Raw genomic sequence first — 222,948 nt, 5'->3', positions numbered from 1 at the left:
GGTGTCCTCCTGGCTCTCTGGGGAAGCAGGAAGCTGAGACACTTGATGGTAGAGGCTAGCCAGGGATGGGCAGGGCCACTAGGAACCCTGATGGTCCTGCTTGTGCGCTTCTTCAGGCCATGTCCCCTCCCCCAGAAATGGCTGTCCCTGGATTACAGCAGACACAGCCTCCCATGTTTATGAAAAAGGCACATCCACCCACACACACAATGTTTACAGAAACAGCCAACAGGCAATCTTACTGGCCATGAGCTGGTCAGAGGTGGGGGACTAAGCACTGACTGTTGCAGCACAGGGGGACCCAGCAGCTAGTGCTTGTTCACCCTTGACCTCCACCTGGCAGGGAGGGCCCTTGGGGTCAACAGGCCAGAAGTCACTGTGCCCAGCCTTGAGCCTGCCTCTCCCTCGCCCTGCCCACTCCCTGCTCTCAAGTCACCCAGTCCCCTCTCCAGAGACTGGATGCTCTGTAGATGAGAAGCTATTATCATCTTTCCAGAGAATTTAAATCAAAAGCGCCTTTCTTACCTCTCAGGAACTCCCCTGAAAGGGCTCCAGCAGCTGCAGGCTCTGCTGCCTGGTTCTCCATCACCAGGACAAAATGAGGAAGTGGGCTCAGCATGCACATTTTCTGACTCGACCTTCCCCAGCAAGGCCTGTGGAGCAGGTGCAGCCATTCCTGCTTTGTAGGTTGGGAGCCTCTCCACAGGGTATGATTCTGGAAGCAGGCCTAGGCGACCTCCTGTCAGGGGCTTCAGGTCCTTTGCTGAGATCCTGCACCTCAGAACTCCCAGCCTCAGAGCAAAAAGGTACCCATAGGGTCTGGGGCAGCAGAGCCCAGTTGAGGAAGGACTGCCAGAGAGGTCCCACTATCTGGTGTCCAGGAGGCCTTGTGGACAGAGAGCTGGCTTCCCCCTTAGCGGCATACTTTTGTGCAAGGACATCTGGGGCCCAGTGAGTGCTGGGCCTGGCCTAGGGGACTGAAGAAGTGACAGGACAGCATCCCAACCATTGAGGGATCTCAGGCCAAGGATGAAGCAGATCTGTTTGCAGGTCCTGGATCAGGCACTGTGTTGAGGAGGCCCAGAAACTGTCCCCTATGGTTCCCACACCCACTGGCTCTGGGCAGGATGGGCCCAGGCTTCCAGACCCAGCCCCTGTCCAGGTAGAGAGGGTGGGGAGAGAGGTCTAGGCTACCTCTGCCCCTCCTCTCCAGGAGACCCACATTCCTCTATGTTATAGTCCAAGGCCTCCCCACTGAGAAATATCTAGGGTTTAACCAATGGGGCAAATAGACCTTGGTCCTGAAGCTCTGTACCCAGGCTTTCTGGGAGCACCCACAAAGCTTTCGGTTGCTCTAGAAACCCTGCCTGGCCCAGGTTTAATGCCAAGGAGAGGCCCGACTAAAGTCCCATAGATGTACCTCTCTGTGTACATCTAGCAAGAACCAGGCCTGACACCAGAGCTGTCACTCAGGAAATGGGCAGGTAGCCTAGCACCTGGCACAGAGGGTGACAGCTGCCAGGCTGGCCTGTGATGTGGCTACCAACTTGTAGTAGTCTGGGCCACATGGCAGAACCCACACCTGATGGGAGCCCCGACAGGAGGAATAAAGGGACAAAAGTAGGAAAAGGATAAGCAGGTTGGCCAGGGAGAGTGGGAAAGAATTCAACAACTTCCAGAAATGCAGTTGTGGAGCCATTCTTAGCAGGCGCTGGGGGTGCACTCCCTGCCCACCAGGACCCATGTGGGACCTCTGGGGGTGGAGGTGCAGGACTGGGAGTTGCTGAGTGACTTTTCTGGGCCAGTTCCTTCTCTATACAGCCAAGACAACAGATGCAGAAGAGGCCACTTGAGGATTCCTGGAGGCTGTAGGACAGTCAGGGAGTGCCTGTGCAGAGTCCTCAAGTTTCAGGTGATGACATATTCATCAGAGCCAGGAGCAGCTCACTCCTCAACAGCAGGAAGGCCTGCACCCCTACTGTGGGAGATCCCCATGCAAGGGCAAGGCTAAAACCAGAAAGCAAGTGGTCCTGGGTCCACCCACCCACACTAGGCCATCTTTAAGGGCCAAAGCCTATACACCCACTCACCAGACCTGCAGAGTCCTGCTCCAAGAGACAGGGTGCCCAGTGCCCCCATCTTGGCATCACCAGAAAAGGTGTGGTAGTCATCTCAGAACAAATAATGGGAACCAGCTGTCCTACCACCCCAGGAGAAGAAAGCCCCCCAGACCCATTGCACACAGGACATGAGAAGGCAGAGCATCACACTCAAACACAAGAATCTTTAATGTCACATCAGAGAAAGACTGAGCCAGGATCTAACCCAGCAGAGGCTAGGCTGGTGAGAACTTCCATAGGGGCCCCTACTGTGATCTGCACTCAAGGAGTGTGGGTGGCAGAAGTGGACACATTGAGTGCCCACAATGAACGGGAAGTACTGCCCCCACCCCTACCTCCTGACTATGGCACGCGTGTGATGCCATCGTATCTTCAGGTTTCCTCACCCTGGGGATTCTGTGGCTCACACCCACACAGATTCTGCAGCCAGCCAGCAGGCAGATGCAGCCTGAGTGCCAGGACCCCTCCCCAGGGGCTACAGAAGCATCTGCCCAGGAGCTGCCTGCTTCTGCAAGAAGCCAGTGAGGGGAGATGGAAGATTTGGCCAAAGGGGCTGTTCCTGCAGGGACACAGGGCAGGTATGTGGCCGGAACTGGGCAGCTAGGTAGGTGGGCACTCAGCTTCTAGCAAGGCAGCTTTGAGCACCCCACATGGCCTGGCTTCACACAGGGATTCTCAACAGCATGTGGTTGGCTCTTCCTGCAAAGCAATCTCCCCAGGGAGCATCACAAGTAACACTGTGCAATTTAAGGCATGAGGAGTACTGCCATCCAGCTTCCTGGAGGGTCCTGCCTCATTGAGGCTGCTGGTTTGGGCCAGGGGTCAGTGATTGCTTGGATCCCCCATACTGGCCACTGCTCCACTGAGGCAGCTGAGAGGTGTCAGGGACCCAGGAGTGCATCTGCAGAAAAACCCCCAAGGAAGGAGATGCTTTGGGGTTCAAAGTCTCAGGAACTGTTGAGTGCAACCTGGGAGGAGTCCCTCCACCCACGCCAGAGTTGGACCACCATGGAGCAGCCAGACCTGTCAGCTTACCCCACTGAGAAAGGATATGGTGGGCAGAGGTGGGGCTCTATAAACCCCTCCTGGACAGGGTCTGGGTCTGAGCAGAGTCAGGGGGGTGGGGCTCCTTGGTAGACCTGGGGGGCATTGGGCTAACAGTGCCATCGCAACAGATTGGAAGTGGGTCCTGAGGCAAACAGAGCTCATTATGGAGCACAGGCCAGCTGACCAGGCTGGCCACCCCTATGACCTCAAATTCAACCTCATAGTTGGGAGGATATGTGACAGGCAAGGCCCAGTAGGGCCTGCAGAGGTCCCAGATGAACAAGGGCAGGGAAGGTAGAGTGCAGGGCCACATGCTACCTGACAGTCAACACCACCCTGGCAGGGTTGAGGTTTGACCATGTCGTGCAATGGTGCTGGGCAAGCTGGTGGCCGGGGTACCTCAGTCCTGCTTGTCCCCTCTCTGCCTCCAGGGGTAGATGAGCTCCCCAAAGAACAGCTTGCGACACAAGGAACCCCACGAGTGTTTGGGGTGGCAGCCACAGCTGGGGAGTCGGTAGGTGTGTACCACACGATTGTAGGGCAGGGGGTTGATCTGGAAGCATAAGGGTAGCAGTCAGCCCCCACCTCCCTGGGGCTTGAGCTCTCTAGGTCTCAAAAGCCCTCACAGGGGGGTGAGGGGTATCCCTGGGGCCAGCTCTGTGCCAGTTGTGCTCCTGCCTGTGGTCCATGGGGTAGGATGAGCAGCTCGGGAGGGAATGACCTGTTCTGAGCAGGCCACAGGGAGGAGAGTGGGCTGGGCTGGCAGAGTGCAGACCCCTCCACTCCAGGACCCATGGAACTCCCAGGAGCCTTCTCAGGGACACACCTCACAGGAGAAAACCACACAGGGCACCGGTTGCCTCCACATCTGACCTCTCCCAGTAACCCTCAGGCCAACCCCACCTGCCTGGACCCAACACTGGTACCCAGTGAATCATCCGGGGGGTCACCTGGCAAGTAGCCTGCTCCCTCCTGAAAGCCCAGGGCCCCAAGACTGATTCAGATAAAAGAGCCCAACAGAGAACAGATGTGTGTCCCAATGCCTTCACCAAATTTGTGCTGTTCTGCCTGGAACAAGAGCTCTTGGAGCCCAGGGCAGGATTCAGGGACCCATAGCCAAGTAGGCAGGAGCCCTAGACAGCCAAATGCATCTGACAATGCAGGGGATCTTGTCCATGGGCCCTACTGCGGAAGGTTCCAGGCAGAGCTGGTCACGGTGCAGAGAGGCCTTGGGAATGGGAAAGTCTCCCTTTGGGCTGTACCCCTTAGCTCTGCTGGGCCCTCCTGCCTGTACCTTGCCCTGGGCCCATGATGCTCTAAACCCAGGGCAGCAAAGAGGGGCCTCATCCCAGCTGCCCAGGAACATGGGCAGCATCATGGGGTAAGGAGAGGGATCTGTCCACAGACAGTAGTGTTAAGGGTACGCAGAGGCCTTACCTGCATCAGGAGGCGGAGGGGCCTGCCAGCCTCACGCTCCAGGACTTGAAACTTCACGCCAGCTAGAAGGAGAGCAAGGTGTTCCTGAGGAGGGGAGTGAACTTCCAGGGCTCCCAGGGCCCAGAAGACAACCCCCATCAGTCTTCCTCCTCTGTCAGCAGAGGAAGGCGTGGACAGAGGAGCTCTGGCGGTGAAGGCCCCTTAACCTCTGGGCAGCACTCAAGAGGGCTGCCTGAGCTCTTCTGCCCTGCCTGTCCTTCCCATATGCCTCTTTGAATGGGTTGCTGGGCCAATATCAAAGCTTCCTACACAAATCCACTGAGAGGAAAAATGGGAGGTCTGGCTAGCAGTGGAGCACAGCCTGTGCTGTTTTCCAAATGAGATGTGGGTTTTCCCACAGAGCCAACAGGCACTTGCTGGGTGGCTGCTGTCCTACTGGCATCTAAATGTCTTCCAAATTCTATGTGTGTGGCCAACTAGGACCTACCACGCCCCTGGCCTGCAGTTTGGACACCCAAGCCTGGGGATTCCCAGGCTGAAGGTTTTTTGAAAAGAGAAATAGGAGCTAATTATTATTTGATGAAGAGGCCCAAGGCAAATTCAGGGAAGAAGAGAGGAGACAGCAGCATCTGGGGCCTTTAATGTGAAGTTAAAACAACTCTACTCTGGCAGTGAGCCAGGGTATGGGGGAGGAGGGTACCAAGTCTTGGTCTCTCCACTTGTGTTGCACTGGCATTCTGAGGTGTAGGCTGGGGGCTGAGTGAACCTGGGCAGCACAGTAGATGGGTCCCTGGCCTGGCCATCTGTAGGGAAAGAGCCTTGTAAAGAGGGTTTAAGGGCACCCAGCAGACAGACTTTAGGTCCAAAACCCATGGAACACTCATATTTACATCCTCTGGGTCTGAGCTGGCTGGGAGCAGCCACAATGAGCTCTTGGGTGTCCCAAGCTGCAAACTGGGGTCAGGGCCTCCTGGGCATTGTGGTCAACTCGGGGGCCACCTGAACAACTGCTGGACAGGGGCTGTGCTAGAACTCTCCAAGTGCCCTGTATTCAAAGCCCCTACACCAACCCATAACCCTGTGACCAACTCGGGGGGACAGCCTCCCCTTAGGGGCATGTGGCCAACCCAGTGGTTAGTATCAGCATAAAAATGGGCAGCCACTTGCACAAGGGATGGCTGGGGGCAGCTGGGATGAGAGGCAGTGTCCCAGCAGATAGTGGTCTGCTGGGTACCAGGTAGGAGTGCATCTTGTCACACAGATCTGGCCAGGCCCAGCATCTTCCATCTTGGCATGGTGCCTCCAAAACTGAGAGTTACCAGCAGGCACACACAGCCCCACACAACCACATGAGTATACATCTTCTCTGAGCCACATGCAGGTAGTACTTACACCACTGGGGACAGACCTCAGGGCAGATATTCACACTTGTCACAGAAAAGGGTAAAAAAAGGAAGTATCATCCCTGTGGCCTCTGAAACCTGAGCACCAGCTGGGTCCTCTACCTCCAGCTCAGTGCAGGCAACTGGTACAGCAGACGGCCTGGGACCAGGGGTCTCTGTCCACCCTTCCCACCCTCCCCATGCACACCACCGCTTCCAGGCAGGAGGCACACATGGTGCAGTTTGTGTTTCTGCAGGGCCTACAGGTGTGTGCCTGCCCACCCAGCACAGACCTACCTGAGAGTCTGTAGGGCCGGCAGAGCCGCAGGCCGAGTGCATACAGCGGCAGGGAGTTGATAAGGTCCACGAGCAGATGAATCAGACCCTGCACAGTGACCACCAGGAGCCGGAGCTGCAGCATAGACAGTGCTCAGGGCCTCTGAGTCAGGACGATGGCCAGAGAAGGGTGACCAGGGACTCAAGAGCCTTGGGAGAGCATGTATCCCACTCTGAGGAGGGCACTAATCCTGTTCCAAACCCGATACACAAGCTCAGGAGGCAGGGAAGCAGAAGGCAGGAGAGGTTGGCCCTCCCACAAGGTCAGAAGAGACGGTGCTCTGATCCAGGGAAATAAATCACTGGTCCCTTGGCCCAGGTCACCTAGGTGCTGCTCCCTCCTTTATCTGAGTCCCCACCCCCATGCCAGACACGGGGAGACTACCACCATGACCCGCCCACCATGGGTCCTGTCCTCCTTGTACCTAGTTAAGTGTCCCAGAGCGGTGGGTGATGGCCCCCAGGGTAGAACCCCTATGCACTCCAGGGCCCAGCACACACTGCCCTGAGAGTTTAGAATAGCCATACCCCATATGGCCTACAGCCTGCCCATAAATGCCAAGCTGGCAGGCACATCTGGCAGCAACCACTCTAAGCACTGCGGGCAAGGCCCCTCGGCCAGGTGTCATGCCCAGAGTCCCCCATAGCTCACCAGGGTGAACACCAGGTAGTACAGGGCCGTGGTGGGCAGCAGGAAGACCAGGACGGTGAAGAGCAAAGTCCCAATAAACAGCTGCCAAGAGAAGGGCATCAGCTGGAGCTCACACTGGGGACAGCCCCCACAGCACTGCCATACCCCTGCTTCCCTCCCCACCAAGCCCACCCTATAATTGAGCAGAAAGGGGATGCCTGCTGGTAGGACACTGGCTTCCTGAGATAACTCATGAAAGCCTGCTGATGACAGCTCTCTCCAGTACTGGGGGTGAATGAATGCGTGCCCTCCAGACTCAGTGGCGCATGGGAGATGGGGATAGAGAGAGGACCAGCCAGTAAGGTGTACAGCCACATACACCAAAGACAAAGGGTTGTGAAAATCATGCAGAAAAAGACATGCCCTGGAGGTCAGCACTCAGGTTCCATGTGTTAGGTCTGAGCAAGCTAATGGGATAAGCCAGAATCAGGAACCTACTGCCTGGGTCACCTCCAGGGTCCCATGCCTAGGGTCATGTCCAGGGCCCACTGCCAAGTCACTTCTAGAGCCTGCTGACCACTGATTCCCTAGGGCCCAGCAGCCTCTTGAGAGCAGGGTCCACCTCCCATGTGGGATAAGGTTCTGCACTGAGGGCCCCACATGACCATGCATCTTGCAGACTCCCCAGGTCTCCGGGGTTGATGCCAACCCTGTGGCAAGTGAGCTGCAGGACAGGAGCAGGCTGCCTCCTCATGGTGCCCAAGCAGCTGCACTGGCCAGGCTCATTTACAGGGGTTGGCTGGACTGGAGCTGGGAGGTCACACTGGCCAACTGAGGCCAGGGTGCACCCTCCCCTGCATCCTGCCCAATACCTGGTCCAGGTCATAGGAGCAGGAGTCCACCCGCTGGCGCAGAACATTCCACTTCTTCCCTCGGAACAGGCGCCAGAGTGAGGAAAGGCCACAGATCTTCAGGCAGTACAGCCTGCATGACATGGGTGCCATCAGGACTGGGCCTGGGAACTGCACCACCCCTGTAGCCACCCAGCCCCAAGCCTGTCTCTGGTGCCCAGGGTATGGAGGGCTGCACTGGGCCAGCCTACAGGGGTGGGGAACACACACCCACCTGGCACCATAGACATAGAAGCAGTAGATGTGGAAGGTGAGGAGGGCGATGATGTCCGACAGGATGGACAGGGCAACTGTCAGGCCCAGGCAGGCTGAGAGGCCCATGTGCCACAGGATTCGCTCGATGAATGGGGACATGAGGTGGATGTAGCCTGGCAGGAGGGGGGTCAGCCCTGAGAGGGTGCTCAAGAAGGTCCTGGTCCCCCCACAAGTCCTCATTGAGGATGGTGCCTGAGTCTTCTGGAAACTGTGAGTGACAGACTATGCCACTGGCCATCCCTCAGTAGAGTAGCCAGCCTAGAACAGCAGGGCTCCACACACACTGGACACCAAGAGGGCAGGAAGCAGGGACCAAGGGGATGGTGCCAGGCCTGGGCCCCACTGCCCCGCTCAACCAGGGCCTGTGTCCCTGAGGGCACAGGCTTTAGGAGCCAAGTCAGGGATCCCTGGGAAATCCCATGGCCCACCCCCCCGCCCCAGCACTCACTGATCCACAGGTGGATATGGTACAGGAAGAAGCGGCCCAGCACCTGGTCCAGTGCCCGGTTCATCTTGAGCCCGGCGGGTGCGCCCATCAGCCACTGCAGCAGGTGCTGTAGCTCCTCAGCCACCCACTGTGAGGACACAGGGGCATGCTGTCCACAAACTGGGCCAGCCCGTCTGTGCAGGGCAGAGGTAGCCCGGGCTCCCTTCTTTAGGCGTTTGGACAGCCATCTTCTATCATGATGGGTACATGGGATTTCCCACACTTGCCTGGCCATGGAACCCCTCTTCACAGATATTCAGGGATTCGGGGCTGAGAGGCACAACTTATGATGCCAATAGTCTGTTCCTGGCCTTCTGGACAGGTAGCCCCTGATGGGAATCAACCTCAGAATAAAGCATCCTTGCCCCATCTCACCACTCTGGCCACTGTACCCACAGAAGCCCTTAGCCCCAGGCTCCAGGATATGGGACAGACCCAGGCTCACTGTGAACCTTTTAGGGATAGCCTGTGGGCCCACCCAGTCTTCTTCCACCAAGGACCCACCCACTACCAGCCACAGCAGAGGCCTGGGCCTGCCCTGGGTGGATGACCTCAGGTGAGGGAGAAGGTGTCCAGCCTGTCAAGGGCTCAGGTAGCAGGTAGGAGGATGGGAGGGTCCCCTAAAGGGAAGGATAGATGGGGACTCAGAGTCAAGATCAATGCCGAGTGAGGGCCAGAGACAACACAGGGACCCTCACCAGCAAGCTGACCAGTGAGTGTCCTGGCTGCCTTAGGAGGAAAGCCAATGTTCGTGTGCCATGCCAGCCCCAGTGGGCAGGCCCTGAGGACTCTCAGCCAATGCTGTGGCCACAGTAGTGACATCCCTGCCTCACAGTCAGAGGTATGCCACTACCACCATCCCTACCCTCAACTCCACCTGCCTTGCAGGCCTCTCCCAACCCCATGTGAAGGCCTCAGCTGTATTAGGAGCAGTGAGAAGGGGAACAGAACATTCTTTATAAATAGAGCTTATTTAATATTTAAAGGATAAGAGCTTGGCAGCAGGAAGAGGCTTTCATTTTTTAATTAAATATTTATATTTCTGAGCAGTTTCACAGAAAGGAGGTCTAGGGTGAAGTTGGCCACAGGCAGAGCACAGAGGAGCAGGCAAAGTAGCCAAGCCTCTTTCCCAGCCCCCAGCCCCTCCTTCCTCTAAGCTGGAGTACTCTGAGAAGCCACGGACACTCTTAGCCTGTGAGGGCTCCTGCCCACAGAGTCCGGTCCGGCCACATGTAGGCCCAGTAAGCAACTATAGCTGGATGCTGATAATGGCCAGAGGAGGCTGAGTCCACAAGGGCCACCCAGTCAGGCCTCAGTCACAGAAGGCCCCTGAAGAGGCTGGTAGATAGCTTAAGAGGCCAGAGGGATTGCCCTAACCAGGAAGACAAGCTCCCAACAGAAGTGACAGGGTCTTTGACTCTGAGGAAGGCAGGCAGAGAAGGTGAATGCAGCAGGGGGACCCTAGAAGGATGACGTGGCAGGAAGGAGGGAAGTAGCACCCAGGCCCTGGAAACATTGCCCAGATGTGCAGGGCAAGTCCAGGAGCATAGCAGATGAGCTAGTACCTCTGGCTTTCAGCATGGGAACTACAGAACCAATGCTGGGAGCGAGGTGACCACTGACAGATGGGAGGCCAGAGATCAGCCCTGAACACACAGGTTTTCATGATGCTGACCATGCAGAGGTCCCAACCCAAAAGGCAGCCAGGAGAGCAGAAAGTCATGCACTGGGGGCGGCAACAGGAACACTATGACACTGGGCCAGGCCCAGGGAGGTGGGTTCCCCCTAAAAGCCTTGACCACAAGGTGGCCCCCAGACACGGCCACCTTCAGGAAGAGAAGCTAGAAGCCAGGAGCTACAATTTGACCCTGCTTGGGAAGGTGGGCACCTGGCAGATCCAAGTCTCCATGGCTCCTAGGGAACTGGTCTGGGGTCAGTGAGAAGGATTGCTCTTGTGGCCACAAAACGTGGAGGGGAAGAGGTGCTCTAGTGGTTGAGGGGCCTCTGCTGCCCCCAGGAAGGGCCCCACCCCCACCCCAGGAAACAGGGATTGGAGTCCAGACCTGGCTCCACCCTATCCAACTCACATCAGCCACGGGAACAAGGGCATCAGCCAGCTGCCCAATGCGGTCTTTCCCATGGAGCCAGGACAACAGCGTGAGGCCTAGGGCCACGTCAAGGAGCACGGAGACAAGCATGTTGGCCTTCCTGGAAGGAGGGGTCCAACAGGAGTGGACGGTGAGGGCGGCCTGGCCAGAAAGGGTCAGCGAGGATGGGTCTGGTGCAGAGAAGGGGATGAGGCAGGGGCTTGGCCTATGGCACATCTGGCCACTGCCGAGTAGACCCAGGGAAGGCCCCGAACCTCATCAGCTGCGAAGCATTCTCGGCCTTCTGGGTGCTGAAGATGAATGTGAGCTGCTCCAGCCGATACCTGAGCTGCTCGCACGTGGAGAGCTTGCTCCAGATGAAGGACAGTGGCCACAGCTTGAATACCCTGTGAAGGAGCAGAGATGGATGAGCCTTCAGCTCCTCCTGGGGCTCTCCTGCCTGCCAGGGAGCAAGGGCTGCCTCAGTGTTACCAACACCCCTCACTGTGCAGACAGGAAGCCAGGCTCAGCCAGAGTCCCTGGTGGCACAAACATTGATGGCCACACTTGTGAACTCAGCAGGGCAGGAACACAGGTGGGAGGGCCCAGATAAGCAGCCCAGTGGGGCTCATGGTACATTCACAACCATTAACTAGGTGCCCGAGCCCCTCACAAAGAGCTGATTCCAGGCCAAATGCACCCCGGTAGTGGAGAGAAAGCACTGTATTGTCACCTAGTGCTTTGCTGTGCTGGATGAGTGATCCTCGTCAAGGGTCTCTGGGCTGACCTGGACTCCCAATGAGACTGATTTCTCACCAGGCAAAGGAAGCACTGAGACGCTTCCACAGACATTCAAACGTTGAGGGGACACGCTTGCAAGCAAAGATGAAGAAAGTGCTGGGTTGCAACTCAGCCATGCCCAGAGCTCCTTTCCACTTACAACCTTGCTGCCAGCAGGAAAAGAGAAAGGGCTATTGCAAAATATAGAGCCACCAACCAGCCACACTTGGGACTTTTCAAAAGGAAGAGGTCAAACCTTGAAAAGTTTAAAAGCTTTATCTCCAACCTATGAGCTATGAACCAAATCCAAGAAATGAAGAAAAATAATAAATTAAGAAATAAATGGCCCTAGCTGGTTTGGCTCAGTGGGATAGAGCGTTGGCCTGCAGACTGGAGGGTCCTGGGTTCGATTCCAGTCAAGTGCACATGCTCGGGTTGGGGGCTCGATCCCCAGTAGGGGGCGTACAGGAGGCAGCCGATCAATGATTCTCTCTCATCACTGATATTTCTATCTCTCTCTCTCTTACTCTCTGAAATAGAGATTTTAAAAAAAAGAAATGAAATGCGTTCAGCATACTTCCTGCCCCCTCCCCACCAACTCCAATGAAATGGGAGGTGGCCTCGCACTGTCTGCACAGACTCCTGTCTGCACAGCAGTCTCCCCAAAGTTCATACCAGCCCTGGGCAGCCTAGGCCCCAACAGCATCCCTGGGCTTGCCCTGGGGGAAACACGGGGCTCACTGCTGCATTGTGATGGCCATGACTCATTCATAACCACCACCAGTCCTTGACCAACATCTGACTGATGGGTTAATCCACATTTGGGGCACATGAGTAGTTATTAACCTTTCCTGGGTCCTTTGAAAACTGTTAAAAGCTAAGAACCTTCTCTCCCCAAAATTGTAGCTAGGCCAGACATACTTTCACATAGTTCATTCCAAGGGAATCATGAAGCTCTGAAACCCACCCATTCCCTGCAGCCTCCACAATCTAAGGCATGTCCACACACAGCTGCCAAGGTCTCTCTGCCAGAACAGGCCCTTGTCCTGATGAGCAGGCAAGGTCAGTCCCCAAACCAGGCAACTTAAACCCCTAGACCTAAGGGGAGAGGGTGCTCCCCACCAGAGAGATGGCTTATCACAGAGAAAGGGGCCCCTACAGCCCAGCCAGAACACCCTGGTGCTGCCCCAGCATTCCCCAGGGCCCTTGGGGCTTTTATAAATCCCTTGACCAGGCCTGCAGCCAGGAGTGTTCCAGGTGATTCCAGAGTGGCTAAGGCTGGAGACCACCACACCACACCCATGACTGTCAGTGAGTGGATACACCCCCCACAGCTGGTGTTTGCCCTGCTGGTGCTGGGGACAGGGAAGTGGGCGGGCCTATATGTGTTTAGGAGGATGAACAACTCCCAGGCAGGGCAAACACCAGCCCTCAGCCAGCAACAACTCAGTCTGTCCATTGTCTCACCTCCCTCTCAAGGGCTGGAGCTGAGGTTCACCCAGTACCCCTGCCCTGTGAGTCATACGCAATCGCCAAGGTTGCCAGGAAGCCTGGCTCTTCCTCAGGAGTGCAGGTCACCAGAACAGCAGCCACTACCAGGACACCCTCTGAGATACCAGGAGAGGAAATAGGGGAAGGCTGAAGTGTGGAGGACAGTTATGAGCCTCCGAACAGCCCTGTCTGGACCTTCACACTGAGGGGGTGGGCCTAGGACTTAGGAGTCTGACTCCTTCCTACCCTGGCCCCAGGGGTACCTACCGGCAAGTGCTGGCAGCTGAGATGAGTGACAGCAGGTAGGCCAGCAGCAGGCAGATGGGCCCCGAGGCCTGCTTGGCCAGCTCCACAAGAATGCTGGCCTCCACACCCTCTGACTGCCAGTGGCTCAGCCGCACGAGGCCCTCATCAAACCGGTCACTTTGGAAGAGTGCCTTGCTTCGTGCCACTGTGTCGAAGACAGCAGCCAGGCCCCTAGTGCTGGCCGTGGCATCCCCAGCCTGGTGGTCAGGCAGGGCTGTGGGCGGGTGCAGCTGGGACAGTAGCACCTTGCGCTGATCATAGAAGATGAGCATGACTTGGTCTTCGCTGGGGGCACTAGGGGAGGTAGGCACCTGCTGGTGGGTGGCCTTGCAGCTCCAGAACTTGCTGCCCCTCTCCCGGCACAGCTGGAGCCAGGGCTCGTGGGAGAAGATGGCGCCCAGGCCCTCCAAGAAACGGCCCAGGCTCTCCTCAGGCTCCTGCCGACGGTGGCACCAGGTGCCCAGCACAGCCACGCCTACTTGGCTGGCCTGTTGCACCTGGGCCAAGAGCTCCTTGACCTGGATGGGGATGAAGGGAAAGTGCACCACGGCCAGGACCACAGCACTGTTCTGCTCAGGGACCCACCGTCCAACCAGTAGGCCGCTGTCTGCTGAGGCACAGCATGTGGGGAAGAAAGCCTTCAGCACCATGCTGGGGACACTGGAAGAGAGGGGAGAGGCTTAGCTCAGAGCTGCTGCTGCCACCAACACTATGCCTCCATGGCCCCAGGGTGGCTGGTATCCCTGTGGCTATAGGCCATGGCCAATGTGTGGCACAAACCTCACTGGTTGGAGTAACCCAGTTTTGGGTTTGGCCATGGAGGCTGGTGTGGGGTCCCCGGATGTCCATCTCCCATGGGCGCTGCCCTCACTTTACCCTGGGCTGTTGTGAGACAGGCCCCAAATCACCCCTCATCCCCATCCCAAGGCAGGTCAATGCTTTCCCCCATTTCAGAGACAAGCAAGCTATTACATGACCTGCTCAGTACCACTCACAGGGGTTTCGAAGATAAACAAAAGGTTTTAACTTTTGCTTTTAAAGACACTGATTAGTTTTTTATGTGTAGCACGCGGGAAAAATGTAGTCTCATTAACAATTAAAGTAATGTAAATTAAAACTCTAAACAAGCTTGATTTACTAAGCTAACAAGAATAAAGTTGAAAATTTAAACAAATTGCTGCTGGGCTGAGGGAAACCAGACATGTGCACACTGCTGGTGGCTGTGGGCACTGGTGCAGACACCCCAGAAGATGCCTAGAAATGCGCCTGGTCACCTGAGCCCAACCTCCTGCCCAGTGAGTCTCCTAGAGAAGCCTCAGTGCTCAGAGAACAGGCTCAGCTCCCACAGGGCTTCTGCCTGTACCCTGACCTCAAGCCTATAGCCATGCCCATCCTGCCCTGGGAGCCCCATCCACCCGCCACTTCAGGGAAGGGCTTCCAACAGGGGAGTGTTTCCTCTTGTCACAGCTGAGCACCTTCTTTGGGAAGTATTCTTCCAACCATGTAGCTATCACAAGTGGGAGTGGGAGAAGTTCACTAGCCCTGGGGAATGGAAAGACATCATCATCTTCTCTCAGGAGGGACACCAGCCTTCCTGGCCTCTCAGTACCCTCACAAGGCCTCTGAGCAACAAGAACAGCTCCAAGTGGCAGAAATTCCTGAATTTTGTGGGACCGAGCCTTAACTTGCCCAGAAGTAAGCTCACTGGGGATGAGGGTTTCTCAGCAATCACCTCATTCTTCCACCTGAGCCCCTCCCAGATGGGGCCTGACCAAGCAGGACCTCACCAAGTATGGACGGAGGGCATTCATATTGAGGTGTGCCCTTTCTCAGACACTGGTGGCCCCCACCTCATCGGCATAAAGGGCAGAGCAGCCACCCTGAGCTAAGACCCCCAAGTTGGAGCCCATACTGGAAGGAGAAAACATAGGCCTTGGACTGAGCCTGGGCCTCCAGGCTCACCAGGCCCTTGGGGATAAGGGAAAAGAGACGCACACATGTTGGGGCAGTGTGACACTGTGGGAGCCACAGGGAGCCTTTTCCTGAGGACCAGGGGGCACTGGGAGGCCTCACACACACACAAATGCCCAGGATTTAAGAGGCTACTGATGCAGCTGCTCTTCTCCCCTGCAGGTAGCCCAGCTTAGGACTGGAGGGTCGAGGCCTCTCCCAGCCAGATTGTGAAAAGGGCCTCTCACAGCTATGGGTTCCAACTGAAAGGGCCCCTTTGAGTCCAAAGGCCCCTCCCCCAGTGACCAGAGAGGGCATGCAACAGTGTAGCCGCCTGGAGCCAGATCCCTGTGGCCATCATCAAGGGCATCCAGAGCCAACTTGTCTTCCAGAGCCAACTTGTCTTCCAGAGCCTTCTGCAGGGACTGCCTTCCTGAGAGGGACAGAGCGATTCTGCCTGTGAGGGACCCGGTGTGTCTGGCTTCACAACCACCATGGGGACCAGCCAGCACAGTCCAAACCTCTCAGTGCCAGCCGTTCAGGGCATACCAGCTCAGCCAGATGACACCATCACAGCCTTCGTGGGGACAACTCTCCCAAGAGCTAAGGAAACTGCTCATTTGGGAAGTATTCTTCCAACCAGGCAGCTATTTACAAGTGGGGGTGGGGGGAGTTCACTGTAGAGGAAGAAGCACACTGGACCGACCGCGAACAGGTGCTCTGAGGGAAACTGACTACAGGGTATGCTCACTTTGGGAAAATCTGTCGCCTTGTACACATTATGCTTCATCTACAAAGTTTACAAAAAAAAAAAAAAAAAAGAAACAAAGAAAAAAGAAGCAGTTCCTCATGTCTAAGGAAGAGCAGAGAGCAGAAGTTGATGTTCTTACCCGCGGGGCAGTGAGAAAGAACTCTTAACAGATTACGGAGCAAATTCCCATCCCTGCTCCCACCGCAGCCTCTGGGAGTGATGAGCACAAAGAAGTCTGCTCAGATCAGACAGCCAGAAAGAGATGAAAGAGCAGGCGATCGATAGCAGAGGTGCAGATTCGGAGAAAGAAGGGCAGTAACTTGGGCAACATGCACACCTTTAAAGACTAAAAACAAAACAAAACAAAACAAAAACACCAAAAAACAAACAAAAAAAACACAAAAAACCCACAGACAACAAAAACAAGGGCCCATACCTAGAAAAGCCTCCCCTGTTAGAAATGGCACCAAGTTCCCTTATGAAACAGTCCATTCCCAGATCAGTCGGGATCTCTGGGCTCGCGCCCCACAGAAGCAGAGGCCAGTCGACCTGATGAAGTAGAGCTGCACTTCCCCCTCCATCATCCTTAGCACAAACTGACTCCAGGAAAAAGCCCAGATATGGCTGGTCAAGGGCATCTCACTGGCTGCAATCCTCATCTGTGAGGCCTCCCAGGCACTGCTCCTCAATAGCTCACAAGAATTAGTTTTTACCCCATGTTGTTTGTGTTTTAAAAAATGTTTTCCCCATGTTTTGTGAACAGTGCCTTTTCCCCTCTCGTTTCAGAAGAATGGCCCACGAATCTAGGATTCTGTTGTTTGCCCTTAACTGCAGTCAGGGACAAATATAAAGTGCTGACAGCCAGTTTCTCTGACCCTGAGTGCCCTTCCGAAGAGTCCACAGCAAGACCCAAGTTGGGTGGGTCAGAAGCGGGAACGACTGGCCAGGCGCCCTTCACCCCACCGGGTGTTGGGACCAGACTCCCCACCAAAAGCACCCACATGGCCCGGTCACAAATCCACCCGGTCAGGGGAAACGGCCTCCTGGAGGGGGACTGGGAGGGGGGAGCTCGCGGGGGCCGCTCACTGCCCTCCTAAGTCGCAGGCCGGCCCTAGCCGGTGGCGTCCCCATTTTACGGATGATGAAACAGAGGCTCCGAGTGGCAAGAGAACTGCGCCGGCCCGGAGAAGTCTTCGGGAGAGCCTTTAGCTCCTTCGCCTGCGCCTGGTTCTGCCGGGCCCACAGCCCCGGGCCTGGGGCCGGGAGGGGGGCTCCCCAAGGTCACACTGCACGGACGTCAGCCCTCCCCGGAGATGCTCACCGGCTGTTCCCGAGAGCCGTGCCCTCGGGCGGTGGGTTCGGGATGAGGTTGGGGATTGCGTTGGGCGGGCCAGAACGGACGACAAGCAGTCGCAGTCCCCAGTCCCGCTGTGGCGGTGCCTCGGGACCCGAGCCACATTTCCGCCGGCTCCCAACGTTGCCGCGCAACGGTCCGGCCCCCAAAGGCGCTCGGGCTGCCCGCCGGCCTTGCCCGAGCGTTCCGCGGATGCAACGTTCCTGTCCCTGGAGACCGGGGCAGGCGCGCATAGTTTCCTTGTTCCCCCACAGCCTCCTTGTTCCCCACCCCGCAGCGTCCTTGTCCTTCCCTGCAGCATCCTTGTGCCACCCCACCTCAGCGTCCTTGTGCCCCCTCCAATCCATCTGCAGCATCCCCAACACCCCTGCCTTCCAATTCCTCCACCTTCCCACAGTTGCTGAACCTCCGCGGGTTTCCTCATCTGAGGGACCCAGGCTTTTAAGGTCCCCCACCCTCCCAGGGTGAAAGGACACCTATGCCCTATGTGTAATTCCAGAAAGAGCTGCCTCCCCAGCCCCAGGCTGGCCCCTTCGAACACTGGTATCTCACCCACTCCCACCCCCGCCCCCGCCCCCGCCCCAGAGACAGGTGGGCCAGGAAGTTGTTGGGCCCGGGGAGAACCAGCCCAGAGGCTTCAGCCATCTGATCTGATCTCAGGAGTGTTCCTTGCCTCTTCTGCTCTGGGGTATAATACCCTAACACCAGTAGCAACAACTATTGAGCACCTTCTGCACACGTTTTGCATTGACCCATTTAATGCCCCCACCCACAGGGGCTCGATGTATGGAGGGAACCTTTATCAGAGGTGAATGGCCTAAAAACTGCAGATCCCAATATCCTGGTGATAGACAGGAGCACCCCATCATCAGCCTTCAGGAGCAGGAGCAGTCACTGTCCCCTCCCCCGGAAGACCTCTTGCTGTCACTAGGAGCCTGTCTGGGCATCAGACTCATTCACCCCCACTTTCACACCCTTTTGGGGCCTCATTTCCCTGCTGTTTTTAAGTAGCAGGAATCTGTCTTCATAGGAAGGCTCTCCTAGATTTGACCACTGCCTGGAACCTTCCCAGCACCTCCACCCAGGAACTTGGAGCTGTTTGGTCCTGGTTTACAGAGGAGAAAATGAATGATCAGACAGCCTGTGAGAGTCTCACTTGGGAGAAGTGGCCAGGGCCATGAAGGCTCCCAATCCAGCCATGTGACACCCAGGGTAGCCCCTCCTCAGCCTCCCCTTACCTCAGCTGGGCCAAGAGAGGCTGCAGGAGGCTCGGAACCTGGGGCGTCTCTGAGGATGGGGATTATGAGGAGCCGCACCCCTGTCCAGGACATCTAGCCGCACCCTCCCTGCCTGCCTGTGACTGATTAGGAGACCGGGACTGGGGCATTGGGTGGAAGATCCTGCCTGAATAAGTGCTGGCAGCTTGTCCAACACGCTAAAGATCTCCAGGCTTCAGCTGCTGGCCCCAAAGCTCAGGCCTCGTGGGCCCCGAGCCAGAGGGCCAGGGCCTAAGTGGACATGGGAGTGGTGAGCTCTGGGGCACAGTGAACTGGGGCATGGAGAGAACCCAACTTTGGAGGCTGGGAGGCCGTTGATTTGTGGCTGCTGACAAAGTCTGAATTCTCTCTAAGAGAAGACAGGAGGCCAGCCCAGGGCCTGGCCCACTAGGTGCTCAGCAAATGTGCAGGATCAGGAAGATGTGGCTGGTGGCCCTGGAGGACTCTACCACTCATGGTGGTCTGGAGGCCTGAGGGCTGGACCCATGCACAGTGAGGGGGCTGCTGCCATCTAAGCCCACCTGGTCAGGCCAGCTACGAGTGTTACATGTAGCTGTCCCCTGCGTCCATCACCATGAGCTGGCTCTGGGGCCCAGAGACCATGCCCAAGGGCTTCCCCAGCCCCTCAAACACCATGCAGTTGGGTGTCCTAGCCCAAGGGAAAGGGTCAACCTGACACTGCTGCTTGTCTGCCACAATAACATTACCCTCCAGATCAGTGGACACACCCAACAAGCTCGCAGGCACTTCGGAATAGCTAAGCATCCCCAAACTTCTCACTCACAACAAAGCCCCTGTAGACCCCAGGCCCACCCACCAGGGCCCCTCCAGTCCCAGCCTGGAGGCTGGGACCAGCAGCTCCAAAGTGGGTCCCACTGTGAAGCTTTGTACAGCTCCAGAAAGCAGACAAGGGCATCCATAGCCAGCCCCCGAGGAGCCAGGAAGTGCCCACCATCACCCAGTTCCTCGGGCACTTGGGAAGTGTGCTGGGGTGCGTGGACAGCCCTGTGGACAAGTTCACTGACCACCATGAGCACAGCAGCTGTCACAGCCACATCCTCTGGCACGAAGTCCCTGAACCCTGGCACCGGGCAGGACAGGTGGCAGACAGAGAGTCCCTTAAGGTCCAGCACGTAGATGCAGGGAGCAGCTCCAGCTTTCAGGAAGAGCAGGCCACCCAGGGAGCAGTGCAGACCCTGGGCCCCCCTTCAGCCCTGCAGGCACCGGGATCTGCCTGAGCAGCCAGGAATGAGTCGAGTCTCCAGGAAGGTCCAGAGTGAGTGAAGGGCCTCGGGGGCAGCTGGCCACCTGGTGGGGAAGCCCAGAAGGAAAGAGCAGAAAACCAGAAGGTGGGTGTGCCAGCGAGTTACTATGGTTGGGCCAAGTTTGGGGCTGCTAGAGAAAGCATGCCCCGCGGTGTGCCGAGCAGCAGCTGCCTCAGTTCCCCCGTGCCCTTCCAGGCAGTGCTAGTGTTCTGTTTTTCCAGATGAGGCAACTGAGGAGTGAAGGTGGGGATGGAGGTGTGGGAGCTGGATTCAAACTCAGTTCCACCATGTCCTGAGCCTGGTTCAGCCTGCAAACCCAGCAGCCAGATGTCTCTAGGTCCTATTTTCCCAGCATGATGCCTGGAATACAGTTCTGGGAGACATGGACCATGAAGGTTGCTGTGGGCTTTGCTCTGAGACCTGAATGAGCTTGCGGGCATTGAGATGTCCCAAGATGGGGGTGAGGGTGACAGATGAGGAGTGTTTCTCAAACTCACTTGCCCATGAAACAGTTCCTTCCTTTAGGCAAGGAAAGTGACCCTTCTTGGGGACAGCCCAAGTCCCTGCCCATTCATACCACACAGTCCCTGGAGACTTCCAACAGCCGAGGGATGAGGCCAGGGTCCTGTTCTACGCCTCCCCACCTGCCTTACCCAGGGAGGCCAGCGGGAAGGGTCTTCTGCCCAGGGCCAGACTTTGGACCCTGCTCCAGCAGCAGCCTCTGTAGTTGGAAACTAGAGCCTGAGGGAGTGGAAGGGGCCACCTTGACATAGGCAAGGAGGAAGGGGCAGGAGAAGCCACTGGGCCCTATGGAGTCCTGACACTCCACTTCCACTGCTAAACCCCAGGGACTCCCAGTGCTGCCACATTCCTGCCTTGGGGCCTTTGCCCTGGCCTCTGGGCTATTCTTCCCACTGCCCCTGCTTGGCTGGATGCCACTCGTGGTTAATGCAACCAACCCCTCCCCAGGGAGGGCCCACAACCGTCCACACCCCACACCCTTCTACGATGTCAGGCATGGGCTCACTCTTTAGAAGGCTCTGAGCAAATATCTGCAGATAAAGCGGTCCCACCCCCCGACCCCCAGCAGGACCAGGGGCCAGGTGGAGGACTTCCAGGGGTCCATCTTGTCCCCCTACCACTAGAATGGGCAGGTTGGGTCCTGTCTCTCTGTTTCCATTTCTGCACCGGTGAAGCTGGGTGATCTCCCCCAACAAGGCCAGGCTGTTTGCCCTGTGGGTGATGAGAAATCAGGAAGCAGCAGACACGACATCTACAGGTGCCGATGGGAGGCCCAAGGCTCAGGACCTGGGGGTTCTCTGGACACTTCCTAACTCAGCCCACAGTCCCCTGCAGCTCCTCTGGGAAGCCCCTGGAAGGTGGAGGGTCAGCCTCTGTCTGCAACTCACAGCTCTCCCCGCCTGGCTGGCCTACACACCCCTCTGGACACTGGCTCTTAACGCCCCTTGGTGGGGAGGGCGGCCGATGCTATCTGCTGCCCGGTACAGTTAATGGGGCAGCCACAGGTCCTGCTCCGACTGGCCCCAGCCCGGCTGGTCCAGCTTGGGGAAGCCAGGCGCAGGCAGGAACTGCCTTCCCTGGGGCGATTCCTGAGTGGGCCAATTCCCAGGGAGAGAAGTGATTAGCTGGGTCCAAGGGTCCCCTAGGAACCCCTCCCTCCCTGCCCCCACCCCAGCCTGTGGGGAAGGCCAAGTCTAGCCTGGTCGTACTGGGAGGAAGGCAGCGAGCTGTGAAGGCCACCCGATGCCTATAATGACTGCAGGGGCTGGCAGGGGCCCAGTGGAGGCCATGCTGGGCAAGCAGCCCTGGGCCACAGAACGTGGGGAGCACCTTTTAACTGCAGTGGGAGCAGCCTCCAGCATGGATCTGACATTAGGGCTGCCCTGCCAAACACAGGGGCTGGAGGCATGCCTGGAGGCCCTGCCCACCACCTATGTGCTGATACACTGGTCTGACCCGCGCACCTGCTTCTCCTTGCTCTGCCTCTTCCGATGGAAAGCCCCCCACTCTATCCCCAGACTCTGCCCCTCCAGGGAGGGCCCAGTCTACAGGAGGCAGGTTAGGATCTGAAGGTGGATACCCGGCAGGGCGGCCCAGGACACTGCCTACCCAGATGCCCATGGCTGGTACAGTTGCACAGGGGGAAGGTGTTCCGATGGTGACAGTGGAGCAGCAAGGGAAAGAGGAGGCTCAGACAGGGTGTGTGAAGGTGGTTTCTATTTTAATGTCCACAGCTGTGATCAATAAAAAAGCCGTGACTCTCTGCTGTCCCTGTGTGGCCCCAGAGACAGGCCACGGCCGTGGTGGGTGGGGTCTGTTCATGGGCATGCTGGGCAGGCTCCAGGTCTCAGCCCCTGGGGCTGAGGTAGGCAGGGGTCCAGGTGGTGTGCATGGGATTGGGGAAGGGCCTCTGTCTGTTACGGAGCTGTGGTCAGACCTCGGCCCCTGGGGAGCTCTGCAGGCCAGAGACAGCCTCGGGAGGCCAGGAGCCCCCAGCCCTGCCACGGGAGCCCCAGCTACTGCCAGGAATGACAGGGTCATCTGGGGCTGGGATGGAGAGCCCCGGGGGAGGGACACTGGAGTCAGCCTCACACTTGGTGGTATGGCCAGAGAAAGGCTCAGCCACTGTGGGGCCCAGCATCCTGGGTGGCTCAGGGGTTCCCTGGGCCAATACAGAACCCAGCTCTGGTTGCCCCCAGGACCCTGAGGACACCTCGGGCACCTTGGAGGGCGTCCGTTTCACCGAGAGGTCGAGTGGCATGTCTGGGGGCCGCACAGCCTGCTCTAGCACCTGGTGGATGGTGAGCAGCTCCCTGCGGATCTTGCCCAGTTGCTCCCGCAGAGGCCGTGGGGCCAGGCCCCTGGCAGGTGCCAACTGCCCCAGGCGCTGCTCCACCCTAGCATAGTCGCCGAGAGCCCGGGTCAGGTCCTCACACACATGCCCAGGGCCCCCCAGCACCAGGCCCGGTGGCTGCTGGGGCAGCGGGGAAACAGGGCCCAGGATCTCCGGGTCGCCTGGCTCCTTGTCCTCAGGCCAGAGAATCATGGAGGGGCCATTCCGCAGGCTAGGGAGTAGGAGCTGGTTAGAAGGCTGTGCTGCCCCTTTGTCCCCCCAGCCTCTGCCCCACTCTCTCTCATGCCCCCTGTGCAGTCTGTCTCCCTGGCCTAGAGACCCAGGACCCCAGAAGGACAGACTGGCTCTCTGGTCTCAGTATCCTCTCTGTGGCCTGAAGCACATATTCCTGGACACTAAGTCAGAACAGAGGCCCAGCCCTCCTCCCCCAACCTCAACCCACCCCCCAACATGACTGGGAAACCCTGACACCTACCTGCTCTGGGAACCAAAGTTGGCCAAGCTGGAGGGAGCCTTCGGGGGCTCCAGCCTGCTTCCCGGGGGCAGCTTCCTCTTGGGGTCACTCTGGGCAGCCAGCTCCAGCCCTCCCTCCTGCCCTGGGTCCCTGGGGGCACCACAGGGCCAGGGCCCACCCAGCCCAGGTACTGGCACTTTTAACAGCCCAGGGGCCAGAGTCCCAGGGGGTCCTTTGGGAGGAGCAGGAGCCTTGGCAAGGGCAGCAGCCTTACCTGCCTGCAGCCCCAGGCTGTGCTCCAGGAGCAGAGGGTAGTATAGGTGGGGGATAGGGCTGGGGCGCTCTAGGGGCTGCAGGGCAGGGAAGGCAGAGGCTGGGGGAAGCAGGGGGCTGGCTGAGCCCAGGAAGGGCATATGGGCTGCCGTGGCCAGGGAGGGCCCCAGGTAGGAAAAGAGGCTGGGGCCAAGAGGGTAGTTGACTCCCAGCAGGGACAGCTGGAGGCTCTGGGCCTCAGGGAACTCGCTGGAGGTGGGCGGAGGGTAGCAGGGGACGCTGCTCTCAGGGCCCACTGCAGCTGAGTCTACCACAGCCATGCTCCCGAGGCCCCTGCCCAGGCCTGGCTTCCATGACTCGGCCAGCAGCCCTCCAAGGCCCACACCCTTCTGGGCATCCTTGGCTGCAGGGGGTGGTGTCCCTGAGGACCCCTCAGCCTCTGGCTTGGGGCCCCCTACACAGCGGTGCAGGGAGAGAAGGTCAGTGACAACAAGGTCGGGCGTGGCGGGAGCATCTGGGAGCCGAGCTCCTCGGGGTCGCCTTCCCGGTTCCGTGGGGTCAGAGGGGCAGTCTGTAGCGGGCTCCAGGGGCCGGGGTGTGGCAGGGGCACGGCGGCATGCCCAGTCGGGGGAGTCAAGCAGCAGCGAGAGGGAGTCCTTGCAGAGGCTGTACTTCATGTGGTTGTAAAGGTGTGACTTCTCCAGGCAGGTGAACGGGCACTGGAAGCACTTGTAATTGTAGGGCTTACCCCAGGGCCGCGGGATGTAGTGTGGCTTCTTGGGCTTCCGTGCCCGTGCCCGTGCCCCAGAGCCCAGGCGGCATGAGCTTGCCACCTCTCGGGACATGGCAGCCTGCTAGTGGATCGGCCACGGCACCATGGCCACCTGCAGACAAGGGGGCCTTGGTCAGTGCCTCTGTCGGCTCCCAGAGCTCCAGGGGTAGAAGCCGGGTATGGCATTGCCTCCTCCCTGAGCCTGGGCTTCCCTGCCTTTCCACATGTAGTTCAGACCTAGAACACTCTCCCCACCTCACCCTTCAGTCCCTCTCCACCCACACTTCTAGAGCCACCAGGTGTAGATGATAAAAATGCAGGATGTCCAGCCCTGGCCAGTGGGGCTCAGTGGCTAGAGCGTCGGCCCACACAGAAGGGTCTCGGGTTCGATTCCTGGTCAAGAGCACCTACCTGGGTTGCAGGTTCCATCTCTGCCCGGTCGGGGCGGGTGTGGGAGGCAACCAATCGATGTGTATCTCTTACATCGATGTTTCACTCTCTCTCTCTACCTCCTTCCTCCCTCCCTTCCACTCTCTCTAAAATATCTATGGGAAAAAATATCCTTGGGTGTAGATTAACAAAACAATACAAAACAAAAAACAAAAAGAAATGCAGGATGCTCAGTTACATCTGACTCAAATAAATGACAAATACTTTTTAAAATCTAGCCAATATTTGGAACATACTATAAAAAGTATTTGTTGTTTACCTGAAATTTAAGTTTAACTAGATATCTGGTATTTTATCTCTGCCTCAGGCCCAGCTAGCCCCCAGCAGGCCCAGTTCTGGGGTGATTCCATCCAGACCTGTTTCTGTTTACCCAACGGGCATTGGTGAGTGACTGGAAGGAGCTAAGTATGACCAGGCCTGGTCCTGGGGGACATCAGCTCTTCCTTGTCTTACTCCCCTCCAAAGACCCCCTGCTTGTGCCAGGAAGCTGAGATAAAAGCCACTGAGATGAGAAGCCGGCAGAAGGCTCTGAGCCTCTATGTGCACACGCATGAGTGTGTGCTCCTACTGGGTACACGAGCTTTCTGAGGGGGTCAGCCTCACGGGGGTAAGCCAGGCTGGGGGGCGTGGATGTCACAGCATGGCCCCACAGCACAGCCACCTGCTCAGCCTGGCTCCATCTGGGTGGCTTCGGGCAGGTCAGCAGCCGAGCCTGCAGTTGCTGAGCTCAGCCAAGACCTCTTCCTCTTCCCATGCCCTGCATGTTCACTCAGAGCCGTTCTGCACTCCATCTGGGCCACCACCTGGGCCGTCCACAACCCCGGTGTGTGCCTGTGTGGGGCACAAAGAGAGTGTGCACACACTCACGTATGAGGCTCTAGTCGAGCTCTCACTCAGTGCCTGGAGGGACAACCTCTGCACCGCTGGGCTGAGTGGGAAGAGAGTGGACCTCCAAAATTCATGGGGTCCAGGCACAAGCACACACAAAACTCACACCACACTCATTGTGGACATGGTAACTGCATATGAATGCACTCACAGTGCAGGCGGGGTGTGAGCAGACACTCAGACACATTCAGGTGCAATGTGCCCACACATACATACACACTACACACATGGTCACAGACACTCTCATGGATGTGGACGGACACACTCATCCTGCTCCCAGGGCTCAGGGATGGCCAGTGGGTTAAGCAGGGGGCTGGGGCAGCCGGGCAGCCACAGAGAGCAGGTTGTTCTCCCTGCCGGCCTTCGGGCTCTGCACATGGCAAGCAGTCATGTCTGCTGCTCTCCAACACTGGGTGGGCACCCCCATTATGGGGACAGCCAGAGAGGCAGAGAAGGCTGTCCACGCGAAGAGGCCTTTGAGAGGGGTTAGCACGGGCAAAGCTGGGACGTGGAAGGCAGGGTAAGCAGAGATTAGCAGAGCAGTTTGTGGATGTCTACATCTGGGAGGGGATGGGGCTCCAAAAGGGGTGAGGGATTGGGAGGAGGGGGCTGGGACCAGGAAAGGGCTCCCTGGACTTAGTGGTGGGTGTAGAGGCAGGCCCCAGCCCCCAGCCCCCCAAGATACAGATGACAAATGGGCATGTATGCTGGGGAGACAGAGACGGCTGTGCTGGGGCCATCGATCACCCAGCCCTGGGAGCCACACAGCTGTGCTGCCTGGTGCCACCGCCCACCTCACCTCCCAGCCCAGTCCCTGGACTCAGGGGTGGGGGTGGGGTGGGGGTATCCTCCTGGGCCCCAGGACTCAGGAGGAGCAAGTGGGGGGCTTGTCCAGGAACCATCTCAGCAGCTGCTGACTGCACAGGGATCCAGAGGATGCCTGACACCCACCTGGCATACTTGTGCACAAGCATGAGACACCCCCAGAAACCAGCACGTACCCACATACATCCAAAGGCACATTCATTTGCACACGTGTCCCAACCCGTGACTGGGTGCATGCTTCCAGAGGGGCCTGCACCCACATTGTGCCAACCCAGACACCCGGATCCCACTAACCTTTCCTTGTCTGGGGGAGAACTGGGGGCAGGCCAGGAGCAGGAGGCCCCACCCCAGGAGGGGAGAAGGGACACGCAGCTCCTGGAGCAGCCACTAGCCACCAAGGGATTACAGCTCACCCATCCCGCCGGCCCCTTTGGGACTCCGGAGCACCCCACAAGGTGTAGGGCAGAGGGGGTGAGCAGGCTACTCCTTAAGACCCCCAACTCCCTCCCCCTGCCCTCCCCAGCCTCACCCTGGAGGGCGCCCTCCTAAAGGGATGGGGCTGCTTCGCTCAGTTGATCCCGGTGCACGGAGCCTGGACGCTGGGAAGTGGGGAAAGTAGTGTCTGGGATACTCCCGAAGTCCCACCGCCCCCCCACCCACCTCCACGTTGCCCTCGTGCCCAGCCCGGCCCCACGCGGCCCCTGAACTTGGCCAGCTGCGCTGAAGCTCGCGCTCACCCTACCTGCGCCCTGGCCGGAACAGAGCCCGCGGCGCCCCGTGAAGTCTGCACGTCGCCCCAGGATCAGGCAGAAACTTCTCGCTCCTTCCCCACTCGGTACCCTTTTCTCCCCATCCCACGCGAAACCGGCTCAGGCTCTCGGGGTAGCGACACGGACTCCCGCGGGGGAAACTGAGGCCCGATGCTAGGAGCGCCCCGCCCCCCCTCCCACCACCACCACCACCACCACCACCACCACCACCACCACCACCACCACCACCACCACCACCGCGCGCGGTCTGCAGTCACTCACTTGGCAGCGAGTCCCCGAAGCCTCCACCACCAACCGAGTACCCCCGACGCCGACTCGCACCCACTGAAGTTGGCGGCAGGAGCGGCCGCGCGTGCGCCGCCGCGCTGGGCTCCGGGGGGCGCTGCGACCTCCAACACGGACTAGCGGGGGAAGGGAAGAGCGACTGCAGGTTGCGATCTCCCCTTGGCCACCCCAGGTGACCCGCTCTCCCCCAGCCCCCGTCTCTCCTCCTCCCGCGCACAGTTACGCCCTCGCGCGCACTCACCAGCCTGGCGCGTCCAGGACCTGACCAGCTCTCTCCGCAGCGCCGGTAACTCCTGGATAGAGCGGTGGCCAGTGACACCGGTGGCACCACCAGGGATGGGCAGCGTCGCGGAGGAGCCAGGAGCGGAGGCGCAGGTGTACAGACGAATGCGGGGCGCCTGGCACCGTCCCCGCCCCCCGTCGCCTGCAGGCTGCCGCGGGGGTGCGCGCAGAGGCGGCCAGGTCTCTCGGGGTCCCCGCAGCGGTGTGATGGGGTGTCAGCGGCCGAGGGCACCTGGAGAGGGGCCGTCAGCACTCATCCGTCAGGGCAGGGCTCTGGCCCCTGACAGCTGCCTGCCTGAGCCAGGGCCTAGGGGCCAAGCCCCAGGACAGGAGGTGCTGTGGGGAACAGAGCCAGCCTTGGGAGGAGGCCCGGGGGGAGGAGGGGGCTGTAGCCCAGCCCAGGAGGGGACAGGCCCAGCCCAGGAGGGGACAGAGCCTAGACCTAGGAGGGCTGGAGCACAGAGCTGAGTGGCATAGCCCAGTGAGGGCACAGTGGAACAAGAATCCTTTTCTGGCCAGCTCTGCCTGGCCAAGCCATGCCTCCAGTGCTGTGTCCTCTTCTCCAAACAGGAGGCTGAATGGATCTGCACCCCCAAACCCTTGCCCTTCCCACTGACCCATACATTCACTCCTCACTTCCTGAAAGCAATGCCACCTCCTCCAGTCCCAGCCCAGACTCCTCACTCCCCTGGCAGGTGCCCCAAGAAGATTGTATAGCCAGGCCCTCCACCTTCTGTCTGCATGCCTCTTCACTGCTGGAGGGCCTGGGGAGGGGAAGGGGGAGGCCAGAGAGAGGCTTGTATATCCACAGACCCGCCATGATCCCCGCTAATGTCCCCATGGCCGGAGCTGCTCCCAGCCCCACCCAGGGTATACCAGCTTCTACATTATTTCCCAAGATATCAAATTTTAAGTCTGGGGTCCCACTGCTTCTCAGCTGGGTCCTCATGGAAATTCATCTGGCCAGCCAGTTCCATCTGGACATAGACACAGACATGCCAGGACAGAGCCAGGCCATGTTTCTCCCAGCAAATCTGCCTCATTCAGGAGAAAGTACCTTAACCCGGAGATGTGTGATGGTGCCATTCAAGCTGTGTATGGGATCTGCAGCCAAAGGGGTGAGTGCTGCTCCAGGCTGGCTCCATGGAGGCACAGAGGGCCTCATGAGAGTTCACTTGGCTCTCCCTGTAGGCTCAGCTATAGGTTTCCTGGAGTATCCCCAGCTCAGTTTGGGGGACAGGAGTACGTAGGGGAAGGAAGGAGTACCCTCTAGGGGTCTCTGGGTGTCCCATCTTGAATGGGGAAAAGAGAACTGGAGAGAACTGGATCCAGAGTTTAGCATGTCTTGGACCCTGTGAGCCAGGCCTCAGTTTCCCAATTTGTGCAGGAGGGTGACAGGCCATGGCCCAGTTATTGGCACAGGTGTCCTTGTTCAACCAACACGTGTTCATAAGGAACAGGGTCCCGAGGTTCTGGGGGCAGCCAGTGTGAAGACACTGATGTGAGGGTGAGCGTGCAGTTCGGTCTCCCTTCTGCTCCAGTGCCACCTTCCCTGATGCAACTTGGGATGCTCCATTTCTCCCCATCAAGTCCATGGAGCAGGAAGGGCTGCTGTGGGTGGCACAGCATGCCAGCTTTCCCCTCTGCCGGCCTGGCCTGGCCCGGCTGACCAGCTGACCGTGCAGGCAGCCCCGGGCCGAGAGACAGCTTGAGCAGCCGTCACGCCAGCAGTCCTGTGGAGAGTGGGGGCCAAGAGGCCTGCTCCTTTGCACACAAACCCAACCCTGGACGTGCCCAGCCAGGCCCAGGCCCCTCATCACAGGCACTGCCCAGAGAGGGCAGTGGGCGCAGGTCACCTTGAGACAGTGAGTGGGGATCCCAGATCTTGGCCACGTGGTCCCAGAAACAGCTTTGTGCTTCCCTGCCCCTCACTGGCTGACCCCTTTGAGAGGCCACAGCTGCCACCACAGGGGGTGGGCTGGTTAGAGACTGTTGCCATCATCCAGGGGAGGGAAAGGTATTGGATTAGAAAGTTTGCTGGAAGCACACAGAACCAACAGGCCAGTGAAGTCAGGTGACCAAGGACACCCTCCCCCCCTCCGGGACGAGACTAGGACTGGGTTCTGGGAAAAGGAGGAGGTGGCCTCGGAAAGTGAGTTCAGCACCAGCCATGGTGGCTGCCATTGTGGCTGTTTACCCCCCAGAAATTTGGGTGAGAGAAGAGATGGCGGCACCTCCAGAGGAACTCAGCACCCAAGGGGCGTGACCTGGGTATGTTTCCGGGCTTCCAGGAGGAGTCTGTGCAAGGGCAAAAGTGGGCCCCAAGCTTTCTGGGGTGGTGGTGGGAGGTCCTGGGAGCTCGGTTGCAGCTGCAGCCCAGGGGCCTGTGCATGTGTCAGGCCAGTCCATCAGGTGCACAGATGACCGTACCCACCACCCGAGACCGGGCGAGGCCAGGACAGCAGTGCCAGCCCCCCACACCCTTGTGCTTTCTGCTTGAGGCTCTCCAGGCACATCTGCTCCCTCACAGCTGGTACACATTGTGCCTGGGGCCTGTCCCACTTTCCACCCAAGTGGGGTGTGGGGGTGGGTGATAACCTGCCCAATGGGACTCACCCCACATATTGGGATAAACTTGGGCCCAGGGAGGCTGTCTCCTGAGGCAGTGACAGGCACCCCCTTGGCATGGGGCTTGGTCCCCATGTTGCCCTGAGTCCTGAAACCCTTGCTTCGGCCCCCTCACTTGCAGAATGGGTGGTGGAGACTTACTTAGTCTCTGGGTTCTTCTGGCACCAGGTCCTGGGGAGCAGCCTTCTCTCCTCAGCAGGTCCTGGAACAGGGTGGTGTGGGGACCCATAGCCCCTTCCTCTGCCCTCAGTCAGAGCTCATCTTGACCATTAACCTCTGCCCCACTTGCCCACAGCCCCCCGCCTGTCACCTCCATTACTGCCTGTATGTGTGTCTGGGGGTGGGGTGTAGGGGTAGAATGGCAGGGGGTCCAGGGAAGGCAGGGGGCGGTGGCACGGTGCTCAGTAGGCCTGTCTCATCCCCTCAGGGTACACACACAGCTTTTGCTAGGGCAGGGGTAGGACTGAGTTAGCCTGCCCAGTGGATAGAGGAATGAGGCATGGGGGCAGCGGGAACCCCCAGGCAGGGTCGGATAGACCCTGAGAGGGGTCAGCACCATGCAGGGTGATGGCCATGGCTCGCTCGCCCACTCGCTTATGAGCCCTGGGACATATGGCAGCCTTGGTGTTCACAAGCCCCTGGGGCCCAGAGCATGGATTATCCTTGGCACTCCTTCCACCTTGCCCACTTGAGGTGGCCTCAGGGAGCCAAGGCTGAGAGGGGTGGGCCCTGGGCTTGGCTGTAAGGTGGTCATACCTGAGGTCACTGCTCCCAAGGGCACTGGGGGCCCACAGCAGGGTGGAGGGGAGGGGCACAGCCAGTGTGACTGTGTGGGGCTGGGTGACTGTGTGGATAGGGATCCCAGCAAGTGTTCACGACTCCACTGCAATGACACAGAGGGCTGGGAGTTCCCCGGGGAATCTGTAAGGGGCTGCCAGAGCTGGCCCACCCTGAAGGAAAGGGGCCCAGCGGGGAGGCTTCTGATACTGGGGACCCTAGCAGGCCTCTGCATCTGCTTCCCTGGGCCAGCAGACTGTCCCGTGCCTACTTCAAATGTGCCGGGCCATCCAACTAGCTGCCCTCCCCATGTGCTCTACCCCTAGAAGCATCAGGTCCCCAGCCACACTGGCGTGAGGTGTGGAGGCTTGGTGTGCCTCAGACTGCTGTGATGGAGGGGCTGCAGTGGGAGTGAGCTCCCCATTGTGGGAGGCACACGAACTGGCGCAGGAGCCTTTGGATCATTGAGGGAGCAGCCTGGCCAGGTGGCTGGGATTGAGTGGCTTGGGCCCCCTGAGCCCCCACCCAGTTTCAGCCAGCACCGGCCAAGCAGCGCCCCAGGCCGACAGCAACCATATGTTGGAAGAGGAGCTGTGTGCGTTGCTCCTCGGGCCCCCGGGGCCTGGCCTTCCTGGGCCTGTCACAGCCCATTTTTCCTGCCTGAGTGGCAGGCTGGCCAGCGGGTGGGGGCTGCAGAGCCTCTGCATGGCTCCAGTCTGTCCCTCATGGCTCTCAACAGGGACCTGACACAGGGGGTGGATCCAGGTGCTGCTCCCAATCTATCCCTGCATGTCCCACCCTTTGTGGTCCCATCCAGATCAGGTTGGGTCCTTGAGAGAAGCCCTGGCAGCTGGGGGCCACCCTCCTACTGGGTTGTGGGTGGGTGGCCAGGGGTGCACATGGGCTTGGCGCCCCAGCCCTGGGGCAGGCGGGAGAAGGCCGGGAGCCTCAGCCTTGTCAGTCCAGCGCCCAGAGCTGTGTAGAGGGAGGCGGGAGGCAGAGGCTAATTTGTACACTAAGTGCTTCTGACAGGGATGCCTCACAAGTGAGAACACATAACCGCCCGCCCTGGGAAGGCTGCCTTGGCCAATGGGTGGGAAGAGAGACAGCCTGAGAGAGGGGCCGGGATAGAGGGTAGTGGGGGCACACAGGCCCAACCCAAGTGGCAGAGAGACAAGGAGGGGGCCAGGGGTGTTGGGAAGGGGGAGGGTGGGGAAGAGAAAGGGAGCAAGGAGTGCCTGGAAGCAGAAGCCCCAGCAGTCAGAGGGCGAGATACAGCAGGCTGAGGTGTGGAGCTAAGCCCAACAGTGAGGAGGGTGGCAGTACCCCATCTCCCTGCTGTGGTCATTTGCCCTGTCCACTCCCTGGCCTGGGGTCCAGGTGCCACCCTATACAGAGAGCACAACCGGTGGTTTACCCCTCAGGCTGGGTTGGCTCCCCCATCCTCTCACCACTAGCGGCCTCAGCCCCTCTAGTGGTTGGCCCTGCCAGCACACCCCTCAAGCTTCAGTGTCATGACTAAGGGTCTTACCTGTGGGGTCCCCCAACTCCTTGGACACTGTGCCCTCCAGGGTTGGGGGCACCTGGCTCCTTCTCTTACTCTCTCCCTGTTGGAACCTCTTCCCCTACAGGCTGGGGTCCAAGGGGAGGGGTGCTGGCTGGGGTGAGCAGGTGTCTCCAGGCTGGCCAAGGGGATCGGCATGCAGTCCCATGACCCACTGCGATGACCGCTGCCTGGCCTGACACCACAAGGACACCAGGCACCCATTGGAACTAGTCCAGGCTGCCTGGAATGCTACAGGGGTGACCGAGCTAGCTTTCCGACGACCGGAGTGTCTACGAGGCCTGGCCCCAGCCCCACGGGAGAGGGTCCAGCGTGGCCAGCACAGCCGCGGTGGATCAGGGCGGGTGTCTTTGGGCGTCGAGGTGAGATGTGTTGTGGCAGCTCCCCCGCTGCCCGAGGCCCGCCTGGAGCGAACACTGCTGGTGGCTTTAATTGCTTTCACATTCGATAGGCTGGCCTGTGACAGGCCTCTTACACTCGCTGAGTGCCAGCCTCTGTACCCCAGACCCGCTCCCCCCACCCCCATTCAGGGAGGAGCCTAGACTGAGACCAAAAACCGCATACCAGATGGGGGAGCTGGCCTTAGCTGCTACCTGTGACATGAGGATGGTGCCTCCCAGAATGAACAGGAGGGGACCTGGGGCCAGACAGTAGCAGGTTGCAACCCGCAGGAGAATTGCAACTTTTCTTCCTCAGCGGCCCCCATGCTCCATCTGCTCCTGCCTGATGACTGATGAATTCAGACAGGTACCCCCAGAAAGACATCGCTGGGAAAAGCCGCACCTTCGTACTATCCTGTCTGCATGCGGCTGAGGCTGTGTGGGGACCAGCCTGCCGACCACCACACGGTCTGGCCCAAGCCTCTGCTTGGACACTTGCTCCTTTCTGGGTCAAAGGCAGCTGGTGAGCAGGGTGGCCCTAACGGCTCCTTGTGAGGATGAACTCCGGTACCAGCAAGCCACCCCCAACATCACAGGCTCTGCACATACAGGCGAGGGGAGGGGTATAGACAGATGAGGAGACAGCATTATAAAACAAAACATTTCATTTGGTCCATCAGAGCCTGAGTCTGGAAACACCATGGAGAATCATCCTACAGGGCTGGGGATGGCTGATAAAATAGTCTCTGTGTCAGAAGAGCTGGCTGTATGTACAGGGTTAAAAATATTCACAGCTCAAGAGTAAAAGAAGAAAATATAAAGGAGGCCCAAAGGGGAGTGTAGTGCTTCCTGGTGTTTCTCCAGTTGTAACCGCCCCCGCAAGCCCCAGGGAAGTGAGGGTCGGTGGGCAGAGCCGCCCACTGCCTGGGGGTGGGAGGGCAGAGAGGCCAGGCGGGCCCCTGGAAGCTGGCCTCATGTCCACAGGCAGGTGCAGGACTTTGAGCAGCCATGGGGAGGACGGCTGGGAGGCAGCCCAGCAACTGGGGCTTCTGAGGCAGGGGAGGCGCTGGGAAGAGCCACAACCTACCCTGTGTATGCCTAGACAGGGCTGGCCAAGGATTTCTGTTTGGACCCTGGTCTTCCTGGCAGAGGTCAGTGGTGCTGAGGACAAACCACCTCACCAAATGGCAGCTCCTGACCCACAGCCCCCGGGGCATGGCTTCGATCCTGACTAGTGGTCCAGGAATTGCATAGTGTCGCCAGAGGGGGCAGGCAGCTAGGACCCTCCCCATCCCTGGTCCTGAGCCCATAGTCGCCAGGCACCTGCCTCCTGGGATACACTGCTGGGATTCCAGGGACCCCTGCTTGTCTTGTGGGGGTTGAGGGGGTGGGAAGATGGGCTCTTGAAGCAAGCTGGGGATAGGAGGCTCATGCCCCACAAGGGGGTGGTCCCTGCTCATCTTAGGGTCCCAACCTCTGGCCCCACAAGAGGGGTGGTCCCTGCTCACACTGGAGTACTGGCCTCTGACCCCCATAAGGGGGTGGTCCCTCTTCATACTGGGGTCCTGGCCTCTGACCCCCCACAAGGGGGTGGTCCCTGCTCACCCTGGAGTCCTGGCCTTTGACTCCCACAAGGGGGTGGTCCCTGCTCATTTCAGGGTCCCAACCTCTTACCCCACAAGGGGGCGGTCCCTGCTCATCCTGGGGTCCCAGGCTCTGATCCCCACAAGGCGGGATGGGATGCTCCCTGCTCACCCTGGGGTCCCAGCCTCTGACCTGCCCAGATTTGGTTTTGTAAATGGAGCTCTTGGCTACCTCACACAGGCAGGAGGCCCCAGGCCCACAGGAAAAGGGCAGCCTCACCTCAGCCCTGGCAATCTGAGCCCGACCTCGAGGCAGGCTGGTCAGAGGAGCTGGTGCACAGTCCCCTCAGGCTAGAAGCGGGTTGGAGGTATTCTGCTTGGCGGCTGGGAGGCCCAGGACAGGAGGGCGGGTCAGGGAGGAAGGCCCAGGGGAAGTTTTGCTCTGCAGCTTGCAGCTCCCTGGGTGGGGTCCTGAGATTCTGGTTCAAGCATCTTTTGTTGGGGTCTCCCTCCTAAAGTGCATGTGGGGAGGCAGGCAGGCGAGGAGGGCAGGGCAGTCACAATGGCCGGGGCATGTGCAGGCCAGCAACCTCGGGCGTGAGTGGGGGGCTGTGGGTGCCCCTGGAGGCTGTCCAGTCGCTGAGGAAGGCCTGGGCTGCCTTGCGGTGTGCTAGGCGGTGGGTGATGGAGAAGCCGGCGTTGCCCTCGAGCTGGGACAGGATCACCAGGACCTGCCTGGGGGAGGGGGCCGGTGAGGGCCAGTCGAGGCCAGGGAGTCAGAGGGACTGGGGCGGTGCCCACCTGTGCAGGGGTGGCACACTGTCCTGGGTGCGCAGGCTGCCGCGTGTAGACACCACGTTGAAGCTATCAGAGCAGTCACACTGCACATGCAGGTAGGACTTGGGGTGCCGGTTCTCCACCACCACGATAAGCCCTGCCCAGCCATGCGTCAGGTAGTAGCAGGTCATGCCCTCACGTCCCTGCAGGGACAGGGCAGGTGTGGGTGGGGTGAGGCCTCCTCCTCCCTGCCCCTCCCCTTTCCCCCCACCAACCTCACCTCATGCCGTTCCCCTCGGCTCTCCGTGAGCAGGATGATGGCGTCTGCCAGCGTGGTTGGCTGGGCCTCCACGGGCTCCACCATGACCAGCCTTGAGCTGTACACAGCCAGCACATGGCCGGGTGGCTCCAGGGAGCAGCGCGGGACCCCTGCTGAGGGGCTGGAGGCTGTGAAGGGTGTGAGTGAGGGGGCCTGGGGGCTGCAGTGGGGAGGATTGGGGATTGGGCTGGGGGGGCAATGTTACCTTGTGTGGTGGCCAGTGGGCCCGGTGTGGTGGGGCTCCAGTGGTTAAAGGCACAGCACACCACAGCATACTCGCCAGGCTCCAGCATCACGTCACAGTTGACAAACTTCTTGACAGCTCGCTTGCTGTGGGCCAGCAGGCGGCCCAGGCTCAGGCGGCCACCGCTGCCGAAGGAGGCTCGGAAAACCAGGACACACAGGTCCAGGAGGTGGCTGTCAGCAGAGTCCGCACGCCTACAGCCAGACCCAGGGGGGGTCATGGGCAGCACCTGCTGTCTGTGGCTCTACTGCCCCACGGCCCCACCCTGTCCCGTTTCCACAAATCCCCCAGATCCGCGTGCCCACCCCAACCAGTGCTCTAGTCCCACCCACTTTCTCCCCGACAGACTACAGCCTCCCTCACCTGCTACCCTCCTGGAAGAGGGCAAACTCCAGGGATGCACGCTCCAGTACGGTGAGCGCTGTAACCCCGACAGGCCCACTGGCCGAGCTGGGGAAGCAGCCCTGCACCCGCACCTCCTGCCAGTCCGAGTGCACTTTGCAGATGTCCACAGAGTCAAAGTACCTGAGCAGGGAGAGACAGCCCACTGAACAGCTCCAGACACAGGAGCTGTCCCCATCAGGAGTCCAGGCACCTCCCTAAGCCTCTTTCCCTCCCCAATCTCTGCCCCACTGTGCCCTGGCCACTTCTTGGGACCAATGTCCTAAAACCCTGGTCCTGGATGTTGCCCATGAACACCACTAGGAGGCCCCATACACAAGGATGACCCAGAGAGGAAAGAATCCTGAGGGCAGAACCCAACTCCCACAGTCTCTCTCATCACCCCCACCTCCGCCTCAGAGTCTGTATGTCAGGCTCCCCAGGTAGGACATACTGGGGTCAGGGCAAGGGAGTGAGGGAGACAGGTCAGGTGGGCCAAAGTGAGGGTGGCTAGAGCACAGGGTGGCCATGAGGTAGCCATCGGACGCCCACTGCTGCAGAGTCCAGGTACCTGATGAAGTCGCTGTACTCCATCCAAAAGACTCCTTCACTGCTGCCGTGTGGCATGAGCTCACCACGCAGATGCCCCGGCCAGTGTGGCCACTCATCCGACCAGCTGCCATTCCAGGAGAAGCGGCCCCATGGGTTCCGGAGGCGCAGGAGCCTGCAGACCATGGGGCTGAGGGCCACGGCTTCCACCACATATCCACATGCCCTGGCTACCCATGGCCGGCCCAGCCCCTACCTGGAGCCCTGGACATCACGGACATCCAGGATGGAGTAGGCGTGGCGGGGGCGCAAGCCCAGGCTCTCGTAGGCAGCATCATCCACCTTCATGTTGCCTCCCCCACAAGAGGCGCCCATGAGGAACCTGTGTAGGCAGAGTGGCCTAGCTGACTGGGCATGCTTGCTGACCAGGGGTTCTTAATGATGGGGCCCCTTAGCAACCAGGAGCCTTATTTACTGAGGCGGGCTCACTCACCAGGGGACCTCTGTTACCCTGAGGGTGGGGGTCCTGCCTGCCTGTGGGGGAGTGCAGATCCCAGGAACACAGGAAAGACACACAGGACTCAGGAAGTGTTGGCCTGCTCCCTACACAGTGGCCCAAGAGCTCATAGGGTTTGGGCTGGGAGTTGGGAGGCCTGGGTCCCATCAGCTCAGGGTCACACCTCCTGAGGGGATGGGGCGGTGGTAATGCCTGGTATCAGCTGAGAGCAGGGGGTCTCAGCACCAACAAGCCATATCTCTCGGGCTTAGGATTTTGTGCCCTCCTTACAGCCATGCTGGCCAATGCGTGCCGGGTCTCAGAAGGCAGCCCACTCCCCCAGGTGCCTCCATGGGCTAGCTCCACAGGTGTCCAAACAGGTGCTGATGGTCATCATGGCCCAGGTCAGGATGAGGCCTTCTAGGTATGGGCTGATCAGCAGTATTCTGCCTACTGCCCTGGACTGGCAGGTGGGACCCATGAGCCAGCAGTGGGAGATGACAGGGCTGCAGGTCAGGCCTTTTAACTAACTGTGGTCAGCCCACACTGGAAACATCTTGTGAAACACAGGCTGTTGGTCAGAGGGTACTTGCCCCTGAGTAGCCCACCGCTCCAGGCCCCGGCCTGGCTGTCCCCTTGCCTCCTCTTTCCTCTCCTCCCAAAGCTGCTGACCACCGCAGCACCCGCCCCTCTTACCCAGCCTCCTTAGAACTCAGCATTTTGGCCCAGATGAGGTCAGTGTCAACGGGTTCCTCTCGGGGGTTAGTGGAGCTGACCTGCAGCGCCAGGCTCTCACAGGGGGCCCCGGTGAGGGTGGCCAGGCCTTCGATGGCGCGCCCTGCCTGGAGGGCAAAGTAGGAGCCGTGCAGCTTGGCCAGCGCCTTCTCAATGAGGGCCACCCACAGCTGCTTCCGCTGGGCCTGCAGGGAGGGGCCGAAGTCACGAGGCCCACCGAGACCCTCCCCTCGCCCACCCCACGCCCATCCTCCCTACCACCTGCGAGAAGAGGAGGAAGCCGGCCTCATCGCAGGGCAGCATGTCATCCACCAGCACCGTCGTCCACGTGCCATCCTTGCAGAGCCGCACCTGGTAGGCGCCCTCCATGCACAGGCTGCGTGTGACCATCACCCGCTCAACTAGGTCAGGCCGCTCAGCCAGCACAGCTAGAGCACTCAGGAACCTGTGCAGAGCCGGGGGCCTCACTGGAAAGCACGACCAGATTGTCCCACCACCGGCCTGAGCAGATACCCCAAACTCACCAGCAGTTTCCCAGCAGCCCCTGTAGGATGTCTGAGGGTCGGAGAGTGTGGAACACGGACCAGGAGGTGCTGTGGTCCCTGAAGACAGAGCAGTTGATCTCGTGGGGCCGCAGCCACTGTCTCACGCGCTGCTGGACACTGTCGCCTGCAGGGAAGCCCACAGACTTGGGCCCGGGTGGAAAGCTGTCATCCACAAAGTTCACGCTGTTCTGCAGAGACCATAGCCACACATGCTCAGGCTGAGTTGGGCTGCCTCAGGCCTGAGATGCACCTCGCTCCACCTGGCAGGCCAGGACAGCACCCTGAAAATGCTACCTGAGTCCCAGAGGAAAGGGGGTAGGTGTGTGTGTAGCTACCCTGATCCATGTGGTGAACTCAGCTGTGCAGGCATGGGGGACTGTAGCCAACCATGTCACTGAAGTCTGGTGACAGGTCAATGGGAGTTATGTATGCCCCAAGGAAATGGTGAAGCCACCAGCCTGGAGGCTGCAGAGGTGGAGGGCATGGGGCACAGGGAACTGGGGCAGCATCCCCAGCTAGTCCATGGCCCACCACATTAAAGGCCCCAGGAAGAGAGGTGGGAGGACCCAACCGGGATGGGGAAGGCAGGACACAAGACCAGATGGGTTGTCAGGGTGGGCGACTGGCAGTGACAGGGGGCAGTAGCCCCCCCAGTTGACCTGAGGGTGACACTACCCTGGGCTCAGGCCTCCCACAGCTCCAAGGGCAAGAGAACCCCGAGTTTTGGCCATGTCTCCACAGCTGAAGGAAACACAGGGCCTGCCTGTTGGCGTGAAGCCTGTCCCCACCTCCTTGTGGCTTTAATGTCTATGGGAAATCACACCTGAGAGGGGTCAGGACCACAGACTAGGAGGCCATGGACTCTTGTGGGCAGAGAGAAAAAAGGGACAAGATGTGGATAGTGGGGCCCAGTCACACTCAGGTGAGGGGTGAGTAGGTGCCAGGCTAATGCTCAGAGCTCAGGGAAGAGAATGCTGCCTCTCTTGCCACTGGTTCCTCCCTCTCCGTGGCTGGAGAAGGGCCCACAGGGAGGACAAAAGATGCAGAGAGGCCCATGGGAAGGGGAGCATCAGCCCTGGTGGGTGGACCACTGTCCTGAGGGGACTCACCTCCCGGCAGAAGGCCACGATGTTCTCCCAGAGGGCCTTGGCCTCACCCTCATCTGTCTGCCGCCGCTTCTCCACAAGCATACTCTCCCTGCGCCTCAGGGGCACAGCACCCCGACGCTGGGCCTCCAGGAGCTGGGGCGTGTGGCAGGCGGCACAGTGCTTAGCCCGTGGCCCATTGAGCAGTGTGCAGGCGGGGCAGGCCCACTGGCCTGGGCGCTCAGGTGCCTCAGGAAAGAGGCGGCTGGCTTTGTGGGCAGTGCAGAGGCTGGGCTTGTCGGCGCTGCAATCAGGGCAGCGAACAGGGGGCTCGCTGTGCTCCTGGAAGCCATGTAGCTTGGAGCAGCCACAAGCAGTGCACCTAGGGGCCACTGTGGGGTTCTTGAGTGTGCACTTGGCGCACGACCATGTGGTGAAGTCGGGGCTGGAGGGGCTGGCTGGTGTGTAGCGCACGGTATCACCGGCCAGGTCAATGACATCGCTGCTTGGAGCAGCGGCACAGGCTTCACACAGGCTTGAGGGGCTGGGTGCCGAGCAGGAGCTGCAGCGGCGCAGCACAGAGCCGCCCTCGGCCTCCTCTTCCTCCAGAGCGCTCAGCCGCTTCCCTGACAGCCGCTCTGACAAGCGGGAGGCCCCAGTTGAAGTCCACCCTGGGCTCTGGGGGGGCCCCTTGAAGCCAGCAGGGGGTGAGGGCTGGGAGGCCTCAGGCACTGGTGGCTGCAGCTGGGGGGGTACCTCACGGCGGCTGCGAGGCACAGGGTTGTTCTGCAAAGTGGGCAAGAAGGGGCTGAATGGTGGCATCCGGGGTGGCTCCTGGTCAGCAGCAGAGGGAGGGTCGGCCTCAGCACCTTCTCCCGGCTGGGGTGGGGCAGGTGTGATGTGGAAGCCGGCGGGGGCCACAACCTCAGGGACCACTAGAGCCTCAGGAGGAATCCTGGGCAGCGAGAGTTTCCGGGGGCCCCCACAGGCAGAGCAGGAGCTGGCGACAGGTGTGTTGTGCAGCGTGCAGCGAGGGCAGGCCCAGCCACTCCCAAGTTCTGCTGCCCCCTCCTCCTCCTCGGGCCGACCCACAACTGGCTCCATGGTCACTAGTTCTTCTGTCTGCACTGGACCCGTCTCCACCTTGCAGCTGCCCTTGGGCTCCAGCAGGATGGTGGGCGGCTTGGATAGGACCCCGTTGATGACTGGCAACAGGGAGGTGCCAGGCACGGGCTCTGGGGCAAAGCCACACACCTCGCAGGCCTCCTTGCCCAGGAAGTTCCGGAATGTGCATCGGGCGCAAGGCCATTTCTGCTCCTCAACGCTGAGCCGCAGGATCTGATCGAGATCAGGCTTGTGCCGGGGGGCCTCACAAATGGAGCACTGGCGCTGGCCGGCCGGGTTCAGGAAGGTGCAGCGCGCGCAGGACCACTCTCCAACCGTGGCCATGGACCCGGGCGAGTGCGTGTTGCTGCAAGGGAAGGCCCCAGTCAGTAGAGGCCCACAGGATGGGGCCCAAGTCTCCACCTGGGACGAGTGGGGTCTAGCCAGCAGGATCTGTGCCTTTCTGGGTTGTGACAGACATCAGGCCTGTGAGGGGCTCGAGGACTCTGAGGAGTAAGAGGCCCCCCAAAGCCTCTGAAGAACCCCATAGCTCTGTCCTCAAATCCTTTCTGGAGGGGTGGACCTGTGGGCATAGAGGAATGGGGCTGAGCCACACCATTTTAGTAACCACAGGGCTCTGGTTGTTCAGTCACAGGAAGGAATAGGAGTGTACTTCCTCCACAGGATAAAGGGCATCAACAAAGCACCCACAGTGAGCATCATGCCCTGAGGTGAAGGAATGCACGCTTTTCTCCAGATCAGGAACTCAGCATGCTAGGCAACACTGCACTGGAGGTCTAGCCAGAGCAATTAGGCAAGAAAAAGAGATAAAAGGCATCTAATTGTAAAGGAAGAAGTAAAACTATCTCCATTTGCAGATGATATAATTCTACACAAAATCCCAAAAATCTACAAAATAAGAAAACGACTAGAGCTAATAAATGAATTCAGTAAAGTTGTAAGGCACGAGATCAACACACAAAAATCAGCCATATTTCTGTGCCAGCAGTGACCAATCTGAAAAGAAAGTTAAGAAAACAATACTGCCCTGGCCAGTGTAACTCAGTGGTTAGAGCATTGTCCCATGTACCGGAGGGTCATAGGTTCAATTCCCAGTCAGGACATATACCAAGTTTCGAGTTCGATCCCTGGTCAGGGCACGTGCGTGAGGCAACCAATCGATGCTTCCTTCTCACATTGATGTTTCTTTTTTTCTCTCCCTCTCCCTTTTTCTCTCTCTATAATCAATGAAAAAGCATGTTCTTGGGTGAGAATTAAAAAAAGAAAACAATACCATTTAAAATAGCACCTACAATAATAAAACACCTAGTAATAAATTTAACTAAGGAGATGAAAGACTTGTATTCAGAGCTGCAAAAATTGCTGAAATTAAAGACCTAAATAAATAGAAAAACATCCTATGTTCATGGATTAAAAGACAATATAATTATGATGACAATATTACTCAAAGCGATCTATAGATTCAATGCAATCCCTACGGCTTTGTTTTTTTAGCCATGGAAAAAGCTGCTTCTAAAATTCACACCATATTACAAGAGCCTCCAAGCGGCCAAAACAATCTTGAAAAAGAGGTAGAAAGTGGACAGTGTGGTACTGGTGTAAGGACAGACTATATGTCTCTACTATATGGTTTTTATGATCAATGGAACAGAATGGAGTCCAGAAATAAACCCTCACATATATGGTTGAGTGATTTTTTAACAAGGGTTCCAAGACCATTCAATGGGGAAAAGACAGTCTTTTTTAACAAATGATGCTAGATAATTAGATATAAACACTGAAGAATGAAGTTAGGCTCTTACCTCACATTGTATTAAAAAATCAACTGAAAAATGACCTAAATGTAGGAACAAAAACTGAAGAACTCTTAGAAGAAAACATAGGTAAAATTTCATGACCTTGGATTTAGCAATGGATTAGTTGATATGACACAAAAGCATGGGCAAATAAAGAAAAAATTGGACTTCAAAAAAAAAAAGTGAAAAGACAACTTGCAAAACGAAAGGAAACATTTTCAAACTGTATTATCTGATAAGGGTCTTGTGTTCAGAATATGTAAAGAACCCTTAAAACTAAACAACAAAAAACAACCTGTTTTAAAAATTCACCAAGGACTTGAATAGACAGTTCTACAAAGAAGATACACAAATGGCCAATAAGCCCATGAAAAGATGCTCATCACTAGTTATCAGGGAAATGCAAATCAAAACTCGCCATGAGACCCACTTCACACCCACGAGGATGGCCAGAATCAAACCTGCAGATAAGTGCTGGTGAAACTGTGGAGAAGCTAGAGCCCTCCCCTGCAGTGCTGATGGGAATGCAAAATAATAGCACAGCGGCTTTGGAAAACAGTCTGGCAGTTCCCCAAAAAGTTAAGTTGACCTACCATATGACCCAGCAATTGCACCCATAGATCTCTACCCCAAAGAATTGAAAAGTAGTATTCTACAAATACACACACACCCCCACACACATATTCTCTATTCATAATAGCCAAAGATGGAAACAACCCAAATGTCCACCAATGAATAAAGAATGAAATTCTGACACATACTATAACATGGATGAATCTTGAAAACATGCTAAGTGAAAGGTGCCAGACACAAAAGACTACATGTTGTATGATTCCATTTATAGGAAACGTCCAGGACAGGTAAATCCATGGAAGCAGAAAGAAGACTGGTGGTTCCAGGGGCTGGACAGCAATTGTATGCTGGGCACAAGCTTTTCTTCTGGGGTGATGAAAATGTTTTGGAACTGGGTAGAAGTGATGGCTACGCATTGTGAATTTACTAAGTACCACTGAATTGTTCACTTTGAAACCGTTTGATTACGTGAATTTCATCGCATAAAAAAAGCTTGAGTACATGAGGAGAGGGCAAGGGTGTGTATGGTCATCTCCAAGCTGGCTCCCAGCTGGCTCTGCTTCTGGAGTTTCCAGGGACCCCCTGGGTAGGAGCCAATTCTGACACGTGCTGAGGGATACAAGTATCTGACCACAAAATGCAACCTAGCAGTGTTCGCAGCACCCACTGAGTACATTCCTGCCTAGCGGAGGACACAGCCCTTTGACCCTATGCCAAGGCCCTTGGACTGACCATCTCCAGCCATGGGTAGTGATCCATTTGCACTTCAGCAGCCCCTGAGCTCTGTAGGGGCTGAGGACTCTCCACTCATCTGCCCACTTGGACCACTGCAGGCCCAGTTCTGCCTGGCAGAGGTTCAAGGAGGCAGCTCAGTGTCTTGAAGCAACATGCAAACCCTCTTGTAGCCCGTGTCCCAAGGTGGTGGGGGCCATGGTAGGCCCACAGAGTGGGGGGGGGGGGCAGCCTGCCAAGCCTACGGAGAGCGAGTGTTTGTGGGGATATCCAAGAGCAAAGGAGGTGGGGAAAGGGGCAGGGAGACCAGTGTCCTGAGCAGCCTGTGCCAAATTGCTAGCCTCAGCCAGACATGAGAGATCCTGTGTGCAGCAGGACACTGCCCTTCTGGAATGGATGGAGACTGGCTCGGGGGAAGGCACCTGGGTGTGGCTATAGAGCTCCAGGTTCTACCCCATCTGGAGCTTCTATCCCAGGAGGCCTCTGGTTGTGCATCAGGGGGTAGGGAAGCTGCTGCCAGATATACCCAGGACAGGTTTACACCTCAGGGGTATGGCAGACCCTCAGGCCCTGGTCCTAGAGCAGGGCCCCCAAGGGAGCCTTGCACCACAGGCCAGGTATGGCCAGAGGACACGGTACTCCAAAAGTTGCCAGGCCTGAAGGACAGGGAGGTGGGAGTCAGGAGACCTGCACTTGGCTCCCAGGACCCTGCTGGTGGTACAGAGCAGAGCAGGGCATCCACTTGCCACCCTCTTAGGGTCTCCTTGCACAGCCTGCCCTGAAAGCTGCTTGGAGCCTTGGAATGCAGCTCCCTTTGCTGGGTGGGTTCTTGGGCATCTGGCCTGCCCACCTCCCCCAAGACTGGGCCTCGGCTTTTCCCGGGTGCAGAAGAAAGGCACTCAGGCCCACAGCAGGGCAGGTGGGATGCTCCTGAATTGTTCCTCCACCCAAGATGGGTAATAGGTCTGAGGGGAGGGTGAGGCTGACCCCTTAACCTGCCTCTCAAGGGCTAATCTGGCCTCAAGGGGGTGTCCATACACCACAATACACACTCTCCTATACTGCTGCTCTGCTGGCAAAAAAAATCAATTGTTCTCTACAACAAGGCATGAAGCTTGTGCTTCTAATGCTAGACTCACACCAAGCTCTTTTGGTTTAGGAAGAAAGAAAACTTGCCTCTTCAATAACAAATAGAAAAATCCACCCTGGGCAACACGACTGTTTCCCAAGGCCCAAAGCAAGCTCTGTGAAGCCGCCTTCCTGTGTGACTAGGCCTCGGGGTGAGCGAGTGGACACCCAGCACCAGCATAGTGGGCCTGGCCAAGGGCCAGCTCAGCTTTAGCCCTAGCTTCAGTGCTATGTGAAACCTAAGAAATCTGCCTGGGCACCACTCTGAACCCTCTTCCCACTGTTCCTCATAAGAGAAAGGCCCATAGTCAAGATGTGGCATACAGTGTTCCAACCCCCACCACATGCACACACAGGTTGGGGCCTAGGCAGCCTCCACCCCAACCCCAGGCTCAGGGGATGGTCACCCATCTTGTGCACCCCACCTGGCCTGGGAGGTCTCCAGAGAAAAGCCTCAGGACCCTCCTAGGACGCACCTGCCTTGGGCTCCTGCAGGTCCCAGGCACACTGAGCAAGGAGAGCCTTGCAAACACTGGGAGGGCAAGGATCCAAAGTCCTGTTCACTGTGTAACCCACCAGCTGGCCAGTCCCTGGCCTGGGCTGGCTGCACACAAGGCAAAGTGTCTGCAGGTCCTGGACAGCACCTGGGGACAGGGCAGGTTCCACACCTGTCCTGTGGACAAGAATCAGGAGGATTCTGTCTGGAGTTCAGAAAGGTTTCAATGAAAACAGTGCCTAGAAATCAAATTTAGCCCTGAGGAAACAGTGAGCTGGGCAGCCTTCTGGCTAGAAGGAGGCTCTGGGGATGGTGGTGGCACAGCTGCAGGACTGGCCCAGTTACTCCCTCACCGACCCAGCAACCCACACCTTATAGCTCACACACATCTTGGTCCCATCGGTGGTGAGAAGTGGCTCAGGGGTCAGTCAGTGATGCGTGAGTAGAGGAACCCTGAGCAGGGGAGCAGCTGTTCGAGGCCACCCTCAATGGCCACCCTGACACGTCTTGGGCCCAGGAGACACTCAGCGAGACCCAGAGATGTGAAATCCCTGGAGTGTCCGAAGGTGAGGCCAGACCGCCAAGCAAATCCTAGAAATAAGAGAAGGTTGGGAACCTGGAGTCAAACCAAACTCTCAACATAAAATGTTCCCAAGTTCTATGACACTCACTCAGAGGATGAGTCACTTGTGCTCAAAGACACAGAAGCAATCACTTCTGGGGAGGAAACTGGCTGCCCAAGTTACCCTTACAACAGAAAGACCAAGTAAAATGGAATATTGAGACAACTGTCCAGAAAAATTCAACAACAAATACCTTCTCTACCCTCATTATCCAAGTCACCAACACTCACTTCTAATTCAAAAGGGAGGTTACAGAATTGCTCTTGGGGCTCTCTGTGAAGTCTACCCAGTGCCCAGGACATGCATGTTTGCAGGGATGTGGAGCGGCCCCATCCTGGGAGATGACCTTTTTGCTTCCCTGGAAAGCTGAGAGCAATAAGTAGTGTCCACACACAAGGCCAAGCTACTGGACCTGAGGTTGGGCATCTGGAAGACCATGCCAGGAAGTCCGAATGTCATGTCTAGTTGTGGCAGCACAACCCCAGACACCCTGCTAGTTCCAAAATGTGCTGGGGCCTCATCTACAGGTCACCTTCAGCTGGCCTTGGATCATCTTCCTCGTCTCTGTGTCCCAAGGGAAGGCCCAGAGCTTGTACAGAGCCAATGCTCACACCAAACGTTTGTTTGTTTGTTTATTTATATATCTTTGTTATTGATTTCAGAGAGGAAGGGAGAGGGAGCGAGAGATAGAAACATCAATGATGAGAGAGAATCACTGATTGGCTGCCTTCTGCACGCCCCCTCCTAGGGATCGAACCTGCAACCCGGACATGTGCCCTTGAACGGCACTGAACCTGGGACCCTTCAGTCCGCAGGCCGAGGCTCTATTTACTGAGCCAAACTGGCCAGGGCCCAATAGTTTATTAAGATGAATAGCTCCTGGGGCATCAAAGTTCCTGCCCCCAGACTGGCAGTGAGTTCTAGATGTGGCCATGCCTGGCTCTCTTTGCTTCAGCACTGCTATGGGGCTATCCTGGCCAAGAAGGCTGCATGCTGATGTGGAGGCAGTTTCTTAGAATGAGAAAGGGCAACACCAAGTCACCAGGCAGTTGGTTTAAGGGTGTGAGTCAAGATCCAAAGTCTAACACACACACACACACACACACACACACACACACACACACACACACACACACACTGTGCTTGCAAGGCCTCAGGAAGCTGCCTGGCAAACGCCACAGGGTCCACAGCTCGGCTGCTGCTCACCCAGGGTTCCAGCCTCTTTCCCTGAGATCCAATAATTCTACCCCTACCAACTTATCCTAAGGAAATAAGTGAAAATAAAAAGACGTGTGTGGATAAATGGACATTTGAAATGATGCTCAACATCACCAACCATCAGGAAAATGCAAATCAAACCACCACGAGACACCACCTCACACCCACAAGAAGGGCCAAGATCAAAACCATAGATGATAGGTGTTAGCCAGGATGTGGAGAAACTAGAGCTCTCCCCTACATTGCTGGTGGGAATGCAAAATGGTATAGCTACTTTGGAAAACAGTCTAGCAGTTTCTTAGAAAGTTAAATACAGCACAGCCAGCATGGCTCACTGTTGAGTGTCAACCTATGAACCAGGAGGTCACGGTTTGGTTCCTGGTCAGGGCACATGCCAGGTTTCAGGCTCGATCCCCAGTGTGGGGCATGCAGCTGATATCTGTCTGTCTGTCTGTCTATCTATCTATCTATCTATCTATCTATCGATCTATCCATCAATCCATCTCTCCATCTCTGAAATAAATAAAAAATATACTTTTAAAAAGTTAAATATAAATTTGCAACAAACTTCAGAAATTCCATCCCAGGTATCTACCCAAGAGAAATGAAAACATACATCACCCAAAAACTTATATACAAATGTTCAGAGAAGCGCAATACATAAAAAAACAAGGGGAAACAACCTAAATTCCAGCAACTGAGGAATGGATAAGCAGATGTGCTACCCAGACAATGGAATACTATGCAGTCATAAAAAGAATGAAGCATTAACACACGCTGTACATGGACAGACCTTGAAAACATTATGCTCAGTGAAAGAAGCTAGACACAGAACACATAGGATTCTGCTGATGTGAAATTTCTAGAAAAGGCAAATCTGTAGACACACAGGAAGCAGAGTGGTTGTCTGGGGATAGAGAGAGAGGCATTGCAAACAAGCAGGATCTTTCTGGGGCATAAAGATGCTGAAAAACTGGATTGTGGTGATGGTGGCACAACTCTATAAACAGACTAAAAAAAAACCTGAACTGTATACTTGTTGTGAGGGGTGAATTTGATAGTAGTAAAGTTATATCTCAATAAAGCTGGGATACAGAAATGTTCACTAGTACATCATCAACACAGTAACAAGGGGATATTCTCTAATAATTCACTGTACCTCATTCCCAACTCTCACTAGTCCCTCCACCTTCCTGCTCCTGGCAGCCCTTTTGGACCTCAAGCCCCCACCCCCTCCCTCCCCATTATTGTAAGCTACTATGGTAACTTACAAGACCTCCAAGACTCTCCCACTCAGCTCTGCTAACCCCTCTACCCCCTCCCAGATGCCTCCTCTGCCAGGGACTTAAGCCTCAGCTCCAATGCCATCGCAGGAGTCTGGACCCCCTCCTGTAGGCCCATTAGGACCCCTGTTTGCTGCCCACCTGGCAGGAAAGCCCAGGACATACTTTTGCAACAGGAAGAAGATGTCTATTACCCATTGAACCCACGCCGGTGCACCCTGAGAGAGCAGGGGCTACCACCACCTCTGCTCCAAGGTCTGCGGAACCTGAGTGTATGCTGAGCACCAGGCACCCCTCATCCAGCAAGGCCTCGGGACAGGGTGAAAGGGGCGTCAATGCCAGGGTGGGACATTGGAGCCTGAACTGCCCTCACACTAGTCACTCCAGCACCTCTGAGGGGTGATCCAACAGGTAGCCTGAGCTGAGAAACTTGGGCCAGTCCGGCCGCAGCCGGAGGAAGCTGGCATGTGAAGGTCTGCCCCTGTGGCACCACAACCCTGCCCCCTGCAGGCAGCCACGTCAGAGAAGGGATGACACACAGAGACGGGGTCCTGAGCAGTGTCCCCCAAATCCGGTGGGAAGCAAGCCAGCATTCTCAGCGCGTGCCAGCACCACCCAGGCCTGGGTTGGCAGGCTCCCCACCCGCCAGGCAAAAAGCTCCAGAAGCTGCCCCATCACAAGCACCAGACGGAGACCCAGCCAGCTTCTCTGCCAAGCATGGAGCAACCCCAGAGCCTTGCAGGTCTCGTGCCATTAAGGGGAAGTAAGTCACCAGAGGACCCTAAGATATAGGGTCCCCACTTCTCTGCAAGCCCCTCTGCCAAAGGAGGGGCGCCAACAGAGCAGCACTCCCACCCCTGGGGGCCCGCCATCTTTCTTACCTTTGGGCCTGGGGACGTGGGGTTTGGTGCTGCCGGGTAACCAGGGCACTGCCCCAGACAGGTCCCCCTGGGCCGCTCCTACAACAGCCGGCTGCTGCCGGGGGCCCTGGGAAGGATGGCCCCCCGGGGAAGCTGTGGTCCGACTCGGTCTCGGTGGCCAGCGAGGAAGCGGAGTTCCCCATGGCCCCCGTGACGGCAGCCGCACTGAGAGCTGGGCCTGGTCACATGCGGCCAGAGCATGGAAGGAGGTGAGCACCCACACAGGAGACAGGGTGGCCGGGCTGGTCAAAGTCACACAACAAAAATAAACAGAGAGAATAAAGAGAAAGAGAAGAAACAGCATGACTCACAGGAACAAAGCCCCCAGGAACTCTGGGAGGGTCCCCCAGTGCAAGTGGCCTTAAGGCATGAAGGGGACAGCCATGGAGCAGGAACTGAGGGCCTGCGCCTGACCCAGCAGCAGGCACCCTGCAGTACCCACTCCAGGTACCTCCATAGCAGAAGTCCCCACAGGGCTGAGGGACAGGCATCGACAGAGTGGAACCCCCAACACGAGGCACACTGGGGTCAGGAGCAGGGCTGCAGGTGCTCAGCCCCTGCCCCACTTGCCCTATAACCAGCACCCCTTCTCTGCTCTTGAAAACCCATATCAGCCCATCAGCTGCCCGTAGGAAAGGGATGATGGTGCCACCAGCCACTGGTCTTCAAAGAGAGTTATCTTCAGTGAGAAGAAAAATGACACAATTTTGCTTTCTTGTGGAGGAAATAATCAAGGGGATATTTAACCAAAGGAAGAGGAAAAACAAGGGAAGTGAGCACAGTGGAACTGGTGCAGCCCTGCAAAGCCAGGCAAAGACCTGCACAACACTGTCTACCCACCACCCTCCTGAAGGAGAGCCGCCCTGACCCAGAGGAACGTCAGGGGCCCAAGAGGAGATGAGTGACTTGAGAGGCACTGGGAGGCTGGCCAGGCCTCCAGTGGGAGCCCATCTACACTGCAGGGGAGGCCCTACCTCCACTGGCCAAGAGGAGGAATGAAACACAGTCTAAGAGCATCCACCATGAGACGGAGGTGGCACATCTCATTTCAAATGAGGCAAGTCACAGTCAGGTTAGGGAGGATGCCACCACCCTCCCCTCACCCACTCGGCCAGGCTCTGGGCCAAGGTGGGCATCTGCTTGGCTTTCCAGCTGTGCAGGTGACCACCAGCATAGTCCCATCCCTAGGTCCACTGTTACCACTGACACCCTTCTCCTCGCTCCCAAATAAGCCCCATGGTAATGGGGGCCAGGGGCTGGAGTGAACCTGGGAATGCATCCTTGCGGTGCAGGCCTAGGGTTTGTGGGTGGGGCTGTGCAGGACTCCCTACACGAGAGTGAGCAGCAGCACACACAGTTCTGGAAACCAGCAGGGGCCAAGCACCATGGGACAGTAGAAGCCCGTGACCCCTACCCCATAAGAGCTTTGGTCAGACAGGCCGAGGACCACTGTAGCAATAATGTTCGCCCGGATGCCTTTTCTCCAGGGGACATGGGTGGGACAGAGCAGCACCAGCCCTGACTAGCCTGGTGGCCCCACAAGTCACCTGACACTCAGGCTTTCAGCACAAAACACAATTACAACTGAGCAGTGTGGCAGAGACCCCGTGGTGGTCCACAAAGCTGACACTATCCCTACCTGGCCCCAGAATGGTTGTCTGCTGGCTCCAGCCTCCAGGAACACTGTCCAGGAGGAGCACCATGCAAGCCACAGAGGTTGTTTCCAATTCACCAACAGCCACGTAAGAAAGTTACCACAGACAGGTTATGGGAATCTCGATAACGTACCTCACATAATCCAACACACCAAAAATGTTACCATGTCAGTATGAGGCCGGTGAAGCCATGCGTGAGTCCCGTGACACCATCTTGGGTCAAGGTCTTTGGACTCACACTACTGTGGTCCATGCTCATCTCTGCACGGACGAGTCACGCGTGCCGGTAGCTTCTGTACTGGAGAGCATTTAAGCAGGTACAGAGCACACCAGCAGGGGTCAGTTCCACATCAACCTGGGTCACTCAAATCACCTGCTTCTCTCATGATTACAAGTCGGACAACAGAATAAGAACGGCCCCCCAAATTTTAAACACCACTCCAGACAGGAGCCCCTTGAGGAAAGAGGGCCCAGGTGTTTCTGACACTCCCCTTTCGCAGCTAACCTGAATAGGTGAATAGCAGAGAGGGGAGGAGCAGAGACAGGTGAAGCTTGAATTAGAGCCATGCCCAGCAGAAGTTCAAGAACTGCTTGTGACTGGGTCCAGGGCTGGTCTGTCTCTGACAAAGAGCTTTGCCTATTTCCACTGGGAGAACAGAGGACTAGGCAGTGTGGGCAAGCCTGGCCTAAGAACGCCAAAACCATGGGTGGGGGACAGGGTCCACAGTGCCATTTGCAGCCAGGTCAGAGCCAACACCTGGCCCATGCCCCAGGTGACACCACCACGTGCATCTGATGCAGGTTGAGCCAAAGGGAAAGCCAGCCCCAACGCAGAGTGGGGATGTGGCCCTGGGCCTCCCAGGGACAGGTGTGGGGCCACAGGCGCCAGGCTCCGCCTGGAGGAAGGAGCAACAAGGGCCTGTGTGGGCTGGATGTGCTGCCCAAAGTGCAAGCTCCCACGAGGACCCACCTGCTCTTCAGCAGTGCCCTTGACAGCAGGCAGTGAGAGCTCAGGCCTGTCACAGACAGTTGGGGTGTGTGCTGGCCCCCCAACCCTGCACAGGAGGAGAGCAAGAGGCACCTAAGCAGCGCCAGCTCCCTGACACGCCGTTAGGAAACTCTGACCCTGCAGACCCCATGGGGGGCAGATGAGAGGCCTGTTGAGGGGTGGGCTATGTGGCAGTTGCCAGACTGCTCCTTGGAGGACAGGGGCAGCACAGGCCCTTCACTGGGAGCTTGAGGACAGAGGCGGCCTGCGAAGCCCCCCAGAGAGCAGCTGGTTCCAGAAGGGCCTCTCTGGGGATGACACCCACACCCTATCTTGACCCAAAGGGAGTGGGGAAGAGCTCCTGGGAGGGAGTCCAACAAAGGATCACCCTGGTTGGGCAAGGCACGTGGCCACAGTGTGGGCTCTGCTAACCTGCATGGCGGAGACGTGGGAAACTCTGCCAGAGCAGGGTGGGTCTGTCCACGGCTGCTGATTCCTCATCAGAATAACCGGGAATGGGAGCTTTTACAAATACTTTGCCCAGGTACTGTCCTTTGATCCGGAACCCCAGAGCAGAACAGACCCTGCTCCCAGGTGACAAGCCTCGTGCAGCCTTCTCCTGCAGAACCTGCTCCTCCTCTCACCCCAGGTGAGAGTGTGGTGAGACTGTCTGCCAGCCCTGCACTAGGTCCATTCCTTTATTCCAGTGGTCGGCAAACTCATTAGTCAACAGAGCCAAATATCAACAGTACAATGATTGAAATTTCTTTTGAGAGCCGAAAACCGACTTCTGCGCATGGGCCACGAAGTTTCAATCACACTGTACGAGCGCGCCCGGACGTGGTATTTTGTGGAAGAGCCACACTCAAGGGGCCAAAGAGCCGCATGTGGCTCGCGAGCCGCAGTTTGCCGACCACTGCTTTATTCCTTCATGTACCGTTTCATTCATTCAGCAAATGCCAATCAGGGCCCTGCTGTTTCCCAGGCCCTGTTTTAGGCACTGGACATGACAACACTCAAGAACTCTGCCTGCAGGGTGCTCACTTTTTGGCTGCCGTGTCTTAGAAAAGCATGATGTATATAACACGTCTCCAGGCAGAAGCCAGAGAGCACAGATGATGGCAGCACCAACCCCCTGGATTGTGCAAAGGGCCAGGACTCTGAGACATGGCACCTCAGGAGGAGCAACTCTCCCAGAGCCCTGCCCCCACCCCGTCCTCCTCCCCTAACTCAGGAACTGCTGCCCTAGATTTAAATGGGGCAGAGGGAGGCCTATATCTGGCCTTGGAAGCATGAAGGTGGGGCTGCTGCCACCCCTAGAGCACGGGGTGTTTGTTAATCCACAGGAGCTGACTGGACTGTCTGACAACCCTGGTGTGAGGCATGTGCCTAGCATGGTACTCTGAGGACAACTGGGGCCTATTCACCAAGATGAAGATGACCCTGCATGGGGTGCGCCCGTCTTTTTTTTTTTTTTTTTTAAATATATTTTTATTGATTTTTTACAGAGAGGAAGGGAGAGGGATAGAGAGCTAGAAACATCGATGGGAGAGAAACATCGATCAGCTGCCTCCTGCACACCTCCCACTGGGGATGTGCCCGCAACCAAGGTACATGCCCTTGACCGGAATCGAACCCGGGACCCTTCAGTCCGCAGGCCGACGCTCTATCCACTGAGCCAAACCGGCTTCGGCGGGTGCGCCCGTCTTAACCACGGCAGGTTGGATCCCAGTAACGACACCCCACCTCACCTGCTCCCCACAGCTCTGTGGGCCCTCTGAGGGTGCGTGCTGAGACCTCAGCTTGTGAGGCAGGAAAGGGGCACTTCCCTGTGGGTGGCAGGTGAGTTGCTCTCACCAAGTGAGTTTACCTGGCCCAGGGATGGGGGTGAGCAGACACCAGAAGCCTGCAGCCATGGGGGCCAGTACGGAAGCTACCGGCCACAATCAGATCCCAATGGAGAGGAATTGGGATTTACGCCCTGTTGTTCCAGCTCCCACTCCTGGGGCTCCCTGAGTCTGTGCCCCCCGAGTCCTGTTAAAGCTTATCAAGCCCCATTGCCCCATCCTGAAATAATGGTCCTTTTCCAACTGCAGCAACCTGACGGGCCGCCTGAAATCAGCCTCGGGACGGGGGTCCAGGAAAGGGACAGAGGGAGAGTGGCCCACCCAGGGGACACCATGCTTTTCTGGAGCATTGCTGCTTGTGCCCATGGCCACCACCCACCATACCCCGAATTACACCCACCAGACGTGAAGCCAGAGCTTGTAGGTAGGTCCCCGCGGCCTGAGGACGCTGCTACCAGGGTGGAAACCGAGGACATGAAGCTCTTGCCTGAGTGAGGGAGGCCTCTCCGTCCCTACCAGAAACCAGGCTGGGATCCCACCCCAGAGAGGGCCCCACCCCAGGGAGGGCCCAGACTTTGACCTCCTGGCTCCCGGGGACTGGTAGGACAGCATTCTCCTGCTGCCACCTGCTTCCTCAAGTGGGTTAGCAGCTCACCACATCGACAGCTCCCCTAGAGATGGAGGACAGTAGGGCAGAGTCAGGGGATGGGCCCTCTGGGACATGGCTGTTCCATCGGGGGGAATACCAAAGGAATGACAGACAGAGCCCAGCAAAACAGGACTGACTTGTGGTGTGCCCCTGAATGACAGGACTGCAGCCCCAAGCCTCAGATGCACAGCGCTCGCAAGGCCAGGCTTTGTCAGGGCAGGGGGCTAGGCAGAGGGGTTCTGTAGAGAGGGGGCACCCACACTGCACTCCAGCCCCACCATTCCACCACTGGTCCCATAGCCCCAGCTAACCCACAGCACCTGGGAGGAGACTCACCCCCCCACTGTGAGATGCCTGAGCTCTCCCATGCCCAGGTCAGTGGCACAGTGAGCTTGCCAACAGCACATCCACCCAGAGGACATGCCCCTTCTCCTGGAAGATTATGGACTCAGGCCTTGAAACAGATCCAGCTCCCAGGCTTTGTGGTTCAAGCCAGAGTCCATTGAAGGCAGTGGTGACCAGCCATATGGTCCAGGCTGAATGGCCACCCGTGACTTTTGTGCTGGGCTATGTCTTCACCCCCAGGCCAGGCCACATGGAGGACTGCCCCACCTCCACACACAAGGGCCTGAACAGGGAATTGCCCTCAGTTGCCCTGAGAATATTCCCATATGGGAATTGGCCCAGGGATTACCCCCATCCCCAACCGTTTTAAATCTTTTTATCGATTTTCAAGGGAGAGGAAGAGAGAAAAACATCGATGTGAGAGAGAAACATTGATCGGTTGCCTCCTATATGCATCCCAACCAGGGACCAAACCCGCAACCTGGGCATGTGCCCTGACCGGAATCAAACCAGTGACCTTTCAGTACATGGGATGACACTCAACCAACTGAGCCACACGGGCCAGGGCAGGACTATGTCCCTTTTGAAGCTACATCAGTCCCTTACCCAGAAGAGACCAGAGGTCTCAGGAGATTGACATGGCTCAGCCAGCTCCTCACTGCCTAGTCCAAGGCCCTGACTATCTCTGGGCCAACCAATGTGGCAGGTGGGGCTGTTCAAGATCCCAGGGCCCAAGGGAACAGGGCCTCCCTTAGCTACTAGGGAAAGGTGTCCACATGGGACAGGGCTCTGGACAAGCAGCCAGGCATCCACTGAGATTCACCTGGATCCAGGTCCCGGGAACCACAAGGCGGCTTTAACCTCCAACCACTGCTGCAGGCTGGGTGGTTCCAGCCTGTCCCCATCCTGTCCTTCCTAGGTGTGGTGCAGGGGCCCAGAGGACTGCCTTACTGCAGCCTCCCCCACTCTCACCTTTGCCCTCAGACAAACACCAAGGACGGCCACTCCCTACCCGAAGGGCCTGCCATCACCAACAGCAAATGTCGCAACACTGCTGACCTCTGAGAGGTTCAGGAATAAAAGCTGTGGGCTCCAAAAGTGTAACTACCACTTCTTGTGAGCAAACTTGGGAAGAAACACACCTGCCCCAAATACCTGCCCATCAGACTGGGATGTGCTGCCCAAACATGCTAAAAGGCAGTCCCTCTTCCCCTCTGTCAAGTTCTTTAGTCCCTGAAGGTCCAGGCCACCGGCTCTAGGACAGAAGTCAGGGCTCCTCGCCAAGTGCCCCACCTCATTTCCTCGGCCCACTCTGAGCACCGCTGAGACACTACCTACTGACCCTGCTCACTGTGAAGGACCAGCTGACAGGTTAGATTCGTTCTACTTTCTGAGGCACCTGCTTTCTGGAGAGGGAGGAGACAGGCCCCACTAAGTCAAAGGCACAAGTGAGGAGGCTGGGGGACAACCACATGGGATCGTGGGGCTGCCTGGGTCCCTGTGTGTCCTCTTGTGTCTTTGGAGCCGTACATCGCCTCAGTTGTGCATCATAAAAGAGGAAACTGTTTTTCATACAGTTCTATCAGAGACACCAGACACTCTCAGGATTTTAATTTCTAGTTCCCAAGTTCAATACTGGTCAAAGTTGAATACTATTTTTAATGGGAAAAGAGAAGGTACAGACAAGCACTCTTGTTTTTTGGCACTTCTAACATTTGTTTGCCAAGTGGTGGCAAGAGCAGCCCTGGTCCAGGCAGCCCTGCTGGCACCCACCAGCCCAAACCGTTTCATGGGGGGCATGGAGTACTCGAGCCTTCAGCTCACCCCAAAGGAAGGCAGATGGGGGCTCTCTGCAGCCACCTCCTCTGAACGGCAAGGGCTCCAGGACTTGCTGCCTTTCCTGCGATGTGGCAAGAGCGCAGCATCAGGCAGGGGCAGAAGGTCCTAGAGACTTTATCTGCCCATGTGATCTTAATGCCAAAGGACAACTTTTCTGAGAAGTGTGGCTGTGAGGAGGGACTGGCCCAAGGAGGAATTTCCTGCTTCAGGTTTGGCTGTGATGATACAGGAGGAGCAGGAAGCCGCAATGAGTGCCTTCCTCTGGACGCAGACACACGTGACAATTCCCAGTAGCAGCTACTGACCTGCTTTCCTCCTGATATCTTGAGCATGGCCCAGCCACCAGGGAGGTGGGATGCAGCCCTGTAAGTAACCCGGACTTCAGAAAAGCCAAAGAGCAGGCCCAGAGCAGCGCTGGAGGGTGATAGTGTCTGCAGGCCAGGAAGTCTGAGAGCAATGTAAGTGCACACTCTATTGTTTCCTGGGAACCCACCGGTGCTGCTCCTGGACAAGTCCTTGTAGAGGGACAATATATCATTGACTTCTAGAGTAGCCCCTCCTTTGGCATCAGGAGGCCTCACACTGCTCATCCTGGGGCCTCTGTGCTGGGCTAGGACACCTCTGTCCTCCCACAGCCCCCAGCTCTCTGCACCCTGGCAACAGGTCTTGTTCTGGTGACACCAACGCAGCCATCTGCAGAGTCCCCACTCAGACCCCTCTAAGGAGGTGAACAGGATCACTGTGTGTCCTCTTGTATCTTCGGAGCCATACACCACCACCTCAGTTGTGTATCATAAAAAAGGAAATTGTTTTTCATACAGTACTGCTGCCATGACCCACAGTGACATGATGAGGTGAGGCTGGGCAGGTCCCCAAACCTGAGAAGTTGAGGCAGCACAGCCTTAATCTACAGCCTCCTTGTAGTTCATTCAAAAAGGGTAGAGGCCAGTGAGTCTACTCCTCATCTCCAAAGAAGCCTTGGGGTGCCATTCCAGACACCCTAGGAGTTCCCTTTGGACTTCAGAGCCAGGGTGACCACAGAGGACACTCACTGACCATCTAGTGAGTGAGACAATGCTGGGCAGCCAGGTGCGATGTCAGAGCCCAGCGGAGTGGGAAGGGGGGAAGAGAGAGAAGCTATGTTTGAGAGGTTTGGCAGAAGAGACTCAGAGAGAAATGAGATTATATTACTGCTGTGAGACAGTCCCATGAGTGCTGATGCTGAATAATGGGCACAGATGGAACCAGAGAAACAGGTAGTGAGGACGTGCCGGCCAGTCCAGGCAACACAGGGAGTGAAGAAAAGCTGTCTGTGCCAAGAGCCCCCTCAGAGTCCTGGGGGCATGGGGTGTCCTTGCTCAGGATCTGGGTGTGAACTTTTAATGTCAGATGAAGATACCATCAAACCCAGAAAACCCACCCCACCAACCCAAACCATTTCCATTTAATCATGCCACCTGCCTTGCCAGCACCCTTCTGTGCCTGGGGTAGTGAGCAGCATGTAGAGGGCCAAACCAGAGGCTGCTCTATCCCAAAAGGCCATGATTGTGGGTAGTTGGTCCCGTCAGGCTCTTCACTGATCAGCTGGGACTCATGAATGACATCTTGGTGTGGGGGCATTTTTAGGGCTGCTCCTCAGTAAAATGGGGCTTACTACAGTGCTGCCTATGAGACAGGGGCCTGGAGAGCTTGGTGCAGAGGAGTGCAAAGGAGTTCCAGTAAATGTTACCACTGTCAAGCCAGCCAAGTCTGGCCTCACTGGTGAAGGGCAGAGAAACTCAGAGCTTCCAGCATGACTGGGATAGGGAGGGTCCCTATGCGGATGCAGGATTAGGGGGTCTAGTCACTTCCTGCTCTCAGAGCTCAGGTCTGGGGGGCTCAAAGCAGACACAAGATCAGATAAAGCCACTAAGCCTTGGGCCCAGCAGAGCTTAAATCTGTTTCTCAGAAGGTCATGAGGTCATGGGTCTGTCTGCTTAGGAAAAGCAGCTCCAGAAATGTTCAGATGCAGAAGGGAAGGAGGAGAAGAGGAGTGCTCGTCCTGGGAGCAGACCAACCTGGGAGGAAGTAAGATGTGCCCATCCCCAAGGCCAGGTTGCACTGGCTTCCTGCAATACTCTCTTCTTGCAACACCACCAGCCAGGCCACAGAGCTGAGATCCAGACTCCCCTGTCCCTGAGGCTCTCCTGCGACTTGGACCAGGAAACACTATCTCTCTCTCTTCACATTTGAGAAAGTCACTTAGAGAGGAAGGATGGAATTACCCCACCGCTTGCCCAGCGTCTGAGGCTGGAGATAATCACTCTCCACACCTAACTGACACAGCAATCCAGATCTGGGCAAAGTGAGGATTCCAGGGATCCCCAAAGGAGGAGTTCTTGGGAGGAGCTCAGACCCAATTCAGCACCAAGCTGAGCCATTTTCTCCAAGATGCAGGACCCCAAGCTCCCTGGCCTGGTTTCATGGAGTTCCTGTTGCCTGCAGTCTGGTCCCTGAAAGCCATCCAGTCAGGGCTACACGACCACACAACAGGGGTTCACTCCTCAGGACCAAAAGGGTCCCTTTGTGGCCAACAGGAAGAACCGGACCGCCCGGCAAACATTCTCAGGGATTATCCTTTGTAACTTCCTCGTGTAGCTCCAGCGCCAGCCCAGAGGGGAATAGGGAAGAGGAAGCGTGGGGTGGTCAGTGGGCACACAGGACGCGCCTGCGCACGGGCCCCCCATTTGATGGGGCCACCCCCAGGCAGTGTCGAGTCCTTCAGTGGGGAGGGCTGCGGGCACTACGGGACACATCCCCTAATGCAGCCGAACCAGGACGTTGCATGGAAGATAAGGGCACTCAAGGGCAGGCAGGGGCTGAGGCCGCCGTCTGTGTCCGCAGCATCCTGGGGCTGGTTTCCCAGTGACTAAGATGACCAGGCCCTCGTCTCCCCTCTCCAAGCAATGAACCCATCCATGCCTGGGCTCTGTCTAATGCCCAGGAGGCGCCAGCGAAGCAGCAGGTTGACCTTCGCTCCGAGGCCGGCAGCCCTGGCGCTGAGAAGCGCTGCCCACCAGGCTCGGGCTCCGGCGAGGGTCCAGGCCGCGCCCCTGGCCCGGCTGGCTGGACTCACCTCTGCAACCCGGCGGCGCCTCCTCCGTCCGTGCGGCCTGGGGGAAAGGGCCCCCGGCCCGCTCGCCCCTGCCGACTGACTTACAACTTCTGCCACTGGCCGCCCTGCCCCGCCGGCCTGCCGCGCTGAGTGGAGAAGCCGCCAAACGCCCAGACCCTGCTGGACTCGGCCCGCGTCCGGAGCCTATCCTACGCCGCCTCCGTAGCGTAGCGCCCGGCCGGGGCCCCGCGGCTACGGCGCGCCCGGGGCGCACGCGGCGCTGTGAATCGCGCGCCGGGACTACTGTTCCCACAGGGCAGCGCGGCGCCGCCAGGCAGAAAGCTCGGGGCGGTGCTGGGGGCGCGAGGCAATCCGGGAGTTGTAGTCCTCGGTGTGGCGGCCTCCGCGGCCCCCACTAGCGCCCTCCAGGCGCGATTCGACTTTCTGGGCCTCCCCACCCACTACCGCCACTGGAGATGGCTGAGCCCCGGACATCGGGGAGCATTGCGTGCCGAGTTTAGCAAGGAGATGAGCTGAGTATGGGACTGGGACTACAGTTCCCAGGATGCCCTGTGCGGGAGGCAGAGACAGGGCCTCAGTATCCGCCTGAGCCTAAGCGCTTCCTCCTGCGACTGCCGACTGCAGACGGGCTCTCCGTACCAGCATCCATCTCCGCTCTGGCCAGGGCCTCTTCGGTCCCTACCCCACCCGTCAGCTGCCTCGAACCGTCTCTGCAACTTCTTCGTTCCTCGGTTCCTCTCAAGGGCTTCACGGTCAAAAGCTCCAGTTTCAGTGGGACCGACCTGGTTCTAAGACACGGCCTTACCACTTAGAGTGTGACCATGTGTGGCTGTGAAATCACTTAGGGGGCAAATTCTGAGCCTCAGTTTCCTCCTCGTTAAGAGAGGGAAACTAATAACTAATTGGGCCATTGGGAGGACGAAATGAGATACCACCACAGAACAAGTAGCCCAGTGCCTAGCCGGAAGGAAGTCTTCAAACGTGGGAAGCTGGTGTTACTCCGTAGGGGGCCTCTGAACAGAACCCGCCCCCTGCGCAAGAGAGCCTCTTTTAAAGTTCCCTTTGTGCACCTCTGAGGTTACTCTCACACCCGGCTGCCACGAAATTGGAGCCCTTCTGCCATCTTTTGCCCAGATGCCCTGGAGGCAGCAGGACATGCAGGAAAACTGAGTCAACAGTTTACCAGATGCAACTGAGAGGCTGCAGTGGGAAGTGGAGATGCAGAGCCCCAAGGACTCTAGCACTCAGGGACACATGGGGTTCATGGGAAGGCACTGGCCATGCAGGAGATACAGAAGCAAAGCCCATCAGCTAAGATTCAGGGAGTGTTTGGTTGTGGTTCAATTCTGCCTCAAGATGGAGTGGAGTTTGACAAATAGGAGGTTGGGTAATGTTTGCTCCAGTGCCCATAAAGGCTAAGCTGACCTCAGGAGGACCTACATGGACAGGGGTCTGCTCCTGGGAGAACATTCCAGCCCCAGGGAAACTTCTGTCTTACCCTCCAGATGCCGCAGTGTCCCAATGTAGAGACTTGGGCTTCAGCTGCAACCAAGACAGCTGCTTCCTGAAGGCTCCAAGGTAACCAGCTGCCTGCAGCACTGGGCTGTAGTGACTCAGCCCACCCCCAGCTTCCTTTCCTGCACTAAGGTGAGGAGGCTTCTGACCATGTGTGGCTGAGAGGACTGAGTCAAGGGCTGACTCCCACTGATTCCCTTCCCTGAGAATGTTTGCAGGGCAGATCGGGGGTGGTTGCCTGGGGGTGGTTGTGTCAAGACTGGTGTCCACAACCCTGTAACCTCTCAATAAAAGAAAGTTGGTGTGCCCTAACCAGTTTGGCTCAGTGGATAGAGCGTCAGCCTGTGGACTGAAGGGTCCCAGGTTCGATTCCGGTCAGGGGCATGTACCTGGGTTGCGGGCACATCCCCAGTAGGAGGTGTGCAGGAGGCAGCTGATCGATGTTTCTCTCTCATCGACGTTTCTAACTCTCTATCCCTTTCCCTTCCTCTCTGTAAAAAATCAATAAAATATATAAAAAAAGATTGTTTAAAAAATATATATATATTTAAAAAAAAAAAAAGTTGGTGTTGAGCCAGTGATCAGATAGCCCACATTCCTGCCAGCTCACTGCAGCTTTTGGAAGAGCCAGGCTATACAAGGGGGTAAGGAGAGAGCAGGAGCATCCTAGCCCTCCCCAGTAAGGAACCAAAGCCTGTTGTGGGAGAGAAAGCCCAGTCACCAGAAGGTCTTGGGAGGAGTCTTCTAGTCTGTCGAGGTGTGTACTGTCCCAGCAGGGAGCTGGAAAGAATGGGTTTGATGTGCAGTGGTCTGCAGGAGGACCAGATCAGCAAGATGAGGGACACATCTGTAGAGTCAACTTGTGATCATCTTAAATATTCTGAGGCACACAGCTGTAAATTTTAAGTAACTATAAAGTAGAAGGTAAGTGACCTTTGACTACCCAGACCTTGACCAATACCATCCCAGCCAGTACCCTCACAACTCTAAAGATATAGAAGATAACCCAGCCAGTGTGGCTCAGTGGTTGAGCATCGACCTATGAACCAAGAGGTCAGGGTTCGATTCCCAGCCAGGGCACATGTCCAGGTTGCAAGCTTGATCCCCAGTAGGGGGGGTATAGAAGTAGCCAATCAGTGATTCTCATCATTGATGTTTCTATCTCTCCTCCCTCTCTGAAATGAATAAAAAATATATATTTTATTGAAGATAAAGATACAGTAGATCCTATGAGGGGAGAAAGAGGAGGGAGGAGTGAACCCACCTAGAGAAGGGGTGGGAAGGGCCAAGCAGAAAGATCATTAATTCAACCATCCCTGTGCAAATCTACTTGTACCCTCACTGTCCTTGGCTTTGAGACACAGCAGTGAACACATGCCCAAATGCCCTGTGGAGAGAGATTTAGCAGGATGGAGACACAGGAACCTTCATTGGTGTGACAGGCATGTGGGACCCAAGGCCAGAGGCAGGCCAAAGTGCACCTGTGTTGGGACTCATGTGCTCGTTGATTTTATGGAATGACCTGTAATCAATTGCCTGCTTTGTGAGATGCCCTCACAGGTAAAAAGTAAGGGTCCTTCTCTGAGCCTTCATCTTGGCATCTCTGAAATGCCAGCAGGTGGAGGGGCAGGTCCTGGGGCATCTGGGAGCAAAGATAGGTACTCCTTTTTTTTTTTCTTTTGTTAATCCTCACCTGAGGATATTTTTCCATTAATTTTTAGAGTGAGTGAGAAGTGGAGGGGTGGGGGGGAGAGACACATTGCCTCCTGCATGCACCCTGACTGGGGCTGGGGATCGAACCTGCAACCCAGATACGTGCCATGAATCAAACCTGAGACCCTTCGGTGCGCAGGCTGATCCTCTAGACACTGAGTGACCACTGAGTGACGCCAGCTAGGGCCAGATACTCTTTCTTTAGCGGGGACAAGCTGGAGCAGGCCTGAGCTGAGGGCCCAGGCAGTGCACATGGGACAGTTGGAGGAACCAGGGACTGTCATCAGTCTTCTTTCAGGGAAGGGTCAGAGCCTTGCTCTGCGCGCTTCAGAATTGACCACTTTGGGGGGTAGAGGGGGGCTTTGTGGCCAGGTACTTCAGGGTTGGGGGTGAGCATCCCCACATGGGAGGGATGCACTCAGGCCTAGGGGGGTGCATGCCTTGACACTGGCACTGGCTTCACATGTCCCACTGTGGCCCCCTCCAGCACACTCTTTGGGGTTTGCCCAGGCCCCCCACCCCCCTCCTGACCCTGCCCTCAGCCACCTGTAAGAAACTCTCCAGGTAGCCCTTCCTGGCCAGCAGCCAAACACTGCCCTGTATCCATTTACAATGAATTTTCATCCTTTGTTCTCCTAAGTGTTTCCCATGGGGCTAGAGACTCCTCCCTGCAGGTCCAGGGCAGGGATTTTAGCATCAGCTACTGGTGGGCCACCAGGTGTTTAAAAGTGGAAATGAACGGTAGGGACTGGCAGGCCTCAGTGGGATAGAGGAGGAAGCAGCTCCCCACCTCCCCTTCCTGGCTTTGGTCTCATCTGATGGAGGGGACCCCTCCCCACTTCCAGCTTCTCCTAGGCAGAGATGGGTCCTGCAGGCGCCAGACAGATACAGGGTAGGTGGGAGGCAGGTGTCATCCAGTGTCAAAGCAGAGGCACTGGTCTCTTCCTGGACCAGCAGAGACCCCTCTGCAGCAGGGCTGGGAACAGGCCCTTTAGGACCCCCACTGACATTCTGAACCTGGTTGCAGCAGTGCTTCGGCGCCCCCCAGTGACTGAGTGGGCCCAGAAGCCTGTGGTTGAAGCCAACACCCCAGGCTCCATCACAAGCCTGCCCTATTGGCCAGGATTGGGCCCAATGGGTGGCCTGGTGCAAATTCAGCCAACGGCCTTGATAATGAGAGAGGACCATCTCTCTGATGGCGGCCTGGGGAGCTTTATCTTCTAAGCACCAGGAGCACATGTGGAGACCAGACAGACTAGATATGCAGGGCCATGTGCTCCACATTGTCCTGGCCCTCCCCTGGAATCCTGGTGGAAGGTTGGCTCCAGGCAGAACCACACCCTTCCAAGCTTCTTAGTGCCACCACAGTGTCTAGGGCTCCCAGGCCACACTCTGGGGACCCCTGGAGTCCTGCTATACCCTCACTGATGAGGCCTCCGGCCCTGCTTGCTGCTGGGCAGGCTGTATCCACCTATCACCATCCTCAGGTCATCAACCCCATGGAAAGCAGTTGGGGCCAGCAAACCTGAGCTCAGCTCCCTTTTATGTTGGCTGGGTGGTTGGGGCAAGGTTCTCAGTTTCTCCATTTGTACCTGGCATGCAGGTAGCTCGGTGTAAGGGGGGAGGGGGGGAGAGGCAGTTGGTGAGACTTTTAGCTAACTCCCTTTCAAGTCAGATTTGGTCACTTACCCTTAGTAACCTTTTTGGTGGTGTCCCTGTGACTATGGTGGCAGTTGAGCTCTCCTCCCAGCCTGCCTCCCCTTTGTCCCTCCCCAAGCCTGTTGAGGTCTTAGCCTTTTCTGTGCCTTTGATTTGAGTATTATACATGGCCTTGCCTGGGGCCCTGATTACATGTCCCATGGGAACAGCTTGTTCATGAACCCCAGAGACTTGCAATGCTGCCCACTCAGCCCAGCTGGCCCTGGGTGTCATGTTGGCAGCCGGGCTGCACACAGGCCAGGTCCTATCATGATCTCGTGGCCCCATGTGGCCCTGCTCCAGGAGTGCCCTTGGACAAGCTCTGCTGGGGGCCCAGCCTGCAGGTGTCATCCTGGGACCTCTCAGAGGTTTACAGCAAGGCCAGAAGGATCAGGAGGGGCTGGCTTGACTAGGTCATCTCCTGCTGTCTGAATTCAGATGACACATGGTTCCCACTACCTCAACCACCACCAGGGGGTGCTGAGCCAGGCCCACTGCATGCTACCTCTTGGCCCCCACAGGGAAAGGAGGCTACTTGTGTGTGTGCAGCTACAGCTTTAATCTGTGGTGACACTGTCCTAGCTTTGCCCTTCTGTATCCAGGCCGCCGTCACTCTGCCTGGAAGAGTCTCTTCCCCCCCCCCCCCCCGCCAAAAAACATATTTTTATTGATTTTAGGGAGGGAGAGGGATAGAAACATCAATGATGAGAATCACTAATTGGCTGCTTCCTGCACACCCCCCACTGGGGGGATCGAGTCTGCAACCCAGTCATGTGCCCTTGGCTGGAACTGAACCTGGGACCCTTTAGTCCGCAGGCCAACGCTCTATCCACTGAGCCAAACCAGCTAGGGCTGGAAGAGTCTTTCTTGAGAGGATGAAAACAGGGTCAATGTGCAAGTCAGTGCCTGGGTGTTTGTGTGAAACATCTCTGGGCAATTTATACTTAGTTACAGTACTGCTGAGTGATGGACAGAAACAGACCCAAGGCTGTGTCAGCAGGGTGAGGCTGGGCACAAGAAAGCAGAGTTCCCATATTTATTATCATACATACATACATATATATATATATATTTCATGTGTATACACAGATAGTTTTCTCTCTTGGAAGTATTAAAAAAATTGATCAACCTTCAATCTATAAAAAATACCTACTCTACATGATAGAAAAATCTCTCCTCCAAGTTTACACTGATTTACACCCAAGGCTTTCCCCAAAATATACAATACGAGGCAACGTCTTAAGTCTTAGTGTAGAAGGTGGGCCATGTAGAAGATGGAGGGATGCAGGGCAACACACATGCTTACACGCGCACACACATGCATACACCTCCCGTACGCAGTCACACACAACAGCAGCCGGTTTGTGGTGGGTCTTGGCCCACCTGGGAGTGCTTGGAGGCTCCTGGCCAGTGCTCGGGCTAAGGTGGGCGGCAGGCCCAGCATCCCTGTGGGGGTGACACTGCTGCTCCTGGCAGCGCAGGTGCTGGGCAGTGGTTGTGTAGAGCTGGGCAAGGGTTCCCCCAAGCCGCTGGGAAGGCCTTATTCTCTGCTCTTGATCTGTGTCCTTGGACAGCCTGCCCTGCTCGGCCTTCTGCAGAATGTACCTGGGGAAGAATGATAACTTCTAATGACTTCAGACTCCTGGAGGAAACATTTGGACTCTGGCCTGGGAAAGTGGGACTTCACCCAAGGCAGCAAAATTTGCACAGGAAATGGGGTAATCCAGGAGGCCAGGAAGGCCACGCCCCTGGGGAGGCAGCACCTCACCCTGGCTCTGTCTATACCTCATGAGTCAGAGGGGTCTGGCAATGTCCACCCTTCCACCTCTTCCAGATGGTACATTCCACCCCATTAGACTCTGAAGCCCTGATTTCAGAGCAGAGGCCCCAGCTCCCACAGGAGGATCAGAGCTCCCAAAGGTTATTGTAGAGGGTCCAACAGTGAGAACAGACGCATGGCTGGAAGCCCCTGGGCCTGAAGCTGGACTAGATGCCTCTTCTGGCTGGGTGACACCTGAGCAGCTCAGGGAGATAGCCTCAGAAAAGCTTGGGGGAACAGAGGGGTGGGCTATAGCTTCTGGTCAGACCCTAACTCGCACCGGCCTCACTGCCTGTCTTTCACATACCACCACATCTGGCGCAAGGGTCCTGGGGCCTCCAGATGGTCCAGGACTTGAGTGGCACCAGATCAGGATGCCTGTGCAGACGTGGCTAGCTGCACCCCAGGTGGGGACCCATTTCCTTCATTTCCTTTTCTTCCCTGATAGGGCAGGATAATGGGAGGGTCTACTACGCGCGAGGGAGCTCATGGAGAGGCTCATCCCAGCATGAGACACTGTCCTCACATCTTTGCAGAGAGGAGGGGGGCCGGGGAAGGCCAGAGCTGAGAGCAGGCCCAATGCCACTTCCATCTGCTGTGGGTTACAGACCAAGGGCTTCTCTTTCCTTCTCCCTCTTCCACCACCCCATCTTTATGTGCCCCAGCTCAGCTGTGTGCTCTGGGCTCGGTGGGCATGGGACCTGCTATTCTTGGCCCATGTGTGCCGTGGCCATCTCTGGGGTGTTGGTGGAGTCCAGAATCACCCTGGGCTGGGCTTGCCTGCTTCTACTTGACCTCCAGGATGGATGGGTTGGTCTCCATGATGGCCACGATGATCCTGTCAATGTAGTCCTGCAGGCGAAAGTTGATCTCTTCCTGCTTTTGAATTGCTTCCATGAGCTGTGGGAGAAGCAAGAGGTGGGCACTGGGCACAGACTATGGGCACTTTCTTTTTTTCTTTTGAGACTGTGGGCACATTACGGTAGAGCCCTAGGCCTAGGAGAGTGGATACATTACCTCATCGCGGGAGACCGAGCTGATCTCTGCGGCCAGAGATTCAGAGAAGGATGTGGAGAAGAGGTTCTTGGCGCCCTGGATGCTCAGGTTTATGATCTGTCCATTGAGCTCATCGTTCTGCTCCTTCAGGTTACGGTTATCCTAGGGTGGGCAGCATGACAGTGTCATTCCTGGGCTGTGACCCTCCAGAGACCCCTCTTCCAATGCGGGTTGCCAGTAAGCTTCTTCCAGATATAAGGGTGTCTGCCCAGCAGTACCTGCTTCAGCCTGCGGACCTCCTGCTCCAGCTCGCTCTCCCGGGTACGGCTATTGTACTCCTGTAGGCCTACACTGTTGCTCCGGCCCCTCCTCTGCTCCGCCTCCAGCTTGAAGAGCTGTAGGTGCTCCAGCTGCTTCCGCAGGTCCTCAATTAGCTGTGTGGAAGCTCAGAGTGAGCAGCCAACTCAGTCCCTGGTTTCAGAACCTCTGCATTGGTCTAAATGCCATTTCTGAGAAGGAGGATGCCACGCTTCCCAAACACCACCATGCACCCAGTACCCCCCGCCCACCCTGCTGAAAGCAGTGGGCCCTCAACTCACTCCAGATGGGCCCTATGGATTCTGGGACCTCACTAAGTGACAGTTCTGGGCTTGTGTTCACCTCCTGGGTTGCCTCCTTGTCTTTCTGGAATTGGTGTCTCTCATGACTCAGCCTGTCCCCCAGCTTCCTCCTGTTTTCCTGCTCGTCATTGAGCCGCAGTGACAACTCTTCAATCTCATCCAGCAACTTCCGTTTCTCCTGCAAAGTTAAGTACTTGCCATGGACACACTCACCTGCCATCCCATATACATGGCTTTCCTCAGCTGCATGTGTCCTGAGTCTCAGTTCACTGACGTCCACAGGGCTGCACCTGAGCCTTCCTGTCAAAGCCCAGGTGCATACACACAGGCATGCACTCTCAGGGCCTGTGCCTACCCCGAGTGCAGTGTATATGGAAGGTGGGTTCTCGGTGTGGGGCACCTCCCCGCTACAGTACTGTTTCTAGGGGAAGGCAAGAGCAGGCCCTGACCCGCGGTCACACAGCAGGAGTTGCTCACAGCAACCAGAGCCCAGGTGGTATTAGACTTGTTCAGGGTTCAGAGCTTCCCAGGAGGCACTTGGCAGGAAGTGGAGGATGGGGGAGGAGAAGCCTCTCAGTGAACATCTGCAGAATAGGGCGCAAGGGGTCCAGGTGAAGTCAGCCCCTCCAAGACATCCCTGGGTTCAGACCACGGGTCAATCAAAGCATGAACCTCTGGACCCAATGATCCTGTGGGAAAGCTGAGGAGCCAGGCAGGCTACAGCATCTTCCAGCAAGGGGATAGTGGCCTGAGCTGAGCTTGTTCCCTCACACACAGGCCTGGTAGGCCCGGCATCATCAGCCTGCTCTTTGGAGCAGCACAATTCCCCAGCCTGTGGCGCACCCCTTGGCTGGCCATACCCCTGCAGACCCTTAAAAATATGAGGAACAGACCCTAGCTGGTTTGGCTCAGTGGACAGAGTATCAGCCTGCGGACTGAAGGGTCCCGGGTTTGATTCTAGTCAAGGGTACATGCCTGGGTTGTGGGCTCCATCCCCAGTACGGGGCGTGCAGGAGGCAGCCTATCAATGATTCTCTCTCATCATTGATGTTTCAATCTCTCTTCCCTCTCCCTTCCTCTCTGAAATAAATAAAAATATATTTTTAAAAATATGAGAAACATTTTAAATAAATAAAAAAATAAATTAGCTGGCTGTATGATTGCCCTGCTTTGGATAACCCGTCTCAGCACATCCCAATCCAGAAGGGGTGGGAAAGCATGTAGGCCAGCATGACTGATCTCGGTGACCACACAGTGCAAAGCCTGGCCCTGCCCACTCAACGCTCCTGGCAGGCAGCTTACCTCCTCCAAGCGTTCAATGTTGGCCTTCAGACAGGGTGTGCAGGACCTCAGCTCACTGTTCTCCTCGTCCAGTTGCTGCAGCCTGGGATGTAGAATGAGGCTGGGACCCACTTCCTAGGAATTCATCTCCTTGGGGTGAGGGAGGCTGAGTGTCTTGGAAATCTCAATAGGGGCTTCCCAGGGATCCACAGAGGTTACTCCGCAATGCCTACAGCCCATCCCTTACACACACAAGTGCTCTGGGCCAAAATTTTTCATGGACTAGGACGGTTGTTAAATACACTCTGGGTGTGGGGATCATTTCAGGTTTACAGAGCAGTTGCAGACACAGTGCAGAGTCCCTGTAGACCCTTTCAGCTGCCTCTTGAAGCATCTGCTCATCACTGCAACAGGTTCATCACAGCCCACCCACCCTCACCTCAACACTGATCACCAAACCTTGGATGCAATTCAGCTTTTCCACAAGTGCCCCTCTGTCTAGGATCCCTCCCAGGACCACACTGCACTTAGTTGTCTCCATTGTCCCCTATGTGCTGGGCAGTCTCGCAGATTTTCCTGGTTTTCATTACTTTGACAGTTTTGAGCAGTTTTGGTTATGTATTTAGCCTTTCTTGTGTTTTCTCATGACTAGATGGGTTATGGTTTGGGGAAGAATCCAACAGAAGTGAGGTGCCACTCTTGTCACATCAGATCAGGATGCCTAAGTCTAAATGGGTGATGCTGACCTGGATCACCTGGTTAAGGTGTGTCTGCCAGGTGTCTCCTCTGTCAAGTTCTACTTTTCCCGCCCATTCTCTGTATCTGGAAGACGGTCACTGAGTCCAGCCCACGTTCCATGGAAGGGAGGACTCAGCGCCATCCCCTGGGAAGGGGGATCTCCATGTATTATTTGTAATTCCTTCTCTGTGAGGGAGGTTTGTATCTTCTCCCCATTTACCAACCATCACATTTAGTTACACTTTGGGTTATGGTCAAATGGTATCAGTAGTAGTGTGTTGCTCAAACTGTCCCACTGTTGACCTTCAGTTGGCTCGTGTCCTTGGGATATGCACTCATCACTGTGTGTGTATGCTTTTGTATGAGCACTTCCCTACTTTCTGGCACTACAAGATGCTCTAGGCTCTGCTGGTCTACCCTGTGCCGGCCATAAACTCAGCCCTTTCTCTAGGATCCCTGGTTCCTTTCCATAATCCAGTTGTCCTCACCACTATGTTGCTCTGAAGCCCCCCTCACTGAGGGTGTCTTCCTATATACCATAATGGGCTGAGGCCATGCTGGGGAGGCCCCTGTGCTGGGCTGACCTTAGGGTGCTGACCCAGGGCTGCAGGGACTTCTGAGGACCTGAGCAGCCCCCCCAAGAACCACAGGCCTCCTCAGTCCCCCATCACACTCCCAGGGAGCTGCAGGAGGCTGATAAGGTCCAGGCACACAGAGCCAGTGACCCTAGGTGCACAGGGCAGGCAGCAAGTTTGGCCAGAAGAAGCTGTCACACCGACTCCTGCAGCATGAGACCCCATCTACCATGTGCCCCTCCATGCTGCTATCTTGAGTGGCCAGCAGGACAACCTGGCTGTGTAGGCTTTGCTGTGGACCGATGTGGGAAGCAGGACAGCCCCAGTGGACAGCCAAAGGAAAGGCTACCAGCACGCACAAATGAGAGATAGCATTGAGTCCACTAAACTGTGCTGTCTTGGCTGTCTGGGTGGTGGCACCCCACTGTGTCTGCATGCAAGGAGGCTTCCCTGTCCAAGTGACCCTGGCACAGCTGTGGTACAGCCCACTCATGCCACCCCACTTTGAAAATGCCCAGGAGCTCTTCTTAGATAAAGTGTATCTTCCCAGTTTTAAGAGCTGGAGGGACACAAGCTAATGAATGTAGAGTCCCCTTTCATGAATATTTAAAACTACTGTATTCTGACTCAGTTAAGAAACACAACACTGTGAAATACCCCCCAACCTCACTAACCAGTGGAGGTGCTCTGGGAGTGAGAATGGGAGGGAACTCTAAGATGATCCTTTTCACCATTTTTCTGCGGATAGACATTTAAGTTATCTGTGGGGTTTTTTGTACAAACAGTATTTTCACAGAACTATCACTCACATGTGTAATTATGAGCGTGTGTCATTTGCTCTAGCTTGAGGGCCAAGCAGCACAGGACTGCTGCAACTCCTTCAAGGTATGCTCATCTCTTTCTCTAGTCCCTCCTTTTCCTGACTCATGTAAGGCTTATGCCTCCAGAGAAGCATAAAGGTAATTTTAATTTTGTCAAGTTGCCTTAAAAAAAGATTGATACTTTGACAGAGATAACATCCAATTTAGAGAAACTGATATCTATGGAGGGTCATTCTTTGAATTTAGATCTTTTGTGGCCTTCAGTAGAGTTTTACAGTTTTCTTCACATATATTTTCCAATTTTTCTAAAATAAAATTTGTTCCTAGACACTGTACCTTCCTGGGGTGGGAGGGTGGGGCTGTTGTTCATGAAAGCATCCACTTTTCATTTTCATTTTCTCACTGACTCCTCTGGAGAGTCGCGGTGGCCTTGCCTACCTGGCCTGCAGGTTCTCGATCTCAATGCTCTTCTCTCTCTCCATCTTGCACAAGAGCTCCTTCTGCTTCCGTGTCTCTTCCAGAATCATCTCACAAGCTCTCAGCTCTTGCTCCTTCAACTGCTCCTCAAGGGCATTGGCTCTGTGAAGGCCAAGGGAGGAGGTGAGACTTTCTGCCCTTCTACCAGGGGCTAGATGCTGCATCAGGACCCTGGGAGAGCTGCCCTTCCTCGAGAAGGATAGGAAAGCTGTGAGACTTTCCAACCACAGCTCTAGAGTTAAGGGCAGTCTGAAGCAGGAGGTGCCCCACCTCCAGTCTCTGTTTCCCCCTACACTAAGAATGGCATGTGGACCGGAGACCCCCTGATGGGCACAAGTCCCTGAGTGCCCCTTGCACTGACATTCCAGGATCTGGTGTACAAACCACCCACCCAGTTCATCATTAGAGATAAGGGCAGGTGTCAACAAGAACACATGAACAAAGGGGATATTCAGATGGGGACCATGGCCCTGGCCCTTTCCCAGACTATTATGCCCAACCACAGGAGGCAGGAACTGACCATCCCAAAGAGAAGGGCTCCAGGCCCTGCCCACGGGTGGCGTGGAGCCCTAAGCTGTCCCTGCACACAGGGCTTCTCATCTGCTTCTTGGTGCCTCACACCTAAGAGTAAACAGATGGCCAAAGATCACCAGCTATCACAGGAAAGCTTTTAACACAGAGTGGCCAAACAATAAAAGGACCTCAGAGGAAATGCACATCGTGCAGGCAATAGGAGGAAAAGCCTTGTAACTAACAGAGATAAGATACCATATCCACAAAACAGAGGTGATGTCCCAGAAGGAACAGATGGCAAAAAGTAACTTAGAAATTAAAAATATGAGGAACATTGCCCTAGCTGGTTTGGCTCAGTGGATAGAGTGTCAGCCTGCGGACTGAAGGAGCCCGGGTTCGATTCTGGTCAAGGGCACATGCCTGGGTTGTGAGCCCCATCCCCAGTAGGGGGCATGCAGGAGGTAGCCTATCAATGATTATCTCTCATCATTGATGTTTCTCTCTCCTCTCTCCCTTCCTCTCTAAAATCAATAAAAAAATATTTTAAAAAATATGAGAAACATTTTAAATTAATAGAAGAGTTGAAGAAGAAAACCAAGGGTATTACATAGAGGGGGAAAAAAGAATAGGAAAGTCAAGGATATGGGAGGAAAGGTCTAGAAGGTCTAATATTTGAGGAATAGAAGTTCAGATAGATAAGAAAATAAAAGACACTGGAGAAATTCTAGAAATCTTCCTGAAGCTGAGGGGCACACTTTCCAGATTTAAAGGTTGAAAACCACGTGCCCAGCACAGGAAACATCAGGAAGCCCTCATGTGTTGATGATGAGAACAGGGCTACACAGTGGTACCAGGCATCCCAACCACAGTTCAGATTGGAGGTAGCAGGGCCATCAAGTTCTCAGGGAACCTACTTCCAAGTAGAATCCCAGCCTCAGCCCCACTGTCAGTGGAGGGTGAAAACAGTCTCAGACATGCAAGGTCTCAAAGAACCTGTTCCTATGCACCCTTTCCCAGGCAACAATGGGTGATATCCTCACAATATAAAGAAAAATGGAGAATCCAGAAAATCAAGAACCAAATGCAGAGGAAGCATAAGGAATTCAACACCAAGAAACTGTAGCAGAAGCACGCTGTTTAGGAGAACTGGGGCCAACACCAGAAGAAACATCTGCAGGAACTGAGGCAGGCCCTCCTGTGAAAACCCCGAGAGGGTCTTGACTGCACAACAGAACTCGTTTTAACTTCATTAAAGTGATGTAGCCCGGGTTGTGTGGCTAAGTGATAAGAGTATTGGTCTGTGCACCAGAGGATCATGGGTTCAATTCCCAGTCAAGGGCACATACCTGGGTTACAGGTTCGAGCCCCAGGCATGCGGGAGGCAACCAATCAATGTGTCTCTCTCACATCGATGTTATTCTCTCTCTTTCCCCCTCTCCCTCCCTTCCACTCTCTCTAAAAAGCAATGGAACAATATTCTTAGGTGAGGATCAAAAGAAAATAAAGTGATGTAGTCAGTAGCATCCAGGATGAAAACATTACGACAGGGACCAAGTATAACCCTGATGCCTATGATGCGAATGCCCTGAGAGTGTGTGGGGGCCTATGTTCCATGCTATTAAAAGCACTCGGAGTCCACCTGTTCAGGTCATGAGTGCGAAAACAAGGCTTCGAAAACAGGGCTCTTCTTGTCTGTAGTCACAGAGTGTGTGGCAGAGCCAGGTTTGGGCTCCAGCAGCCTGGCGTGGCAGACCTCTTGTGTAGATCCCCTACACACCATGCTTCCCGCCTCTCAGGCCCCTCGGGACTCCCCACTGCCTGGCTACCACACCAGATGCACTTGGGCAGCACAGCCTGGCAGCTGATGCTTCTGGGCCAAGCTCCTCATGCTCCGCACAAGCACATTGCTGCGAACAGCATGAGGTTACACAGAATGACTAGTTTCAAAACACTGAAACTCACACAATATTCTATAAAAAGTCTGCACAACAGGAGTGGGGAAGTAACCTCCGCCTCCTCCACGCACACAGTAGTTTCTCCTCAGTTCACACGTCTGGTATGTCTTCCTTGTGCTCTCACTATCAGAATCAGACTGCACATTCCACCATGTATGCAGCAGTTCCTACTCGTTTCTGTGGCTAAGTATCTGTGAGGACCTACATGTCCCAAGGACAGGTCATGCTTCCAATGCAAAGGGCTCTGAAGGCACTGGTTCTCACTCCCAAAGCCCCCACTTGCTGTGTGAGGCCCTGGCAATCATGTAATCTCCCTAGCCTTGGTTTCCTCATCTGTAAAATGGGGACAGTAGTATCTGCCCCACAGGGATCGTAAAGATGAAACCAGATGATGTGAGGGAAGTGAGCAAATCACAGCAACTCTCAAAGCCAAGGAACCCATGTCCAGGAACGAAGGCCTGTGGTTAATACTATTTCCCCTGGATGGGCTCTCAGAGTGGGGACACAAGCCAGAGGCCTCACGTTAGAACCCCAGAATGCCTCCTCTCGCCATGTAGCCTCTGCCACCCCTGAGATCAGGCTCCCTCCACCAGGCACTCTGTGCAGGCAGTGTGGGTGCTGGCCTCAACTGCTCCTGAGGGAGGGGTGAGGCGGTGCCCTTTCCACACTCTTTCCTCTGAGGCCCTAAATGGGCTGGAGACAGTACTAAGTTGAAGCTACGCTCAAAAGGCAACCCCGCACCATCCCCTGGGCTGGCTCCCAGCAGCAGGATGGAGGACAGCTTCCGGTGAGAGCCAACCTGCGCAGCAGCCTTGCTCACCTGTGCACCAGCTGGAGATTTTCCTGCCTCAGTCGGCTGTGTTGCTCCCCATTGGCAGCGGTGTCCTTCTCCAGCTCTGACACCCGCTTCTCCAAGAAGACAACCTTGGTAGCAAGACAGTGTTCATTTGGCTCCAGTTGGGTCTGTATTGTTCATGGAGACTATCCCCATAAACGAGGTAGTATGGTCCCCACAGGCGTCAATATGGATGGGGAACACTCCTTGGCCTCAAAACTACAAGTGCAGATGTCAGCAGGTGACCTGGAGAGGCGTGGGGTGCCCCGACAGTGCCTTTGTGATGAATCTGTGATGGCTCGTGGGGCACCTGCTCTCTGCCAGATCCAGCCCATGGAGACAGCACATGACAGGGGACACAAGGAACAGAAAGGCCCCAGGATTTGGCACCTCCCTTCTCAGGGAGCTCACTAACAAGATAGGAGACAGATGCCTACATAGGTGATAAACAGACTGAGACCTGCAAAGTAGATATTGTAGGTGCTATAGAGAGGAGGTGAGGGGAGACAGGAGAGGGTACAGGAAGAGGTGAGGGAGCAGTACAGGAGGAGGTGAAGAGGGGGGACAGGATGGGGTGAGGGTACAGGATGGGGTGAAGGGCATAGAAGGAGGTGAGGGGGGACAGAAAGCGGTGAGGGGTGTGTGCTGCCACTTTCCTCTCCCCTCTTTCTGAAGCTGGTCCTTATGAAGTATGGGTCTGTTACCACAGATGGCCTGTCCCCACATTTACCAGGCTTCTCTCAGGGAATAGCCCATTCTACACACTGTTTGATTCTGCCGTCACTGCAGGGCGAGTGCCCTCCTCCCCAAAACCTCCAGTGCCCCCAAATCCTGCCTCCAGGGCCCTGGTGAACTGGGTCTTTGAGTCAGTGAACCCTGAGCTGACACATACAAATATGGGCTGATAGCCACTGGCGCTCACTGTTCTGTTCCCATCGCCTCATTCCCCTCTATCTTGTATGTGAAATGCTAGAGACTGGCAGGGCTGGCAGAGGATCGAATTAATTAGCCCTTGTGGTGCTGTCACCACTCCTGATGTACTCTATCTGCTTGCCAGGATAAGGCCTGGTCCCCAAATGCACCTCAACAAATACACCCCATGTGGGTCCACACCCCAAGCACAAGTCGTGAGACTGGGACCTTGTTGTCCACAGGTGGTCCTCTGGTCTCCCCATCCAGGGCCTACCTTGTCCGCAATGTCTTCTTCCATGCCTTCCACAGGGTCTGGGGGAGGGTCCTGCAGGGCTTCCATGGTCAGAGCCCCTGACTGATGCAGGTGCCTGTGGAGAAGAAACAACAGCCCAGTCCAAAGAAGGTCTTTCACCAGAACAAAGAGAGAAAAGAAGACGGGAGAGATCAATGAAAGTTCTTCAAACATGAGCATTTCTAGGTCAGTCTGAAAAACAAATCCCAGCAGCCTGGGACTCAAGTCTCCGCCGAAGGTAGTTCTGGGCAGGACACTATTACCAAGGGGCTAGAGTAAGCCAGCTGTACTCTGTGTTCAAGGAGTCCTCCTGCTGCTCTTTGGAGCCTGATAAGCCCAGCCTTCTCCCACCAGCTGATGGGGCAAGGGTACTTTGTACTTGGATAATAAAATACGACGTGGTTCCTCCCTGAGATACGATATAATCTCATCTTCCACTGCTGGCCCGTGAAATACTAATTCGGGTTCATGACTTCTGCACACAACGTCAGCTACATGTATCTTGATATCTGATTTTTCAAATGTACTCCCAATAGCAGCAATAATGAGAGACTTGGGGCAGGGGAGTGTCTTTCTGGGAAAGGCATATAGTCACGACTGCCCCCTGCCAGAGCAGCTCCAAGCACCTGGCACCAATGGGCACAGATCTCTAGCCATGTGGGCCATGCTGGGTGGCGTGCAACCTAGGACATAGGTGAGCACAAGCCCCGGCTGTCCTGTGGAAACCCCTGGGGCTCCACACTCTTGAAGCTCCTTGCTTTAGTCCTCAGCCATTGGCACCTTAGCAGGTACTCAGCAAGTACATGTTCAAAGTCACCCTAGAGATAATCTTGTTAGTTGTGGTGATACTATATCAGCTGTTATTTACCTGGTGCATGTAAAATTCTAAGAGCATTTGGACAGAGTCTGCATATACTGACCCAGGTTCCAAGTTGACAGTCTGATACTCAGTTGTGTGACCTTGAAAAAGCTACTCACCCTCTCTGAAACTCATTCTCCTATAAAATGGGGATCTGCAGGCTATTATGGGGTTTAAATGAGGTTTTTTTTTTTATATATAAAGGACATAGCACAGGGTAAAGATTCAATAAAATACTATTAATAATCACATTGAAATTTTCTACATCTTTATAAAAGGTATCACCTTCTATTTCCTTTTTAGTGCTGACTTAGCTTGTAATTTCTTAAAATTTTTTTGATTCCAGAAATGTTCTAAAGGGAACAAAAAAGAAGAGCATCTTCATCCCTGGGGACCATGAGTCCCTTAAATGTGCCCAGGGTGAGACACAGGAGCACCTCTTGGATTTCATCTGATTCCCTGAAGGACACTGAACCCTAAGGGCAGGGCCACCATGTTCTTGTCCAATTGATGTTCTCAAACACCAATGACTTTGACCTCAAACACAAGCTCCTGATGCCAATCCTGGGATAGAAAGCTGCCCACCCCAGACTCAGAGACCATGCTGAGGAGGGACTACGGCCTAGGGCCTGTCACACAATCCTGAGCTCCTACTAGGGGCTCTTGGCACTTCTGAACAGCTGAAACTAGGGATGGGCGGTTGCATCTAGTCCCCATGTACCCAGCGTGTGGCCCCAGCATGTGGCTGCTGCAGGGAAAGGCCAAGGTTTCTTGGCACTGTGGGTGAGGGTCTTGTTTATTTAAACCCACCCTACTTAGGAGGCCTACCCGGAGAGGGGACTATGGGAAATGCCTGATCATCCCAAAGGGAGTCAGGTAAAGTCCGGGAGGTGCCAGGACACGCAGGATCAAGACCTGCTTTCTGCTCTGTTCCCACTGGTGCTCCCTCTGGTCCTGAGGCTGGCTATGTGCCAGTGCCTTGCGGTTCTTGCTTGCACACCGACCCCAGAGCCCTTTCCATCCATGTTAGATACAAGTCAGGTCACAGAGGCCAGAGCTGGTGGCTCCAAAACCCATACTCCAGCCACATTGCCACATGCAAAGGGCTAAAACATTGTGGTGGTGGTATTAAGAGCAAAATAGCAGCAGATTAAAACTGCATCTACAAGGTATGTTTGTACCGACCACAAAATATGCCTCTGTAAACTCTAACTGCACATTCTTGCAGATTGGGCTTTTCTATACCAAAGGGTATCTGTGAAGGAAAAATTAAGTTCTTAGAGGGTGTTTCATGGAGGGAGCAGACACAAAGCCCAACCGTCAAGGCAGCTTGGGCCCTCAACAACCCCAGGGGCCCTCAGTGTCCCAGATGTGGGAGGCTGAGAGGAGATGACTCAGATTTTCACCTTCCTTAATTTTACTAGCTGTAGCCTATTTGGGGTAAAATATGAAAGTGATGTTAAAACTGTAATAAAGTGTGATTTGGAATTAATATTATAGCCCTAAGAACTTGGATGCTTTTCTGAAAGGGGTGATGTGAGAAAACAAATGGAGGTGAATTGATGATATGCAGCTATGCTTGCTCTGGATCCTAAGCCCTCAAGATGATAGAGGAGAGAAAAAAACACCACACACAAAATGTTTACATGACCAAGGACAAGGAGAACAGAAGAGAAAATGGCACCAGGAAAGAGATGTCCAGTGGTTAGAGCATCAGCCCACGCACCAAAGGGTCTCAGGTTGGATTCCCAGTCAAGGGCACATACCAGGGTTGCAGGTTTGGTCATGGTGCGTGCGGGAGGCAACCAATCAATGTGTCTCTCTCCCACTGAGGTTTTTCCTTCTCTCTCTCTCTCCCTCCCTCCCTCCCTCTCTAACAATCAGTGGAAAAAAGAGCAACAAATGTCCTGGGCACTGGAGGGCAGAGGAGGGCCACAGTCAGCCAGTGAGACACTGGAGCCAGCTGCTTCCTCCAGAGAGCCCAGGAAGGACTGGCACCTGGGAAAGGGGCCGTAAAGATGAGCACAAAGGATGGGAGGGGCAGCATCTACTGCACCCTTGAAAAGAACTGTCCTAGACCAGGAGCAGCCCTGGACTCAGGACACAGGGCTTATAAACAGAATGTACCCCCAGTCTGCAAACTAAATGGTGAGCCCAGCACAGCTCCCCAAACGCTGGCAGCTGGCAGCCAGGCAGAGTTCACTCTGGGAAAATAGGCCAGCCTGGCTGGAGAAAGGACCTATTGACACAGGGCCCACACCACATGTTGGCCAGCTGTGAGCAACCACTTCAATAAGCACAGAGAGTGTGCTCCCAGTTGTTTGAGAGAGACCTCTAGAGTGGCAGAGCCCAGATGAGAACCCAGGGAAGAGATGGGGAGGAAGAGCTGGTGGCATGTGGGTCACAGGAGACAAAGCCAGAGTAGAGATAGGCATAGGGGCAGCAAGGATGAAGGCATGTGGGGCCACAAGCAGGAGTCCTAGAAAAAGCAGAAAGTAGAATAGAGAACACTGTCAAAGAAACAGGCTGACAAAGTTCCCCAAAACTAAGGGACAGAAGCTTCCACAATGAAACAGCACAACTTTCATTCAGCCCAGCATAATTAATGAGAATAAGAAATCACAAGACTGATCACTACCAGGATGAAGAAGAAAACATTTTAAAAAGCTCCCAGAGAGGGAAAATGAGAAAGCATCAGACCTCTTAGCAGCAGCAGTCCCTAGTACCAGAAGGTAATGAGCAATGCCTTAAAACACTCTAAAGGGAAATCATTTACAGCCCACATTTCTATACTAAGACAAACTATTAGAGTACAATATCTAGCAAGGTCTCAACATATCTCCTGGTAGGGGGTGGGGAGTATTTATCTCCTGGGTACCTCTTTTTCCAACAAGCTACAAGAATATATGCTGGACAAAAAAATGGAGATTTAAAAAAAGGAAGACAGATTATCAGGGAGTGAGATGACCCAACACCTGAAACAAATATCTGGATCCCACAACGTGTGTGGGGGGAAACAGGACCACAGCAATGCAGCCTGCACACACCTGTGCAAAGGGCAGAGGCTCTGGGAGGGAATGGCCAATAGGCCCAGGGCTGCCTCGTGGCCCTGAGAGAGGGCTGGGCAGAGCAGCACTGAAGATGACGCAAGGACTGGGTAGAGATAGGCAGGGGGGTGGGGTGGGGAATGGGGATAGCTGTATTAGTGTCAACAATAAAACTAAAACCTAACCAATGGACACAGACACCAGGGGGGTGAGAGCATGAGTGGGGGTGGGGGGTGGGGGGATAAGGACACATATGTAATACCTTAATCAATAAAGAGAGAAAAAAAATAATAATTAAAAAATTAAATTTAATTTAAAAAAAAAGAGTTGAGAAAATCCAGAATAAATATTACTTAAAAATAAATAACTAAAAGATGAAGCAAATAAAAACATGAAGACAATCACTGACTCCAGGAGAAACAATGACTTGTCTTAAAAAGGAAATATAGTACATGGTTCCTATGGAGAATTCTTATAAACCCGGTGAAAATTGTTTTTAGAACTAGCATAGAAGGAGAGAGGATAAAGGTATGTGCTGTCATCTTTCACTGTAGGAAGCCAATAAACAGTATCTAAAACTGAAGAATGAAGAAATGATCACAGAAACATGTTCTTCAGAAACCCAGAATTAGGCACATCTCCTTCCTCTTCTAACCCTGGGGAACCAGTGAGGGTGCAAAAGGCAGATCCAGACCTGGACTCCATCATATAATGACTGTGAAATCAGGCCCCTCATGGACTCTCTCTACAGCGGACATGGAGATACAGGCCCCCTTCTGGACCTTGTTGGTGAATACTCAATAAAACAGAAGGGATGTCAAACACTTTCAACATAAACTTCCTGGTACAAATTCAGGTCCCAATCCACAGCTTTGAAAATTATTTTGACAATCCATCCCCTTAAATTATTTTTAATCTCAAACCATGAAAAGCAACTTTCAAAAGTTAAAAAAAATAATACGTTGGAAAATAGTATTTTCTAAACATGTTTTTGAAAAGAGCTATAATTAGTGAGACATTTCAGAAGAACATATCAATAAGTGACCAATGGTTTCCTACCTTGCCACCTTCTTGCTGGAGAGCCGCTTCGTTGGACTGTGCAAAATCAAAATAAACAGGAAAATCGTGTCAGAGAACAGACAGGGAGGAACGGGAGGAAACAGGAAATTCAGGCTGAAGAGATATGGGGATGGGGGTGCGTCCATAGGCATGCAGCACCGTGCTTGCCAGGCCAGCTCCATGCATAGAAAGGCCCACTCAGCAAAACATTCAGGAACATGGGAGCAATCTCAGGGGCTTGTCAAGGACTCAGCAAACTGTTATTATTTCACGCCCCAAAGAAACTTCCAATAGAGCTACAATCAGACCTCAGTTCAGAGACCAACCCCATGTCTGGACCCTCCAGCTGGTTGCACTGGGTCCAAGCCATTGGCCAATGCCACATCCCAAATGCTTTTGAAGCCAATTACCCTCCAAACAGTGGGCCCCCACATGAAACATAACATGGGCCTGTTTGTTATAGCAAAGTGCTGTCATCGATTTTAACTTAGGCACTAATACTTCACACTCCAAAATCCCACTTGGACAGCTTCCCTGGTGCCAGCACCCAGAAGCACCCAGTGCCCAGGAGCTTCTCCTGACACATCCTATGGCAGTTTTGTAGCAAAGTACTTCTGGTGAGACTTCTCCCAACGAATAGCTTTCCTGGCAGCCAGAAAGCAGATTTCCAGCAAGTTCTAGATCAGCCGTGGGCAAACTACGGCCCGCGGGCCAGATCCGGCCCATTCGGCTGTTCTATCCAGCCCGCGGAGCCGAAAGAGCGGAGGGTTCTCTTGCTCTCCCCTCCGCTCCTTTACTTTGAATTTATATTAGTTCACACAAACACTCCATCCATGCTTTTGTTCTGGCCCTCCGGTCCAGTTTAAGAACCCATTGTGGCCCTCGAGTCAAAAAGTTTGCCCACCCGTTTTAGATGGTAGATCCCAAAAAAGTCGCATCCCCACCGCCTCTCACAGCCCTCCCCCATCCGTGAGGCACCACAATGACATATTTGCCACCCAGTTTGCCATGGCTACACCTACGGCAGGGTCGGATCTCAGCCCTGGGTGAGGTGGGTGGGCTGGCTGTTCCATATAGATGCTATTCCTACATTCTTCCAAGTTCTCTCTAGGTACTCTTACTAGCTGACCCCTTGTTATAGTTAGCCATAACTTAACCAAACTCTCAGGGAGTAGACTGGCAGTCTAGAGACTGGGTTTATAATTTGAAAATAAGCCTCTGGGTAAAGCAGACATCTACAACATTTTTGTAAAATTAATTGTTTTTACAGAGGCTCCCAGGTACCTGGAAAATATGATAGCTATCAGCATCTTCTGAAGCTCACCGAGTAGAAATTGTATCTGATGTCAAAGCTTCACATACAGTTTGGATTATATCACCTTTTATCTTCCACAAGCCATGACCAAATACATTTATTTTGAGGCAATTCCATGGACAACAACAGGCAAGACTCAGATATCTTTAACTGAGTGTTTAGGGGAAAATGACGGACAGCTGTGTCCTGATCATAATAATAACTTTAATGATATATTAATCAACCTTGGTAGAGTCTTTCTTAGGGAATGGGTGGCTGAAACTGGAGGTGAGACCCCACTAGACTTGCTGGCCATACTAGCCACGTCCCAGTCTATTATCTGCCCCACAAAGCCTAGCAGAAGTGACCATGGCAGTGCTGAGACAGATTCTCCATATGGGAAAAAATCATTTCTATGTCAAAAATCTTCAGAGAATAAGAGATGACATACCTGTACTGGAACCTACTTAACAGGAAGGCAAGTCTTCACATGAAAAGGATAAATGACCCCTCACCAGAGCACCCACGTAAACACAGAGGTTAAACTGGTTTTCCCTAAAACAGAGGCCAGTGGATCTTTGGGATCACAAGACATCACATTTTCTTAAGTCTCCCTGGAAGGCACCAAAGAACACTTCCAGTTTCTCATCAGTGCTGCTGGGAATCCAACAGGCTCCCTTCTGAAGCTGCCAATGGGCCACAAATGTTGGGGTCCAACTAAAACAGGGCATTTGCTGGACTCCAGCCTGTGTTGGCATATTGCACAGAACATAAGAAAAAGTGTCAAAGATGTAAACGCACTGGAATTGGAACTAGGGGCAGAACAGCAGGTACAACAGGGCTAAGGTCATGAGGACCCACCAGAAAGACCTAGCTAGCATTGGCTGAGGCCCTAAAGGGGAAGGCTCCTCAAGATATGTAAGTGGTTTTTAGAAGACTACTCTAAACACACTGAAAACATCAGAGTAGTTCAAATTTCTGCCAATTTTTATGTAACCTTCCACCCCTTCTCCCAAGAAGCCTCCCTGGATTATTGCCTGGGAGCCCACATCCCTGATCAGCACATACCAAGTGGCCCACCCAGGGGTTTGCCCATATGACCAGCTAAATCAACAGTAAGCTTAATGGGCATGTCAATACCCAAAAATGTTTTCTATAACGGGAGCTTGTGAAGTTGTGAGAAGCCAGCAAAAGGATTTGTTTCCTCCTGAAACTGTGACCTGAGCTGGGATTGGGTGTTGGGGATGAAAAGGGAAGCAAATGGTCTGACACAAACTGGACCCAGGAGATGGAGGAGAGAAAACAGACTGATGAGGGCAGAGAGCAGCAATACATGCTGGGGTCCTGTTTTAAAAACATGGTAGCAAAGCTGGATTCTTCTTGAAATGGCGTCTGAGGCAGCCTTACGAAAGCAAGTTCAGGAAAGGGGCTCACCTAGAGAATGCGTACCTGATTTAAAACAACATTCCTGAAAGCTGACTGCAAATCTGTTTTGAAAGACCAAATCTTACTCTAAATTTCCCATGCTGTTTCAGGTGACTCCCAATTAAAGAAATCTTTTAGTAAAATGAAGAAAGTATCTCTTTCTAAGAACAGACTTTCATGAGTTGGTCTTCCTTACACAGGATACATAGCATCTAAAGATCGTCTCCTCCCACATTTCCTCCCGGAGGGAAAGAAGCAGCTGATTAGACTGCGGCATGCACACAAGAGCAAGGAGGGTGAAGGGCACCAAACAGGCTCAACGCATGCAGGGAGGGAGGGGCAGGGCTAGGGAAGAGTCCGGCGTCTGCATGCTCATCTTCAATTCAGGACCACTTCCAGAGTAAGCCCCCCACCCCCGGAGTTGGCTAGCCCAAGTGAGTGGTACCTGGGGCCAGACCAGCCAGGGGCAGCTGTGGACAAGAGTCCCCTCACCCTGGAACACAGAGCAAGGCCAGGCACTACATCAGTTACCTATTCTTTTCAAGATCATTCAGGCGAGCCGAAAGATCCTCTAGGCGGTTGATTTGTTTATGGCACTGGCTACAGTAAAACTCAAAGGCCTCATCAGTGAGGATGCTGTGCAGCTTTGTGGCAAGCGGGTCGGCGCTAGAGAGACAAGAAGTGTCAGTTCAGGAGACAGCGAGGACTGTTCAGGTTACCTGTGACTCCACACAGGGCTAGAGTTGGCCAGGCAAAAGCATATTGTCAGGTAACTGGCTGTGGAAGATTCTGACTCTTAACTTTCAGACTGCTGTAAACCCACCTCCTTCAACATCATCTACGACCCATGACACACACCAGCTCAAGTTGCAGGGGGCTCAGCCACACACCTGCTCCTTCCTGGTCAGGTGCTCAGAGGAAACAAAGTGGCCCATCAAGTACCCTTAACAAGAAGTGCCTGGACACACTGCTTCCTCCTTGGTTAAGCACTCATCAATGTGAGTGCAAAGCATGTCTCCAGGTAGGTTTTACTTACTATACTATAACTGCTTTAATATACTCTGAAAATCACCAATATCAGCCCTGGTCGGTATGGCTGTGGTTAGAGTGTCGACCCACACACCAAAGGGTCTTGGGTTCGATTCCCAGTTAAGGGCACGTACCTGAGTTGCAGGTTCGCCCCCTACTCCCTGTTGGGGCACCTGCAGGAGGTAACCAGTTTATGTGTCTCTCTCATACCAATGTTTCTCTCTATTTCTGTCCTCCTCTCCCTTTCCCTTTCCCTCTTTCCCTCCCTTCCACTATCTCTAAGAAGCAATAGAAAGCCTGGCCAGTGTTGCTCAGTGGTTGAGCATCAACCCATGCACCAACAGGTCACTGGTTCAATTCCCAATCAGGGAACATGCCCTGGTTTCGGCTCAACCCCAGTAAGGGCTGTGCAGGAGGCAGCTGATTAATGTTTCTCTCTCGTTGGTGTTTCTCTCTCTCTCTCCCTTTCCCTTTCTCTCTCAAAAAATCAATAAAAACATACTTTTAAACAAACAAAAACCCACACACCAATATTATAGACTACACATGAATTTTGAATCACCAATAATTCTGTTATTTTTTAAGACCTTTGTTAAAAAGTCAGAATTCTATTAGCCTCCCTGGGCTTTCAGGGCACTGGTGACACACCGGCCAGAAGGCAGCAATGTCCCTGGGGCATGAGCACCCACAGGCTTTTAAAAGCCAATTTGGGCCCTGGCCATGTGACTCAGTTGGTTGGAGCATCGGCCCATACACCAAAAGGGTTGCAGGTTCGATTCCTGGTCAGGGCACATACCTAGATTTTGGGTTCAATCCCTGGTTGGGAGGCAACTGATTGATGTTTCCCTTTCTCTTTCTTTCTCTTTCTCTGTCTCTTTCTCTGTCTGTCTCTCCTCTCCTCTCCTCTCCTCTCCTCTCCTCTCCTCAAGTCAATAAATATATCCTTGAGTGAGGATTAAAAAAAATTTTTAAGCCAATTTGGAAGTTCAATTTGAAGAAAGGTTAAAGTGGCTCTGGCTGATTGGGTTCAGTGGATAGAGAGAGCGTTGGCCTGTGGACTGAAGGGTCCTGGGCTCGATTCCGGTGAAGGGCACATGCCCAGGTTACAGGCTCGATCCCCAGTAGGGACCCCATGCAGGAGGTAGCCAATCAATACTTCTCCCTCATCATTGATGCTTCTATCTCTCTCTCCTTCTCCCTTCTCCTCTGAAATCAATAAAAATACTTTTTTTTTTAAAAAAAGAAAGTTTAAAGTGAAATATCAATTGTAGCATAGAAGTCACACTTGAGACAAAAATCAGTGAGATACTGGACAAGAGACAGGGACAAACTAAACAAATAGGAAGAAGTTATCAAAATAGGACAGAAATACACACTGAGCAATGCCAAGTCCTTTGGCCTTGATTTCAATACCAACATAAGTGTGCATACGGGAAGAGGAGAGCTACTGAAAGAAAGCTACCACTTCACTCACTTACACTCCTAGAGATGTCTTTGAAAGGCTCCTATCCCCACGCTGGTGGGCAGCTTAGGAGATAGTACATGGAGAAAGCAAGGGGGACCCCCGTCAGGCAGACCCCCCGGCACTGGCCCCCACCCAGGTCTTCTAAGTGTGGGTTACAGTCTGGGCAAAAGAAGAATCTTGTAGTTGCCGGTTTCAAGACACTCGGCCTTTGCTGTCAGCAAAGATGGAGAGTTTCAAGAACTGGGTGCAAATGAGAGAGGTGACTGAAGTGCAGTCTGTTCAGCCAGGCAGGGATCTCACCTGAAGTGAAGACATTTTCTCTGATGTGTCGCCATCAGTGAAGGCTGCCAGGCCCATTTAGACCCCTTGTTTGGATACAAGTGCTGGCTTTCTCCCAGGGCTTCCAGAGAGGAAGGACAGCTGGGAGTAGCCAGCTCCATAAGCGTGGATCTCACCCTTTAGATATTTCAGTGGAAAGCCAGAACTTTCCAGACAGTTGGAGAAGTCAGATAATTATAAGGAAATGAATCAAAGAATTGGTTGTGATGTGCAAGGCTCCCTCAGAGGCTGGTCAAAGGGTACATATTTTTAGCTACAAGAGGAATAAGATCTGAGGATCTAATGTAAAACAGAGAGCAGAACTTACATGCTCTCTTATACATACATGCACACATTCATATAGCTTCCCTCAAAGCCAGCTACCAACCATAATGAGATCACAACTAGTGGCTAAGGAACCCACAAAGCTGAGTATCCCAACACAGGCTCTATGCCACGTGGTTCAGCTGAAGCCTCAGAAATGTGGAGCAATCTGGGGATATAAGTGGATGAGAAAAACTTCAGCTAACTTTTACTGAGGCATAAAAATAAAATTTTGACTGTGTATGTTAGTTATATTATAATGAATGAAACAAGTTCTCTCTTACCAATTTATGAACCAAAAGGGGAAAGTTCCCCACAACTAAATATGGGATGAGCGGGAGGAGGACACGTGCACCAGTGCAGGGATGCATTACCTGGGGGTGAGAAAAGTAGGGTCTCTGCAGCCGTGCTCCCCATTGCAGAGGGTCTCTGGGGACAGTTCTGCCTCACTGCCCTCACCATAGTCCTCAAAATGCTCCTCATCACCTATCACCGTGACGACAGACTGGCTGTGTAGGTGGGATCTGAAAAGGCAAAAGAGAAAAGACACATCGTGCTCAGGGCCATGACAGCCACTAGAACTGAAGGTGTGACGAGTGCTTTCCAGCAGAAATGAGTTCAAATGTTCTAGTAGGCACCTCATGGGACCAAGGTGACACCTGCACAGGAGGAAGGAGGAATCTTTCCAAAATAAGGTTGAGTCGTTTGGATATCAATATGGGGAAAATTATTCCTACCTCACATCATACACAAAAAAGAGAGATAACAGATCTGTAAGAAATGGACCTCTGTGATCCATCTCCAGCATGGTCGGCTTCATATGGAATTTGCTGCATTTCCCCAGGGCAAACAGAATGTGGGGAGGAGAGAAGAGGATGTAGGAACAAAGAACTGCACGTGGGCCAGCATTATGGTGGAAACCCTCTCCAAGGGTCTGCCTCAGCTACACAGGGGAGGTGGAGTCAGCTAGAAAGGCCTTAGCCCAATTTTTTAAAATGGCCCAATGGGAGACAGCAAGACCTAGGTGACATATGAGGAAATGGGTGACCTTATGTACTCACTCAGCCAATGAGGAACCGGAGGAGGGACTAAATAAATAAGATGTGCCCTAGCCAGTTTGGCTCAGCGGATAGAGAATTGGCCTATGGACTGAAGGGTCTCAGGTTCAATTCCAGTCAAGGGCACATGCCCGGGGTTGTGGGCTCAATCCCCAGTAGGGGGTGTGCAGGAGGCAGCCGATCAATGATTCTCTCTCATCACTGATGTTTCTATCTCTCTCTCCCTCTCCCTTTCTCTCTGAAATCAATAAAAATATATTTTAAAAATAATAAATATATAGGCTGTGTTCCCTGTCCCACGTGTGAGCCTGTACAATGGACGCCCACTCTCAAGAGTGTATTAAAGGTCTCATTTTCGCCATACCTCGGTTTCCGAGTCCATCATTTGAAATTCAGACAGGTGAGCTATTTCTCACAAGATCTGAATATGAAGGCAAAATAACAGGCTTTTAAAGAAAAGCAGAAGTAAACATTATAGTGATGTGGAGGTAAGCAAAAATTTCTCAAACAGAACACAGAAGTGCTAACCACAAAAGAAAAACAGATAAAATGGACTATATAGCAAATTAAAAACATCTGTTCCTCAAAGACACCACCAAGAAACCGAAAAGGCAACCTACAAAGTAGAAAAAAGATATCTGATAGACTCTCTCTACAGAGCATGCCAGTGTCTTTCCCCACCCCCTGCTTTCCCCAGGGTGAGCTCATCTCCCCCCCACTCGCCCCCCCCCCCGGCCCCCAGCACGCTGGAACCTCTCCTCCCTCTTTCCTCTCTCAAATCCATCTCTGTCTCTCCTAAGCTCCAAGGGCCCTTCTTTTGCTGTAACTTGTTTCCTGAGCCCATTTCTTCTAGGGCTCACTTCTACCTCTGTGACTTTCTAAATAAACTTTCTATTAAAAAAAAAAAAAAGATATCTGCAAAACACATACAGGTTAAGGGACTCATCTAAAATATATAAAGAACTGCTACAAATCAGTAAGGAAAAGACAGACCCCAGGACCAACAGACGATGAGAGACCAAATCCCACCTACTTATGTGCCACTTTGCACTTCAACAGCACAGGTGAACAGCAGCCAGCAAGACCATATGGCCTACAAGCCAAAAAAAGTTTTATCTGGCTTTTTACAGAAAATGTTTACAAAATGGGTAAAAGACATGAGCAGCAACTTCACAAAAGAGGATCTCCAAATAGGCATAAAGGCAAGAAAAGATACAAAAGGTGCTCATCCTCATGAGGTACCTGGGAAATGCTAGTAAGAACGATCCCACACCAACATTATATTCCATGTACTCCAGAAAGCAAACATGAAAAAAGCAGGCTGTGCCAAGTGTTGCCGAGGACGGGGAGCAACCAGAACCCACAGCACTGGCATGTTAACTACTATAAGCCCTGACTGTAACCACCAGTAAGTAAATAACTTCGAAAGCTGAACATGTGTGCTCCAGATGCACTACTAAGACATGTAATATTTACAGCAGCTTTAGTCATAAAACCAAAGTACATCCCAACAGTAAATTAAAAAGCTGCAGCATATTCATACAATGTAATGCTCTACTAATAAAGTAAATGATTTATAGCTGTGCACAAAAATATGAATAAATCTCATAACTATAATATGAAGGGAAAGAAGTCAGGTGTAAAAGATATTTCAATCTTAAGGTACAAAACCAGGAAGAGTGATACTGCCATTAAAAAGCCAGGGTGGACCTGACTGGTTTGGCTCAGTGAATAGAGCGTCGGCCTGCAGACTCAAGGGTCCCACAGGTTCGATTCCGGTCAAGGGCATGTACCTTGGTTGCGGGCATATCCCCAGGAGGGGGTGTGCAGGAGGCAGCTGATCAATGTTTCTCTCTCATTGATGTTTCAAACTCTCTATCCCTCTCCCTTCTGCTCTGTAAGAAAATCAATAAAATATATTAAAAAAAAAAAAAGCCAGGGTGGCCCTACCTGGTTTGGCTCAGTGGATATGGCCTGAGGACTAAAGGGTCCTGGGTTCGATTCCAGTCAAGGGCACATACCCTGGTTGCGGGCTCTATCCCCAGTAGGGGGTGTGCAGGAGGCAGCCGATCAATGATTCTCAGTCACCATTGATGTTTCTATCTCTCTCTCTCTCTCTCTCCCTTTCCCTTCCTCTCTGAAATCCTATCTAATAAAAGAGTAATATGCAAATTGACCATTACTCCAACACACAAGATGGCTGCCCCCATGTGGTCAAAGATGGCTGCCCCCATGTGGACACAAGATGGCTGCCACAAGATGGCCAGCAGGGGAGGGCAGTTGGGAGGGACCAGGCCTGCAAGGGAGGGCAGTTGGGGACGATCAAGCCAGCAGGGGAGGGCAGTTAAGGGTGACCAGGCTGGCAGAGGAGGGAAGTTGGGGGTGACTGGGCCTGCAGGGAAGGGCAGTTGGAGGGGACCCAGGCCTGCAGGGGAGGACAGTTAGGGGCAATCAGGCTGGCAGGGGAGTGGTTAGGGGGTGACACGCTGGCAGGCAGAAGCGGTTAGGGGCAATCAGGAAGGCAGGCAGGCGAACAGTTGGGAGCCAGCAGTCCTGGATTGTGAGAGGGATGTCCGACTGCCCGTTTAGGCCCGATCCCACTGGGGATGGCTGCCACAAGATGGCCAACAGGGGAGGGCAGTTGGGAGGGACCAGGCCTGCAAGGGAGGGCAGTTGGGGGTGACTGGGCCTGCAGGGAAGGGCAGTTGGAGGGGACCCAGGCCTGCAGGGGAGGGCCTAAACGGGCAGTTGGACCTCCCTCTGGGGGTCCCAGATTGGAGAGGGTGCAGGCTGGGCTGAGGGACACACACCCCCATGCATGAATTTCATGCACCGGGCCTCTAGTCTATAATAAAATACAAAAAAATAAAAACCAGGGTGGCCCTAGCCGGTTTTCTCAGTGGGTAGAGCACCAGCCCGCGAACTGAAGAGTAATGGGTTCGATTCCAGTCAAGGGCACATACCTTGGTTGCAGGCTCAATCCTGGCATGTGGGAGGCAACGTCTGTCTCTCATATAGATGTTTCTCTCTTTCTCTCCCCCTCCTTTCCACTCGCTCTAAAAATTAATGACAAAATATCCCGGGTGAGGATTAACAACAACAAAAAAGCCAGGGCGGCCCTGGCCAGTGTTGTTCAGTGGATAGAGCACAGGTCTGCGCACCGAAGGATTGTGGGTTCCATTCCAGGTCCAGGGCTTATACCTGGGTTTGATCCCCGACCCCAGTAGCAAACAATCGTTGTGTCTCTCTCACATCAACACATCAATGATTCACTCTCTCTCTCTCTCTCTCTCCTTCCTTCCCTGCTTCCCTTCTATGCTATCAAAAATCAATGGAAAAAATATCGTGTGAGGATTAACAACAACAAAAAAAGCCAGGGCACCTGGGAGGGAGCTGGAAGGGTCTCCTATGTGGCATGTCTGTACTGTTATGATAGGTACACTTGCATGTCATTATATAATACTTCAATTAAAGAGGAAAAAAATGAAAAACTCTGTGAGGACCAAACAAAAAATAAAATAAAATAAGCTGAAAATAAAACCCAACCACTTCCAAGGTTGCTAAGCATGGTGGCTTCCTAAGTAGCAGAGGGAAAACCACAAGCTGTCATTCAGGTCCACATGGGCCATGGGCATCTCTCCTACCCTTCCCTTCTCTCACTGGTCCTCAAATGCATTGGGGCACCAGGAGTGGTTGGGGGAAACAGGAGGTCTGATTAGGGATGCCATAAAGATGAGGTTCTAAGACAGAAGGGAAAAAACCAAGATGGCGGCATAGGTAAGCACCTAAACTGCTGCCCCGCACAACTACAACTAAAAGACAGAATGGACACCATCCGGAACCACAGGAAGGCTGGCTGAGTGGAAATTCTACAACTAGAAGGAAAGAGGAAAGCTCACGGAGAAGGAGCGGCAAAGGGCCGAGGTACAGAGACAGGGGCGCGCAGAGAGGAAGGGCGGCAGAGTGCCTGGCTGGCTTTCTCTGGCGGGAGGGGGAAGGAAGCCCCCGACTGCAATGAAACCCAGTTCCAGGCGAAACCCTGTGGACCCAAGCTCATACAGGGGGAGTTTGGACTGTCAGGTAGAGAGAAAGGCACACGGAGACTCGGAGACTCGGGGGAGCCGCGGCGGCAGGGGTCTGGAGGCGTGAGTGCGCACAAAGACTGACTGCGGAGGTTACCACAAGCTATCCCTAGCGGAAGGGAGTCGGAAGCTCCTGACTGCACTGAACCCCAGTTCCGACTGCACTGAACCACAGTTCCGGGCGAGCCCCTGGGGACCCACACTCTTACAGGGGGAATCTGAACTGTCAGGCGGAAACCCGGGAACCGCGAAAGGCAGAGGTCTGGAGACTCGCGCGCAAGGGCAGGGCTGACAGGAGGCCAAGACTGTCTGCTCTGCCCTGAGACTCTACCCCTTCCAAGCTGAGCACAGAGGCTTTTGCAATCTGGCAAGGCTAATCCTATAAGGCTGTCTCCAGTACCGAAAATCTCCCAGTGTAGACACAGCTGATCCTCACAGCCAATTGGCCTGCAGGTCAATTCCTCCCAGTGATACCAACAACAATCAAGACTTAACTACAACAAGGCTGTACACACAGTCCACAAAGGGGTCCACCAAGAGTGTCCACCTCAGGTTAAATGGGGAGGCTGACCCACTGGGCCATATAGGAAACCTAGCACACAAAGCTACCCTACCAACTCAGGGAAGCAGTGAAAAATGGGGAGACGAAGAAACAGATCACAAACGAAAGAAATGGAGGAAAACAAACGACGATATAGAATTCAAAACCACGGTTATAAGGCTTATCAAGAATATTCTAGAAAAGGCCGATAAATATAACAAGACTCTTGAAGATATGAAAAAGGACCAACTAGAAATTCAACATACACTGACTGAAATAAAAAAATATTATACAGAGACCCAACAGCAGACTAAAGGAATGCAAGAATCAAGTCAAAGATTTGAAATACAAAGAAGCAAAAAACACTCAACGGGAAAAGCAAAAAGAAAAAAGAATCCAAAAAGTTGAAGATAGTGTAAGGAGCCTCTGGGACAACTTCAAGCATACCAACATCAGAATTATGGGGGTGCCAGAGAAGAGAGAGAGCAAGATACTGAAAACCTACTGGAAGAAATAATGACAGAAAACTTCCCCGACCTGGTGAAAGAAATAGACTTACAAGTCCAGGAAGCACACAGAACCCCAAACAAAAGGAATCCAAAGAGGACCACACCAAGACACATCATAATTAAAATGCCAAGAGCAAAAGACAAAGAGAGAATCTTTTTTTTTTTTTTAAATATATTTTATTGATTTTTTACAGAGAGGAAGGGAGAGGGATAGAGAGTTAGAAACATCGATGAGAGAGAAACATCAATCAGCTGCCTCCTGCACACCCCCCACTGGGGACGTGCCTGCAACCAAGGTACATGCCCTCGACCGGAATCGAACCTGGGACCCTTCAGTCCGCAGGCTGACGCTCTATCCACTGAGCCAAACCGGTTTCGGCAACAAAGAGAGAATCTTAAAGCAGCAGGAGAAAAACAGTTAATTACCTATAAGGGAGCACCCATACGATTGTCAGCTGATTTCTCAACAGAAACTATGCAGGCCAGATGGGAGTGGCAAGAAATATTCAAAGTGATGAATAGCAAGAACCTACAACCAAGACTACTCTACCCAGCAAAGCTATTATTCAGAATGGAAGGTCAGATAAAGAGCTTCACAGAGAAGAAAAAGCTAAGGAGTTCATCACCACCAAACCAGTATTATATGAAATGCTGAAAGGTATTCTTTAAGAAGAGGAAAAAGAAAAAAGTAAAGATAAAAATTATGAACAACAAATACATACCTATGAACAAGTGAACCTAAAAATCAAGTGAATTAAAAATCTGAGGAACAGAATAAACTGGTGAATATAATAGAATCAGGGGCATAGAAAGGGAGTGGACTGATAATTCTCAGGAGGAAAGGAGTATGGGGGGTGCAGGAAGAGACTGGACAAAAATCGTACACCTATGGATGAGGACAGTGTGGGGGAGGTAAGGGCAAAGGGTGGGGTGGGAACTGGGTGGAGGGGAGCTATGGGGGGAAAAAGGAGAAACAATTGTAATAATCTGAACAATAAAGATTTATTAAATTTAAAAAAAAAAAAAGATCCTGACAGAAGACATTTGCTGAATGTTGTGTCTTGCCTGGTTTACAAGAATTGTGATGACAAAAATCCAAAAGATCCAAAAGACCAAGTTAATGTTTTCTCCTAGAATTTCTACTTCTGTGGCCAAAGAAGTTGTGCAGCGTTCAAAACCACTATAATCTGCTGTCAGCAGGAGGGGCATCTCCTGACAGGGAAGTCAGCTGTAACCAGGAGATGGCTCAGGGCCGTTCTGCAGGGTCCACATTCTCTCCCACATCCTGTGATGATTCTAAACCACTCTTACTTAAACCCCTACATGAACCGAATCTGCCCATCAGACACTTCTTATGCACAATATCCAGACGGTGCTGGGGTGGATTACAGACCTGCCTGGGAGCAGCAGCAGAGCACCATGGCCAGGCTCCTCCATGGCATCCAGGCACTCAGAGGGCATGGCTGAGCTGCCCGCACTATCCATGTCCCCTTCAGGCTGTAGCTCAGGATGCACCAGGTTGCTTGTGTCCTCATCGGTGAAGGTCTCGCACTCGCTGTAGGTGCTCTCGGAGCCCATGTATGCGCTGTCTGTTACCTCATTGGCCTAAAAGAGAGTGCCAAGAGTCAGTCCTGGCACCCTGGAAATAACAATGTCCATGTGTGGCATTTGGTGCAAAAAACTCCAATACCGCCCTAACTGGTATGGCTCAGTGGATAGAATATCGGCCTGCGGACTCAAGGGTCCTGGGTTCGATTTCGGTCAAGGGCATACACCTTGGTTGCGGGCAAATGCCCAGTAGGGGGCGTGCAGGAGGCAGCTGATTGATGTTTCTCTCTCATCGATGTTTCTAACTCTCCCTCTCCCTTCCTCTATGTAAAAAATCAATGAAATATATTAAAAACAAAACAAAACCCCAACACCAAACATAACACACTGCTGCTGCGGAAGTCAAAATGACCACTTGGAGGGGGGAGCTCTCACACATGAATAAAGTCCCTACTATATTTCTAAGCAGAAACATTAGCTTACAAAACAATTTAATATTGTTTTAAAATGAAACATAGGCAGTATGTCCAAGTACAGAAACTACTGAAGTAATTTTTAAATATATATATATATATATATATATATATATATATATATATATATATATTTATTTAGAGAGAGAGGAAGGGTAAGGGAGAGAAACATCGATGTGAGAAACTTGGATTGCCTCCTACATGCCCCCATACTGGGGATCAAGCCTGAAACCCAGGCATGTGTCCTTACCAGAATTGAACTGGCAGCCTTTTGGTGTATGGGATGGTGCTCAAGCAACTGAGCATACGCATACTGGCCAAGGCTTGAGTAATTTTTAAAGTTAGTTAATAATTATACTTAAAAAAAATATAAAGCATCTCAACACATGGTATATTCCAGAACAATCACCCATTTTGTGGCTTCCAGCATTAGAATTATTTATATCTAAGAATTAGCATTCATAGTGTAAGAATATGCTAAACTTTTAATTTAAAAAGTCACCATGAAGCCCAGGCTCATGTGGCTAAGTTGGCTGGGCATTGTCCTATGCAACAGAAGGTCGCTGGTTCGATTCCAGGTTGGGGCCATACTCTCACATCGATGTTTCTCTCTCTCTAACAATCAAGAAACTATTCTTAAAAAAAAAATACGTGTGTGTGTGTGTGTATCTTTTTTTTATTGATTTCAGAGAGGAATGGAGAGAGAGAGAGATTGAAATATCAATGATAAGAAAAAATCACCAATTAGTTGCCTCCCACATGCTCCACTCTGGGGACAGAGCCCACAACCTGGGCATGTGCCCTGACCTGGAATTGAACCATGACCTCCTAGTTCATAGGTCGACGCTCAACCACTAAGTCACACCAGCCAGGCAATAAACTATTCTTCAAAAAAAATTTTTTTAAAAAGAAAAGTCACCATGAAGCCATGGCCAGGGTGGCTCAGTTGGTTGGGCATCATTTGGTGCACCAAAGGGTTGCTGGTTCAATTCCTGGTCACATCCAGGTTGCAGGTTCAATCCCTGATCAGGATGGGTATGAGAGGCCACCAACAGATGTTTTCTCTCTCCTCCTCCCTAAAAAAATGAATAAAAACATATCCTCCAATGAGGATTTAAAAAAAAGAAAAAATTCAAAAAGGTGTCATGAATACCTATTATGTATGCTCCAGGCTATGGCAATGAAATTCAATTACATGCTCTAACTTCAAAATACTGCCCTAGCCTGTTTGGCTCAGTGGATAGAACGTCCATCTGTGGGCTGAAAGGTCCCAGATTCAATTTTGGTCAAAGGCACATGCCCAGGTTGCGGGCTCGATCCCCAGTAGGGGGCATGCAGGAGGCAGCTGATCGATGATTCTCTCTCATCACTGATGTTTCTATCTCTCTCTCCCCCTTCCTCTCTGAAATCAATAAAAATACTTTAAAAAAAAAATACTAATTAGCCCTAATCGGTTTGGCTCAGTGGATAGAGCGTCAGCCTACGGACTGAAAGGTCCCAGGTTCGATTCCAGTCAAGGGCATGTACCTTGGTTGTGGGCACATCCCCAGTGGGGAGTGTGCAGGAGGCAGCTGATTGATGTTTCTAACTCTCTATCCCTCTCCCTTCCTCTCTGTAAAAAAATCAATAAAATATATTTAAAAAAATACTAATTAATCAAATTTTTAACCAATTAATTATGTTCACTGGTTAAATGTCTACTTTCCCACTAAACGTATCTTTACTTTTACCGATGTTGACTCAGCACCTAGCACAGGTCCCGCACACAGCAGGCAGGAAGTATTTGTGGACTGCACAAATTAACTTAAAACTAAAGAACTGTGAAACAGGCCATTTTCAGTTTGTAATCTCAGCTCTAATTAAAACACAATCGCACTGGCTAAGAAATGTAGCCGACATGTCATGCTTAAAAGATCCCAAGTTTAACAATTTACGAACTGGTAAGATTTCAGAAAGTAGCTGGGGAGAAGTGCACTTTGTACTCAGGTTCAGGTATCACGGTTGGTGGACAGTCTGCTCAGATGTGCTAGGGTAACAAAAAGTCACAGTCCTTGGCTACATTTGGGGGCAACTAGAAAGCCTCACAAAGCTGCACCCCCGAGGCTCCTTGCCCCATGCAAGAGGGGCAAAGGACGTTGGCCGAGCCAGTAGGAGCCTGGTGTGGCTCATGAGAGGCCCAGCTCCATCCTCGATCTGCTATCTACCAGCCATTTAGCACGGAATGAGGGCTCAACCACTCTGAGCCCTGTGGTCTCATTTGTAAAAGGGGGGTTGTATGCCCTGACTGGTTTGGCTCAGTGGATAGAGCATCAGCCTGTGGACTGAAGGGTCCCAGGTTCGATTCCAGTCAGGGGCATGTGCCTTGGTTGCGGGCACATCCCCAGTGGGCAGTATGCAGGAGGCAGCTCATCAATGTTTCTCTCTCATCAATGTTTCTAACTCTCTATCTCTCTTCCTTCCTCTCTAAAAAATCAATAAAATATATTTTAAAAAAAGGGGGGGGGGTTGTAAATGATGATCTCAACAGGTTGTAACCATATGGGATCAAGAGAGACCACAAAGGCAGGTTCCAAAACAGAAAATGAAAAACTGGAGTTCATGTGTTACTGGTGGGTGGAATCCCTGCCAGCTGCTTATAAGGCCAGAATAAAATAGGGAATGGATGTTACTTATGTTTTAACAGAAAACCCAATCTTCCTTGGAATCTATGGCAACTAAGTTCACTTCAAAATCTGAAACCAGGAAATCACTTCAAGAGGCTCTAGTTCTACTCGTCATCCCTGAGCAGGCTGGCTCTGTGCTTGTTCTGCAGGTAGCATAGGCAGAGATGAGTTACCTGAGCTGGGAAGGAAATGCCACTATGTCACAGGGTAGCTAGAAGGGGGAACACAACCAAGAAGGCACAAAATCCAGTCAATTCCTGATGTCCTCTGAAGTATGGCTGCTAATCGGCTACCCAGATGGCACTGCTCACTTGCATGGGATACTACCCAAGAACCATCCAAGGGCACTAGGAAGACCCCCACATCACATTTCTAATGATGATGGCAAAGACCAGTCAGCTATTCAGCATTCAGCTGAAAACTCCTACAAGAGCACTGCTCCTTACCTGCAGGATGATCCCATGGACCTCCCCCACCTCAACCTCAGTCCTCAGACTGAGGAAGCAGGCAGGGCCCACACGCCCTAATCCTCACTATACAGGGCTATCGAGGGCCCCCCAGATACCCTCTGTAATAGTTTTCTGTGGAAAACAGAATTCGGCTGTTAAATTTTTTTTTTATTGATTGATTGATTTTAGAGAAAGGAAGAGGGAGAGAAAAACATCAATTTTTTGTTCCACTGATGAATTTGGGGGAGGGAGGGAGAGAGGGAGAGAGAGAGAGAGAGAGAGAGAGAGAGAGAGAGAGAGAGAGAGAGAGAGAGAGAGAGGAGAGAGAGAAACATTAATTTGTTGTTTCACTTATTTATGCATTCATTGGTTGATTCTTGTATGTGCCCTGACTAGGGATTGAGCCCACTACTTTGGTGCATCAGGATGATGCTCTAACCAACAACTGAGCTACCCAGTCAGGGCCAGAACTTGACTGTTAAGGTCAGCTTTTAAAAAGCTAACCATGCCCTGGCTGGTGTACTCAGTGGTTAGAGCATCAGCCTGCGCACTGAAGGGCCATGGGTTCAATTCCAGGTCATGGGCATGTAACTGGGTTGCAGGTTCAATCCCCAGCCCTGGTTGGGGAGCATATGGGAGGCAACCAATCTATCTCTCTCTCCCTCCCCCACCCCTCCTTCTCACCCTCCCTTCCACTCTTTCTAAAAATCAATAGAAAACATATCCTCAGGTAAGGACTAAAAAAAAAAAAGCCAACCAACCAGCGCTTCTAACAGATGCATGATGCTCTTTTCTGGGCTGCATGGACCCTCAATGGCAGCTCAGCATCTATAAGAGCAAATCAACTCAGCACCCAGCATTTCTCTCCAGGAAAGAAGGTCCAGGCACTTGGGCCTGTTTATTTCACCTGAAAGGAACTGCCATCACTCATGCAGTTGAGACTGGGGCTGCAGCCGAAACCCCCTTGGAGCTTGGCCAGAATGGAAATAGTTCTCCACTGACACAGAAACAATGAGGCAAAAGCTATAAAACTCAACTGTTTCAAGCCAGGCACTTTATACACTCCATTCTGGGCATCTCCCCACCTTTTAAACAGATAGAGGAGGGCAAACACTCTCCCACCTTCACCCTCCTTTCTAAAGCAAACCTGTTTCCCTGCACCAAATGAGTCGTACACTGATGAATACTATTCACCACTTCACAAAAGGGTTTGTGTTTGCACTTACATCTTAATTTGCCCAAAATTATAAACAAATAGGATGGTGAAGGTCCATCCCCACAGCACAGCTATAAACATGCAGATATCCTGGTGAGGGTGTTGGTAAACAGCCTCTTATCTGGAGCTCCCTACACAGACCGAGGGCACGACAGCAGCCCAAAGGGGACAAGAGACTGGTCGGCTCCATGAGCACCCAGGGAGGGTCAAGCAGCCAGGAGAGGGACAGCTGATTTCCCAGGTGCTGCCCCACCTGTGCAGCCCCTGAGGGTCAGTTTCTATTGGTCAAAGCTGTCCCGAACAAATATCAGCCAGCAGGTAGTTCTCCAGGGCAGCTGGGTGAACACCTACTTTTCAAGAGAGGCAGAAAGCCATCTTAGATCATGGTGCATGCTCACCCACAGTCTACTAGACAAAACATAAGAGCAGCTCACAGACATGCCCCACCCATTCATATTTGCCACTAGACAGGACCTAGCTTTGCCCAGAAGCCCACAAGTCTATGCCACCAACTATAAAAATGTTTACAAATTACACATGTTAAGATGAACTCTTGTGCATCATAGAAAACTTTACATGTTAATGGCACCTTCACCAGTTAACAAACAATCTGCCAACAGACAGATAAGGAAGGCTGCATACAGAGCCACCAATAAGGAATTCATGTGTGGCCAACCCTGCCTGGGGTCCCCACTCTCCAGGTTGTGGTCCCTCAAAGGGAAACTAACTGCTGGGCATGGTGTGAGCCTTGTCCCACCACAACACAGCCTCCTCTTACCCTCAGATGTGAGCCCGCACCAGCTCCAGCCAGGGCACACTCTTGGAGACAGCTTCCCCATCATATCAGAAGTGCGAGGGCCTTCCGTCCAGACTCTCAACAGACAAGTTGTGCTGGGGTTTCTGCCAAACCTGTGTGTTCACCTGAAGGTACATCACTACCAGGGAAAAAGTTTAACCTGCTCCCAGACATGCTCTGTTAAACCTGCTGTGGCGGTGGTGGGTGTGGGGGGTGTGGAGGTAGGAGCAAAGTTCAGGAAGTGCCCTTGCTATGTTCTTAACGAACAGTCACATCTCAAAACAGAATGGCTTTTGTTTTTGACTCTCTAACCTTTCAGATAACAGTTTGTACAAAAGACACATTTCCCTGTTATAGTTTATTAAGGCAGCTCTTTTCTCTAGCTGCTGATAGTGGGAGAAGGAGGGAGGAACAGAGAAGGTACAGCAGGGACAATTCTTATCAGTTCTGTTTGTGCCCGTTCCATGACTTTCCCATCCCCTTCCAGAAATCCTGGTACACGAGATCACTCCCTGTAGGCCTCCAGCACTCCATCCTCTACCTCACTCAGATTCTCAGACGAGCAGCTTTCCTCTCATTCCCTGAACATCAGTGATAAGCCTAAGTCACTTCCTCACTTCTTCCCTTCTCAGACATGCCACATCAGTGACTTTCTTCTAGGAATTCTGTTACAAGCAACAAGCCAAAGGGATGCTCAGGGAAATGCTGGGAGCTACGGAACCCACTGAATAGCCCTGGCAGGAAAAGGATCAAAAGCAGCAGCCCATCAATAGTTCCCTGCTACAGGGTCCCCTGACCAACACTGTTGTGGGCCCAGCCAGAAAAATCAATAAAAGGCCTATCTCTGAAGATCTCCAGCAGAGTATCTCCAAATGTGGTATTTGGATGTAATGCACATAGTCACCACTCATATTTTTATTGGACTTTTAAAGACTATATAATGTACTGGCATTTTTTTTAAAAAAAGAGCAATCTTTCTATAAGTTTCACAATACCTAGTTTCACTCCCCTAAAAATGACATTTAAAAACCTTAAAAAGCATAAAAAGACTTGGAGGAATCTTAAATGCATATTATTAAGCAAAAGAAACCAGCCAGTAAAGGCCATATACTGTAGGATTCCAACTATGTGATTATGTGACATCCTGGAAAGGCGAAACCATGGGGACAAATAAAAGATCAGTGGTGCTGGGTGCTAGTGGGTGGGTGGGGGGAGTGACGCATGGGATCACAGAGAATTGTTAGGGCAGTGACACTACTTTGTATGATACTATAACGGTGGATACATGACATTGAACATTTGTCAAAAATCACAGACTGTGCACCACAAGAGTGAACCCGCATGTAAACTATGAACTTTAGTTAATAAAAATGCATCAATATTGGTTCATCAGTTTTAACAAATGTACCCCACTAAGGCAAATGTTCATGAGGGAGAAAACTGTGTTGGTGTGTGTATGTGTGTTGGGGGGGGGCGGTGATAGGAACTCTTTGCCTATCAGCTCGATTTTCTGTAAACTTAAAACTGCTAAAATATAAAGTGTATTAATTTTAAGTAACAAAAAGAAAAACTTTAAAAAATTTCCTCCATTCTAAAAAAATTAGGATTTAAAAACCTGAGAAGCATTCCTTTGGCATACTCTTTGAAATGTCAGGTTCCCACCATGCCATCCAAATGCAAGAGGTGGGAGCTGGCACACCCCAGGACGGGCCAACTACAGAGACGGGAGGGCCACTCAGAGGACAAAATGGGGTCATGGTCAAACAGCACCCCTACCTGCTCTACCCAGGTTTCAGGGGAGGCAGCCCACAGCTGTGGCTCAGTCTTTTGGACCAAACGAGAACTTTAAGTACAAATGTGTTGATGCCTTTTACTATCCTGAGTAATCACTGTATTAGTTTCTTAGGGCTGCTATCTCAAATTACCATAGACTGGGTGGCTTAAAACAATAGGAGTGTATTCTCTGACAGTTCTGGAGACCAGAAGTCTGAAATCAAAGTGTCAGAAGGTTGAATTCTCCCTTCCTGTCCCTTCCAGCCTCTGTAGGCTCCTGGTGGTCCTTAGGCCTGTGGCTGCATCCCTCCAGCCTCTGCCTCCACCTTCATATTGCCTTCTCCCCACTGTGTCATCTCCCTTTCTCTTCTAAGGACACTCTACTCAGCATGATCTATCTGATCTTGAGGTCCTTAACTCAATTACATCTGAAAAGACCCTTCCCTTTCTCCAAATAGTCACATTCACAGGTTCTGGGTGGAAAAATGGCAGCAGAGTAAGTGCATGCTGCAAAGACATGCTCCCAGGAACAAACTGGTATTACTACTAAAATACAGAAAAACTTCCTGATTAATCAACGAAAAACTTGCAGGAGAGAACCCTGATACCTGAGGACCGAAAGTGGAGACTGCATAGAGACTGGTAGGAGGGGTGGAGGCACAGGTTCTGGGTGGATGTACCTTTGAGGGACCATCATTCAATCCACTACACATAAAATATTTTTTAAAAATGATGTAATGTCCTAGCAGAAATATGAGAGAGGAATAAAACAAAAACACTGATGACAAAGCGTATGCTCTTGAGACACGATAAGGATTCAGTGCTGACGACATAAGTAACAGGATCCTGCCCTACTGCTGGGAAGGCAATTCTCCAGATGCTCCAAACAAAAAAGGAAGGCTCTCCCCCTGGTCTAGCTGCATTCCTGGAAAATTCAAGATGTGTCAAACCTCACAGAACCTTCCTACTCAGGCCTTATAAGCAGCCGCTTCAGTCACAGGGGCTGGCAGTTCATCTGAAAGCTGACACATCAGAGTCATGCACACCCAGGGTCCCCCACCTGGCCACACTGTGCCTTGCAGTCAGTACAAGTCCCATCTGGGTACTGGCCTCCACATGTCAGGACTGGGCCTGGCACTGCCCAGTCACACCCAGAATACACACAGGGAACAAAAAGCGGTGCTCCTGCCTTTGGGGGAGCTCAGGCTCAGCTGGTACTCTAGGACAAAGCTGTGAAGGATGAACATGCCCAGGTGGCCTGGCGGGGAGCGGGTGTCTGTGCTGGCAGAAATGATAATCAGGAAGTGAGCCTACATTTATCTGAGGGGTCACCAATACCTGGGGCAGCTCCTCACAGGAGGGACACTAGACAGAGAAGGAAAGCAATTCTGAGGTGAGTTAATATTCAGAGGGAATTTTCAGAAACTATTCTGTGCTACCCCCTCATTTCACAAAGGAGCCGAGGCTCAGAGGACTCATGTGCAGGGCTTCAAACCTCGTGGGTCACAGCCTAACCCTGCTCCCCTCACTGGGCAACAGAGGCTGAGGGGCTGGCAGTAGCCACCACGGACTTCAAGGACTCAGGAGTTTCTAGTATATTTTTAAAAAGTCCAGACTCAGCCACCTGGATTCTCCCAGCATCTGCCCCAGCCCACCTCTCCAACTAGTGGGACACAGTGATAGTGGTCTGTCTGACAGACCTTCCCCAAACCTTGGAAAAATCACTCACAATTACCAGCAACACCATGTAACCATAGCAACCCTGGCTTCTTCTGGGGGTAAAGGGCAGAGTAAAGCAAGGCATTAATCAAAGGTCTCTAGTAGACCCAGAAAGTGGTTTGAAATGTGATAAAATAAAAACCTCAAAATGAGTCCCCTGCTCTGGCCTGACAGGTGACAATCTCACCAGAGAGTCCTAACTGCTCAGCGTGTCACTCTACTAACAATCTAAAGGCGCCTCCTGTCAAGGGTCTCAAGTATGTGACACTCAGAGTAGACACCTATCGACTGTGTGCTGGAGCCAAGAGCCCCCCAAAGCCCACCAACCACAGTGCCCCCCACAGTGTACACAGGGCTGCAGAGTGAGTCCTTACCTGCCCTTCTAGCCATTTCCTATATAAACAGCCAGGGAACCACTAAGTGAAGCAGAACTTAAGACTGCACAGAGGAGTAGGCATAACATCAAGTTCCATCTCAGCTCTCTTGTGAAAACCACTTGCCTCAAAGGTAACAAAGTCCTCGAACTCATCAGGGCAGGCCTGCGGCTCCTCGTCCTGGGCAGGTACAATGCTGCACAGCTGGCCATCCGAATCTGCGGGAGAGAAGACCCAGACTTAGCAGGAAACCCAGACCACCCAGAGAGGTCAAGGGGAAAATTACGTGAATGGCCAATGGAGCCTGGACTGGCTATGAGAAACCTGGGAGGAAGAAAGGTTAGGATAGGAAAGCAGGTCTCTGACTGAAACAACACTTTGTGCCAGAGTTCTTAGGCAGCAGTGTAGAGGCCAAATGGTAATTACTTCTTAAAAGAGCTGGACAACATTGTAAAAGAGAAAGAGCATGATACTAGCTCTGTGACACCGTTCACGGCTTTAAAAAGTATTAGATGCCAAAAAAAAAGTATTAGATGCCAGATTTAATTTTTTAAAAAATTGTACATATTTGGGGAGGAGTGAGTATAATGAAATATTACCAAAACTAGAGGCCTGGTGCACGAAATTCGTGCATGGGGGGGGGGGGTCCCCTCAGCCCAGCCTGCACCCTCTCCAATCCGGGACCCCTTGGGGGATGTCCAACTGCCAGTTTAGGCCTGAAACCGGCAGTCGGACATCCCTTTCACAATCCAGGACCACTGGCTCTTAACTGCTCACCTGCCTGCCTGATTACTCCTAACTGCCCCCCCCCCACCGGCCTAGTCAGCTCTTACTACCCCCCCTGCCGGCCTGGTCGTTCCCAACTGCCCCCCACTGCCAGCCTGGTCGCCCCACGCAGCCTGCTGCTCGGTCGTTTGGTCGCCCCTCACTAACCCTCCTGCTGGCCTGGTTGCCCCATGCAGCCTGTTCAGTCGTCCATTCGGTTGCGATGGTCGCTTAGGCTTTTATTATTATAGCTAACACCTTGTCCTCAGTGCTGGACTCACAGGCAGTTTTTATTTTCTTCTTTTTTTGCTTAACTTTATCTTCTACAATATTTGTTCTATTTTATAAGTAGAGGCCTGGTGCACAGATTCATGCACATTGAAAGGAAATTAATTAGAGGGTGGCCAGCGGGGTGGGACTGGGCAAGACGGGCCGAACATGCCCTGGAGCCAACCTCCTGCAGTTCGTCCCTGGCTGGCCATACCTGGGGCAACGTCTGCGAAGTGAGCGGGGTCCCTCCAGCAGGTGGGGTCCCTTGGCCTGGCCTGCAGGTATCAGGCTGAAACAAGCAGTCCAACAACCCCCAAGGGGTCCCGGAGTGCACGAAAATCATGAATGGAGGGGGTCTTTTCAGAGGGCACTCTGCAAAGTTGCTGTCGCTCGGCAGCTCCTGTGTTGAGCGTCTGCCCCCAGTGGTCAATGTGCATCATAGCTACCAGTTGGTTGGCCGGTCACTTAGGCTTTTATATACACTGAGTAGCCAGATTATTATGACCACCCCATCAGTACTTCGTTGGCCATCTTTTGTCTTCAATGCTGCGGCAATTCTTCTTAGCACTGACTCCACGAGATGTTGAAAGGTGATGCGAGGAATCTGACACCATGCCTGATGAATAGCACTGTCCAGTTCTGTGAGATTTGATGGTTGTGGAACCAGCTGCCTGATGGCTCTTTTAACTTCGTCCCACAAATGCTCAATTGGATTGAGATCTGGTGATTGTGGGGGCCACCTAAGCAAGGTAAAGTCTCCCTCATGTTCTTGAAACCACTCCTGCACAATACAAGCACCATGGCATGGTGCATTGTCTTGTTGGAAGAAGCCATCTCCATTGGGATACGCCATCAACATGATAGGATGAACTTGATCAGCAACAATACTTAGGTATGTTGTGCTATTCAGACGTTGTTCCACACGAATTAAAGGGCCCAAATCATGCCAGGAAAACATGCCCCAAACCATAACACTGCCCCCACCAGCTTGAAGCGTTGTACTCATGCATGTGGGGTGCATGCTTTCATGCTGTTTCCCCCAAATTCTCACTCTGCCATCTGCATGATGCAACTGGAAACGTGATTCATTGGACCACATGACTTTTTTCCAATGCTCGACTGTCCAATCCTTGTGTTCCTGTGAGAATTGGAGACGTTTTATCTTGGTAACTGCAGACAGCAAAGGTGTTCGAACAGGCCTTCGGCTTCCATATCCCATATGATGCAGTGTACAGCTAATGTGCCTACAAACGTCAGGTGGTCATAATAATCTGGCCACTCAGTATGTATCGATAAGAAAAAGTTAAAAAGAAAAGCAATCTTTTCATGATGGACAGGCTATAATTCTGACATCAGTAATAGAAACATCACTTTTCAAACAACCAATTCCCACAAAGAAAAGGTACTGGCTTCCACAGTCTCCTGACCCTGTTCAGGCCTAACACTTTCCAAAGAGTGTGCAAGCTATGGAATTATGTTTCCTGATGTTGCCTCACTACTGTATTCTGTCATATCATAATAAATATTTATTTGTTTTTTATCCTTCGTCCTGACACAGAGCTCCTAAAACTCTGGGAACTTCCTTGAGATGGGATGGAAAGAGCATCCATTGTTATTCATTAACAAGCCCCTTTCTGCCTTACCTGGGTTTAAACTAATGAGGGTGACTCTTGGAGGATGGGGATTGGTTAGGGAACCGACCTTGTGATTAGAGGGCTGGAACTTTCAGTTCCACCCCGACTTCTCAAAATGAGGGAGTTCAGAGAGCTGGGTTAGTAAACACATCATATGGGGAGAATAGTGCATCCCAAACTCCACAGGGACAGAAGCCCCTACATTGTGGACCCTCCAGACCTGCCCTATATACCTCTTCATCTGGCTGTTCATTGTAACCTTTATAATAAACTGGTGACAGAACTAAAGTGTTTCCCTGGGTTCTACGAGCCATTATAGCACATTATCAAACCTGAGGAAGGAGCTGTGTCAAACAGAAGTGTGGGTAACCTGGGCACCTGTGGGGTCTGTGCTAACTCTGGGCAGTTGACGTCAGAACGAATTAAATTGTAGGGCACCTAGGTGGGGTCTGCAGAGAATTAGAGAATTGCTTGGTGAGGAAAACCCACACATTGGATGTCAAAGTGTGAGCATAAAACAGATCACAATAGTACCTATTTAAAATGTATCAGTTACTTATTCAATATATTTCACATAATCTAACATAACATCAGTTACTTATTTAAAAAGGAGAGTGGAGTCTTTGAAGGTCAAATGGAAGAGCAAACCTCCTGGACACTTTGAAATGGTCATCACCAGCTTCCTTGGCTAGAGGACATTTTTCTTTGGCAACTGGACCATGTGGGAAAAACGCTGCCCTCCACATCCCCCAGCCAGGTTCTGAAGGGTCAGTGGTGTGAAGTCACTATGACAGCCAGTATAATTGGGAAAGGGAGAATGAATGTTGAAGGACCCTTACCACAGAGCAATAGCTGGACACATGGCTACTCCGTCCAGTTTCTAAAGAGCTCTCTCAATTTAAATGATACTTTCCCTCAACAATTATGAAAATTCAAGCATTTATGCATTTAGTAATTATGAGATGTCTTTGCCAATTCAATACTGCTTTGCAGTAGTAAGTAAGGCCCTTAAACCAAAATCCCTTATGTGGCTGCTGTTTTGTATTGTTTTCCCTGGGAGTGAGGGCTCAGACTATGGTAGAGTGAAAGAGACTCAGAGCATGTCAGGCTGACAGCCTTGGAGTCTCCTGCACTAGAGGTTTGGGTATTTGGTGCATGTGAATTACAGCAAACTATATGTGCTCTTTTTTTTTTTATTACTGATTTGAGAGAGGAAGGGAGAGGGAGAGAGAAATAGAAACATCAATGATGAGAGAGAATCATTGATTGGCTGCCTCTGGCAAGTCCCCTAAGGGGGATCAAGCCCTCAACCTGGGCATGTGCCCTTGATTGGAATCAAACCCAGGACCCTTCAGTCCGCAGGCTGATGCTCTATCCACTGAACCAAACCAGGTAGGGCTACCAGTATACCATATGTGCTCCTTTTGTGTGTTTTTTTTTTAGTTTTTTTTTAAATATATTTTATTGATTTTTTTACAGAGAGGAAGGGAGAGGGATAGAGAGTTAGAAACATCGATGAGAGAGAAACATCGATCAGCTGCCTCCTGCACACTCCCTACTGGGTATGTGCCCGCAACCAAGGTACATGCCCTTGACTGGAATCGAACCTGGGACCCTTGAGTCCACAGGCTGACGCTCTATCCACAGAGCCAAACCGGTCAGGGCTATATGTGCTCCTTTTTTTTTATATATATATTTTAATAATTTATTGATTTTTTGCAGAGAGGAAGGGAGAAGGATAGAGAGCTAGAAACATCGATGAGAGAGAAACATCAGTCAGCTGCCTCCTGCACACCCCCCACTGGGGATGTACCCGCAACCAAGATACATGCCCTTGACCGGAATCGAACCTGGGGCCTTTCAGTCCGCAGACCGACGCTCTATCCACCGAGCCAAACCGGTCAGGGCTATATGTGCTCCTTTTGAAGGGGGAGAGGATTGCTGTGGACAGAAGTTTTTGGTTACTGTGACAGGAAGTGAAGGAGGACCATTAACCCAGTAGTCACACATCTGTAATAAAAGGGTAATATGCTAATTAGACTGGGCATCCTTCCGGGCGTCATTCTGGACGAAGCCAGGGCCGGAGGGAACAGCCCAGGTCCCAGGTGCCTGCTGGCGGCCAGAGGAGGGAAGCCTGGGTCCCGAGAGCCAGAGGGAAGATGGTGCCGGCAGCCGGGGGAAGGAAGGCCTACTCCTGCACCAATTTTCGTGCATTGGGCCTCTAGTATTTTATAAAAGGCTACACTGTTTGGGGCCTATTTTCCCCCTCTTAAATGTTAACAGTCTTGTTTACACTTCCAAAAACTGAAACACAGAATTCCAACTCTCAAAACATAGCCAATCATTTCAGATATGTAGACATGTGCTCAGATTCCAGTGGTGGGCATATGATCTAGGAGCCACACGGTGAAGAGAAAGATGTGAACAAAGCTGGTGTTTTTCTATTCTTGATGGGAACTAAATAGGACTCTTCTTTCAGTTTTCTTCTACAAAAACTAAAGCAATTTTCAATTAAGTGGAAATTTTTAATGTGCATTTATCTTATTCTTTCAGAGTCAGTTGGGGAGGGGGGGGCGGGGGCAGAGACAAGCCAGAGCAATGGCCTATTTGTAATAATTCCCTCTCTATCTCATTCTATTCCTGAAATAAGGCCTGTGGTTGTGACAGTAACAATCTCCTTGCACTTTCCCTGCAAACTGGGTCAATATATCGTGTCACTTGCTATGGTGCTCCTAGATACAGAATAAAAGTCCGTCAGACAAGACAGGCTGTGAGCAGCCATGATGGCACACTGGAGGGAAGACTCAAAGTGAACTTGAGCTGAAATTCAGTTCGCATAATCATGCTTTCCACTCTTCCAAATGCTATGAAATAACATTTCACAATCATCTTTGACTTACTTTGATCCTAATTTTATTTTCACTCTCCCTTCCTAACAAAAATTAAATGATGAAGTCAAATTACAAAAAAATTTGCAAATTACCAAAAAAACCCACAGCCCTGAGCAAGACCAGCAGTATATCCGATGCACAGGGTGGGGTGTTCCCCATGCCCACACCAGCTGCAGTCCCCTGGAGGCCCAGCCACTCATGCCCACTCCAAGACATGCTGGTGTTGAGCCAAGGGGCCTCTCAACAGCACTTCCAAGACAAGAAGGGCAAGTCCTCCCACAGTGCCCACAGCCCAGTCATGCCCCCACCTTGTGATCCTGGTTACCCAAATCAGCCACAGTGACCTCCCTTCAGCTCCCAAATGCGGAGGGCACACTCCCTTCGTGTCCCCCACCTGGACCCTGCTACCCCTTCCCAGACTTTCTCAGGGAGTATTCCACGGACCACCTCTGGCATCACCCTCCTCCTGAGTTCCTGTTAGCTCTCCTAGCTATACCGCCTCAACGTGTATGGGCTGTCCTCCATAAGAATGCTGGCTCTCAAGGGGAGGGGACTCTACTTCCCAGAGTCTGGAACAATCCAGCTCAACAGTGTCCACACCCACAGACCTTACAGGTTAAGCTGTGCCCTCCCTTAGCTACTGCCCCTCCATCCAGCCCGATTCAAGCTCTCATCACTAAAACCTCCCTTCAGCCCACCCAATCGAGGACCCTGACCCATCTGCTAGCAGGCCAACCCTATCCAAAGCCTCCGACCTTTCTGCCTCCTTAACCACACACCCAAGCAGCAGACTGACCCCCATATTCCAGAGTCCACCACCTCACTTCAGTAGCAGAGGTGTGTTCTACACAGGCTAAACTCAGGGTCGGGGGGACACCACCTACAATGCACCTCCCAATATAGTTTCATGTTGAGACCAAGCCTCGCCTTCTGGGGATGCTTCTATTTCAGAATGTTCTTGCCATTGGAAAAACACAGCACCATTTCCTAAAGATATCCATAACTCCAGGACTGGCTGGGGGGGGTTATTTTTAATTAAATCGAAGTGGAAATATTACCAATAAGAATGTAAAAACAGAGACTCAAACAATCCCAGTGGGGTTCAGTGGTGTGTGTTGGCTGGACAGAGGCAGGACTTTCCCAAGGTAAACTGATTTTGTGGGACTTAGAATAGCAGGAGAGTGCTCCCCAATACAGAAGAAGGTGCAGCTGCAGTTAGCCAGTTGCCTAGGGAATGGGGACAGATCAGGTGGAACAGGCCATGTAAGCCAGGAGAGGTTAAAATGGGAGAGCAGACTAGAGAGACTTCTGGATGTAGACAGAAGAGCCCTAGCCAGCTCCTCTGAGGCAGAGACACAGAAGTCCTATCTTGTGCTTCTCTCTGCCAGCCCCTGGGGAGGACAGAGAGTGCCTCAGCTTCAGTGGGAATATCCCAGGCAAAGGCAAGGAAGAGGGTGGAGGGGTGGGGTGCGCAGGGAGAGGTCATACCTCAGCGAATCAGGGTGATGGTTAACCATTAAGGAAAGATCAGGATTCAAGGAAACAGGCCATTCTCAGGTGACCATTTTCTCTCACTAGATTGATTTATATTTACACGTGCCTGAAGTCACTGAACTTCAAGACACATGCAACCCACGAGACAACCAAGAGGGTCAGCAGCCAGCAACCTGTTCTGCCTGACAGATAATCAGCTCCTGCAGAGACAACTCCTGGCTCTCAGTGGGCAGGTCAATGGCCTGAGAATTTTATTACAGTGGACTAGTTGTGCCTGCCTGGATCAAGTTTTCAGGAAGTATATGCTGATTCCCCAGTTACAACCCCCCAGGAACTCCTGCAGCGGAGACTGCTCCATTTCACACTAACCGTGATGCAAAAGAACAGAGAGCAGCCACCAGCCTGAACTTTGACTAGAGAGAGCCTCAGAGTTTGACCACACAGATGGCCCAGGCTCCATCTCTCACTGACCACTACCCATACCCATGGACCCAGCTGCCACTGCTGCTCCCAGCCTTGACACTTGAGAGGAATCTGGGCTCCTCAACCACCTGAATCCAAGGAAGCCCAGTCTCAACCCTCGGCTGGAAGGTGCAGAGACTACAAGGGGCGTGTCCAAGGCCCAGACCCCCTTCGATTTGTGTCCCAGGGAACACACTGATGTCATCATCCCTTGTGCTAAGGTTGTGCAAGTCAGCCCCCACCCCCACCTGCCACACTGACAGCAGCAGCACCTCCCACGTTGTTCCCTCCTCATTTAGTGCTCTGTACGCACAAGGTCCCTGGCTGCTTGTTCACCATGGGTCTCTGGGCTGTGCCGGTGTTCATATTTGTGTGGACTAACTAGGTGAAAGAAGTAGTAACACACAGGGCTCCATATACAGAATGCTACTCAAAGCCATCTGGGATTTGGTGTTTTAGGAAACCCAGGCCCTATGTGACACTGTTGGGCAATAATTTTGGGGATGTAACAGAGAAGACAGGTGAGACTCTATCAACAACTGCTAATAAGACCTCGGGTTCAAAGGTACCCCCCCTTGACTGAACCACCATGATGACCATGGGCTCTGCCGAGTCTCTTTATGCCCCTCTTCCTCTTACAAGGTGCAAGAAGGAGGGAGACAGCCTGTGACTTCCCAATACTGCACTCCTGACACCACCTGGCCAAATATGGGGAATGAGAAGGAAAGGTCTACTCAGAACTTCAGAGTTTCATTAGAAGAGGAAAGTGCTTGGACAACTGGTAAGAGAGTAAAATGGTACAACTACTTAGAAGAACATCTGGCAGTTTTACACGAAACTAAACTCACATGCACATGACCAGCCACCCCATTGTCACGTACAGGCCCCCAACACATGAAAACATGTATCTACACAGACCTGCCAACGTATTTCACTAGAAGCTTTATATATAACCCCCAACTGGAACCATCCTAGCCCCAAACAAGTATCCACCCATGAGGGACAAGCATATGATGGAGCACTACTCCATAATAGAAAAACAGACTCCTGATACAACACAATGAATCTCAAAAACATCACGCACGGGGAGAAGCCAGATGAAAGAGCAGATATGGATGATCATATTTACATGAAGTCCATGAGAGGCAAAACTAATCTATGGTGACAAAAATCAGCAAAGAAGGTACCAATGAGAGGGAGATTACTGAAAGGCCATGAGGGAACTGCCTGTGGTAATGTTAGTAACTCTTGGCAGAGATTTGCATTACCAGACACAAAAACTTGTCAAAATTCACAGAATGGCACACTTAAGGTTTCACTGTAGGTAAATTTTTACTCTAAAAAGACTGCAAACAACTACTGAACTCTGGGTAATGGCTGATAGCATGCTGAAAAGTTTAGGCTGAAGTGTATGGAAGTATACTGATTTGAAATGCAGCCCATTAGAAAAAAGAGAAAATAGATAGGAAGATGGATGGATAAAGCAGATATGGTAAAATGTTGCCTGCGGAATACAGATAAGAGATATATGTGCACTGTGTAAGTCTTTAATATTTTTGTATGTGTCAGTTTCCATTAAAAACTCTTTGGGGAAAGTGGCAGTAGCTTTTAACATTATGGATTAGTAGTGGAGTCAGTCAATTCTGGAAGACAGGGTGTGTGAAGAGCAAATAACAAAAAAGGAGAGAGAGCATCCTTAAACCTGGGGCATTTTTAGGGACTTCAAAGAAAAGGGAAGACATTAAGCTCAGCAAAAGGAGTCTGAGGAGTAAGGGTCATTAAGGGGTGGCTGAGCAAGAGGGAAGGACAGTGGTGGAGTTGAGGAAGGGGTGAGGCGATGGAAGCACAGGGCAGGGGATAACTGACCTCCATTTCTGATCGCTGTAATCCCTTGGTAGAAGTCTTCAAAACTGATCACGCCGAGCCCACTGGGATCCAAGTATTTTGTTAAGTCCTTCACCTGCAATTGCCAAGTAAGAATATGTTACCCAAGCCTTTACAAAATTGGAAGGGGTATATCATGCACTTGACCTTTTCACCATATTTAGAGAAGCAGCCTACTTGTAAGGTGCCATGCTGAAAATAAGAGCTACTGGTTCCTCTGATCCAAAAGCCACCAACAGCTCCAGACAGAAAACAGGCGGTACCCTAAGAAGGTGCCAATGACACCTGGGACAATGAGTCATGGAATAAGATCCTGCTTTCAAAAGTCAAGAGCCATGCTTCCTGAGTGAAAAGATAATCCAGTGCTAACATTTTAGTATTATTCTAGCCATTATCTAGATTACTACACATAGCATAGACCCACCCATCCTTTCCAACAGCTGTGCAGAGTTCTTAGGAAAGACAACGTAGGCAAGTAGATCTAAAAATCATAAATATTAAGTCGAATAATTCACACATGAATGTTATAGAAAATGAAACTTTGAAAAAAGACATATATTTCCAAGCATAAAATGGATTTCATCAAAATGTTAAAGTTTTGCACCTCAAAAGACATCATTAGTAAAACTAAAAGATAAGACACAGACTGGGAGAACATATTTATAAATCATACTAGAGGCCCGGTGCATGAAAACTCATGTTCTGGGGGGAAGAGGGTCCCTCAGCCTGGCCTGCCCCCTCTCACAGTCTGGGAGTTCTCAGGGGCGGGAGGTGACCCAGTGATCAGGGGAAGGTGACACCCCCATCACACCCCTGCTGCTGCCACTGCTGGCAGCGCAAAAGCCTCGGCCGGCCCTGGTTACCTGAGCCTCGGGCGGCCCTGGGCAGCTGGGCAGTCGCCATCCAAGGCTTGCCTGCACCTCAGGCCAGCTGTGGGCGGCTAGGGGGCTGAGGAGACTGGGGGACTCTGGAGGCAGGTGCACAGAGTGGCCGGACCTGGGGGCAGGCCCGGCCTTGCCGTGTGCCTGCTGCCCCGTCAGGGCTGAGGGACTGGGCGCCACAATCTTGTGGCTGTGGGCGCCACCATCTTTGAGCGCAGGGCAGTCAATTAACATATTCCCTCCTTGTTGGCTGTGGGCGCTACCATCTTTGAGGGCAGGGCAGTCAATTAGCATATTCCCTCTTTATTAGATAGGATATCTGATAAAGGACTTGTATCTAAAATGTATAAAGAAATCTCACAATACAACAAGAAGAAAAAAAAAACACAATTTTTAAAAAATAGGTAAAAATTTTAAACAGTTGCCCTGGCCTCATCCCATGCACCAAAATATCATGATTCGATTCCCAGTCAGGGCATATGCCTAGATTGTGGGTTCAATCCCTGGTCAGGTTGCATATGGGAGGCAATCGATCGATGTTTCTCTTTCTCCTCCTCTCCCTTCCTTTCTCTCTCTCTCCATCTCAAAAAAAAAAAATTTAAACAGTTATTTCATCGAAGATATACAAATGGCTTATAAGCACACGAAAAGATGCTCGAGATCATGAGTCCTCAGGGAAATGCACATGAAAACCACAAGCTATCACTCACTAGAACAGCTGTAATCTAAAGTATTGACAATAACAAGGGTTGGTGAAGTTGTCGAAAAATTGGAACCTCATATTGCCAGGAAGAATGTAAAATGGTTTGGCTAATTTGGAAAATCATTTGGCAGTTTCTTGAAAAGTTAAACATAAGCTTAGTATACAACACAGCAATTCCACTCATAGGTATCTACCCAAGAGAAAAAAATAGCGAAAAAAAAAGATGTATATGCAAATATTCATAGCAAGCAGCATTATTCACTATAGCAAAATAGCAAAAGCAACCCAATGTCCATCAACTGAGGAATTGATAACCAAGATGTGATCTATCCAACAGACTATTATTCAGTCATAAAAAGGAATAAAATCCTGATACATACTACAACATGAATGAACCTCAAAAACATTTTGCTAAGTAAAAAAGCCAGACACAAAAGATCACAAATTATATTCTTTCATTTAAAGAAAATTTTCAGAAAAGATAAATCTATAGAGATACAAAGCAGATTAGTGGTTGCCTGGAAATTGTGGGGTGGAAGTGGGATGATTGCTAACAGCATGAGAACTCTTTTTGGCATGTGGGAATGTTGTAAAACTAGGCTGTGACGATGACTGCATAACTTTATAAATTTACTAAAATTCATTGATTTGCACACTTACAGTGGGTAAATTTTATGGAACCTAGATTATACTTAAACAAGCTCTTAAAAACCAATGAATAGTCCGGCCGCCTTGGCTCAGTGGTTGAGCCTCGACCTATAAACCAAGAGGATATGGTTCGATTCCCAGTCAGGGCATATGCCCAGGTTGTGGGCTCAATCCCCAGTGTGGGGAGGGCAGGAAGCAGCTGATCAATGATTCTCTTTCATCACTGATGTTTCTAACTCACCCTCTCCCTCGCTGAAATTTAAAAAAATATATTTAAAAAAACTATATTTAAGAAAACTTCCCTAAAAAAATTAACTACATATTGAAAGACTAAGAAAATCAACTCCCAACCCCAAAAGACCTACTCTAATCTGGTAATTTTTTTGGACTTTGAAGGAAAAAAAAACACCTTTGAATAGCTATGTAAAAATAAAATTATTTTATAAAAGAAAATTAGATTATCATTGAACTTTTCCATAGCAACACAGGAATATTCTAATTCCATTATTCCAAGTGTTGTTGAGGACTGGGATCCTCCACATCACCATGAGGTATCTATCACAAGTGATGTTTAAAAAAAAAACAACAACCCTTCTAATTGTGTTCAATTAACAGTGAGCACCTGTAGCACCTAGGTTGTGAAATTTAAATTCAATTTCCATTAAAAGGAATCAGGACCCTTGGAGAAATGCCAGGAGATGTGCAAGTTAAGCCTGGAATATCTTGTCATAACTGAAAGCAAAGACTTTATTAGGTCACATTAAAGAACTCAGAACCCAACCTAAACAGAACTTTACAGTAAAAAATGAAACAATATGAGCATTGATGGGAATGATAAATACAGCAGACTGAAATATATCACATTTTAGTCAATTAAAGCATAATTATGGTAAAAAAATAAATAACTAGTCATTAGTGGAGGACACTAGTGAAAGAAAAAGAAAGAACCAAGCAGTTAGCCTGCCTTTCCTATACAAACTGTTAACTCAGGGTAAACAATGGTAGTCATGAGGGGAAGTGTCACTTCAAGAATCATTCCAGCCCTTGTCTGAGTGGCTAGGTTGGTTGGGCATCCTCCCTTGCACCGAAAGGTTGTTGGTTGATTCCCAGTCAGGGCACATGCCTGAGTTGTGGGCTCAATCTCTGGTAGGGTGCGTGCAGGAGACAGTCTATCAATGTTGTGCTCTCACATCAATGTTTCTCTCTTCTCCCTTCCTCTCTCTTTAAAGATCAATAAATTACTCTTTAAAAAAAAAAAGAACCATTCCATCCAATAATCCAAAGAAGGAATGATGAGATTCGAATGTCACCATCCTGCAGTGCTTGATGAAGAAATGGACATAATCAATGACCCTCAGTGCTTCCGAAGGGCACAAAAAGACAGACAATAAGATATCAAGTGCCTCCTGATGGAAGTATGTGACACCACCTAAAAATCAAATCTCAATCCAACTACCAATTTATAGGAAATACAATGATCAAAGCAATGTGTTTCAATAATATCACAGGAATGTAATCAGCAAAACCCAACCCATGTGGACCTTAAAAGAGACAGATTAAATGGCCTGGTCGGTGTGGCTCAGTGGTTGAGCATCAACCTATGAACCAGGAATTCATGGTTCAATTTGGATCAGGGCACATGCCTGGGTTGCAGGTTCAATCCCCAGTAGGGGGCATGAATCGTTCTCATCATTGATGTTTCTATCTCTCCCTCTCCCTTACTCTCTGAAATCAATAAAAATATATTAAAAAAGAGACAGATAAGTGACATGTTATTTTCAAGGAGAAAAAATAAAAAGATGGAGAAAGTAAACCTTTTAAGAGACTTAGGAGACTGGCTGGTATGGAGCGGTAGTTGGGCCCCAACCTATGAACCAGGAGGTCACAGTTCAATCCCCAGTAGGGAATGTGCAGGAGGCAGTCAATAGATTATTCTCTCTCATCACTGATGCTTCTATCTTTCTCTTCCTCTCCCTTGCTCTCTAAAATCAATAAAACTATATTCTAATATATATATATATATATATATATATATATATATATATATATATATATATATATATACTAGAGGCCCAATGCACGAAATTCATGCAAGAGTAGGCCTTCCTTCCCCAGGCTGCTGGCACCGTCTTCCCTCTGGCATCCAGGACCAGGGCTTCCCTCGCAGCCCTGGCTTCATCTGGAAGGTCATCCGGAAGGATGCCCAGTCTAATTAGCATAGTACACTTTTATTATTATAGGTATTTTTAAAATCACATTTATAGGTTAATTAGAAATTTGAATACTGATCCTGGATAATGAATATTGACTGAATATTTGATATTAAGGAACTGTTGTTAATTTATGCACAGTGTTTTTTATATATTTACTAAAATATTTAGGGATACTTTAAAAATCTGGGGGCTGCCCTGGCTGGTTTGGCTCAGTGGATAGAGCATCAGCCCACGGACTAAAGGGTCCCAGGTTCGATTCCGGTCGAGGGCACGTACCTTGGTTGCAGGCTTCATCCCTGGTGCTGGACGGGGTGTGTGCAGAAGGCAACCAATGTCTCTCTCACATTGGTGTTTCACTCTCTGTCTCTTCCCCTCCCTTCCACTCTCTCTAAAATCAATGGGAAAAATATCCTCATGAGAGGATTAACAATCCTATATAATAAAAGTCTAGTATGCTAAGTGTCCAGTCGCCCGTTCAACCAATCAAAGTGTAATATGCTAATGATATGCTAAGGCCGCTCAACTGCTCACAATGACGTGCACTGACAACCAGGGGGCAGATATTCCACCTGGTAGGTTAGCTTACTGCTGAGGTCTGGCTGATCAGGACTGAGAGAGACAGGCCAGACAATCCCTGGAGCCCTTTCGAGGTCCCTCCCCGGCTGGCCAACCTCCCGCATCCCTCATCGGCCCCGATCGTGCACCAGTGGAGTCCCTTGGCCTGGCCTGCACCCTCACTCAATCCAGGACCCCTCGGGGGATGTCGGAGAGCCAGTTTCGGCCTGATCCCACAGGCCAAGCCAAGGGACCCCACTGGTGCATGAATTTGTGCACCTGGCCTCTAGTAAATAAATAAATACAAACCAACCAACCTGGATCTGTTCTAGCCTGTTTTGCTCTGTGGTTAGAGTATCAGCCTGCGGACTGAAGGGTCTTGGGTTCCATTCCAGTCAAGGGCACATACCTCAGTTGCAGGCTTGATCCCTAGCCCCAGTTGGGGCATGTGCAGGAGGCAAACAACTGATGTTTCTCTTTCAAATCCATGTTTCTCTCTCTGTCTCTCTCTAAAAAACAAACAAACCTGGGGGTCAGGTACATATGGCTACATATACATAACCAAATGGCCACGACTGACAGCTACTGAAGCTGGGCATGGCATACTGGGGAAGCATTACACTATTCTCTCTACTTTTGTATAGAATTAAACTTTTCCATAATGAAAACTTTTTTTGTTTTATTAATCCTCACCTGAGGGTATTTTTTTCCATTGATTTTAGACATGGTGAAAGGGAAGGAGGGAGGGGGTTACAGAGAAAGAGAAACATCAATGTGAGAGACACATCAATTGGCTGCCTTCCGCACAAGCCCCACACCTGGGTCGGGGATCAAACCTGCAACCCATGTATGTGCCCTTGACTAGGAATCAAACCTATGACCCTTCAGTGAGTGGAACAACACTATAACCACTGAGAAACACTGGCCAGGGCTCATAATGAAAACTTTAAAGAGAAAGAAAGAAAATAAGAGAGAAAAAGAGCAAGAAAGGAAAAAGACAGTGGGGAGGGAGAGGGAAAAAAGGATGAGTTGATTAGCCAGGGAGAGGTGACCTTTGACCACAAAGGGAGGGAAGGACAATACATTAAACAAGAAAGGTAAGGAGGGTTTCAGCATGTGAATACTTAGGACTAGGGTGTAGGCAGGGTGTTTCAAAGGTAGAGATTCAAAGCTAAAGCTATGATGGGCATGAGCCCTGGCTGAGACCAAACCCAAAATCCACACCACCCACAAATATCTCTCAGGGTGTCCTTGGCACTGGGCAGGCTGGCAGATGCTGCAACATACAGCCCTTTCTACATCATTTGTTGACGACATGCGACATAAAGTCATACTGGAACTGGACCAGCTCAAAATGACTGACTCTAACAATCCAGGCTTCTTTTTTTTTTTCCCCCTGCCAGAGTCAGCACATCCGGAGTGCAATGGATAAAGCCTTGCCATGGGAAAACCACCTTCGTGATCATGGTATCTCCCCTGCCAGGTAAGTATACAATCCAGAATCCTTGAGCCAGAAATCGCATCTCCCTTTTCTCCCTTTACAACAGGAAGAGATGGCAGCCCCCATCCCTCCATCTCAGGGCCCTGGGTGTTTGAGACACTGGGCTCAGAAGTTTCCTCATCAGCTGATTTCCTGAAATAGCTGAATGACTCCCTCCTTATCTCACAAAAGCCTTCATTCCTAAAGCACATGATGTCTAGTGAGAATCTTGCTGGGTATTTAACCTGGAATCCACACTGGCCAATCTGTCCTTAAGATTCCTAAGAATTTCAACAGTGAAGCTACTAATTGGACACAAAGTACCAAGTCATTCATCCTGAAACATTAACCCAATGCTTTATAAACAAACTAGAGGCCTGGTGCACAAATTCGTGCACAGGTGGGACCCAGCCTGCCCACCCCAATTGGGGCCAATAGGGGCCGGGCCCACTTCGGGGAGGGGATGTGGGAGGTTGGCCACCAGCCCCGCCCTGATCGGGGTGGGGGTGGGCCGATCGGGCCGCAATTTGAGTCAAAGAAACCGGCTGTTCTGGTTGTTCCAGTTGTTCTGGTGTTCGGTCACTTGGCTTTTATATATAGAAATAATTAACTGAGAGTTGGTCCTTTTATATGTTACCATGTTAGAATGAGCAAAGATGAATCAAAGTATACATTTTTTAAAGTCCACTTTAAGTATGTTTTCTTTGGAGAATAAATCAACAATGATTTGGAGGTGGTTCTAATGATCTAAGTCCAAAGTTCTCCATTCACAGGCTTTCAGAAAAACACACAATAAGATTGAAATATAATAACCTGACCTTTCTTGGAAAATCAGCAGAACCACAATACCAAGCCAGGAGATGTACACCAGAGCAGTCTAAGTGAGCCAGCACTCCTCCCTCAAATGGACTCAGCAAGTTGCAGAAAGGCCATGGGAGAAGAACCCACTCTGCAACCAGCTACAAGGGGAAGGAGCTGGCTCCCATAGGATTATTTTAATATGAGAAGTTTACTAACAAATTGTATTGTTTCTGCTTCAGATGTGGAGACATAATCTGCAAGAGAAGAAAGCAGAACAAGCTCTCTAACTACAGTTAATTCCAACAACAGAAGTACGGCTCACAAAAATCACACTGAAAGCACAGCACTTTACAGGGGAAAACTACCCCCATTTCTGCACCTTGTTGTGACTTGAATTATAACATTTTCAAAAAAAGCTCATCTTATCAAAAGCCATGGTGATACTATTAAGTACTTCAACCTTTCTAACATATAGAACACTCCAGCCAAAGAAAGTAGAATATATACTCCTTTCCAGGAAGTGCTTGTGGAACTTTTATCAAGACATATATATTCTGGACCACAAAACAAGTTTCATTAGATTTTTAAAATTTCAAGTCAATATTAGCCATTAGGGAAATGCAAATTAAAATGACAATAAGGTACATACACATTTACTTGGATAGCTAAAATTAAAAAGATGGGCCATACTGTGTACACCAAGTGTTTGGAAGCATGTGGAAGAACAGGAATTCTATACACTGATACTGTGAATGTCAAATTACAGAACCACTCTGGAAAACTATTTAGAAATTCCTTAAAGGGTTAACCATATATCTACCATAAGATCCAATCATTTCACTCTTAGGTATTCACCCAAGAGAAATGAAAGCATGTGTCCCATTTGTGACCTGTTTCTTTGTCTCCACATTTTGGCTGCTTCCCTATGTTTGTTTCTATGTACTAGGCATAACTGCTATGTCTCCCAGACTTGGTAGAGTGGCCTTGTGTTATAGTAGGTGACCTGTAGGGCCCAGCGGTGCCTTACAACAGAGATGGGTGCTCCAAGTGCATCCGCATGGGCTGTGTGAACTGCCCTGTTGTAGTTGAGCCTTGATTGCTGTTGATGTTACTGAAAGGGATTGATCCCCAGGCTGACTGGCTGTTGAGGACCAGCTAAGACAGAGGAGATGCTATGCAGGAGCTGAATCTCCAGGACAGGACTTGCTTCAATGGATTCTGGTGCTTGCCAAGTCCACCCCTTGAGTGTGTTGCTCGTGGAGGTGGTAGAATTGTAATCTGGCATCGTCTGAAGCTCTCCACATGGTAGGTGTACTGGCTCTGGAGCCTCCCTGGCAGTGTAAAGGTCAGCCACCTCCTGTGCTCTGCCTGAGGATTCCCGGCAGGAGCTACCGAGTGATCTGTAGATGGCTGCTACTTGTGCTGGACTTGGAGGTGCCCAGGAGAGACCAAGATGCAAACCAAGGCCAGCTGGCACTAGTGCCAGGCCTGGGGCCACTTAGCAATAGGTATGGGGAGAGACAGAGAGAGAGAAACACCACTGTGAGAGAGATACATCAATTCGTTGCCTACCGCACACGCCGCAATCAGCCCAGGGATTGAACCTGCAACCAAGGTATGTACCCTTGACCAGAATCAAACCTGCAATCCTTCAATCCACGGGCCTATGCTCTAACCACCGAGCCAAACCATTTAGGGCAAAGCATTAACTTTTTAAAAAATTGGCCAGCTGTGTGGATACAAAATGAAGGCTCATTTTCTCCCTAAACACCTTACGCCCTCTGGAATTACTGGGTCCTGCTGGGGAAAATAAAGTCATATATCCAATGTTTACTTTTTGCTCAATTTAAAAGGCAAGGTGTGTTTACTTCTAAACTTATATTTGAAAATAAAACAATAACATTAAGAGTTTTCCAACATTACATGTGCTCATTTGGAACTCAGTTTTTCTGCCTGAAGTATAAGAACAACTTCCTACATCACCTGTGATAAACTGACTAACCACCCTTATTTAGGAGGTGGAGCTTATAAAATTCTAGAATAAAAGTATCATGCTGGTCTTATAAGGAAAAGGTCATCACATATGTCCCCCAAGAGGCATGTATACCATTCAGGAATACATTTTTGTCTTTCAGAAATATGTATTGCAATGTTACCAGCTGTAACTTCCATCACTGGAAGGAGCCTGCTCAGCATCCAGGTATAGCAGTGCTTGGCTAACTCTTCTTGATATTCCTCAGACAGGGACGTGGGTTGCCTCTAACACCAGAAGCTGCTTTCTCCCTACATCTGTCACCACTGGGATTCTGGCAGATTGCTGCTCTCCAACAAGTCCAACGCCCACTCTGAAGATGTCGGTGGAGGAGTGGGGTGGGCTGCAGAGAGACCAGGCTCTAGGGCAGTTCTGATTCTCCATGTTAGTTCTGTTAACATCGTTATGGACGTATAATTCATTTACCATGTAATTCATCTGTTTAAAGCAAGCATGTCAAACTTGCAGCTGGCAGGCTGTGAGTTTGACATGCTTGATTTAAAGAGTACAATTCAGTGGTTTTTAGTATATTCAGAGAGCTATTCCATGTTATTTTAAATACAATAAAACCTTAAAATGTACATGAGAAACCTCAGAAAAATAGTCAACTGGACACATTCAAGCTTCATGTAAACATGCTAAAGAAATGAAACAATTTACAGAAGTTACCAAAGAACACATACATTCAACATTCATGTAACCACATTAATCGAAGGAAACAGTGGCACCTCAGGAAGCAGAAACCACTCCTCCTTGTTCCTACATTTCAGGTCTGGTGTTGGGGAGAGCTGGGGTGCCAGAGGAGAGAAGGGGTGCAGCTCTTAGAAAGGGACACTCTTGGCCTGCAGCCCCCTCCAAAAGCCTATAAAAATATCCCCTCCATGGCTTTTCTCTGGAATACTAACCAACTGAATAAAGGATGATGCAGCTTACAGAACTCCACTCCAGGCTGTGTGAGGGCAGCTTCCTCTAGCCCAGTGGTCGGCAAACTCATTAGTCAACAGAGCCAAATATCAACAGTACAACGATTGAAATTTCTTTTGAGAGCCAAATTTTTTAAACTTCAACTTCTTCTAACGCCACTTCTTCAAAATAGACTCGCCCAGGCCATGCTATTTTGTGGAAGAGCCACACTCAAGGGGCCCAAAAGCCGCATGTGGCTCGTGAGCCGCGGTTTGCTGACCACTGCTCTAGCCCAGTGGTCCGCAAACTGCAGTGGCTCTCAAGCCGCAGTTTGCCGCTCTGTTGACTAATGAGTTTGCCGACCACTGCCATAGGGAAAAACACTTAAAAAACATTTTAATAATGTACTAATGTCTTTAACCTGAAGTCAAAACTTCTGGGTAAGAGTAATGCCTTACGCAGTGGTCGGAAAACTCATTAGTCAACAGAGCGGCAAACCGCAGCTCGCGAGCCGCATATGGCTCGCGAGCCGCAGTTTGCCGACCACTGCGCTTATCCTGATCACCTCTCTGCACACAATAGAGAAGTGGAGACTTCATTCCTTAAGTTGATACCCCTCAACTCCTGGCCCAACCTAGACCCCTGAGAGAGTAAGTAAAGAAGAGGAAAAAAACTAACTAAAAAGTTATCAAATGCAGGTACATAGTTCAAAAAGTCACCGTGATGTAAGATGTGGAACCAGACACAGCTCCTGCCCCTCTCACCCACCTCACCCTGCTCAGGGAAGCCCTTCTTTCTGCTCTTTGGCTGGTTTGTTTTTTTTAGCTTTCTTAAAACAATTATTTATTTCAAGTTCCATCCATTTAAGGTTTTTCAGAAATTATTACAGAAATGAATACTGAAATCAGAAACAAGTGTTAAGAGCTATAGCAGTTACAACAAAGTTAATATCTACATGACCTTGACTTTAAAGATTCAACGTGTTTATGTCATTTAGAATCCATGAGGAAAGTTTCCAAGTCAAGATCCAAGTCAAAGACGAGGACACTTACAAAGTCATCAATAGAAGACACTTCTGAAGCATACCTTGCACCATGAGCATGGGCTCCCTGTCCCCACCATGGGCAAGCATCTCTCTTTGGTACTGCTCCCGTCACCCTGTTAAAAGGATCCTATAGGAAACATTCCTTCCAAACCATGGAAGCTACTGCCCTAGACATCAGGTAAGAGTAATATTTAGCACCATAGCCTACAAGGTGACTGAATCGCAGCTGCCAGGCAGTGTTTGGAACATATGGTAAGCCATAAAATTTGCCCATGTTTCCTTGAGAATATCTGTAGTTGACCTCCTCAGGGGATGCTTCCCATGGTAAATTTGATCCAAAGTGGCATAACAGACCTGAAGTTGCATATCAGCTACAGCACAAACCTTTTTAGATTCACAAAGAGGAGACACCATATTTTTGGGCATTGACTGCCCTGTTTGATAATTTCTGGCAAACTGGTTAACCACTCGATAGTCATTTGCAAAGTATTCCATCAGAATAGAAGGAACTTCAGCAAAATCAGAGGGGTCCCTAGTCCCTGATTTCACAAAGGAATATAAGCCCCCCATCTGGAACAATATCATTCTCTACCAAGTTAGTCAAAGAAAAAATGTCTTGCTCTTTAGCTTTTTGGAGGGTCTATGCCTCCATGTCTGAGAACATACTTCTGACACTATTTCTTGGCTTTTCAAATGTACATGTTGAATTTTGGCCTCTTATAGTAAAAAAGGAGAATTTAGCACTCTCCCCTACACCCTCCTGAGTTTGGCTAGGTCTTCTGCAGTGTTTACATCATTGACTACACAAGTATTTTTCGCTGCTGAACCACATTTAAGTTATAGCACTGCCTTTCTTATATAACTTTTTCCTATATTTAGCAATTCCCTTGCTTTTCGCTGTCTGAATTTCCTACATACCTACTGCTCTAACATCTCTGCAGGACTTTACATGTCTCCTTTAGACCCCCACATGACCAGGCCCCTAGGGCCTCATGCTTGATACTGCCCCTGCACTCCCTCCTCTGTGCTGGGAGGCCTCTAGGTGCTCCTTCCTGAGAAAGAGAGTGTGGTATGCACTTTGAAAGCATTCTTGTCTGAAGCACCTGCACTCTTCCCTCCCTGGCAGGTACCTGTATACAGAGGTGTAGGTTGGAAATGAGCCCCATAATATTGGGAAGGTTGCTGTCCCAGCCCCGTCTCACTCCTGCTGGTGCCACAGGGTCTAACACTGCCCTGTCCTGATGATGTGTGTGGGACCTGTTTTAATCTCTAGAAGCTGCTGAGAACCTCCTCTCCATCAACAGGATTTGCTGTGTTTGCTGGGGGTACTTCCTCCTCACTGTTCTGAGCATAGGAAGAGCCCTTTCAAACAGAGACACAGCCTGGAAGAGTTCCTGAAGGATCCTTTTGATAAGGACCCTGTCTCCCTCCCCAGCAAGGCTGTCAGTCAGATTCTATGCCTAGTTAATCACATACTTTCCTTATCTTTTATCTCCTACTAGTGGCCTGGTGCATGGATTTGTGCACATTGAAAGGAATTAGAAGAAATATTTTAATATTGCTATTCGCCCTTTATAATAGAAGTGTCAGAGATGAAAGAAAATTAGTAAAATGTATATGAAAATAATATATAAATTGATTAATAAATAAACAACAACATAATATAACAACAAAGACATGATATAAAAACAACAAAGAACCCTAACGGTTTGGCTCAATGGATAGAGCGTCGGCCTGCAGACACAAGGGTCCCAGGTTCGATTCCGGTCAAGGGCATGTACCTTTGTTGTGGGCACATCCCCAGTGGGGGGTGTGCAGGAGGCAGCTGATTGATGTTTCTCTCTCATCGATGATTCTAACTCTCTCTCCCTCCCTCTCTGTAAAAAATCAATAAAATATATTTTTTAAAAAATAAAAACAACAAAGACATGATATAAAAACAACAAAAACATGATATAAAAACAACATTGATAAAAACAATGACTGATCAATTGATTAAATTTATTCTAATATCTCCCTGTATACCACATTAAGAGTAAAAACATTTTCAGAGTGCTTGACTAATTTCCCTTGTGATGAAGTATTTACACTTTAACTCCACACACTCTTCGAACTCGAGAGAAAGCAACATATAATTGACCATGTCTGAAAACGGGTTCAGGTAGAAAAATTCCTACTCTGTCTAGAATTTATCCTTGTGATTTATTAATAGTTATCACAAATGCTGGCATCATGGGAAACTGTCTTTGAATTAATTTAAATGGGAGGCCAGTGTCAGACAGGGACAAATCAATTCTTGGAATCAGAACAACCACGATTGACAATGACAAATTGAAACACACGCATGCGATTGGCGCCAGCGAGAGCTTTATATGTATCGTGTATTCATAAGTCAACATTCGTTTTTAAATTGCCAGTGCGCGTCATATGTACCAGCTGGTTGATCATACTGTCGGTCGGACAGTCGGATGGACATACAGTCAGTCACTTAGCCTTTTATATATATACTAGAGGCCCAATGCACGAAACCTGGCCTGCACCCTCTCCAATCCAGGACCCCTCGGGGATGTCCGACTGCCGGGTGGGATCGGGCCTAAACCGGCAGTCGGACATACCTCTCACAATCTGGGACTGCTGCTTCCTAACCACTCACCTGCCTGCCTGCCTGATCGCCCCTAACCTCTCTGCCTGCTGGCCTGATTGCCCCCAACTGCCCCCCCTGCTGGCCTGCTCACCCCCATCTGGCCCCCTCTGCCAGCCTAATTGCCCCCAACTGCCTCCCCCATTGGCCTGATCACCCCCAACTGCCCTCCCCTCCTGGCCTGATCACCCCTAACCGCCTCTGCCTTGGCCCCGCCACCATGACTGTGTCCAGAAGGACATCTGGAAGGTCTCCCGGAAGGTCTCAGTCTAATTAGCATATTACCCTTTTATTAGTATAGATAGATTCTCTCTGCCTTTTAAAGAACTTTCTGGTATATATTCTTGACTTGATCTCCAACGCTTTGACTGGATGCCTTTATTTTTTAACCTCTGGGGGTGCTTTATAGTTCTCTGAATGTGATGTCTTCTTTAATCTGACAATATAAGTCAAATTTTATTTTCCAAGCTTTCTTCTGCTCTCTGCACTGACTGTTCCCTTTAGGTGCCTTCTGCTTTCCTTTCCCTTTCCCTTTCCCTTTCCCTTTCCCTTTCCCCTTCCCCTTCCCCTTCCCCTTCCCCTTCCCCTTCCCCTTCCCCTTCCTCTTTTCTTTTCTCTTTTCTTTTCTTTTCTTTTCTTTTCTTTTCTTTTCTTTTCTTTTGGTCTCTCCCTTTCTTATGGGCTTTCCTCAAGTATCTGAGATCCCTGACCATCCCTTTATAAAAGTAGTCACTAAAGAGCTGACGAAAAGCTAGGACTACATGGTAGGCTTGTCAACTGGGGGCCTTACTACAGGTCACCTGGCTCCTCCTGTGTTGTCAGCTGCTCCAGGAATGGACACTGTGGGGGCAGGATCCTGAGAAGGCTCGCAAATATGATGGAATACCTGTGTATCGCAAATGTGATGAGCCAGTCACTCTGTACATGCATTAACTACACCAGAGAACTGGCCACAAAGAAAAGGAAGTATGCAGCCATGCTGTGAGAATGGCTAGATCTGAGGGTGGCCTCGAGGACCTGAGGGCTTTTGCACATTAACCACCAGCAAGAAAAGAGGAATCTCGGCTCTACAAACACAAGGAACTGAATTCTGCCAACCACCTGGCTAAGCATAGTGGGGACCCATGAGCTCCAGGAGACCTCAGGCAGAGGAGACATGGGATAGAGTATCCCAGGAAGAGGGCACCAGCTAATGCAAAGGGCAGGAAGCCTCAAGGAGGCTGGGTGTCTGAAGCAGAGTGAGGTGAGGGTCAGCAGCAAGAGATGAGGTCAGAGGCCCTGGGAGAGTTCTGAGTACAGGAGTGTATTATTTAGATGCCTACCGAGAAAAGGTGGGGGGAAGTAAGACAGTGAGATATGGTGGTTCGTACCACAGAGTAATAGATGAGACTTGGGAAATGATGGGATTCTGGATGTATTCTCATGGCAGAGCCAACAGGGTTTCCTGATGGAGCAGATCTAGGGTAAGAGAAAGAGGCTTTGGCATGAGTCACTGGGAGGATGGGATTGCTATTAACTGAGATGGGGAGACTATAGGAGGCACACTCAAAGCTTCGGCCATGTAAGTCTGAGATGTTCATCTGACATCCAAGTATGAGCCCAGAGTTCAGGAGTGGGCTGGACTAGAGATGTAAAACTGGAGGCCATCAGCACAGAAGCCACATTTAAAGCGGTGAGTCTGGGAATGAGTGCAGATAGAAGGAAGAGGGGTGGAAGGACCCAGGACCAACAAAGAAGACTGGAAAGGAGACTCCAGCGAGATACGACTAAATGAGCATAGCATACCAAAAGCCAGTAGAGGAGGAGCAATCAGCTGTGTTCACTACTGCAGCAGGTCCAGTAAAGGAAACTGAGAACCATAAATTGGATGTAACAGCACAAGTGTTGCTGCGTTGATACCTTCGCTATGTGAGGGCTTTTCATATCTACTGCTACTTTACCTTCAGAAAGGCTATGAAAATATACTTTTAAAATTGCTTTTAATTATGATAAAATATACATAAAATTTACTATCTTAACCATTTTTAGGTGTACAGTACAATGGCATTAAGTATATTCACAATGTTTTGTGACCATCACCACCATCCATATCCAGAGCTTTTTCATCTTTCTCAACTGAACACTAAACTCTTCATTTTCCCTCCCCCAACCCCTGGTAACCTCTAATCTACTTCCTGTCTCTATGAATCTGACTACTCTAGGGGCCTGATATAAATGGATCATACAGCATCTGTCTTTTTGTGACTGGCTTATTTCACTGACCATAATGTCCTTACGGTTCATCCACATTATAGCATGTGCCAGAATTTTCTTCCTTTTTAAGGTTGCATAATAAGTCCACTATATGTGTGTGTGTGTGTGTGTGTGTATCACATTTTGTTTATCCATTCACCTGCCAATATGCATTCTCTTACAGGATGCTTCTACTGTTTGCCTATTGTGAATAATGCTGCTATGAACATGGGTGTGTAAATATATAACAGTATACTTTTAAGAAGAAATAAATGTACAAGCTGTACAATTATAACACAATGATACTTGGCTACCTGGGTAAATATTATATTACTTTTCGAAAGAGTGTCTGTGTAAAATGGTAGTGATATCTTCTCATTTCAAATCCTCCCTCCACAACTATTGATGCTTTGAATTTATATCTCCTCTGTTTGTAACTGGTTGTTTTCCTTTCTTGGACCAATTAAACTTTTCCTTCCTGTATTAGTTTCCTATTGCTGCTACTATAACAAGTTACCATAAACTTAATAGCATAAAATAACAGAAATGCATTCTCTTACAGGTCAGGAGGTCAGAGTCTGAAATGAATCTTAAAGTCAAGGAGTCAGGGGGGCTGGTTTCTCCTGGAGGCTTTAGGGGAGAATCCATTCCCCGATCTTCCAGTTCCTTGACTCATGGCAGCAACACACTTATCTCTGCTTCCATAGTCACATTCCCATCTCCTCCTGTGTCATCAAATTTCCTTCTGCCTCCTTCTTATAAGGACCCTAGTGGTTACATTTATGGCCCACCAGGATACCCCAACTCAAGATCCTTAGTTTTAATCACACTCGAAAGCCCCTTTTGCCATATAAGGTAACATTCACAGTTCCAGGGATTTCAACCCAGAAGGATGCATTAGCAGCCTACCACACCCACCTTACTTTTTTACAAATAAGTTTTTCCCCACTCTATTGTTTTAAATCAATTCACTGTATTTTTTAAACAAATTCAGCTTATCTGATACTGATTTTAAACCTTTATTCTCACACTTTTTGGGAAACCACTGACATGTTCATATTGTTCACATTAATCAGGCATGGGTTTTGAGCATGACTCTAAATAAACTTTGGTAATAAGGTACATATAGAATTTTAGGTTAGGCTTTGATGAACATCAGTTATGTTAACTTACATTTGATGTCATAAATATGTACTTTTTCCTAGGCTAATCTTCAGGTGGAGGATTTCTTTTTTCCTAGAAAATGTTTCTGAAAAAATATGAGATGCATGGAGAAAATGGTTCATTCTATGAAACAACCTTTAAAAACATATTTATTTGTTATTGAATATTCTTGCACTTTGTAAATACAGTGTATCTAAAATATTTAGGAAAAACTTGGGATATTATACCATTTTGCTCACTGCTGCACCCAAGGGCAAGAATAGTGTTACCGAACTCAAGAGGTTTGCCACTTGGTCTAATAAAAAACGAGATGTGGTTGTCACAAGGTAGCTTTATTTACTTGCAGCAAGAAAAGAAGAGAGAATTCATATCCAAAGCTCTGCCTCCCCGAAGGCAGAGCTTTGGATATGAATATGTAGGGAATGTATGTAAGAAATATGTAATGACTTAGTCATTCCTTACATATACTATTTGATTTCTCCTTTGCAGTTGGCTATACTTATCAGGCTGGGTTCCTATCCAGCTTATTCTGTTTACAGCTGCTCTGCAAATCATTGTGCTACATTTTAGCATTTAGCAAAAATAGTATTTAGTATACTAGTAAGAATGGCCCAGACCTTGAGATCCTTGTCCTAACAATAGTGCCTGGTCCACAGCAGGTGCTCATTAAGCATTTACTCAGTAAACATTTGCTGCACTTGGACAACCAATTTCTGAAAAGAGTGATCCATCACAGTGATAAGAAGCTGGAAACAACAATGGGAGGCTGGTCTAGGGAAGTCAGTTTATCCCTGCAATGGGACTTCATCCGGCCAATGAAACCGTGCCTTGGAAGAACACCTGCCTCTCCTGGAGTAGTCCGCTGCCTGGAGTGGATTTTAATGTTCCCCTTACTGGTATATGGTAACAGATTCCCACCTTCCCACTGGGAAACCCAACACCCTCTTGGATCCTATGCTCTCCCTCAAAAAAAAAAGTCTCTCTCTCTCCCTTGGTGGAATGAAACCCCAGTGCTGCCATGTGGAGACAGCCTGCCTGAGAAAGACACCAACCACAGAAGTCCAGGCTCATAATGGTACCTCCAGGCTAAGATTTAATGAGGCTGGTGCAGAATGCTGGCAACAAGGTCTGGCATGTCATGAGTTGTCACTAAAAATAAGCTCTTACACAATTATCGGTAAGACATGGTAAAAATACTCATTTTGTTTCCTGGGAGGGTATATACAAGCACAGAAAAGAACTGGAAGGCACACACACACACACACACACATTTCAGTGTTCTCTAGCAGGCATGGGTCCTGGAAACATGGCAAAGCTGCTGATTTGAATATGCTTACTTTACTAACTAAGAACTTTACTAAGTAATAGCTACTTATGCCACTTGAAAGAGATAAAATCACTGCAGTAAGGTACCTAACTGCCCGCTGTCCCCACTCCGATCTCTGTGCTCCAGACACTGGAGAACCCGAAACTCTTTCCCTTGTGCCTTTAGCTCCTCCCTGGGTATATCTGAAGGCACAAATTCACAAACAATACAGATATGTCATTATGTGATGTTTTTTAAAGACATATTTTTTTTTAAATATATTTTATTGATATTTCACAGAGAGGAAGGGAGAGGGATAGAGAGCTAGAAACATCGATGAGAGAGAAACATCGATCAGCTGCCTCCTGCACACCTCCCACTGAGGATGTGCCCACAACCAAGGTACATGCCCTTGACCGGAATCGAACCCGGGACCTTTCAGTCCGCAGGCCGACGCTCTACCCACTGAGCCAAACCAGTCAGAGCTAAAGACATATTTTTTAAAATTACGTTTTAATTGCCTTTAGAGAGAGAGGAAAGGAGAAGGAGAGAGAAACATGGATGAGAGAAACATCAATTGGCTGCTTCCTACACGCCCTCTACTGGGGATCAAGCCCGTATCCCAGACATGTGCCCTGACCGACATTCGAACCATTGACCTCTTGGTACATGGGCCAACGCTCAAACAATTGCACCACACTGGCGAGGGCCATTATGTGATTTAAAACTTAAAATCATCCTGCCTAAAAAAAAAAAAAGCTTTGCACTACATGAATAAGCAGCACCATGTGAACACATCGTCACACTCTGGAGTGCTCAGGAGCCATCTTAACCAAGATGTCTTCTGAAAGACAGGTCTAAACACAGGCCCACAGCAGCAGAGCTCCCATCTGCAGCTGGCCCTGCAGGTGTACTGAGCCCCTACAATGCAAGCAAGCCTAGGGAGTGGTATTGAGGGCCACTTGGAAAAGACACCCTGCCAAGTGTCACTCTAAGTCCTTCTGAAGGGAACATCTCTACCAAGGAGAGCCTACCCTACAAAGTCATCACCAGAAACAAAGCAAACTTTGATGCCCCTGACCATGAGTGGGGCCATTGTTTTGCTGCACTTGGAAAACCAACTTCTGATATGCACCACAGAGACAGAGGCACCTACTTAGGAAACAAAGAGCTGAAAAGGCAAAAGCATCCTCACATGGAAGTCCAGGATCACCAGAAAGACCAATACTCCTACCTCCAATTCTCATTAGGATGCAATTCCTCCAACCACCATCCTGTACCATGGTCTCTGCACCTAGAACTAGTCCTTATCCCCACCGGCTCCACCCCAAGAATGCAGGGGCTTGTACCTAAGCCTCAGGACTCATCCAAAGGACACCTTTCCTTAGTAGGCTTCTAGGTGTACATTTCCTAACGTTCCATTTGCTCATCTGCCTCCCCAGGCAAGGACCAGGCCTGTCCTGTCCACCTCTGGGAGCCCATACCTAGACCAAAGTGATACAACTCAGATGAACACACAGCTGGGAAGGAATGGATGCATGCCTAGGAGACAGGTTTTATTCTGAGGCTCCCTCTGGCAGAAACTATGTCCCCATAGCAAACCCAGTACAGGAGCCAACAGTTACCTGGACTCAGGCCTCTCATTAGCCATCTGAGTGGGAACGATGCCCCTCAGCTCTCAGTCCCCGACACCAGACCAGATCAGAAAGATTCACATGTGTAGTTCATGGTTGGCTTTTATGTCCTTTTGAGATTTGGTTTAATTCTAAAAAGTGACAGTTCCTAGATTACAGTAGTACCTAGGACCCAAGCTTGAGAGGACTAAAAAATTCCAGAAGCTCTAAAATGCTGAGCTTTATTAAAACCTTGGTGTATCAGACCAGCACTGCTGAATAAAGTTAATTGTAGAACTGGCCTAATGTCTATGATTATCATAATTTTTAATTATCAAAAGATCACTCAACAGTGGAAAAAATTTTAAGTCAAAACAAAATGAAAATTCTTCAGGCTCTCATTCTGTCCTCGTTTTCTCTGATTTCATCTTCTGCACTTTGCTCTTTAAAAGCAGAATGTGATCCCTGGCTGGTGAGGCTCAGTTGGTTGAGCATTTCCTGTGCACTGTAAGGTCGCTGGTCCCATTCCGGTGGGGAACATGCCCATGGTGTGGGTTCGGTCCCCGGTGGGGGTGTATACAGGAGGCAGCCAATCAATGTTTCACTCTCACATCAATTGTTTCTCTCTCTCCCTCCCTCTTTCCCTCTCTTTCTCTCTCTCCCACTCTCTGCCTCTCTCACTAAAAAAATCAATTAAAAACTAAATAAAAGAAAGCAGAATGTTAAACCAAAATAAGACAGTATTTATTCCTAATTTAATAGCATAGAATGGCATCTATCTGAAACAAGAAAGAAGACCACAAAAGAAAGAAACTCTACAGAAACTCATAATATTTAAAGGCTCCACCATATTTTAGAGGCTGCCTGAGCTGACCCCCACATCACAGGTTAAGAAATGGAGGTCTCTTGCCGAAACCGGTTTGGCTCAGTGGATAGAGCGTCGCCCTGAGGACTGAAGGGTCCCGGGTTCGATTCCGGTCAAGGGCATGTACCTTGGTTGCGGGCACGTCCCCAGTGGGAGGTGTGCAGGAGGCAGCTGATCGATGTTTCTCTCTCATCGATGTTTCTAGCTCTCTATCCCTCTCCCTTCCTCTATGTAAAATATCAATAAAAAAAAAAAAAAAAGAAATGGAGGTCTCATGCCCGGCCAGCGTGGCTCAGTGGTTGAGTGTTGACCTGTGAACCATTGTTCAATTCCCGGTCTGGGCACATGCCTGGGTTGCAACTAGATCCCCAATGTGGGGAGTGCAGGAAGCAGTCGACCAATGATTCTCTATCATCATTGGTGTTTCTATTTTTCTCTCTCTCCATCTCTGAAATCAATAAAAATATATTTAAAAAAAAAGAAATTGAAGTCTCAGGCCAGGTAACACTCATGTTATGACACAGAAGATGCACATGCACAAGAGTACTTATTCACTAACACTTTAGAGGAACTTCAGCTCGAATACACTCACAAGAAAAAGGCAAATTAAAGCTACAATGATATACCATTTTTCCTTTATCAAGTTGGCAATACTCTTCTAAATACTTTCCTTTTAAAATCCTTTAAAATCTATATATCTATCCCCCCTACAATTTCATTTTTAAGACTTTAACCTAAGGAAATAATAAAGATTGTGCAGGAAGATTCAATAAAGCTTATTATAGGAGTAGAAAAGTGAAAACCTAAAATACTAAAGACAGAGAATTAATCAAATAAATTCTAGCACATTCATTCATATAAAGAAACACTAGCCATAAAAATCGTTTTGTAAATGGAGGGACCTGGAGAATATTATGCTAAGTAAAATAAGCCAGTCAGAGAAAGACAAGTATCACATGATCTCACTTATATATAAAATTTAATGAATAAAATAAACTGACAAAATATATCTAGAAACACTGAAGCATGCAACAGACAGGTATTTCAGGGGTAGGGGATTAACCAAAGAACTTATATGTATACTAGAGGCCCGGTGCACGAAATTCGTGCACGGGGTGGGGGGGGGGAGGTGTCCCTCAGCCCAGCCTGCACCCTCTCCAATATGGGACCCCATGAGGGATGTCTGACTGCCCGTTTAGGCGTGATCCTGGTGGGATTGGGCCTAAACGGGCAGTCGGACATCCCTCTCACAATCCAGGACTGCTGGCTCCCAACTGCTTCCCTGCCTGCCAGCCTGATCACCCCCTAACCACTCTCCTGCCAGCCTGATTGATGTCTAACTGCTCCCCTGCCAGCCTGCTTGCACCTAACTGCCCTTCCCTACAGGCCTGGTCACCCCTAACTGCCCTCCCCTGCAGGCCTGGTAACCCCCCAACTGCTCTCCCCTGCAGGCCTGGGTCCCCCCTAACTGCCCTTCCCTGCAGGCCCGGTCACCCCCAACTTCCCTCCTCTGCTGGCCTGGTCACCCCTAACTGCCCTCCCCTGCAGGCTTGATCGCCCCCAACTGCCCTCCCTTACAGGCCTGGTCCCTCCCAACTGCCCTCCCCTGCTGGCCTGATCGCCCACAACTGCCCTCCGTTGCAGGCCTGGTCCCTCCCAACTGCCCTCCCCTGCTGGCCTGATCGCCCACAACTGCCCTCCCTAGCAGGCCTGGTCCCTCCCAACTGCCCTCCCCCGTTGGCCATCTTGTGGTGGCCATCTTGTGTCCACATGGGGGCAGGATCTTTGACCACATGGGGGCAGCCATCTCGTGTGTTGGAGTGATGGTCAATCTGCATATTACTCTTTTATTAGATAGGATAGAGGCCTGGTGCATGGGTGGGGGCCAGCTGGTTTGTCCTGAAGGATGTCCCGGATCAGGGTGGGGGTTCCCATGGGGCGTGGGGGGGCCTGGTCGAGGGGCCTGTGGTGGTTTGCAGGCCAGCCACGCCCCCCAGCGACCCAAGCGGAGGCCCTGGTATCTGGGATTTATTTATCTTCTACAACTGAAACTTTGTAGCCTGGAGCAGAGCCAAGCCTTCTGCTTGTTCCGTGGCGGCAGCCATTTCTGTTGGATTTATTTATCTTCTATAATTGAAACTTTGTAGCAGAGGCCAAGGCAGGCCAGGGCTTCAGAAGCTTGGCTTCCTCCATCGCCGGGGGCAACCCTAGCCTCCTGCTCTCTCCAGCTCCGTGGCTGCTGCCATTTTTGTTGGGATTTTATTTACCTTCTATAATTGAAACTTTGTAGCCTGGAGTGGGCCGGCCAGGGTGTGCGGAAAGCTTGGCTTCCTCCATTGCCAGGGAAACCCAAGCCTCCCTCCTGCTCTCTCCGTGGCCGCAGCCATCTTGGTTGGGTTAATTTGCATACTCGCTCCTGATTGGCTGGTGGGTGTGGCTTGTGGGTGTAGCAGAATGATGGTTAATTTGCATATTACTCTTTTATTATATAGGATATGCATAACCATGGACACAGATAATAGTGTGGTGAAGACCTGGGGAGGAGGCTGGAGCTGAGTGGAGGCCTCACTAATTGGGGGAGGGGGAAAAAGAGATATCTGTAATACTTTCAACAATAAAAATAAACTGCAAATTAATTATGACTGGTTTTATCTCTCTTATATAAGTAATAATTTAAAAGTCTAGAAGATTGAAAAGATTCACCCTGCTGAATTGGGATTTTTGTTTTCTCCTTTTTTGATGTTTTATTTAAATGTGCATTTTCTGCCCTTTTTTTCTTTTTAAGTTTCTTCTTATTGCTTAATGACAATACCAGCCAATGAGAACAGGTTCTTTTTTTTTTTTTTTAATAATTTTATTGAGCCCTAACTGGTTTGGCTCAGTGGCTAGAGCGTAGGCCTGCAGACTGAAGGGTCCCGGGTTCGATTCTGGTCAAGGGCATATACCTTGGTTTCAGGCACATCCCCAGTAGGGGGGTGTGCAGGAGGCAGCTGATCGATGTTTCTAACTTCTATCCCTCTCCCTTCCTCTCTGTAAAAAACTCAATAAAATATATTTTTTTTAAAAAGAATTTTATTGATTTTTAGGGAGGGGGAGGGGAAGAAGAGGAGGGAGGGAAGGGGCAGGAGGGGAAGGGAAGGGAGGGGGAGAGGAGGGGATGGGGAGAGAGGGGGAGAGAGAGGGGAAAAGGGGAGGGGGGAGGGAAAAACATTGGTACCTCCTCCTGCACACCTCCTACTGGGAATGAGCTGGGAATCAAACCAGCAACCTTTTGTTGCACAAGATGATGCCTAACCAACTGAACCATACCGGCCAGGGCAACAGGTTATTTTTTTTTTTTAATATATATTTTGATTGATTTCAGAGAGGAAGGGAGAGGAAGAGATAGCTAGAAACATCAATGATGAGAGAGAATCATTGATTGGCTGCTTCCTGCACGCCCGCAACTGGGGATCAAGCCCCCAACCTGGGCATGAGCCTTTGACTGGAATTGAACCCAGGACCCTTCAGTTTGAAGGATGACGCTCTATCCCAGGGGTGGGCAAACTTTTTGACTCGAGGGCCACAATGGGTTCTTAAACTGGACCAGAGGGCCGGAACAAAAGCATGGATGGAGTGTTTGTGTGAACTAATATAAATTTGAAGTAAAGGAGCAGAGGGGAGAGCAAGAGAACCCTCCGCTCTTTCGGCTCCGCGGGCCGGATAGAACAGCCGAACGGGCCAGATCCGGCCCGCGGGCCATAGTTTGCCCACGGCTGCTCTATCCACTGAGCCAAACCATCTAGGGCTGCAGGTTCTTGATTCATGTATTACAATTACTAAGATTCCTCCCACTAGAAAGTTCTTAGTATAAAAGAGAAAGCCCATCCTAGCCAGTTTGGCTCAGTGGATATGGAGAGAGTGTCGGCCTGGGGACCTAAGGGTCCCAGGTTTGATTCAGTCAAGGGCACATGCCAGGTTGTAGGCTCAATCTCCAGTAGGGGGCATGCAGGAGGCAGCTGATCAATGATTCCCTCTCATCATTGATGTTTCTATCTCTCTCTCCCTCTCCCTCTCCTCTGAAATCAATAAAAATATATTTTTTTAAAAGAGAGATAAAGCCCAATGTTCTCCTAAGTGCTGATGAGGCCTCACTAATTGGTACTTCCCATGAAATGCATTATAAGGCAGGCTCCTTGAATGAAGGAAGGGTGTGTGTTAAAAATAAAATCAACCAGCCCGGACGGTGTGACTCAGTGGTTGAGCATCGACCTATGAACCAGGAGGTCACGGTTCGATTCCCAGTCAGGGCACATAACCTGGTCCGAGCTTGATCCCTAGTGTGGGGAGTGCAGGAGGCAGCCAATAAATGATTCTCTCTCATCACTGATGTTTCTATCTCTCTCTCCCTCTCCCTTCCTCTCTGAAATCAACAGAAACAAAATTTTTTTAAATGTAACCTTGTTTTTCTTGGATTTTAGTAAAGTAAACCATCCCACCCAATGCTGGAATGAAACAGAACTTTTTTAAACAAATGAGAAAAGAAGAAGGGTGAGAGAGAGGGGTGGGAGAAGAAAGGGAGGGAGGAGCAAACACTTGTGGAGGTAACTGCTCCAGCATGGTCTCCCCTTACTCTTCTTACTCTCCTGGAGAATCACACCTGACAGGAAAGACTATCCACCTTTGTGTTCAGAGAGCCACCTGATGAAGCTGCTGAGTGGAACTTGAGCTCCTACCCACAAAGGGCCACTCATAGGTGCTGCCTTTGAAACCCAAGCATAGATGTGAAACACCATCCCTGTGCTTTGGGGCAGCAAACAAGGCCTCTCCGTCAGAAAATAGCACAACAACACAGAAAAACATTCATCTTCTACTTAACTATCACTTAGTGCTGCTATAGAAGCAGAAATCCATAAAAGCATCCAAATAGAAGTGAGACAGAGCTGAACAGGAGAGAGAGAGCTGCTCATGAACACAACCCAGGGCAGTCCTCCATACCTTTCCAAATATCCACAACCTTCATGAGAATTACCACAGGCTCCAAAATGAAAGAGAAAAAAATACTTTTGTATCAAAGCATGTGCACCACACCTACCTGGTCCTGCTAATTTCTCCTTGGGTATCCTTCACACTGACTGAGCCTAAGCCTGGCAGGGGTCAGGGCAGCAGTGACAATCACAAAGGAAGCCTGTGCCCAAGCAGCAACGTGTAAGCCTGACCACAAAACAAACTTTAAGTTCCTGATTATGCCCTGGTCAGTGTTGCTCAGTGGTTAAGAGTGCCGGCTGCACACCGAAGGGTCTCAGATTCGATTCCCAGTCAAGGGCACATACCTGGGTTGCAGGTTGGCTCCTCGACCCCAGTCAGGGGTCAGGGTGCATGCAGAAGGCAACTAACTGGTAACTGGTCGATGTGTCTCTCTCACATCAATGTCTCTCTCTCTCTCTCTCTCTCTCTCTCTCTCTCTCTCTCTCTCTCTCTCTCTCTCTCTCTCCTCTACTCCTTACTCCCTTGCACTCTCCCTGAAAAGCAATGGGAAAAATAATGGGAAAAATATCCTCAGGTGAGAATTAGAAAAGAAAAAAAAGTTTACTGCTTACTTACTGGCAACAAAGGCCCCACTGATTCACCCAGGCTAGCAAGGACCCACAGACCACCTAATACACAGCTCTGGGGCTTTTCCCCGAGAAGGCAGCACCTGAAGTTGAAAACAATCGGACTTTGGGTTTGACAGTTCCAGGTTCAAATTCAGCCTCTCTCACCAACTGTCTTTCTGGCCTTCTCAGAGCTGGTCCTCAAACAAGCTTCCTAGGCTAAGGTGACAGTCCTTGCCCACAACACAGTCTGCACAAAGACCCACAAACAAGCCACCCAAACCTGCTCTAAGTTCACGTGCTCCCACCTGTGTGAGGACAAAGGCTATCCTCCTCATCAAAGTTCTCAACTTCACAGAGTGCAGAATGAGGTTTCCTGCTCTCTCCCTGGACCTGCCTCCCAAGTCTGAACCGATCCTCAGCACAGCTCTGTTGTAATTCCATGTGCAGCCTGGGTCAAGAAGCACTGCTTTGGAGTAGAACATTGCTTGGGAACTAGTTAGGAATGCTCCACCCAGAACTTGCTAAAAAAGAAACCTGCTGATGAGACCTAGCACTGAGTTTCAATAAACCCTCCAGGCATTTTGATGCCTCTGAAGCTTGAGAACCTCTGAAGTGGAGGGAAGAGTAGAGGTCCAGTCCAAAGATATCAGTTAAATATGTAACTGCATGTAACATCCCCAAACTCCCCAGAGACATCCACAAGCAGAAATATTAACCCCACTTCAAAAATCAGTGTCATTTAAGGGAACCTCATATTTTATAGGTTGGGAATAAGAACCTGGATTCTTTCTTCTTTAAATACACAAGTCAAGAGTACATGCCTGAACATCAGTCACTCAAAAACTGTGTTGTTACATCATAGGAAGAGAGAATGAGAGCTGAGCATGGGGACAAAGTATGTGTTTGATGAATGGTGGAAAAAAGCAGTGCAGAGCAAAGTTTATTGGCCTGCTGGGTAGCAGCATTGACTGTGAGGTCCCACCTCACATTAGGGTTCATGCACATAAAATCAGCTTATGGTAGAAACTACAGAATATCAGGCATAGGGATTGTCTTATTACTATTACAGGATATTTCAAATACCTGATTTATTTTCATCACTTGCCTACATGTGTGCATTAAACTAATCAGAAGCACTTTATGGGGAGTAGTTGTGGAGAAGTATATTTATCCCAAATAAGAACGCATTCCCATTGTTAATAGTGACTGGGGAAGAATTTATGTCCTATGGCATGCATTTCTGGAACATCTGTTTATTTTAATAGTGGACAAATATGACTTTAGTTATCAGGAATAGCAAAGGTTGAAGAAAAACAGGCCCAAATCACTTTCCTCCATTTAAAAAAAATTTTTTTTATTGATTTTAGAAAGGGAGAGGGAGAGAGAGATAGAAATATCAATGATGAGAGAGAATCATTGATCGAATGCCTCCTGCATGCCTCCCACTGGGGATCAAGCCTGCAACCTGAGCATGTGCCCTGATTGGGAATCGATCCATAACCTCCTGGTTCATAGGTCAACGCTCAACTACTGAGCCATGCCAGCCGGGCTAACATATACTATTACTACATATAATATGTAACACATAGTCTGGTAAATTAACATGTTTTTATAGATGCCTATATTTAGGAAATGAGAAGACAGCAGTCACAACTACAGGAATAGGAACAGGGGATTCCTAGGAGGTAGAAGGAATGTTTTTCCCATAATAAAAATTAAATAGAAATCAACCAAAGAAAAAAATAGGGTCTGATCTGTTGATTGGGTCATAGGTAACCAGACATGACAAAAACAAACACACAAAAAGCACGGACAAGATACAGAGCCTTACTTTAAAAGTAAGAAAAGCAGCCCAGTCAGTGTTGCTCAGTGGTTGAGCGTCAACTCATGAACCAGGAGGTCACGGTTCCTTACAGGGCACATGCCCAGGTTGCAGGCTCAGTTCCCAGTAGGGGGCATGCAGGAGGCAGCCCATCAATGATTCTCTCTCATCATGGATGTTTCTATCCCTCTCTCCCTTCCTCTCTGTGAAATCAATTTTTTAAAAAAGGTAAGAAAAACATTTATTTTTCCTGTCCTAATTTCAAACAGCCCCCAAACCATTACCTCTTATAAGCAGGAAATGTGTTTCCTAATTTCATTTGTGAACTCCTCTAAAAAGCCAGCACCCAGCTTAGTTCACTGACACATGGTTTCAGGTAAACCCAAATTACCCTAGGGCCAAGCTCTTGAGCCACAAGCCTCGAATACACATGCAGTTATTTTAAGTTCCCCAGGAACATCCTGGAGGGGAATTAAAATCCAGAGAACACTGCACAGGTGAGCCTTCAATCACGCTGACTCTTACTCTTTTTAAAAAAATATATTTTATTGATTTTTTACAGAGAGGAAGGGAGAGGGATAGAGAATTAGAAACACTGATGAGAGAGAAACATCGATCAGCTGCCTCCTGCACACCCCCTACTAGGGATGTGCCCACAACCAAGGCACATGCCCTTGACCGGAATCGAACCTGGGACCCTTCAGTCTGCAGGCCGATGCTCTATCCACTGAACCAAACCAGTTAGGGCTGACTCTTACTCTCTACAAGGAACTCCCCCCGTGTCAGAAAGAGTTTAATTATTTCACCTGCCTTATGCATCGCTCACAGCCACCTCTGAACTAGGTACCACCTATTTAAAGAGAAACCTAGAGCAGTTGAGTAACCTGTCAGGGCCCTTAGCGTATCTGCCACTCAGCCTCCCCCTCCTCAGCCTCCTTTGCAATCTCTATCCTGTGACTTCCACTCTGTTCCTCTGCTCCTCCCACAGGTCCTCAAAGGTGCTTTCTAAGCTCTCCGCTGGCAACTCTAGCTGAACACCATTGTTCAGTGCCAGCTGGTTCCAACACTACTCACCCTCTTTTCCTTGTTGACAGACTCTAATCCTGTTCAGGTCTTCCTCCTTCCTTTAATTCAGCAAATACCTCGGAGTGCTACTACACTCCAGCTTACCAGGCACATTCATGGAGGGTGGGTGGGAATGGAGGCAGAGATGACAAACAGGAGAATAAATAAAACATAGAGTTTGCTAGATAATGGTAAGTGCTAAGGAGAACAGCAGAGTGGGCAAAGGGGAATGGAGAGTGTTGGAGGCAAGGGAGGCCCCAGCAGGGAAGGCTGCCTATAGTCAGGCCAGGAAAGTGATCCTGACTGGTTTAAACCACGGTTCTCATACTCTACACACTCCAGCATGAGTACTGCATTTCTAACAAGCCCCAAGACAATGCTAATGTAATGGTGCTGCTGCTGCTAGTCCAAGGACTCCACCTTGGAAAGCTCTGCTCAAGCCAACTCTGGTGCCTCCACCCTTTGCAGGGACAGGCCTGGGGAGCCAACAAAGGGGAGGAGGGTCAGGGGGCATGGGGAGGACTGTAGAAGAGTTTTTTAAACAGAGACACAGGGAGAGGATTCTTTCTTCCCCAGGATGCTGGCTGCTACAGCCACAATCATGAAATCAGTGAGCTAGCATGCTGAGTAGCATAGACAGGGCCAGACCTTAAGGACGCGGTTAAAGTGTCACCTGCCTAGGGCTTGTTCTGTGTAAATGTTCTTAATTCTTGGAGCCATTTACAGTCCAGCTTTCTGTTACTTTCTGCTGGACTCTCAGACTACAACTCTAGCCCAGACCTTTTCTCTGAGGTCCAAGCCCAGAGAGCACTGGAAAGCCCATGGATATGTCCAGAAGGTCTACAATTGGGCTCCCACCTCCCCATCCCTCATCCCCATCCTCACCCACAACCATTCAGCCATGGGGTCACATCATTATTGCCTCCCAGAGCTTATAGCTCCCTCTCCGTTCCATCTCCTTGAGCACCACTAAGTCCAAGTAGTCGCCAGCCCTGCACTGACCTCCTGACCAGTCTCCCCCATCTACTCCTGTCCTCCATAAACTGAGCCATCATTTGAAAAAGTAAATCATGGAAGAACCAAGGTGGCAGTATAGGTAAATGCCTATACTCGCCACCTCCCACAACCACATCAAAATTACAACTAAAATACAGAACAACCATCATTCAGAACTGCCTGAAAGCTGGCTGAATGGAAGTCCAACAGCTAGAGAAGTAAAGAAGAAAGCATAATGAGACTGGTAGAAGGGACTGAAGGAGCTGGTCCAACACGCACATGAGCTGCTTGTGTGTGTGTGTGTGTGTGTGTGTGTGTGTGTGTGTGTGTGTGCGCGCGCACGCACCCCGCTTTTTTAACCAAGGAGATCGTCTCTGCGGAGGCTTCCTGTGGGGAGCAAGGGGTCCCAGCCCCACACCAGCCCCCCAGCCCAGGATTTCAGAGCTGGGAAGAGAAGTCACCATAACTACAGGTTGTAAAATCCAGCAGAGATTGTGGCTGAGAGACATGGAGGCTGCTAGAGCCCCTGCTGTTCCATTTAAAGGGCCAGTGCACAAACTAGAATTCGGTATCTCTGAGCTCCAGCATCAGGCAGCTCTGGGGTCCCAGACACATATTAGGAGGAACTGGACTATCTGGCAGCAGAGCAGAAACTCAAGGGTGGCTTTCTCGCTCACAAGGGTCATTGTTTCTGTGCTGGGAATTCCTCTGAAGCAGGGCTGACTGGCAGCCATAGTGAGTGTCAATCAGCCTGGAGCATACTGATAGCTCTGGCCTGGGGATTCGCTGAGACCCCACCCCATCCAATTTACAGCCCTACCCAAGCTCTTTGTAGCAGCTTGTCCATATGAATGGCCTGTCCTGGCTCAGGCTTCAGACTTTGCTAAAATCCCCCAAACAAGCTGCAGCTGGTGACAGTGTGCTCCAAACCTATCAATAAAAGGTCCAAGACGCAGCACTAGTACCAGCCTGCCTTGCTTCACGCTGGGCCTCACCTCCTGCACAGCAGCTCTCCCGCTGTAGATGCAGCTGGTCCTCACAACTATTTGGCCTGGAGATCAACTCCTCCTAGAGATGCTAACAGCAATCAAAGCTCAACTACAAAACTGTGCACACAGCCCACACAGGGACATACCTAGAGTGCCGAGCTCAGGTGACTGGGGAGGCTGAGCCATTGGGCCCTACAGGACACCTACTACACAAGGCCACTCTTCCAATTCCAGGAGACATGATAGCTCTACCTAATACATAGAAACAAACACAGGAAAGCACCAAAATGCAGAGACAAAAAAACATGTCACAAATGAAAGAAATGGAAGCAAGCAAACTATTGGATACAGAGCTCAAAACCAGGGTTATAAAGTTACTCAAGATCTTGAGGAGATTTTCAAGGAATCTTACTGAGAATGCCAGAGGCATGGAAAAAGACCACTCAGAAATTAAGCATACACTAACTGAATTAAAGACAATATACAGGGATTCAACAGTAGAGTAGAGGATTCTGAGAATCAAATCAACCATTTGGAATATGAGGAAGCAAAAACATCCCATTGGAAGAGCAAAAAGAAAAAAAAATCCAAAAATATGAAGAAAGTGTAAGGAGCCTCTGGAACAACTTCGAGGGTACCAACATTTGCATTATGGGGGTGCCAGAAGGGGGGAAAGCAAGATATTAAAAACCTATTTGAAGAAATAATGACAGGAAACTTCCCCTACCTGGTGAAAGAAATAGACTTACAAGTCCAGGAAGCACAGAGAGTCCCCAAACAAGAGGAACCCAAACGGGCCCACACCAAGACACATCATAATTAAAATACCAAGGGTTAAAGACAAAGAGAGAATCGTAAAAGCAGCAAGAGAAAAGCCGTTAGTTACCCATATGACTGTCAGCTGATTTCTCAATAGAATCTTTGCGGGTCAGAAGGGAGTACCAAGAAATATTCAAAGTGATGAATAATAAGGACCTACAACCAAAATGACTCTACCAGTAAAGCTCTCATTTAGAATTGAGGTTCAGATAAAGAGTTTCACAAACAAGAAAAAGCTAAGGAGTTCATCACCACCAAACCAGTATTATATGAAATATTAAAGGGTATTATTGAAGAAGGAGGAGGAGGAGGAGGAGGAAGAGGAAGGGGAGGAGGAGAAGACAAAAAAATGAACAATAAAATGGCAACAAATACATATCTATCACCACTTGAATCAACAAGAAATCTAATGAACAAAATAAACTGGTGAACAAAACAAAATCAGAGTCATGGAGGCATTGAACAGACAGACAAATCACAGAGGGAAGGAGGGAGAGAGGCTGGAAAGAGATTAACCAAAGATCTTACCTATGGACACAGACGTAAGGTGAAGGCCTGGGGCAGGGTAGGAACCAGGTAGAGGGAGGTAATGAGGGGAAAAATGGAAACATCTGTAATACTCTCAACAATAAAGATTTTTTTTTAAAGCTAAAAATGATAAATAAATAAATCTTATTATCTATCCTTCTCTACTTAAACTTTTTTGGTAAACTTTTATTTTTCAATTACAGTTGACATACAATATTATATTAGTTTCAGGTTATATATAACATAGTGATTAGACTTTATATAACTTATGAAGTGATCACTCCAATCAATCTAGCACCCATCTGACAATTATTACAATATTATTGACTGTATTCCCTGTACTATATTTTATGTCACCATGACTATTTTGTAACTACCAACTTTTACTTCTTAATCCCTTCTCCTTTTTCATCTATCCCCTCTTAACCCCCCCTCCCATCTGGCAACCATCAAAATGTTCTCAGTATCTGAGTTTGTTTCTGTAGTTTGTATGTTTATTTTGTTTTATAGATTCCACATATAAGTGAAATCATATAGCATTTGCCTTACTCTGACTTATTTCACTCAGCACAATAGCCTTTAGTTCTATGCATGTTATTGCAGATGGCAAGATTTCAATTATTTTTTATGGCCGAGTAATATTCCATTGTATGTACGTACCACTTCTTTATCCATTTTTTTTTTCATCCTCACCCGAGGACATGTTCATTGATTTTTAGAGAGAGGGGAAAGGAGAGAGAAAAAATCTACACTAATAAAAGAGAAACATGCAAATTACCGTCACTTCGCTACACTACCAGCCAATCAGAGTCAGTATGCAAATTAACCTGAAACCATGGTGGCAACCCCACCCCCCGCCGCTCCGGGCCTGTAGGGGTCGGAGAAGTCGGGCGCCAGCGCCTGAGGCTGGCTGCAGCCCGGGAGACGAAGAAGCCGCCTGCCCCGTGATCCCAGGCCATAGACAGCTGCAGAAGCCTCACATCTGCCTGCCCCACATCCTGAGGGAGACAGAGAAACCGGGCCCCAGCGCCTGAGACTGGGTGCGGCCCCGGGAGACGAAGAAGCCGCCTGCCCCATGATCCCAGGCTGCAGCCAGCCGGAGAAGTCGCCCACACTGCATCCCAGGGAAGACGGAGAAGCCGTCCGCCTGCAGTCCAGGCGCCAGCACCTGCAGCTGGCTACAGCCTGGTAGACGGAGAAGCCGCCCACCCCACAGTCCCGGGCACCAGTACCTGCGGCTGGCTGTGGCCCGGAAGATGGAGAAGCCGCCCACCCTGTGGTCCCGGGCGCCAGCACTTGCAGCTGCAGCCCAGGTGAAGCCACCTGCCCACCATCCACTGTGGCTGCAGCCAGCCTGGGCACCTATGGCTGACCAGAGGGAGGGAAGCCCCGATCCTGGCTGCCTGTGGTCGGCTGGAGGAGGGAATCCTGGGTCCCCGATGTGGGGCTGAGGCAGAGGTGGTTAGGGGCAATCAAGCCAGCAGGGGAGCAGTTAGGGACAATCAGGCTGGCAGGCAGAAGAAGTTAGGGGCAATCAGGCAGGCAGGCGAGCAGTTAGGAGCCAGAAGTTCTGGATTGCGAGAGGGATGTCCGACTGCCGGTTATCCCCTGAGGGGTCCCAGATTGGAGAGGGTGCAGGCCGGGCTGAGGGACACCCTTTCCCACCGCATGAATTTCATGCACCGGGCCACTAGTAATAATATATGTGAGAGAGAAACATTAATTGGTTTGCTTCCCACACACCCCAACCTGGCCAGGGATTGATCCGCAACCTAGGTATGTGCCCTCACTGGAATCGAACCTGCAACCTTTCAGTATGCAGGACGATGCTCCAAACCAACTGAGCCACACCAGTCAAGGCTATCCATTCATCTATTGATGGACACTTAGTTTGCTAATGAACATATGGGTGCATATGTATTTTTTAATTAGTGTTTTAGGTTTCTTTAGGTAAATACCCAGAAGGTTTTTAAAAATAAATACCCAGGTAAGTTCTTTGGAATTGATGGGTCTTTCTTTGTCTATTATTATAGCTTTTGTTTTAAAGTTCATTTTGTCTGGTATAAGTTTTGCTACCCCAGCTTTTTTCTTTTTCTTTTTTTTTTTTTTTGCCTTTTTTTTTTTTTCTTTTTCATGAAATATCTTTTTCCATCCCTTCACTTTGTGTGTGTCTTTTGATCTGAAGTGAGTTACTAAAACTCTTTAATGCCTTCTAACCACTCTGGTACTAAGGACCAATATTCCCAGTGTAGCCCTGTGAGGTCTGGCCCATCATCTCCTCCAGCCTCACTGTTCCTTGTCCTTCTCAAGTGCCCTATTTTCTCCCATTCAGGCCTCTCCATGGGCTGCACCTCCACCTGGAATGCTCCTTACTCTCCCACCCTTTGCCTTACTAATTCTACTCAGCTTCAGAATGTCAGCTCAAAAATTACCTCAAAAAGAAAAAGCCCTGGCCAGTGTGGTTCAGTGTTTGGAGCGTCAGCCTGCACACCAAAGTGTCATGGGTTCTATTCCGGTCAAGAGCACCTACCTGGGTTTCAGGTTCCATCCCCGACCCGGTTCAGGCACATGCAGGAGGCAACCTATTGATGTATCTTTCTCACATCGATGTTTCTCTCTGTCTGTCTCTCTCTCTCTCTTTCTCTCTCCATTACCCTCCCTGCTCCCTTTCATTCTCTCTAAAAATCAATGGAAAAAATATCCTTGTGTGAGAATTAACAAAGAATGAATGAATGAATGAATGGTTATTTCCCTGAGGGAAACTTTTCTAAGGAGGCCAGATTCCCTGTTACACAACCCAAGTAATCTCTGCTTTTCCTTCAAAGCACTCCTATCAGCTTGTACTTAATAATATAACCTTTGGTTTTTCTATACAACATTATGTTTTTACTTGTTTAGTTTTCTACAGATTAGCAAGAGTTTTTTCTAGCCTGTCTGCAGGAGTCTCATTGTTCAGCACACACTCTTGGGACTTCCATTGTTGTGTACTAGCTCCTCTTGTCACAGAGGGGCTCCACCCGCCCCCGCCCCCCATGGTCCTCTGGGCCCAGTGTCCTGCTTTGGGTGCATCCCTGGCTGTCTTTTCTGATTTAGCCTTCTTGCCTAGGTTCCATGTCAGACACTCAACCAGGCTTTTTTTTTTTTTTTTTTTCCCCAGGTACGACACCGATATCTGTTCTGCTTCCTGTGCTTCGCTGGATTGTCTGTCATCCCTTCTGTGTTTAGTATCTTGAGGAAGGACAGGAAATGGGTTAATCTCACTTCTCATATCCTACCTTAATAAACATCATCACGCACACTTGCTGAGTGAACAAATGAGAAGTGGCTGAGCTAGAAACAAAACCAAGGTCTGATTCCAAAGCCCCAAGGACACCCTTTTGTTTCCTTTAATGTTACACATAACATCCGTTTTATAGATGGAAGTACAGCCCTTACATAACTTAATACAAAAGAACAGGACATTCAGCAACACTTGGTCAGAATACCATCACCTACAGCACCCATCCCTCAAAGGATTCGTTATGCACAGCAGTTCATCAGACATTCAGTTCCCCAGCACTTCAAGCACCCACAAGAGCACTGCCCAGGGCCAGGCTCCTGCAAACTGGGCAGGGGAAGGAGACACCTGAAGTTACTCAGTTTACAGCTTCAGGGATTGTATTTTAGAGCCAGTAACAGGAAGCTCTTGCTGAAATAGATGAGGTATTTCCAGAAGCTCAGCCAAAGACTTCTGCCTCCTCCCTTTATTACCTACTCTGATGCCACAGAAAAGCTCTGAAATGCTGGCTAAATAGCTTCGAAATATCTACAACTTCAAAGCCCAAGACAGTGTCCTCGATGTTCCCAGCACAAAAATTAGGTCCTGCTAGAAGTTAGGTACATGAAAGTAACCAGTATGGTTGTAGATATAATGACATTACTCCTATTAGAGAAGAACTGGACAAAATAAATGCCTAGCAACCATAATACATTAACATAATGAAATATTCCAGAGTTACAAAAAACTAAGTTGAAAACTTTCACACAAAAATGCAAGAAGAGAAAGGCTAAACCAAATAATTTGTTGATATAGATTTCCTGCAGATTACATTTGGGTGAGAATAGAAAGGGGCAGCAGCATCTGAGTCCCAGCCCTGCCACCCCCAGATTTGAGACACTAACAAGTCTTGCTGTACGGTATCACACAACTATGGTGGGGGCAGTGAGGAAAGTGCATAGGCAGATTCCTAAGCTAGTCTGACAGATGTACATATGGGGTGTTGAGGAGGGAGAGGAGCTTAAAACAGTTAAATGGGGTGAACACTTGAGTTTCTCTCCACTCCCTCCTGAAAGTCCACTGGAAAAATGCAGTCCCAATGTTCTCGAAGATGCCCAGAGATGGACAAGTGGAACTCAGAGCAAAGAGCACATAAATGTAAGGTCCAGAGAGGGGATGTCAGACTGTTGGAAGGTGCCCATTGTCCTCACTAGCAGAAAGGTGTGGACAAGGAACGAGGAAGGCTGGTCAACCTTGAAGCTCTGAAAGGTCAGAGCCAACCACCCACTGTTTAGTTGAGACAATGGTAGCTAAAGCAACATCCACCTTTTAGTTTTATGTAAATTCTTGCTGATTGGCTATTATTGGAATTGCCTGCCTAAAGGCTATGGGTGTATCCCATAGTCAAGGGATAGCAAGGCCAGAACGGGGTGGAGTCCTTCCCCTTGAGTTGGGCTCCCGCCTGGCCCCCAATATTTCCAAATTAATATTTTCTAGTCTCTTTCATTTGCATGCGGGCTCCTCCAGAGAGGAGCCCTGAACCACGCGGGACGTGGGGGGGACACTCGCAACTGGCAGCCCAACATAGGGTACTTGCACACTCCCTCCTGAAAGTCCACTGGAAAAATGCAGCCCCAATGTTCTGGAAGATGCCCAGAGATGGACAAGTGGAACTCAGAGCAAAGAGCACATAAATGTAAGGTCCAGAGAGGGGATGTTAGACAATCCAACAAAGCACAGAAAGCAGAACAGATATCGGTGTCGTACCTGGGAGGGGGGGGGGGGGGCGGGAATCCAGGTTGAGTGTCTGACATGGAACCTAGACAAGAAGGCTAAATCAAAAAAGACAACCACGGATGCACCCAAAACAGGACACTGGGCCCAGAGGACCATGGGGGGGGGGGGGGGGGCGAGGAGGAGCCCCTGAGTGACAAAAGGAGCTAGTACACAACAATGGAAGTCCAAGAGTGTGTGCTGAACAATGAGATTCCTGCAGATAGGCTAGAAAGAACTCTTGCTAATCTGTAGAAAACTAAACAAGTAAAAACATAATGTTGTAAGAAAAAAACAAAAGATTGCATTAGAAAGGAAAGGTAATCATAGCACACCCAACAGGTATGAAAGATATCTACAATCAAAATAGATAAATACAGAATGTCTATTTAGGCAAGATTAGAACTGTATTGAAAGAATGGAGGAGACAGAGGGAAATATGTGGGTGTACCTTCTACAAAAGAAACTCAATAGAAACTACCTAAAACTGGGGGGCGGGGGGGTGGGCCGTAAGGAGGAACACTTAGAAGGAAACAGCCAGGAGTCTGGAAGTGGGAAGTAAAGAGAGTGTAACTACTTTTTGTTATATAACGTGTAGCTCACTATTTGATTTTTAAAATTATACACATGATTAAAATTAAACCAAAATACAAAATTAAAATAAATACCAAAAGGAGTGCAACAAGCTGAGGTTAGAGGGTAGCTGAGACATGTCAGAAAGAATAGGCCAAGGTGTGTCGCTTTCCCAGTTTGGGTCCTGGCTTTTCATCTGTACCTTTCTACCATGACAGAAAGCAGTGAGGGCAGAGGGAAGCTCTGAGTCATTCTGCGGAGCCAGCTGAGTGGGTCCTAAGTAAACATTTATGAAATTAATGTGTCAAAATAAATACAATAGTGAGGGAAAGAGCGATGTTAAAATATGACAGGGGATGGGGGAAGGATCTTTAAAGCGATGCAAACATTTTCAAAATTCTCTAGAAAACTGGCTCTCTGAGTGACACACCAGGACCAACAATAGCATCACCAGAAACTAAGTAGAAACACTTTTCTTAGCAGGCCTCACCCAAACCAGATAAGTCAGACACTCTGGGGAGGGCCCAGAAGTCAGTTTTAAGGAGATCTCCAAGTGATTCTGATGACAGCAAGTATGTGAGATCAGGTGACAACTTGGTCCCTTCAGTGGTGTAAAATAGTCTTTCTCAACAAGTGGTCTAGAGATCCTGAGGGAGACCTGTGTCCCGGGGAGTGGGGTATTCAAGTTCATAACAAATTTCATAACATGCTAAGACATTCTTTCCTTTCTTTCATCTCACTCGCCCACAAATGTACAGTGGAGTTTTCCAGAGGTTACATGACACATTGCTTGCAGAGGCAGATATAACAATCCAGCTCTCACCCAGCCTGTGTGACTCAGTAATTGAGCATCATTGACCCATGAACCAAAATGTCACTGGTTCAATTCCCAGTCAGGGCACATGCCTGGTTGTGGGCTTGATCCCCAGTAAGGGGTGTATAGAAGGCAGCTAATAGATGTTGATTATTCTCATTGATGTTTCTATTTCTCTATTCCTCTCCCTTCCACTCTCTCTAAAAAATCAATAAAACACCTATAAAAAAAAAAACACAAACATTAAAAAAAAAGAATCTAGCTCTCTTCAATTAAACCAGACATTTAAGAGATTTGCAAAAATGTAAAACAATGCCACTCTTCTCACTATTTTAGAAAAGTTATTTTGCATAAAAATGTTATTAATGTTAACATGTAGTGATTTATTTTTAGTATTTTTAATTTATTGATCTGAGAGAAAGAGGACAGGAGAGAGAGAGAGAGAGAGAAAGAGAGAAACAGTGATTTGTTGTTCCACTTATTTGTATATTCATTGATTGTTTCTTGTATGTGCCCTGATCAGGAATGGAACCAGCAACCTTGGTGTATTGGGATGATGCTCTAATTAACTGAGCTACCCGGCCAGGGCTGTAATGAATTATTTTTAACAGATTAATAAAAGTATCTTAGATTTTTATTTTTTTTTTAGTTTTACTTTCTAATATAGCAAAGATCAACAGATATAACCCACATAAACAAAAGCTCTTTGGTACTCAAAACATTTAAAAATGTAAAGGAGCCCAGCCGGCGTGGCTCAGTGGTTGAGCATTGACCTATGAACCAGGAGGACACAGTTGGATTCCAGTCGGGTTACATGCCTGGGTTACGGGCTCAATCCCCAGTGTGGGGTGTGCAGGAGGCATCTGATCAGTGATTCTCTTTGATCATTGATGTTTCTACCTCTCTCTCCCTCTACCTTCCTCTCTGAAATAAATATATATTTTTAAATAAAAATGTAAAGGAGTCTAAAATTAAAAGTTTATGAAGCAGTAGTCTAAGGCTTGAATGACCTAAACAAGGAATTTCCTGATCATCACAGTATGTATCTAACCAAATTCTTTTTATCCTCACCAGAATATGTTTATTGATTTGAGAGAGAGAAGAAGGGAGAGAGAAATATCAATGTATGAGAGAAACATCAATCAGTTGGTTACCATAAGTGCCCCAACCAGGAATTGAACCTGAAACCTTTTGGTGTACTAGACGATGCTCTAACCCAGTGGTCGGCAAACTGCGGCTCGCGAGCCAACATGCGGCTCTTTGACTCCTTGAGTTTTTAGCAAAGGCCAGCTTAGGAGTACCCTAATTAAGTTAATAGCAATGTACCTACCTATATAGTTTAAGTTTTAAAAATTTGGCTCTCAAAAGAAATTTCAATCGTTGTACTGTTGATATTTGGCTCTGTTGCCTAATGAGTTTGCCGACCACTGCTCTAACCAACTGACCCACCTGGCCAGGGCTGTATCTATAACCAAATGTAAATGCTTTCTATGTCACTAACAGTGAGAACAGGTAAATTTGTGGCTTAAACCAAACCCAAACCACAAATCTAATTTTACTGCACTTTGTTGATACCTAAATGTACAATGAAACCCCACAACTTCTGCATGCAACACCCCCTCACATGTACCCAAATACTCTACAATAGCATCTACCTGACCACTGCCATACCAAGACAAAACAGAAAGCAGAAAATGTAGTTAGCCTGAAACAAGAAATTAATTTTTAGGTACCCTAAGCATTTCTAAACTCTTTCACACATTGACTCAAATCTGGACTTACACATTTGAAAATTGTCAATAAGAGGGGCAAGAGTTCTCTCATAACTTCCTTTTGAGGGAGTCTGTATGTTGAACAAGATATTTACATCCCTTATGGAGCACCATCCCTTGATAGAAAAGAACATGGATAAATCACATTCCAAGTGTAAGAAGAGTTTGGATTTCCCATTTCAAAGAGAGGGGACATTTCACATCTTGTATACTCCAACATATGCCAGATTGGTTGTTTAGTTAAAAAGTTAAGCCTGTATGCCTATGTGTAATATTGCTTAACTTATATGGGACAGAGGTTTTATGTTTGTTTTTGTTGGTTGTTTTTAATATTAATAAAAGCCACACAACCTACAGTTGTGTACAGTACAAGATGAAGTGTAGCTCTGGCCAGTGTGGTTCAGTTGGTGGTCCCGTACACCAAAAGGTGCTGGGTTCAATCCCTGGTTGGGGCCTGTGAGGGAGGCAACTGGTTGATGGTTCTCTCTCACACCAAAGTTTCTCTCCCTCTCTCTCTCCCTCCCTTCCCCTAAGATCAATGTTTTTAAAAAATCTTCCCATATCTTTTTTTTTTTAATATTTTTACTGATGTTTAGAGAGAGAGAGAGAAACATCAATTAGCTGCCTCCTGCATGCCCCCTACTGGGAATCGAACCTGCAACCTGGGCACATGGGCACATGCCCTGACCAGGAACCAGTGACCTCTTAGTGCACAGATCGACACTCAACCACTAAGCCACAACCACTGGACTTCCCATATCTTAAAAAAAAAAAAAAAGATGAAGTGTATGTAGGTTGTCATCAATGTATTGTGCTTTTCCCTTTTATTTTGAAGTATGTTGAACCCACTGTAAAGTTCAAAGAATATAAGAAACAGCTATATATCCTTCCCCTAGATTCACCAATTATTAAAGTCCTCCCACATTTTGTGTCTCTTTCTACACACAACTTTTTTGTGGAACTATTAAAAGTAAGCTACAGATATCAAGATGCCTCCCTAAACCCTTCTAGCATGTATTTCCTAAGAACAAGGACCACCCTCCTCCATAATTAGAACACTATATGACACCCAAGAAATTTAACACTGATATTATCAAATATTCTGTCTATATTCAATCATCCCTATAACAGCCTTTACAATTTTGTTTTGTTTTCTTTTTTTCTTGTCTATTGAGGCATTTTATTTGCACGAATGTATTACATTTCTAGAAAAAGAATCCCAGGATTTTCTTTCTGTATTTTCATCTGACTTCTTCATGGTCCATTGATAAAACCAAATTGATGGGGCAGAAGCAGATGGTTCTGCCATTTTTCTATACATATATTTTTTTTAATTGATTTCAGAGAGGGAGAGAGATAGAAACATCAATGATGAGAGAGAATCATTGACTGGTTGCCTCCTGTATGTCCCCTACTGGGGATTGAGCCCACAACCTGGGCACGTGCCCTTGACCAGAATCGAACCAGGACCCTTCAGTCCACAGGCCGATGCTCTATCCACTGAGCCAAACGGGTTAAGGCCATTTTTCTATATCTTTGAGTTGCACATCAAATCTGAGGCTGATTATTCCACACTTGCCTAACCTGCCTGTGAGGTTCACAATTTTCCCAGCTCTGTGGTCATCAATAATTTCAAATTTGCCAATGTAACCATGCTTCATTACAGTGAGAAACCAGATGATGACTTTGGAGCATGGCCTAATAAGAACCTAGTGTTTGCCTCTTTTTGGCTTTGTTGACACTCTTGAGAGCATCCAGAAGCACATAATCTGTTATTGGGGAGTCTGAATTTGATCACCTGGTCAAGATAGAGTCTACCAGGTTTCTCCAATATAGAGCTATCTTTTTCCTTTTGAAATAAATCATCTGTAAAATGATACTTTAGACTGTGTGAGTATCCTGTTTGCCACCCCAATCCCTCACAAATGTTTACACAATGTTTCTTGCCAACCATTGATGATTGTTGCCTGACTCAATTATTACCTCAGTGGTTGCAAAATACTGATTCTCTAAATTTTTCACTCTTTCTACTTTAACTGACATTTGTCTATAAGGAGCCCAATACACCCTTTGGAGTATCACTGGGACTGATTTTTACTATGTGCTGTGAACTTTAAAATTCAGTGTATCCTTTATCATAACATCATTATTCTTTTTTTGGTGTTCAAAATGTCCCAGATTTACCCAGTGGGAACCCATTTGAGCTGCTCTTGTTTCAACATGTCTCCATCAATTTTTGAACACTTCCTTGCTTTCTGGTACAAAATAATTCAGGTTCATATTAAATTTTGTCCGCCCAAAATCTGGACTATCTCTCCAAGGATCTTTGTTTCTTTTAGTGGGAAATGATATTTGGCAACCAAGATCTGGGGGCAAGGTGTACTCATTGTTATTAGGATGTCACTGCCCCCACACCCTCTCAGAACACAGAGCCAGGAATTTTTTTTGAACATGTATTCACACTGATACCTCTAATTTAAACCCCAAGATGACAAGGTTCTTCCCCACCTTTTTCATACCATATTTTTATCTCCTTTCTCCCAGAGAACTGTGGTTCCCAACACTAACCAGTATATTTACTCAATGGCACTATCCCAAAATATAACCAAAGTAATTTCAAAATTACTACTGCTGATCTATCAACAACAAACCTACTTTGTAGTTCTTTTTTTCTTTTGAACATATTCCACTAAAGGTATACAGAGCACTGTATTCATGTGACTTGAATTATATTCCTCTAGGTTCATTTGTTTCTATTTGAACTAAATTTTAGGGGTTATTTTCTATTATTATTGCTTTAATTGTATTTTTTGAGTATTTAGAATATTTGCATGGTTCAAAGTCAAAATTATATAAAAAGGCATACTCAGCCTGGCCGTATGGCTCAGTTAGTTAGAGCATTGTTCCATACCAAAAGGTTGTGGGTTCAATTCCCGGTCAGGGCGCATACCTAGGTTGTGGGTCTGATCCCCGGTTAGGACACATGCAGGGGGTGGTCAATGTTTCTCTCACATCAATATGCATTGATATCTTTGTTTCTCTCTCTCTCTCTCTCTTCCTCTCTCTCTAAAAAATCAATATGAAGATTTTTTTTAAAAGGCATACTCAGGTAAGTTTCACTCTCATCCATATCCATTATACCTTTGTCCCCACCTGCCTGAATAAGTTATTTAAAATTAGTTTCTAGTCTATCCTTCCTGTGTCTCTTTTTGTAGGAGCAAATATATACATATTCTTATTTCCCCTTCTTTCTTTCTTCTTTAGTATATTTACATTGATTTCAGAGAGGAAGGCAGAGGGAGAGAGAGATAGAAACATCAATGATGAGAGAGAATCATTTATCCGCTGCTTCCTGCACACCCCCTACTGGGGATCGAGCCCGCAACCAGGGCATGTGCCCTTGACTGGAAATGAACCCAGGACCGTTCAGTCCGTAGGCCAATGCTCTATCCACTGAGCCAAACCAGCTAGGGCTCCCCTTCTTTCTTATTTCACTTTCTTTCTATTTCTTTTCTTATTTTTGTTACAGTCAGATCCTACTGGCCCAGGCCTGCCCTGGAGCATGTGAGTATGGAAACCTCAGATGGGTTGAAGATTATGACTACATGACCAGGAGGTTAAGGGCAAAGAGATAGAGGCTAGTCTGGGGACTGTAAGGTGTGGTTTCTTATTCTACCTGTGAATTCCTCTTCCTCTGAGCTGAAATCCATCATTTAGGGTTCTGGGCCTCAGATCCCTCATCTGTTTTATTTTTTTTAATTATAGTAAGTTAACCATTTTAAAGTATACAGTTCGGTAGCATTAAGTACATTCACATTGTCATACAACCATCACCTTTACCCACCTCTGGGACTTTTTCATCTTCCCAAACTGAAACTCTACCCATTAAACACTAACTCCCCATTTCCCTCCCCTGGGAACCACCATTCTACTTCCCATCTCTATAATTTGACTATTCTAGGAGCCTCCTATAAGAGGAACCATACAATACCTATTCTTTCTTACCACATGTTATGTTATTAATTTGTCCTTTTTTCTTCCACTCAGTATATCTTAGAAATCACTCCCTACCAGTTCATAGGAATATTGCTCTTTTATTTTTGCAGCTGCACAGTCCTCTGTTATGTGGATGTACTTCACTAATCCTGATGGCCTTTGGGTTGTTTCCATATTTTATATCACAGATGATACTGCCATGAATAACCGTGTGCACCTGTGGTTTGTATTTATAAATAAAGCTACATCCTAGAAGTGAGCGGGTTAGGTCAAAGGATAAATGCATATTTAAATGCAGATACTACTAAATTCCCCTCAATGAAGATTGTACCATTTTGTATTCTCACCAGTAATATGAGAGTGTGCCTATTTCCCAAGAGCCTCACCAACTGAATGTGTTCATGCTTTGCCAAAGTAAGTGAGAAATGCTATCTCAGTGATTTTAGTTTGTGTTTCTCTTATCATGAGTGTAACTGAGCATCTTTGTTACCAAGCAAGGGTTCTCTACCTGATGCACATAGAAGCCAATAAATACTATGGCACCAGCTTTTAAGAAAAGAAAAGGCTTTATTTGTGAGTTGACTGGTAAGGAGACAGGAGGCAAGGTTCAAATCTATCTTCTTCAATCCAAGATTCAGGATGGGATTTTAAGGGGTTTCAGCATCAGATCTTCCTGGACAATGGACCCTTCACTTCTGAAGGGATTCAAGTTCTGGCCAGATTCTAGTCCTTTGGCTCTGTGGGGAGAAGCAGTTAAGGGTTCACAAGTGCTACTCATAAATGGTGTACCCAAGGTTTAAACTTTGGTTCTGGGTCTTGTTGGAAACAGAATAGGACCAGTGTGAGCTGGTTCTGCAGTTACATTTTTGTTTTGTTGTTGTTGTTGTATGTCTAAGGGCTATTTGTGTATCTTTTTCTGTGGAATGTCTTCATATCTCTTTCCATTCTCCTATCAGATTTAGGTCTCTTTTCCCTTTAACTTTTAAGAGTTTTTATATCAGTTTTTCATCTGTGACTCATGTTTTTAAAAATCTTACCTAAGAACACACTGGTCAGGCTTGCTATGCCCTCCTGAATCTTCTAGATGAAGCTCTGAGGTGCCTTCACTGATATAAGCAGGAAGACCAGGGATCAGATTGTACACATAACCCATAAAGGTTAACAGTGCTCTGAAGCAGAACCAGGAACCTAGCCACCATCTGCTTAGCCATCCCTCATCTGTATTTCAACTTAGAAAAATGTTCTCACTGGCTGAAGTTTTTAAAGGACACTTATATAGGCTTTCAAAGGAAATTCTAATTTTTCTAATCGATGTGGATTTTTACCTATTTTTATTGAGGCTCCAGCAATCTATTAGTAAAGATTAAATTACTATTTAACTTTTTAAAATATAATTAATCAGTTCACTGGCAGGCACCTTAATCTAACAACAACAACAAAAAGGGCCCTTGGAATGTCGGTGGATTGCTAGAGACAGTAAAATGTTCTGTTTAGTGTCCAATGATTTACAGCAATGAAGGTCTTTATAATCCTGAACAATTCCTCTTGTCAAAACAGATAAACACCTAGCCAACGTCTTAGCCAACAGGTACCACTTCATTCATAACCTGAGTTTTAGGCTTTAAATTGATTAAACTTGCTTAAAGATAAATCAGAATAAATTATGTTAAATGAAAAACAATTAATCACAAAACCCTCTGACAACAACACTGATAACCTCCCAATACCATGGAGCCCTAGGTCAAAACAGGGATAAAAACCAGCAAGCTCACTTTTGACTATAGCAAGTCTACTTACACGTGAACACAGAAGGCTCTAACACTTTAGTAAAAGTTTTATAAAAGTATACAACAAAAGTAAAAGTACAATAGATCATTTAACAAACTTAAATCCTTCTGAAGACATGGGTCTTTAGAAAAATAACTAGGATTTCAAGAAAATAGCTAGAAGTTTTAGAAATAGAACAAGTTTTTGACATACAGATGATATGTGCAAAAAGGACTTAAAATAATGCACAGTGATAGTGTTTCCTCTATTTACAGCTAATAATGCTAACATGTTACTTGGCCCTTCAGTTTGTCTCATATTTTGGAACATCCATCCATGACAGCATGCCCACAATGTCCCTGTAAAAAAAGACATAGCACCCATTCAAGGCCTGCAGTTGTTGGCCCAAGGCTCAGCTTGCCCAGCGGGAGGCTTATAGACAGGAAACTAAGACACCTGTTTCAGCAGCATAGACAAGACCTTGGCTCAATATTAGCTCTGGTTTTAAACATAAAAAACACAAGAACACAGTTGTAACTAGAGTAATACCAACTTGCCTAAAACAAGCATGTAATATTTGGACAGAAAAATAAAATTGTACCTACTGAAAAAATGTATTTTCTTTACTAACCATGATACTGAATCCCTTTATCCTAATCCACTAGTCTCAGGAACTTTTTAAAATTACAGGGTAAGTGTAACACTTTCCGCCAGGAATTACTTATCGAGTTACTTATTAGATACTGACAAAAACACAATGGCCAACTGGAAGCCAACCTTCAAGAATTATAGGCACCCTAGCTGGTTTGGCTCAGTGGATGGAGCGTCGGCCTGTGGACTGAAGGGTCCCGGGTTCGATTCCAGTCAAGGACAATATGCCTGGGTTGTAGGCTTGATCCCCAGTGGAGGGGCATATGGGAGGCAGCCAATCGGTGGTTCTCTATTATCACTGATGTTTCTGTCTCTCTCTCTCTCTCCTTTCCTCTATGAAATCAATAAAAATATTTTTTTAAAAAAGGAAGCATTATAGGCATTTTCGCCCAGCCAGTGTGGCTCAGCGGTTGAGTGTCGACCCATGAACCAGGAGATCACGGTTCGATACTTGATCAGGACACATGCCCAGGTTTCAGGCTCAATCCCCAGTGGGGGGTTTGCAGGAGGCAGCAGATCAATGATTCTCTCTCATCATTGATGTTTCTATCTCTCTCTCCCTCTCTCTTCCTCTCTGAAATCAATAAAAATATATTAAAAAAACTAAATAATTAAAGATAATGGAAAACTTCTTTTAAAAAATGTATGATGTAAGGCATGGTGAATCTTTAAAAATAAAAGTTTATCTTACATTGGAGACTTAGCAATTATCACTTTTAAGGGCCACATAAGTCTTCAGTGGATGCCTAATTCTTTGTCTGATACTTCAATTATAACTAATGTTTAGACTCTATTTCCAGAATTCAAACAAAATAACTGTTTGGAAGGGAAGAAACCCATATGCTTACTTCCCTTTAGAAGCTTGTTCGTGTAGTCTACATGGAATTAAATTCTTCCTATATCTTATATCCTACATTGTAATAATCCTTAACAAATCTGAATCTTCCTGGGACAAGTAAACCCTAGACTTCCCTTAAAGTATACACCTAATACCAGAGATCTTCAATTTCAAAAAATTGGTCAAAAAGCAGGTTCAAAGTAACAGATATTGAAATTATACAATTTTTGTACAATGAAGCATTTATTATATATATTTTAATTTACATACTAAATACTTAAGTAGCTATCTTTCTAGATGGGATTATAGTGATTCTTATTTTTCTGATATTGCTTACTGGTATTTACTTTCATCTTTTAATTTTTTTAATTTATTTTTAAATAGGAAACACTTTACGAATTTGAGTGTCATCCTTGCACGGGGGCCATGCTAATCTTCTGTTTCCTTCCAGTTTTAGTACATGTGCTGCCAATGTGAACATTACTTTGATCTTTTTAAGCAATGAACATCTATTAAAATGACTTAGTTTCCAACCAATGATCTCAATTGTGTATTTTTATACACAGTCGTGTGTGTGTGTGTGTGTGTGTGTGTGTGTGTGTAGGTGTGTTGACAAAAAAGTTCAGAAGTGCCCCACCGGTATGACTCAGCAGTTGAGGGTTGACCCATGCACCAAGAGGTCACTGGTTCAATTCCTGGTCAGGGCACATGCCTGGGTTGTGGGCTCAATCCTCAGCAAGGGGTGTGCCGGAGGCAGCCGATCCATGTTGATTTTTCTCATCAATGTTTCTCTCTCTCCCTCCCTCTCTAAAATCAATAAAAATATTTTTTTAAAAAAAAGTCCAGAAGGAAATGCACTAAAATACTAATGGTATTTTTCTCAGGATAATGCGATTGTTAGTCATTTTTTGTTTTATATTTTACTAGTGGCCCCGTGCACAGACTCGTGCACACTGAAAGGAAAATAATTAGAATATTTTAATATTGCTATTTGCCCTTTCTCCCTCAGTGCCTGATCACCGTCTGCGGGGCAATTGGGCCCCCACTCACACCTGCCTTGGCCTGGCTCACCTGCTCCACCGTCCCGCAATGGTCCCACTGTCGGGGTCCATCAGGGCCAGCAGTGCTTCCACTGCCGCCTGCTGCCAGCACCACCGATGCCCGTCATGTTCCACACCACCCCCTGGTGGTCAGCGCACATCTTAGCAAGGGGTCAAACTCCCAGTTGGACAACTGCCCAAGGGGACAATTTGCATATTAGGCTTTTAGTATATAGGATATCACTCTGTATTTTCCTGGATTTTTTTAATAATAAGCATGCACCCTGCCTGAGTAGCTCAGTTGGTTAGAGCATAGTCCAGATACACCAAGGTTGCAGGTTCGATGTCCAGTCAGGTCATATACAAAACCAAACAATGAATGCATAAATAAGCGGGAAAACAAATCAATGTTTTTCTCTCTCCAAAAAAAAAAATCAATCAAAAAAATTAAAATAATAAGCACATGTTATTTTTATAATATGAAAATGACATTTTTTAATACACTAACAAAATTGCCTGTGATCAAGCACATAAAGAAACATTTTCTGGCCCCAGTGCACATGGCTCAGTGGTTGTACTTCGACCTATGAAACAGGAGGTCATCGTTTGATTCCGGGTCAGGGCACATGCCTAGGTTGTGGTCTTGCTCCTCAGTAGGGGGTGTGCAGGAGGCAGCAGATCAATGATTCTCAATGTTTCTCTCTTATCATTGATGTTTCTCTCTCTCTCTCTCCCTCTCCCTTCCTCTCTGAAATCAATAAAAAAATATATTTTTTAAAAACCATTATCTGTCGAGAAACCAAGATGGCAGCATAGGTAAACACCTAAACTGCTGCCTCGCACAACAATTTCAAAACTACAACTAAAAGACAAAACAGACATCATCCAGAACCACAGGAAGGCTGGCTGAGTGGAAATTCTACAACTAGAAGGAAAGAGAAAAGCATACTGAGACTTACAGGAGCTGTGGAAGGCAGAGGTACGGAGGCACGCACGCGCTGAGACGGCTGGCAACTGAGTACACGGCTGGATTTCTCAATCAGGCGGGAGACAAAAGCTCCCGACAGCTCTGAACTCCAGTTCCGGGCAAGACTCTGGGGACCCAGACTCATACGGGGAGAAATGGACTGTCTGGCAGCAGGCAAAACTCGAGGGCGGCTTTCTCTCAGAGGTGCTTGTAGCAATTACCGTGGGACACTGAGACTCAGGGGACTCTTAAGGCAGGGCTGACAGGAAGCCATCTCTGTTTGCCCCGCCCTATAATCCCACACCACAAGGCCATAGCTGTTTGCTCTGCCATGAGACTCCATCCTCTGCAAGCTGAGCACAGAGGCTTTTGCATATGAATGGCCTGGTCCTTTGAATTTTAAACTTACATACAGCTGAGTCAGTGAGACCCAAAACATCCAAAAGAAGGCCCAAGGCTCCACAGCAGCTTGCACTGCTTCACAGCTGGGCCTCATCTGGGCACCTCCAAAACCCAAACAAAGAAGAGGAATCTGCAAACCTCTCCGCTTAGCTCCTGCTGTGTGGCCTCAGGCAGAGGCTAAATTAGCACCTCCTTGGAGATCCAAGAGCCAATGTACCCAGGGGTCAGAGTGGGACCATCCAGATTACAACTCCTCAGATCCATAAGGAACACACTCAGGGGGCAGACTCAGTGAACACCAAAGCCCCACTGAAGCAAGTCTTGTCTCATAAGGGTGTCTCCAGCACAGAAGTTCTCCCAGCATAGACACAGCTGATCCTCACAACCAATTGGCCTGGAGGTCAATTCCCCCCAGTGATACCAACAACAATCAAGGCTTAACTACAACAAGACTGTGCACACAGCCCACAAAGGGGTGCACCAAGAGTGTCCACCTCCGGTAACTGGGGAGGCTGAGTCACTGGGCCCTATAGGACACCTAGCACACAAAGCCACTCTATCAACTCAGGGAAGCAGCCAAAATGTGGAGACAAAGAAACAGGTCACAAATGAAAGAAATGGAGGAAAGCAAATGACTGGATATAGAGTTCAAAACCACGGTTATAAGGTTTTTCAAGAATTTTCTAGAAAAGGCCGATAAATTTAGTGAGACCCTCGAGGATATGAAAAAGGACCAACTAGAAATTAAGCATACACTGACTGAAATAAAAAATAATATACAGAGATCCAACAGCAGACTAGAGGATCGCAAGAATCAAGTCAAAGATTTGATACAAAGCAGCAAAAAACACCCAACTGAAAAAGCAAAAAGAAAAAAGAATCCAAAAATAGGAAGATAGTGTAAGGAGTCTCTGGGACAACTTCAAGCGTACCAACATCAGAATTATGGGGGTGCCAGAGAAGAGAGAGAGCAAGATACTGAAAACCTACTGGAAGAAATAATGACAGAAAACTTCCCCCACCTGGTGAAAGAAATAGACTTACAAGTCCAGGAAGCGCAGAGAACCCCAAACAAAAGGAATTCAAAGAGGACCACACCAAGACACATCATAATTAAAATGCCAAGAGCAAAAGACAAAGAGAGAATATTAAAAGCAGCAAGAGAAAAACAGTTAGTTACCTACAAGGGAGCACCCATACGACTGTCAGCTGATTTCTTAACAGAAACTATGCAGGCCAGATGGGAGTGGCAAGAAATATTCAAAGTGATGAATAGCAAGAACCTATAACCAAGATTACTCTACCCAGCAAAGCTATCATTCAGAATTGAAGGGCAGATAAAGAGCTTCACAGATAAGAAAAAGCTGAAGGAGTTCATCACCACCAAACCAGTATTATATGAAATGCTGAAAGGTATCATTTAAGAAGAGGAAGAAGAAGAAAAAGGTAAAGATAAAAATCATGAACAACAAATACATATCTATCAACAAGTGAATCTAAAAATCTAGTGATTAAAAAATCTGATGAACAGAATAAACTGGTGAATATAATAGAATCAGGGGCATAGAAAGGGAGTGGACTGACAATTCTCAGGGGGAAAGGAGTGTGGGAGGTGCAGGAAGAGACTGGACAAAAAGCGTACACCTATGGATGAGGACAGTGGGGGGGATAAGGGCAGAGAGTGGGGTGGGAACCTGGTGGAGGGGAGCTATGGGGGAAAAAAGAGGAATAATTGTAATAATCTGAAGAATAAAGATTTATTATTATAAAAAAACAAAAAACATTATCTGTCTTTTACCAATTCATCTGACATACAGACCAAGAGGTACACATACAAACACACACACACACACACACAAAACAGAAGCTCCCACATGCACCTGCTCTCACATACTAGGTTCATTCTCTCACACACACTAGCTCACACAAGCACTCATTCTCTCTCACGCACAGTCACACTCACACAGACTTAAATTCAAGGCTAGAGTAGAAACTGGAAAAGACACTGAAGCAACTAAAAGGTGCAGCCAAAATAAACAAAAAGTGCAGCCAAATGTCCCTAGGGACTTCCAACTCCTACCAGCAGAGGTACAGGAATGAAAAGCAGGGAGACCTGAGTATCAACACTTCCCTCAGCAGCCTACTTATGCAAGTACTGTACTGAAGAGGACAGGCAATGCCTACAAGGTTACTGAAGGGCATTCATTCCGTGCTTCGATATGTAGGGTTCTCTGGAAAGAATCAATGACTATCAAAATGTAAATGTTTAAGTTAGGGTAATAATACAATGTGAAGATAATCTCTACAATTAATTCTTTTGAAAAATAAAGCCAATCCTTTCCACAATACTCTTATAATTTATTCTATAATTTCTGCTTTATAATGAGTTAGTGATGACTATAAAAGTATCAGTCTTCTCAGTATGAAGGAATTGTGTTGATGAGAAGTGGTCAAGCCTGTTAAAAAAAAAACCTATGCCGAAACCGGTTTGGCTCAGTGGATAGAGTGTCAGCCTGCGGACTGAAGGGTCCCAGGTTCGATTCCGGTCAAGGGCACAATGCCTAGGTTGTGGGCTTGATCTCCAGTATGGGGTGTGCAGGAGGCAGCTGATCAATGATTCTCTCTCATCATTGATGTTTCTCTCTCTCTCTCCCTCTCCCTTCCTCTCTGAAACCAATAAAAATGTATTTTTTTAAAAACCTATTCCAAGTTCACAACTAGTGCCTGGGAGCATCTGAGTCCTGTTTCACCGAGAAAGCTCCACTGTAGACCTCTTTCTCCTTTCCCCTGCTGATTCCTGCTAACACTGTTATATTACACCACACCTGATCTATCACCAGAGGATGTAATGAGATCCAAACACACCATGACATTGCTGAAGAGGAACACAAAAGCCATCTGTATTATAAATGGGAGCTTCTTATATTAAAACTTCAGCTACAGCACTTAAATAATTTAAAATGTTTTCTTCATAAACAGATTACTTAAAAGATACTGAACATAGTGGTCATGGACAACAGGGGGTGGGGGCATGCGTGGGGAAGGGTTCGGAAGGGGAATGGGGGGATGAGCACAAATATGTGACACCTTAATCAATAAAGAAATTTTTTTTTAAAAAAAAGAGATAACCCAATAAAAACAAGAGCTACTCCACCAGGAAAAAAAAAAAAAAGATACTGAACATGCTACCTTTGAAAATTTTGAAATAATCAAGATAATCTATTTGTTATCATGGAGGACAGTAATGTGACCAGTCTAAGAGTTTCATGCACTCAATATTTTGAAATCTCAATGTGGAAAGTACAAAAATTTTTGGTTTTATTGCTGTTATCCAATTTATCTAAACAGTTTCTAGGGTTTTCAAAAAAATCATGAATGTTTTAAAATGCATTCTTATCTTTTAGAGATATATACTGAAATATTTATGGATGAAATACTATGTCACATATGTGCATCAAAAATAATAATCCAGGGGTGCCCAGCCAGTTTAGCGTTGGCCTATGAACCAGGAGGTCACAGTTCAATTCCCGGTCAGTGCACATGCCCACGTTGCAGGCTCCATCCTCAGTGGGAAGGACGGGGGGGGGGGGGGGGGGGGGGGGCAGGGGGGCATGTAGGAGGCAGCCGATTGATAATTCTCTCTCATCACTGATATTTCTATCTCTCTCTCCCTCTCCCCCCTCTCTCTGAAACCAATAAAAACATAAAAATATTTTTAAATAATTCAGGGGTGGGGAGTTTACAGATGAACCAAGACTATTGAAACTGAGCAATGGCTAGGGAGCAGGGAGATGGGGGTAGGGAGGAGGAGGTCACTAGACTAGCCTTATTCTCTCTCTACTTATGTGTATGTTCAAGACTTTTCATTTAAAAGTTTAAAAATATTCATCATGAGGTAGAATTCTTCACTTTTCTCTAAACTACTTCACTATCAGAGAATATTTCTTCTCTTTGCTCCTCTATAATGTATTCTTATAATGGACTTGGGAAAAGCAAGCCTAAACCATAATAAAGGATAGCAAAGCTTACACACACACAAAAGTCAACCTTTCATTACGCTGTGAATTATCTGCTCCTCCACCATCCCAGGGAGCTCACACAAGTCCAGGTACTTAGATCAAGTCTAACACTGCTTCTTCCTGAGCAGTCTGGGAGAGCAGACAGAAGGGGCAATGCCACAGGCCTCCTTACACTTGTCTATCCCCACTAAACCCAAGCCTTACCACCAAATTTAAAATTCCACCAGGACCTATCAGAGCAAAGAATTTTGACTCATTTCTACTTTGTGATTACAAGAAAGTTCAGCCCCAAATAACAACCAAAAGTTTTTCCCACTGTGATCAATAAGGACAGTCACAACACAACAAAAGATGTTTCTCAAATGGAAAGGATTTTATGGAAGTCAGTAAGATGAAACTTCATGGGAATATTTTGAGATACCAAATCTAAGAAGTTGAGAGCCATCTGAAGATTTTATGTCAAAAGACCTTGTTCTAGTCCTTGCTCTAGCACTGACAATTTCGTTTGTGGGGTGTTAGGAGTTATTTAAACTTTCTGGGCTTCTGTTTCTTACCTGCAAAGTGAAATGAAGCCTATTACTACTTCAGAGAAAGGTGGTGATGATCTAGTGAAAACATAAATGAACCTGATATAAGCTGTAAAGTACTTTATCAAAGTCAGGTTATGGTGAAAGGGAAAAAAAAGAAAGAACAAATGTGGTATTTTTTTTAACATCTTTAGTGTAATGAGAAAGGGTGTGGTGTGCTTGGAGAGAAGACACATCACACTAGCAAAACACAACCAAGGATGCCCAAGATGCTTTCTGACCCAGGGACAAGAAGGAAAAGTATCAAAAGAACTTGGACCAGCAATTACAATCCCTGCTAATCATACAGGAAATTATACCATATATCTCTCTGCCCATTAGACTAGGACAGTGGTCGGCAAACTGCAGCTCGGGAGCCACGGTTTGCTGCTCTGTTGACTAATGAGTTTGCCGACCACTGGGATATGGGCTTATCACAAGGAACAATAACAGCCTGTAATTATTGGAATAGAGAGTCTAGGTCAGTGGTCGGCAAACTCATTAGTCAACCGAGTGGCAAACCATGGCTCGCGAGCCAGCCGCAGTTTGCCGACCACTGGACTGGACTAGGACATAGGAGACCCATCTGAGCAATGTCTTCCAACTAAGAGCTAAACAAAAGCAGTACACTGATGCCCACAGAAGCATGCACATCTTCCTGGGCTCAAGGGACAAATGGGGGGAGGGGGGTAGAGCATGGACCCCTTTTCAAGGTTCCTTTTTTTAAATTTCTTTCTTTTTAAAATTTTATTTATTTACTGACTTTTAAAGAAAGACGAAGGGAGGGAGGGAGAGAGGGAAGGAGAGAAACATCAACCTGCAGTTCCACTTATTCATGGATTCATTGGTTGTGCCCTGACCAAATCAAACCTCACAACCTTGGCACATGGGGACCATGCTCCAACCAACTGAGCTACCCAGCCAGGGCCATAAAGGTTCTTAATGCTATGTCTAACACCCTAAATATTAGGATGTCAATTTTACCTCTTTTCTTAAAGATCTCTTGGCTTAAACATGCATATGCACTTGAACACCCACTTAACAAATGTCTGCATGTGTTGAGAAGCCAATAAAATACAAAAACTAGAAGATCAGCATTTTAGGGATTTTTTACTACTAAGTGAAATATTTAAAAGTGCACACCAGTAACCTATTTGCTGTCTACCGAGCTATTACCAGAACACACACAGCCGCGCTTGTTGTCACCTGGAACTTCCATGAGTGCTGAGATAGAGGGGAAGGACTGCTCTCCCGGAGCAGTTGCAGCCCCGGGAGACTGTGTGGTACCTGTGCCACACTGCACTGTGCATTCCCACTGCTGCCTGTCTATGCATCTCACATCTCCCAAATGTGGAGGTGGCCCTGATGGAGTGCTGCTCAAGTTTGTATTCACCAGCCCTGGAGGGATCGTTCAGTTGGTTAGAGCATCCTCCCAATACACCAAAGTTATGAGTTCCATCCCAGGTCTAGGCACATACAAGCATCAACCAATGAAGGCATAAATAAGTGGAAAAACATTAAGTTGATGTTTTCCTCTCTCTCTCCCTTCTTCTCTAAAACCAATACATTAAAAAAAAAAAGTGTGCACTGTCTCCCAAACAATAAAAGATGAGTCTTTGTAGAACATAATGCCAAAACGGTGTCTATTCGCATGATCTTAAGTAGCCAAGCACAGCCTGGCCTTTGCGATCTGAAGGAATGAATTACTTCAGCCAAGCCAGACCTGGGCCCTCAGTGGGAGGAACCGCCAGGCACTTCTTCATTCAGGGAGCACATCTATCAGGCAGCTGGGCCTGTCCTCAAGCCAGGACCTAACTCCCCTCGGTTTAGGAAAGATCCAGCTCCTGTGGCACGGTAGGTGTGTAGGGGGGTAAGGTAGAGGGGGGGCGTATTGAAAGAATCTGACTCCCTAGAATAGAACCTCTTTAAAGGAGAAAAAGAAGCTTTAATAAAATTCAACCAAAAGTAAGGGCATAAGTGAATAAAAAGAACGTGCAGGACCATTGGTCCTAACCGTCCATTTCCCGACCACAGAAGACCATGTTGGCCCGGAGGAGGCGCCCGGGGCCAGGCTCCCATGCTGCGGGCCCAGACCCGCTCGCCAAGTTACCTGCTCAGCCCCGTAGACCATGGCAAACTGGACGAAGTCCTCCATGCGGACGAAGCCGTCCCCATCCCCGTCCAGGGCATCGAACACGGTTCGGAGGCGGGGGCCGTCCTCCGCACACCCCGCAGGCTCGCTCACTGGTGTGCGGGTCTGGCTTAAGTCCGAGGGCAGGTGCGTGTCCACGGGACCCACCTCCAGCGTCAACTCACCCACCGTGGGCGAGGGTAAAGAAGGGAAGAAGTCGACCTCGCCCCTCCTGTGGTGGCTGTCGCTAAAATCCTGCGCGCGGAGAGACGCGCTCTCCGGACAACTTTGGGAGCCATAATCCTCTGACTCTTCAGTCCAGAAAAAAAGCGGGCCGAGTTCGGTCAGCTGCCCATTGGGGTCGGGATCGGGGCCGGGGCCGGGGCCGGCGGCCTGACTCGGCAGCAGGTAGGAGGCCCCCAGAGCCCGATCGGCGCTCAAGCCGGCAGGGTCCCGCGGGCCCAGCCCAGGGTGCGGGGCGGGGTCGGCGGGCGTAGGGGCGGCCCCCGGCCAGTCGGGTCCGCCGGGCTCCGGGTCGGGGCCCGGGCCGCCCGTTGGAGAGGCCGACCGGCCCGGCTCCATCTTCATGGACGCGACCCGGGCCGCGGCGCGGGCCCACGAGACCAGTAGTGAGGCGGGCGGCGCGGGCGGCAGACAAAGGCGCTCAGGGCGCGGCGGCGGGCGCGGGCATCCCCGCGGCGGCGCGGGCGTGCGCGCGCGGGGCTCCCGGGCAGCTCCGGCTGGCGCTCGGGCCCTGCTCCGCCCTCGCCCATGTTGGCGCCGCGCTTCAGCTGCCCTCGGCCCCGCGGCGCGGCGGATGACGGCCCATGGCGGCAGGCGCAGGGAGGGCGCGGATGAGGACCGGGGACGGTGTGAGGCCGAGGGACCGAGGAGGCCGACAGAGAGGACGCTGAGGAGTACGCCGAGGAGGGTGAGGAAAAAGGATGAGACGCCCGAGGTACCCAAACGAACGCTGCCGCCCTTGCCCCGCCCTCTGTCCGGCCTTACGTAAGCACGCCCCGGCGCTGTCCGGCCCCGCCCCTCACCGACTTGCTATAAGAGGCGGGTGGTGGGGCAGCAGGAGAGCGGAGCAGAGTGCGCTAGTCACCACCTGGTGGGTGGGTACTTATGCTCCGGTTCTTTGCCGGGCCCCAGGCTGAATCCCGGCCCTCGGACTCAGGAAGAGGCTGTCTTCGGAGGCTGCAAACGGGTACATGATGTCACCGCCTGGGAGTGCGGGGACGGCCGACCCACGCACGGTGCGGATGAATAAACTGCGCGAGAAGAGAGCGAAAAAACAAAAGTGCACCTGTCGCACAGGGGTTGAGTCCTTCTGGAGCGTAAAGCGCTCTCACAAATGAATAAGCAAAGAACACGATCCCAGTGGGAGGCGGTAATGCGCGTAGCTCTGATCGCAGCCCCCGTTTGGTACCGCCTACCGGCGCACCTGCGCTCGCTGTGTCCTCCCGGCTCCTTCGGCAGCCCGCACCCCCTCCGCAGACGCCGGTAGCGCAAAGAGGTCGCAGGCGTTAACAGAGGTGGGCACAGAGGTTGGCAGAGGCAGGAGCTGGTCCGCGCGGTCCCTTCCCAAAGGTTGGAGAGCCGGAAAATGCTGTGTATTTTCACTTCTAACAGAAGGTACAAGTGGTTAAACACAGATCTTTTTTAAGCCTAGGAAAAGTGTTTTTCACAGGATGTAGTGTTGATCGCCAGTCTGCAGTCAGGCCTTCCCAGCACCGTGGCTGTCTTTGACAGCTAGCATCTGTTTCTCTAGCTGTCACTTTCATCAGTGAGGACACGGGACGACAGACAGGAACATGAGTACCCTGCAGCAGGCATGAAAGTGGAGACATGCTAGTTAGAAGCAGGTGACCTGCCGGGCCCCAGGCGAGGTGCTAAATTTAGCCTGCAATGAAATGTATCGAGGGAGTGTGTGAACTGGTATTTTTAAACGCTGTGGGCACCCAAACCAGATATGTTTCATAAGCAGCTTTGGCAAGAACCAAAGGAAACTGAACCTCTGTTTCCAAGTGTACAGTGTTCATTAACTGAGTCATATTCCATGACAAAATCCCAGGACACGTGGTACCGGATTTTGTGAGGTTGGCCTTGGAAAAAAGAAAAGCAAGGAATTCCACCTCCCCCCCAACTATATTCTCAATTTTTTTAAGAGCTGTCTGCTCTACTCAGGAAGATACTGTGTTCAGAGAAAAAAAATATCATCTCCCGTTTAGGCAAGAATTCGAAATAGGACAGGACTGATGCCTTTGGCCAAATACAATTTTCAGAGGTAGTTATAATGTGTCAGCCTTTCTAAATAAGGGTGTTAATGTGGGTGAGATAAACAAATATATATCAGAGCTCCATCCTAAGGAAATAGGCATTTCTCCTGCTGCTAATGCCCCAAAATTCGGCATTCCTTAGGCTGGCTGATGTGCCAAAATGGAACCCCAGCATGGTGAGCTTGGACCAATTCAAGAGACTCTGTGTGTGAAACATTAAAAGTGACAATTCTGGGTCAGTCATTCAGACCTCAAGTGTCCCCTTTGTGGCCTATGAACATTTTTATTGGTAGCATTCCAGACGAAATGAACCAACCCCTCTTGCCATTTTGACTGACTCCTCCTATGCACGGGTATCAGGTACACCGAGGAGGAAGGGAGGATTGGGTGCAGCTCACATAGGTTGGTTTGGGGGTCTGAGTGAATGTCTGTGGAAATCTCCCTCTGTGAATGTTTTCTTTTGAAGTTACTTGGGATAAACATTTCTTTGGAACTCTCTAAGCAGGCAGGTCTCCTGATCCTTCCTCCCTGGTGACTTTTGGCCTGTGGAGAAAAATAGGAAGATGGTTCAGCAGATTCCTGGCTGTGTGGCACAGCACTGTTGGACCTGCCAGGGGAGTGGAGGGAAAGTGGGGCAGGAAACCTTAGGTGAAGTAGGGCCTCTCCATCATCTGGGTGAGATCTGGCCACTGACAAAAGGAGGGGGAGGGATATAGGAAAAGCTCAATTTGATTACAAATCCATTGTTTTTAATGCACATATTCTTAAATCAGGAGGAACTACACCAAAATTATAGTAAACATTACATATGATTTCTAGCCTGATAAACTTAAAATGTCATCTCATCTTCTCTTTTTTAAAATATATATACATATTTAAATATATTTTTATTGATTTCAGAGAGGAAGGGAGAAGGAGAGAGAGATAGAAACATCCATGATGAGAGAGAAACATTGATCAGCTGCCTCCTGCATGCCCTCTACTGGGGATCAAGCCCAAAACCCTGGCATGTGCCCTTCATTGGAATCGAACCGGAACCCTTCTGTCCAAAGGCCAACGCTCTATCCACTGAGCTAAACCAGCTAGGGCTCATCTTCTCTTATTCAAACTTTACTGAATGCTAATGTTTCTTACTGTATTTGGCCAACTTGAATCTTATATCTGTGAATTGCCCAGTAGTAGCACTTGCTTATTTTTCTATTTGATTCTCTGACTTTTTCTTCAGATAAAATCCCTCATCAGCCCTGGCTGGTGTGCTCAGTGGTTAGACCATCAGCCCTCGCATTGAAGGGTCGCAGGTTTGATTCCTGATCGAGGACACATACCAGGGTTGTAGGTTTGATCCCTGCCTTTGGGAGGCAACCACTCCACTCGATGTGTCTTTCTCACATAGATATCTCTCTATCTCCCCTTCACCCCCTCCCTCCCTTCCACTCTCTCTAAAAATCAATGGAAAAAATATCCTCTGGTGAGGATTAACCAAAAAAAATCCCTTACCAGTTTTTGATGTTGTAAATAACTTCTCCTTGCCTGTGACCCCTTCATGAACTCTGTTGGAAAATTAGACAGATTCCCTAACTGGTTTGGCTCAGTGAATAGAGCGTCGGCCTGCGGACTGAAAGGTCCCGGGTTCGATTCCCGTCAAGGGCATGTACCTTGGTTGTGGGCACATCAGGGATGTGCTGGAGGCAGCTGATCGATGTTTCTCTCTCATTCATGTTTCTAACTCTCTATCCTTCTCCCTTCCTCTCTGTAAAAAAATCAATAAAATATATTTAAAAAGAAAGAAAATTAGGCAGAAATCTTTAATTTTTTTAAAACACATTTCTTTATTGATTTAAGAGAGCAAGGCAAAGGGAGGAAGAGATAGAAACATCAATGGTGAGCCCTGACGGGTTTGGCTCAGTGGATAGAGCGTCAGAGTGCGGACTGAAGGGTCCCAGGTTCGATTCCAGTCAAGGGCATGTACCTTGGTTGCAGGTACATCCCCAGTAGGGGGTGTGCAGGAGGCAGCTGATCTATGTTTCTATCTCATCGATGTTTCTAACTCTCTATCCCTCTCCCTTCCTCTCTGTAAAAAAAATCAATAAAATATATTTTTAGCTCAGCTGGTTTGGCTCAATGGATAGAGCGTCGGCCTGTGGACTGGAGGTTCCCAGGTTCAATTCAATGGCACATGCCTGGGTTTCGGGCTCGATCCCCAGTAGGGGGTGTGCAGGAAGCAGCAAATCAATGATTCTCTCTCATCGTTGATGTTTCTATCTCTTCCTCTCCCTTCCTCTTTGAAATCAATAAAATATATTTAAAAATATATTTTTTAAAAAAAGAAAGAAAGAAAGAAAGAAAGAAAGAAAGAAAGAAAGAAAGATCAATGGTAAGAGATAATCATTGATTGGCTGCCTTCTGCACGGCCCCTACTGGGGATCAAGCCTGAAACTCCAGGCATGTGCCCTTGGCCAGAATCTAACCTGGTACTTTTCAGTCCACAGGCTGACGCTCTATCCACTGAGCCAAACCGGCTAGGGCAGAAATCTTTAATTTTGAGTAGTCAACCCATTGGTTTTATCCTTGATGGCTTTGCTAATCCTAAGGAAAGGATGGACTGTCCCATAGCTGGCGCCAGTTATCTATACAGAAACCTCACAACTAGATCCCTTTATCACATCAGATGCAAAAATAATTACAGAGTAATCAAAAGCATAAAGTTGGAAAGAAAAACTTTTAGAAGACATTGAAAAACATACTTAGAACCTTGGAGCAGGGATATTTCTTACAGAAGAATAAAAATTGCAAACTATTAAAGAAAAGAATGATTCAAATTTAAATACTTCCAAAAGTATAGGGACAAAAATCAGATCAGTGGGGACTGGAGGACAGGGGAATTTGTTGGAGTGAAAAAAATGTTCTGTATCTTGATTGTAATGGTAGTTCTATATTGTATGTGTTTGCCAAAATTCACAGAATTGCTCACTACAAAGGGTAAATTTTACTGTGTGTAAATTATACTTTAGTAAAAAAAATAATATTTTTTAAAATTAGCCTTCTGTTTGACAAAAGATACATCATAGACTAGTGTGTTAGTTTGCTTACGCCGCTATAACCAAATACCATGCACTGGGTGGCTTAAACAACAGACATTTATTTTTCACAATTCTGGAAGCTGAGAAGTCCAAGATCAAGATGGCAGCAAATTCATTCCTGTTGAGAGCTTTCTTCTTGGCTTGTGAGGTATTCCTTCTAGGTGTATCCTCACCTGGGAAAGAGAGCCATTTCTCTCTCTTCCTCTTCTTATAAAGCCCCTAATCTCATCATTAAGGCCCCAACACATGACCTCATCTAACCCTCCATTTCTAAATACCATCGAATTGGGAGTTAGAGCTTCACCTAATTAATTTGGGGGCACAATTCAGTCCATAGCAACTTGGAAGAGATTTAGAACAGATATAACCAATAAAGGATTCATTTCCAGAATACACAAAGAAGTCCTAAAAAAAAAACAAAAACAAAAAAAAACAGTAAAATAACAGCTACCCCTTAAAAAAATGAGCAATGAATAGAATAAGCAGTTCCAGAGGAGGAAACTCAAGTGGCTAATAAACACACAAAAAAATGCTGAACCATATTGGTACTCAAGGGAATGAATTAAGATAGCATTTTCCACCAATCAGAGGAAAAATTAACTCTGATCCTAGCAGAGTGTGGGAATTCACATTACTAATATAGCACTTCCATTCCATACCTTCCAATGCACAGGTTCATGAGGAAACAGGAAGGAGATGTTCCGAAGTCCACGAGGAGACAGGAAAGGGGTGTTCCTGCAGCACTGGTTTTCATAGTTCCATAAAGAGACTGCTGGCCCGGTCGGTGTAGCTCAGTGGTTGAGCATCTACCTATGAACCAGGAGGTCACAGTTCAATTGTCGGTCAGGGCACATGCCCAGGTTGTGGGCTCAATCCCCAGTAGGGGGTGTATAGGAGGCAGGTGATCGATGATCCTCTCTCATTGATGTTTCTTTCTCTTCCTCTCCCTTCCTCTCTGAAATCAATAAAAATATTTTTAAAAAATATTGTATTGATTTTTTACAGAGAGGAAGGGAGAGAGAGTTAGAAACATCCATCAGCTGCCTCCTGCACACCCCCCACCGGGGATGTGCCCGCAACCAAGGCACATGCCCTTGACTGGAATCAAACCTGGGACCCCTCAGTGTACAGGCCGATGCTCTATCCACTGAGCCAAACCAGTTAGGGCAATAAAAATATTTTTTTAAAAAAGGATTGCTAGCCCTAACTGGTTTGGCTCAGTGGATAGAGCGTCGGCCTGCGGACTGAAAGGTCCCAGGTTCGATTCCGGTCAAGGGCATGTACCTTGGTTGCAGGCACATCCCCAGTGGGAGGTGTGCAGGAGGCGGCTGATCAATGTTTCTCTCTCATCGATGTTTCTAACTCTCTGTCCCTCTCCCTTCCTCCCTGTAAAAAAATCAATAAAATATATTTTTTTAAAAAAAAGGATTGCTGAATGGAGGAGGTATAATCTATTGTAATGGAATACTATGTAGTAGTTTCCATGAATTAACCACATCTGCCACATCACCATGGGCAGACTTACAAAACAAGTGAAAAAGCAAGTTGCAGAATTGTGTAATACTATTTTTGCAGAGTCTAAAAACACATCCTCAATGACATCTATTGTTTCTAAGCATCTTTATTTGTAGTAAAAATACCAAAACAAGCATGGGAGTTATATTGAGGGGGACAGAAGAGGAAATGAGTGAAAAGTGAAATTTAACTCTACTTGCGAAATTAATTTCCTTTAAAGGCAGACAGATTGGAAGCAAACAAGGATCAAGATCTGGTGAACCTGGCAAAGGATCAAATTCTAGTGGTGAACATGTGGGTGTGTCCTTTTTTAGTGTTATTAAATCTTATCCACATCCTATATAATAAAAGGCTAATGTGCAAATTGACCGAACAGTAGAACAACCGGTCGCTATGACACACACTGACCACCAGGGGGCAGACGCTCAAAGCAGGAGCTGCCCCCTGGTGATCAGTGCCCTCCCACAGGGGGAGCGCCACTCAGCCAGAAGCCCAGAAGCCTGGCTCATGGCTGACAAGCCAGCAGTGGTGGCAGGAGCCTCTCCCACCTCTGCAGGAGCACTAAGGATGTCAACTGCCAGCTTAGGTCCACTCCCCGCAGTCAGACATCCCCCGAGGCTCCTGGACTGCGAGAGGGACACCTCCCCCCACCCAGTGCATGAATCTCATGCACCAGGCCTCTAGTATTTTAATAATTTCATACTTAAACATTTTTTAAATTAAATAAATAAATCCTCTGCCCAGTCTCAAAGATATCTGCCTAAATGTATAGTATTCCCTTTTACACTAGGACTTTAATCCACTTGGAGTTTTTCTGTTTCAATGTGATGTAAGGTAAGGACCTGACTTTATGTTTCTCACTTAATGAGCCAGTTTCCCCTACACTATCTGTTCTTTCCCCATGTATTTGTGAGGTCACCTCTATCAGCCATTTCATTGTAATATTTGAAAATGATTTGTGTCAAAAGTGGAGTTATAGTAGGAACCCAGATCAGAGAGTTGGGGAGTAGGCTCTGGGAAGCTGTCTAAAGAAGCCCTTCTCCCAAAGGGGACAGTTCCAGATACATCTGTGGCAGTTCCTTCTCTCAATGAGCACTGAGGGCCATGTAGGGCTGGACATCAGTACATGTAGAGAGCCCTGTGTCCCAGAGCACAATGTCCAAGGCTGAGCCAGCCAGTGGTCAAGTGGGAGCCTCCTGCAAGGTGGTTTGGGGCAGCAGGCCAGGAGCAGTTTTGGTGGCCCTGGAGATGGATAGCAGGAGAGAGACTGCCCTGTGACAGGGCCAGGGTAAGGAAGGAGCGCCGCCACCCAACAGCCTGTGCTGGGACTCCTAAAAAGGGGTCCTGGACCCAGCTGAGTGCCCAGAAACTCTTCCTACTATTCCACTTTTCAGCCAGATGTTCTCGATTCCCCTCCTCCTCATGGAACCTTTTCTCCCACATGGCCACTCCCTTTCTGGCTGGTTTTGCCCTCCCAGGACCTGAGCTGTCATCCTGGATGACTCACCAGTTCTTCCCCTCTGTCACCTGAGGATAAGGGGGAGGGAGAAGTGGAAGGGGGGGGGGATGGTTACCAAGGGACAGGAGGAAATGGTTTGCAGATGATGGGTATGTTCCTTATTGTGAATGTTGTGATGGTTGCACAGGTAAAGATGTATGTCAGAATTCATCAAATAATACAATTTACATAAGTGCAGTTTATTGTACGTCAAGTATATATCAATCAAGCTATAAACAAAAACTGCTGGCCAAATGTATATATTCTTTCATCCTCACTAATCCTCTCTAAGGACATCCTTAGAGAGAAGAAGGGAGAGAGAGAAAGAGAGAGAAACATCAATGTGAGAGAGAAACATCCATGGGTTGCCTTCCAGATGTGCCCCAACTGGGGATCGAACCTGCAACCCAGGTATGTGCTCTGAACTGGGAATCGAACCAGCAACCTTTCAGTGTACAGGACGATGCTCAACCACCTGAGCCACTCTGGTCAGGCACCAGCCAAATATTTTTATTTTAGCCCTAACCAGTTTGGCTCAGTGGATAGAGCGTCAGCCTGCAGAGTCAAGAGTCCCAGGTTCAATTCCGGTCAAGGGCATGTACCTTGGTTACGGGCACATACCCGGTGGGGAGTGTGCAGGAGGCAGCTGATCGATGCTTCTCTCTCATCGATGTTTCTAACTCTCTATCCCTCTCCCTTCCTCTCTGTAAAAAATCAATAAAATATATTTAAAAAAAACACAAATATTTTTATTTTACAATTTTGGAAACAAGATTCACATTTTGTAAAGAGAAGTCAATTATAGATCTAGATCACACTCTCCCCCTGTAGCCTCCAGCAGTTGAGAGCACAGATCCACACTCGTGTTTACTGATATTTTATTCAGTGGGATAGGCTTTTTTCTCACTTTCAAATTTAGTAAAGTACGTTTCTTAGAGTAAAATTAAATGAGTTTGAAAGACACCATATAGTTCCTCATGACTCAGTCAAAGTTTGGATGCTTTTCCTATTTTACCATTTCACTCTGAAGCTGCTGGCACCTGCTCCCATCTTCCTGTGAAGAAAGGCGCCTCTAATCCCCACTGCCCAGAGCGCTTCACAGCCCACATTTTGCACCCACCTCATCTGTCCTGCAGCCAAAATCACAACTGGGGGAACTGCACTGAGGGGCAGTGAGAAGTTTGTATGTGGATTCAGAACTTCCTTTTTAATTTTATTTTTTAATATATTTTATTGATTTTTTACAGAGAGGGAGAGGGATAGAGAGTCAGAAACATGGATGGGAGAGAAACATCGATCTGCTGCCTCCTACACACCTCCCACTGAGGATGTGCCCGCAACCAAGGTACATGCCCTTGACCAGAATCCAACCTGGGACCTTTCAGTCCGCAATCTGACGCTCTATCCACTGAGCCAAACCCATCAGGGCTCACCATTGATGTTTCTATCTCTTCCTCCCTTTGCCTTGCTCTCTTAAATCAATAAAGAAATGTATTTTTTTAAAAATTAAAGATTTCTGCCTAATTTTCTTTTTTTAAAAAATACATTTTATTGATTTTTTTACAGAGAGGAAGGGAGAGGGATAGAGAGTTAGAAACATGAATGAGAAAGAAACATCGATCAGCTGCCTCCAGCACATCCCTGATGTGCCCACAACCAAGGTACATGCCCTTGACGGGAATCGAACCCAGGACCTTTCAGTCCGCAGGCCGACACTCTATCCACTGAGCCAAACCGGTTAGGGCAGAACTTCCTTTTTTTGGCCTCAGGTCACATTTTCCAAAGAGGTAAAGATCTAATCCGCATCATTTTCTCCCCATTGTATAAAAATTGTCCAAATTACATGTGATGGTGGAAGAGTTAAAAGTTAATTCTGAATTCTGCATATTTATCATTCCTTCTTCAACAGACACCTGCCAAGTAATGTCTTATCGAGATACTCTGACTAATGGATGTGATGAGGTACTCCAAAAATCTTCCAGACCTGAAAATAATGTTATCCTTTTAGAGTTCTCTTGGTGAAATCCATACTGATTATGTTTGTCACCTGAGAAACAGATATAGGTCTCATTCCAGAGACCTGAACCAGAACCCAGTGTTAAATAGGAAAGTAGCAATGCCCTGTCTTTGGGGGCTGTTTCGCTCAAGGGTTGGCATAAGCAAGAAAAACAAGTCCAAAGAAGGATCCAGTCTCCACCATGGTCCCTAGTACTGAAGAGCTGAGTTGGGCAAAGTCCTGGCCCCAGATATAACAAGGAAGCCTGTGTAGATCATCCGACTTAGGCAACCTCTGCCATTTCCCAAGTGGCCTTTGGGTTTCACCGGAGAGGGAGACCTGAGACTCATCCAATCACTGAAAAGCAGTACACACACACACACACACACACACACACACACACACTCTATCAGCTTAAGGGGCTACACGTAAGTTGTTTTTTTATTTATTGAAAGAGAGAAACATCAATTTGTTTTTGTTTTTTTTAAACAATATATATTTTATTGATTTTTTACAGAGAGGAAGGGAGAGGGATAGAGAGCTAGAAACATCGATGAGAGAGAAACATCGATTCAGCGGCCTCCTGTACACTCCCCACTGGGGATGTGCCCACAACCAAGGGACATGCCCTTGACCGGAATTGAACCTGGGACCCTTCAGTCCACAGGCTGACACTCTATCCACTGAGCCAAACCGGTTAGGGCATCAATTTGTTGCTTCACTATTTATGCATTCATTGGTGGATTTCTATTTTATTTAATTTTATTATTTAATTTAATTAATTAATTTATTTTATTTTTGGTAATCTTCACCTGAAGATATACTTCCATTGATTTTCAAAGAGAGAAGAAGGGAGGCAGGAAGGGGAAGAAACACAGAGAGAGAAACATCGATGTGAGATACATCAACAAGTTGCCCCCTACACGATCAAATCTGAAACCCAGGCACACACCCCTGACCAGGAATGGAACACACAACCCTTGGAGCGGTTTGACGCTCCAACCACTGAGCTACACACGCCACATTCTTGTATGTGCCCTAACTGGAGATTGAACCCACCACCTTGGCATTGGGACAATGCTCTAAACCAGCGATTGCCAACCTTTCAGACCTCACGGACCACCAGTGATCTGCGAACAACTGGTTGGCAACCGCTGCTCTAAACAACTGAGCTACCCAGCCAGGGCCTACACATTGGTCTTTAGTGAGTTTGCTTGGTGTGACTCAGGACCTACACTAGATGGTCTGCTATAACACACATTTTCTAAAAGCAGTCCTTTTCCAATCAAATCCATGCCTATAGTGGGAGTTGCCATGTTTGTATGATGTGATCAATCCTTGGCCAGGGTTTAATGTACAAGAGCCGGACACCTGACCAAATGACCATACATATTTCTTCAAGGAGCTGGATTACAGCTTATATCCACGGCAATGGGACCAAGACATGGAGACAGCTGATATGCAGGGAGGGGAAGCTGCTGGCTCACAGGGCCAGGTGAAGGTGAGAGAAAAAAAGGGACCCCAGAGCCCTGGGTCCAAGCTTTATCCTGGAGCTCCAGTGCATCCTATCCTTGGAGCCAGGATTTTCCTCATACATTTCCTCTTTGGCTCTAAACAGCCAGAATAGGTTTCTGCCGCATGCATCCATCAGCGACCAACCTAAGTATCCTGAGGGACATGCCCAAGGGGCCCATGCCCAGCCCGCTTCCCAGCATGGGAAGCTCTGAGCCCAGAGAGCCCATCTGCCCTGCTCAAGAGAACGTCGCTGCCTAGCTGAAGCACTGGGCAGACCCAGGGAACAAAAGATGCTTGCCTGAACTTGCAGCCCAGGGTTGGGGGCTTGATTTGACCCATAGGATGAGGACAGAGGAACATCTGCTGACCATCAAATTGCTGAGGTTCTCAGGGATGTCTCATCTCTCTCTTCCTCCTTCTCTCAGTGTGGACAGAACGCAGGGAAGTCCAGGAGGGTTAGAGTCCTGTCTGGATTCTCAGCCAAGGTGCTGGGCAAAGTACGCTCAGTGCACATAGAAGGAAAGGGGACAGGAAGGAAGGAGATATGGAGGGGTATGACAACTCAGCAACTGAGAAAACAATGTGGCATTTGGGAAACCACCATTAGTGCTAGGTGTCTAGCCTCCAGGTCCTCCAGAGATGACCCAAAGCTAGCACATGCAAGCCAGTCTAATTTAACCAAGTTACCATGGGAACAAGAGTCAGCAGAGAGAAATGACCTCAAATTAGCTGGTAATTTGAGGCAACTTTAAGATTTTCTTTGCTTTCTGTAGATAAAAGATGAATGAGCCCAGATAGTCATTGCATTATAGCAATATCTCAGGAATAACCGGCGTGATTCACAACACAGCAGGAGGTTCATTTATTCATTCAACAAATACAGTGTACAATGCTTTTCAACATGTCCATCTGCTCCCTGAGAAGATGAAGATATGGAAAAAGGGCTGCATGGCTGTACCCCAAGTGGGAGCTTCTTTATGGGTGGCAGTCCTCTGCCTTGGCTGATGTTATTATAGTTTTGAAAGGATGATGAACACCCTTAGCCCATCGAAGGGGGAGCCAAGTTGGCAGGGCTGTAAATTAGCTTCCAAGGCTAAAGTTGAAGAGAACTCTGACTAAGGTTCACATATAAAAAAATTATCCTTCTTTCAGAAATCCTAGCACCAAGGAATTTTGGGGGAATTTTTGAGATTAATGTGAAAGGGGATAACCTAGTTCTTTGCCAATTGCCACTGAGCCCAAGTGCCACTGCTGGGACTGATGTCACACCCTATGCACCTGGCCCTCCTCGCCAGCTTGCACCTGGGGCTCACCAGCCTCACCACCCAGCAAGTGATGCCTGCTGGACATGCTTGTGACCCATGAGCTCCCAGTGGTCATCCCATACCTACAGGATGACAGCCTGGGCTGGTAGACTAAGCCAGAGGCTGATTTCTCATAACCAAACTGACCAGCATGTACAGGAGATGGAGTGTGGAGACAGACTTTGCTGTATGTACCTGTGATGATTAATTTTATGTGTCAACTTGCCTGCACTAAGGGATACCCAGATAGTTGGGTGTCTCTAGAAGAGATTAGCACAGCAGACTGAGTGAAAATCCACCCTCACCAATGTGGGTGGCATCACCTAATCCAATCCACTGATGGCAGAATTCTCTCTTCTGCCCTTGGCCATCAGAGCTCCTAGTTCTTAGACCTTTGACTCTGACTGAATTACACCATTGGCTCTCCTGAGTCTCCAGCTGGCAAATCATGAGATTTCTTGGCCTCCTGTTTAATCCCTCTAATAAATTCCATATATATATCTATATACATCCTATTGGTTCTGTTTCTGGAGCACCCTAATACAGTAATAAAAGGCTTACCCCTGGAACCTGCACCTCAATAGTGCATCCCAACCTTCAAAAGCAGCAGAGCCTAGTCATCCATGGTGGGACACCCTCCCCCTCAGGCCATCCCCAGGGCCTACTCCTCAGGAAGGACAGCAGGCCCAAGCTCGCTGGCATATGGAGGGGGGTCCTCAGGATTGCCTGCCTCTCACTGGCCAGGTCTCCCCAGTAACTGCTTTCACTCTTTTGTCTTGTCTCCCCAGCAGTATCATAAGGACTCCTCTGTCTTTTTTGTTTTAATATATTTTTATTGATTTCAGAGAGGAAGGGAGAGGGGAGAGACAGAATCAACGATGAAAGAGAATCATTGATTGGCTGCCTTCTGCACATCCCCTACTGGGGATAGAGCCCGAAACCCGGGTATGTGCCCTTGACCAGAATCGAACCTGGGATCCTTCAGTCCATAGGCTGACACTCTATCCACTAAGCCAAACCAGCAGGGGCCCATTCTGTCTTGTTGGTGAACTTGATGCACCACATTTTGGTCTCCCTGACAATAGGGAGCACCTTTAAATAGCAAAAGGTGCTCCCTCTGCCAGGTGGCCTCCCAGCTGGGATGGTCATGGGGTTTTCCTGCCACTTCCATGCACATGTTGAGGAGAGGTGGTCTCTTTTCATAGAATGAAGGGACTTGAACAAGGGACAAGTGAGCATGGTCCTCTGGGGCAGAGAGCTCACACTCAGCCCCCTAATGGCAGTAGGAGCAGACCAAGAGCAAATGGGGACCTTGTAGGGTCTTCGGGCATTAGATAGGAAGCATTTTCTAAACTCTTTACAGGAAAAAGATAGGAAGGAAACACATCCCCTACCTCTAAATGACCGGATCACAGTGATTCTTTTCAAGTATCTTTCTTTTCCTTCTAAAAAATTTTGCAAAGTCCAATGAATAGATGTTTTACAATAAAAAATATCATTCTTTAAGGAAATGTATTTTCTGGCAAAGGTCTAGGATCTGTGCTTATACAAATGGGTGATACCAACAAGGAAGGATGGAACTGTGTGTGCCTAACCAGAGGGCTGACCTATAGTTTTGAGAGGCTCAAACCTTGAGGCATCCAACTGTCTCCAGGAAGGATGGTGGGGAGTCATCGCAGAAGCCTGGTCCAAACTTGGATTCACAGTGTGACTGAACTATGAAATCCTGGGCTATGCCTTCACATACACACCCCCTCAGATGGGACAGGAAACAGGCAGAAGGCCAGCCCAGGCTGGGACTAGGCAGGGCAGGATAGTCCCTAACCCTAGGTCAGGGGGTGAGGGGTATACCCCAGCAACTGGTCTGCATCTCCACTCTTGACGGAGCTCTGGAATGCCAATCACCCCCTGGCAGATATCTGTGTGGTGTGGGCAGATCAGCAGGCTAGCCTCACTGCCTGGTCACGCCTGCCCATGCACAGGAGATGGGCCATGGGAAGGGAATGGGAACACAGAATGGCTCTCAGAGGAGGGGTTAATCTCTGCTTCAGCTGCTCTGCTAGGGTGGTTGGTTTGGAGTTCTCAGCTGGGTAAGCGGCAGGTCCCAGGAATCCAAGAGTGGGTTGTGAACCAGCCTCGCCTTCAGAATGCTTTCTTCGCTTCAGCTGTCCAGCTCCTGTCAGAAATGCCAGCAGACACCAAGGTCACAGAGGACTGAAGCGCACCAGGCCCATCTCCTGCACAGCCTAGGAAACTGTATCTGCCATCTGGGCAGCACCCACAAGTGGCCGGGAGACGGCAGTGGGCAGCTAAGCCTTGTGTATCCCCTGGGGGGCAGACACCAGCAGTCCCCTTCTACCCTCTTCCAGAATTCCCCTAGATGAGTTCTCCTCACCCCAGTAGATGGTTTACCAGCCCAGAGTTCCCCCGACCCCCCACCTCCAGCTGCCTGGTCGCTCACGGGCACTTCAGAACATGTCTGATGGCAACCAAAGCACAGAGGGCCTCAGAAGAGGGGCTTCTCAACGTCACTTGTGCGCACAAACCCATCTCCAAGAAAGATGGTGGGGGGTCATCGCAGAAGCCTGCTCCAAACTTGGCTTCACAGTGTGACTGAACTGTGAACTGCTGCGCTATCCCTTCACCATACACACCCCCTCAGATGGGACAGGAAACAGCCAAAGTCTAGAACATTCTACCACCACCCTGTGATGGTGACCCAGGAGGTTTGGCGAGCATAGGTGTTCAGAGGCATGGGTAGGGCCTCAACCTTCCTCAGAGGAAGCTGCTGCTCAGAGAACCAGGATAAGCAGGCCTCATGGACCAGCCACACCACTGGGATTGGGGGAGGGGGGCCAGAGAGCAATGGCACCCTTTCATGGGCTCAGACAGCCTTTAGACCTCCAGAGAAGGTTACCGAGGGGAGCTCCCAGAGAGAGAGAGAGAATTCCTGTCTGCCAGGCAAGCCATGCCTACCATGGTTTGCAGGAGGGCCCTGAGATCTGGGGTAGAGCTTCATTGGGCTGGGTCCCCTCCCAATACCACCCAAGAAGACCCCTCCCCAGCTTGAACTACATATGGCCTAGTCTGTTGGAGTAGTGGAAGCCCAAACATGCCCAAGAACATGTCTAGAAATATGCCCAAGGAATTGAGTGAAAACGTATCAGGGCCCAAACAGTGACCAAAAGCCCACAGGGTGGGGTCCTGGGAAAGGGCCATGAACACAAATGACACCCCGAAGGTGGGAGTGGCACATCACCTAGAGTTTAGCAGAGAAGGTTGCAAAATCCGCCAGCAACTTCATGTCATTAGGGAACGTCAGCCATGCCCCGCCGTCAACCACCAGTAAGGCCCCTGTCACGTACGATGCCAACGGGCTGGCCAGGTAGAGTACACTGTGGGCGATCTCCGTCTTGTTCCCCAGCCTCTGTAGGGGGCTAGCCAGGACCTTGCTGGCCTGGGGACCACCTGGAAGGTCAAACCCTGTGAGCCACAGGGTCTGAAAGCCCTCCACCCTCCCCAGCCCAGCCTTCTCTAAACCACATCCGAGAATGTTGCGGGCACTATTAGCACCATCCTCGCAGAGCAGGAACAGGCCAGGTACTGAGTAACACTGCCAAAGAACCAGCATAGGGCTTTTTGATGGACACCCTCCCAAGGTTCTGGAAGCTTCAATGGAAGCCCCACTTTGGTTCTGACTCAAACATCAAGGCCAGTAGCCCTGTGGCCTCTACCTCAAGGGAGCAAGCTTCCCGAGTCTGGTTAATCCTTAGTCCATTGCAGCTGTGTGCTAACCACAAATGGCTCCTTGCCAGCCCCAAGGAGCCATGAAAATTTGGCACTTGTCCCAGCCAGGTGAGAGGGGAGCCCAGGGAGGCACTGTGGAGCCTGTACCTAGGGGAGCATCCAAGAGGACCTGGGCTTCCTGAGAGCCTTACCTAGCCGCCGGAACCCCTCTGTGCCACTGATAGGGCCGGGGGCAAGGCTGTTGACTCGGATGTTCTGGGGACCCCACTCCACAGCCAAGTGCCGCGTCATTGCATCTGCATGGAAGGAAGGCAGGCAGGCATGAGGGAGAAGGCAGGGCTGCTTTGACTTCTGGGGTGGCCTGGGTTGAAGTGGGGACTCAGGGCCAGGGCTGGGCCTCTCCAATGCCCACTCAGACACTGTTGGCCTCCAGGGACAGGCAGGAGAGGGACCCTAAGGAACCCAGGAGAGCAGACCAGATGGGGTGCCATACCCACGGCCGCCTTGGCAGAGCCTGCGTGCACTTGGAGCACCTGCCCCCGGGTACCCAGGGTTGCGGTGATATTCACAATTACTCCTCCATGGTCCTGCAACACATGGCGGAGACCGGGGTCGGGGGGTCAGGGGGGCGCTTGTCAGCAAGCAGGCCACCAGGGAGGTCCCAACCAGAGAACACTCACCCGGAAGAACTTCTTGTAGAGCACGTGAGACACATTGAATGTGCCCAAGGTATCGATGTCCATCACAGCCTTGAAGGCATTGAAGGACAATGAGCTGGCCGGGCACAGGAAATTTCCGGCTGCACCTGTAGGATGGAAGGAGACACGGATGGTGCGGGAGCCCTGGGCAGTTAGAGCATACAGACTTCAGGATGGCACAAGCTGGACAGGGAAGGAGGCTTGAGATTGCCTCTGACTCTGATTCAGTCAAGTTCACACTGAAATAACTTGGAAGGAACAGAATTGGCCAAGACAGTGGCCTGGAGCCCGGAATAAAAGTTCTGAGACCTCCAAGAAGGAAGGTCTAGTATTGCTGACTCATCAGAAAATTCCTGGCCTAGCTTAACAGTGACTCACAGTTTATGAGAATGTCGATTTTTCCAAACTCCTTCAGTGCCTGGTCCACAGCAGCCATGATGGCTGGGGGATCTCTGACATCCATGGATAAAGGGAGGCATCGCTGGCCAGTGGCTGCAGCCAGCTTTCTGGCAGCCTAGAAGCCAGACAGGAAGGGAGAGAAGAGGTGGGCAATGGCCAAGTGGCTCAGCCTAGAGCAGTGGTGGTTCTCAACCTAATGCCACGACCCTTTAATACAGGTCCTCATGTTGTGGTGACCCCCCACCATAAAGTTATTTTCGTTGCTACTTCATAACTGTAATTTTGCTACTGTTAATGAATCGTAATGTAAATATCTGTGTTTTCCGATGGTCTTAGGCTCTACAGCAGCGGTTCTCAACCTGTGGGTCATGACCACTAGCAGGATCGCCTAAGACCATCGGAAAACACAGATATTTACATTACGATTCATTAACAGTAGCAAAATTACAGTTATGAAGTAGCAACGAAAATAACTTTATGGTGGGGGGTCACCACAACATGAGGACCTGTATTAAAGGGTCGCGGCATTAGAAAGGTTGAGAACCACTGGACTAGAGAGAACAGCCCTTCAGAATCCAAGGAGGATGTGTCCAGGTTCTGCTGGGAAGCCAGGGTTTGTTGCTGGATTCCACTCTTTTTTCTTTTTTTTTTAAATTTTTTAAAAAAATATATTTTATTGACTTTTTTACAGAGAGGAAGGGAGAGACATACAGAGCTAGAAACATCGATCAGCTGCCTCCTGCACACCCCCCACTGGGGATGTGCCTGCAACCAAGGTACATGCCCTTGACCGGAATCAAACCTGGGACCCTCCAGTCCACAGGCCGACGCTCTATCCACTGAGCCAAGCCTGTCAGGGCTGGACTCCACTCTTGAGAGATGCAGCTGGCAAGTAGCCATTCCCTGGGTCCACAACCCCAAGTGGACATTTCTCAGAAATTCAACAGTCCTCCCTCCACATCACCTTCTAGGCCACTGGTCATGGGTCAGTGGCAGCTCTAGCGGACTTCCAGTCCCTGCCCAGAGACCCATTGTGGCAGGGGTGAGACTTTCCTCCTGGGTGGGTACGACATGTGGACCGCTATTATAACCCAGCTGAGCTCAGAGATCTCTCTTAGCATCAGTACCACTCAACATGAGGGTCCCTAACAGAACCCAATAATTAAACATTTTTTACAGGCAGGTGTTTTCCTGGGAGACAACTTCCACCGAAGCTTGATATTTGGAAGAGGAGCAGCTTTTGGAGTCAACATCCTCTGGGCCTCAGGACCCTCCAGGTCCAGGCTCTGGGTCTCCATAGCCACCCATGGATGGGATAGGCATAGTAGAGACACCTTACCATTGATACTCTCGGAAAACTTCTGCTGGCAATGACCGTGTGGCAGCCGTGCCTGCAAAGCCAGAGGGCAGGAGTGAGGGGTGGCAAGGTGCCAAGAGATAAACCCAGATGGGCTCTTGCCCAGAGCTCTAAGCAGAGCCCCCTTCCCCCAAGGGTCTTTTGGGCTGAAACACCAGCCCAATGTTGAAGTTACAGCTGTCAGAGGACACAGGGGTCTGAACATAGCTAAGCCACTGTGGTGGGACTTCAGGTGGCTGCCTTTAGTCCCACTCCCAGCGTTTCTGGGCTGGCCTCTCTGGCATCAGGATACAGGCCCTGCCCCAAACTCCATGTGCACAGCACCAAAGCAGCTGTGAACATCAAATGGGGGCCCAAGCATTCGCTTGAGGCCTTCTGGGTCCCCCTGGCATGGCCCCACGTGCCCCTGTCCTCTCTCCCTGTGATGTTGGAGAGAAGGACAGAAAGCCCATTCTGAGGTCGGGGCACCTGCCCTGTGTCACCTCCTCACAACCTGAGCCTCACAGTGTTGGTGGTAACAATAGCAGCTATCACCTTCTAAGCAGGTTCTACCTACTCCTCAAAATAACCCTGACCAGCTAGTCATACTCTGTTCAGAGAAGCAAAATGCCCAAAGCCACCAGTTTGGCAAAAAGTTCACCTAGAATGAATGAATCTCAAAATCTTGTCCAGTGGGACTCAGCTCTCTGGTATGAAAAGTAAGGGTCCAGCCCTAACCGGTTTGGCTCAGTGGATAGAGTGTCAGCCTGTGGACTGAAAGGTCCCAGGTTCGATTCCGGTCAAGGGCACGTACCTTGGTTGCGGGCACATCCCCAGAAGGGGGTGTGCAGGAGGCAGCTGATTGATGTTTCTCTCTCATCAATGTTTCTAACTCTCTATCCCTCTCCCTTCCTCTCTGTAAAAAATCAATAAAATATATATTAAAAAAAAAAAAGAAAGAAAGAAAAGTGAGGGTCCAGGAGAAACTGGAGAGGTCCCTAGGATATCAACAGGCTCCCTCTCCCCCAATCCCAGCCTAACTCTGGGCCTTTTCCAGGTCGGGGTGATAAATATTTGACTTAGACCAGAGGCCTTAGAACTTGTGTCCCAAGAGACACTGTGTTCCACATGCAACTGGGCCCTCCATGACTCTGGCTCAGCCAGGCCCCAGGGGCTCTGCAATAGAGTTACCTCAAGCTGTTGAACCCTCTCTCTTTGTATAAATGAGGGTACTCAGACCAGAGCCACACAGTCTCCACTAAGGTCTAGGAGAGGGCCCTGAAGTCCTGCCTCCCCTAGGACAGCACTTGACCCTTTTCAGATGTTCTTAAATGGCTCATTGCCTAGAGGGGTCCCCACACCCACCAGCCTCTTGCCCAGGAATCCCAGGATCCAGCGGGAAGGTGTGAGGAAGCGTGAGAGTCAGCAGTGGAGATGGGGTGGTGGGCACAGAACAGAGAGTGCTCACCTCATAAAAATCTCAGCAATCCGGAATCCGATCCCAGAGCCACCACCTGTGATGAAAGCAACTTTGTCCCTGGGGGAAGAAAACACAAGGCTTTTTGAGGGGTGGGGGCAGCAGGGAGAGGTCAATGGGGGGGGGGAGGAGATTTATGTAATACTTTAAACAATAAAGAATTAAACAACAACACAAGGCTTTTTAAAGATATCCCCATTAACTGGGGAGTGGGGGAAGGCTGTGGCTCTGGGAGGACTCTGACCCTATGAACTGGGCACTTCTATCAAATTTAGACTGATACCAAATAACGTGGATGATTTTTGTAAGAAAGTAAAACGCTAACACCTGCATGCCTAGGCTTTCTGGGTCTTCGGGAAATCCAATTTCAGCCTAAAATTCTCTATTCATAAAGTTGTCAGTTCAGTGAGTAATGTTTTCAAAACATACAAGCCGTCCTCCACTGCCCCTCACTTCCACCCTCCCAGAATTGCCATTAGCAATATCCACCAGCACTGGCCAAGCCAAACAGAACGTGCTCTCCACAGTGCAAAGATCAAAGTTCCAGAGCACTTGGACGCCCAGAACCCCAGGTCCTGGGGTCCTACTCCCCAGGCGCCTCTAGTTCCAGGCCTGGGGGCAGCCTGGGCAATCAGAGGATGTTGACCCCGCTCCCGACCGCAGGCCCGGACTAGGCCCTCACCGGAGCAGGTCGGGGCAAAAGAGGTGGCGGTACTCCGGGAGGCAGTCATCCTCGCTGACATCGGGCGGCGGCTGGGCCATGGCGCTCGGTACAGACCCGCGACGGCGGGAAAAGCGGGGACCTGCTTCGGATCAGAGCACCAGCTGCCACCACCAGGACAAGCGGCGCTCTAGCAACGTCACTTCCGAGCACCCGTAGAGTCCAGGGAAACGGAGGTCCCGCCCATCGCCGCCACCCCTCCCGCAGGCGCCCTCGCTCCTCCCAGGACGCCCGCCCCCTCCACCGCGAGCCCTACCCACAGCTGCCTCCCAGCTTCTTCCAGGACATTTTGCGTACTGTGGCTACATGGCCTGCTGAGAATGGGGGTACCTTGTCTGTCCCAGAACCGCGGCAGGCGCAAGCGCAGTACTGCAGGCGGATTTCTGTGGCTGAGGCCAGGTGAGTGGGCCTCCAAACTGTCCACAAGACTAAGTCCTCTCCATAAGACTGGGTGTTAGTACCGTGGTCGGAGCCAGCTGGATACAGCGGACACTCCGTCCAGGGTTAAGGTCAGGCTGGCCCAGCTGTGCATTTAAAACAGCTGGTTGGGAAGTGCTCAGCATTTAAATGCCCTTGCCTCCCAGACACCTGCCTACCCTGTTGCATAAATATCAAAGAGGAAGAGGAGGGAAGGAGACTCCAGCCAAGAAAAGCCACGGAAAGGCTTTGCCTCACTTGTCCAGTCCCAGTGCCAATTCCTAAAATGATCCGTTTCAAGAGCGATAAATGTCAGGGCAAGGACCAGACCGTCCTTCATCAAGAAGGAAAAAAAGCCCGGCCGGGGTGGTTCAGTGGTTACCAAGAGATCACTGGTTTGATTCCAGGTCAGGGTTTGATTCCGTATAGGGGGCATGCAGAGGAGACAGCCCATCAATGTTGATGTTTCTCGTTATTGTTTCTATCTCTCTATCCCTCTCCCTTCCCCTCTAAAAAAAAACCAAAAAACAAAAAACAACTTTAAGAAGGAAAAAATATCAAATGAGGACCAAGTCAGCCTTAGCAGATGTAATGATGTGTACTGTGTAGTGTCCAGTACCTGTCAAGAGTGAGTAGGGACTCCTGGGGACTAGGGGTGAGATGCAGTGTCAACAAGTAAACACCAGGCAGCCTCAGCCACATGAAGCCATGAAGAAGGGAGGTTATAGTCACCAAGCTTTCTGCCATGAGGGTGGTCTTAGCCACCACCTCCCCAGCCACCAGTTCCTGCCACCCTCCAGTCCTGTCCAAGGCAGGAAGCTCCTCCTTCAGTGGAATCAGAATGGTGTTGGGACAGCACCAGCTTCAGGGCCCAGCTTGGATTCCCCCAAATTTCAGGTTGGAGGTCTCTGGATCTCTGCCTGAGTCATACATTCTATTGACCCCCTACTGGCTTATACAACCTTGCGTAAAGGCCTCATTAGTACCTAGCCACCGACATAATGAGTGCTCCACCCCCATGCACAGCACAAGGACTTTTAATGTCTCCCCTGTGGGGGAGGGGAGGTTAAACCACTTTTGGAGACCCCCCAAAGGTGGTCTGGCATTTTGGTATGGAAAGGATTTGGTCTAATCTCTTGCTGGTTTAAGATACCAAAAGGCACATAAAGTTGGCTCAACTGCTCTGGGCTGAGGCAGAAGGTGCACAGGGAAGTGGTCTGGGACAGATGGGCAGAGCACAGTGTGGGCTCAAGTTCTTGTGGAGAGAGGTAGTTGGTCCTGGGTGGATGCTGGGGGCAGCCTGGGGCAGCCTGAGGTTCAGGCTGTGTAGAGGCTGCTCCGGTGGCCTTCGTCTGCCCAGTCAACCAGCTCATTGCTCTGGAACCACAGCTGGATCTCCCTCTGGGCCCCCTCCACGGAGTCGCTGGCGTGGATGATGTTCCTGTGCCAGGTAATAGGTAGCAAAGGTAAGGCACAGGCTTCAACATGCACCTTGGAGGTCCTGGGATATGTCTGCTGATTCCCTACTATCCAGAGGAGCAAGTTGATTATGCAGAGGGGAAAGGAAGAAGAGGGGAGCTAGGAAACTGGGTTCCAGCCTGGCCTCGGCCTCTTACCCACAACCTCATGGACCAGCCCAGACTGTTACTGGGAGCCTCATTTTCCCACCAGTCCTCCCTCAGGGTATCTGGCAAGATAGAGTCAGACGACAGACAATGATGACGCAGTACATACACAACACTCAGGGAATACTTTATCTCCCTGAGACTAGCAAGTAAGAGGTGTGATGTCCCACATTAAAAGTCTCTTCTGGCTTAACTTTCACCCAGCAAAACAATGAGCTTGTGGTTGAATGTGCCAGGGCCCCTGTACCTGCTGATGTGGAAGCTGAAGTCGCCTCGAATGGTGCCGGGGGCAGCCTCAGCTGAGTCCGTGTGCCCTATCATGGCCCTTGAGGTGCAGACCACATTGGGGCCTTCCCAGACCTGCAGCACAGAGATAAAGGTCAGGAGAAGTGGGGATCACCAAGGGCTCAGCAGCCCTAGGCTCAATCCAGGGCCCCCCACCCCTTCCATCAGGCCATACCATGGCTACAACGGGGCCAGAGCTCATGTAGCTGATGAGGGCTGGGTAGAAGGGCTTCCTCCGAAGGTCGTGGTAGTGCTCAGCAAGGACACTCTCTGGCGCCTGAGTGGCATTGGGAGAAGGAGTGAGAGGAGCCCCTGGAGAGGGAACCCCAGTGGACACTGGGGCAATGACTGCAGATAACACCTACATGTGCCAGCATGTCAGGCACAGCAGTGCAGGAGATACCAACTCCACCTCTCCATCCCTCCCCTTCTACTTCCAACAGGACACTCCTCCTGGAGCAGGGCTGACATGAAGGGCTGAGGTTCTGAGGTCCATAGAAGCCCTCCCCCTAGTGCACTGAGGGACACCCACAGGCCAAGAGCCCTGGTACCTGAAGCATCTTCATCCCCACCAGCTTGAAGCCCCTCCTCTCAAAACGCCGGATCACATCCCCAACAAGCCGCCGCTGCACCCCATCTGGCTTCACGGCCACCAGGGTCCGCTCCCGGGTCCAGGAGGGCCCTCCTTTAGAAGAGGAGGGTTCAGGGATGCTGCCTCACCTTTTCATGTCTCCTGACCTGTGTTCCCCTGCCAGGACCCAGATGTCATCTGGGCTACAGTGTCTGCCTCCGCCAGAGCAGCTCTGGAGGGGGATAAGTGTGGTGCCCACAGCCAGGAATTGCCCAGCATGGTGCTGCCTGTCAGGGATAATCAGGGCACTGGATTCCTGGGGGCTTCCAACCTGTTGGAGGGGCCATAGCTCCCTCCCAGGCAGTAGCAGAAGCTGCTCATGATGGAGCTGGTGTCCCCTGAGAGCCAGGAGACCCAGGGATGACTCACTGGAAAGAAAGCATGACTCTTGGCCTCACTTTTGACTCCTGTCCTTGGGGGTGATAGCACAGGCACTGCCGCATAACCAAGGACCCAGACAGAGCCCATCTTCTGGGTCTGAGGTGAAAGAATATAGCAGAGAGCCAAGGAGAAATGCAGTATATTCTCCCCACTGGGTAGGCCACAGACACCAGGACAAGTGGCACCTGGGGATTGAGGAGGAAGGTAGAGAGGTTCCTGTCTGCAGGTGAGGAAGCCTGGAGGACTTCTCTTATACCTTACTGGCCAGGCAGGAACTCTGTGCTGCTGTGAGGTTTTAAGGTGGGGAGCTTCCAGGCCCAAGAAGAACACTGAGCCCGGTCCAACACAGCTAAGAAGGTGGGAGGCTACATCACCCTCCTACAGCCCAAGCCACTTCTGAGTTATGCAAACCCACAGCACTGGATCCAGGCTCAATTGTGCTTTTGAGAAAAGCCCAGACCCTGGATGTCCTGCAAAGTCCTTCGAAGACAGAACTGGTGGAGAAATGAGAATAAGATTGGAGCCAGCCAGCGGCCCAGGGGGCATCTGCAGCTGTCATTCCTCATCCCCAGGAGGAAAATTAACCAAAACCTGTGTTGTGGGTGACCTGCTGGCACATCCCTTCAGGGCCAAATGAGGCCCACCAGGGACAGAAGCCCCCGACTAGTTTGTTCGCCCCAAATCCAGTGCCTAGGGACCTGCTGTCTAGCCTGGCCTTGGAAGATGGCAGTGCACTCTTGCCAGCGTTGGAACACCATGACATCTGGCTCTCAGTTAGGGTAGAGGACCGGTTACAGATAAGGGCCCCAGGACCCCAAATAGGTACGGCCAGGCAGACTTAGGGCCCTAGAGAAAACACCACAGCGGTTCCGAGGGAGGAGTTTTCATCTGCGGAGAGTGACTTCCCTCTCAGGAGCCCCAGCTCCGCAGGGATCACATCACCACCCAATGTGGCCACTAGGCCTCTGGCTTCCTTCTGCTCCAGGGTCCCTGGGTCCCTCTGCCCCAGGCAACCTGGGGAGGTGGGCGGCAGGCGTGGGGGGGTTGGAGGGCAATGAGCAGTAGTGGGAGGGATGCAGGACCCCGGCCCGCCCCCGCAGGAACCCAAGGAGCGCGCCTTCCGGGACTTCGATCGCCCCCCAACACCCGCTTGGCGCCTCAAGACTTCCCAGCGAGTCAGGAGGACTGCGGGGTCTAGGCCCCCAGCCTGTGCGCCAACCAAGGCTAGGAGGCGCCTCCTGCCGATCCCCTCCCCCGACTCACCCGAGCAGGGGCGCACGAGCAGGCTGGGGACCCAGGCCCGCGAGCCGCACAACACTTCCCTCAGCACCGCGCAACCTAAGAGGCCGCTCATGGCGCCCAGGCCGTGGGCGCTGGCTGAACACTGGAGGAGTGAGCGCGCGGGATTATAAAGCTTCCAGGGAGGGAAGAAAGGGAGGAGGGGCGGAGGGACTGAAGGAGGGGCGGAGGGAGAAAGGAAAGGGGAGCGGAGGTACGGGGTAGGGGGAAGAAAGGAGGGGCGGAGGGAAGAGAGGAAGAATAGGGTGGACTGCCTGGAGAAGCATTGGCCTCCTCCCCATCTATCTCCGCCCCTTTCCCTGCTCGACCCCTATCCCCGACTGTTCTCCACTTGTAGGGCCCAAGGAAAAATATGTCAATTTCTGTTAAAATCAGAAGAAAAAATCGATAATAATATGAACTCAGTGTGGATCATATTTGTTTTCATACCAACGCAGTCATTAATATTGACAAACAAAAAGCTGTATATATTTAATGTGTAGGAAGTATATAAATGTGAAACCATCACAATATATGCCATAAACATATCCATCATCTCCAAAAGTTTTCTCTCACACTCTTTTATTATTATTACTAGGGGGGGAGTGTGTCCCTCAGCCCAGTCTGCACCCTCTCCAATCTAAGACCCCTCAAGGGATTATCGACTGCCCAGTGGGATTAGGCCTAAACGGGCAGTCGGACATCCCTCTCACAATCCAGGACTTCTGGCTCCCAACTGCTCGCCTGCCTGCCTTCCTGATTGCCCCTAACCGCTTCTGCCTGCCAGCCTGATCACCCCTAACCAGTCCCCTGCCAGCCTGATCGATGCCTAACTGCTCCCCTGCCAGCCCGATTGCCCCTAACTGCCCTCTCCTGCCGGCCTGGTCACCCATAACTGCCCTCCCCTGCCAGCCTGGTCACCCTTAACTGTCCTCCCTTGCAGGCCTGGTTGCCCCAACTGCCCTCCCCTGCAGGCCTGGTCCCCCCCAACTGCCCTCCCCTGCCGGGCTGGGTCCCCCCCAAATGCCCTCCCCTGAAGGCCTGGTTGCCCCCAACTGCCCTTCCCTGCAGGCCTGGGTCCCCTCCAACAGCCCTCCCCTGCAGGCCTGGGTCCCCCCCAACTGCCCTCCCCTGCAGGCCTGGGTCCCCCCCAACTGCCCTCCCCTGCAGGCCTGGTTGCCCCCAACTGCCCTTCACTGCAGGCCTGGGTCCCCTCCAACTGCCCTCCCATGCAGGCCTGGTTGCCCCCAACTGCCCTCCCCTGCAGGCCTGGTTGCCCCCAACTGCCCTCTCCTGCAGGCCTGGTCTCCCCCAACTGCCCTCCCCTGCAGGCCTGGGTCCCCCCCAATTGCCCCTCTCTGCTGGTCCAGTCACCCCTAACTGCCCTCCCCTGCAGGCCTGATCGCCCCCAACTGCCCTCCCTTTCAGGCCTGGTCCCTCCCAACTGCCCTCCCCTGCTGGCCTGATCACCCACAACTGCCCTCTCCTGCTGGCCATCTTGTGGCGGCCATCTTGTGTGCCCATGGGGGCAGCCATCTTTGACCACATGGGGGCGGCCATCTTGTGTGTTGGAATGATGGTCAATTTGCATATTACTCTTTTATTAGTTAGGATTATTATTATTATTGTGTGTCTCTGTGTTAAGACAATATAAGATCTATCTTGTTAGCATTTTTTTGTCATTCAGATTGGCTGACCACATCTTGGTTTTCTTTTATCTAAAAAATGTATGTATTATTTTATTTTTTTATTCTTTAGAGGGAGGAAGAGAAAGAGAGAGAAACATCAATGTGAGACATATATCAAGAGTTGCCTCACCTATGCTGGGGACCAGGGATGGAACCCAAAACCTATGTGCCCTGACTGGAAACCGAACCTGCAACCTTCGGGTGCACAGACAATACTCCAACCAACTGAGCTATATCTGGCAGGGCTTTATCGTCATCCTTTTTTCTCTCTTTTTTTTAATCCTCACCCAAGGAGTGAGAATATTTTTTCCATTTATTTTTAGAGAGAGTGAAAGGGAAGGGGGAGAGAGAGAGAGAACCATAGATGTGAGAGAAAGACATGGATTGGTTGCTCCCTACACTTGCCCTGACTGGGGTTGGGGGTGGACCTGCAATCTGCAACCCAGTATGTGCCTTTAACTGGAATCGAACCCAGGACCCTCCAGTGTGCAGGCAGAAGCTCTAACCACTGAGCCCAACAGCCAGGGCTTGTCTTCATTCATTTTTTTTATTGATTTCAGAGAGGAAGGGAGAGGGAGAGAGATAGAAACATCAATGATGAGAGGGAATCATTGATTGGCTGCCTCCTGAATGACTCCTACTGGGGTTGGAGCCCACAACCCAGGCATGTGCCCTTGACTGGAATCGAACCTGGGACCCTTCAGTCCACAGGCCGATGCTCTATCCACTGAGCCAAACCAGCTAGGACTGTCTTCATTCTTAAAGAATGCTTTTTCTGGATATGGAATCATGGATTGACAGGAGTTTCTTTTTTATTCCAGCCATTTAAAGATGATATTCCAGCCCTGGTTGGGTGGCTGTTGGTTGGAGTGTCTTCCTGTATACCAAAAATGTTTCCAGTTCAATTCCCAGTCAAGGCATATATCGAGGTTTTAGTTCAGGATGAACCCTGGTTGGGGAATGGAGGTAACCAATTGATGTTTCTCTCTCACATTGATGTTTCTCTCTCTCCCTTCCTTTCTCTAACAATAAATAAATAAGAAAAAAAATCAAGCCCTGGCTGGTGTGGCTCAGCTGGTTGGAGCACCATCCTGTGCACTAAAAAGTGTCAGGTAGCAGGTTTGATGCCCAGTCAGGGCACATAATGGGATTGTGAGCTCAATTTCCAGTAGGGGCAGCTGATCAATGTTTCTCTCTCCCTCTTCCTTCGTCTCTCTTTAAGGTCAATAAAAACTTAGGTTTTAAAAAGAGGGGATAAATAAGAACTACTTGCTGAACTTTAAAAAACAAAACTAATCTTTAGCCTTCACCGGTTTGGCTCAGTGGATAGAGCATCGGCCTGTGGACTAAAGGGTCCCAGGTTTGATTCCAGCAAGGGGCACATGCTAAGCCCACTGGGGGCTTGCAGGAGGCAGCCAGTCAATGATTCTCTCTCATCATTGATGTTTCTATCTCTCCCTCTCCCTTCCTCTCTGAAATCAATAAAAAATATATATTTAAAAAATAAAATAAGTGGAACAGCAAATTGATGTTTCTATCTCTTCCCTCCTCTCCCTCTCTAAAAATCAATAATAATAAAAAACTACTAACCATTATTTAACCATAATTCCGAATGTATGTACTTTCTACTTTAGGTTGGAAAATGAATTTATTTTCTTATTAAATTTTGTTTTAATGGGTTTCAAAATTCTGTGGCAGATTTTTGGTCAAGCTGTTTCCATTTAAAAGTACTTATTTTTAGCCCTAACCGGTTTGGCTCAGTGGATAGAGCGTCAGCCTGCGGACTCAAAGTCCCAGGTTCGATTCCGGTCAAGGGCATGTACCTTGGTTGCGGGCACATCCCCAGTAGGGGGTGTGCAGGAGGCAGCTGATTGATGTTTCTCTCTCATCAATGTTTCTTTCTTTCTTTTTTTTTTTTAAATAAATCTTTATTCAGATTATTACAATTATTTCTCCTTTTTCCCCCCATAGCTCCCCTCCACCCATTTCCCACCCCACCTTCTGCCCTTACCTCCCCCCCCACTGTCCTCATCCATAGGTGTATGATTTTTGTCCAGTCTCTTCATGAACCCCCCATACCCCTTCCCCTTTGAGAATTATCAGTCCACTCCCTTTCTATGCCCCTGATTCTATTATATTCACCAGATTATTCTGTTCCTCAGGTTTTTAATTCACTTGATTTTTAGGTTCGCTTGTTGATAGATATGTATTTGTTGTTCATAATTTTTATCTTTACTTTTTTCTTCTTCCTCTTCTTTAAGAATACCTTTCAGCATTTCATATAATACTGGTTTGGTGGTGATGAACTCCTTCAGCTTTTTCTTATCTGTGAAGCTCTTTATCTGCCCTTCAATTCTGAATGATAGCTTTGCTGGGTAGAGTAATCTTGGTTGTAGGTTCTTGCTATTCATCACATTGAAAATTTCTTGCCACTCCCGTCTGGCCTGCATAGTTTCTGTTGAGAAGTCAGCTGACAGTCGTATGGGTGCTCCCTTGTAGGTAATTAACTGTTTTTCTCTTGCTGCTTTTAATATTCTCTCTTTGTCTTTTGCTCTTGGCATTTTAATTATGATGTGTCTTGGTGTGGTCCTCTTTGGATTCCTTTTGTTTGGGGTTCTGTGGGCTTCCTGGACTTGTAAGTCTATTTCTTTCACCAGGTGGGGGAAGTTTTCGGTCATTATTTCTTCAAATAGGTTTTCAGTATCTTGCTCTCTCTCTTCTTCTGGCACCCCCATAATTCTGATGTTGGTATGCTTGAAGTTGTCCCAGAGTCTTCTTACATTATCTTCAACTTTTTGGATTTTTTTTTTTTTTGCTTTTTGCTTTTTCGGTTGAGTGTTTTTTGCTTCTTTGTGTTTCAATTCTTTGACTTGATTTTTGTGTTCCTCTTGTCTGTTTTTGGGTCTCTGTATAATATTTTTTATTTCAGTCAGTGTATGTTTAATTTCTAGTTGGTCCTTTTTCATATCTTCGAGGGTCTCGTTATATTTATCGGCCTTTTCTAGGATATTCTTAAAAAGCCTTATAACCAAAAAAAAAAAAAAAAAAAAAGCCTTATAACCGTGGTTTTGAATTCTATATCCAGTCGTTTGTTTTCCTCCATTTCTTTCGTTTGTGATCTGATTCTTTCACGCCGCATTTTCACTGCTTCCCTGAGTTGGTAAGCACTTTCAGTCCTCCGCCTTCCCCGGCTCCCGAGTCTCCGCCTCAGAGTCCAGACTCCCCCCACAAGAGCGTGGGTCCCCAGGGGCTCGCCTGGAACTGGGGTTCACTGCAGTCAGAACTGGGGCTCAATGCCGTCAGGAGCCTCTCACTCCCTTCCACTAGGGAAAGCCTGTGGCAACCTCCGCAGCCTTTGTGCGCACTGGCGCGCGCGGACTTTCAGTCCTCCTCCTTCCCCGGCTCCCGAGTCTCCGCCTGAGAGTCCAGACTCCCCCCACAAGAGCGTGGGTCCCCAGGGGATCGCCCGGAACTGGGGTTCAGTGCAGTCAGAACTGGGGTTCAGTGCGGTCGTGGGCTCCCTTCCCCCTTCCGCCAGAGAAAGTCAGCCAGGCTCTCAGCCGCCCTTCCTCTCTGCGCGCACAAAGACCCTTTGCCGTACCTCCAATTCTCTGTGAGCTTTTCTCTATCCTTCTAGTTGTAGAATTTTCACTCAGCCAGCTTTCCTGTGGTTCTGGATGGTGTCCGTTCTGTCTTTTAGTTGTAGTTTTGAAATTGTTGTGCGAGGCAGCAGTTTAGGTGTTTACCTATGCCGCCATCTTGGTTTTTCTCATCAATATTTCTAACTCTCTCTCCCTCTCCCTTCCTCTCTGTAAAAAAATCAATTATATATATACATACATACATATATATATATATATACATATATACATATATATATATATATATATATATATATATATATATATATATATTTAGAAGTACTTATTTTTAAAACTAATAACAAAAACTGCCACACATGCCAGTCGGTGTGCTCAGTGGTTGAGCATTGACCTCTGAACCAGAAGGTTATGGTTGGATTCCTGGTCAGGGCACATGCCCTGGTTGCAGGCTCGATCCCCAGTGGGGGACGTGCATGAGGCAGCTGATCAGCGATTCTCTCTCATCATTGATGTTTTTATCTCTCTCCCTCTCCCTTCCTCTCTGAAATCAATAAAAAATATATAACAAAAATTTTATTAAAAAATAAAAATAAAAAACTGCCACGCAAAAAAATAAACAAAACCCAAATGGTCCACAAAGCATTCTCCTTTCCTTCTGAATGCTTTACAGTGAGTTGTAATCATTAACCAGTCTTTTGCTATTAAACTTAAATGGCCAGTTGAGACAAACAGTTCTGGAACTGCTACAAATGACTTTTCTTTATGAAATGATAATAGTAGTTAGGCTTATTAGACTTAAGAAAAACTTTGGACCTGGCACATGTGGCTCAGTTGGTTGGGCGTCATCCCTTGCACAGAAAGGTTGCTGGTTAGATTCCTGGTTAGAGCACATTCCCAAGTGTCCTGAGTCGATCCCCAAGAGATAGTCAATTTATGTCTTGCTCTCACATTGATGTTTCTTTCTCTCCTCCCTTCTCTCTGGCTTAAAAAAAAAATCAGCCCTAGTTAGTTTGGTTCAGTGGATAGAGCATCGACCCACGGACTGAAGGGTCCTGGGTTCGATTTTGGTCAAGGGTACGTACCTTGGTTGCAGGCTTGATCACCAGCCCTGGTTGGGGCATGTGCAGGAGGCAACAAATTGATGTGTGTGTGTCTCTCTCTGTGTCTCTTCCCCTTCTTTCTACTCTCTCTAAAAATCAATGGAAAAATATCTTCAGGTGAGGATTAACAACAACAACAAAAATCAGCCTGGCAGGGGTAGTTCAGTAGTTGAGCATCATTGACCTATTGCCGGAAGCCAATTCCGGCATGTCATAATTACAAGAGTTTCATCAAAAGGTTGATGAAACTTGGGGGCTCAACAAGGGCTGAGTCACATATGTAATTACCTGTTGGAATTGCTGGAAGGCACTTCCCCCAAACCAGAATAGGATGATTGTTTACTGCCAGACAGCTCAGGGCATCTTAATCTACATGTTATTGCCTCCTGTTGGCCAAACACCTCAACAGCTGTAGGTTATTCCCCAATCTGACAATGCTTCTGTACCCTACCCTTTGAAGTGTATTATCTCCACCTTGCCTTAGAACAAATGGTGCTAATAAAAAGCAGGGGTCCTGAGACAGGGAGAACGACGAACTTGGACCTTTAGCTCCTTTATCTGAAGCTCCTCTGACCCCCAATGCCTTTCAAAATTATCTTTCGGCCCAAACCGGTTTGGCTCAGTGGATAGAGCGTCGGCCTGCGGACTGAAAGGTCCCGGGTTCGATTCCAGTCAAGGGCATGTACCTTGGTTGCGGGCACATCCTCAGTGGGAGGTGTGCAGGAGGCAGCTGATCGATGTTTCTCTCTCATCGATGTTTCTAGCTCTCTATCCCTCTCCCTTCCTCTCTGTGAAGTATCAATAAAATATATTTTTTTAAAAAAATTATCTTTCGTCTCTGGACTCTTACTTAATCTACACACAGCCTTTCTCCAGATTGCTGAACCCTTCTTAATGCTGGAATAAGAACACCGGCAACCTATGAACCAGGAGGTCATGGTTCGATTCAGATTGGGCACATGCCCAGGTTGCAGGCTCAAACCCCTGTAGGAGGCTTACAGGAGGCAGCCAATCAATGATTCTCTCTCATCATTTATGTTTCTATCTCTCTCTCCCTCTCCCTTCCTCTCTGAAGTCCATATATATATATATATATATATATATATATATATATATTTTTTTTTTTTTAATCAATAAAATAGTTCTGCTGGTTTGGCTCAGTGGTTGAGCGTCAACCTATGAACCAGGAGGTTATGGTTCGATTCCTGGTCAAGGGCACACGCCGGGGTTGCAGGCTCCATCCCCAGTGGGAGGTGTGCAGGAGGCAGCTGATCAATGATTCTCTCTCATCATTAATATCCCTATCTCTCTCCCTTTCCTTTCTCTCTGAAATAAATAAAAATGTATTTAAAATATCAATAAAAAGTTATAATTTAAAAAATTGTTTTGGTAAAATAGACTCAAAAACCCCATGTTGTTCATAAAACTTCTGGGAAAATTATCCTTATGAAACCCAGATGTCTGGGCACCCTGTTCTAGTTTATGCTGGGACAAAGAGGGAAACTGATTTCTACACCCACAGTTCCCTACCAGACCACATCAAGGTTTTTTTTTAATTTTTTTAGAGAGAGAGGAAGGCAGAAGGTCACAGAGAAAGAAATACCCAGGTGCCGCAGCTCTTCCTACAATTATTTGGATAAAATTGAATTATAGTGGGGTGTGTTTTTGGGGGGAGGTATCTTTTATTAACCTTCAGAAAAAAATTTTTGTTAATCCTCACCTGAGGATATTTTTCCATTGATTTTTAGAGAGAGTGTAAGGGAGGGGGAGAGGCAGAGGGACAGAGAAACATTGATATGAGACATATCGATTGGTTGCATCCGCAAGCACCAACCAGAACCAGGGATTGAGCCTGCAACCCTTGACTGGAATCAAAGCTGGGACCTTTCAGTTGAGGGCTGACGCTCTATCTACTGAGCCAAACCAGCCAGGGCACCTTTGAAATGTTTATCCAAAGTAAATATAATAATGCTCATTGTGGTCAGACACAGACTGTCTGTGGGAAAACGTCTGTGTCCTCCACTCACACCACCACCACCACCCTCCCCGTCCCTCTAACAGCCCCTCCCTCTGGGTGGTTGGACAGTACTCCACTTGGTCCATACTCAGAGAGCTAGTGAGAGGATCTGTCCCAGAGTGTTCTGATCTAGTTGGAATTCATTTTTTGGTGTGCCATGAGAGAATACAGAAATATATATATATTTTACATATATATATAAAAATATATCTTTATTGATTTCAGAGAGGAAGGAGAAGAGAGATAGAAACATCAATAATGAGAGGGAATCATTGATTCGCTGCTTCCTGCATGTCCCCACTGGGTATCGAGCCCATAACCCAGGCATATGCCCTGACCAGGAATCAAACCATGACCTCCTGGTTCACAGGTTAACTCTCAACCACTGAGCCATGCTGGCTGGGCTCATACTTTTTAACCCTCAGGTGAGGATTTCATTGAGTCTAGAGCAGGGGTGGGCAAACTTTTTGACTCGAGGGCCACAATGGGTTCTTAAACTGGACCGGAGGGCTGGAACAAAAGCATGGATGGAGTGTTTGTGTGAACTAATATAAATTCAAAGTAAAGGAGCGGAAGGGAGAGCAAGAGAACCGGATAGAACAGCCAGATCCAGCCCACGGGCCGTAGTTTGCCCAAGGCTGGTCTAGAGAGAAAGGAAGGGAGAAGGAGAAAGAGACACATTGACATGAGAGGAACATCCATTGGTTGCCTCCAGTACCACTGGGGATTGAACCCACAACCTGGGTATGTAGCTCAACTGATAATTAAACCCTTCCATGCACTGGACGATGCTCCAACCAACTGAGCCACACTGGTCATGACCTTGCATACTTTTTATAGTTACATAACATTTAAAAAAAATGTAGTCAAGTAACTTTTCCTTCATGGTTTCCCAGTTTCCTGTCCATGTTGCTTAAGATATTCTTCCCCATCTCTGTATTCTGTTTCCTTTTTAACATTTTATTCTTGGCAGTTGACCATCTGATCTAGTTGGAATTCATTTTTTGGTGTGCCATGAGAGAATACAGAACTGTGTATATGCACATGCCTCTAGACAGAGTTCTCTGGTTGCTGGGCCTCAGTTTCCAATCTTGAAAATGAAGCCCCTCAAGATGGGTTCTAGGGTTCTTTCCATTGCTCATGCTGTTATTTAGCAAAGATCTCTGGACTCCAGTCTAGGGCTCCTTGTCTACTTACAAATAAACCGACTTCCTAGATAGAGCACTGGGGTCAGAGCATCTGCTACTTCCCCTCCTACCTGGTAGGGAACTTGGGTACAGGAAGCTCATAGGAAGTGGCACACTCAGGGGAGGACCTTGGAGTGAGGAGGGCTGGTGGGGGGCCCCTGAGCCCAGCCTGGGGCAGGAGATGGGTCTTGGATGGAACAGACCCCAGTGTTGATCACAGCTGCTGTCCCCAGCATAACTGGGTCAGTGTAGTGCACTAAAATCACAGCTCTATAAAACCCAGAACTGATATCTGTCCCTTTAAATCCAGAACAGCAGGAGAGAGGAAGGCCCAACCTGAAAATTCCAAAGGAACAAAGGGTCTCTTTTGTGCTTCACACCTCTGGCTTCCTTCTTCCTTGGGCTTCCTTCTTCCCTAGGTCTCCAGCCTCCACCCCCTGTTAGAGAGTAGAAATTTTTGAGCATGCTTCCTCCTAGTCAACTTAGCCTTGAGTCCCAGCTGCACCTCACAAAATAGCCTTGCAAGATAGAACACTGTCAGCTTTCTGAAGAACAGGATGACCCTGTAAATAACATGGCCATCAATAATATGACCCTGACATTACTTAAGAAAAACTGTTTTGTCTTAAATTGCTTGCTCTGCAAAAACAAGATGTAGTAAATGTGCTTAAAAGCGGTCCTGCACAAAGGATCGGAGCTGCTCTCTGGACTCCCTGCATGGAGAAAGGCAGAGCAGTTACCGGCTGGCTAATAAAGGCTCCCTAAATTTTAATTTGGTCTGGACTCCAATGGTCGTTCACTCGCATTCGCTCCACAACATTTGGAGGCCCCAGAGAGATAACCAGCCTTTGACTGGTCCTGTGACCGGAGCCCACCAGGGTCCCTGTACTCTCCGACCCAGTGGGAGATCTCTGAGAGACATTCCTCAGGCCCGGGACTGGTAGAGGTCGGAGACCCCGCCTGTTAAATTTCCTGATTGTCTCTGATCGGAGCCGCCTGGATCTGGTTCTTACCAGTAAGAAACTTATATCTGGTTCTGTGGGCGCCCATCTAGGGTCTCTGGAAGGCTGGACGCAGGGCTACTTCCGAGACCAGATCCCGGTGCACAACGGTGCCCGGCAATCCTCGTTGGTTGTCATTGTCTTTGTTATTCTGTGTTATTGTGGTCTAATTGTCTCTATCATTAGAATGGGTCAGTCTGCTTTATGTTCTGTCTTGTACTCCCCTGCAATGTTTTTTGAAAAATTTTCAGGAATTCAAGCAGCGAGCGGATGACTACGAAGCCTCCGTTAACACTTTTGATTTATAGAAATTTTGTGAGCAGGAATGGCCGACTTTCATATATCCCAGTGAGTGGCCCCTGGAGGGGTCCACCGATCTAGGGCTGGCATATAACATCCAACATGCCATTTTTGACAATCCCAGCCACCCAGACCAAATTCCTTATATCCAAATTTGGATAGATATCTTGACTGACAATCCCAAGTGGCTCCGGGACTGCCAAAAACCTCCCTAGAAGAAGGAAAAATTGGGACAGAGACGGAGATGGACTATCCTCCTCACTAAACCTCCCATCACTAAACCTCCTCCCAGAGATACTGAGGGAGACTGCGCCAGCGCTGCAGGGAGGACAGGAAGGAGCGAGTGAGGGGGTGGAGGCGCGGGACAGGAATGGGGAAGTGCTGGCACAGGAGCGCGCGGCGTGCTGGCTGGAGGTCCGAGCTCCCGCCCCGCCCCGAGACTGAGAAACAGCCTTCTGTCCTTCCACCACCCCCGGAGGACCCCCTCTTGACGGAACCTCCCCCGTATCCATCTGCCCAGATTGCGGGTCCCCCTGAAGGCCCAATGAGTCCGCCCCACACCCGCAGTGGGACTGAGTATAGACCCCATCATTCGGACCCTTCCCTGATTCCTCAGGGGTCCCGATGCTGCCCCAGCGTCAGATAACTCCGGTAGCAGAGGATAGCAGGCTGTTTATGGTTTGTCCTTTTCACGACTGGCGACCTGTATAACTGGAAGAATCAGAACCCCTCATTCTCTCAGAATCCCCAGGGACTCATCTCTCTTCTGGAGTCTGTATTTTTTACCCATCAGCCCACCTGGGACGACTGTCAGCAACTCCTCCAGACTCTGTTCACTTCGGAAGAGAGAGAAAGAGTGAGAACGGAGGTAAGAAAAGTGGTCCTTGGACCAGATGGTCAGTCAGTGTTGAACCCAGCGCGGCTGGAGGCCGTTTTTCTGCTCTCCGACCCCCATGGGACCCCAACTTGGATCGAGGTAAGGAGGCTCTCGATCGGTATTGCCAGACTCTGCTGAGGGGAATCCGAGCAGCTGTGCGGAAGCCCACCAATCTGTCTACGGTAACTGAAACTGTGCAGGGACCGGATGAATCCCCGGCGGCTTTTCTAGAGCGCTTATGTGAAGCCTACAGGCTCTACACCCCCACAGATCCAGAGGAGCCAGAAAACAGGCGGGCAGTTAACATTGCTTTCGTGTCCCAGTGGGCCCCAGACATAAGAAAAAAATTACAAAAGTTAGAAGGCTTTGAGGGAAAGATGCTGTCGGAATTGGTAGAGGTAGCACAGAAGACGTTCAACAATAGAGAAGACCCCGGTGAGCTAACCAAAAAGATGGCACAGGTTTTATTAACCATGAACGGGGAAAAAGGAGACGGGAGGAAAGGAAACCGGAAAGGAAGAGGAGCAAGGCCCAGGGACAAGCGCCCTCGGCGATCGGGGCTGGGGAAGAACCAGTGTGCCTACTGTAAAGGAGAAGGCCACTGGAAAAATGAATGCCCCCAGTGCCCTCAGGGGCGCCTGGGCCGGTGTTAGTCGAAGAAGTGGACTGAAGGGGCCGGAGCTCCATCTTTACTAGCCCCCAGGAGCCCAGGGTCACTTTGCAAGTTGGGGGCAAACCAGTAGATTTCTTTATTGATACTGGAGCCACGTTCTCCGTCTTACAACAAGCGGAAGGTCCGGTGTCTAAGGAGCGAACCCCTATTCAAGGAGCTACCAGGAAGACAAAATCATATCCGTGCACTCAGGCCCGAATACCAATTTAGGGGCTGGGACGGTGACCCACTCGTTCCTAGTGATGCCAGAATGTCCTTACCCCTTACTAGGACGGGACCTCCTCAGCAAATTACAAGCCACCATCTCATTCCAGGGGGAGGGAGCAAAAGTAGCCCTTAATGCCAGACCTGACACCGTGCTCCTGACGTGTCCGTTAAGTGAGGAATACCTCCTCACCGAGGATCCCGGGGAGACTATGTCGGCCCAAAGCGCCTCACTGCTCCAAGAACTACAGCAAAAGATACCAGGAGTGTGGGCTGAAAGCAATCCCCCTGGAATGGCGACTCACAGGCCCCTGATTGTAGTACAGCTCACTAGTACTGCTGTTCCAATACGGGTTAAGCAATACCCAATAAGCCAGAAGGCCAGGAAGGGCATCGCAGTACATATAAAAAGACTGAAGGAGGCCGGGATCTTGGTGCCTTGTCATTCCCCGTGGAATACCTCTTTGCTCCCTGTACAAAAACCTGGGACGGAGGATTTCAGGCCAGTTCAGGATTTAAGAGAAGTCAACAAGAGGGTAGAGACTATACACCCAACAGTACCCAACCCTTATACCCTCCTGAGCCTGTTACCGCCGAGTCATCAAATATATACAGTCCTAGACTTAAAGGGTGCCTTTTTCTCCTTGCCGCTGGCCCCGTCCAGCCAGCCCATTTTTGCATTTGAGTGGACGGACCCTGAAGAAGAGGAATCGGGACAGCTGACCTGGACCCGGTTGCCCCAGGGATTCAAAAACTCTCCTACTCTGTTTGATGAGGCTCTCAGCCAGGACTTAGGCACGTTCCGGAAAGAACATCCAGAGGTCACCCTACTCCAGTATGTACACGACCTCCTCCTTGCCGTGGCGACCCAGAGTGAGTGCCAGGAGGCCACTGAGACCCTGTTGAGGACTCTAGACAAATTGGGATACTGGGTGTCTGCTCTAAGAAAGCCCAACTTTGCACCCCGAAAGCCACTTACCTGGGGTATGAACTCAGCAAAGGAAAGAGAACTTTATCTGCTAGCCAAATACAGGCTATTTTGAAAATCCTGGTCCCCAAAACAAAGAAGCAGGTGCGGGAATTCCTAGGGGCAGAGGGTATTGCTGCCTTTGGATATTAGGTTTTGCAGAGATGGCAAAACCCCTATACACCTGCACCGGGGGAAAGACTGAAGAACTAAACTGGACTGAAAATGAAACTAAGGCTTTTCAGGATCTTAAACAAGCCTTAGTCAGTACACCAGCATTGGCGCTGCCAGACCTCACTAAGCCATTCCAGTTGCATGTGGCAGAGGCCCAGGGAATCGCGAGGGGGGTGCTAACCCAGATCTTAGGGCCATGGAAAAGACCTGTGGCATATTTATCCAAGAGACTAGATCCTGTAGCTGCAGGATGGCCAGGCTGCCTGAGGGCGGTAGCAGCCACAGCCATACTGGTCAAAGAAGCCTCAAAGCTTACCCTTGGGCAGGACTTGCAGTTGGTGGCCCCCCCATGCCGTGGAAACCCTTCTGCGAAGCCCACCTGAGCGTTGGCTTTCAAATGCCCGTATTACCTAGTACCAAGTGCTCCTGCTCGACCCTCCGCAGGTGAGTTTTCTTAAAACAGCAGCTCTAAACCCTGCAACCTTGCTACCGGATGATGATCCTGAACAGCCCCTCCACAACTGCGCTGAAACCCTGTCCTCGTTGAAAAATCTTCGGGAGGACCTGACTGACCAACCCCTCTGAGACCCGGATGAGACTTTGTACACGGATGGGAGCAGCTTCGTGGATGGAGGGACCAGGTATGTGGGAGCAGCGGTCGTGACAGCCGATAAGGTAATCTGGGCGCAGGCGTTGGGGCACGGGACATCGGCTCAGAAGGCAGAATTAATTGCCCTCACCCAAGCGTTGCGGTGGGCAAAAGGAAAAACAGTAAACATATATACTGACAGCCGATATGCCTTTGCTACAGTTCATGTCCATGGGGCCCTATATCAGGAAAGGGGACTCCTGACATCAGGGGAAAGGAAATCAAAAACGTCCCGAGATCCTCGCCCTCCTGGCAGCCCTCTGGCTGACAAAGGCAGTAGCAGTCATACATTGCAAGGGACACCAATCAGCTGACACTCCGGAGGCACGAGGAAACGCATTTGCAGATAAAACAGCAAAAGAAGCAGCCCCAAAACCAGTGGGGCCTTTACATATCCTGCCAGCTCTCCCAGCAAAGGTTTTCGAAGAGACCCCCGTCTATTCGGAGACTGATAAAGAACTGGGAAAGAGACTCCAGGTTAAGGAGGTATCTGGAGGATGGAGACAATTACCCTAGACCAGACTGTTCATTCCGGAGGCCCTGGGAAGGGAACTTATTTCTCAGGTCCATCAGAGCACCCATCTAGGGGGAACCAAGCTGGTAGAATTGCTTAAACGAGACTATTATATCCCTAAGCTCTTCCAGGTCTCGAAGGACATTGCAAGGAGATGCCATATCTGTGCACAGGTAAACCCGGGAAAACACTACCCCTTGGCCCAAGGAACCAGACTCAGAGGAAGAAGTCCTGGAAACATTGGGAAGTAGACTTTACAGAATTGCCCCCAGGGCAGGGAGGATATCGATTCCTGCTGGTTTTTATTGACACGTTCTCCGGCTGGCCAGAAGCTTACCCTAACAAGTCTGAAGCAGCACAGATAGTAGTTAAGAAATTAGTCTCAGAAATTATCCCCAGGTTTGGCCTACCTGTTGAGATGGGGTCCAACAATGGCCCGGCATTCATTGCCCACATCTCTCAACTATTGGCAAAAATGTTAGGCATAAGTTGGAAATTACACTGTATCTATAGACCTCAGAGTTCAGGGCAGGTAGAGAGGATGAATTGGACCCTAAAGGAAACCTTAACAAAATTAAAACTGGAGCCCTAACTGGTTTGGCTCAGTGGATAGAGCGTCGGCCTATGGACTCAAGGATCCTAGTTTCGATTCTGGTCAAGGGCATGTACCTTGGTTGCGGGCACATACCCAGTGGGGAGTATGCAGGAGGCAGCTGATTGATGTATCTCTCTCATCGATGTTTCTGGCTCTCTATCCCTCTCCCTTCCTCTCTGTAAAAAATCAATAAAATATATTTTAAAAAATTAAAACTGGAGACTGGTGAAGACTGGGTAAGCTTCCTTCCTTTTGCCCTACTCCAGGCCCGTTGTACCCCTTACATAAAGGGCCTTACCCACTTTGAGATTCTGTTTGGCTGACCCCACCACTGCTTCCCAAGCTAGGGGAAGAAGTGTTGGCATCCCTTTCTAATCACAACCTCCTAAAGTCCCTACAGGCCTTACAGTTGAGTTCCAGACTTAACCACCAACTGGTCCGAGAGGCTCACCGAGACCCATGCCCTGGGACTACACCTGCACCACCTGCATTTCAACCAGGAGACCTAGTGTGGGTGTGGAAGCACGAGCCATCATCCTTGGAGGCCAGGCAGACTGGACCCTTCACTGTTGTCCTCAGCACCCCATCAGCGGTGAAGGTTACGGGAAAAAAGTACTGGATACATTGAACTCAAATCAAGAAGGCGGAATCAGAGGACCAGCCGGGGAGATAGACCATCCAACTCACCAAGGACCCCCTGAAAATCCGACTCCGAAGGCAGTCCTCCTGATCCTGATGTGCCTGTGGCCTGTCATGGCGAGTAATTCCCACCTGAGGGCTAATTACACATGGGAACTCACCCAGACTGTGGATGGGACTGTTATAGGTCATACCATGACCCCAGGGCCCCCCTCAATAGAGGCTGACTTATGTCAATTATTTGGGGAAACTTGGAGAAAGCCAGAAAGCAATACCCCCTACATTTCCCCAGCAGCACATAGGACATATCATGTAGGGATGGGTTATGGGTGTGGCACCCTCCACTTAGAACGAGGACTTTGGCGAACTCAGCATTATGTCTGCCCAGCCAAAGGTAGCCCTGAATGTGGAACTGACAGGGACTATTACTGTGCCCAGTGGGGTTGTGAGACTATGGCACTATGGACTAACAGAGATCCCGCCATCTGGTTCAAAAGAATAGTCTGCCTGGGGGCCCCTTCCAAAAACTGTATGGTAGGAGACTCCAATCCTGTTGTTATTATGCCCCTAAGCTGATCGGAGAGTTACTGGGATGTGGGAAAAACTTGGGGACTGTATGTAGCTGGGAGGGATCCCAGGGTTCTCTTCACCCTCCAGAGAACCCAGCAGACCCCAAGGAAAAACCCCATCAGGCCTTTAAGAACCTTAGACCTGGGAAAAAAATGGCGACGGAATAGATGGATGTCCCAAGCCTTGTCCCAGAGCAGATAGAAAGAGCAGCTGAGGGTCGCACGGGGAGTGTTTGTTGGTGAGTTAAGGGACAGCTATACTCCAGGAGAAGGTGGGGGACTGCTGGATGGGGCTCCCCTGACCAAGCAGCCCCCACTGCTGCTGGGTCCCCTCCCAGAGCCACCGGCTCGGACGCGGAGACCGTGCCATCTTGAAGGGGAAAGTGGATGTTATCGGAAGCCTGAAAATCTGCAACTATGGCACCCACTGAACAGCTGCGAACCCCAGAACACCGGTCCCCAATTGGAGCAAACACGCAGATTCAGAGGAGCTCTACACTCCACCACTCCAGGGGTCAGATTTTGCCTGGGATAAGGAGAGAGAGAAGTACATAACCAGTCATCCGGAGAAGAGAGACCATGGGGAGACAAAGAAACAGCCCGAATATGAAATAAAAGCAGGAATCACCAGAAAAGGAAGTAAACGAAATGGAGGCAAGCAACCTGCCAGAGAAAGAATTCAGAGAAATGGTCATAAGGTGCCTGAAAAGAATGGACGACAAATTTGACAATATGAGTAAGAACCAAGAGGAAATGAAGAAGAACCAAGAAGAAATGAAAAATTACATTGCTGCTGTAAAGAACTCAATAGAAAGCATCAAGAGTAGACTAGAAGAAGCAGAGGACCGCATCAGTGAGCTAGAAGACAAGGTAGGAAAAAATACCCAAGTAGAGCAGCTTCTAGAAAAAAAAAATTAAAAAGCAGGAGGAGAGCCTAAGGGAACTTTGGGACAACACAAAACAAAACAACATCTGCATAATAGGTGTTCCAGAAGGAGAGGAAACTGAGCAAGGAATAGAAAACCTGTTTAAAGAAATAATGACAGCCAAAACCGGTTTGGCTCAGTGGATGGAGCGTCGGCCTGCGGACTGAAAGGTCCCAGGTTCGATTCTGGTCAAGGGCACGTACCTTGGTTGCGGGCACATCCCCAGTAGGAGGTGTGCAGGAGGCAGCTGATCGATGTTTCTAACTCTCTATCCCTCTCCCTTCCTCTCTGTAAAATATCAATAAAATATATTTTTTTTAAAAAATAAAATAAATAAAAAAGAAATAATGACAGAAAACTTCCCTGATATAGGGGAAAAAACCCCACACAAATCCAAGAAGCTCACAGAGTCCCAAGCAAAATGAACCCCAAAGGACCAATGCCAAGGCACATTATAATTAAATTGGTAAACACCAACGACAAAGTAAGAATCTTAAAAGCGGCCAGAGAGAGACAGAAAGTTACCTACAAAGGAACCCCCATCAGACTAGCGACTGATTTCTCAACAGAAACTCATCAGGCCAGAAGGGAATGGAATGAAATATACAAAGTCATGCAAAGGAAGGGTCTGAATCCAAGAATACTGTACCCAGCAAGGTTATCAATCAAAACTGAAGGTGAAATCAGGAGCTTCACAGACAAAAAAGGACTAAGGGAATTTATTACCACTAAACAAGCAATGCAAGGAATGCTAAAGGGTCTGCTGTAAAAAAAAGAAATAGGAAGCGAAGAAGGAACACAGGGGTAAAGAATAAAAATGGCGACAAACAAGTACCTATCAATAATAACTTTAAATGTAAATAGATTAAATGCCCCAATCAAAAGACATAGGGTAATGGATTGGATAAGAAAACACGACCCATATATCTGCTGTCTACAAGAAACCCACCTCAGCCGAAACCGGTTTGGCTCAGTGGATAGAGCGCCGGCCTGCGGACTGAAGGGTCCCGGGTTCGATTCCGGTCAAGGGCATGTACCTTGGTTGCGGGCACATCTCCAGTGGGAGGTGTGCAGGAGGCAGCTGATCGATGTTTCTCTCTCATCGATGTTTCTAACTCTCTATCCCTCTCCCTTCCTCTCTGTAAAAAATCAATAAAATATATTAAAAAAAAAAAAAAAAAAAAGAAACCCACCTCAGAAAAAAAAGACACATACAGTCTGAGGGTGAAGGGATGGAAAAAGGTTTTTCAGGCAAATGGAAATGAAAAAAAAGCTGGGGTAGCAATACTTATATCTGACAAATTAGATCTCAAAGTGAAGGACATAACAAGACCTAAGGAAGGCCATTTCATAATACTAAAGAGAGCAATCCAACAAGAAGAAATAACTCTGGTAAACATATACACACCCAATACAGGAGCACCCAAATACATTAAAAAAAAACTCCTGGAAGATATCAAGGGAGAGATTGACAGCAATACAAAAATAGTAGGAGACTTTAATACTCCACTATCACCATTGGACAAATCCTCTAAACAAAAAATCAGCAAAGAAACATCAATCCTAAATGACTCACTATACCAGATGGAATTAATTGACATCTTCAGAACATTTCACCCCAAAGCCACAGAATATACATTCTTCTCAAGTGCACATGGGTCATTTTCAAAGACAGGCCATATGTTGGGTCATAGGCAAAGTTTCTTCAAACTCAAGAAGACAGAAATCATATCAAGCATCTTCTCAGATCACAGTGGCATAAAACTGGAAATCAACTACAATAAAAACAATCCAAAAAAATCAAACACATGGAGACTAAACAGCATGCTATTAAACAATGACTTGGTTACCAGAGAGATCAAGGAAGAAATAAAAAACATCATGGCAACAAATGACAATGAAAACACAACAATCCAAAATCTATGGGACACAGCGAAAGCAGTCTTGAGAGGGAAGTTCATAGCTCTACAAGCCTACTGCAAAAAACAAGAAACAATGGTAATAAATTACATAACGCTACAACTCAAAGAGTTAGAAAGAGAGCAACAAGAAAAGCCCAGTGTAAGCAGAAGGAAGGAAATAATAAAGATCAGAGCACAGATAAACGACATGAGACCAAAAAAACAATACAAAAGATCAACAAAACCAAGAGCTGGTTCTTTGAAAGGATAAACAAGATTGATGAACCTCTAGCCAGGCTCACCAAGAAGCAAAGAGAGAGGACCCAAATAAACAAAATCAGAAATGAAAGAGGTGAAATAACAACAGACCCCACCGAAATACAAAGGATTGTTAAAAAATACTATGAACAACTCTATTCCAACAAACTGGACAACCTGGAGGAAATGGACATATTCCTAGAAAAATATAACCTTCCAAAACTCAATCAGGAAGAATCTAAACATCTCAATAGGCCAACAACTATGGAAGAAATTGAAGCAGTCATCAAAAAGCTTCCAGCAAACAAAAGCCCGGGGCCAGACGGCTTCACAGGGGAGTTTTACCAAACATTCAAGGAAGAACTAAAACTTATCCTCTTCAGACTATTCCAAAAAATTCAAGAGGAAGGAACACTTCCAAGCTCCTTCTATGAAGCCAGCATCACCCTAATACCAAAACCAGATAAAGACAACACAATGAAAGAGAATTATAGGCCAATATCCCTCACGAACATAGATGCCAAAATCCTCAACAAAATTCTAGCAAATCGGGTCCAGCAGTACATCAGAAAGATCATACACCATGACCAAGTAGGATTTATCCCAGGAATGCAAGCATGGTACCATATCCGCAAATCAATAAACATGATACATCACATAAACAAATTGAGAGATAAAAATCACATAGTCATATCAATTGATGCAGAAAAAGCATTTGACAAAATCCAGCACTCTTTCTTTTTTAAAAAATATATTTTATTTTATTTTTTTTAATATATTTTATTGATATTTCACAGAGAGGAAGGGAGAGGGATAGAGAGCTAGAAACATCGATGAGAGAGAAACATCGATCAGCTGCCTCCTGCACACCCCCCACTGGGGATGTGCCTGCAACCAAGGCACATGCCCTTGACTGGAATCGAACCCGGGACCCTTCAGTCCGCAGGCCGACGCTCCATACACTGAGCCAAACCGGCTATGGCAGCACCCTTTCTTGATAAACACTCTCAACAAGGTGGGAATAGAAGGATCATATCTCAACATAATAAAAGCTATATATGATAAACCCACAGCTAACATCATACTCAATGGGCAAAAACTAAAACCATTTCCCCTAAGAACAGGAACAAGACAGGGATGCCCACTCTCACCACTCCTGTTCGACATAGTACTGGAAGTATTAGCCATTGCAATTAGACAAAAAGAAGAAATAAAAGGCATCCAAATTGGAAAAGAAGTAAAGTTGTCCTTATTTGCAGATGACATGATATTGTACATAAAAAACCCGAAAGACTCCATCAAAAAAAACTAATAGACTTAATAAATGAAATCGGCAATGTAGCAGGATACAAAATTAACGCCAAGAAATCTATGGCATTTCTATACACCAATAGTGAACTTACAGAAAGAGAGACTAAAAAAACAATCCCATTTACCATCGCATCAAAAAAATTAACATACCTAGGAATAAACTTAACTAAGGAGGTAAAAGACCTATACGCGGAAAACTACAGGACACTGAAAAAAGAGATAGAAGAAGATGTAAACAGATGGAAGAACATACCATGTTCATGGATTGGTAAAATCAACATCATTAAAATGTCCATACTACCCAAAGCAATCTACAGATTCAATGCACTCCCCATTAAAATACCAACGGCATATTTCACAGACCTAGAAAGAACTCTCCAAAAATTCATCTGGAATGAAAAAAGACCCCGAATAGCCACAGCAATCCTGAGAAAGAAGAACAAAGTAGGTGGGATCTCAATACCAGATTTCAAGCTGTATTACAAAGCCACTGTTCTCAAAACAGCCTGGTACTGGCACAAGAACAGACATATAGACCAATGGAATAGAATAGAGAATCCAGATATCGACCCAAACCACTATGCGCAATTAATATTTGACAAAGGAGGCATGAACATACAATGGAGTCAAGACAGTCTCTTCAATAAATGGTGTTGGGAAAATTGGACAGATACAGGCAAAAAAAAAAAAAAATGAAACTAGACCACCAACTTACACCATACACAAAAATAAACTCAAAATGGATACAGGACTTAAACATAAGATGGGAAACCATAAAAATACTAGAGGAATCCACAGGCAGAGAAATCTCAGACATATGCCGAAGGAATTTCTTCACCGATACCGCTCCTAGGGCAATGAAAGCTAAAGAGAAAATAAACAAATGGGACTACATCAAAATAAAAAGCTTTCTCACAGCAAAAGAAACCATCAACAAAACAACAAGAAAGCCCACTGTATGGGAGAACATATTTGCAAGTGTTATCACTGATAAAGGTTTAATCTCCAACATCTACAGGGAACTTATACAACTTAATAAAAGGAAGATAAATGATCCAATAAAAAAATGGGCAACGGACCTAAATAGAATCTTTTAGAAAGAAGACAGAAGGAAGGCCAAGAGACACATGAAAACATGCTCAAAATCACTAATTATCCAAGAGATGCAAATCAAAACGACAATGCGGTACCATCTCACACCTGTCAGAATGGCAATCATCAACAAATCAACAAAGGACAAGTGCTGGCGTGGATGTGGAGAAAAAGGAACCCTCGTGCACTGCTGGTGGGAATGCAGACTGGTGCAGCCACTGTGGAGAACAGTATGGAGTTTCCTCAAAAAACTAAAAATGGAGTTCCCATTTGACCCAGTAATTCCCACTTCTAGGAATATATCCCAAGAAACTAGAAACACCAATCAGAAAGGATATATGCACCCCTATGTTCATAGCAGCACAATTCACCATAGCTAAGATTTGGAAACAGCCTAAATGCCCATCAGCAGATGAGTGGATTAGAAAACTATGGTACATCTACACAATGGAATACTACGCTGCTATAAAAAAGAAGGAATTCTTACCATTTGCAGCAGCATGGATGGACCTGGGGAGCATTATGTTAAGTGAAATAAACCAGGTAATGAAAGAAAAATACTACATGATCTCACTCATTTATGGAAAATAAAGAACATTGTAACCTGATTAATAAAAAGATAGATACAGAGGCAGTAAAGCACCGAACAGACTGTCAAATTACAGCAGGAAGGCTGGGGAGTGTTGTGGAGGGAGGAAAATAGATCAAAGAAAGGACTTGTATGCATGCATATAAGCACACCAATGGACACAAGACACTGGGGAGGTGGGATGAGGGCATGCGACAAGGGGTAGGGGAGGCTGGGAGAAGGACAATGAGGAAAAAAAAGGAGATATATGCACTACTATATGTAATACTTTAAACAATAAAAAAAAAAAAGACCTTTAGACCAGGGGCTGCCTCCAGTACAGCCACTTAGGCCCCGTCCCACACCACCACCTTCTACCCGGAACAATACTGAGTTAACCCCTCTGACCAAGGTGACGGTGGCGCTTGTTCCTAAGACTCATACTACCAAACCAGGCCGGAGACCTATCCTGGACACTCTGGACGCGGTCTTTAACTTTTTAAATCAGACCTCCCCAAATGCCACCAGAGACTGTTGGTTGTGTTTAAACCCAGAACCCCCCTACTACGTTGGGATAGGGGCAAATGCCACAATGCCACTGTTGGTTCAGATTCATCAGACATTAGAAATGTTTCCATTGCAAACCCCCCACAAAGGATGTGCAGATGGGGGCACACCCCAAAATCAACCCTTGGGGATTTCCAGGGACGAGGTACTTGTGTTATGTCCTCAGAGTTTATCAAAATCCCCCTATGGTGAATCCTGTTCCTCAGTACTGAGGTTTGGTAAGGACAATGAAGAGGAGGTAGACCGGTTCCTAGTGGCTCCTGAAGGCACCTGGTTCGCGTGCACCACAGGAATCACTCCTTGTGTCTCTCCTCTGACACTGATGCACCCACACAAGCCTTCCTTATGCATCTTAGCTCATATCCTATCCCAGGTATATTACTATTCTGGGGAGGGAGAGCGCAAGCACCTGGGTCTAGCCCCTGGGCGAGTTCGTAGAGCCCGGTAATTGTCCCCCTGCTTGTCGGTCTGGGAATAGCTGGATCAGCTGCAATAGGCACTGCAGCACTGGTCACGGGGGACAAAAACTTTAAGGAACTTAGCAGCCAAGTAGATTTAGACTTAAGCACCCTAGAGGAGAATGTAAACCGCCTAGAAGATTCCCTTAGTTCATTAGCAGAAGTAGTCTTACAAAATAGAAGGGGTTTAGACTTACTATTCCTGAAGCAAGGAGGACTCTGTATGGCCTTAGGAGAAACTTGCTGTTTTTTTTGTTTGTTTTTTGTTTTTTGTTTTAAATATGGAACGCTTCATGAATTTGCGTGTCATCCTTGCGCAGGGGCCATGCTAATCTTCTCTGTATCGTTCCAATTTTAGTATATGTGCTGCCGAAGCAAGCACGAAACTTGCTGTTTTTATAACAACCATTCCAGGGTCATCAAAGAAAGCCTAAGTCAACTCAGAAAAAGACTCCTAGAGAGGAAAGGCAAAGAACTGAGGGAAACTGGTATGAAAATCTATTCTCTTGGTCCCCATGGCTAACAACACTCCTAACATCTCTAGCAGGACCTTTAATCTTATTGTTAATAGCCGCAACATTTGGACCCTGTCTTATAAATAGTCTCACCAACTATGTACAAAGGCGAATACAGGCAGTAAAGCTGATGGTCCTGCGCACTCACTATCATCATGTCTGCACTGATGATGAAGAAACAATTATTTGATTCTCTCATAAAAACCAGTGGGGGCCGTGACCGGTTTGGCTCAGTGGATAGAGCGTTGGCCTGCGGACTGAAGGGTCCCGGGTTCGATTTCGGTCAAGGGCATGTACCTTGGTTGCGGGCACATCCCCAGTGGGAGGTGTGCAGGAGGCAGCTGATCGATGTTTCTCTCCCATCGATGTTTCTCTCCCATCGATAGAGAGTCTTCTGACTCTCTATCCTTCTCCCTTCCTCCCTGTAAAAAATCAATAAAATATATTTAAAAAAAAAAACAAAAACAAAAACAAAAAAACCAGTGGGGAATGTTAGAGAGTAGAAATTTTTGAGCATGCTCCCTCCTAGTCTACTTAGCCTTGAATCCCAGCTGCACCTCACAAAATAGCCTTGCAAGATAGAACACTGTCAGCTTTCTGAAGAACAGGATGACCCTGTAAATAACATGGTCATCAATAATATGACCCTGAC

General features: G+C 49.5%; 6 protein-coding genes across 19 annotated transcripts; all 6 read right to left on the bottom strand.

Moving 5' to 3' along the window:
* Positions 1 to 2,263: 2,263 nt before the first annotated feature.
* PIGQ (phosphatidylinositol glycan anchor biosynthesis class Q) lies at positions 2,264 to 17,466 on the bottom strand. Of its 2 annotated transcripts, XM_080680478.1 has the most exons (12): positions 17,293 to 17,466; positions 13,232 to 13,930; positions 10,969 to 11,100; positions 10,694 to 10,814; positions 8,568 to 8,694; positions 8,079 to 8,232; positions 7,826 to 7,937; positions 6,975 to 7,055; positions 6,284 to 6,398; positions 4,605 to 4,666; positions 3,567 to 3,720; positions 2,264 to 3,021 (listed from the first exon to the last, which is right to left on the bottom strand). In XM_080680478.1, exons 2-11 carry the CDS (start codon positions 13,918 to 13,920, stop codon positions 3,568 to 3,570), a joined length of 1,746 nt encoding a protein of 581 aa, XP_080536604.1. In that variant the 5' UTR covers positions 13,921 to 13,930; positions 17,293 to 17,466; the 3' UTR covers positions 2,264 to 3,021; position 3,567. The 2 variants fall into 2 exon arrangements, with proteins under 2 accessions (XP_080536604.1, XP_080536603.1); XM_080680477.1 differs by having other exon boundaries at positions 2,264 to 3,720.
* A 4,624-nt stretch (positions 17,467 to 22,090) lies between these two features.
* Positions 22,091 to 27,782, bottom strand: PRR35 (proline rich 35). The gene is made up of 4 exons (XM_080682506.1): positions 27,701 to 27,782; positions 27,436 to 27,575; positions 23,218 to 24,353; positions 22,091 to 22,953 (listed from the first exon to the last, which is right to left on the bottom strand). The coding sequence occupies exons 3-4, from the start codon at positions 24,312 to 24,314 to the stop codon at positions 22,320 to 22,322; spliced, it is 1,731 nt and encodes a 576-aa protein (XP_080538632.1). The 5' UTR covers positions 24,315 to 24,353; positions 27,436 to 27,575; positions 27,701 to 27,782; the 3' UTR covers positions 22,091 to 22,319.
* A 5,955-nt stretch (positions 27,783 to 33,737) lies between these two features.
* CAPN15 (calpain 15) lies at positions 33,738 to 62,140 on the bottom strand. 4 transcript variants are annotated; one of them, XM_080682011.1, is made up of 13 exons: positions 60,137 to 62,140; positions 49,660 to 49,940; positions 39,829 to 41,275; positions 38,699 to 38,907; positions 38,436 to 38,619; positions 38,136 to 38,359; positions 37,200 to 37,325; positions 36,966 to 37,118; positions 36,377 to 36,538; positions 35,975 to 36,207; positions 35,731 to 35,897; positions 35,475 to 35,653; positions 33,738 to 35,408 (listed from the first exon to the last, which is right to left on the bottom strand). In XM_080682011.1, the coding sequence occupies exons 2-13, from the start codon at positions 49,839 to 49,841 to the stop codon at positions 35,231 to 35,233; spliced, it is 3,444 nt and encodes a 1,147-aa protein (XP_080538137.1). In that variant the 5' UTR covers positions 49,842 to 49,940; positions 60,137 to 62,140; the 3' UTR covers positions 33,738 to 35,230. The 4 variants fall into 4 exon arrangements, with proteins under 4 accessions (XP_080538137.1, XP_080538139.1, XP_080538138.1 ...); XM_080682013.1 differs by having other exon boundaries at positions 33,738 to 35,404; XM_080682012.1 differs by having other exon boundaries at positions 38,136 to 38,281.
* A 3,924-nt stretch (positions 62,141 to 66,064) lies between these two features.
* Positions 66,065 to 172,477, bottom strand: RAB11FIP3 (RAB11 family interacting protein 3). 5 transcript variants are annotated; one of them, XM_080677711.1, is made up of 16 exons: positions 171,739 to 172,477; positions 114,300 to 114,393; positions 105,044 to 105,135; positions 95,300 to 95,511; positions 88,091 to 88,240; positions 85,112 to 85,246; positions 81,862 to 81,897; positions 76,879 to 76,972; positions 75,678 to 75,781; positions 72,351 to 72,491; positions 69,800 to 69,881; positions 68,538 to 68,675; positions 68,156 to 68,311; positions 67,899 to 68,039; positions 67,662 to 67,781; positions 66,065 to 66,667 (listed from the first exon to the last, which is right to left on the bottom strand). In XM_080677711.1, the coding sequence occupies exons 1-15, from the start codon at positions 172,345 to 172,347 to the stop codon at positions 67,668 to 67,670; spliced, it is 2,298 nt and encodes a 765-aa protein (XP_080533837.1). In that variant the 5' UTR covers positions 172,348 to 172,477; the 3' UTR covers positions 66,065 to 66,667; positions 67,662 to 67,667. The 5 variants fall into 5 exon arrangements, with proteins under 5 accessions (XP_080533837.1, XP_080533836.1, XP_080533839.1 ...); XM_080677710.1 differs by having other exon boundaries at positions 66,065 to 67,781; XM_080677713.1 differs by lacking the exon at positions 85,112 to 85,246.
* A 12,006-nt stretch (positions 172,478 to 184,483) lies between these two features.
* On the bottom strand, positions 184,484 to 195,727 carry DECR2 (2,4-dienoyl-CoA reductase 2). Of its 6 annotated transcripts, none has more exons than XM_080682742.1 (10): positions 195,617 to 195,727; positions 193,289 to 193,412; positions 192,598 to 192,666; positions 191,133 to 191,184; positions 189,773 to 189,908; positions 189,377 to 189,501; positions 189,190 to 189,283; positions 188,888 to 188,992; positions 188,209 to 188,417; positions 184,484 to 187,125 (listed from the first exon to the last, which is right to left on the bottom strand). In XM_080682742.1, the coding sequence occupies exons 2-9, from the start codon at positions 193,366 to 193,368 to the stop codon at positions 188,209 to 188,211; spliced, it is 870 nt and encodes a 289-aa protein (XP_080538868.1). In that variant the 5' UTR covers positions 193,369 to 193,412; positions 195,617 to 195,727; the 3' UTR covers positions 184,484 to 187,125. The 6 variants fall into 6 exon arrangements, with proteins under 6 accessions (XP_080538868.1, XP_080538869.1, XP_080538870.1 ...); XM_080682743.1 differs by having other exon boundaries at positions 193,289 to 193,409; XM_080682744.1 differs by lacking the exon at positions 195,617 to 195,727 and adding an exon at positions 194,924 to 195,017 and having other exon boundaries at positions 193,289 to 193,409.
* NME4 (NME/NM23 nucleoside diphosphate kinase 4) lies at positions 194,766 to 198,245 on the bottom strand. The gene is made up of 5 exons (XM_080682747.1): positions 197,930 to 198,245; positions 196,206 to 196,339; positions 195,830 to 195,931; positions 195,617 to 195,729; positions 194,766 to 195,185 (listed from the first exon to the last, which is right to left on the bottom strand). Exons 1-5 carry the CDS (start codon positions 198,018 to 198,020, stop codon positions 195,062 to 195,064), a joined length of 564 nt encoding a protein of 187 aa, XP_080538873.1. The 5' UTR covers positions 198,021 to 198,245; the 3' UTR covers positions 194,766 to 195,061.
* Positions 198,246 to 222,948: the final 24,703 nt, after the last annotated feature.

Source organism: Plecotus auritus, assembly GCF_963455305.1.
Source record: "Plecotus auritus genome assembly, chromosome: 7".
In the NCBI taxonomy this organism is placed as follows: domain Eukaryota; kingdom Metazoa; phylum Chordata; class Mammalia; order Chiroptera; family Vespertilionidae; genus Plecotus; species Plecotus auritus.
The sequence above is the reverse complement of the archived record's forward strand: the minus strand, read 5'-3'. Positions and strand labels throughout refer to the sequence as shown.

Bases quoted from the DNA above. Each gene is read 5' to 3' on its own strand.
- RAB11FIP3 (XM_080677710.1), bottom strand. From the start codon at position 172,347: ATGAAGATGGAGCCGGGCCGGTCGGCCTCTCCAACGGGCGGCCCGGGC. The intron at 88,241-95,299 runs GTCTGTAATCCA...TTGCCTTTTCAG, and splicing joins CTGCTGCTGCTCCCAGGCAG to ATCCCACCTACACAGCCAGT. The intron at 69,882-72,350 runs GTAGGCAAGGCC...TCTACATCCCAG, and splicing joins ATCGAGAACCTGCAGGCCAG to GCTGCAGCAACTGGACGAGG.
- PIGQ (XM_080680477.1), bottom strand. From the start codon at position 13,920: ATGGTGCTGAAGGCTTTCTTCCCCACATGCTGTGCCTCAGCAGACAGC. The intron at 6,399-6,974 runs GTGAGCTATGGG...TCTATGCTGCAG, and splicing joins ACTACCTGGTGTTCACCCTG to CTCCGGCTCCTGGTGGTCAC. The intron at 4,667-6,283 runs GTAGGTCTGTGC...CTCTCCTTCTAG, and splicing joins CCGGCCCTACAGACTCTCAG to CTGGCGTGAAGTTTCAAGTC.
- NME4 (XM_080682747.1), bottom strand. From the start codon at position 198,020: ATGAGCGGCCTCTTAGGTTGCGCGGTGCTGAGGGAAGTGTTGTGCGGC. The intron at 195,932-196,205 runs GTACCAGGGCTC...AATGCCACTCAG, and splicing joins TGGGGATGAAGATGCTTCAG to GCGCCAGAGAGTGTCCTTGC. The intron at 195,186-195,616 runs GTACAGGGGCCC...TACCTGGCACAG, and splicing joins TTCAGCTTCCACATCAGCAG to GAACATCATCCACGCCAGCG.
- DECR2 (XM_080682742.1), bottom strand. From the start codon at position 193,368: ATGGCCCAGCCGCCGCCCGATGTCAGCGAGGATGACTGCCTCCCGGAG. The intron at 192,667-193,288 runs GTGAGGGCCTAG...TTCTTCCCCCAG, and splicing joins TTTTGCCCCGACCTGCTCCG to GGACAAAGTTGCTTTCATCA. The intron at 188,418-188,887 runs GTAAGGCTCTCA...TTGACCTTCCAG, and splicing joins AGAGGGGTTCCGGCGGCTAG to GTGGTCCCCAGGCCAGCAAG.
- CAPN15 (XM_080682011.1), bottom strand. From the start codon at position 49,841: ATGGGGAACTCCGCTTCCTCGCTGGCCACCGAGACCGAGTCGGACCAC. The intron at 38,620-38,698 runs GTGAGTTTGGGG...GGCTCTGCACAG, and splicing joins GGGCTGCTGGGAAACTGCTG to GTTCCTGAGTGCTCTAGCTG. The intron at 35,654-35,730 runs GTGAGGTTGGTG...CTGTCCCTGCAG, and splicing joins GCCGAGGGGAACGGCATGAG to GGACGTGAGGGCATGACCTG.
- PRR35 (XM_080682506.1), bottom strand. From the start codon at position 24,314: ATGTCCCGAGAGGTGGCAAGCTCATGCCGCCTGGGCTCTGGGGCACGG. The intron at 22,954-23,217 runs GTAGGTGTCAGG...CCTACTCCCTAG, and splicing joins AACTTTGGTTCCCAGAGCAG to CCTGCGGAATGGCCCCTCCA.